The 202,050-nt window shown below is 37.2% G+C and overlaps 23 protein-coding genes, 5 long non-coding RNA genes and 5 pseudogenes across 68 annotated transcripts; 20 read left to right on the forward strand and 13 right to left on the reverse strand.

The window, feature by feature from the left end:
• Nucleotides 1–1,957: 1,957 nt before the first annotated feature.
• Nucleotides 1,958–4,792, forward strand: LOC120016496. Its single transcript, XM_038869306.1, has 2 exons — nt 1,958–2,480; nt 4,329–4,792. Exons 1-2 carry the CDS (start codon nt 2,135–2,137, stop codon nt 4,649–4,651), a joined length of 669 nt encoding a protein of 222 aa, XP_038725234.1. The 5' UTR covers nt 1,958–2,134; the 3' UTR covers nt 4,652–4,792.
• A 100-nt stretch (nt 4,793–4,892) lies between these two features.
• Nucleotides 4,893–16,412, reverse strand: LOC120016493 (protein EMSY-LIKE 3-like). Of its 12 annotated transcripts, none has more exons than XM_038869300.1 (13): nt 16,040–16,412; nt 15,828–15,872; nt 15,306–15,393; nt 13,466–13,668; nt 13,253–13,362; nt 12,915–13,152; nt 12,606–12,791; nt 12,463–12,531; nt 11,372–11,555; nt 6,003–6,064; nt 5,853–5,921; nt 5,712–5,775; nt 4,893–5,245 (listed from the first exon to the last, which is right to left on the reverse strand). In XM_038869300.1, the coding sequence occupies exons 3-13, from the start codon at nt 15,331–15,333 to the stop codon at nt 5,094–5,096; spliced, it is 1,365 nt and encodes a 454-aa protein (XP_038725228.1). In that variant the 5' UTR covers nt 15,334–15,393; nt 15,828–15,872; nt 16,040–16,412; the 3' UTR covers nt 4,893–5,093. The 12 variants fall into 12 exon arrangements, with proteins under 12 accessions (XP_038725228.1, XP_038725229.1, XP_038725225.1 ...); XM_038869301.1 differs by having other exon boundaries at nt 15,306–15,421; XM_038869297.1 differs by having other exon boundaries at nt 15,828–15,932.
• Nucleotides 16,413–18,902: 2,490 nt separating this feature from the next.
• On the forward strand, nt 18,903–23,816 carry LOC120017244 (protein adenylyltransferase SelO-like). Its single transcript, XM_038870405.1, has 8 exons — nt 18,903–19,310; nt 19,642–19,751; nt 20,034–20,090; nt 20,206–20,505; nt 21,341–21,588; nt 22,285–22,591; nt 22,671–22,944; nt 23,312–23,816. Exons 1-8 carry the CDS (start codon nt 18,918–18,920, stop codon nt 23,564–23,566), a joined length of 1,944 nt encoding a protein of 647 aa, XP_038726333.1. The 5' UTR covers nt 18,903–18,917; the 3' UTR covers nt 23,567–23,816.
• A 339-nt stretch (nt 23,817–24,155) lies between these two features.
• On the forward strand, nt 24,156–29,065 carry LOC120016016. Of its 6 annotated transcripts, none has more exons than XR_005471879.1 (4): nt 24,156–25,194; nt 27,177–27,248; nt 27,578–27,743; nt 28,645–29,065. It is a non-coding gene; the product is annotated as an uncharacterized LOC120016016 (long non-coding RNA). The 6 variants fall into 6 exon arrangements; XR_005471880.1 differs by lacking the exon at nt 27,578–27,743 and having other exon boundaries at nt 24,165–25,194; nt 28,645–28,741; nt 28,828–29,065; XR_005471882.1 differs by lacking the exon at nt 27,578–27,743 and having other exon boundaries at nt 24,168–25,044.
• A 1,726-nt stretch (nt 29,066–30,791) lies between these two features.
• On the reverse strand, nt 30,792–33,623 carry LOC120016292 (G-type lectin S-receptor-like serine/threonine-protein kinase LECRK3). Its single transcript, XM_038868991.1, has 2 exons — nt 33,329–33,623; nt 30,792–33,232 (listed from the first exon to the last, which is right to left on the reverse strand). Exons 1-2 carry the CDS (start codon nt 33,535–33,537, stop codon nt 31,030–31,032), a joined length of 2,412 nt encoding a protein of 803 aa, XP_038724919.1. The 5' UTR covers nt 33,538–33,623; the 3' UTR covers nt 30,792–31,029.
• Nucleotides 33,624–38,198: 4,575 nt separating this feature from the next.
• Nucleotides 38,199–39,145, reverse strand: LOC119979924 (annotated as a pseudogene).
• Nucleotides 39,146–41,554: 2,409 nt separating this feature from the next.
• On the reverse strand, nt 41,555–45,061 carry LOC119979925 (annotated as a pseudogene).
• Nucleotides 45,062–45,746: 685 nt separating this feature from the next.
• LOC120017043 (G-type lectin S-receptor-like serine/threonine-protein kinase LECRK3) lies at nt 45,747–48,583 on the forward strand. Its single transcript, XM_038870091.1, has one exon. It carries the CDS (start codon nt 45,940–45,942, stop codon nt 48,328–48,330), a length of 2,391 nt encoding a protein of 796 aa, XP_038726019.1. The 5' UTR covers nt 45,747–45,939; the 3' UTR covers nt 48,331–48,583.
• Nucleotides 48,584–51,917: 3,334 nt separating this feature from the next.
• On the forward strand, nt 51,918–54,218 carry LOC120017262. The gene is made up of 2 exons (XM_038870427.1): nt 51,918–52,337; nt 53,538–54,218. Exon 2 carries the CDS (start codon nt 53,586–53,588, stop codon nt 54,009–54,011), a length of 426 nt encoding a protein of 141 aa, XP_038726355.1. The 5' UTR covers nt 51,918–52,337; nt 53,538–53,585; the 3' UTR covers nt 54,012–54,218.
• A 1,929-nt stretch (nt 54,219–56,147) lies between these two features.
• On the forward strand, nt 56,148–63,155 carry LOC120016787 (annotated as a pseudogene).
• Nucleotides 63,156–63,181: 26 nt separating this feature from the next.
• On the reverse strand, nt 63,182–73,479 carry LOC120016788. 7 transcript variants are annotated; one of them, XR_005472050.1, is made up of 5 exons: nt 72,839–73,472; nt 65,979–66,080; nt 65,862–65,895; nt 65,248–65,335; nt 63,182–64,292 (listed from the first exon to the last, which is right to left on the reverse strand). It is a non-coding gene; the product is annotated as an uncharacterized LOC120016788 (long non-coding RNA). The 7 variants fall into 7 exon arrangements; XR_005472048.1 differs by having other exon boundaries at nt 63,182–64,098; nt 64,220–64,292; nt 65,248–66,080; nt 72,839–73,479; XR_005472051.1 differs by lacking the exon at nt 65,862–65,895 and having other exon boundaries at nt 72,839–73,471.
• An 8,326-nt stretch (nt 73,480–81,805) lies between these two features.
• On the forward strand, nt 81,806–87,303 carry LOC120016555 (beta-glucosidase 12-like). The gene is made up of 13 exons (XM_038869386.1): nt 81,806–82,015; nt 82,207–82,276; nt 83,745–83,803; nt 83,922–83,997; nt 84,085–84,162; nt 84,281–84,368; nt 84,682–84,937; nt 85,096–85,211; nt 86,011–86,231; nt 86,351–86,382; nt 86,539–86,641; nt 86,724–86,835; nt 86,949–87,303. The coding sequence occupies exons 1-13, from the start codon at nt 81,869–81,871 to the stop codon at nt 87,115–87,117; spliced, it is 1,527 nt and encodes a 508-aa protein (XP_038725314.1). The 5' UTR covers nt 81,806–81,868; the 3' UTR covers nt 87,118–87,303.
• Nucleotides 87,304–89,550: 2,247 nt separating this feature from the next.
• LOC120016554 (beta-glucosidase 12-like) lies at nt 89,551–93,112 on the forward strand. Its single transcript, XM_038869385.1, has 13 exons — nt 89,551–89,811; nt 90,061–90,130; nt 90,457–90,515; nt 90,649–90,724; nt 90,811–90,888; nt 90,988–91,075; nt 91,196–91,451; nt 91,604–91,719; nt 91,813–92,045; nt 92,155–92,186; nt 92,344–92,446; nt 92,541–92,652; nt 92,742–93,112. Exons 1-13 carry the CDS (start codon nt 89,665–89,667, stop codon nt 92,908–92,910), a joined length of 1,539 nt encoding a protein of 512 aa, XP_038725313.1. The 5' UTR covers nt 89,551–89,664; the 3' UTR covers nt 92,911–93,112.
• A 795-nt stretch (nt 93,113–93,907) lies between these two features.
• Nucleotides 93,908–97,619, forward strand: LOC120016553 (beta-glucosidase 12-like). 2 transcript variants are annotated; one of them, XM_038869384.1, is made up of 14 exons: nt 93,911–94,113; nt 94,191–94,273; nt 94,396–94,465; nt 94,803–94,861; nt 95,039–95,114; nt 95,218–95,295; nt 95,393–95,480; nt 95,566–95,821; nt 95,964–96,079; nt 96,306–96,523; nt 96,613–96,644; nt 96,867–96,969; nt 97,086–97,197; nt 97,297–97,619. In XM_038869384.1, the coding sequence occupies exons 5-14, from the start codon at nt 95,054–95,056 to the stop codon at nt 97,529–97,531; spliced, it is 1,299 nt and encodes a 432-aa protein (XP_038725312.1). In that variant the 5' UTR covers nt 93,911–94,113; nt 94,191–94,273; nt 94,396–94,465; nt 94,803–94,861; nt 95,039–95,053; the 3' UTR covers nt 97,532–97,619. The 2 variants fall into 2 exon arrangements, with proteins under 2 accessions (XP_038725311.1, XP_038725312.1); XM_038869383.1 differs by having other exon boundaries at nt 93,908–94,273.
• A 378-nt stretch (nt 97,620–97,997) lies between these two features.
• Nucleotides 97,998–104,626, reverse strand: LOC120016932 (linoleate 13S-lipoxygenase 2-1, chloroplastic-like). The gene is made up of 9 exons (XM_038869931.1): nt 104,269–104,626; nt 103,289–103,554; nt 101,738–101,966; nt 101,091–101,408; nt 100,846–100,931; nt 99,861–99,971; nt 99,462–99,763; nt 99,037–99,303; nt 97,998–98,936 (listed from the first exon to the last, which is right to left on the reverse strand). Exons 1-9 carry the CDS (start codon nt 104,624–104,626, stop codon nt 98,177–98,179), a joined length of 2,697 nt encoding a protein of 898 aa, XP_038725859.1. The 3' UTR covers nt 97,998–98,176.
• Nucleotides 104,627–109,794: 5,168 nt separating this feature from the next.
• On the forward strand, nt 109,795–110,772 carry LOC120016202. Of its 2 annotated transcripts, none has more exons than XM_038868861.1 (3): nt 109,795–109,934; nt 110,092–110,380; nt 110,632–110,772. In XM_038868861.1, exons 2-3 carry the CDS (start codon nt 110,126–110,128, stop codon nt 110,731–110,733), a joined length of 357 nt encoding a protein of 118 aa, XP_038724789.1. In that variant the 5' UTR covers nt 109,795–109,934; nt 110,092–110,125; the 3' UTR covers nt 110,734–110,772. The 2 variants fall into 2 exon arrangements, with proteins under 2 accessions (XP_038724789.1, XP_038724788.1); XM_038868860.1 differs by having other exon boundaries at nt 110,114–110,380.
• Nucleotides 110,773–110,967: 195 nt separating this feature from the next.
• LOC120016201 (uncharacterized protein YMR315W) lies at nt 110,968–115,591 on the forward strand. Of its 4 annotated transcripts, none has more exons than XM_038868855.1 (12): nt 110,968–111,232; nt 111,340–111,480; nt 111,779–111,827; nt 112,113–112,130; nt 112,861–112,976; nt 113,045–113,158; nt 113,346–113,396; nt 114,062–114,150; nt 114,250–114,310; nt 114,387–114,464; nt 114,654–114,764; nt 115,284–115,591. In XM_038868855.1, the coding sequence occupies exons 1-12, from the start codon at nt 111,110–111,112 to the stop codon at nt 115,410–115,412; spliced, it is 1,080 nt and encodes a 359-aa protein (XP_038724783.1). In that variant the 5' UTR covers nt 110,968–111,109; the 3' UTR covers nt 115,413–115,591. The 4 variants fall into 4 exon arrangements, with proteins under 4 accessions (XP_038724783.1, XP_038724784.1, XP_038724785.1 ...); XM_038868856.1 differs by having other exon boundaries at nt 115,287–115,591; XM_038868857.1 differs by lacking the exon at nt 114,387–114,464.
• A 2,388-nt stretch (nt 115,592–117,979) lies between these two features.
• Nucleotides 117,980–121,873, forward strand: LOC120017009 (FT-interacting protein 3-like). 3 transcript variants are annotated; one of them, XM_038870044.1, is made up of 2 exons: nt 117,980–118,171; nt 118,976–121,873. In XM_038870044.1, the coding sequence occupies exon 2, from the start codon at nt 119,291–119,293 to the stop codon at nt 121,595–121,597; it is 2,307 nt and encodes a 768-aa protein (XP_038725972.1). In that variant the 5' UTR covers nt 117,980–118,171; nt 118,976–119,290; the 3' UTR covers nt 121,598–121,873. The 3 variants fall into 3 exon arrangements, with proteins under 3 accessions (XP_038725972.1, XP_038725971.1, XP_038725974.1); XM_038870043.1 differs by lacking the exon at nt 117,980–118,171 and adding an exon at nt 118,322–118,476; XM_038870046.1 differs by lacking the exon at nt 117,980–118,171 and adding an exon at nt 118,583–118,605.
• Nucleotides 121,874–124,206: 2,333 nt separating this feature from the next.
• LOC120016900 (ETHYLENE INSENSITIVE 3-like 3 protein) lies at nt 124,207–127,474 on the forward strand. Its single transcript, XM_038869871.1, has 3 exons — nt 124,207–124,494; nt 125,170–126,978; nt 127,055–127,474. Exons 1-2 carry the CDS (start codon nt 124,460–124,462, stop codon nt 126,944–126,946), a joined length of 1,812 nt encoding a protein of 603 aa, XP_038725799.1. The 5' UTR covers nt 124,207–124,459; the 3' UTR covers nt 126,947–126,978; nt 127,055–127,474.
• Nucleotides 127,475–128,434: 960 nt separating this feature from the next.
• LOC120017226 lies at nt 128,435–131,442 on the forward strand. The gene is made up of 4 exons (XR_005472109.1): nt 128,435–129,441; nt 129,595–129,688; nt 130,169–130,216; nt 130,742–131,442. It is a non-coding gene; the product is annotated as an uncharacterized LOC120017226 (long non-coding RNA).
• A 359-nt stretch (nt 131,443–131,801) lies between these two features.
• Nucleotides 131,802–137,050, forward strand: LOC120017196 (lysine-specific demethylase JMJ30). 3 transcript variants are annotated; one of them, XM_038870333.1, is made up of 6 exons: nt 131,815–132,528; nt 134,058–134,264; nt 134,839–134,973; nt 135,085–135,228; nt 136,346–136,438; nt 136,689–137,050. In XM_038870333.1, the coding sequence occupies exons 1-6, from the start codon at nt 132,040–132,042 to the stop codon at nt 136,875–136,877; spliced, it is 1,257 nt and encodes a 418-aa protein (XP_038726261.1). In that variant the 5' UTR covers nt 131,815–132,039; the 3' UTR covers nt 136,878–137,050. The 3 variants fall into 3 exon arrangements, with proteins under 3 accessions (XP_038726260.1, XP_038726261.1, XP_038726259.1); XM_038870331.1 differs by having other exon boundaries at nt 131,817–132,495; XM_038870332.1 differs by lacking the exons at nt 136,346–136,438; nt 136,689–137,050 and adding an exon at nt 135,389–135,854 and having other exon boundaries at nt 131,802–132,495.
• Nucleotides 137,051–137,696: 646 nt separating this feature from the next.
• LOC120016000 (UDP-glycosyltransferase 92A1) lies at nt 137,697–139,682 on the reverse strand. The gene has a single exon (XM_038868539.1). It carries the CDS (start codon nt 139,440–139,442, stop codon nt 137,976–137,978), a length of 1,467 nt encoding a protein of 488 aa, XP_038724467.1. The 5' UTR covers nt 139,443–139,682; the 3' UTR covers nt 137,697–137,975.
• Nucleotides 139,683–140,138: 456 nt separating this feature from the next.
• Nucleotides 140,139–142,920, reverse strand: LOC120016326. 3 transcript variants are annotated; one of them, XR_005471958.1, is made up of 7 exons: nt 142,546–142,920; nt 142,040–142,282; nt 141,581–141,904; nt 141,248–141,328; nt 140,804–140,936; nt 140,487–140,700; nt 140,139–140,396 (listed from the first exon to the last, which is right to left on the reverse strand). XR_005471958.1 is itself a non-coding variant. In XM_038869046.1 (3 exons), exons 1-3 carry the CDS (start codon nt 142,673–142,675, stop codon nt 141,843–141,845), a joined length of 435 nt encoding a protein of 144 aa, XP_038724974.1. In that variant the 5' UTR covers nt 142,676–142,916; the 3' UTR covers nt 141,335–141,842. The 3 variants fall into 3 exon arrangements, 1 of the variants encoding a protein (XP_038724974.1); XR_005471959.1 differs by having other exon boundaries at nt 142,040–142,428; XM_038869046.1 differs by lacking the exons at nt 140,139–140,396; nt 140,487–140,700; nt 140,804–140,936; nt 141,248–141,328 and having other exon boundaries at nt 141,335–141,904; nt 142,546–142,916.
• Nucleotides 142,921–143,466: 546 nt separating this feature from the next.
• Nucleotides 143,467–146,010, reverse strand: LOC120016485 (IRK-interacting protein-like). Of its 2 annotated transcripts, XM_038869283.1 has the most exons (3): nt 145,612–146,010; nt 144,876–145,215; nt 143,467–144,794 (listed from the first exon to the last, which is right to left on the reverse strand). In XM_038869283.1, exons 1-3 carry the CDS (start codon nt 145,822–145,824, stop codon nt 143,680–143,682), a joined length of 1,668 nt encoding a protein of 555 aa, XP_038725211.1. In that variant the 5' UTR covers nt 145,825–146,010; the 3' UTR covers nt 143,467–143,679. The 2 variants fall into 2 exon arrangements, with proteins under 2 accessions (XP_038725211.1, XP_038725209.1); XM_038869281.1 differs by having other exon boundaries at nt 143,467–145,215.
• A 3,637-nt stretch (nt 146,011–149,647) lies between these two features.
• On the forward strand, nt 149,648–150,385 carry LOC120016299 (annotated as a pseudogene).
• A 1,062-nt stretch (nt 150,386–151,447) lies between these two features.
• LOC119979926 lies at nt 151,448–153,034 on the forward strand (annotated as a pseudogene).
• Nucleotides 153,035–153,170: 136 nt separating this feature from the next.
• LOC120016905 lies at nt 153,171–155,801 on the forward strand. Of its 3 annotated transcripts, none has more exons than XR_005472063.1 (3): nt 153,171–153,598; nt 153,733–155,453; nt 155,579–155,801. It is a non-coding gene; the product is annotated as an uncharacterized LOC120016905 (long non-coding RNA). The 3 variants fall into 3 exon arrangements; XR_005472064.1 differs by having other exon boundaries at nt 153,172–153,598; nt 153,733–154,558; nt 154,704–155,801; XR_005472062.1 differs by having other exon boundaries at nt 153,240–153,598; nt 153,733–155,801.
• Nucleotides 155,802–156,740: 939 nt separating this feature from the next.
• Nucleotides 156,741–160,313, reverse strand: LOC120016907. Its single transcript, XR_005472065.1, has 3 exons — nt 159,886–160,313; nt 157,331–158,459; nt 156,741–156,913 (listed from the first exon to the last, which is right to left on the reverse strand). It is a non-coding gene; the product is annotated as an uncharacterized LOC120016907 (long non-coding RNA).
• Nucleotides 160,314–161,683: 1,370 nt separating this feature from the next.
• LOC120017207 (transcription factor bHLH122-like) lies at nt 161,684–164,722 on the reverse strand. Of its 4 annotated transcripts, none has more exons than XR_005472107.1 (7): nt 163,620–164,672; nt 162,938–163,266; nt 162,713–162,865; nt 162,558–162,623; nt 162,396–162,464; nt 162,195–162,309; nt 161,684–162,051 (listed from the first exon to the last, which is right to left on the reverse strand). XR_005472107.1 is itself a non-coding variant. In XM_038870350.1 (7 exons), exons 2-7 carry the CDS (start codon nt 164,191–164,193, stop codon nt 162,256–162,258), a joined length of 1,245 nt encoding a protein of 414 aa, XP_038726278.1. In that variant the 5' UTR covers nt 164,194–164,195; nt 164,567–164,722; the 3' UTR covers nt 161,819–162,255. The 4 variants fall into 4 exon arrangements, 3 of the variants coding, with proteins under 3 accessions (XP_038726278.1, XP_038726277.1, XP_038726279.1); XM_038870350.1 differs by having other exon boundaries at nt 161,819–162,309; nt 163,620–164,195; nt 164,567–164,722; XM_038870349.1 differs by having other exon boundaries at nt 161,819–162,309.
• A 12,665-nt stretch (nt 164,723–177,387) lies between these two features.
• On the forward strand, nt 177,388–181,877 carry LOC120016997 (protein FAR1-RELATED SEQUENCE 4). Of its 2 annotated transcripts, XM_038870027.1 has the most exons (4): nt 177,391–177,553; nt 178,573–180,800; nt 180,927–180,980; nt 181,398–181,877. In XM_038870027.1, the coding sequence occupies exons 2-4, from the start codon at nt 178,755–178,757 to the stop codon at nt 181,545–181,547; spliced, it is 2,250 nt and encodes a 749-aa protein (XP_038725955.1). In that variant the 5' UTR covers nt 177,391–177,553; nt 178,573–178,754; the 3' UTR covers nt 181,548–181,877. The 2 variants fall into 2 exon arrangements, with proteins under 2 accessions (XP_038725956.1, XP_038725955.1); XM_038870028.1 differs by lacking the exon at nt 180,927–180,980 and having other exon boundaries at nt 177,388–177,553.
• A 3,588-nt stretch (nt 181,878–185,465) lies between these two features.
• Nucleotides 185,466–186,877, forward strand: LOC120016542 (DNA damage-repair/toleration protein DRT100-like). The gene has a single exon (XM_038869366.1). It carries the CDS (start codon nt 185,569–185,571, stop codon nt 186,664–186,666), a length of 1,098 nt encoding a protein of 365 aa, XP_038725294.1. The 5' UTR covers nt 185,466–185,568; the 3' UTR covers nt 186,667–186,877.
• A 910-nt stretch (nt 186,878–187,787) lies between these two features.
• LOC119979994 lies at nt 187,788–193,602 on the reverse strand. Its single transcript, XM_038822631.1, has 12 exons — nt 192,828–193,602; nt 192,407–192,609; nt 192,130–192,327; nt 191,529–191,600; nt 191,126–191,221; nt 190,731–190,810; nt 190,452–190,527; nt 189,878–190,088; nt 189,435–189,631; nt 189,156–189,261; nt 188,835–188,924; nt 187,788–188,728 (listed from the first exon to the last, which is right to left on the reverse strand). Exons 1-12 carry the CDS (start codon nt 193,342–193,344, stop codon nt 187,971–187,973), a joined length of 2,604 nt encoding a protein of 867 aa, XP_038678559.1. The 5' UTR covers nt 193,345–193,602; the 3' UTR covers nt 187,788–187,970.
• Nucleotides 193,603–200,158: 6,556 nt separating this feature from the next.
• Nucleotides 200,159–201,805, reverse strand: LOC120016107 (serine/threonine-protein kinase UCNL-like). The gene has a single exon (XM_038868713.1). It carries the CDS (start codon nt 201,674–201,676, stop codon nt 200,411–200,413), a length of 1,266 nt encoding a protein of 421 aa, XP_038724641.1. The 5' UTR covers nt 201,677–201,805; the 3' UTR covers nt 200,159–200,410.
• Nucleotides 201,806–202,050: the final 245 nt, after the last annotated feature.

Below are 202,050 nucleotides of genomic sequence, written 5' to 3' on the forward strand. Positions count from 1 at the left end.
GAACCGATAATTGTTTATTTGCGCCAATAAACGTCATATGTAGAACAAATTATTATTGACAGAATTATCTATTTATCGGTGTCGATAATCATTTTGATGCCAATAAACGTCGTATGTGGAACCAATTATTATTTACAGAATTGTCTAAATACCAATAATCATTTATTGGTGTCAATAAATTTCATATGTGTAACCAATTATTATTTTCAAGATTATCTATTTATCGGTGTCAATAATCATTTCTTGGTACGGTGTCGAAAATCGTTTCTTGGTGCCAATAAACGTCATAGGTGGAACCAATTATTATTTACAGAATTATCTATTTATCGGTGTTGATAATCATTTCTTGGTACCGATAATCATTTATGGGTGCCAATAAACGTCGTATGTGGAACCAAATATTATTTACAGAATTGTCTATTTATTGGTGTTGATAATCATTTCTTGGTACCAGTAATCGTTTATTGGTGCCAATAAACGTTGTATGTGGAACCAAGTATTATTGACAGAATTATCTATTTATCGGTGTCGATAATCATTTCTTGGTATTGATAATCGTTTTTTAGTGCTAATAAACATCATATGTGGAGTCAATTATTATTTGCAAAATTTTCTATTTTTCAGTGTCAATAATAATTTCTTTGTCCCGATAATTGTTTATTGGTATCAATAAACGTCATATGTGAAACCAATTATTATTTACAAAATTGTCTATTTATCGGTGTTGATAATCATTTATTGGTATCGATAATCGTTTCTTGGTGTCAATAAACGTCATATGTGAAACCAATTATTATTGACAAAATTGTCTATTTATCGGAGTCGATAATATTTTCTTGGTACCGATAATCGTTTCTTGGTGCCAATAAACGTCAGATGTGAAACCTATTATTATTTACAGAATTGTCTATTTATTGGTGTCGATAATCATTTATTGGTACCAATAATTGTTTATTGGTGTCAAAAAAGTCATATGTGGAACCAATTATTATTGACAAAATTGTCTATTTATCGGTGTCGATAATCATTTCTTGGTACCGATAATCATTTCTTAGTGCCAATAAACATCATATGTGGAACGAATTATTATTTACAGAATTGTCTATTTATTGATGCCGATAATCATTTCTTGGTACCGGTAATCGTTTCTTGGTGCCAATAAACGTAATATTTGGAATCAATTATTATTGACAGAATTATCTATTTATCAGTGTCGATAATCATTTATTGGTATCGATAATTGTTTTTTGGCAGTAATAAATGTCGTATGTGGAACCAATTATTATTTACAGAATTGTCTATTTATCGGTGTCAATAATCATTTATTGGTACGGTAATCATTTCTTGGTGCCAATAAACGTCATATGTGTAACTACTTATTATTTTCAGGATTATCTATTTATCGGTGTCGATAATCATTTCTTGGTACGGTACCGATAATAATTTCTTAGTGCCAATAAACGTCATATGTGGAATCGTTTCTTGGTGCCAATAAACGTTATATGTGGAACCAATTAGTATTGACAGAATTGTCTATTTATCGATGTCGATAATCATTTCTTGGTACTGGTATCGTTTCTTGGTGCCAATAAACATCATATGTTAAACCAATTATTATTTACATAATTGTCTATTTATCGGTGTCGATAATCATTTATTGGTACCGATAATTGTCTTTTTGGTGTCAATTAAAATCATATGTGGAATCAATTATTATTTATAAAATTGTCTGGGAAATTATCGGTTAAAAAAAATAAGTGCAAGGCACACAATTAGTTAATTTAAAAAAACTCGTTTTATTAAAATGTATGCATTTTAATTATATATTCTAGTCCTTAAAAAAAAACTGAGTTGAAATAGTACAAATATAAATCAATAAATAAATTCAAATTGATTAAAAAGAAATGGGCATGCCATTTCTATGGGCCAAAAACAAAGTCCTGATTTGTTCGCCAATACCCCACAATTTGTGTAGAGAACAGCGATGGCTTGCACGGTTAAACTTCTATGATTCTCTCCTTGGTGGCGTTGTCTCCAACCAATCTTAACCATCTACTCGGCCTCATCACGTCACCGTAATTCATAATCTCACCCCGCAAAAAGGGTGAATCTTGATTCTCTATTTCTTCCAGAGATGTCAAACTGTACGGTTGAATCCTTCACAGTAGAGACTAGTGATGGAGTTAAGCTCCACACAAGGCTCTTCAAGCCCAAGGAAGAGATCAAGGACAACTTGGTTGTGGTTCTTGTGCATCCCTTTTCAATTTTGGGTGGTTTCCAAGGTCTCTTGAGAGGAATAGCAGCTGGATTTGCTGATAAAGGTTATAGGGCTGTAACGTTTGATATGAGAGGTGCTGGTAGATCAACAGGAAGAGCTTCTCTTACTGGATTTGCGGAAATCAAGGACGTGGATGCTGTCTGCAAATGGGTTTGCGAGAATTTGTCTACTGATAGGATCCTCCTGGTGGGTTCTTCTGCAGGTATGATTACTTGTATGTTTTGCAGAAAATTTATTCTTATACCTGATGTCTGGCTATGGAACTATAGTTGTGGGCAGTGACAGTAACTATTTAGATTTCTCGTATGACCATTTCTTCTGCAGATCTATGAAACTTGTATGAAAAAGTTATAACTTTGATGTTGCTACTGATATTCATGCTCAAATCTTGTTATTAATTGGTAATAATTGAACTGTTGAAGTGTTGGACTCAAATTTTGGTTGTTGCTAGATGCCAATTTTGGTGTCTTCTAATATGTTAACCATTTGGGTGCTAACATAGTGGTTAATACCCTTGTCGCCATGCACCGGCTTTGGTCCAACTTATCTTGTCGTCAAGTGAAAAACTTTTGTGCGCGCAAGCTTGATGGCCTGAGTTTAGGCAGTCTTCCAATATGTTTAATTGACTAATTGACTGCCGCTTTGAAATGAATTGAAGATTTTGGCTTTGATGATTTGTCATCAGTTTGGAAAGATGTTATTGATGGTTTCTTGGAGATATGATCACCTTTTTGTTATCAGTTTGTCATTTATTTATTTGTTTTCGTTGATTTAACTACTACGAGGGAGGAAGTCGGTATATATTCTTATGCCTCAAATTTAAGAACTTTATGTGAACATTGAAATTGATATTGCTCTATCATTCTCTAGTTTTGAAGGGTGAGTGGGAGGAGAAGGGGTATGCAACGTATTTATGCAAGATATCATGGGAGGTTATGCAAGATATCATGGGAGGTTAAGGGAATATTAGTTCTAGATATTTTCATTGCTTTTGTGTGTGGTGTTTGGGGGGGGGGGGGGGGGGGGTGACTATGGCCTCTATCCTTTAGTTTATGTTTGTATGTTAGTGGTTTCTTTCTTTGTTTAGGATTGGAATAACAATGAAATGAATGTTCTTTTTGAGCTTTATTTGTCTACTTGTCAGATATATCGTGTCTCCAATTGCAAATAAGACGATTAGACTTTACTCTAATTAATTTGCAAGTCTTGATAGGAATGGAATAACAATGAAATGCGCCTGGAGAAAATGATAGTTTGGCATCGACCTATCAGGCCATCACTCTAGGAAAGATGTTAGGGTGTGTATGCATATAGTGGCCTAAGAACTTTATTGTGCTTAATTTTGGCATGGACTATTACCCTAGGAAGGAGTCAATCGGTATGCATATAATTACCTAACAACTTGATGTGCCAGTATTTATTTGTTGGGCTACCTTGCTAATGCTGTAGAGGAATGGTAAATGGGCAAAAACTTAATGAGAGGCCTGCGAATTCTTGGGGGTAAAACTGGTTATGCAGTTTTCCGTTGCAAACTGGTAAGTTGATCTTGACGCCCTTGATAAGATTGTAGGAGCAATTATTCTCTAGCGTGTGATGAATTTCTGAGAAATTATTATCATTTTCAGAATTTACCTTGATCACTGACTTGGAAGATGCAAAGTGACCATTGCCTTGCAAGTTGTTTTTTGATTGTAATTGCCAGTGACTTTTTGGGGGCCGCAAAACTGTATGATTGACTTGAAATATGGTGGGTATTGATCGATGCTGGTGTTCATGAAATGGCTGGTAAACCTTATATTATATCACTAGTACAAGCTGGCAACCTGTTTAGATGAGCAACAACTCAAAACCATAGATTCGCAGACTTTTTGGATGAACTGTTTAGATTGAAAGATATAGTTGTAAAATACATGCATGCACACACAGACTCATCCTGTTTTATCTTGCTTTAATTCCAGCTTCTTCTTGCTCTGTGTTTAGTGCAGCCAGTTCTTCTGTGCAACTCAGATTTGGTGTGCTCATATCAAGATAAAATTTTCATTTGATACAGGGGCACCAATTGCTGGATCGGCGGTTGATCAGATTGAGCAAGTTGTGGGCTACGTCAGTCTCGGGTACCCTTTTGGCTTAATATCTTCAATTCTTTTTGGACGACACTACAAAGCAATCTTGAAATCCCCCAAGCCAAAACTCTTTGTTATGGGGACTCGAGATGGATTTACCAGTGTAAAGCAACTGGAGAGCAAGCTGCGTTCTGCCAGCGGGCGTGTTGAAAAGCATCTAATTGAAGGAGCCGGTCACTTCGAGATGGAAGGTCCAGATTATGACGCAAGGATGGTGAATCTCATTTCTGAATTTATAGCATCATTGTAGGACATTTTAAACTTATGTCATGGTCTGTGCTTGTGCATAATCTCCTTTTATGGTTTTACCAGAGCCAATTGATAAGCTTTGGAAGTCATATGTATGTGCTGATTATTTCATCTCTGTTCGATTTGCAGGAAGTTAGCCACCCGCTGATCTTTCCTTTGAAATTTCACAGTAAAATTAGGGCATCTGTATGTATGAATATGATCACCATCACCAAACAAGAGAGGGTAAAGAGAGATTATAATTTGGCTAAAAATAGTTTACTATGAAAATTAATTTACACAAGCAAAGGTTGCCTGGGATGGAGTTTCATCGGTATCGATAATTATGAAACAAATCATAAATCCCTAAAACCATGGAATGGAGCTAATCCTCTGAATTAGAGCATGAGCCATCGTTAAATTACTAATCATACAAGCCTAATGCTAATCATACAGGCCTACCATCATAAAATCTTCTCTTGCAGATCATCGCTTGCAACTTTATTGCCAACTGCGCCTTCAAGTAGCCTACCTTCGCCCTCCTGATTAGACGGCTGTTTTGTCCAACCTTGTTCTTGGTCCATTGAGTGTCCTGGAAATGGTTGTTCTCCATCTGCTTTTTAAGGCAAAGAAAAAGTTGACATGGTTTTTGTCACTAAACAAGATAAAGCAAAAGATCCCCGCTGCCTCGTAATGAGACATTATTTCCACCGGAGAAAGGATATATCTGAATGGCACAAACCAGAATCAAACACGGCAATGATCAATAGAGTAGGTGATCATAGATCCTCTTCTTTTATGGGTCATTGTACAATATTAATTAATCTGGCAAAAGGGCACCAAAACTCAAAATTTCAGATACAGAGAGCATTATTTTGAATGGAAAATCAGTATCTTCAGCATATTGGTCCATTCTACTAAAGATCAAGAGAAAAATTGAATAACGATCTTATTAGAGACATTGTAGACAGATACAGATAAAGTCAAACTGAAAGCCATTACCGACTTACACAAGACAACAAGACATCTTTAAATAATCTACGAACTATATAATATAACATGGTTGTGTAATTAGTTATTACCACTTTCACCATCAGATGCATCTTCAAGCCTAGCAATTGCGTCAACAAGAGCTTGTTCCTGCTCCTGCATTTACAAGGACATTATAAACGCTACAATTGACGAAAATGCAACTAAAATAGTAAAACATGCTTGGATCTTACTTTCAGCAATTTCTTTGCTTTCTCAATCTCCATTGGATCGGGATGGCTAGCATCAAAAGCTTTCTCAACCTATGCAAACTCAGCAAAATTAGAGGGGAAAAGGTGTCAATGTTATAACTCGTTCAATAATCTGGAGATACCTCAATATACCTCCTTAATCACAGCATCTGTGTGAAGTATCTCAATATCACCAGATGCCTTCTTCCCAATACCTGACGCAGAACGGAAGTTAACAAGAAGGGATTTGATCACGTCAAAACCCAAAAATAATCAAGCAGAGTCTCTAACAGAGAGCTACACACGTGAATCAGTTTCACTGAAGAAAGTTTAATAATAAAAGTATCCATCAAACGTTACAGTAGTTGATCCTTTTATAAGGCTCCTAAAATAAGAAATTAACTAGGATTATTACTCCTAAAATCAAATAATACTAATCAGAAATAGACTAGGACTTATTACTCCTAAACAATCACGGAAACTTAGAAATACTAGAATCAGGACTTTAAAAACAAACAAAACTACCGGGCCCTCTTATTCTTCTTATAGTGGTCCAGTTGCTTCATAAAAATGTCCTCAAGATGTTCTACATCAGTCCCCTCTACTTGTGCAGAACTCGTCCTCGAGTGAAATTCAGGATACAATGGCTCGTCGTCATGAAACTCATATAAATCAGCCACATTAAAAGTGCGAGAGATAACCATATCGTCAGGCAAAGCAACAACATAAGCATTATCATTGATCTTCTGCAAGATCTTATAAGGACCGTATTTCTTAGGCTTTAACTTACTGTAACGGCCAACCGGAAACCGCTCCTTCCGTAAGAAAACCATAACTGAATCTCCTTCGTTGAACACTTTGAGTCTTCTATGTTTATTTGCGGATTTCTTATACCTCTCATTAGTCTCTTCTAGCTTCTGTTTTACTTCATCTTGCACAGCTTGTGCTTGTTCAGCAAATTTCTCTGCTGCACTACTGAAACCAGCCCCTTTTGTGAATGGAACTAGATCAACAGTATGTCGAGGTGGAAATATGTATACCACACTAAAAGGAGACTTCCCAGTAGCACTATGGACAGTACTATTATAAGCAAATTCAGCTTGTGGTAAAGCATGATCCCACTGTGTAGGACGATCCTGGCAAATACAACGAATCAGGTTGCCCATCGTGCGGTTAGTAACTTCAGTTTGACCATCAGATTGCGGATGGGCAGTTGAGCTTCGATTTAAAGAAGTATTAAACATCTTCCATAACATAACCCAAAAGTGGCTCAGAAACTTCGTATCTCTATCCGAAGTAATGGAACGAGGTACACCGTGGAGTCGTACTACTTCTTTGAAAAATAGGCGCGCTATGTGAGAGGCATCAGATGTTTTTCGACAAGGTATAAAATGCGCCATTTTTGAAAATCTGTCAACAACAACAAACACAGAGTCCACTCCTCGTTGTGTTCGAGGCAAGCCTAGCACGAAATCCATTGATAGGTCTTCCCAAATATTTTCTGGAACAGGCAAGGGCATATATAGTCCAGTATTTTGTGACTGACCTTTTGATACTTGACAAGTATAACACCTTTGCACAAACTTTCCAGCATCCTTTTTCAATTGTGGCCAATAATACCTCTCTTCTAGACTTGCTACTGTTTTGTCCCTTCCCATGTGACCAGCAAGACCACCTCCATGAATATCTCGAATTAACTCTTCCCTTAAAGATGTTTTAGGAATACACAGACGATTACCTTGAAATAGATACCCGTCAGTCACATGATAGCCATTGATCGGTTGCCTATTCATACAATTAGCCCAAATTTCCCGAAAATCGTCATCATCTTGATAAAGTTCCTTTAAATACTCAAACCCAACAATCTTATGGGACAATGTAATTAACAAGCTAGCTCTTCGGCTCAAGGCATCAGCGACTTTGTTCGTCACTCCCGATTTATGCTTGATGACAAAAGTGAATCTTTGTAAAGCTGTAGCCCACCTAGCATGAACTCCGTCCAAGTGTTTTTGGCTTTGGAGATACTTCAAAGCTTGGTGATCAGTATATAACACGAACTCCCGCTGGATAAGATAACTTTCCCAATATTTTAATGCGCGGACCACCGCATAAAATTCTTGATCATAAGTACTCCACTTTTGTCGAGCTTCACTTAATTTCTCACTGAAAAACGCGATCGGCCGATGTTCTTGTGACAACACAGCTCCAATTCCAACACCACATGCATCGCATTCTACCTCGAAAACTTTCTCAAAACTAGGTAAAGCCAAAACGGGAGCTGTGCACAACTTCTCCTTGATTAATGCAAAGCTACTTTCTGCTTCATTGCCCCAGTTGAATTTGCCTTTCTTTAAACATTCTGTTATGGGAGCCATAATGGTGCTAAAATTCTTGATGAACCTCCGATAAAAAGTGGCCAATCCGTGAAAACTTCGAACCTCGGTAATGGACTTAGGTGTCGGCCATTCTTGGATAGCACGAATTTTCTCTTCATCTACATGAATTCCTTCTGAACTAACAATATACCCCAAGAATATCAGTCGGTTGGTTGAGAAATTACACTTCTTTCGATTGATGAAAAGCTTATTTTCTTGTAAGACTTGTAATACTTGACGAAGTTGTTCAATGTGTTCCTCTTCAGATTTGCTGTAGATGAGGATGTCGTCAAAATAAACGACAACAAATTTCCCAATGAACGGTCTTAAGACTTGGTTCATCAATCGCATAAAGGTGCTGGGCGCATTCGACAAACCAAACGGCATAACAAGCCATTCATATAAACCATCTTTGGTCTTAAAAGCAGTCTTCCACTCATCTCCAGGCCTGATACGAATTTGGTGGTAACCACTACGAAGATCTATTTTTGAAAATATTTTTGAACCCTCTAGCATGTCCAACATGTCATCTAAACGAGGGATAGGAAATCGGTATTTGATTGTTATCTTGTTAATGGCTCGACTATCGATACACATTCGCCAACTTCCATCTTTTTTGGGAACCAATAGCGCTGGTATAGCACACGGGCTCATGCTTTCTTTGATAAATCCCTTCTGAAGTAATTCCTCCACCTTCTCCTTTAATATATCATTCTGTTTTGGGCTCATCCTATAGTGTGCCAAATTTGGAAGGGATGCACCAGGAATTAAGTCTATGTGGTGTTGAACATCTCTCATTGGCGGCAATTGGTCTGGTAAATCCTCCGCCGTAAGTTCTTCGAACTCCTTTAATAGCAATTTTACTTTATCAGAAATTGCTGATATTACACCACCTTGTTCCATAGCTGCCAATCCTTTAAGTGTCAAAAGAAAAACTGTCCTTACTTGACTTATATCTGCTTCAAGTTCGTGCTCAGATTTAGAAAGAATTAAGAATGAACTCCCCTCTACTTTAGAACTACTATTGGCACGTTGATCTTCAAGAGGCACCATAGCAATTTTGTGTCCTTCCCAATTGAACAGATAGGTGTTATCTTTACCTCGAAAAGTAACATCGACATCGTACTGCCATGGCCGACCCAACAAGATATGACTAGCATCCATATCGACCACATCACAAAGTACTTCAGACTTGTAATGCTTTCCAATAGAAAGAGGCACTCTACAAATTTGAGTTACTTTAACAGTAGGCCCCTTGTTGATCCAGCTAATTGAATATGGCGAAGGGTGCTTTTCCGTTGGAAGTTTGAGATGTTTCACCAGCCTACTCGCCACAAAATTCTCACAACTTCCGCTATCAATGATCAAGTTGCAAATTTTTTGATTAACTGAGCACTTTGAATGAAAGATTTTGTGTCGTTGGCCTTGATTTTCTTGTTTGGAGAGGAGGACTCGTTGCACAATACAGTTGACATGCTCTCTACTTTCATCCTCTTCTGCGATTTCTGCTTCTAAATAAGGATCTTCACCTTCGTAACCAAACTCCTCTTCATTAATGTCAATTCGATCTTCTTCGGTAACAAGATTTACAGGACGACGATCTGGACATTGATTGGAGCGGTGCCCAGGCTTTCCACACCTAAAGCACTTATCCGGTGTAGGCCTGGCATAAGGATCTGGATTACGCATATTACCTGGATTGCGAGATGCAGTTCTATTTGTTGTTGCAGAGTTCTGTCCGCCATTGCCACCACTACTAGTTCCTGCGACATTTCGCATTGGCAATCCTTGTGGCCTTGCATGATTTGATGATGCTTGGGGTTGTTTTCCTCGATCATTTGTGGATTCTAATTGCTGCATCCTGTACCTATTTGTTGAGGCATGCGGCTTCCTTTTGTCCATCATCTCTGCTCGAATAGCTAAACTGATTGCATCATCCAATGAGTGGATAATTTGCATCCTCATATGGTCTTGAATGGATGGTTTTAGACCACCCCTATACCTTGCCACTTTCTGGCCCTCGGTCTCTGCCAAATTGTTGCGTTCAGATAGTTTTTGAAATTCTGTGGTATATTCAAAAACTGATCGATACTCTCCTTGAGCACAATTTTGATATAGATCAAATAGATGCTGGTCATAATCTGATGGAAGAAACCGATCCATCATAAGTTCTTTCATCCTCCTCCATGTATTGATAGGTTCTCTACCACGCCTTCTCCTATCTAATTGAAGTCGATCCCACCAAACAGCAGCAGCCCCTCTCAGTTTCCAAGCAACAATTTTCTGGGCTCGCTCTGGTGATAATCCCATCATCTCTACAAAGCGATCAACTTCTGAAATCCAATCGAGGAAATCTTCTATTTGAAGATTTCCGTTGAATGATGAAAAGTCAGTTTTCATCCGATAATCATCTAACTCTCGATTTCTCCTAGGAGGTTCCGCTTCTTCAAGCTCCTCATCCTCTGGATCTGAATCATGCATGTCAGCATGTCTTCGTTGCGGTCTCCTATCACCAACTCGTCGGCCTTGGGCAATTCCTTCGGCACGATTTTGTTGAGCTACGGGTGCTATGTTAACATTCAGATTGAGGCCTTGAAGTAACTCGCGCATCTCTTGGATATTTCTTTGAATATCAGTAAGCTGTTCTCCATGCCCATCAATCGCATCCCACACGTCACCACGATTCCCACGAGCACCGTCAATGGGATCACCTCTGTTTTGCGGGGCAGCCATCAAGCCAGGTGAATCCTCGCTTCGATACCACTTGACGCAGAACGGAAGTTAACAAGAAGGGATTTGATCACGTCAAAACCCAAAAATAATCAAGCAGAGTCTCTAACAGAGAGCTACACACGTGAATCAGTTTCACTGAAGAAAGTTTAATAATAAAAGTATCCATCAAACGTTACAGTAGTTGATCCTTTTATAAGGCTCCTAAAATAAGAAATTAACTAGGATTATTACTCCTAAAATCAAATAATACTAATCAGAAATAGACTAGGACTTATTACTCCTAAACAATCACGGAAACTTAGAAATACTAGAATCAGGACTTTAAAAACAAACAAAACTACCGGGCCCTCTTATTCTTCTTATAGTGGTCCAGTTGCTTCATAAAAATGTCCTCAAGATGTTCTACATCAATACCATTTTGTGATAAAGGGAACTCTTTCTTGGACCGACCCTTCATGGTACCCCTACCTCTTCCTGCACCAGTGACTGCAGCACCCCGTCCAGTGGACTTCTTAATCCCACGACCTGGTCCAGGGCGGCTACCTCTTCGAGAAATTGCAGGATCTTCACTCTCCCACCTAATATCTTCAGGAGATATCTATCATCAAAAGACATAAAGATCACTGCCAAGTAGGGTTGTAGCATTTCTCAACATGAGAGATTTGGGAGATAAATTATATGATTGCAACGAAGTGTCGATAGAAGTTGCATAATCCCTTAATTTTTTTCTGTGAAAATACAACCGGTTCACCTGTAAAATATGAAGCACCCAGTGCATAAAGCTCCTACAGTGGAGGCAGGGTGTGGTTAGGGGCAGGTTTATGCCGCCTAACTCCCAATTTGGAGAGGCTGCCTCTATGGTTTAAACTTGTAGCACCTAGGTCGCAAAGAAGCAGTTTTGCCATTACTTGCTGAATATTGTGCTTTTATTATGCATACGCAGCCTACCCAAGAATTTAAGAGTGTTTTCCATATGTATCCAGCACAATCCCTACAGGTTACTTCACATGGAACTAAAAGCAAAGTGCATCCCCTTGATGTCTCTTTAATAAATTTGTCCTTCTTCTTCCGTAAAAGGGGCAAAAAACTAAAAGAAAATTCATTTTTTTTATTGGACAATTGATATAAGTAACTATGATTTTATTGCATGCGGATTGCAGAGTCACAATTCAATAGGAAAGGTTACAACTTACAATTAATGATATTTTCCTGAAACTGACAATTTAAGGATAAACAAATATACTAAGCACGACTTAAACAGATTAGAAAACAAGCCTACACATCAAACTAGCATTTAAAAAATGGTCTTAAGTAACCATATGAAAAAATATCTGCACACACTACTGAAGACGCTTCACATTTTAATTGATCTTTAGGGATTCTCAAAAAACGTTGGATTGTGAGACAATCACGCCAAGGTTTGATACAGAAATTTTCATCAAGACAATAAAATAGCTAATATAGTCAGTTTAGCCTGTACGAACATGGAAACGGTTATACTATACCTCTTTGAGATTGACCCACTCCCATGTTTCACCGGCAGTATTAATGTCATAAACCAAAGCATGCAGCCCCTGTCACATTTCAGAATCAGTAAGCTAAATCCTTCTAATTACTCGGAATATTGTGTAGTGTACAGTACAAATACCTCGACAGGATTGTAGTCAGTAATGACAGCCTCATAGAAGTGGTTATCTTCAGGCCACCTCGTCCAAACTTTCTTTCCAATTAATGGATCATAATTTGCTGTCTCAGGAGGTTCACCTCTGACAAAAGCACCTGAAGAACTGCGATTAAGAACTTGAGTCCTTCCAGTGACACCGGAGAGAGGGTGCTGCACAGAATTCATTGAGAACGAAACAAACTTACTCCAGCATTTACACATAGCCAGGAACTAAGATCAAAGATATAACTATGAATTCATTATGTTTTAACAGTGAAAAAATATTTAACTTACTGATTTGGGCTTCTTATTCCTTTCTCCCGGATGAAGATCTCGTCCAAGAGCTGCTGAAGATGGCTCCACAGATGGATGCAACGCAGCAGATGGTGCTCCCATTGAAAAGGAAGACGCTAATTGTGAGTTTTTCTGTTTCTTGCGTGACGCAGAAACAGCAGGACTGGGAACTGGTTCGTGAATAGGCTGAGCAGTGCTGAGCATGCCAGGTTGGAGCCCACGTGACTTCCTCCATTCCCTAGTAACATAAATGATTATAGTACCCATTAAAATACAAAACCGGTTAGATTTTTTTAAAAAATATGCTCTAACATGTTTTATCATCAAAACGTTCTGACCTTATTTGTCTGATGATGTCATCAGCATTAACATTGGATAGAAGCACCCGATGTTCCTCATCTGATACTCTGAGCTCTTTCCTGAGTTCTGTAATTAAACTTTCTTTTTCCTAAACGGAAACAAATTAAACAGCTAAAAGAATTTAATGATACATCTAAAGTTATATAGAAGTTTAATCAAATGAATTTAAAAGAGAAAAAGTGAACCCATACCCAAGTGATGGCATCAGATTGAGCCTTGAAGGCTCGCAGGACAGAACTGTATGCATCTTGTTCTATATCGTGGATCTGTGTTTCCATATCTGTATGCTTCCTCAATAATGGAACAGATCCCGTAGCTAATCTTGTATTCCCAGTAGGATGCATCCCTCTTTGAAATCTATTCTGATGTGATGGCGGAAGATCATCATCCGTTCCTGCAGATATTGTAAAGTAAGTAAGTATTAGTCCCTGTGTCATTTTAATAAGTATGTGAGTAAGATCTTTAAGTACGTCAGCTATGGTCAATTACCAAATTTTGACTATAACAAGATTAGGCTTGTTCTTGCATCCTTAGTGACAAAGCAATCCTCAAATAAAAATGACTGCCTTCATAAGTACAGGTATATAACATATAACATGTTCATAGGTTTTGGAAAAGTTTTATTTTAGCTGCCAACCTATAGCAACACTCTCTTTTATGCGAGCTTGGGACTGACTTTGTTACCAACTTACCACGTGGATGTGGATAACATATTTAATGTTACTGTCTCTCCATCCTGGGCATCTTTGCAAGGATGTCTTCCATATACAAGGACAGTCCCCCTTCGTGCCTATCTAATATATTCATTCTTTTACCTTCTAAGGGCATGTTAGGTGCAGGTGCAACAGGGATGAGAGGTTACTCTTGAAACTTTTCACCCTCTTCAAAAGTGTTTGATTTAGGGGTGCCCTAGGGCAACAATTACCCCAAAATGGATGTAAACATTTATCTTAGGAAAGGGTAGAGTACAGGTGCGTAAAGGAAAAAACTATCATCCACTTTTATAACATCCTTAAATTTAAGCTACTCATAAATGGTTAATCCCTATATAAACAAAGTAAAAATCTACAGGTTAGCACTTAGACTCATAACAAATACAGTTTAACCATTACAGGTTAACAAATCACCCTTTTCATGAAAACTATTAACAAACTTAATGTACTCCCATAACTGCGATCCTTTAAAATCTTACCGCTGTAATCTTATTACCCCCAATTTTTTTTCACCCAAAACAAAATACACCCTATAAGGAAAATACCACACAACAGACCAACCAGGAGAACATTGTCAGTGGTTGCTTAGTCTAGCAATTGTATAAAACCTAGTTTTAGCCAGTCACTGACATACAATTAGTCGCCTTTACTTTTACATTACCCAATTGGACAACCTTACCATGACAACCGACAGTCACATTTTCACATCCAAAAAGAGAGGATCCAAAAAATGAATATCAACATGAATGTACAAGGAAAAAATAACAATATCTGATCTAACACAAAGGTATGAACACTTACCTGTGATATTTGTATGAATACATACACAAGCGAACATGTGACATAATAGTAGAGTTGTAATAGTGCAACCTAGAGGTCACATGTTCAATTCCTAGAAACAACCCTCCACATATTATGTAGAGGTAAGGTTTGCGTACATCTTGTCTGTCCTTAACCCCACCCACTGCGAAAGCCTTACGCACAAGAGTTGTTTACCTTTTAGGCGAATATGTGACACAGTGATTAAGTTGCAAAGGTGCAGCTTAGAGGCCACAGGTTCAAACACTGGAAACAGTGTCTTCACATATTATGCAGGGGAAGGTTCCGTACATCTTGACTATCCCCGACCCCAACCACCGCAAGAACCTTGTGCGCAGGAGTTGTTACACACAAAACTAAGTGCATCCTTTCAAAATTAAACCATGCATGGATTCATAAAAAATAAAGGAATATAAAAAACATACTCTACTAATGTTAAAGATAAATTGTGCGGAGCTAAGCCCCAAAACCCTAAAGAAAGGAATTGAAACCAACTCACCACTGCTATCAGAAAGCTCGTATTCCATTCCTCACTTAACCCAAAGAAATAACTTCAAACCAGTTCAGCAATCATAGAACCCAATTACCTGCTTCAGAAACATGACATACTAAAACCTGATAACAATCAAACAAAACAATTCAAGAACTTCTGCTCAAACTCAAACTTAATAATACTAGAGCACCCCCAATATCCTGTTACACTGTTAGTTTAATTCCGTTCCACGCATCCACTATTCCAGATGCATTAAATAAGCCACTGAACTCGGATTCATGAAAACATAAACCTAAATCAAAAGATCAACTCTGAATACACTAGAAAAACCATGGAAGGAATTTTTAAAAATGTACAAATGGATCAAGCTAAGAATTACTACTTCCTAGTTCCTACTTTCCCATTCAAAACAACAACCAAAAGTGATTATATCAGGAAATTAACGAAAATTAAAAACAACCAAGCCTTAAATCTCAAATTAATCTGCTAGACAACCCAGAAATTAAAAAAAAAATCTCACAAACTCACCGCTAGCATGCGAAACCTGGTCGTTCATTTCAACTTCTTGACGCCCTAAAATACTCATAAGCATTAAAATTCGACGAAATGCTCCAAAACAAGAGCAGCAAAAACCTATAATTTGCCAACAAAATTTCGAATTCCAAGCAAGGATATATCAAAACAGCTTCAAATAGAGTGAATTTGACGGCGGCGTAAAAATGTCTTCAAAGAATTTGAACCTTTAGAAGCTCTCTGAGAAAGCTCAACAATTTGAGCACGAATTCTTCAAAACTCAAGCTCAGACAGATCCAAATGCACCCAAAATCTTCAAAATTGAATCCAAACGCTCGAAAGCCTCAATTGACTCTGTTCAACGGAAACAGCCTCTGTAGTTCAATGAATTCAAGTAAGAAATGGCTTCAGGGGATTACAGTAAGCATTATTGAAGATAATTAAAGTAGGGATTTTGTAAATGAAGGACAGGATGGAGTTCGAAATTAGGGATTTCATCCATTGATTCAACAGAAAAGAAAAATGAATTAGGGATTTGAGAGAGGGAACTACGGACTTCAAATATTTTTCCTAGTTAATAATAATAATCGAGTTTGAGTTCCGCGATAATACCCATTTTGAAACGTGAACCATTATTTTCTTATTTATAGTTTTTCAAAAATATCTGTGCACAATAAATTTTTTCATCCTATTTAATTATTTTCAGATTTCCTTTTGGAAAATTAATACATTATCTTATAGGTTCATGATTATTGAAATTTTTTTTCAATTTTAATTATTGTGATTTAAGTCTGTGATTGAAAAATTAGTCTGAGGACTATTCACCTACAATTAGACATCATATTTAATTATGTATAATTGTATAAAAAACATATAGTTAATAGCTTATTACAATCATGTTATAATCTTAAATATTTGTAAGTAATGGGAAAAACACTACTTCCATCAACAAACTAAACCGAAACATATTTGATCTCATAGCTAGTTAGATTTCACTATTTTGTCAAACTAGTTAAAAAGTGATTTATCGATTTTGAAATAAAATATAAATAAAATCATATATTGTTTATGTTTATATTCAACACAATATTTCATTTAATTTCTTTTAATCGAAAATGACACGATACAAATTTATTATTTCCACATCTTATATGGAGTTAAATTCGGGTCATCATGTCCTCGTACACAAAAGTTTATCATTTAACTATAGAATAAGTTAGGTAAAAGTTTAACGCGTGATCACAAGAGTATCGCTTCTAGTGGAAATCAAATTCAGTACTTTCAAAGTTTATATGGTTTGATTTAAGATTCAACATAAGCTATCACCTAGGGGCATAGCTACCCTATGCTAATGGGGTCAGCTGACCCCCGCATATTAAATCTTAACTTTGGCCCTGCTATCACTCAAGTGGTTACCACAATTATAACCCAAGAAATGCCTTGATCTCCCTTCTTTTTCAGCATCCCTTCCATTACACCAAATTTTTATCCCCGACCTTTGCATAATTGTGCACAACTCACTATGGCTTTACCAATGTCCTTTCCTCGCCTTCATCCCCGTTTATTTTAATGTCCTTGCTCCATCATGTTTTTTGTTTTTGTCATGTATTTATTTGATCTCTCGGGCCGTCCATATTGATGTCATGTTGTTTGCTATATATTTGCTCATTGGGGTTATATATATATATGATGTTTATAAAAAAAACATGTTTTCTATAAACCAAAGGTGCTAAAGGCATAAAAGAATATGAATAAAGACCGATAAAATAAAATATAGCAATTGCCAAATTAAGCTTCGGTTAATTTTTAATTGGGGTTAATTATACTTTTCATCACCGAAAGATATGGATCGTTCATTTTTAGCACCGAAAGATTTTTTGTTACAAAGTCGTCACTCATTGTTCCAAAATGAGACAAAAAACTCATTCAGGTAGATTTCACATTGCCCAGTCAAACTTACTGCTTATGTGGCATTTAGTCAAATTTTTTTTGCTTATTTGGCGTTTTTGACATATCATGTGAAAATTCCATCTAAGTTTTCAATAAAAACAAATTAATGACATGTCACTAAAAAATATTTAAAAAAAACATGATATTCTATCTTCCTCTCTGCCATCAACTATCTCTCCCTAAAAGGCTAAAACTTCATTTTCTCTTTCTTACCTCTCCTCTCTCTAACCGTCGACATGGTCATCACTCAGACCAACCTCCAGCAATTACGCCGTTGCCTTCCTCCCTGCACCAAAATCCACGCCTCTGTCGACTACTTCGTCACCGTCGAATTCAAAGGGGGAAGATTAGTTTCACTGTCCACATCTTATCCTCCATTGCCAAAACTTCAAAGCTTGAAGACAAAAAGCCATAAAATTGGATTGCTTTATCAATGATTTCTATACAAAATCACACCCATTATAAAAAAAAGAAATAGAGCAGGAAGCTAATTATGGATCTGGAGAATAGGACCAATGAAGCTAATTTTCGACCTTGAAAATCCTTTGTTAATTCATAGATTTGTATGTGAAACTCTGCGCCGAGCTTTTCTGATATTGATTATTAGAGAGAGAAAGGAGATATAGAGAGTTGCAGAGAAGGAGAGAGTTGGTGATAAGAGAGAGAGAAATATTAGAGAGAAAGAAGAGAGAAGGGAGGTGGAGAGTTATAGAGGAGTTTTTTTTTAATTTTTTTAATAGGGGGTAAAGACACGTAAGCATACACATCAACACTTTAATGTTGCAATAGTTGACCATATGCCAAATCAGTTTTACCCTGCCCGTTACTGTAGCAATTCTGACCGAGTCCCTAAAATGTCTCATTTTGAATCAATGAATGATGATTTTGTAACAAAAAATATTTCAATGTTTAAAGTGAACAATACTTATCTTTCGGTGATGAAAAATATAATTAACCATTTTTAATTGACATATAATTATATTGATTTGTAAAATTTAGTTATTACGTTATAAAAATAATTTTGCGTAATCAATTTATAGTATCAACTCGTTCGTTTTTGTATGGGACTTGTGGAAAGGTCAAATCTGGTTTTCTTATGTTATTTTCAGCTTAAAAACAATTTAAAAATACGACCCAAACACAGATTTATGAGCAATGCAGCAGCTTACACATTTCTCCCCAAAGACCTCGTTCTCTTCCTTCTCACCTCTGCGTCCTCTCTTTGCCTCCTACACCTACCCCTTGAAATCTCACTTTTACCCCTTTTTCCGCCTCAATTTACAATCCTGTCCTCTCCGGAGACCCTCTTTCGCATACCACGTGGGCAATAAAAGCGGCGTTTCGATGGAATCGAACGTGGTTTCACCGGAGGTTGCTGCGTCGGTCGACTCCGTGACGCAGGATTTACAGAATCAGAGTCTGGGGACTGACGGTGGTGATGATAAGAATAGTAGCAGTGGGAAGTTGAAGCTGGAAGATCTTAATTGGGACCACTCTTTTGTTAGAGAGTTGCCCGGTGATCAAAGAAGCGACACAATTCCGCGGCAGGTGAGTTTATCCTCTTGCGTTGTAAGGATTTGGTTTTGGCATGACTTAACTCTGTTTGGTTGCTCGGAATCTGGGAGAAAATTAGAATCTTGAATTTTTTAATTTATGATAATGGGAGTCAATTTAAATGAAACTGTAGGCTAAAATGAGTTTTGTAAATGATGGTCTGAACCAAAAATGGATACTTAACACTTTTTGTTAGAATTGGTAGAAATCATATTTGGGGCTCTGTTGGATATTATTTATCCGAGCTATTAACACGGTTAGATGCTCATATTTTGATCTTGTTTGATGTAGGTTTATGTTTCATTTCAATGTATTTTCCTTTCAGGTGATGCATGCATGTTATACAAATGTTTCTCCGTCGGCTGAAGTAGAGAACCCTCAGCTTGTTGCGTGGTCAGATTCAGTTGCAGAGTTGCTTGATCTGGATCCTAAAGAGTGAGTACTTCCATTCTCTTATAATTAATTTGGCAGTTAGAACTGTATCATGGCATTATCAAAGACATCATTGACTATTTAGGAGACCTTTCTAGCCAACCCATCTAACTTTGGATTAAAAATTGTTGATTTGAACCTTTTATTTTTTAATGGTAAATATGCTTCTTCTTTTTTGTTTGTGTATTTTGTTTATTTATTTTCATTAATAACGATGGGAGCTTTTTCGTGTAATCTATCATATTGTTTGGAACTGAAGATTGAGTTTTTGTTTTTGAGTTTCAGATTTGAAAGGCCAGACTTCCCCCTAAAATTTTCCGGAGCATCTCCTTTGGTTGGAGCGTAAGTTTTCTTCGTGTTTAGTCATGAGTGGATATGCCCTTGTCTATTTATGGGTATGTCTGGTATTTAGATTCTCACTTTCAGCTCTGCTCTCCCCTGTATTATTTTTTTACAGGAGGTCCTATGCTCAAAACTATGGAGGACATCAATTTGGCATGTGGGCTGGCCAACTTGGAGATGGAAGGGCAATAACTCTAGGAGAGATTTTGAATTCTAAGTCTGAAAGGTGGGAACTGCAGCTTAAAGGTGCTGGGAAGACTCCGTACAGTCGTTTTGCTGATGGCCTTGCAGTTCTACGTAGCAGTATCAGGGAATTTCTTTGCAGTGAAGCGATGCACAATCTCGGGATTCCAACTACTCGTGCTCTTTGCCTTGTGACGACAGGAACTCATGTTACTCGTGACATGTTTTATGAGTACGTTTAGCATGATTCCAATTGCATGACGCGTGTTTTTAATATGGAAAAATTATCCCTTTTCCTTGTTTCCTTGGTGGTATTTTTTGAGAATGATTTCTCAGTTGGCATTGCACGATGTGGTTAGTTGGGGCGCTGAGGGGGGGGGGGGGGGATTAGAGCAGAACTTTTATTGGCATTCCTTTTGCAAATTGTTTTAACAAAGGTTTGACATTTGACGGATGTAGAGTTGAGGGAAGTGAAGCAAATGGGATAGAAGATTCCAAGCAAGTCCAGTCATAGTGTCAGGACGTTTATTAAGTAACATCTCAAAAACTCCAGTTAAACATTCAAGAATCTATTTATATCTCTATGAGGTGTTTTCAGTGCATATTCTAAGCAATTTAACTTAGCTTTCCAATCCAAAACCCTTAACACCGAAATTGCAAAGCTAAATGCAACCTTGAAACTTCTCCCCTCTTTGGAAAAAAAATTCGGGCAGGAGTTCCTAGCGTTCTTATTTACTCTTTCTAGCCAAAGAGTTTATAGGGACAATATTATAAAGCATTAGAGTGGAGAAGTTTCTGCTTTTTATTTTTTGTTTGGTACAGATTTTTTGTTCCAGAAAATTCAACTGTTGCTGAATGAATTTGTTGTAGAATAGTTTCTTGATAATTTATAAAAACTACGGTTACAAGTTCTTAGAATTAGTGGAGACCATAGCTTTAGATTCATACAGATTGTGGAGGAATTGGATTCCAACTAATTCTTTTATGGATTGTGATGTGGACCCCAGAATAAGGTGATGTTGATGATAATAGTTAAAGGTGTTTCTTTTTGGGGTCCTTCCTTGCAGTGGCAATCCAAAGGAAGAACCTGGTGCAATTGTTTGCAGAGTCGCTCAGTCATTTATTCGCTTTGGTTCATACCAATTACATGCTTCTAGAGGGAAAGAGGACCTTCAAATTGTTTGTGCTTTGGCGGACTATGCCATTAGACATCACTTTCCTCATATCGAGAACATGAGTAAAAGTGACAGCTTATCTTTTAGTACAGGCGATGAGGAACTTTCAGTTGTGGATCTAACATCAAACAAGTATGCAGGTAATATTTGGTATTCATATTTCTTAAATGTAGAATTTTTGGACCTTCAACAAAATTTGCTTGATAAGCAGAGAGTGCACTTGCACTCCATTGCACTTCTTTGATATGCCTCAAGGCCTCAACATGGGTTGACATGTGCATTTCCTAGAAGTTTAAGTGTTCATTTTGTTCTGAATAACCGTTTGTAATCGCTTAGGGTTTTGCTATTACGCATCAATCTAGGCAGCCAGCTGACCTTAACCTGTGAGTAATGTGGTTTTGTGGACTATAAATTCATTTTTGAATGGTCATAGATGTGAGCTTGCTCTTAATTGATTCCAAGTTACTTTTGGAGTGAGCTAGGATAGCATTGTATACCTATTATTGTTATAACCATTAGCTATTAGGTGCCTGCATATAGAGCTGGTTGAACTGGTCAAATGTAAACAAATCGGAATCATTTTTTGCAACAGAGGCAGAAATGTAGTGGTACACAGGGAAGTGAATGCGTGTCGAAATTCCTGGTGTTTTGCCATTTGCAGCACTTAGTGCTCATACATAATACAGTTAGAACCTGATTTTTTTTTTCATTTGATGTCCCGCGTATTTTTCTGGTTGCAACTGATTTTCTTTTGAGTGTTTTTTTTTCATCAAGTCTGAATGACAAATCTTGAAATTGGAATTATTTTGGTTATCTTATATTGGGGACCTTTTCAGCTTGGATAGTGGAGGTCGCTGAGCGTACCGCTTCGTTGGTTGCAAGGTGGCAGGGGGTTGGTTTCACTCATGGTGTGCTGAACACTGACAATATGAGCATATTGGGCCTCACCATTGATTATGGACCCTTTGGTTTTCTGGATGCTTTCGATCCAACCTACACACCAAATACCACAGATCTTCCTGGAAGAAGATACTGTTTTGCTAATCAGCCTGATATTGGCTTATGGAATATAGCGCAGTTTGCCTCCTCCTTACAAGCTGCTGAGTTGATTAACGATAAGGAGGCAAACTATGCCATGGAAAGGTAGTTGTTATTTTTCATATTAAAGAAGGCACTAAAACACAACTGTTACTGAAATGTTGTTTGTTTTTACTTGTTACAGGTATGGAAACAAATTTATGGATGAGTATCAAGCTATAATGACTAAAAAGCTTGGCCTTCCCAAGTATAATAAAGAGTTGATCAGTAAACTTCTGAATAATATGGCTGTTGATAAAGTTGATTATACAAATTTCTTTCGGTTGCTTTCCAATATCAAAGCTGATCCTGGCATTCCCGAAGATGAGTTGTTGCATCCCCTGAAGGCTGTTCTGTTGGATATTGGCAAGGAACGGAAGGAGGCATGGATCAACTGGGTGAAATCCTACATACAAGAGGTACAATGATGTGGTTTCTTGTTAACATTGTTGTGAGAATGATTAGCATTTGTGTCCTCCCCCCCCCCCCCCCCAATTCTTTTTGAATCACCAAATATCTTCCTACTATCTTGCTATTATTTATGTGAAATATACCTTTGGTCCATCGTTAATTATGTGTACCAAGTGTAATAAAAATCGTATTACACACTTTGAACTTGATATTCTCTGTGGCAGTGGTATATCAATTTGGCATGTGGATTGATAATTGCAGTCATGCATGTAGAATGCTAGGGGAAAGAGAAGCATTTTGTTCTTTCATTTTAGTGTGAATGTTACAGCCAGGTTTAGTTCTGTCACATTGTGTCACCGTCACCTGTTTCTGCAGCTTGCTGCCAGTGGTTGCTCAGATGAGCAGAGGAAGGCCTCGATGAATTCAGTGAACCCAAAATATGTTCTTCGGAATTATTTGTGCCAGAGCGCCATTGATGCATCCGAACAAGGAGATTTCAGCGAAGTCCGGAGGCTGCTTAAACTAATGGAACGACCATATGATGATCAACCAGGAATGGAAAAATATGCTCGCTTGCCACCAGCATGGGCCTATCGGCCAGGCGTTTGCATGCTTTCTTGTTCATCATGAATTGGTTGAACTTTCAGTATGGTACCGGAAGGCAGAAACCTAGTATGAATGTGACTTCTCTTTTGCATTTTCCCCATTTCCGGTGAGTATAACTTATTGTATATAAAAGCAGAACCAAGATTTCGGCTTCCCATTATGATTAAGTAGAAATTTACACAGAGCTATTTCGTTTCCCGTTATAACAGTTCATGCAGTTGGAAGTATTTGATTTATTGATTTTTAGAATAACAATTCTCAGATATTCTTTCAACTGGCAATCTGGCATATATTTTTGGATGTTTATATACCTTCTGTTCTCTTCTTGTTACGACTTCTCCTTAGCTCGGGTTCATTGCAATTTGCAATACAAGGTCCTACCTTAGCCTCTTAATTGTCACTGAGACTCTAAAGAAGGTTATCTCCATTCGGTTGGGGTTTGTACACATTTGTTTGCATGTTGTTGAAAAATTGGTTGTTTGTTGGTTCATAGGATAGCTTCCTGCATTATATTTTGGGGGATGAAGGTTTTTGGATCTCTTGATATAAGCAATTAATGGATATCTTAGTCCATGTTTCTAGTTCAATTGGCCATATGGGGTAAATTGAGTCAAGACGGTCGGCATGCTTTTTAGTAAGGCAAAGAGTATGTAATGGTCGGCCAAATCCTCAATGCCCATATACCAGTCCGTTGGATCTTCGCAGCCCATCAAATTTCTGAAGTCTCATGCATGAATCCGATCGTATGTGTTGAAGAATGCTTGGAATGGGCCGAAAAACAATCCCATATGCCAACTGCCCATGTCCACAACGCAAACATTGAAAAGCCCAAAACACAAGCCCAACTGATTTTCCGGTTGTTATCATTCCGAAGGTTTGGTTCCGCTTTTCCTACAAGAGAACCGTGAATTTTCGGGACACAAACAGGGGCGCAGTAAACATCAATCGAGGAAAAAAAAGAAGGGAAATCCAGGTTCGTAGGGAAGAGTTGTCAAAGACCCGAAAGCTCTCTCCCCGGCTTCTGCGACCTCAGACACTCTCTTCTTCTCGGGTATGTTTGGTGTACTCTCAACTCCAGTTCCGGCCGCATATACACACACAAGCTAGGTTCGATTTCTCTACCTTTCTCCATTACTTTCCATGGTCCACATCAAGCCATCTAATCTCCCATTATTTCTCTTCGGGATATCAGACTTGGTCTTTGGGATTATGTTGAGAAACTAGGGTTAACCATGGTCGAATTGGCGTCTTTTTATGTGGTGAAGGCTTGTGCTGGACAGAGTTGTGAAGCGGGAGGGAGTTTGGGTGGAAGATAGAAAGATTGGTGCTACTGGAGTTCATATAGCACTTGGGATCGATTCGCATGGATTGGCATTCAAATTGATCCTGATATGAACTATTTTAAGAACATTGTGCCTTGTGGCATTGTGAATAAGGAAGTTACATCATTGAGAAGGGAAACCGGTATTTTGCTTCCTGCCGACGAAGTAATTCATGAGCAGGTGATTACTTGTTTTGCAAGAGTATTTGGTTATATTGATATTACTTGGAAGGAGAATCCTTTGACATTGGAAGGAAAATCTCAGTGATTTTTTCCACAATAAAAGAATCTCCCCAGCCAAGCAATGCTGATATACTGTTATCCATACTTGGTGAGTTAAAACATTCATAATGATATTATAACCTATAGTCTCATCAAGTTATGCCTTTTATTTCTTTCACATTAGTCAGCACTTGAATTATGTTCTTAGTGCATGTTAGTACTTAGTAACATGGTTCTGATGTCATAGATCACATGTTTTTCTCAACTAAGAATCTTTAGCCCACGTGTATTCTTAGCTAATGATCCTTCAAAATCAACGTCGACAGCATAATCTTCTTTCAAATATACCTCCTTTGGTTCCTTGACCAGATCCTGCATTATAATTTCGTCTTTCAACCTTTCACAGGAGATGGAATCACAGGTTACAAATATTAAAAAAATAATTATCTAATAAATTAAATTGAATTGACTAGGTGGCGATGAGGTTCAGATAGTTCTGATAAGTTAAATTAGATATACTTGCTCTTAATAATTGTTTCTTAATATATAATATATAATTAGACAGAATTTCCTCAGGGGAAAATATCTTGTTGAAAATGTCTAAAAGATTGCTGTTAGAGCCTAGAGGTTGGGAAGGTGGATGTTTCTGTTAATTTGTCTTGAAGTTATTTGAAACCATGTTCTGTATCCAACCCAACTTTGAATCTTTGGCACACAAGTGGGCACAAGAGTGATATCGCATTATGTTATGCACATAGGTAAAAGGTAAACAACACCCGTGCATAAGGCATCTGCAGTGGGCCAGGTCGAGAAATGCAAAAGAGTTTTCTCATATTTTATAGGCCAGCTAATTTAAGTCGGAGCATAAGACTACTTATCTATTTCAGACGTTCACAAATGTTTTCCAATTTCCATGAAGGATAAAACCACATTCAAAGGAGAAAATTCATGCATGGTAAAACAATGGAAGAGAAACTAGATAGTTTTCCAGAAGATGATGATTGGTTTATGTACGGAAAGCAGACTTCCCCAGCTAACTTTAGCTTTGTTTGAACACTTAATAAAGGCACAATACAGTCAGTGATTTGATAAACAAGGAAGATCATAAAATATATTGTTTCATTTGGTCTCATGTGATAAGTCACATGAGACATGTTGTTTGTAATATTTAAAAGTTGCAGGGAAGTCAGAGAAATATACTACTTAATCCTGCATCACATGATCAACTGTTCCCAGTTCCTACCAACAAAGAACAAAGCAAGAAAATCATGCACCGAACTTTCTTGAAAAGATATCTACATATAATCTCCAGAATCATCTCTATTTCTTCTCCAATCAATACCATGAAAATGAGACAGACAGTTTTGGTTTCTGTAATTGTTTTGATTGTCATTCATTTTCTCAGTTTTTCGCTACTATTTGTTCATCACAAGAGAATCATTCATCCAACAGACGGGAATCAAACTAGGAGACTACTCTCTTCTGTCTCTTCACGTTCTATGAATCCTAAAAGATTAGATGGACCTATTGAAGATCTGCAGAAAGCATTGGAGACAAGTCTTAAGAAGGCACCTCCAAGTCTCTCAAATCCCATCCAGAACAAGTAACATTAGCAACATTTGTAGAGAGGTCTAAATAAGAAAGAGAACTTAAATTTCGTTCACTTTCTATATTTTTGCAGGTTCCTACACTTTTACCGTTGGATAGATAGCAGAACTGGATCTCTATACTACTTCCTTTTCATTTGCTTGCTAGCATCTGTGTATTTATATGTTAGTATTTTTTTGAAAGATTGTTGGTTTTGTACGTGGTGGACTTGGGAGGAGATGAAGTATGATGTAATTAGAGAATCTGTATCCAGATGATAAAAATAGTAGTATTAGTTTGTCAAGTTTTCCATTCTCTCTGTGAAGGATTTTTCCAAACCAGTATCTTTGTAGAGTGATGATTTTGCTTATGGATCCTTATATTGCATGCTACAGCTTATTTTTTTTTTCAATTTACTTTTTGTAGTGAATGGAAGTTGATGAATGCCATTATAAAACATAGATTCCACATAAAAGTAACTTTTTAAATGTTTTCTGCCCTTAGATAAATTTCAGAACTTCTGTTGCCCGAATGTTCGGTTGACTCTATTTCTCTTTTATCACGGTCTGCTTTGAGGTATTTTCTTCTTCCTTTGTGCTCTGCAAATGGCTATGTTCAAGGATTCCCATGTTATCAATTTTTCTGCTCGTTCTGAACTTCTGATTAGCGTTTATTTTGTTACTGATCAATTCAGAAAGCAAATGACTATAAAAGAAGTCCTCCATCAGAAACCCATATTTTGATTCTATAACTAAGTATGCAAAATGATAATTTATCTACAAAGTTTTGGTGATAATACTTTGTAAAATCCCCCCATTTTTTCACTTTTCCAGAACATATGGAAAGTATGCACTACTGCAGTTTATGCTTCTCAGGGTTGATGGCTTTCTTTTTATGAATAATAGTTCACTCTTCTAGATCTCAGACGGATAGCTGTCTGGATTTGACTGAAACTGCAGATCTATATATTTTTCTACCAAAAGAATCATCTTTCAGAATTGGATCTTGATTGACTAGTCACCTGAAGGCGCTTACCATAAAACGACTTTGTGCATTACAACTATAGATGAGGTTTTTATTTTATTTTATTTTTTTAACGTATTCATTTTCAAGAGATTTGGGAAGCAATTTGTTGAAACCTTGGCTGAAGTGAAGCTATTCTTGAAAGTTTTCTGTTCTACTCCAAAATCAAATGTTGTTTACGTCTTTCTATTTTCTATTATAGTGTATTCAACATTTCACATTTAATGCTCAGCTGGCATTTATAAGTAATTCATTGATAACTGTACTTGCACTTCACTAAGGACAAGCTATAGCTAATGGAGAGCCATGTACATTTACAAGTAATCCAGCCTCTTTGTTATATGAAGTATTCACAACCTTCAGAAGAAAAAATAAAATAAAAGGGTTGTCAAAGAGTGAAACTGATAGATATGACTGTTATATTTGTAATGAACTGAGAAAGTTCTTGACATCTTGTTTCGCGGCAGACCTAAAAATGCATAATACTGTGCTTGAATAAATTTCTTGGGGGAGCATACATAACTTGTATGATCATTATATTTTGCTTGCTTGAAGTTAATATGCTTTAAGCCTGCAAGTCTGCAACTACTGCAGACTGCTTGTTGTACTTTCTACCTAGACCAAATGGCTGCCCGATATGCTTTGTGCTTTGATTCTAGATGTTCTAATGGTTGCTTGTTTACTTCCCTTTTGTTGGCACCAATGGGCAATTTGCAAAGCTTTGGTGGAAAGGATGCCTGATGAAGATGCTGCTCTTTTAATGACTATAAACTACCAAGTTTTTTTTTTTTTTTTTTCCTTTTCTTTTTGCGAGCATATTTTATGTTAGTTTTGATATATATTCTAGTGATGTTTTATGATTAACATGCAATCAAAGTTGTGAAATCTATGGCGTTGGCATATATTATCTTTGTGGAAAGTTACTGATGATTGTAGGGCATCATTGCAGGGTTGTTCTTGTTCTCTTTGCATTATATATACTTGGGACTGCATTTGTGTTTGTGCTGTAGAGGAATGGCATTTCTCTTGAAGACCAGAACTATGAGGTGTAGAAGACAAGAATGGACTGGGGACTGCATTTGTGTTTGTGCAGTAGAGGAATGACATTTCTCTTGAAGACCAGAACTATGAGGTGTAGAAGACAAGAATGGACAAGCGATGAACCATATCAAAATATCTACCATTGACAAGTAAAACATAAATGTCTCTTGATTTCTTACGGATCCAATGCTAGAAGACTTGGTCTTCAGAACGGGCCATAATTGTACGAGTGAATGACATTTCTTATCTAAAAGTCGCCTCTTAAATTTGATATAATGGAACAGCTGGGAACTTCACCAGGTTTTTGATATGCATCTGGGTTTGTTCAATTTTGTCTCTATGTTCCTTTCATGAGCATAGATGTGTTACGCACGTTGACATTTGCCTTTCCTGTTAGGAATCAATTTAATGAAAAGAGATTGAAATTTCAAGTCTCCCATGAGTTTCCTCTGTTTCTTCTTCCCGCCTCTTAAGGGAGAGGAGAAGCGTCTCAAGGATATCAATCATATATAGTAGACACAGAACCAACACCTTTAGAGGAGAAGGATGGATTGTTAGTGTGGACGATTTTCAAGATATAATTGGAGGACATGTATGGATAATTTTCTCTAAGAACGTATCCTAAACAATATATGAGTAAAATTAAACACAAGTCAAAAGCTACATTCCAGTTCACAAATCAAGAGACAGGAAAAATATTTTCTCTAAGAACATATCCTAAACAAAATATGAGTAAAATTGAACACAAGCCTGTCAAGAATACAAATGTTCTTATTTTTATTAGAGTTTTGGTTTCAGATTTAGCTAAACGGGTTTGACTATTTGAACTGGTAATGGCACTAACCACTGTATCCTCCTTAACATGCAAAGAAGAAAAGTGGGTCTGATTTGGGTCAGCACTAACTAGAAACTCAGCAAGAATGAACTCTAGAAAATTAATAATACAAAAACACAAGAGCCTGGTGTGCAGGAAAACAGAACAGAGGAGGCAATTTATCTTTGGCAGCATTAGAAAGACCGAGTTGGAATACCATATTGCTCCTGAAATCGAATACTATAAACAAAGACCTAAACCATTTTAGTAGTCTTTTAGTCCTTACATATAAATAAAGACTAAATCTTGGGTAAGGAAAAAGGAGTGGGTATGCTTCCAGTCAAAATACCCCGTTGTCACCTTATCCGCATGGTGGTTTTCTGGTTATAGCTCAACAGTTCTATGATTTATGGCCGCTAAACAGGTAAACTAGCTTGAGAAAACCAAAACATAAAGCCAAAACATACTGACACTAACCTGTGGAATCCCATCAGGATAACCCAGCTGGGATCAACATATTATTTCTGGTCTTTCTTCCATGGAGTCCACGTTTTCTTCACCCAACTTCGCTTCATTTTTCCAATCAAAAATCAAATACTTTCAAGTCTGAAAAAAAAAAAAAAAAAACAGGCGTTCGGTGCTTGGGTTTCTGTGCCTCAAAATTTGTTGGATTGAAAATTAGGGCTCTTGGATATGTTGACGCCCAATGGGCTTTTACGGCAAGTTGGATCTCAATTTCTTTTATACGACTCTTCCTACCCTTCCCATTTTGACAACATAGAGAAGAGGGTCAACATTTTCAAAAGTTCCCTTGAATTAATTATTTCCTTATATTACAAAGAATTCCCCTGATGATTGATGAAGACGATAGTAACACTTGCGGAGAATATGAAGGGTTTTCCTATCAAGAAAATTTTCTCTGTTTTCTGGTTGATTCCAGATTTCTTAGGATTAACATTGCTCTTCTTGTTTAATATGCATAAATCTCAAGTCTGAGGTCAACACTCACTTACGCATATTCATTTAAATAAGGGTTTCTTCTCATGGTTCCTTTTTCTCACAAGTTTTCCGAGCCTGTGTTGTTATATGAATTATGCATGACAGAAGAAATAAGAAAGTACGAGGATTGTCTATAAACTGATACATATGACTGTTACGTTCCTAATGAACTGAGAAATTTCTTGTTTTGTTTTGGAGTTAATATGCCCTAATAAGCCTGCAACTACTGCAGACTGCATGATGTACTTACTACTTGGACCAAATGGCCGCCTGACACGCTTTGTGCTTTGATTCTACCTGATAGCTTATTCACATCTTATAAATTAGCGTCTACTATAAGCTTTACCAAACACGCTTATTTCATTGCTTAAGCTAACTTATTTTTCACAACTTATAAGCTAGTATTCAACTTGACAAATTAAATTCTATCAAATATGGCCGTAATCGAAAAAAAAAAAAAAACTGCATGAACAATTTCAACTAAGTAGATAAACTAGTTACGGCAGTCATCATACTGAAAGGGCTAGGACATGGTGGTTCAAGTATTTCCACAACTCCTTCAAGCATCTGTAATACCTTTTTCATAGTTGGCCTTAGAGAAGGGTCTTCTTGAATGCACCAAATGCCAACCTTGACGAGCCTCTTCAGCTTCTCCATCTCATTAATGGCCTCTGCATCATCTTCTACAAGAGCATCCACTATTCCTTCTCTGTAGCAGTCATAAGCCCAATCGGTCAAAATTGCTTTTTCTCCATCATCAAAATCATTCTCTACGCTTTTTCTGCAGCATATGATCTCCAGCAGCATAACTCCATAGCTATACACATCAACCTTCACTGTTATAGGCATGTTCCTGAACCATTCAGGTGCAACATACCCTTTTGTTCCTCTGATTGCTGTGTGAGTGTGGCTCTGATCAATCATCAACAGCTTTGCTAATCCAAAGTCGGATATCCGAGCATTGTAATGATCGTCGAGAAGTATGTTTTGAGGCTTTATATCGCAGTGGATGATCTGGGTATTACATTCTTCGTGCAGATATAAAAGTCCTCTCGCAATTCCAAATGCAATACGAATCCTTAAATTCCAATTCGGTTTTGGTTTTGATTCAAAGAGGAAGCTCGATAAGGTTCCATTACTCAAGAACTCATACACCAGCAACCTATGTTGTCCATCATCACAATATCCAATCAGTCTAACAAGATTTTTGTGATGTGTTTGCCCGATTACATTCACTTCAGCTTTGAATTCCTTCTCTCCATCCCGAAAGACTCGGTCTAGCCTCTTCACTGCAACCACACTACTAGGACTTGTTCCGATAAAGCCTTTGAACACAGTGCCAAAAGCTCCTCTTCCTACTTCTTCCTTGAACCCATTAGTAGCTTCTATAAGGTCTTTGTAAGTAAAGCAGTGCAAATTTACATGCCAAAGATTCTCACCTTGGTCTGGTTTTTTGAATTTGCTCTGATTGATGACAAGGAAACCAAGACAACATGCTCCAAGTAATGCAATGTTGGCAATGAAAGAGCCACCAAAGAGCACTGACACTATCACAATCAATATGTTCTTTGCATTCTTCTTCTCCTTCTCCTCTTCATTGGATTTCCTGATTTTGATTAAAGCCATGCCGTTATCATCACTGTTAACTCTGCCATTTGAGAGAGGTAGCTTCTTCTTCCAACAGGTGCTACCTCTGAATATAGCAACAGCACATATACAATCATTCAGACAAGATGATCTGCACATCTCAATAGTGGAAGGGTCAAGCCTCTCGTAATCAGAGATCGGCCAATCGACGTGTTGTACCTCCTCAAAAGATAGATCTCCTGCAGAACTTGAATTATATTGTTCACAACCCTGACTGAAATCTGGTTTGCAGCTCCCATAAGCATCATTTGGATCAAGTAAAGAGTGCCCTGGAGGACACTCACAAGCTGGTCTCTTGCTTTCAGTGATTTTGCATATGCTGTTAAACCCACAAGCCCCAGCACCTAATTCAGCACGTATATCCAAACAAATGTTTTCCGGTACCCGTTGCACGACAGACCAACTTGGATTACCAGAAAAGGCTTTTGGGTGATAATACTGAGTGAAAACACCATCAAAACTGAGAGTTGCTCTGTGATAGTAGTCCTTAGTAGAAGGTATGTCCCCCGTTAAGACATTAACTCTACTTCCATTAGCCCTCAAAACATACAACAATCCGGATTCGTTGAAGACTACTTGAAAACCTGCAACTGATGAGTCAGTGCTAAAAGTGTTACTCCAAAAGTAAGCATCATAATCAAAGCCAGTCTCCAAGCTTATGGTGTTAAGTACAGCATTGCCATCTTCCAGCAACTGAAACCGAAACCTTCCTCTGGAGAAGTTGGTCTCCGTTCGCCTGGAAGAAACCACTCCTCCTCTATCCATTACCTGTGTTGGCAACAATGTGTCTGTCGGATGATCAAAGCTCTCCCACAAAGTTTCAGAATTTCTACTTCCAATCACAAGGTTGCCTCTGTCAGTAAAAACACCATTGGCAACTACACTTGAACTGAAATTAGTTCTCCAAATCTCGTTCCCATCTGGGTTATCAAGTACGAGCCCACGGTCCGTGGTGAACTCTACTTTGGACCCTCTGGGTGCAGGTTTATCTCCATTTGCATACCAGACTATGGTTCTGCTGGGTATTTTGTAATACCTAATAATTAAATATCATTAATGCGTAAAGAATTATTAAATAATTACTAAATAATTCATGGTTTTAGGATAAGTCATAAGTGGCGTTTCACTATACCAGATTGCAAGCAAGAAGAGATTAATATTGGTGTCGAGCTGACGGAATCCGAGTGCGAAATCTCTGGAAGGAGAAAGCCATGGTGTTGCCTCTTCACCTGCAGTGAAGGACTGGTTAGTGCTGATAGTAGTTCCATTGTTTTGGCTGATGGCAAATGATGGAAGTAGGAGGAAGAAGAGGAGGAATTTAGGAACAGATCTAGAAGCCATTGATACTAAGAATTTGCAGAACTGAATGCAATCAATGAAGAGATATACTCTACAAGCAGAAATAAAACAAGTGGTGGTAAAGCAGTAAGACTTGGTCAAATGCGTATGAAACACGGTTCTCATCCTCTGGTTTATATGTGAGAAAAGTCTGCTGCAAATGAGAAAACTAGACCGGGACACTTCCCCAAAAAATTGAAGAAATTAATTATAGAGATAATTGACTAGGCGGGGTCTGATTTGTAAGGTTAGTACAATTTTTCGTCAATAAAAGATTTTTCAGGTTTGAAATCGATTATGTTCTAACTTTTCAATTCAGTAACTGAACATATTTCTCATTTTTTTGTTTGTAAATTTATACATTAACTCTAAACTCCGAATCCTATTTTATACATTAACCCTGATCTCCAAATATTTGAAATTGTGAATATTTGGATCTTCAAATTAGAGATTTCAGAAGTTACAATTTTATTGACGAGAACGAATATTTGAATCGTCAAATTGGAGACTTCACAACTTTGAATTTTACTAACAAGAAGGGACGAGAGAAATGAAGATTTCACATGTTTGAATTTTATTGGTGAGAAAAATTGAATACAACATTAATGGTAAGCTCTTATTGGTGAGAAAAATTGAAATGCCCCATTTTAATGTCAAGCTCCTGATTGAATGTTCAAGGTCTAGCCCCAAAAACCAAGTTGGGTCTATTATAGCAGACCCATGTACTTTTTTTACACTCATATTAAAAAAAAAATTAAAATTTATGATTTTGTTTTGATGGAATTTTTCAACAATATTTTTTATCCCAAACAAAAATTAAATTTATATCAAAAGAAATATAGACAGTTTTAAGTTTATATACACTTCAGAATTGAATTGTCAAAAACAACCAAATTTTAAAAAATAATTACCCTATACTATCACTGTCATTCCCAGAGAGGACCCCAAGTCAACGAAGGGCCTTGACTCTTGAGGCACATTATTAAGGCAAGGATTTTGACACATCCATTATTCTAAGTTTTTGCCATGTCTCATACGTTGTCAAAGCAAGCTTTCTTGCTTTCTAGACTTCTAGTTTCTCTGGAGAAAGCAACAACCAACCACTGAACCCGTCAATCACGAACTTATCACCACTCATGTTTGTTTCCACAATGGTCGTTGTAATATTCAGTATTTCAAAATCATTCTCTCTCTTCTCCTCTCTCCTGTGTGGCACGATTTAATTGGATGAGTGAATCCACAATATACACTATTCATCAACACTCCATACTCATTTTCTCTATTTTCTCTCTCTTTCTTTTCATCTTCTCTCTCTTCCTTTTCATCATCTCTTCTCACTATTCATCAACTATATACATACTCAAACTCTCAAGTATCATTTTTCCATAACTAAATTTTCAAGTGTCATTTTTTATCCATTGTGTGCATGTAGCGCTATACTTATCAAAAAAGTAACATTTCAAGTACTTGAAATACACTCTATTATACCCATTGTGAACATCTAACACTTAACTTATCAAGAAAGTATCATCCCAAGTACTTTAAAATCATTCCATTGTGGATGCTCTTAGAGCTAACCTAGGTTATAATTATCAAGAAAGCCTTTGGTGGAGTGGAACTTTCTCTTGGAATTTTAAACGACAAAAGAATAAAAACATCAAGAAAGAATTTTATCTGCAGAAACAAACGAAGTTTCAACATAAGCTTCTTGTGCCCGATCTTGTTTTGCAGCTGATATATATTAATACTAACAGGAATGGAACATAAACCTAACCAACATATATATAAAAAAACATTACACAATTGGGATGAATATGATCTTACAGTTTATCTGTGTGTATATACACGTATATATGTATATCTTTCTTTTCAGTTTAGGTTGGCCGGCAGAGGAGTAAACGGTAAACATATATTGGTAAGAAATGCATGCAAAACGTTAAAAGATGTACGTTAAGTCAAATGTCTTGTTTTTCCATCATCTTGACGCAGCACGAAACAATCAACGGAAATAAAAACGTAAATCCTCAAGAACAAACTTGAAATCCATCAAGGAAAACTGATTGTAAATCAAAAAGTTTATTAACATCAATAATAATCCAAATAACGACCGACCAGCAGCTTAAATAATCACTAGGATACCCTAATTAAGTAAAAAGACCAACAAGGACATTAACTAAAACAAAACAAACTAAAACGAAAAGTTGACCAAAATAATAAAACTTTAACCACCCGTCAGCCTGTCTTAAACAGATAATTTAAGCTTGAAAACGATCTCAAGCGGGCAAGCCCACTAATTCATATTCATATTCATTTAAATAAGGGTTTCTATCTTGGTTCCTTTTTCATTAATCTATAATTTGCGTTAGGGGTGGGTTACAATTTCTTTTGATGATATGAAAGAGAATTGTAATAATTTGCTTGGGTTGAAATGTGAATAAAAAATATAGATTAATGATTGATGAATGAAAGTGTTAAAATACAGCTCAACGATAGATAAATCAAAGGTCAATGAAAATAGATACATATAGTTCAACCACACAATTACCGGAGATTTGCATGGGACGTTCATGAATGTATAAAAAAAATGGATTGGAAATGTTGGATGGGTAACAATAGAAACTGAACAATAGGAGGTTCAGATATAGTCGGCTTCCTTCACAAATCTGCAAGTTCACATCAAATGAATATTTCATACATGTAATTCTATTTCGTTGATTGCTTATTTTCATTTAAACAGATTCTATTTAAATGGTTGATTCAGGAATAGTGTTGAGCAAAATATGATATCAAAGTGCATGTACGTTGGTCATATATAATTAAACCAAATATTATGTCGATAGTAAATTATGAAGACCCAAATTAACATACTATTAGTAATAAATAAGTTGGTCAGAAAAGCATGATAACTATAGAATCAGAATATTAACCTCTTATGATGTCATCATTGTAACAAGATATGGAATGTAATACATTCAATTTCATTACTATGTTATAAATTTATGCGTCAGTTTTTCTGTTTAGAGTTAATCTTTTGGAAAAATTGTATTATTTTCTTCTATTCACTACATTCCTGATAAATTATCTTTTGTTTTTGTTTTCCCCTACTCACATTTACACCTCATTACTCTAAATTAAGTTCATGCCATGTTGTGCTAGTTATACTGAAAGGGTCGGTAGTCATCTGTACTATATATTAAAACCTGTGAGGCAAGCCTAGCTTGCCGACACGTGTCCTCAAATGTTATCCGGGCGAGTTGGCATCCATCTTATACTCGCGTGTTTTTGATTGAATATTGTGTTGGTTGAATTTTTATCATTGAACCATTGGCAGTTTGTATGAACGGTATATGAGAAGAAGAGTGTGTGGAAGTAAAAAGAGTAGAGTCAGCAGTCATATGATTGCAACATGCTGAGTCAAAGAACCATGAGGGTGATTTACCTGACACAGTAGTGGATGCTGAAATAGAATTGTTACCAGAGTTAGAAAGAAATTGACGAAGTAGTAACTCAAGATCACTGGTCAGTTGAATGGTTGTGGGTACATGTTCATGACTCTCCTGTGCAATATGATCAGTTGTGGTAGCGGAAAGATGTGTTCTGGAAGGAGTGCCCTGAGTTGATCCACCTTTGCTGGGACAATTTTGTTCATAATGTCTTGGTCTATTTTTGCGACAATGCGACATTTGCTAGTTGGACAAGTAAGTATCAGATGACCAGATAGATGACAATATCGACACTTTGAAGAAGTGTCAGCTTTCTTTGTTTGGTGTGCCTGAGGAGTGGCAAGTACCGTGTCGAGATGTCGTGGTTGATGGATTGAGAGCTGTGTTTCTTTAGAAACAAAATCATCAAGAGCTTGATCAAGAGTGGGTAATGGCTTCTGATGAAGTAGGGCTGCACGAGTAGGCTCAAAAATGTCTTGTATGAGGTAAGCCTGGTTTGCCGACAAGTGTCCTCAAATGTTATCCGTGCGAGTTGGCATCCATCTTATACTCGCGTGTTTTTGATTGAATATTGTGTTGGTTGAATTTTTATAAAGAAACGTATCACTAACACGTGTCCGAGAGGGGTCACGTGTTCAACTACTACGACTTCTAACAGCGTCCAGATCACCAGAGAAGATCTCCGTCTCGGTGAGGAAATCTCTCGATGCCCTATCTGTTCTCTCTACATCACCGACATCTACAAACTCGAAGACTTCATCGTCTCTGATTCTAAGAACAATTTCTAGCCTTCCAAGCAGCCGCCATCTTTAATCATGGACAAGCCAAAAGGCGAAATCGTTCTGCGTTGACAGAGGACCCCAAGCGAAAGCCCTCCATGCTTCATCAATTGCATGAGAACATGCTCAGAGAAGCTCTTGAAGCGGCACCTGAAGATGGGTCTCTCAAAAAATCCCAAGACACAGACCCTGAGACATCGACAAATCAAGAAAAACCCATTTGGCTGGTCACTGTCACTCGCTAGGCTCCATGTCCAGAGGGAGTTCTTGCGAGCCACGGCTTTGGCTGCGGAGCGGACATTCAGCAATGAAGATTCGGTACCTGAACTACGTGATGCGTTCGCCAAGTTCCTCACAATGTACCCGAAGTTTCAATCTTTTGAAAAGATTGACCAATTGAAGTTTCAATCTCTGTGAGTGTAATTCAAAGGTATGTCTTGATTACTATGGCTTTGGACTCTTTTCATATCGTCAGACTCAGTATAATTGGCAGTCATCAGCATTTACTTTGTCTGAGAGTACTGCAAATGTGAGCATTTGGGCTCTTTATGGAGGTGCTGAGCTGGGTACTGTAGAACATGAAATAAAGACTAGGTTATGGAAAGGTATTTACTGTTAGTAGTGAGTGCATATAACACAACACCCACTTCAATCCATATTTTAAGCCACTTCCCAGCAATCATTTCTGCTGCCGTAGCATAAAACCCAGTCTCCCATTTGCCCTGATAGACCAAAACAACACCAGTTAATGCAAATAGTGGAATCAAGAAAGCCACACAAGTGAAAAATCACAGCAACAAACAGAGCCATAGGAATTGTTTTTTGGGGGTTTTCAACTTCTCCAGCCAAAGTACTAACATTGTCCAAAAGTTCAAAATCCAAAACAGGGTATTGAAGAACAAAGTCCAATCTTTCTTCACCCCTTTTTGGCCTAAACTCAACCATCTATGTGAACAAATCTTGGGGATTGCTATAATAGACATGATTATAAAGGTGAAAGAAAAACAATACCAAGGAAAACTGCCACATAGACTACTATAGCCAATCCAGTATAGTTGAGAAAACTAATGTAGTTCAAATCAACAATGCAATGTTCCTAGGCCAGCCTGATTCAAAGACAGGAAACAACTTCTCCAAGTAGTCAATACAGAATACAGGAAATGCTGCCGTATGGATAACACCACTCAAGAACTTCCAGGACCCCATCATGGATCCGGAACAGGACCTGAATGCCTGCTCCGCCTAAATTACAAACCCACCATTAGTCGGATATGCTGTGAAGAGCTTTGCAATGATGAGTGCTTGGGGGACACTCCATATTAAGGGAAACATGAGGAAATCCATAATTGCTAATAGTGGTCCGGCAGACCGCAGATATAGATAGAAAAATTACCGCTATCAACGGTTTTATAATTGCCACTATAGTGACACTAAGTACTGATCGTTCAACTCTATAGTAAAGATGAGGGTATTCAATCATTATGGACTATAGACTAGACAAGTGCAGCAGTATGGTCAACAATTGGGGAGAAAAAACCCATCTAAAGTTATAGGAGAAATGGTTTTCATATTTAAAAGGGAAATCCATGTCTTGCCTTTTACATCAAGCTACAACAGCAAGGTAAAAGACATTAGAGTTTTAGTACATCTGTGAATATTGGTTACAACAGTTTAAAAAAATAGATTAGAATGTTTGAATTTGCTACTTTATGGGAATTTTTGAATTTGTTACATTATGGTGATTTTGAAATGTTTGTTCAATTAGTGAGTGATTACTTCCCAATGAAAAAAGTGCAGTCTTTCTTCATAAAAGAAAATTAGATTACTTGCATCAACATTCAAAGATAAACAGTCTTGATATTACATTTTAAATAAACAATCATCTTTAGCAGACATAGACGGAATATGAGTGATAGCATTCTTTGAAAATAAACTTCCTTCTGCATGGTTATTGCATAGAATACCTTTTGCACTTGATTATATGCAAATGATAACTTTTGATGTAATACCAATACTGTAAATGTTCATAGAAATTTGACACATAAGTTTCCCAATAGTTAGTTGGTTGATTTGAGGGTAGAAGATTTTTTTTAATATTCAAATAAAGAAATTATCTTTGTGTTCAGCTCTTTCACTCCTGCCAGTATGCCTGGAGATGGTCAATCTGGGGGGGAATTTGCGAGACAGATTCAAGACAGAGATCTGGCTTTAACATACTCTCCTTGGTATTGTAATCAAGGTACCTTCTTATACAGTCCTCTTTTTACTCTATGCATGCTTGGTTAATATGGCATTCTTAAACGTTAGCATAAACATTAGGAGCTGACAAAATCTCAGATTTTTTTTGTCACGTTTCTATTAACCAAGCATGCGTAATTCTTAGAATATGGTAATATACTCTTTTATGGCTTATTTGTCTCAAGTTCTTTAATCAAAGGGAGAAAATGAATAGTGATTTTGATGATTAGTGGTAACTTAAACATTGACAGATGAGATCCTTTTTTCATATGAATGGGTTTGGTGCTGCGTTATTTGTTTTCATCCTTTGTACACATGAAAAAATACTAGAATGATGTACAGAGGGGAAAAAAGACTATAGACTGGACAAGTTAGGCGGATTGTACTTCAAGGTCAAATCTAGAACCAGAGAATGGATATGGGCACCTGAAAGCTCAACAAAATGCAGACTATTTGGGGGCCGATGATAGGATCGTTAAGTCTTCATTCTCAGCAACTTCTCCTCATGGAGTAAAGGAGTTGTATGAGGAGAAGGCAGAAAATTTAAGAGTCTTCACCTTCTTCAAGCTTAAGCACGGGATGAACGATTTCGAGTGAATTCGTGGTAGTACTAGAAAATATTCAGTGAGTTGATGATATATGAATTAGTTGTTTTGATTCTGTTTTTGTTTCCTCATTTGGACCACGCTACTGCAACATGATTCCCATTTGCATAGGTAATGATAAATTAATTTTATAGTTGTACATGGTTACAAACTTTAGAAAAGAAGTGATGGAAACAAGAAAAAGGAGACATAGCAGGTAAGTGGAAAATTTATAGAGCACAAAATACAAAGGAAGACTGGGGAGAGGGGGAGAGAAAGAAAAGAGAGGAGGAAAGCTGGGGTGAGAGATTCGATTAAAAAAGAGAAGGTAACAAGCAAAAAAGAGAGAAGTAAATTAGAAAATTTTACAGGGTAAAAAACATAGAAGAACAAGAAGGGGAGGGGAGAGAGAGTAGGGAGGGCGGGATCAAATTATAGAAAAGAGAAGGAAGTAGATGAAAAGGAGGAGAGGAAACCAAACAGATAGACATAGAGGTTAAAGCAGAAATCGAAGAGAGAGGGAAAAACAAAGGAAGTACTCGCGTGTTTCGGAAAGAGACCTGTCCTCAGGATTAGGGTTCTCACCTAAACCTTAATACTAAGCTACCGAAATTGAAAAACCAAGACTTTGGAAGTTAAAGAAAAACCGTGATTTTCACAGAACCCAAAGAGAAAGAATCTGGAAAACAAACAGAAGGGAGCAATTGTCAATTAATAACAAGATGGATACAAGTTATTGTTTTTATGAGCTACGACATGAAGGACAGACACGAAAAAGAAAAAAGAAAAAACAGACCAAGCTTTGAGCATTTGAGCTGTCATTGTTTTTATTGTTGTTATCGTTTTCTTGGGATTTTCCAAATCATTCGAGAAGGTAAAACACGATAAAGAAAGTGGACATTACAGTTGCTTTGTCATCATTTCTCTGGACATTTGCAATCATATTCCTCACTTAATTTCATCTTAAATTTGACAGGTTCAAAATGTCAGGAAATGGAATGGAGCCTATTGTCTGAGTGTGAAAAGCAACAGCCCTGTGCAAGATCATCAAGGGCCAAGTTCTAAGGATATGGGACTCCATAGCAAAAATTGTAGAATCAACTATGGAGATGATCATTACTTATGGGGAAAGGAGAGATGCTGATTATGGAAATGTCTGTAAGTTTCGAAAAAGAACCGATAAATGATTATATATATAATACATGTGAGTAACTATATATATATGGTTGCACTTGCAATCAAGTGTTTACAATTATGAAGGAGAATCAAGTAATTATAGTGATTAACTTCAATGCCTGATATTCTTCAGCGCATTGAGCTGCGCCATCGGTGCAGCGTGATGCTAGTTATACTGAAAGGGCTAGGACATGGTGGTTCAGGTACCTCCACAACTCCCTCAAGCACCTGTAATACCTTTCTCATAGTTGGCCTTAGAGGAGGGTCTTCTTGAATACACCAAATGCCAACTTTGACAAGCCTCTTCAGCTTCTCCATCTCATTAATGGCTTCTGCATCATCTTCTACAAGAGCATCCAATAGTCCTTCTCTGTAGCAGTCATAAGCCCATTCGGTCAAAATTACCTTTTCTTCTTCATTGAAATTCTTCTCTACGCTTCTTCTGCAGCATATGATCTCCAGGAGCATTAACTCCATAGCTATACACATCAACCTTCACTGTTATAGGCATGTTCCTGAACCATTCAGGCGCAAGATACCCTTTTGTTCCTCTGATTCCTGTGTGAGTGTGGCTCTGATCAATCATCAACGGCTTTGCTACTCCAAAGTCGGATATCCGAGCATCGTAATGATCGTCGAGAAGTATGTTTTGAGGTCGAGAAGTATGTTTTGAGGCTTTATATCGCAGAGGATGATCTGGGTACTACATTCTTCGTGCAGATTTAAAAGTCCTCTCGCAATCCCAAATGCAATACGAGTCCTTACGTTCCAATTCGGTTTTGGTTTTGATTGAAAGAGGAAGCTCGATAAGGTTTCATTACTCAAGAACTCGTACACCAGCAACGTATGTTGTCCATCATGACAATATCCAATCAGCCTAACAAGATTTTTGTGATGTGTTTGCCCGATTACGTTCACTTCAGCTTTGAATTCCTTCTCTCCATCCTGAAAGACTCGGTCTAGCCTCTGCACTACGACTAGGGGTGTCCATTCGGTTTTCGGTTCGGTTTTTAACCATAACCGAAATGTCCGAAGTGATTCGGTTATGATATTTTAGAATCCATAACCGAACCATTATGTTCGGATAACCATAACCGAAATAACCATATTTTTCGGCTCGGATCAGATCGGTTTTCGGTTTTTGAAGAAATGAAAACGTATGAATAAATCTCAAATAGAGTGAGAAAATAGCCATGAAAATGTCTGCCCACTTTCACTTTAGCAATAATCAATCTTAATTTATATGAATTTTAAAATGATAAGGCCACCATGAGTTTCAACTAATCAATCTTAATTTATAATTTGTGTAATGATTAGGTTAATTGGTATCTAAATTTATAATTTGTTATGAAGATATAATCAGAGTTTTACAAATACTACTTTGCCTCCCATAGTCTCATCTCATATTCCAATATATATATATATTAATATTATTTGGTTTTTTCGGTTATAACCATAACCATAACCGAAAAAACCATAACCGCAAAAATATCCAAACATTTACTAAAATCATAACCATATCCGAAACCGTAACTGAAAAACCATATCCGAAAATCGAATAACCACGGTTACGGATCGGTTTCTCGGTTGCGGATCGGTTGTGGACACCCCTAACTGCGATCACATTACTGGAACTTGTTCCGATAAAGCCTTTGAACACAGTGCCAAAACCTCCTCTTCCTAGTTCTTCCTTAAACCCATTTGTAGCTTCTACAAGGTCTTTGTAAGTAAAGCAGTGTAAATTTACACGGCAAAGACTTTCACCTCGGTCTGGTTTTTTGAATTTGCTCTGATTGATAACAAGGAAACCAATACAACTTGCTAATGCAATGTTGGCAATGAAAGAGCCACCAAAGAGCACTGACACTATCACAATCAATATGTTCTTTGCATTCTTCCTTTCCTCATCTCCATTGGATGTCCTGATTTTGATTAAAGCCTTGCAGTTATCACCACTGTCAACTCTGCCATTTGAGAGAGGTAGCTTCTTCTTCCAACAGGTGCTACCGCCGAACACAGCAACAGCACATATACAATCATTCAGACAAGATGATCTGCACATCTCAATAGTGGAAGGTTCAAGCCTCTCATAATCAGAGACCGGAAAATCAACGTGTTGGACCTCCTCAAAATATAGATTTCCTGCAGAGCTTGAATTATCTTGTTCACAACCCTGAATGAAATCTGGTTTGCAGCTCCCATAAGCATCATTTGGATCAAGTAAAGAGTGCCCTGGAGGACACTTACAAGCTGGTCTCTTGCTTTCAGTGATTCTGCATATACTGTTAAAGCCACAAGCCCCAGCACCTAATTCAGCAAATATAGACAAACAAATGTTTTCCGGTACCCATTGCACGACAGACCAACTTGGATTACCAGAAAAGGATTTTTGGTGATAATACTGAGTGAAAACACCATCAAAACTGGGAGTTGCTCTGTGATAGTAGTCCTCAGTAGAAGGTATGTCCCCTGTTAAGAAATTAACTCTACTGCCATTAGCCCTCAAAACATACAACAATCCGGATTCGTTGAAGACTACATGAAAACCTGCAACTGATGAGTCAATGTTGACAGTGTTACTCCAAAAGTAAGCATCATAATCAAAGCCAGTCTCCAAGCTTATGGTGTTAAGTACAGCATTGCCATCTTCCAGCAACTGAAACCGAAACCTTCCTCTGGAGAAGTCGGTCTCCGTTTGCCGGGAAGAAACCACTCCTCCTCTATCCATTACCTGTGTTGGCAACAATGTGTCTGTTGGATGATCAAAGCTCTCCCACAAAGTTTCAGAATTTCTACTTCCAATCACAAGGTTGCCTCTGTCAGTAAAAACACCATTGGCAGCTACACTTGAACTGAAATTAGTTCTCCAAATCTCGTTCCCATCTGGGTCATCAAGTACGAGCCCACGGTCCGTGGTGAACTCTACTTTGGACCCTCTGGGTGCAGGTTTATCTCCATTTGCATACCAGACTATGGTTCTGCTGGGTATTTTATAATACCTAATAATTAAATATCATTATTGAGTAAAGAATTATTAAATTATTAAATAATTCATGGTTTTATGATAAGTCATAAGTGGCGTTTCACTATACCAGATTGCAAGCAAGAAGAGATTATTGGTGTCGAGCTGGTGGAATCCGAGTGCGAACTCACCGGAAGGCGAAAGCCATGGTGTTGAATCTTCAGCTGCAGTGAGGGACTGGTTAGTGCTGATAGTAGTTCCATTGTTTTGGCTGATGGCAAATAATGGAAGTAGGAGGAAGAAGAGAAGGAATGTAAGAACAGATTTAGAAGCCCTGTACAGGGTTTAGGAATTTAAACCCTGTAATTTTTTTTAATATGAGTGTAACCCTAAACCCTGTACTTTTATTACACTCATATTAAAAAAAATTAAAATTTATGAATTTGTTTTGATGGAATTTTTCAACCGTATTTTTTTATCCCAAACAAAAATTAAATTTATATCAAAAAATATATAGAAAATTTTAAGTTTATATACACTTTAGGAATGTCAAAAACAACCAAATTTTAAAAAAATAATTACCCTATACTATCACTGTCATCCCCAGAGAGCACCCCAAGTTATCGATGCGAAGTTTCCAAGTCACCGATGGAGCCTTGACTCTTGAGGCACATTATTAAGGCAAGGAATTTGACACATCGATTATTCTAAGTTTTTGCCATGACTCATACGTTGTCAAAGCAAGCAAAAGCTTTTAGGTTATAATTATCAAGAAAACCTTTGGTGGAGTGGAACTTTCTCTTGGAATTTTAAACGACAAAAGAATAAAAACATCAAGAAAGAATTTTATCTGCAGAAACAAACGAAGTTTCAACATAAGCTTCTTGTACCTGATCTTGTTTTGCAGCTGATATATATTAATACTAACAGGAATGGAACAATTGGGATGAATATGACCTTACAGTTTATCTGTGTGTATATCTTTCTTTTCAGTTTAGGTTGGCCGGCAGAGGAGTAAACGGTAAACACATATTGGTAAGAAATGCATGCAACGTTAAAAGATGTAAATAAAGTCAAATGTCCTGTTTTTCCATCATCTACAATGGAAATTTTGACTTGTCAATATAAGCACAAGAACCAAGTCAACCAACCACCCACACACCAACTACAAAGGATTTTATTTTGGTGGATGCTTTCAATTCAAGGAAATCTTTTGCTTCACCATGGCCTTTGCATTACTGCAATCTTTATGCTTATTGCTTCTGTTGCTTACCATTTCAGCCAAAGCTCAAAGTAATACAAACATATCTTTGGCCACATCCCTCACTGCAGGGAACGATGACACTTATTGGGGATCACCGGCCGGTGACTTTGCTTTTGGTTTTCAACAAATTGGAAATGATGGCTACTTACTATCCATCTGGTTCAACAACATACCAGAAAAAACCATTGTCTGGTCAGCCAACAGAGACACACTAGCACAAAAAGGATCCAAAGTTGACCTTACCACAGATGGGAGGCTGGTGCTCAGTGATCCACAAGGCGGACAGATGTGGAGTGTCGATTCTGCAATAAACGAGGCTGCCTATGCGGCCATGCTAGACACTGGAAACTTTGTACTGGCAAGACAGGATTCTGTCAATTTGTGGGAGAGCTTTGATGAACCAACTGACACAATATTGCCAACACAGACTTTCAATCAAGACAGCCAACTCATTTCTCGTTACACGGAGACAAATTATTCGCAAGGAAGGTTCAAATTTATCCTCCAAAATGATGGGAATCTCGTCATGTACACCTTAAACTTCCCATTAGATACTCATAACAGCGCATATTGGTCAACTCAAACTTCTATAGGCAGTGGTTTTCAGGTGATATTCAATCAGTCTGGTTATATATACCTCATAGCAAAAAATGGAACCATTCTTAATATGGTATCATCGAATCCAGTATCAGTGCAAGAGTACTACCAGAGGGCCGTTGTTGGTTATGATGGGGTTTTCAGGCAGTATGTCTACCCAAAGAGAAATGGAATGCCGAGCGGCTGGAGGACTTGGTTCTTCATGCCATCAAATATCTGCTTGAGAATCGGGGCAGATACAGGGAGTGGAGCTTGTGGTTTCAATAGCTACTGCAGCATGGGTGACGATCAGAATCCAAGCTGCCGGTGCCCACCAGGATACGCCTTCTTGGATCCCAACGACGAGAGGAAGGGTTGTATGCAGGAATTCCTTTCACAAAAATGCGATGAATCATCACAAGAAACAAATGCTTTCTACTTTGCAGAATTGCCCAACACGGATTGGCCACTGTCTGACTATGAACATTTTGAGCCAGTGAATGAGGATTGGTGTAGAGGGGCTTGCTTGACGGATTGTTATTGTGCTGCTGCCATCTTTCGAAATCAGAATTGCTGGAAAAAGAGAATCCCACTGTCCAATGGAAGGCTTAATCAAAGCATCGGAGGCAAAGCCCTTATAAAAGTGAGAAAATATGACACCACTTCATCCATTGCTTCCAAGAATAAAGATCAAACGACACTAGTACTAGTAGGATCAGTTCTTCTTGGTGGATCGGTCATTGTGTTACTTGGAGCGGCCTTTCTATTCATTTTCCGTAAAAGAAACACAAAAAGGTTTGAGCCATACAAAGTCATGCAAGACACGAACTCAAGAAGTTTCTCGTACGAGGAGCTAGAAGACGCAACAAGTGGATTCAAGGAAGTCCTGGGCAGGGGAACTTATGGGACTGTTTATAAAGGAGTTTTAGCACTTGATAATGGAAGACCTATTGCAGTTAAGAAACTAGAGAAGATGGTGGGAGAAGGTGAGCTGGAGTTTAAAGCAGAAGTTAATACCATTGGAGCAACTAACCACAAGAATTTAGTCCATCTGATAGGATATTGCAACGAGGGACAACATCGTCTTCTGGTATATGAATTCATGAGCAATGGCTCTTTGGCAAACTTCCTGTTTGGTCCTACAAGGCCTAATTGGTACAAAAGACTCAATTTTGCTTTAGGTATCGCAAGGGGCCTCCTTTACCTGCACGAAGAATGTAGCTCTCAGATCATACACTGTGACATCAAGCCACAGAACATCCTTATAGATGACTCTCTTACAACAAAGATATCCGACTTTGGGCTAGCCAAACTTCTGAAGAAAGACCAGTCACAAACGATGACTGCAATCAGAGGAACCAAGGGTTATGTCGCACCAGAATGGTTCAGAAGTTTGCCTATAACAGCAAAAGTAGATGTTTACAGTTTCGGTGTGTTGTTGCTAGAGCTTGTCTGCTGCAGAAAGAGTTTTGAGCAGGATTTGGAGAATGAGGACCAGATGATACTTGCTGATTGGGCTTGTGATTGCTATAAGGAAAGGAAGCTGCATATGTTAGTAGAGAATGACGAGGAGGCAATGGATGACTTAGAAAGGGTAAAGAAGTTTCTGATGATTGCAATATGGTGTACTCAGGAGGATCCGTCACAAAGACCTACCATGAAGAAAGTCACACAGATGCTAGAAGGGGCGGTCGACGTTTCTCTTCCTCCAGAACCAACATCGTTTCTCCATGCTACAAAGTCCTCCACATTGCCATCCTTTTTGAGCTCTTAGAACCTGTGAAAAGTTCAATTCTATGCACAATTTGTGCGGAGACCAGCAAGCAATGATATACATATATATATGAAACAATAAATAAGTTTAACTGATAAGTTCCATTATGTAATTCCTGCTGTTGATTATGTATACAGAGGTCATCATGTTAAAAGCTACATTCCAGTTCACAAATCAAGAGCCAGAAAAATATTTTCTCAAATTACATATTCTAAACAAAATGCCAAGAATACAAATGTTTTATTTTTATCAGAGTTTTGGTCTCAGATTAATCAAATGGGTTAGACTATTTGAACTCTCTTCATTGTGCAGGACTTGACACGAAAACTGGTAATGGAACTAACCACTGTATCCTTAACATGTAAAAAAGAAAAGTGGATCTGATTTGGGTCAGCACAAACTAGAAACTCAGGAAGAACGAACTCTAGAAAATTAATAATACAAAAGCACAAGAGCCTGATGTGCAGGAAAACAGAACAGAGGAGGCATCAATGGCACAAGACTTGGTCATCAAAGACACTTGTTTCTTTGGCAGCGTAGAAAGACCAGGTTGGAATGACAGATTGCTCCTGAAGTCAAATACTATAAACAAAGACCTAAACCATTTGACTATTCTTTTAGAGCTCATTACATAAATAAAGCCTAGATCTTGGGAGAGAGAATGAGTGGGAATGCTTGCAGATAAAATATTCCATTGCCACCTTATTCTCATGGTGGTTTTCTGGTTAGCTCAACAGTTGTATGATTTATTGCCGCTAAGCAGGTAAACTAGCTAGCTTGAGAAAACCAAATCATACTGACACTAACCTGGTATTTCTTCCATGGAGTCACTTTTTTCTTCAACCAACTTCGCTTCTTTTTCCTAATCAAAGACTCCGTAAGTCTGACAAAACAGGGGATCTGAGGGTGATTGGGTTTCTGGGCCTTGAAAGTTGTTGGGTTGAACGTCATCAGTCGGAAATTAGGGCTTTTGAATGAAATGGGCTCTTAGTACAAGGTCAATAAAACTTGAAGCCCGATGGGATTTTAGCGCAAAAAATTGCGTGCCACGTCATCGGCTCCAATGACTCTTCCTTTCCTTCCGTTTTGAATCAACATAGAGGGTCCAAATTTAGTCCGCTTGAATTAATTGATTATTTCCTAATGTTATTGTTATTGGGCGATGACGTTCAAAATCAAACCGGTTCATAGACTGCTCAAGTCTTCCGGTTATTCGGTCTTGCCGACCTATTAGTAGTCGAGATAGAGATTAGGAAGTGTTGGTAGTGTGAGCTATGGAGTCCCCGAGGTGTGTTTAGAGGGATATCCGAAGCTCAATTAAGTTACAATAATTATACCTGGGTGGAGGTTATAGTAGCCGAATCAATTAGGAAATCATTTCACTCGATCTTGGGCTAGATTTACGGAGGTGAATTCTCTCTTGATTAATCTCTTCTTGGGCAGTGAATGTCGCTTCTCGTTTGCTTTTATACTGTAATTAATAGAAGTCCCGAAACTTTTATAAACTAGTTGTATTCTCTGATGTTGTACTTCTATAAACTACTCGTGTTTTTCTGGTGTTTACTTCAGCCTGTATAGTAGATGTTGGTGGTTGAAGGAAAGCTATATATACTGTACTCGGGCTTAATTGTTGTATATATCCCAAGCCCAAGCTGGTACTTTGATGATTTTGAGTTTATAATATAATTGATTGTCTTTTGACTACTACTTAGGGCTAATATATATCATCATATATATTCTGTTTAGATCGATTACCACATGTTGCTTCGTGCATACACATATAGTTGGTTGGTGGAGAAGAACATGGTGGATGCCGAATAAAATAATGAAAAATCTAAATTAACTTGTCCAATGGTACGTACCTCTTGTAATGATTGTAATCTGCAAGTCAACCCTCCTCCACTAGTACCAATAGACGACAACAGGAGAAGAACCCTTACGCCTAGGAATCGAAGACACAAAATCCATCTCGTTCCTACTTTGGATATCCGTAGAACCATCTCTATATATATGGACGACTTCTTTTAGTTATAGTATAATCTTTCATATTGCCGTTATTGTATTATAATGAAGAGGAACTATTATGGCCTACAGCAAGCTAATACGTACTGACTACGGCTACCACTTACTGGCAGCTGGACTGTCTAATTTAATATGGTGTATAATTATATGAACAAATTAATTAAGCATCCATCATCTGTTTTCCAATCCCTTAGAGATATATTGTTTATCTTAAATAATTTACTGGCTATATATATATATATATATATATCACTATCAGGCAGGATCGAAGCTACCTGCGTTGAATCAATATAATGTTACAGAAGATGGGTCCAGTCCACAAATGGTTTACAGCAAAATAAAAAAGCTTGGATTGCAAGTCAGGATGGAAGTATATAGAAATTGTAAGATACAAGTGTACTTGGATTTTGTAAAAAAGACACTAATTTCAAAATCATATAGGGTTTGTAGTTGTCATCCATTACGTAAATTTTCCACCTAATTGTCAAACGATTTGAGTTAAAGTTTGTGGTCCTTACTGGATAAAAGAGCGATTTTTTCTTGCTTTGTGTTATCTTTAAAAAAAAAAGAAAAAATAAATGATTTTTATTCAAAGCAGATTTTACAATTAAAAGTGCTATTATCTAAATCAAATCAAAAAGCGATTCTTGACCTTAAAATAGCTGTTAGGGTTCAAATATCAAATCAAACTGAAACTGCAAAAGACACTCCTTTAGATTTCTAACGACTGCGAACTATAATGCATGCCATGCATTATACTTAGGTTTGTAGATAAGTGCAGTTACAAGACATTAAGACAACCCTCTCTGTGACTGACTCTCTATTTTTTTTTAAAATGTTTCAGTTTCATCCATACGGATTCGAGATCATAATTTAGGATTTAAAAAAAAAAAAACTCGAGACGTCACGTCATTATGATAGGGGTTAATTTTTTGTAACTAAACACACCTCATTAATCTTTCAAAAATATACTAGAGTAGTGTGTACTTAGTTAAAAATGGGGTGCATATTCTTTGCAAAGACAATAAGTAGAGACGGATTTATGTTACTCTTTCTAGCTTAACATATTAGAATCTATTTGAATTGAACGAAGATAGAGCACATTCTTCATTTCATTTCCTTATGTGGAAATCAAACTATCTATCTTTGTTTATTTTAAAAATTTCAGACCATTGAAACTCAATCACACAAATAAATGAATAAATTTTTTATAATCCACGTTTATTGTAGCATTTTTTATGCACACAATTGGCTCTTCTTTTTGTAATATTTATAGAGGAGGAATACTTTACAAAAATAAAAGTGGCATCACTAAAGAAAAAGAGAAACAAAGAAAATATGGTTAAAAATTACCCCAAGCTTGTACTCTACTTCAAAACAAATATGCTCGTGTAAGCTACCCTACACTGGATTGAAAAATACATTGAGTGGTCAAACTTAAGTGTAGTTGAAAGTCAAAAGCCAACACGGGCTTCCACCGCGTGCATGAGATGAGGTCTCCCTGCCCCTCTCTACTTGATAAATTCCGTTCAGTTGCCAAAATAGCCTTCAACATCCACTTTATTACACCCCATGCACCCACAGATTACACAACGGTATACAGAGTCGCGCAGACTAGAGAGGAGCCAATCAACAAATATCTCTTCACGCTTCTCAGCTTCCTCTTTCTCTCTCCCTCTTTAACTCTGTGTTTCATTTGGCCATGTTTTCTGGGGGCCACACCTCTTGTGCCTTGTCTATCAATCCTTGAACCTTTTCGAATCTCTATTTCTTGATCTGGGCATCAAAGGTTTCTTCTTCATATCCAAGTTTTGGCCTTGAAACTCTTCGTTTTTATATGCTTTTACTAATGTTTACTGCACAAATCCACTGATAATGGAAAACCCATCTGGTTGGTCGTCCCTTTTGAGTTTATTGTTTGGTTTGGATGATTTAAAGCAATGGGTTTTTTGTTGATGATTCAAAGTTACTTTGTTTTATACAAGGTGAGTTTTATTTCCTCCCCCTCTGTCTCTTTTGTTCTCTGAATTTTTCGATAACTCAGATGTGTTTATCAAGTGTATGTTTTGTATTTCAATATTTGGAGGTTTGGGGTTAGCTAGCTTATTGTGTTTATGTTGACGAAATGTCGAGTTTTAATGATTTCATCGTCTCCACAAGTCTGTTGCTCATACTTATTTTGGATCTTATTTACTGGGGGGGTTTGAGGAGGTTGTGTGTTATTGGTGAAAGTTTATGAAATTTAGGTTTTCTTGAGCTATTGCCTATTGAGGTTCCACAAAATCATAATTTCTTGTCTCCATTTATCGACCTTCCTTAATCCAAGTCTGTCTAGGGATTTCAACTGTTGTGAGGAAAATCAATTGAATTTCATTTGTTTTGGGCTAAAAGTCGCATAAGGTTTGGTTACACATTTCATTCCCTCAGGGTATTAGGTTAGTGTAGTTTATTGATTCCCTGGTAAAAAGCTTTCTTATAACTACTAAACGGATAGAAAACTGCGATTTGAATTGTTTTCCTTAACATCCGTACTCAGTTTAAAGATGCATGGATGATGCTTTCACTGCTTAGTAATTAAGCCTGATTTTTCTTATCCATGATTCTTTGACTGTTGTTTTAGTGTACTGTGTTTATAAACATCAAAAGTGGACTCAGCATGGGAAAATTCTCATTCCTATACGTGGATTGCCGAAGTGATACTGCTATTTCCACAATATGTAACCATGTCATTATTAGTGATCCTAATTTTTTCGTTCCTGCATCAGCGCATTTATAAGTTCTAACTTCCATAGGTTTCGACGTGTGATCTTTTGTGATTGATCTAGACTTTCCCGAGTCTAAATGTTTATGGAAATGGAGTGCCTTTGCCAAGTTTTTGTTGAATTATTTGACACCTAAAAAATTATTTGCATGGCTTGTAGATTTACCGAACGATGTTTTATTTAGGAGAAATATTCAATTTTTATTAATTCCACTCCATTGTACAGTTTTAAAGGCAAGCCTATTCTAGTGTTACAGTCGCTTCACCTTAAAGGGGCCATGGGTTCAAACCACATAAACAGCCTCTCCACATTGCGGGTTTAAACATTACGGGATCAAGATAGTGTGTTGACTATAGTTTCTTTTAATTTATTGCGTACTTTCCGATTTAGCTAATTCATTGCATTTGTTCCTATGTTTGGCAGACTTACTCTCTAACTGTATGAGCATTCCTTTTGTGGGATTATAGAGTTATGGGTAGAGGTAGGGGAAAGGGGAAAAAAATGACTGCTAGCAATCATGATGATACTGGAAGTGGTGAAGAAGAGAAAATCCCTGTGCAGAAGCGAAGAGGAAGACCTCAGAAACCATTGAAAGATGAGATTGATGACGAAGATGCTGAAAAGATAGAGGAGGAAGATGCTGAAAGTGGAAAAACAGTTCTATCAAGCGGCAAAGAAGTGAAAAGCCCCACTGGTGCCACTGGTGCAGAGAATGGGAAAAAGCGGAAGCGAAACTCACAAGCAAAAGAGAAGACAGACACAGTGAAGGAGGAAAATGGTAGTGGAGCCAGATCTGGCAATGATGATTCAGTCAAGTCTAATGGATTCCGGCATAATGGGAGCAGGAGAAAAAGCACACCTCGAAGGGCTGCTGAAGCAGGTGTAGCATGCAAGTGAAATCATGTTTCAGAAATTCGATGGATCTCTTTTTTTCGCATTACCGGATAATTTGCCTTTGCAGGATAGGAAGTGCGACATGTTTGTTTTTGTTTGTTTATTTTTTTGTTATCATTTCAATTTACTACCTTAATTAATTTTACTTGAGAATTTTGGAATGGATTCTGCTGGTTTTAAGTTTTTCAATGCTATCTTATTTTTAACATGCCTAAGGTTATTTAATAATCTTTCCTATTATTGCAAAACATGCTTATGCAGTTGTTACATGTTCATCAGCTTTTGCGAAATGGATTAATATCATGTTTTTATGAAGCTAGTTCTTAGGTTTCCAGGTACTTATAATGCCTTTGCACCATGCTTGGTTTTTTTTTTTTGAGGCTGAATTTATTCAATCTGACAGCATTTGATTGAACTCTTTGGTCGTCTTATGCTGTGTTCCTTGATATTTAGGCTTACATTCAAAACTTTCCCACCGGCCTTTCCATCTAACTGCTTAATATCATTCACCCTAGTATTGTGCTAGATCACCTTATAAACCTTATTAGATCTAGCATTTTAGCTTCTTTTATTCACCAAGTAGTGTTGGCATACTTGCTGGTTGAGCGTTTTTGACTGTCTTCTTGCTATGTGCATAAAGATAGCAACTGTGCCTCTTTCCTTGCAATTCTCTTACGTCTTCTTGATTTTGCTGACATGATAAATGTTGTCACTGACTTGCACATATTTCGTTTATCAATGTTTTTGAGAAAACGGAGTTCCAGAGCGAATTATTGAATTCTATTGATGTTTATACGACATTGAAATTGCCTTTAGCTTTTTTTGTTAGCTGAACAGGGTTTGAAATCTACGGATAAACACTTTTTTGAGCTAGGATGGTTGGCAAGCAGCCAAGGTGTTCGCTTTTATATTCAATAATGGTTCTTCTTTGAACTTCGATTGCAAATCCAGATTCTAGTGGTGAAAATCTCGATACAGTTACGCCATGTTTCCATCCCTTACCTTGTACACTTGTAGCTTCCTTTGCGGGATGACAAGTGGTATGTAGGATCTCTTGCCTGTTTCATTCTCCCATCTACCATTCTGTGATGTTATTGTTTCTTTCAATGTGCTATTAGATGGATTGATTGATCTATTATGTCTTGATTTACTGAAGACTTCATCAGAAGTCATCTTAGGGACAGTGGTTGTGATTTGCGAGTTATACGACTCCTGTGAAATCCTTTTCGAATCGAGGAAGGACATGATGTGATTGAATGTTTGTTTTTTGTTTGACCAAGCAGTTAAGGTGGTGATTTTGAAGCTCAGTACTTGTTGCTAACTATGTTGAGTTAATTGATAAGTCTCTATATATGTACTCAATGACCAACATAGAAAGCAGGGGAATGATGGCCATTGCTTGTGAATAACATTGCAAGCAAAGATGTATTAAACTGCAGTTTGGTTGGGACTTCGGTGAGTGTTGAGAAAGGGATCTTGACACTTTCTATATGAGTTCTTATACTTTCTTTAGACATGCTTTTCGTGTATAGTTGGCATTTTAGGGGAAGAAAATATGTCAATGACTAACTTGCTTTTGTGATATAGGACTAGTTTATCAAGTTTGCTTGCTTGCAATTTTCGTGTCTGTATTTAATGAAATTTGACTAGTTGGAGCGAAACAACGAACTGTAAAAAACTAAGAGCCTTCCTTCTCAGCTCAGCGAACTAGGAGCGTTCGTTTTGCTCAACGAACTAGTTACGTATTTAACAAAAATAATGTATATTTAACCGTCATCTTTTTTAATTTATGTTTAATCTATCATAATCAATAACAATACGCACTTAGGCACTTGGGCACAATTTGCTTATTAATATGCAATTTCAAATTTCAAATTTCAAATTTCAAATTTATATAGAAAAATCAACTGCGCAACCGATCACGATTCCCGTGTGTGACAAGCGACAGCCGGTAACGAGTTTAAAAAAATCCTACTTAATCAGTAAAATCATCACATAATACGCACTTAGGACGCAATTTGCTTATTAATATGTCTTTAAAAGGGCAAAAAAAAAAAAAAAAAAAGGAAGGTTTTTTATTTTTATTTTTATTGCTTTTTGAAAAACAGCAAAGGACCGTTGTGGAAGGCTCCAGTAAAATCATTTTTTCCTGAACCGTTGTAGTCGTCCTAATCTTATGGGGGAAAGGTCCCCGACCCTATGAGTAAATCTTCTCTCTCGCAAACCATACACCAATCGAAAAAGTGTGAAAGAAGGGAGATTCACCTACGCGTTTCTCTTCTTTTTCTAGGTTTTGCGATTTCTGTTCCTCTCTCGTTTTCATCGCCCCTCTGGGTTTGTCTCAATTTGTAATTTGGGGTCTCAATGGGTGTCCAGATGGGAGCTGTCACCCTCCTGGAGCTTTGTTTGCGAGCATCAATCGCATAGGCTCAGGGTTTGGTATTTCACCAAATTCTCCAGATTCTCGTTTGCAAGAGAGAGGGTTGAAGCGCGAGCTTTGCAAGTTTTGGGGATAAAATTGTGACCGTCAGATTTGTTTTCAAAGATCTGATGATCCCGATATGAACATGACTTTTCTGTGTGGGATTCTTGAGTTCGGACTCGGTTATCTTAGGCCATGGCTAGGGTGCCTGGTCACGAAAGAACACCCAGCAGCATCGTCGGTGCTGTGCCACCGTCGCTAGTCCGTAACACGACCATTGATTCGATCTTGCAGGCAGCCGGTGGAATTCAGTCCGAGGATCCGAATGCCGCCATATTCTGTATGTATTCACGTAACTTTGCCAAAATTTGACTTTACATGTTCTTTGCTTTGTGCAAATTTGACATCTCATTTTTTTTTGTAATTTAATGCGGAAGTCTTGGACGTGCAAGTGTATTTTTATGCATTTTTTTTATGAGTTCCCGTGAATGCTTTAGCTGGAAAATCTGATGTCCATAATTTGAATTGTGAACTAGTTCACAAAAATATGGTTCATTGGTTTTGGATTTACTCAATGACATATTTTAATACAAATAATAGCCTCTCTGTTGCACAATACTTTTCAATTGGGTCTTATCAACCATAACTATGAATTTGAAAGGAATATGGATGCAATTGGCAATCGATTGTTGCCCTGTGCATGCATATGTTTAAGCATGACCACATTACGTTTAAGGAAGTTTTGAACATATGTAACAAAAGAGGCTTTTGTTTGTCTAGACATGTGTCTTTCAGTAGAACTTATGTACGTGTTCTATTTGCTTTGTGCAAATTAGACATTTCTTTTTTGCCTTATTTAAATGTGGAAGTCTTGGACGGTGTATTCGGTACAACTTTTGGTCGAGTGTAATTTTTTGCGTTGTTTTTTGTCGATTCCGATGAACAACTTAATGTTGTGCTTAAGCTGGAAAATCTGGTGTTCGTGACTTGAATGGGGAACCCATTTACAAAAATATGGTTCATGTGGGCTATGATTTTGGATTTGGTCAATGGCATATGTTTATATAAACACTAGCCTCTTTAATGCTTAATGATTTTCAATTTGGGTTTTTTCACCCATATATATGAATTTGAGAGGCGTATCTTTTGAAGCTAACAATGGGTGGTTGCGCTTTGCATGCAAAAGTTTAAGCATGATCACTTATGTACGTGTTCAATTTGCTTTATGCAAATTAGACATTTCTTTTTTTGCCTTATTTAATCTCAACTTCTTTTCGTCGCAACCTCATTACTGGTCTCTTCTCAAAACATCATCTACTGGTCACATCTCATGTCAAACCGCATTTCATGTTGCATCTTGTGTATGTGTCAAATATTCGTATTGGTCATGATAACATCAGTTTTCTTTCAGTTTCTCACTGGCGCCAAACCGAGAATTCCGTTCAAGAGTAGTTAATGTCTTTAGTTAGTTGATATTTAAATTTATCAACTCTAAGATATGTCTCTTAAATGATCGTCTTTCTTTGCCAAATTATTTCGTGAATGATTTGCTTCAATGTCATAACCTATTCCTTAACCAATGGTAGTACTACAAAGCTTTCGTTTCCAGACTTGAGTTTGTAACAAAGGTAATTGAAATTTAGCTAAAGTTTGTATGTTGCTAAAAAGAATTCGATGTTTAGCATATTCAGGATCTTTTGTTACTTTTGAGTTCATAATCATAGTTAGTAATCTTGTAAGTGCCAATTTATGGAAATGTTGTCATTCAACATTTCTTCTTCATGGTGGATCTTACCTCTTCATTGATATGAAACTTAGCAGAACAGACGAAATCTTCAAAATATGCGATGTAATGGGCAGCACAACCATTGGAACATGCTCTGTCTGATCTGATGTCTTTCTAGAGCTGTTAAGTTCCAATTTCAACTGGTCTGTTCCCCAACCCTATCTTTTCTCTTTGCAAGTTCACTTTAGCAACTTAATACATTGTCCTTCCAATGCATTGTATGCCCATCTGTTTGCGTGGATACCATCAGCGAGTGAGGATGTAAGCAACCTTATTAGAGTCAGGATTACATTGCAAACTTTATAGTTGGCTAACCTGAGGCCTTCTGTCGTGTATGTTACTCTCCACAACTTTGGAAAATGTTTTGTTTGTTCCTGAGATCTCAGCAGAAGCTCTCAGCTGCAAGAACCATTTTTCATCTATTTTTTCCAGGTACCTTTTACGCACAATGTTTAGCCATTGATGAATAATATCTGTGTAACTTGTTTCTTTAGTTTCCATTCTAATGATGCATTATTGGCTATGATTCTTTGTTGTAGCGTAGTTGCTTTTATGTTCTGCCATGACTTTGTTCCAGAACAGCTGTGACTATAAACCCTCCTCTGGTTTGTTGTTTTAGTTGCAGAGTCTCTTTTCATCCTTTTTCTCAGATTCGCCATTGGATGGAATGTGTAGAAACCTAATTTCTGTCACAGGTGGAACAAGGGTAGGCCTGGAGCAAGCAACATGACAGGAGATATCATGCCGCTCAAATTCAAAACTCACAGGTAATTTTCCTTCTCTGAAGAAGTTATATGCCTCTTTCAGCGCAGGTGGTTGTCTTAGGTTCTGAAATTTCTGCACTATTATTATTTACATGATTGTGTTCGAAACATGATTTCATCATGGTTGCAACTTGCAAATTCCTGCATTGTGTGTGAATCTATTTTTGAGTAATGTGCGTGTAGAAGAACTTCATTTGGGAACGCTACATCTTTGGATTATATGCAGAAGTGGTATATATACTCATCTATTGTCGATTGTAAATTTAAATTGCTTGTCAAACAACTACTACTCAATATCATGAAGTGGTAACTGGTAAATGCCACATGATGGACGTGGTGTCTTTTCTTTTCATGTTTATGCTTTCTGATTTGGACACCTCACCATACTCTCTGATTATTGCCTAAATCATTTGGAATTCCACATGATACGTATATATGTACAACTCCTTATTGGGATCATAGACCTTTGGATTTTAAGCAGAAATGAGCAAAATATCTGCGCAATGGGGCCCATATTAATTGTGCTTAGGCCTAACATCAATGTTTATGACAATGGGGCCTATGGTCTTAATGGGTCTCCTGTCCATTTATGTGAGGCCTGAGGGCCATATAAATTGTGGTTAGACCTAACCTCAATTTTATTGACAATGTTTATGACAATGGGGCCTATGGTCTTAATGGGTCTCCTGTCCATTTATGTGAGGCCTGAGGGCCATATAAATTGTGGTTAGACCTAACTTCAATTTTATTGACAATGGGCCCATGAAGGAAGGTCCAAATATATTTTATGGCCTTGGGTTGAGACGTGGAGGTTGTTTAGTTTAGGTATGTTTTTGTTACTTCCTCTGTTCCTCAACCTTTCCCGCACTTCCTCTCAGTAACCCTAACATCTGGTTTTTCAGAATTACCATGGCGTCGAGAGCAATTTTTTCGATCTACGTTTTTTGTTTCCCATTTTTCTACTTGAGCCGTCTTCTTCCATTCCAAAGCATCGATATTCGGACAAACTCCAAATAGGTTTAGAATTTCAGAAAAGAATGGGAAGTGAGAGAATGAACGCCATTGATTCAGTGTTCAATACGCTCATAGAGTTCGCTAAAGACAGCGTTCGCCTTGCGAAGAGGTGCCCGAAGCCCGATCTCGAAGGTATAATAAGAGTAACTTTTCGATTTTGATTTCTTCCAATTGAACGGTTTGTCGTTGCTTCTAGTGTGATGATCTGTTGTGGATTTTGAGCCTTACAGTGCGTTTTTTGTATTCCGATGGTGTAGAACTCATGTAGCGGGGGTCCCGTACAGTGATAGGGTTCGTGGTATGGGATTCGTCGGGTTCTTCATGAAGCTGATCTTCATCCCGATCAACAACATCATTGTTGGATCTCGCTAGGTAAGCCTTACCTTCTTGGACTATTTAATTGCTTGATTGACTCTGGTGTGCTTTTCTTTTAGATTGTTTCGAGATTGACTATTTAAGGTTCTCTGGTAGATAAATATAATCGTGATAACATTATATTCGGATTTGCTCTTCCAATCTCAACTTCTTTTCGCTGCAACCTCATTTACTGGTCTCTGCTCAAAACCTCATGTACTGATCTTGTTGAGATGTCGGATGCCAAACTGCATTTTGTGTTGCATATTGTGTATGTGCCAAAGATGACAATTGGTCACGATAACATCAATTTTCTTTCAATTTCTTACCTACAACCAAACAGAGATTTTGTTTTAGAGTAGTTAATGTCTTTAGTTAGTTAATAGTTAAATTTATCAACTGTAAGATATGTCTGTTAGATGATCATCTTTCTTTGCAAAATGATTTCATTAATGATTTGCTTCAACGTCATAACCTATTCCTTAAGCAAGGGTAGTACTACAAAGCTTTCGTTTCCATACCTGAGTTTGTAACAAAGGTAATTGAAATTTAGCTCAAGTTTGTATGTTGCTAAAAAGGAATTTGATGTTTAGCATATTCAGGATCTTTTGTTTCTTTTGAAATTATAATCATAGTTAGTAATCTGGTAACTGCCAATTTATGGAAATGTTGTTGGTCAGCATTTCTTATTTGTGGTGGAACTTACTCTTCATTAATATGAACTTAGTGGAACAGATGAAATCTTCAGTATATGCAATGTAATAGGCAGCACAACCATTGGAGACATGGTCTGATGTGATGCACTAATCTTGTGAGGGACTGAGGGCTGTTCGGTTCCCCCCAACCCTATCTTTTCTCTGTGTAAGTTCACTTTAGACAACTGAATACATTGTCCTCCTGATACATTGTATGCCCTTCTGTTTGCGTGGATACCATCAGCAAGTGAGGGTGTAACTAAGCAACCTTATTAGAGTCAGTATTACATTGCAAACTATATAGTTGGCTAACCTGAGGGCTGAGGCCTTCTGATCTGTGTTTCCCTCTCCAACTTTTGGAAAATGTTTAGTTTGTTCCTGAGACCTCAGTAGAGAAGCCTTCAGTTGCAGAAACCCTTCGTCATTTTTTTTTCCAGGTACCTTTTGTGAGCTATGTTTAGGCGTGGATGAATAACTTGTTTCTTTAGTTTCCATTCTGATGATGCATTACCCCATTCATTGATTGCAATTGGCTATGATTCTTTTCTGCGACTATAAAACCCTCCTTTGGTTCGTTGTTTTTGTTGCAGAGTCTCTTTTCATCCTTTTTCTCGGATTCACCATCGTATGGGATGTCTAGAAACCTAATTTCTTTGTCACAAGTGGAACTAGGGTAGGCCTGGAGCAAGCAATATGACAGGAGATTTCATGGTGCTTTATCAAATTCAAAACTCACCGGTAATTTTCGTTCTCTGAAGTTATGCCTCGTTTCAGCACAGGTGGTTCTGTCTTAGGTTCTGAAATTTCTGCAACTATTATTTACATGTTTGCAAGTATTGATGTGTTCGAAACATGATTTCATCATGGTTGCAAATTCCTGCATTGTGCGTGAATAATGCTTTACTATTTTTTAGTAGTGTGTGTAGAAGAACTTCATTTTGGAACTCTAGACCTTTGGGATATATGCAGAAATGCTATATATACACCTATTGCCGATTGTAAATTTGAATTGCTTGTCAAACAACAACTACTCAATTTCATAAAGTGGAACTGGTAAGTGCCACATGATGGACGCGGTGTCTTTCTTTTCACGTTTATGTTTTCAATTTGGACGGAGGATGAAACCTTGCCATACTCTCTGATTATTGCTTAAATCATCTGGAATTTCATATGACATGTATATACATGTAGAACTCCTTTTGCAGATCATAGACCTTTGGATTATAAGCAGAAATAGGTTGCACATCATTACCATCTCATGGCACTTTTCGCTTCATAAAATTGTGCAGATATTGCTTGATAAGCATCTCATTGTATACTGTTTTGCAGGTGTGCAACGCAAGTTGGAAATGGTCAATGAGGTAGGGTGTTCAATAAACTTTTCCTTTTTGTCCCCTCGTTGACCTATCATTTATATATGATGAATAATCTGAGCAAGGATGTATGGAATTTATTCAACTAGTGGAGAAAATGACCCACATTCTTTAGGAAGTTTTGGTTGGCTCTAGGGTTTAGGCCTTAATACTTGGTGGGAAATGGGAATGTTTGGCGATGCCTATAGATTGCTAAGAAAATGTACTTCACGTTGGCCTAAAATTGTTTTTGATTACATAAACATACCAGGTGTGGACGCACCTGTGAGATAGAGGGGCACAATAGATCAAAGGCATTGTTTTCCCCAGTAAATTCAATGGGAATCATGTTGGGATGAGTTATTGTTTTTTCAAATTGGATTTTATAGCTGTCATTGACATCATACGATATTCTTTGTTCATGGTTTTAGTGATTGCAGGTACTCCTCATCTAATCATTAAGTTCAGCTTTGATGCTTACAGTAAGAAAAGATGGTGTAATTGGAAGTACAATGGCAAGAGCTTACATGGAAAAGCTCTTTGATCTTTGGACCAGATCTCATCTTCCGGTCATGTTGTGGGTGCTGTACCTGAGAATTGCCTTGGACTGTGCTGAATGGAATGGCTGGAAGGTTAGAAGCTATTATTACTATTTGATTTTTCTAGCTCTTCCTTTGTGATGCGAATGGGGGAGCATTCATTAAAACTGGAAATTTAGACATTACAAATGATAAAGAAACGAAAACAAACGGTTATAACAGGATAATTGAAAACGAATAAAACCAGGTCCGCGACTGGTGGAAGTTATGCCGTTGCCCTTGGCGGAACCATGTAGTTAGAGAAGTATGGCCCAACAGCATCAGGTCCACATTCTACAGGTCCCGAAAGCTGACCAGAGGCCCAAGTTCTTTCCAAATTCTACGAGTTGAACATGAAGGCCAATATGAAGTTGGGCATGAACATCCTGCAATGTTGTTAAAATGGGCATAGCAGAGGAACATGGCCCCAACCGAGGCCCACATTTTGATTGGACTTTAGGCCCAATGTTCTATGGATCCGTCTTAGTAGATTCGTCAAAGCGGGCCCAGTACGTGAGAATCTGCAAGTGGGCCTGCTAGGGACAATATGACCCAAGATGTAGTTAATTAGGCCCGAGGCCCGCCCATTAATGTTTGTAGAGGTTCACTATTTTAAACGATTGCCATCTAAAATGGGCTTTGGCTTTGGCCATTGGTCTTCCTTTCCTATAAATGCGTCTTCCTGGGTTGCTTAGGTGGCCCAATTGATTCTAAGGCCCATTAGCCTTGACCTTGCCCGCTAAGTTGTTTCATAGGCATATATAATTGGGTTTCGCCCATCAAAATCGGGCCTATGGTTTTACTGCAGGCCCCATCACTTCTTGAACTGACCGCCGGTTTCAACGGATTGCTATCTAAAATGGGCTTTGGCCCACCAATATAGATTGTGTTTATTCCAAACGTCAATGCTTAGGACATTGGGGCCCAAGACCTACCCATAAGTAGGGCAAACTCTTTCAATTAGTTTTAGGGCACAAAGCTAGGCTAATTCCCCCTAAGTCAGTTAGTCGTAACGCCAATTAAGAAAAGATAATGGGTCATACAGAGTATAATTGCACCATTCTAGAAGGCCCTCCTGATTGAACATCTAATTTTGTGTAATTTTCACGATCCGTCCATTCCATTCTAATAAAATGTGAAATCCGTAAGTACAAGCATGAGCGAGTGCTTGTTCTGCATTGATATTTGTTATTATTGGTTTCTTATTTTCCTGAGATTATTTTGATAAAACGCGCAATAAACTGACCTGCTGTAATACATCCAATCACAGCACGCGAGCAGCTATTTTTGGAATGTCTTATAATATCCTGAGAATCACACTAAAGAAAAAGTAAAATGAACTGTCTTAAATCAAATAGTTCATGTATGGAAATTTAAATCAGAAAACAATGACATATAAAATGTAATTAATTACTCAACTGAGTAAATTTAATGATGCAAGCTGACCTATGCCAATAGTTGCTACAACCTACCAACTCAAGTCACGAAGGAAAAACATTGAGAAATTAAACAGATGTCCAATTAGGGGCGACAATTTAATATAACTTCGATGTTTTAATTACTGAATTTATTTGTCTTCTCCTAAAAGTATCTCTCTTTATCATATATCCTTACATATTGATTCCCTAGCAATTTCTTTTTATTATCTTTCTAAAAGAACATGGAATTTTCTCACTCAAAATCCCTGAAATTGAATGTCAAAACAAATTGCCCACGCATGAAAATAAGACCAAAAAAAGAGAGACGAAAGGGTATATGGCATTTAAATACATAAATAAGAACATTTGAGGATGCAAAGAACCATATGCTGAAAAGCAGCTTTAGAAGACGCATGGGTACTATGTTAGATCACTGGTGAGTAAATAAACTTATGCATATGTCGTGTGCACCATTGATCCAACACAGGCATGAAAACCTTGAAGACACCAGTGGGTTGGCTTCTGGCAAATTGGATGGGCCAGGTGGAGTGAGATTAAGAGTGTGATAGTCTTTCACTAGGACTAAAGTTTACTTCTCGGCTTACAAACAGCCATATGATAGCAATTTCTTTTCACTTTCTCAAGGAGGATGCATTGTCAGCGATATGATACTATTTGTAGTTATATTTGTTAGTATTCCTGAGCTAGATACATCTACATAGTCTCTGGTTAGAAGTCCTAAGGAACATGAGTGCATTAATGAAATAAATCAATAACTTCTAACATCATGTGATATCACATATTCATTCTAATTTGAGAGTTTCAGAACAGAGTATCAAGTAGAGAAAGCACTTACTAAGAAATTTATCTTCACCTAGCTCAAGATGACCCTAAGTTGATGAAGTTCTGCTTCCCAGGACCATCAATTTTCTTCTCAAAAGTGCCTTCAAAAGAAAACATTGATGGATATTTGCACATTGGAAAAAATTGAATGAAGAACAAACAATATATAATATTACAAGCAAAAGGATTGAAGCTTATTTATACTTAACTAGTCAACCAGGAACAGGTCAAAATTACGGGAAAAAATGCATGGTCTGAATCTTTAAAACCAAATTTAATCATAAAGGAACATGAAGAATGGTATAATATGCCACCAATTTGTCCACCGGAAACCATGGACAATACATATGCACAAAGGAAAAGATCTAAAATTATGTATAGGTTTGACATTATTTCAAGAACCTTCAAATGCAGCAGTTTAGATTTAGCTGTCTTTGAGGTGAAGTCAGCTTTTAACATGGGTCATCATGTGATCGAGTTTAACAAAAGGTCCCAAAAATATGCTTAACAAAGTTGATCTCATCAAAGCAGACACATTTTAAAGTGGAGGTATTTTGAAAACATTCCACATATTCGAGAGTCATTATAGTAGCAAAGATCTGAAAGAGAAAATTAATACAACCATACCACAAGATGAGGCGATCTGTGCATCTGACAAACTCTGCATATGAAAAGTGTAACAAATAACACAAAAGGATCAGAAGCATCTGGATAGATATTGTATACGGATGGTGCTAGATATACCTTCATTGCTTCATGAGTTTCACTGATCCACCCAGACTGCCAATACATCTCATATTCTTTCTCTGCTTCATCCACGACTGGCTATGATACTTTTATCTGTATCTGTAATTGACAAAGAATGAGCCACTTAGTTTATGAACAAGTTAAGTAAGCCATCACAGTTTGTTAGATTAAGTGAACAAAGTAAAACTTTTGTGATCTGCAATAAATGATTAATTAGCTATCATCCAAATCATTATTCACCATTGAGCATTACTCCCTTTTTTTTTTTTTTGTGAGAAGGTAAAAGGCATTAAGGTGGTGCTGCCTAATCCCCACTGTACAAAAGAAAACAACATTTCAAAGATACACAGGAAAGAGGCCGAAAACAAATCAAAGCAACCATTTTATCATATTACTTCCCCAACCTGAGCTTTTGCTTGCAAAAGTAAATATCGCCAATGTATAATCTTAACTCTATTGCGACTACCTAAATAAGAAATTAATATGAAGAATGAAACACATGCATTCTCCATAGTTACTTTCACCATATGCTCAACTCAACACGTACACAAGTTTGGAATCATGGGATGCATCATGCACATTCGTGCACCGAAACCAAAGAAAAACTCCCATCTTACATGATGCATAATTCATAAGCATTAGTAAAGGCATGATTCTCCTAGATCTTTACATATACTGTACGCAGAGGAATTTTGGAAATTGTCCCAAATAGGACCATGCTACCAAAAGGAGGCAGGGGATATGCTAATAATTAAATATTAGCCCAAAGAAATAATTGAATGCATAAAGTTCCAGCTGTCTTAGTGATAGCTAAGAGAGAGTTTATCAGCTGGATGTAGAACTCAACAGACCAAAAGGTAAAACAAGTACATGATGGATCTGATTAAGAAATTTGCAACCAAAGAACAATTAGTGAATGCTCAAGTTATTCACTCTGTAAACAGTATAAATCTGTCTCAATTACTCCTAAAAATGTAACTTGAAGATTTAATTGACAACAAGAGATTCCGAATGTAAAGTATTAATCTGCCTCAATTATCATTAGGCAAGAAAATTTATAGAAATAAAAAGTTATCTAGCGATTGATGAGATACTGAGTTACATAAAATAGCATATGGTTGATAAAGATTGAATAACACATAATCTTTGAGGGCTAGAATCGTCTGTTTGGCTGGCAAGAAACCGTAAGGAAAATAACGAGGCATATTGTTATGATTTCACAAGGATATCTGTATTAAGCAAGAAATACAAACTAAAGCCGAGAATTCAGAGGGAGAAAAACAGAGAGAATCACACCATCTTAAACATTGCATAACCCACCCTTTCACCACTAGTCACTATTTATTCTCATACTAGACTCATCACAGTCTTACACGTAGTCCTTAAGTTTGTTAGGCCTATTTCTTTTTCGAATCATCTTTCTCCTTGTACACCCTGTATCATCATTCTCAATTGATTCCCTTGTAACCAACTCCTCGTCATCATCCCCTACAGCTGTTGTAGGAACTTTCTCCCTATTATCATGTGGTGTACACCCTGTATCATCCTTCTCAATTGATTCCTTTGTAACCAACTCCACGTCATCATCCCTTGCAGCTGTTGTAAAAACTTTCTTCCTATTATCATGTGGATTCATAACAATACTCCCCTTGTCAAAGAGAACCTTGTCCTCAAGGTTCAAATTAGGAAATAGCTTTGAAACCTGTGTCATATCCTCCCAAGTAGCATCCTCTTGAGGTAAATTCTCCCATTGAACCAAGACTTGCCTTATCAACTGGCCCTGACGTAATATTTCTCGTTGGCTAAGTAAGGCTGTTGGTTGTACTACTGGCCCTGAAGGTAAAGTAATCAACGGTAATGGAACAAACTGTTGCTCTGGTCTGCCCACACAACGTTTAAGAACAGAAACATGAAACACAGGATGTATTTTGGCGGTCTCCGGCAATTCCAAACGATAAGCCACCATGCCCACCTTCTGTGTGATAGGAAAAGGGCCAAAATAGCGAGGACCTAGTTTTTGATCACGGCGTAATCGCAAAGAAATTTGGCGATAAGGTTGAAGTCGAATAAAAACCCAATCACCGACTTCAAAATGGACCTCACGCCGGTGTTGGTCAGCCTGATTCTTCATGTGCAATTGAGCTCGTTGCAAATTGGATTTCAGTAGGCGTAAGAGCTCATCACGTGTCAACAACTCTTGGTCAACAGCATCACAAGTGGTGGAACCTGGAAAATATTTATGAATCAAAGGTGGAAGACGACCGTAAAGGGCTTGAAAAGGGGACATGCCCAATGCTGTATGATAGGCTGTGTTGTAAGAATATTCCGCCCAAGGCAGAAACTTGAGCCATTGCGCTGGATTATCTTGCACAAAACAGCGAAGATACATTTCCAGACACCGATTGAGAACTTCCGTTTGCCCATCCGTTTGCGGATGATATGCACTGCTCATTGTCAATTTGGTGCCCTGGAGTTGGAAAATCTCTTGCCAAAAATGACTTAAAAACAACGGATCACGGTCAGTTACGATGGAACGTGGGAGGCCATGTAGCTTAATGATTTCCTTGACGAATACCGCAGCCACCATTGTGCTAGTATAATGACTGGGCAGAGGGCAGAAGTGTGCATATTTGGTCAATCGATCTATCACCACCAGCAATGCCGTTTTGCCCCCTGAAGCCGGTAAACCCACCACGAAATCCATGGCAATATCTTCCCAAACCTGCTGTGGAATGGGTAAGGGCTGTAACAACCCTGCCGGGGACAATTGAGATGTTTTCATCCGTTGACAAGTGAGACATTCAGTCACAAACTTGTGAACCTCTTTCTTCATGAATGGCCAAAAAAAATTAGACGCAAGCCTCTTATATGTTCTCAAAATCCCTGCATGTCCACCAACCGGAGTCGTGTGGAATTCCTCAATTAATTTTTGTCGTAGGGAAGAAGATGTTGATAGCACGATGCGATTCTTGAAATAAATCAAACTTTGCCGAATAGTATAATGCGGAACCGACCCTGGGTCAGTGAGGATTTTGCGGTTGAGTTCTATCAAATCATTAGCCTCGGCTGTTTCCTTGAGTAATAGAGGCAAAAGATCTATATGTGGAGTTGATAATGCATGGAAAGTAGCTGTTTCCCACTGTTGGCGAGACAGTGAATCAGCAACAATGTTGTCCTTGCCCGGTCGATATTGAATATCAAAACTATACCCCAGAAGCTTGGTCATCCACTGTTGTTGCTCCGGCGTTTGAATAGTTTGATCCATTAATTCCTTCAAACTCCGTTGATCGGTTTTAATAACAAAACGACCTCCTAAGAGGTATTGTCTCCATTTCGCCACCGCGGTAGTGATTGCAAACATTTCGCGGTGATACACAGAAGCAGCTTGCATCCGTGGAGACAGTTTGGCACTATAATAAGCTATGGGATGGCCTGCTTGAGTTAGAACAACACCAATACCTGTGCCGGATGCATCAGTCTCCACTACAAACGGCAAGGAAAAATTAGGCAACTTCAAAATTGGGGCCAATATCAAGGCTGCCTTTAATTGCTGGAAAGCCACTTGTGCCTTGTCTGTCCATGCAAAAGCATCCTTGTGGAGAAGGTCAGTTAATGGGGCAGCAATCGAAGCATATCCTTTAACAAAACGACGGTAATACCCTGTAAGACCGAGGAACCCACGCAAGGCCCGGATTGTTGTGGGTGGAGGCCACCTTTCTATTGCCATGATCTTCGCAGGATCCATTTGAACTCCCTGCCCAGACACAACATGGCCAAGATACTCCACCGTCGTCTGACCAAAGGTACATTTGCTGCGTTTAGCAACAAAATTGTTAGCTTGCAAGACCTGCAAAGTGGCATCTAAATGCTGTAAATGACCAGCCCATGTTTTGCTATACACCAAAATATCATCGAAAAAAACCAATATAAATTGTCGTAAAAATGGGCGGAAAATGGAGTTCATTGTTGCTTGAAACGTAGAGGGAGCATTCGTGAGGCCAAAAGGCATCACAAGGTACTCATAATGCCCCTCATGAGTACGAAAAGCAGTCTTGATAATGTCTTCTGGACGAACACGGATTTGATGATAGCCTGCCAACAAATCCAACTTTGAAAAAATCATAGCACCACTGAGTTCATCCAGCAACTCGTCCACTGTTGGAATAGGAAAACGATCACGTACTGTGATGGCATTCAAGGCGCGATAATCAGTACAAAAGCGCCACGAACCATCCTTTTTCTTGACGAGTAAAACAGGAGATGAATATGGGCTAGTACTTGTACGAATGATGCCCTCCTTTAACATTTCTTGCACCATCCGTTCAATCTCAGATTTTTGAAAATAAGGGTATCGGTAAGGCTTAACATTGACAGGGTTGGAATTGGGCAAGAGATGTATGCTATGATCTGTCGGTCGAGTTGGCGGAAGACCATGTGGTTTCTGAAAAACAGACTCATATTGAGCCAACAACCCGGTTATTCGAGGATCAATCACCTCCTCCTCTCCCTGTGTCGAATGAAATTCCATGGTCAGCTGCAAACATGTTCCCACAGCCCCAGAATGCACCAATCGACGTAATTGATGGTAATCCATGGCCGTAGGTGAGGTATAAGGCATGGCTTGAAGACGAACTGAATCCCCATTATGTTGTACTGTAATCACCCGTTCAACATAGTCATAAAGGATAGGATTGACACTGTATAACCATGAAACGCCCAAAACTAATTCAGCTCCTTGAATGGCCACCACATACAAATCTGCGGAAAATAGATGATTTTGGATATTAATGGGAACTTGACGAATACACCCTTCGCAACGCAGCTTCTCACCATTACCGACCTCGACCGTAATATGAGGAACCGATTCAATTGGCAATCCCAAACCTTTGGCAACTCGACTCTGTACAAAATTATGTGTGCTACCCCCATCAACCAAGGTATGTAGTTGAGATCCCGCTACCGTGGCCTGAAACCATAAGGTTTGTAGGGTAGGGAACCCAGTGAGGGCATGACAAGACACTACAGTTTCTTGTGTCGGTTCCACACCAATAGATGGAGACTGAAACTCTGCAAGTTGAATTTCCTCTGCAAGCTGAGCATCGGAAACCTCTATAGACTCGTCCCCTGAATCAGCCAAGTCCAAGTAAAAGAGCTGTCGACGAGCCGGACAACGATGCCCAGGAACATACTTGGCATCACAATGGTAACAAAGGTTGAGGTCACGCTTCCGCTGCATATCGGCGGCGGTGAGACGTTGAATGGGAACATTTGTGGAAGGTTTGGAGGGAGGTGCTAGTAGGGCAGGTTTACTCGTCGCCTCTGGTGGTCTACTGGGGTTAGGTAACAAAGGCCCACGGATTTGGACGGAGGGTCGAAAATCCAAACGAGGAATACCCCCAGAAACAGAAGCCTTCTTAACAGCCAGTAATTTGGCATTATGAAGCCTAGCAAGCCCAATAGCTTCATGAACAGTAGTGGGCTTGCAAATCCGGACGTCATGCTGAATATCGGAATGCAACGCAGAAAGAAACAGACTCAGGCGAAAAGATTCCGGCAATTGAGGGACACGATTGGAGAGGAGCTCAAACTGAGATTGAAATTCCTCGAAAGAACCTGTTTGGGTGAGTTTGGCTAAGACAGAGCCATGGTCTTCGAAGTCCGTCGGACCAAATCTGACCTCAAGAGCCCGAGCAAAGACAGACCAAGTGGTGAAACGTTGATCAGGATTTGCCCATTGAAACCATTGCCAAGCCGGACCATCCAGGTGATAGGAAGCAATTTCCACCTTCTGAGTGTCACTAGTTTGGAATAAATGGAAAAATTGCTCTGCCTTCGAAGTCCATTCCAGAGGATTAGTTCCATCAAAACGAGGGAAATCCAATCGAACAGAACCGGGAGGAAAAGATCCCATTGGAACAGTGGTATACGGTGCCAGAGGCGGCGTAGTGACCGTAGACGTCGACGCCACATCCGGTGCAGCAACAGCGAGAGCCTGAGATCCACTCGCAACTGGTAGAGAAGAGTGAGCCAAACGAAGGACCTGTTCCAGACGACCATCCATTGCCGTGACGCGATTGGTTAAGTCGTTGACAGACTGGTGTTGAGTCGTCGAAACCTTAGTCAGCTCCACCAACGCCGATTGAAGAGACCCTAACGATGATTCATGAATAGAAGAGGCCTCCTGAAGACGGCGAATAGCCTCATCCATGGATTTCAAACGAGTCCCTTCAGCCATGGTGAAGAGTCAATGAAAGCACCAATTGTTATGATTTCACAAGGATATCTGTATTAAGCAAGAAATACAAACTAAAGCCGAGAATTCAGAGGGAGAAAAACAGAGAGAATCACACCATCTTAAACATTGCATAACCCACCCTTTCACCACTAGTCACTATTTATTCTCATACTAGACTCATCACAGTCTTACACGTAGTCCTTAAGTTTGTTAGGCCTATTTCTTTTTCGAATCATCTTTCTCCTTGTACACCCTGTATCATCATTCTCAATTGATTCCCTTGTAACCAACTCCTCGTCATCATCCCCTACAGCTGTTGTAGGAACTTTCTCCCTATTATCATGTGGTGTACACCCTGTATCATCCTTCTCAATTGATTCCTTTGTAACCAACTCCACGTCATCATCCCTTGCAGCTGTTGTAAAAACTTTCTTCCTATTATCATGTGGATTCATAACACATATAGCGCAGCCTTAAATAGTCAATTTTCTCAGTCATTTCCTCTGTTTTCATTGCAACCAAACAGAGAGACATAAAAAAACAACATGCAAAGTCACACAAGTTCTCGGTAGAATATACTCAACATTGCAACTGCTAGATATCTAATTATAGAGAGAAGTACCTTCAAACGTTTGAACACGAGGGAGGGAGGCCTCGTCCTTGAGGACCCCAAAGTGTGACTGATCGATGAGATTTCTCCTCAAATAGTCGCGCCTTAGAGACAGGGGTTAGGGTTTTGCGAGAAATCGATCTCGTGGACAGATGGCAAGTGCGTTTCTCCTTGCAGCTGTTGTCGTTCTGAAACAATAAGCGAGACTTGTCAAGCACGGCCGATGTCAATAACTCCTTCGGAGAACTGGAGGACGCCATCGGCAGGGTCGACCGCGAGAACGTCTCTTCGTTTTTCTCACTTTTTGCGTTTTCTTCGTGTAGAAGATAGAAATCGACGGACGAGGTTAGGGTTTTACGAGATGTCGATCTGATCGACGAGATTTCTCCTCAGATCTTCGCGCGACAGAGTTTAGGGTTTTGCGAGACGTCGACCTCGTGGACGGATCTCATTTGCGTTTGTCGTTTGTAAATATTGTGGAGTTTTGTCAAGCACGACCGATGTCAATGAATCCTTCGGAGAAGTGGAGAACTCGACGCCAACCACCAATTTACGGACTCTGGTACTTTTAGCAGTGGCCATGGTTTTTGAATGTTCTTTTAACTATTTGTTTAAGCCCGAGGGAAAAATCGATCGCATATCTGTATTTGTTCAAAAATTATATATTTTATGTTGAATTAATATATATTTTATGAAAAACCTGAATGTTTTAAAATCCTTTTAGTCCTTAGCTATAAAATATCTAACATGGTGTTTAAAAATATATATATATAATAGTAGAATATATGATATTATTGTCACAGTGTTTAGGTTTTTTATGGTTCAATAGGAATAGAGTCATATGGGAAGAGGTGTGCTTTCTGGCTAAGAAAATAGTCCAAATGGCCGAATCCTTTAGGTATGAGTTTCTTTGGTACTTCGATCCCCTCACCCCAGAACTCTTTCTGGGAGTTTATCTAATGCAGTGTGGAGTCCTCCTCCTAGAGGTACTTTCAAGCTTAATAGTAATGTAGCAGTGTCTACTCATTCATATGGAAATGGGGCGAAAAAAAAATTAATGTCAAAATTCATTAATGAAAATGTATAAAAATAATTTAATGATTCTAAACCACTGCTTGATGGAAAGTTTTTAAATTTTTAAAAGAGAAACAATAGTTGAATACATGATTCAATTGATCAAGATGATATGAAGGCGTGATCGAATACAATAGATGAGATGCGATAGGTTAGATGCAAGCACGTCGGGAAACAAAATGGTGATGTGATAGAGCACAAACAAAATGTGAACAAAGTTGTCTTACCTATTAATGGGCCTTGGGGTTGCCATGGTCCATGGGGTGGCATTTTAGCCGTTGTAAACAAAGTCATGGGCTCGTCAGTCAAAACGGCTCACTGCCATGAGAAAATATTAAATGAGAAGCGCACACCACGTCATCATGCTGACGTGGTGTGTACGTCCCATTGAATATTTTACATGTGGTGATTTTTATCCCAATCAGTAAAATATCTCTAAAATAAATCAATTCATAATTCATAATATCGAAAGTAAAATATAAAATAGTTCTGTAAAATAAATATATTTGCCATGGATGAAATCGGAACACAGGTGGGTCATCGGACTACATCGGAGAGGCCCATCAGTCGTCAATATCCTCTGCAAACAACCATTGTGGGGGGTTTCATGTTGTGGGTATTTGAATAAACAGGGGAGCATGGCAGAACAATCAAAGAGCTATTTGACTTTGGTAATGTCACAACTGGGAGATGGAGACCAAATAGGTGGAATTATGTAGTTGACACTGATGGTGGTGGTAAGGCTGGATTCTGTCCTTCAACTTCTCATAAAGAATGGATTCACCAACACCCAAATATCAAAACTCATCAGGACAAACTCACTTCCAAAATTGAAAACGCATCATCTTAAATCTCTTTGATGCATTGTAGTTTCGTTACAATTAAATCTCAGATCTGAAAATCAAGCTTTCTATGTAGGAGAGAGAAGGTTTGTTAGATGAAGAAATAAGTGAAGAGACGACTTGGTGTTTATCCTCTGATCCGACTAGGATCATGTATAGGGAGTCAAGAGGCTTCCGTTTCTGACAGTAGATCTGGTGAAGGAGATCGAAGAATGGGGCGGAAACCGTCGATTGGAACTAAGGGAATGAATTGTATCAGAGATCTGGTGAAGGAGATCTGCCTTTTTATCTGTTTGTTTTTCTCAATAAAAATAAAATTGGGATATAAAAATACAATAAAATAAAATACAGATAAAGGAAACTAAAAATTGTGAGGCTAGATGTACACATGTCAAGTATTAAATGGGACATGCACACCATATCAGTATGATGACGTGGTGTGCGCTTCCCACTGAATATTAGTGTGTTAGAGCATCCGCAATGGTCATTGTAATATCTAGTACTCCAAAATCATTCTCTCTCTTCTCCTCTCTCCTACGTGGCACAATTTAATTGGATGAGTGAATCCACAATATACATTATTCATCAACACTCCATACTCATTTTCTCTATTTTCTCTTTCTTCTTTTTTATCATCTCTCTCTTCCTTTTCATCATCTCTCTTCGATATTCATCAACTATATATATACTCTAACTCTCAAGTATCATTTTTCCACAACTAAATTTTTAAGTGTCATTTTTTACCCATTATGTTGTGCATATAACACTATACTTATAAAAAAAGTAACATTTCAAATACTTAAATACACTTCATTCTATTCATTGTGATGGCATAGCACTATCATTTTCTAAAAATGGTTTTTAACAATGTTAAATATAGCACCATTATGGATGTTTTTATGACGGTTTTTTTAAGCGGAACCATTATCACCCCTTTTCAACTTAGGTAATTGCTAAATACGCACATTTTTTTTATTAAATACACATAATAAAGTCAATATTGGAGGCCTTGATTAGACTTACCCAAGGTGCTTTGCTTCACTACTATCAAGACTGGACCCCACCCAATACGTATTGATGACTAATTGCTGGGATGTTTACGTGATTGACGTTGAATATATATATATATATATAATATTGTTTTCTTTCATTGTTACAAGATCTTCCCGAATCTTACTAATTACGAGAGCTGGGCTTTGTAATCTCCTCACTAGTAAATAAACTAAATTAATCATGTATTACTAATCATGATTAATCATGTATTATTTGCCCCTGTATTGACGGTGATTCTCAAATATCGTAGAACAGAATGCGATATGATGAGATAAAATGCGATAGAAACAAAGACAAAGGGAACATGCAGTGGCGTACTTGAGTTGACGGGGGACTTGGGCAAACTCTGAAAAAGGGGCCCCTTAATTTTTTTTCTCGTTATTATCATATAGTTATTAAAAGTTTAATTCTAAAAAAAATTACTTAAATATGACTTTTCTAACATTTTGAGATGCAAAATCATGAATTACTTTAATATGATCAACTTTTTTCGTCAAACCACTTTCAATATACAACAAAGCTAACTTATTAACCTTTCTTGCGATATGGTGGACCGAATATATGATTTTATCAACTTTAACTTTGAAAAACTTCTCTCTACGAAGGCTACCGTTACTGGAATAGTCAACAATATTCTATATGCAATCCATGCATTTGGAAAACCACCATCCATTGTTTGGAAATGATTTAATATTTCGATAGGCTTTTTTATTTCTTTAGGTAAAATATTACACAAAACTTTTGATTCTAAAGCTAAATCTCTTCTACCAATATCATAAAAAGGGACACACTTTAATAAGTCTTTTCATTTTTGAAGAGGTTTTTGATTTTTTTTTCTTAATTTCTTTATGGGCTAATCTAACTTCTAAGAGTCTAAAATCTTAAGTGGTCTTTCTTACTTTCTAATTGGGTTGGGCCCTCACTTTTATTAGTTTGTTTTAACTCTCAACTCTTTTTGGGCTTTATAAGTAATATTTGTGGGCTTTAAAATATGTTGGGATTGGTTTTAAAATAAACTATCCTATAACTAAAAAATTTTAAAATTTGGGCCCTAAAAAATTGGGGGCCCTGGGCGGCGGCCCAGCTCGCCCAGGCCCAGGGCTGCCCCTGGGAACATGTTACCTACTCTTAACGGTCAAAGCGGTTCCCTTTCATTCCGAATTCTTCAATTCGGAATGAATCAAATCTCTTTAGGTAGGATTCGAACCTACAACTAGTAACTTCCATAAATGATGAAGAAAATATTATGACGAAAATGATGAGGCTTAGACCTTCCAAGCCAAGTCGGAGAAAGCAAAGCAATGTTTCGAAAGAAAGGCCCTCTTAGAGGCTTTGGCAGGTGAATTCATAATACTTGATAAAAACGGTACGAATGTCGTGGTTCAAAGGCACAAGAAGTAAGAAGATGTATTAATCTCTCATAGGGCCCAACATATATATATATATATATATATATATTTGTGGAAGAGATAAGAATGATTGGCTAATCAACTCTCTCTCATTTATTTTTACTTTTTTGAATCAGTGTCCCATCATGTATTATACTTGTACTGCTTTCTTTTCGTCCTTTTTTAAACTTGAAACTATAAAATATTTATAAAATATCATGAAAATTTTCAGCAAATTAAAGAAGCATTTGCAAGAGGTAAAATAATCAACCAAATATGGTAGGCCGTTCATTACAAAATAAAAAAGAAAAGAGATAGAAAAACCATTCCTATAAAAGAAGTCTTAGAGACAATAAAATAATCTAAAATTTCATTACAATTTACAAGAAATACAACCCTAGGCAAATCACTTGCTGGTCATAACTGCCCAACCTCTAGGCAAATCACTTGCTGGTCCTAATTTGTTCTCATTTTTCTCCCTGGTAAGTTGATGTTATTCCACTATTACCCCTCATTTGAAGGACTAGTGTTATTAAAATCATTCTCATTAAATAATTGAACTAATAAATAATTAAATGCAAATAAATTGATAATGAAGTAATTTATAAGTTAGTATTATCTTTAATTAATTTAAAAGTCATTATATTATTTTTAATAGTTAAATTGTTTGTTTAGATACAGGGTATACAACAATATGCATAATACCCCTGCACGTAATTTATCAGAAAATGCTACACAACACAAATGTTAATAGCAAAAATACAACCAGACACCTACTCAGCATTCAGTCAGCATTTCTGCTATTAAAATTGTCCAGCATTTATGCTATCACTATTTCTGCTAACATATCTACTACTTTACAAATGCTCTACCAAACTAGCATATATCCCGTACACACTACACAATGCCATCATTGTTTGCTAAAGCGTGGAAATAAGCGTCCACTTTTGACAAATCTCTTTGTTTTTTGTTTTTTTTTAAATGCTTTTTTAGGAGATAAATCAATTAAAAATCGATTAATTGTGTTATAATCGTTGTAAGAGTTACCATGCAACATTAATTTCAATATGATTAAAAAGGCTTTAAATTTTTATAATTGTTAATGTCTTTTTTCAGTATAATAGTTTTTTATACATATATATGTTTTAATGCACTTACTAGTTTCACTTATAGGCCGACTCTCTTTGCCAAATATTCAACTAAAATATAGACAAATAACATTTCAATATTCTTACAATTATGTAACTTATAATGCAATGGTTTCAGAAGGAAATATAGAACGTCTACATTGAATGTATGCTGCAAGTTGTTTCGTATACGGTGTAACCCATGCAGCTGCGCAATCATACCTGTATGTAAACCATTGAATCATATTGGAAGGCATCGGATAACCCTCTGTTGAGGCAATTTGGACAAAGTGATTATTATTAATGACAATAACTCTCAGAAAAGTTGCCTCATCCATTTTGTTGACCGCAAACAATTCAGTATCCAAGTATAATTGTCATTCTTTTCTGATTGCAGGAAAACAAATCCTACGCAAAATATCATCTTCGTTGAAGTCACATCCACAATCTCAAATAGATGCTTCCTGAACCTGTGGATTTTATATGTAACATCCATCAGTAACACATGCGGGAATGCTGCTATTCTAAAAGAATAGTAATTCCTTATTTTTTATATCAATATTTTTTTAAAAAATGACAATTATCAATAATTTTGACTCAAATGTTGTATTTTATATTGAATAAAAATCAAAATTTGTAAAGAAAAATGTATGAAAAATCCGAATGATTAGATGTAAAGTACATAATACTATGTTATAGTATTTTTTAAAAATTATTTTGTACCTAAAAAATGAAGAAAACGAGGATTTGGTTTTCTTTTAGGAAAGGTCAATCCCTTTTGAGGAGTCATACCCAACAATTGGAGGTCATAAGGCAAGTCTCAAAGGAGTTATTGGGGGATGTTGTAGTTTTTTTAAAGTAGCCTCCGTTGTAATTCCATTATAGCTTAGATTAAATTTTTTAAAATTGCAAAAAAATTATATTTGTATTTTGATCTTTTATACGAATCCAACGATATATCATTTGTCCGAAACAAAAATCAAATTCAACATAAAAAGATACAATAATTCTGAACCGTTGAATATAAACTTAAAACTTTCTATGTCTTTTTTTTGATGAATTTGATTTTTGTTTCAAACAAAAAAATATATGGTTAGATTTGTTAAACAAAATACTATACATCTATAACTTTTTTTATTATTTTTAAAAGTAATATAAATGTTCAAAATTGTTATAGCGGGGACTGTTATAATTTGATGTACAACAACCCTCAATAACTCGCCTCAAAGTGCACGCAATGGCAAACACGTAGTAATGGATTATGTTTTGGTAAAGATTTTTGTGTCATTATGTTATTTTCACCTAATCTGGTAAATTTAGTGTGAATCTTATCTAAAGCTACCTAATGATGATGTCGTTTAACCAAAGTTTATAGCCAAAAAAAAAAAAGTGTCTCGTTTGTCGCTCATGGTAGGGTTGTTTTATGGTACGATTGTCATTTCAAGCAAAACTAAATTCAAAATTATTGGATAATATGATTGTCATTTCAAAGTACTTTTTTTTCCTAACACGAACTATTTAATTAATAGAGATTTAAATAGTAAAAATAGGGGTACCAATAGAAACATCATTTTTTATTACTATAATAACTAAAATAATTAATCTCACCTCGTGAACCACGAGACTTAAGAACAACTTCAATGGGAGTCATTTGAGGTGTTCCAAATGTTTTTTTTTTATGGATGGAGTATTAGTTGTTCATAATGGGCAACATTTCACACTTGAAAACATATAGAAATTGTATCCATACTTATTTGGAGTGTCTCTAATTTAATAAATAATAATTTTTATGGGATCCATGCAACCAATTAATTGATGCAACATCATCTCTTGCCTCTCTTTTACTTTTGTTTTTCTCTCTCTTGTGGGATCCACTGAACACTTACAGTGTTAGCACAAAAGTACCCACTATGAGTATATTGGAGTGTTACACTTGATAAATTAATAGATGCACAAGAATTAAGGTGCTGGAGTGTGAGAACAAGAGTGTCCATTGGAGATGCTCTAACAACTCAAGTTTAAAAAAAAAAAAAGTAATCCAAACCTTTTTAGCCTTTTTTTCCATTTGGAGCAGATGATAAAATATCGTATAATTTAAATTATCCGTCAATGTAATTATCAAGTGTTTTGTGATTTTTAAAAACTCAATATTAAATAACTTTATACAAAATGAGACTCTTATACGATGCAAACAGTATAATATTAAAACACTTACAACACGTTTTAATTTTTTACAAAATATTTAGAATAAAAGGTAATACGTCAAATGACAAAAAATATCATCTTTAAAAACAAACTCTAGCCACTTGTCACTTTATCTATTGTCCAGACTCTAAAAACAAAGTCTACCCATAAAAAGCTAATGATTTTTTTATCTTAAATTTCCATAAAAAAACTTATAAGAGTAAAATGATTTAAAAAATAGTAATTGTTTTAGTTGGGGGTACTTCAGACATATTATATACTATGGTTTTGTGTAATAACAAATCAAATAATGTATTGTATAAGAATCAAACTATACAAGCCTGATACGATTTTTTTTTCCAAACACTAAATATGATTAAATTATACATATATACAGGATAACAAAATTATACTACGGAGCCTTAGGTGGCATTTCTTCTTCTTCTTTTACATGATTTTAAAAAATATATATATATCCCAAGCAGAGTCCACAAAATGATTTTTTTTTTTTTAAAAAAAACATAAAAAACATAGTCCACTCCGAAGCTCCGAGCTCTACGGTGGCCCTTGGGAGGACAAGGTTTCGCGGACTGTTTTCAAATGAGATCGAGGACTGCCATCTGATCAATAATTGAATAAACACATGCATAGCTGTAAGGGATATAATATTTTTTTCATGCTAAGCCTAAAACAGGGCAGACTAGTCAACAGCCAGACATGGCCGTTTTGATTAAATCAGTTAACTACTAATCAACTTGACCATAGAAAATGAAGCTTATCTTGGGGTCGATGACAAGGCGTCATTACCCATCAATCTTATTTTTATAGATGAATTATTTGATTTTAAAAGTCGTATTTGGAATTTTGGATCACTAGCAAGTCAATTGGACTTGATAAGCATGTTTTGTAATTATATAATTTTCTTGGCCTTGTTTTCCAGGGTGGGACCCAATGTAGACTTTCTATCAGGGGGAACCATGAGAGTTTACGAGGATTGCAAGTTAATCTAAAAAGAGGACACCTTGTTTTTAAATTGACATGTGGGTTTTAAATTTCGTTCATGCATCTGATCTACTAACTTAATTGTATTCATTTACTCAATAATTTAAGTAAGATAATTTGAAGCCCATAGACATTGATTGGAGCAAACATAAAGATGGAGTACATCTTAGAATTTAAAAGAGAAACCTAACTATACCAGTAAAACATTGGATTGCAATTAATCTATTAGAATATACCCAACTAAACTAAACAAACGAAAAAATAACTTGAGCAACTAGACGACTTATTACTTATGCTTGTGATCTATTTTAAGACCCAACTCTTCTATATAAGGAGCAAAGCATAAGGCCATAGCAAATTAAATAAGCTATAATGGGAGTCCAAAACTCATTGGTTTTATTCTTACTTCTTCTTGGGTCGTTGTACTCTAGCTTTTTATTTGCATCTGGTGCTTCTTCACTGGATCGTACAAGTTTTCCGCCTGGATTTATTTTTGGTACTGCATCTGCGTCTTACCAGGTGAGCAATCTCTCTGTCTCTCTCTCTCTCTATACACACACACACACACACACACACATATATATATTGGTCTCTTTATATATCACTGAATATCAAATAGATTTGATAGGTTTCGCTTAATTTGTGAATGTGTGGTTTGTCTATCTTTATTGATATATGATGGGTATCAATATTTTTGTATTGTTTTCCAGTATGAAGGAGCAGCAAGGGAAGGTGGTAGAGGACCAAGTATTTGGGATTATTACACCCACAAATACCCAGGTCTCCCCTCTCTCTCTCTTTATCTCTCTCTAGATATATATATATATATATATATATATATATATATACGTACACACACAAAGGTTCATGCATGATGATGATCAGTACTGTAATTTCCGATTGATTCGTATAACTGCCATGAAATTTCTTCCAACTCCAGTACTCCATGCCACTCGTAAACATTTCAAACATATATATTTGAGATCTCAAGTCTCCTTTCTACACAAGTCATGAGAAGACTTGAGATCATTTTTGTCAAATTTATTTGGTAATGTTTTACTTGTGGTTCAATAGTCAAGATTACCAAATTAAATTTCTTAGTAAATTTTTTCAACGATTCTAAATTAATTACTTTACATCTATGAATCAATAAACAGTGTAAACAGATCGAAGTACTTGTCATGACACTTTTTTCTGATTATTGATTTCCTCCAACATAATGTCGGTCCAAAAAAAAAATAGTCTATACATATTATATTATTATAATACGCCGGTGGATCACAACCATGTTTGGAAAAGGGACGACCTCCCATCAACAAAAAAAAAGAAAAGAAAAGGAACGACCTATTCAACTTTTTTGTCCCCGGAAAGAATGAAAGAACGATACATAAGGGTAAAAGACAAGATTCCATATCTTGAAAATTTTCATTAAAAAGGACATTAACATCGTATATGTAGTCATTTTGTTTGTCGTGTCTCATCTGATGTTTGGTATTTGTATTTCTTAAATCAGGAATTAATGGATAGGCTTAACAATGGAAAACAAAGACTGTTAGTTTAATTGTTGAATCAGTGAGGCTCCTCAAATGTCATAATCTGGATCAACAAATATTCTGTTATAACTGTTGTAGCCGGTTGTGTAGCTGTTGGTTTGGTTCATATGTGTCATAAATATCATCTCACTCACACCAATAACATTGTATGTTTTGGGTTTATCAATTTCCGTAGATACATCGGACCCACGACTTTGTTTTTCTTTGAACCGTATCATGTAATGGTACTTAGATACAAGGAAAAGATTTTGTTAGTAAAGTTGAGAGAGCCTGTCTTTATAAATTAAATGGGATACTCGCATCTTTTCGATATTGGATTCCTAATAACTTGTGGTGGCTTCTTGCTAATTGCTTCTCTCGGCCTTTGCATACTTTGGTTTTTTTCTCTTCGAGATTCATCTCCTTTATTTTTCTTGCTTGTATTGGTGGCTTGACAAAAAGTCCAAGGTGAAGGTGATTCCTTCTGCACATTTACATGTGTGTTGGAATCTTTTAACAGACAACAGATCCAATTAATTAGCTTGGACTGCCTTTTCCGTCCTATTGTATGCATCTATCAAGTATCAACATTTGTATGCTATATATAAATAAATATATATGCATTGCAAATATTTTATATATAAATAATATTTTCAATATTTAGTTTTATTTAAATTAACTTACATTTTATTGAAATTTAAGTGGTGAAATTGCAGAGAAAATAGCGGATCGCAGCAATGGAGATGTGGCTAACGATGAATATCATCGTTACAAGGTATAATTAATGTTTTCTGAACTTAATTTTTCATTATACATACATAAAGCTTTCGTTAGTTTCCCCCTGTTTTATTAATTAATTTGCCATAATTTGATGATTTGTAAATTGTATGTAGGAAGATGTTGGGATTATGAAAGAGATGGGCTTAGATGCTTACAGATTCTCAATCTCGTGGTCCAGAATATTGCCAAGTAATAAACCTAATTTTAAATTATTTTTTTGTATTTTTTGTAGCGTCAATATTTTAGTAAGAAATCTAAATATTATTTACTGCTTAGATGGAAAGCTAAGTGGGGGAGTGAACAAGGAAGGAATCAACTACTACAATAACCTCATTAATGAGCTCCTTTCCCATGGTAATTATATATCTCGATCTAACCAGCTAGTACATATATGCATAATAATTTCAAATGATCTTAATTACTAATTATTTAACTAATTATTTTGGTTAACTAATCAATTGAACTTAATTAGGTATACAACCCTTTGTGACACTATTCCATTGGGATCTTCCCCAGACATTAGAACAAGAGTATGGTGGATTCCTAAGTCCTCGCGTTGTGTAAGAAACTCCTTAATATTTCACAACCCCTATATATATATATATATATATATATATATAAGAATTCTCACATAAGGGTTTAATGTAAGGGTATAAAATAAGGTTCTATGTTTACACCATTGATTTAAAACATGTGGGACCCAAAGCAGTGGATCCCACTTGTCATCTCATTCATCCACACCATTAAAATGTAACCCTTATTTTACACCCTTACATTAGACCCTTATGTGAGAATTCATATATATATATATATATTACATGCTTCATTTCTATACAAATTAACTAATTACTATATGAAATGCATCATTTACAGATCACATTTTAGAGATTATGTAGAGACATGTTTTATACATTTCGGTGATCGAGTTAAATATTGGATCACACTAAACGAGCCATGGACCTATGCCAATGGTGGCTACGCGTCTGCCTCTTTAGCTCCATATAGATGTTCAGCTTGGCAACAACTCAATTGTACTGGCGGAGACTCTGCCACTGAGCCATATTTAGTTGCACACAACCTACTTCTCTCTCATGCAACCGCGATCAACTTGTACAGGCAAAAATACCAGGTTATATATATACACACACACCTACTTTTAATTAAAAATGATCTCTTTAACATTACTACGAGAGTAAGACTGTATATATTCATATATCTTCTTCTTCTTTTTGTCTCATTAATTACACATAAAATAATGGTGGATTTTTTTAATTATTGTTTGTGCAGGCCACTCAAAAGGGTAAGATAGGGATCACACTAGTATCACATTGGATGGTGGCTTACTCTTCTGCTAGGCATCAACAAAATGCTGCCCTTCGAGCACTCGATTTCATGTTTGGATGGTACATACATGCATATCCCTAATTCTCATCATTTATTGCTTCATATATATTGTAGTGAAATGAACCCATGCAAACAAGAATATGACTTTTCCAACTGAACCAGTCCAGCAAAAATATCAAACCAAATCGCAGACATAATGAAGAATAATGACAATACAATATTTATCTAGATTTGAACTTAATTCGATATCCTACGCTCAACAATGATGATGATTAGATCACTATGATTTTCCAACAAGATTACAATATGAATTTACAAAAGATTGAACTAACTTTGGAGTTCTCTCTTTCTCTCGTTTTTTCTCTTGAAAATCATAAAACCCTAATCTTCTTTTATGTTCTGTGAAATCACTTAAAATCGTGTCAGATGGAATTTTCCTCGACCGTACAATATTTTCGTTGGAGCGCAAAATTCATTGGACTCCACAGTGCACCATTTCCCTCGAGCGATCACTACCTTTGCTGTAGTGACAAATCCTCTACCTGATGCTCAATCTGTTTCGATTAAGTGCAAAACCAGCTCCTCGAGCGACACAGCCACATATATATTCACTCACAATCACAAATTTTTTTTCAAATATATACGAAGAGACACATTCACACAAATTTTCTTAAAAAACAAATCCTCTGCCCAAAATTCAACAGCTACAAGATTGAGCCATTCTCCACATATAAATTCACTCACAATCACAATTTTTTCCAAAGACGAAGAGACACATTCACACAAATTTTCTTGAAAAGTAATCATTTATTATGGTTTACTTCAATTCTTATAATTATTGGGTTTTCAATTTTGCAGGTTTATGGATCCCATAAGTAATGGTGACTATCCCCACTCGATGAGATCTCTAGTCGGAAATCGATTGCCGAAATTCACAAGAGAGGAATCGAAGATGCTAAAAGGGTCATTTGATTTTCTTGGGTTGAACTACTACACTGCAAATTATGCAGCCTATGTGCATACTGCCAATAATGCTGTGAATGTTAGTTATTTGACCGATGCTCGTGCTAATCTTTCAAGTAAGCACCAACATACAATATTCAGTATCTACACTCAGCTCCTTACACAAGTTACTGATTTTTTTTTTGACCAACGTTTGTACTAACAATACCATGTATAAAATTTGTTGTGAATGTAGCTGCGCGTAATGGGATGCCCATCGGTCCAAAGGTTTGTGCACCAATGAACCCATCACTATATTTGTTGAAAATTTTGGATAAATATATATATGTATGTATAGCATATATATCATTACAATTTTGACTAATTTGACATACTAATAATAATTATTATTAATATGATCTTATATATTGTCATTCTTTGCAGGCTGCTTCTGATTGGCTTTATGTTTATCCAAGAGGAATTCGAGATATTTTGCTCTACACAAAGAAAAAGTACAGCGATCCACTAATCTACATCACTGAAAATGGTAACTATATATTCTTCGGTTTTTGAAAATGAAGAAGAATGTCTATATATATACATATTAATTGACTCCAAACCTCCATTAGGGATTGATGAGTTGAATGATGCCACATTATCGCTGGAGGAAGCTCTTAACGACACGATGAGGATTGATTACTACTCGCGCCATCTTTCTTTCCTTCGAAGAGCCGTGGTTGAGTAAGTTGTTAATTAATAATCAATCTAATCTAATCTATTATAAATAATACTATTGCATATATATATATATATATATATCTTTATGTCGTAATTTGTGGTATGGTACATTTTAGGGATGGTGTGAAGGTGAAAGGATATTTTGCATGGTCATTGTTGGACAACTTCGAGTGGAGTTCAGGTTACACCGTACGATTTGGTATCAACTATGTTGATTACAAAAACGGCTTGAAGAGATATCCCAAAACTTCAGCACATTGGTTCAAGAACTTTCTCAAAAAATAGATATTATATTCTCGTCATTATATATAAATATATGTGCAAACTTTAATTTATAAGTAATGTAACATTATTAAGAAAGATTGCTCTATGTTATAAAGTTAAATAAAGTAGACATGTTGTCTATGTATATGTACTATTAAGTAACATATATAAATGCAACAATTCGTAAGAACTGAAAGATTTTTCAAATTCCAAATCGGTCATTGAATATTCAAACGTTTCAACTTAGTCACTTTGGTAAATTTATTATCTTTCAGACAACCAATTTTTTGATCTGGCATAAATATATTTATTATTTTAAATGGTGTGGCCTGACAAGCGTATGATTGAATATTTCTTCTTTTTTTTTTTTGAAAAGACACATCATTTTATCTTCTTCTCCATTCCAAAAAACCTTCAAAAAAATAAAACGCCCAAATATATTAGAATCTACAAATCAAAACGCCAAAAATAAAAATAAAAACCCACACAAAATAAATTAAATAATCAATAAGTTGAGGAAGAAGATAACAGACACTTGTCAAGCACGACCAAGGGTAGGTGTGTTTCCCTTTGCAGCTGTTTTCTTTTTTGAACAATAAGATAACTTGTTGAGCACGACCGATGTCAATGAATCCTTCGGAGAACTAAAGGATGCCATCGGCAGGGTTAACAACGAGAGCGTATCTTCTTCAGTTTTCTTACCTTTTGCATTTTCTTCGTGTAGAAGATAGAAATAGTCAGGCGAGGTTAGGTTTTTGAGAGACGTCGATCTGATCGATGAGATTTCTCCTTAAATCATCGCACGCCAAAGATTAGGGTTTTGCGAGACGTTAATCTCATGGACAGATAGCATGCGCATTTCTTGTTGCAACTATTATCGTTTGTAAACATTGTATAGTTTGTGCTAGATGCCAATGACCTACTTTTAGCCTTTCAGTGACCATGATTTTTGAATGTTCATTTTTGTTTAAGCCCAAAAGGGAGATAGATTTTTGAATGTTATAGAGATTACAAAATTTTTTTTAACTATTTGTTTAAGCCCAAAGAAGGGGAAAAAAAAGGAAAGAGTGTATGTTTGTTTAAAATCTATCTCCCTTTTGGAGAGGTTATCATTTTGAGTCAAATAAAGGAGGCTATCATTTTGATTCAAATAAAGGAGGCTACCATTTTGCATCTAATGTTGGATTTTATATTGAATAAAAAATTCATTAAATAAAATATATCAAAAATCTCAAAAGTTCTGAACCCTTAGATGCAAAATATGTAACATGTTATTTTTTTAAGATACAATAGTTAAATACGTGATCCAATAGGCCGAGATGATATGAAGTCGAGGTCCGAATTTCACTAAAAAAAATGTATGAAAACCTGAATGATTATAAACCATTATATGCAAAGTAAGTGTGTAACATATTATCTTTTTTAAAATACAATAGCTTAATACATGATCCAATAGACCGAGTGATATAAAGTCGAGGTCAAGATGAAATACAATAGTTGGTCGTTTATGCCGAAAGCGTAGCCTGATATGCGTGATATGATACAATACAAACAATAAGTAGTCGTATCTGTCAATGGATCATGGGCTAGCCATGGAATGACATTCCAACCATTGTCGACAAAGTCATGGGCCGTCAGCCAAAAATGGTCACTGGCATAGAAGAACATATTTGTTGAAATGGGTCAGGATGGTTTTTCACCACTACAATATTCAAAATAATTAGTATCACCCCGAGCATCACATGGGCTAACAATTCTTTTTTTTTTTTTTTAAAAAAAGTACTTTTAATCTTTTTTCTTTTTTTTTTTTGCCTTCATGATTTTAAAAAATATATGTATGTCCCAAACATACTCCAGTAGTCCCCTCGTAGCCCCTTGGAAAGACGTAAGGTTTGGCTTTCGCAGATTGTTTTCAAATGAAAATGTGGACAGCCATATGATCAAATAGTTGAACACACATACATTAATACATAGATAGATATAAGAGTTGTATAATATATATATTTTAGTTTTCATGCTAAAACAGCGTAGACTAACTAGTCAACAGAAAAACACGGCCGTCCCCGTTTTGATTAAATTAGTTTACTATAATCAACTTGACCGTATGGATGACAAGGTGTCATTACCCATAAATCTTACTTTTATAGATGAATTATTTGATTTCATTTGAAAAGTCATCTTAGGATGGCTAGCTAGCTAATCAACTGCTCATGATTATGACAGGTTTTATTTTAAATAGGACATTAAATGTCTTATTTAACTAAGTAACGATGTGCTACTACATCTCGTATTCCTCTGATTCTCTTTGAACTTGTTAAGCACGTTTTGCACGCTTATTATATAATTATCTTAGCCGCACTTTTCCGAGGACCCAATCTATATAGGGAATTGAAAGACTCACTAATTCTATCTAGTTCAGTAGGACAGAGTACACGTATACTTGTCTCTGGTTTTTTTTTTTAATTGCTAAGTACCGGGTTTTGAATTAGGTTCATGTGATCTATTTAAGGCCCAACTCTTCTATATAAGGATTAAAGCATAAGGTCATAGCAAATTCAATAAGCTATAATGGGAGTCCAAAACTCGTTGATTTTAGTCTCACTTCTTCTCGGGTCGTTGTACTCTAGCTTTTTATTTGTATCTGTTCCTTCTTCACTGGATCGTTTAAGTTTTCCGGAAGGATTTGTTTTTGGTACTGCATCATCTTCTTACCAGGTGAGCAAACTCTCTCTCTCTCTCTCTCTCTCTCTCTCTCTCTCTCTCTCTCTCTCTCTCTCTCTATATATATATATATATATATATATATATATATATATATATATATATGGATTTTGGTCTCTAGCTGTTTATATATATCATTGATTACGAAACGGATTTGATAGGTTTAGCTTAATTTGTGAATGTGTGGTTTGTCTATCTTTATTGATATATGATCGGTATAAATACTTATGTATTATTTTTCAGTATGAAGGAGCAGCAAGGGAAGGTGGTAGAGGACCAAGTATTTGGGATCACTATACCCACAAATACCCAGGTCTCCCCTCTCTCTATCTTTCTTTCTATTTATATACACACACATGAAGGTTCATGATGATGATCAGTACTGCAATTTTCATTATAACTGTCATGAAATCTCTTCCCACTCCACTCGCAAACATATCAGTATTATTGTTATAATCAGGAAGAGACTAGAGAGTTCTAAAAAAAAATTAAAAATTAAATTTTAGTTGTATGTATAACCAAGACTTTTTTTTGTCTCGGACAGAAAGAATGCATGATACCTATTATTGGAAATATTAATATTTAGTTTTATTTAAATTATTTTTTATTTTATTGAAAATTTAAGTGGTGAAATTGCAGAGAAAATAAAGGATGGCAGCAATGGCGATGTGGCTAACGATGCATATCATCGTTACAAGGTATAATTAATGTTTACTGAACTTAATTTATCATTATACATACATACATATATATATATAAAGCTTTCATTAGTTTCTACCCTCTTTTATTAATTAATTTGCCATAATTTGATGATTTGTAAATTGTATACAGGAAGATGTTGGGATTATGAAAGAGATGGGCTTAGATGCTTACAGATTCTCAATCTCATGGTCAAGAATATTACCAAGTAATGAATCTAACTTTTACTTTTAATTTTGTATATTTTGTAGCTTCGATATTTAATAAGAAATCTAAATATTATTTGTTGTTTAGATGGAAAGCTAAGTGGGGGAGTGAACATGGAAGGAATCAACTACTACAATAACCTCATCAATGAGCTTCTGTCTCAGGGTAATTGTATATATATATATATATATATACACATGCATAATGGTTTCAAATAATTTTACAATTAATTGATTATTTAACTAATTAATTGGGCTTAATTAGGTATACAACCCTTTGTGACATTATTTCATTGGGATGTTCCCCAAACATTAGAAGAAGAGTATGGTGGATTCCTAAGTCCTCGCATTATGTAAGTTACTCCGCAGTATTTCTCAAGCCCTACATACATATATATATACACATGTACATGTATATGCATGCTTAATTTGTGATACAAATTAATTAATCAGTATATGAAATACATTTACAGATCACATTTTAGAGATTACGCAGAGACATGCTTTATACATTTCGGTGATCGAGTGAAACAATGGATCACACTAAACGAGCCATGGACCTTTGCCCATGGTGGCTACGCGTCTAACTTTCTGGCTCCATATCGATGTTCAACATGGCAACAACTCAATTGCACCGGCGGAGACTCTGCCACTGAGCCATATTTGGTTGGACACAACCTACTTCTCTCTCATGCAACCGCCGTCAATGTATACAGGCAAAAATACCAGGTTACACATATGCATCCACACTTTTAATTAAAAATGGTCTCTTTAAAATTAATATGAAAACAAGACTATTCCTTTTCTTTTCTTTTTTCTTTTTTGGTCTCATTACACAGAAATAATAGTGCGTTTTATTTAAAAATTATTTTGTTGTGCAGGCCACTCAAAAGGGTAAGATAGGGATCACAATAGTAACCCATTGGATGGTGGGTTACTCTTCTGAAAGACATCACCAAAATGCTGCCCTTCGAGCACTCGATTTCATGTTTGGATGGTATAAATATATACCTAATCCTCATCATTTCTTGCTTTAAATCATTTAGGGTTGACTTCAATTGTTGTAATTATTGGGTTTTCAATTTTGCAGGTTTATGGATCCAATTAGCAAAGGTGACTATCCCCACTCGATGAGATCTCTTGTGGGAAATCGATTGCCAAACTTCACAAGAGAGGAATCAAAGATGCTGAAAGGGTCATTTGATTTTCTTGGGTTGAACTATTACACTGCAAATTATGCAGCACATGTGCATACTTCTAATGCTACTCCTAATGATGCTGTCGATGCTAGTATTTTGACCGATGCTCGTGCTGATCTTTCAAGTAAGCACGCACGGACCTCCTATATATATATATACTCAGTTCCTTATTTGTTTCACCAAATTTTGCACTAACAATTCCATAATTTTTTTTTTTTTTTTGGTGAATCTAGCTGTGAGTAATGGGATCCCCATCGGTCCAAAGGTATGTGCACCAATAAACCCAATCACTATATGTATTGACAAAGTTCGATATTTATATTTATATATATAATAACAAATATACTTACAATTTTTACTAATTTGACATAATTATTGTTATTATTAATTTTATGATATTAAATATTGTCATTCCTTTACAGGCTGCTTCTGATTGGCTTTCTGTTTATCCAAGAGGGATTCGAGATCTTTTGCTCTACACAAAGAAAAACTACAATGATCCACTCATCTACATCACTGAAAATGGTAACTATATATTCTTTAATTAGTTTTCGAAAATGAAGAAGATAGAATGTGAGTCTTACATATATTAATTGACTCCAAACCAAACCTCCATTAGGGATTGATGAGTTAAATGATGCCACATTATCGCTGGAGGAAGCTCTTAACGACACTATGAGGATTGATTACTTCTCGAGCCATCTTTCTTTCCTTCGAAGAGCAGTGGTTGAGTAAGTTGTTAATTAATAATCAATCTAATACAATTAATTATAAAGAATACTATTGCATATATACTTATGTCGTAATTTGTACATTTTAGGGATGGTGTCAATGTGAAAGGGTATTTTGCATGGTCATTGTTGGACAACTTCGAATGGAGTTCAGGTTATGCTGTACGATTTGGTATCAACTACGTTGATTTCCAAAATGGCATGAAGAGATATCCCAAAGCTTCAGCACATTGGTTCAAGAACTTCCTCAAAAAATAGTGATTATATTCTCATCATTAACTTTTTATTTATAGGCAATGTGACATTGTTAAGAAGTAATTGCTCAGTGTTATAGAGTTAAATCAGGGAGAGCTGTTGTCTATCTATATGTATATTCTTCAATCAACGTCAAGTTCATTTGTATTGGTTCTTAGCTAGTTGAATTCTATCCAACTAACACCTTCAAGCCGGAAGGGTCACACTCCTTGTGGGATGCATTTCTTTTTTTCTTTTTTTAGTTTGGGTTAGATTTAAGATTTCGATTTGTATCCGAGTTCTTTTTTTATTTTGATGGTCCTGCTACTATTACTGTAATTTTATTTTTACCAATAAAACTTATTGCTTTACCCAACAAGTAACATAAATTGCCTTGATAGACCATTCATGCTAAGCCATCATGGGCGAACCCAAGCCCAAAATTTATTTCCAACATCAAGCATTATAACATAATGTACACCAACATATTATCGTTTTGATGATTAGAGGGGCTAATATTTGTGTTATATGTAATGGTTTTGTAGATGTAATTTTCAAGTTTAAATTGTTAATTTAACATTTCGATTAATCAAGTGAAAAATGGATAGTCATGATAGAAAGTCCAATAAAATATAAGTAATGGTTTTGTTTTGCATGCTTTATATATATATATATATATGCAGGATTCTATCTCTTTAATATAATAATATCGTATTTAAAAATAAAAAATAAAATGATTGATTACATTGTGACACTAAAGTGATACCTGTGCGGTGCGTGGTTGAGATATGAATTGGAATCACAAATTTGATGTAAGTTTTTATGTGTTTTCCAATGGAATTTACTTTGGCTTTCAGTTCAGGAGAGTCTGCATTGATGGAGCTCAAACTCTACGTGCAATTTTTAAATTGCTTCCCGTTTGATTCTGTTTTGTGGCTACTGGCTACCACCTACCAGTTCTTCAGTATGAGCAGGTTTTGGAAGTATCTTTTGTTTTATTTTATTTTATTTATTTATGTTAATACAGTTTGCCGACATTAGGTGAAAACAGTTCTTCAATATGGAAATGAATTTGTAATACGATTTTTCTCTTTATCTACCTGCTCTCCCATTGGAAGGCCAGATATGATAAGGAAAACCTGCCTTATCCATGCCACCTACTGACTCCTCTCTGTATATATATAAAGACCTGGATGTCATAATATCAACGGAAAATTGCTTATTAAGGTGAGTTAAAATGGCAATGCAAAACTTGTTTTATTTACTTCTTCTGGGCTCTATTGCTATTGTAGTATCTGGTTCAGAGAGCAATGACAGTACCGCATCATGCAATCGTAGTAGTTTTCCAGCAGGATTCATTTTTGGGACTGCATCAGCAGCTTACCAGGTGAAAACTCTACATAATTTCTTTATTATCCCATACAGAATGTAGAGGTTTAGCTTTGAGTGGGGATTTCTCTTTCTTCATCAATATATATATATATATTTATCGTTATATTTATTTTTTAGTATGAAGGTGCAGCAAGGGTGGGTGGTAGAGGACCAAGTATTTGGGATTATTTCACTCACAAATACCCAGGTCTGTCTTTCTTCCTCCTATCAAATTTGTTTGCCATGCCAGTGAAATGTTTTGAGTTCTTGTTTATTCCTCGTAGAGGAGAACTTATTCAAGTGGTCATAAAGACTTAAATCATTTTTTTTTTAATTGCAAAGAAGAATTTATTAAGAAATGGCACCAAGGGGCGCCAGTTTTTCAGAGTCCAAGAGAGATCTTTTTTAGGTTTTGAAACTGCAAAGGATATGTAGATCGATACAAGAGATCCAGTGGTTATTGGGAGAGTAGTACTAGCTTATTATTTCTCTGGTTTCCTTTTGATCAAATGGCTTCAGTGCTAATTTCAGCAGTGACATTGCAGAGAAAATAGTGGACGGTAGCAGTGGAGATTTGGCTAACGATCAATATCATCGTTACAAGGTATAGTGCAAAAAAAATGTTGGGGAATTTGACTTTTATTATTTTGAGTGTCCTTGTGGAAATAAACCTTGAGGGCCACATAAGTTCGTCGCTTTGAATAATAACAGTTTATACATACATATAGAGAAGATACGTTCAACTTTTCCTTTTTGCTAAAAAGCTATCATTATGCTATAGGAAGACGTTGGCATTATGAAAGAGATGGGTTTAGATGCTTACAGATTCTCGATCTCATGGTCTAGAATATTTCCAAGTAAGTATATAATTGTTTAATCGGCACATGAATCTAATTTTTACTTTTTATTTTTTTTAATTTCAGTAATTTTTCCAAAAAAAATTACTAATCATGTGCTTAGATGGAAAGCGAAGTGGGGGAGTGAACAAGGAAGGAATTCAGTACTATAATAGCCTCATCAATGAGCTCCTAGCCCATGGTAAGTATCAAGCTAGCTAGTACATTATTTCAAAATAATTGGGCACTTTAAAATTCCAAACTTATTAAGCTAAACATGTTGATAAACGTTCCCACAGGTTTACAACCCTTTGTGACACTCTTCCATGGGGATCTTCCGCAAGCCTTAGAAGAAGAGTATGGTGGATTCCTAAGTCCTCGCATTGTGTAAGCAACTCATCATCTTATAACCTACCACATGCTTCATTTCTATACGAATTACTGACATTCGCCTATATGTATATATATACAGAGAACATTTTCGAGACTACGTGGAAACTTGTTTCAAACATTTTGGTGATAGAGTGAAACACTGGATCACACAAAGTGAGCCATGGTCTTATAGCGGTGGTGGTTACGCGACTGGCATGTATCCTCCATTAAGATGTTCGGCTTGGCAACAAATGAATTGCACTGGTGGGGATACCGCTACTGAGCCATATTTGGTTGCACACAACATGCTTCTGGCTCATGCTGCAGCTGTCAGCTTATACAGGCAAAGATACCAGGTTGTTACATATACCCTACCTTTTTAATGATAAATTAATGAAAACATATAGTTTTTTCAGATAAAATGAAATGGCAATGGAGCCTTATGTAGTTCTGGATTGACATGTATTTGACTGAAATAGTTAATTCCTTATTGTGCAGGCACCCCAAAAAGGTGTGATAGGGATCACTTTAGTGTCAAAATGGATGGTGCCTAACTCCAATGCTACGCATGACAAACGTGCTGCCCTTCGAGCACTTGATTTCATGTTTGGATGGTACATAACGCATCCCTTGCTACTCATTTCATCATTTCTTGCTTTAACTTCACTCAGAATCGCGATTTTTTTTCCATCGGGGAAGAGTCAATGGATTTCTTTAACTTTTGTCTCTGTTGAGTGGCTGGCACTACAGAAAAGTTCATAAGATGGTTGCTTGAAAAGAAGAAAATTCAAGATTTCCCTCAATTCTATAGCTTGTTGGCTTTTTTTTTTACTTTTGCAGGTTTATGGACCCAATAGCAAATGGTGACTATCCCCATACAATGCGGTCTATTGTTGGAGATCGATTGCCACAATTCACACCAGAACAATCAAAGATGCTAAAAGGGTCATATGATTTTGTTGGATTGAACTACTACACAGCAAATTATGCAGCCTATATGAATAACTCTAGTGCTGTGAATGCAAGTTACTTGACAGATTCTCAGGCTAATCTTTCTAGTAAGCAAACATATAACTTCGGCATTTTCTTCATCCTTTTTTTAATGATGTTTTTGCTAACAAGAGTACGGACTTTTGCTGAAATTTAGCTGTTCGCAATGGGATCCCCATCGGTTCACAGGTGTGCATCAATATCTCCAAATTACTTTTTTTATTCCTGTCATTGAATATTCATCTATATCAAAAACTTGTGCCAAAATATTTGAGGCCTACACTTATATAGATTTATATGTAATATATAGATATATGTATATAGCTTGCAGGATTAATCACGTATAGTGTCTACATATCTTGAGTTGGTATTAGTATTGATGTAAAAGACCTCTACCGCTACTCTTTTCAGGCGGCTTCTGATTGGCTTTTTGTTTATCCAAGAGGAATTCGAGATCTTTTGCTTTACATTAAGAAAAAGTACAATAACCCGCTCATCTACATCACTGAAAATGGTAACTGCTCTTTGCTTTTTCTTCACCATGTTACCAACCATCTACATAAGCATGAAAAGAAATGGTGGTTAGCTAGTTTAGATACCATCTGACATGAAACCTCCACTGGTTTGTAGGCGTTGATGAGTTCAACAATGCCACATTATCAATCGAGGAAGCTCTTAACGACGAGATGAGGATACATTACCACTCTCGACATCTTTCTTTCCTTCGAAAAGCAGTAGTCGAGTAAGTTGTTATCATCTAATCAGTCCTGCTAATGTGAGATTACATATGAACCTTCTGCTTAATTTGTTTCTTAATTGATCATTTTCTTGCTAATTTCAGGGATGGTGCCAATGTGAAAGGATATTTTGCATGGTCATTGTTGGACACCTATGAGTGGAACTCGGGCTACACTGTACGATTTGGAATCAACTACGTTGACTATAACGATGGCTTTAAGAGATATCCAAAAAAATCAGCCCACTGGTTCAAGAACTTCCTCAAGAATAGAGATCGAGATAATAATGTATTATTGTTAATTAGCAATAAAGTGGAAGATCAATTGAGCTCCATCTAGGTTACTTTTGGAGATGCGGAATCCATCTATGTGTTGTTTGATATTCTTGTTAAAATATATATAAATGATGTGAAAAGTTTCGACTCAACGAGTTAACTCATCGAGTTTGATTGACAAAATAACTAGTTTTAATATAGTATTGGAGCATGAAGTATTGGACAAAAACTTAGCTTATGCAATTTAACTCATTTTATTTATTATTGAACCACTTATGGGCCTTCATTTATTATTGAACCACCTATAGGCCTTTGTGTTTGCTGTTGTTCTAGTATTGGGCAAAAACCTTAGACCCTCATTTATTATTTGCCCCAAGTATGATCCTGTGTGTTCGTGGTTGCTCTAGTCTTGGGCTTCATTTGTTGGGGTTATTGGGTTGAACGTCAAAGAGTGGAAGGGGGTGGTAGTACCTGTCTACCTAAATTTCTTCTGGGGAACTAGTATGAGAGAAGTGAACAAGGCCGGCTCAATTTGGGCAGAAACAACACCATTTCATTTGAATATTTGGATACAGCACAGGGGTACATAATAAAAGGAACAAGTAGACTGAAAGGATATATCTGCTCATAAACTTGGAGCTGCAACTCAAGGTACAAAAGCACATACTATTCATTATTCGCCTACACTTACGGAAAACTTTACTCCAACTCAGATGGAGATACTGTATGGCACTCCCTTCCCTGTGACCCCGGGCCCTGAAAATGGCTTCAACAGCTCATATGGCGTGATACCTGCTCCATTTCTGTTAACAAATTTCTTATTAGCGTTTCGCTCATCGATGATTCCTTCAATCTCCTTTAACCTCCCGTTGAGCTTTTCAAAAGCTGCCTTTATAAAGGGATCTTCACCCCATGGTGCCTCCATATACTCTCCAAGATACTCCTCATCTGGAGAGTGATTGGACAGAACATCCAAAACAGTCATCACTTTTGTTGCTTGTAACTGTGTAGGGAAGGTCCTCAGAAGCTGCACTTCAGGTTTATCTAAGAAAGCTTTCCACTCTTCGTCGGTTGGATCTTCAGTTGGCATTTTGGTTCTAGCAATGGTAGGCCTATTTGGAAAATATCCTGCATAGTTATACTGACCAAAATTCACTGCCGCGTGGTGACCAGAGGTAACCCATACAATGGTGGTGACGATTTCAATAAGGTCTTGTGGTGTTTTGAGTTCAGGCCACCATGGTTCATCCTTTTTATCTGCATGGCCCTCGGTGCGAATTTCAGTCCACCATGCCTGGATCTCTGCATCAGACTGAATTAGACTTGGGTCTGGATAGTAGTGATTGACATACTCACTGACCCATTGTTTGATGGCATCCCATAAGAGTAGACCATCATTGGCAAAAGGATAGTCTTCTATTATTAGCCTCACCCCATGTGGAGCCGTTGGATCCTCAACAGCCACCCCCCTATCAAATTGAACAAATTGAAATTTTAGCGAAAGATTTTATTACCTTTATGAGCCTTGCCCATCTGAAACCCTAATTACAAGTCAAATCTACAGTTTACCTTCTAATTAGGTCTTTGGGTAAGGCCTCATAGTCAAAGCGCCATACCTGATCATAGGCAACAGAGCTAATCTCCATAGAGTACTTGCCGGGTGAGAATGAAGACTCAATGATCCCATCTGCATTGATTAACAATTGTCGCGCAAGAGCATTGATCTCCATCGTGTACCGAAAATGTGGGTGTAATAATCTATAGATTGGGTGCATCACACTGAGTTGCCGATTCGTTGCAATTATGTAGGGTTCTGTACTACAATGTGTTCTTAGCCTGCAAATGAGAACAGAAAAATTCTTTCACCACAAGTAAAATCCAACTACTGTAGCTTTTCAAAATACATCTCAAATTTAAAAACCACGAGCAATGAAATATAATATGAATTCAATTATGTAACAAATATCAAAATGAATGAATGCAGGGTACATTACCAATGGCTAACAAGTTGGTGATAACCAGAGTCATGAGCCAGAAAATGAGCTTTGGCAAGCCTCCAAAGCCAGCAACCTGTAGAATGCCAACAAGGGGTGTACACTTCCTTCCATTGAGGCTTGTCATCCATCGGCGGACGTACCAGCTCAATGGCTAGTGGCTTCAATGAACCATCCGGTGTCAGGAAGAACAATGCTCGCGAACCATATAGAGTTGTGCCTTCGAGCGCTCTTATTTTGCTCACATATGGTAATAACATGTCATGGTAATCTATGATGAATAGCTTCTTTTGTTGTATGGCCTGCATAGAGAAGAGATTAATTGAAAGCCATGTCTTGGGAAAAAGGGAAAAAATAACTATAAGCATGACCGTAATTCTTATATAGGCAATGAGCTACCTCATCAACTGTCATGAACCCTTTGATTTCTCGCTCGATTATTTCGGTGGTGATGGCTGATTCTGGTGGACCATAGACACTAGGGTCGAGTTTACTCTTCAGCGGCCACTCCTGCATGATATTATGTGATATCATATAAAGATAATCAGAAGCATGTTTCTTTCTACCCCCTAGTTTTCTTATCTTTGCATCTATTAAGCCATAAAATGAGAGGACTACATAACATTATGGACAGCTTGCTGATGCTTCAGTAGTGGAAGAAGATAGATATTTATGACATTACTATGTTAAATTGTATCATCATCATCATCCGAGGTTTTATCCCAAAAGTTTGCGGTCGACTACAAAGCTTATGAGAAAATCAACGGGAATCCATTATGTGTATTTGTTTCCACCATTCATTTCTATGTAGGATCATACTTTCTTCAACTCCTATTAGATCCATATCATTCCTTACTACTTCAAATCATGTCTATACAGATTCTCTCGATTCTCATCGCCGCAACACCGCTATCTCTACGTTGTACATGTGATTTCATTCTCTCTAGATTTTCACTAACTCGTTTAGTCTCCTGTAGACACATTTTGTTAACCCTACATCTAATTATGGTGTCAACTAGTTCAGTTTATCTACCCGTAAGTGACCCTATGTTCCAAATGTCTATCTTAAATTCTTAATCCTATAATCATGGACTAGCTTCTCTACTTCCACTCATTCATAAAGGGAGGACCTTTGCTTTTGTCTCACCGCATCTATGTGCCAATGCAGTGAGTCACTTGCAAGGACACCCTAGCATGCCCTTGCTCATTTATCACTACACCAGGGTATGATGCCTTGTGTCCCTATTGAGGTATACGTTGATGCCTTGTGTCCCTATCGACCTACCGCAACCTCCTCATTTATCCGGACTTGGGACCGGCCACAAGCAGGAGAAGGTATGTTAAATTGTATATCCAAAGACAAAAGGAGACATGTATATCATACCGTGATCAACTGTATGCAGTATGGGTTGAGACCAGCAAGAGTTTGTCGAGAAAATTCCTCATCTCTAAACCAAAAAAATCTGTCTCCTGAAAAAGCAAAGCAATAAAAAAAACTTCAAATTGAAATCACAAATTTCTCTACATGTGCATAAGTGTGCATAAGTACCATGACCAACTGTGTGTTCTTCTTGGCTAGGTAGCTGTTACAAGAAAACTCACAAACATTATAATATGTAGGTTTCTTACTATTCATTGATTCTGGGGTCTCAAAGTTCAAAAACACGTCACTTTTTTCAGAAATTGTCTTGAGAAGCCTGGGCAGAGCTTGCAAAAACCCTGGTTTTTGCAGAGGAGGCAAGCTGACTCCTTCACTGAACAGCTGATCTATGTCGGAGAACAATAGGAATCCAAGGTTACTGTCAATCAGAACAGATTCTAGCGATGGCAGCAATGCATGCAATGCTGAGTAAAGTGTCTTCGCCGAAAATGTTAATTGCTTTACTTCAGCAAATTCTTCATCACGAGGCACGTAGAATTGCAGGCTTCTCGTCTCAAACGATGCATCTACATACACAATATTATTGAAATGGCACAAAATTCAGTTATTTTACCATGTACAAACAGAGAGGGCTGGTTTCAAAATTACAGGAAGAAAAAGAAAATTCTACTTAATTCCATTTCTACAGATCAAAACAGTTCAACAATCTGGATATTACAATCCATTTCAATACAATTTAATTCATATGCCTGGTATGTGCATTACTTGTTACCATATATGGGAGGATCTGATTCTTATCAAATGCATACGATTGATGCACCTGTAGTTGATTCTTACCAGAAACATTAGAAGTTCATACATATTAATAGACCAATTGATATAATCTGGTATTTACCTTTCTCACATCGAGGGCGACCTGTTCTACAACGCCTCGGGTAAGGATGGTCTTTGCCACCCAACACTGGCCTGACCTTGTCCTCATCATCACCAAGGTCGTTGTACACATCGTAATCATAAATCCTTTCACCAGTCTTGCGCTCTCCTTGGCCATTACCTCGCAATATCACAAGCTCTTCCTCTCTCAGTCTCTTCAACGCACTTGGCGTCTGCGACGGCAAGTACGACTGCACCAAAAAATTCAAAATCAAAGCATAAGATCTCGATTACCTTTCAGTAACTGTTGCTCTTCTTTCACTCAAATCCTCCTCAATTTATTCGTAATTAAGAAACTTATTTTGGGGGTTTGATACGGTTTAATGGTGCAAGAAAGGTGTCGCTCAGTGGTGCAGATGTGAAGGGCTACAAGAGATATTTCGACGAGATTTTTGCTCCATGAGTGGAGCAACCGCCACCCGTGACGGATCTGCGTATGCGTATGTGTGGGAAAAATCGTTTGTCCCAAACGCCAAACGGGAACCGTTGGGCCTCCACTTTGGCAGAGAAAAATGGGCCGGGCCTGGCCCAATAGACGCGTAAGATATTATAGCCCAATCACGTAGTCAACTCCATTCAATTGCAAACATTTATAACAAACTTACTCAATGGAAACTGGAAAGCACTAAAGCGGTAATCCAATACAAGTGTCAACGTATCAACCATGTAGAACATTTACGTCCGCATCTCTAGCTACTTTTTTGAATAGAGAAGAGGGGAATGGGGAGATTCCAACACGATATTTCTATGAAATATCGCACACATGAATGTTATTTTATCTATTTTATATGTTCAAATTCAATTTCTTTTATCACAATTTATAGATTCTATATTAGATAACAACTACATCAGAGATTTATTCCAATTTCTATGGTATTAAAAAATGTAGTGTCCTCTTTTTTATTTTTCATTATTTATGTTATTTTATTTTAAATAAAAAGGTATTTAAGAATTACAATATAATTTATATATTATTTATAAAAAATAAAATTAATTATTCGTCCCGTGTGTTGCAGTGTTCATGTGTGTTGTGGTGGTCATTTCTGTCGCGACATGTAAAATAAGTTCAATATACTAATTTATCATTATTTTATGTTAAAGTATTATGTACAATCTTAAAATAATTTTTAACTTATAAATAACTTAATTCTCCCTACCATTCCCTTCAAATGATCTCATTTTGGGAAGAAACATTTTGGTAAAAATTTGATAAAATATTTCTCCAATTCTCTTCAAATTCCTCTTTTTATTTTCTTTCTAAATTATCCAAATAAACGAGTTTGAAGAAAATTTCGTTTTCATTATCTTTCCTTTCCTCAAAATTCTTAATCGAAAGACATTCTTAATATTGGAATAAAATAAGTTTAGTGAGGAGTCAGCATCATATGGTAGGGACAGAGTAGAAATAAAGCCACGAATGGACAAACGGTCGTACGTTACCATCAAACACTTGCCTATCTATATATGTTATTGAATCTATTATATCCATACGTTTTTGAGTGGGGAAACTGACCTTGTTAGTGAAGAACACCCTCTTTTGTTTGTTATCGAACTTGGAGTGGACCCATGAACCACAAGTGAAAGTAACAGGACCATTAGGGAATCCATCAAGGACTATGTCCTTCAAATACATCTCCGTGTGGTGCTCATTTTCCACATAAACAGCTCCAATCTCTCCGAACTTTCCCGGAACTTCAAACTCACTCTCGTACTTCACTTCCCCATTATCTTGACTGCTCTTGTGACCATATGCTTTGATTATCTTCTCTTGTCCCGTCTCTACAAAAATATCATACTAGGTTTAGCAGATATTAACAATAAAACTATCTACCACCAGTTAATTTGTTTTATTGGAAGCACATTTAATTGTGAAGTTATTACGGGGTGTTATCTTCCAAGAAAACACGTTATTGATAGTTAGGAATTGAATTTATCTATATGTGTTAACAATTTTACATTCTATAAATCAAGAAGAATACATAAAAACTCTTTTTCATTATGATAATTGAGGTGGATTTAAATTATTAGGGCCCTATCATGATAATTAGTTTGGGGATTTTTAACTAATTAATTAGTCATATGACATCTTTAGTTTGTAAAAAATAAAACAGAGGAGAGATTTGGAGAGCTTTTCTAGCTATTAGCATATATATTAAGCCTAAAACACAGGCGTGGTAATCAATTGTTAAAGATAAAAATTATTAAACTTTAAGGATGAGACCTTTTAAGTTATCATTAAGACTTTATAAGAGAAAACTAATTGTTAAACGGTATTATTATTTTTAAAAGAAAACCAAATGAACGATTATGTGACTCAGTGGTAGAGTTTTCGAAACGCAACCTAGAGATTACATGATCAATTACTGAAAACATTATCTCCACAAATTATATACATGAGTTGAGGTCTAATTACATTCTGTCTGTTTGTATCTGACCTCACTCATTGGGGGAACTCTTTCAAAAAGTCTGAAACATACGAAAATATGTACTTACTTGGGTCGAGTTCGGCACTAACAAGCTCCAAGAGGATTGATTTACCAAACAAATCTTTAATATCATCAATCCCTCGTTCTATCCCTACATTGGTGAGGAATCCACCAACAGTTGGAATCACAGTCACAACACCCTTGACCTTAACAGACTGTTCAGCGTCAACACCTGCTATGGCTTTGATGTTACGAGCTGGATTAAACCTAACCTTCACATTAATGGGTGCTTTGTTGTTGAGTCTAAAACTCGACTGCTGGCCAAGGAAGGAGGCCTGGTTCTTGCCATGAATGAATGGTTTGGGCAGTGGAATCAGGCTTATTGGAAAGTGTGATTGGTGATTATGAACTTGTGGCTTCAACATACTGAAGATTTTTCTTTCTTTCTTTTTGAGTTACAGTACTTGTTTGGTTTTTATTGACTAGCCTTGTGTTGCTTAAATAGATGAGGAAGAGATTGGTGCCCATACTGATTACTGATCAATAATTCAATATCAATTTTTGCACGTGTTTTTTGCAGGTTGGAAATATTTAATTTCAGGCTCTAAACGTTCTCTGACCCAAGCTTTGTATGATTAGAATTAAGAAGCAACTACTGTTAGTCAAAGCTATGTGAAAAATAACTCATCAGAGTTCAATTATTTACTATTCAACAACTTTGACTTAATTTTCACAATTATGAGAGTTTAATTATTTAACTGTTGCTGCTCCGACAGTTAATGTCCCTAAAAGCCTAATAGGGCGTACAAATAATTAATTGCTGCATGTGTTTGATTGTACATCAAATGGAAAAAAAAAAGTAAGAAAAGAAGAAGATGGGTGATCAAATTCCGGCTCCAATTCTCTTTTAAAGATCATGGTACATCTTAATTTTTTTTGAAAATGGCATATTAGAGTTTGGGAGTTAGTGTTTAGGGTTTACAGTTTAAAATTTAGAGACTTGTCAAAGAAAATTTAGGATTTAGGGCTTAGTTTTTAGTGTTTAGATTTAAAATTTAGTATTTAAATTTTTTTCTCAAAATCTATTAATATTCTAACATTATGAACATCAAAATACTTAATCACACATTTTAATTCATGATTTAATATAATTTTGGGAGAGAATTAGAGTCTGGAATTGAAACTCCCAACACTAAATACATGCTTCAAAAATTGCTTTGCTCTATAAAAAACAGTGCTTTGAAATCTGTGAAAATTTTAAGTGGATTTTCCGATTTAATTTTTTTTTTAAATTCCATACATTGCGTTTTCCACGTTCTTCCCCCCCCCCCCCCCCCCCCCCCCCCCCCCCCCGATTCCAAATTATTGGAGAGAGAACATCTTAGATTTGTGAAAGATTTTGTCCCGCTTCTTGTTTTGTTTGTTTTTTTTTTCCTCCCTTTTTTTTTTAAAATAGGTTGTTTTTTTCCCTACTCTTCATTATTGACTAGACATACATTATCTATCTATTATATATTTGTCAAATCGATCGTACCTAAATCATATAATATGTAATAAATCACGTAGCTAGAATAAATATTATTTTTTGTCACTAACGGATATGTTTTTATAATTCTATTGTTTCGATCAATCAAAGTACTGACATGACACCAAAAGAAAAAAAAAAAAACTGTTTTTTAACTAATATTGGCATACGTGGCATATTTTTTAGAAAATACATAATTTAATAATGTGTTTGGATTGAGGGATTTTAAGAAAAGGAAGAAAATCTTTTCCCTAATTTTCTCAAAATCCCTCCCTTTAATGAAAGCTTTATCCCAATCCTCTTCAAAATACTCTCCTTAATTTTTTTTATAAAGTATTCAAACAAGATAATTTAAAGGAAACTTCATTTTTCTTCCCTTCCCTTCCCCTCCTCTCCCCTCAAATCCCTTAATCCAAACACACTAGAAGTGTTGACATATGTGAAGATCAACTATTGACTTTGAGGACTTACAATATTATACCAAAATAGTCTTGACATATTGAAAGTGTATTAAAACGGTCTACCTGACTTAAAATTATGTAGATTGAAATCATTTCACAATTCAAATATTCAAATACTCTTCCATCCGAGGTTTATAAACATCACAAAACCCTAAACTCCAAAATTATATGAAAGAGCATTCATCCTTTGGAACACATCACATATTGAACATATTAGTAATGAATCATTCATTTGTTTACCTATATGGCTATATATCTATGTGGGGGCTAGGCCATAGCAGTAGTGGATATGAACATCAGGTAGAAGGAAATTTGGAGGTTCACAGACAAAAATCAAATTGAACATGAAAAAAAAATAATTTTGGTTTGTTGAATATAAACACGAAACAAAATATGTCTCTTTTGCGATGAATTTAATTTTTGTTTGGTATATAAATACTATAAGACTCATAAACCTAATAAAAACATATTCATACTTCTTAAAACAAATAATTATGCCATTTTATTAAAGCGGAATCCGCTGTAAAAACAATTGCAGGCTTAGAGCATACCCCGGCTACTCTATATTGAAGCGCATTATTGTTTATTAACTTCTTGTCTTAATTGCTTGTCCATACAAGGACTTCGATCAGATGAAGTGGTTTGTCCAAAATTAACAAGGACTTGGACACGTGGATCAGGACCATTCAAGACAACGTTAAAAAAAAAAGAATCAAAATGAGGACCACGTTTTACTGTTTAGAAATATATTTAAGCTTTTGCATGTCATCGAAGATAGACATGCATGCATGATTGAGACAATTTCATCAAAGAAAAAGAAACCGACAATTTCCTCGACACCGATATAAACAAATTAAATGAATCGTGATATATATCTCTCTTTCAAATATCACATATGCTGTGTTTCTCTGGATAATGTCATCAATGGCAACCATAGAAATCACAATCATCAATTTGTGAGGTCACATCAACAAAAATCAATTGAATTTGACTTTTCTCAATCAAGCTGTGATTGTCTGAAATGGTAAAAATTTGTCCGTGTAACTAGTTTGAAACAAATTTAATTTTTTGATTCTCATATTGAAACATTTACAAATTGCGTGACTGAGTTGGAATTTGACCTAAATTTCAGTGATCAAAAATTGTATTACCCCATAAAACTCTTATTTGATTGATTATCCAATTTTTCATTATCATGTCCAAAACGTCATTACATCACCATTCACCAATATCAACACATTACACCCATAAGAACACAATGTGCACGTATTGTGAGGAATATCACATTGAAAAGATGTGAGGATCCTATTTGATTTATAAAGACAAACTCATTCCTTATCCCCAATAAGTTCTTTGTTCTTGAGCTTAAGTACCATTAAGTGAGAATGCTCAGGAAAAAAAAAAAAAAAAAGTCGTGCATGTATCTACAGGAACGATAAATTTAAAACGGACAATATTATTATTGTGGGTGGGTTAAGAATTTGTAACATGGTAAAATAATTCAACTTCAGTTCCATGGTAATTAAAAACATGCATAGCTGTCTCTGTACTGAAATACTTATTTTAGCTATCTTTCCAATTTTCCCATCCATGGCACTCTTGCCCCAAAAAAAAATATCACCATCTAAATTGGAAAGTAAACGAAAAAAACAGATTTTTTAAATTCTAATTTTGACAATCATGATCCTTCTTTGTGTAACGATGAACACTATATATATCTCATTTTTAATTAAATATACCACACTCTAATATATTTTTAAAGAATTAATGGATACTTAGTTAAAAAAAAAGAGGTCCATATATAGTGGTGTAAATTTTCGAGTACCACGTATTATTGACATAAAAATCACGTACCTACAGAAGGTTGGCCTTTGGCCCACAATGCATGGCGTTTTTCGATAATAAGTCAATGATGAGTAGCTGGCATTATCATATTGTCTACGAAATTTAAAGCTGTAGTGATCTGATTTTAAAAGAGAGGAGATGGACCACCAAGTTACCGTTCATATGGAATTATTACTAAAATTCAAAAAAGTGATGAGAGCAGAGGAGCCCAAAACTATAATTTGGAGTCGATTAATTCTAAAATAATGTTACTTTTGTAAATATGATGTTTTTTTTTTTGCCGGGGTCTAAGACAGCGATCTCAGAATTTTTTTAAATCTATTTACAATAGTATGACTACTATTTGAAAATGATATTATCGATGAATAACTCTTAAATAAATATAAATAATTTGAGCTATCAAATTAAATGTAATTGAATGTCAGTTACATTGGAATGCTTGTGAATCTATGCTATTATATTTATCATTTCCATCTACTATTCAGAAAATCTATTGGCCATGACCTTTTTTGATTAGCAACTTTGTCGGCCACACCATTAATCAAACATTTAACCCGACCACTTAATAAGTGATATTACAAACAAGTTGGGGGAGACGGTATCCTCACCCCATTATTTAGTAATCACACCCCTTAATAATTGATTTGTATTTTTTTATATTATCTTATATTTGATTTGATATTTGATTCTTGATTCTTTTGATTTACGCACCATTTGACATTAAATTCATATTCTTCTTATTGTTTTTCTCTTCTCCAACATTTAAGTTACTTATTACATCACATCAATACAGATTGACGGGCACATTAATGATATTGTAAGTTGTTAACTGTACGGAGTGACCCATTCGTTTGCATAATCATACTTGTATCTAAACCACTGAATCATAATAGGAGGGATCGGGTAACCATATGTCAATGTCAACTGAACGAAGTGATTACCATTCACAAATCCCATTACTATAGTAATACGTTCACAAATCCCATAACTAAGATGGTGTAACACCGCATTGTACTTAGAAGCAATCAATTGACCCATATCTAGCATTGACATCCAATTCTCAAGCGGTGTTGGTCTATCTGTTTCAAAAGATGTTAGTGAGTTGTTGATAGAAAATGTACACTCATAACCACCAAATGGGTCAACATACTTGCTTCAAAATATTCTCAACTCACCAATCAAGTTTTGTCGAACATTGACCCATGTATTATTGTCGTACCCTAATAACCCAACTGCAACCCTAAATCCATAATTTTCATATGTTTTTACATCTGTCACGAGTGAACAACTTGTAACATACATTAAGGGGGTGTGAAAACCAATTATGAGAATGTGAATCCAATGTCAAATCATACGCAAATCAAAATAATCAAATATCAAATCAAACATAAAATAATGGAAATATATATATTTAAGTTTTTTAAAAAACTCATAGATGTATTATTCGTCTTAACGAATTTAACCACACTTTTTTAGTGATGTAATTTAAAACCTAATAAAAATTATAAAATCATAATTTTATCTTTTTAAGCCCAGTCAAAGCCTCAAATGCAGGAAATCCAATTCATTATAAAACGCCCAATCCAAAATAAATATTTTCAAGCCCGATCCGGAAACGAGTACTACTGGAGTACTGGGAGTAATTTTGGCCTTTATTTTGAAATGGATCAGTCTCTGGGCCTGGGCTTTACCCATCTTCACCTCTATCCTCTAAGGGCCTATGGCTCTAACATTTGGCCGGAAATTGAAGGGACCTTTAGTTTATCTTCAGAGTTGACCGACGGCGATTCAATCAGAAGCCCTCCATTGAATCGGACAGATAAACATGAACGTACAAGCCTCAGAAGTCAGAGCGACCATGATCCCCAATGTCGGTGAATGCAGCTTATCATGCCGCCGCTGGTACTAGACCTTGCTCGCTATCTGTAGTTTCTTTCTTTTCCGCGTCTTTGATGAAGCCTGAAACCCTAGAACTCTGATTTTGCTTTGCTACTTCAATTGAAAACATAAAAGGAGTAATTGGTTACCAGTTATCTATAATTCTCTTCGAAAACCCTAGATTTTTCGTCTGTCGATTGTAGCTGGAATCTGCCATGGATACTGGAGGCAGGCAGGCAGCAGCGAAAGCCCTGCAGAGACGAAGAAAGGAAAATCCAAGACTCCCAAAAAGCCCAAGGAAGGCCTTCTTAAGCAAACTCAGTCTCTCTCTCTCTCTCTCTCTCTCTATGCGTCAATATGTGTACTTACATATACGTAGACGTATTTTTTACTTGGTGAACTGTTTTAGTTGTGCAGAATCTCCAGCTGAGTTCTTCTCAGAGAACAAGAACATTGCCGGGTTTGATTATGTAAGTCTCCCGATATTTATATTTATATGAAACCTGCATGTTTGGGGTGTTGAACATATAATGAAACAGTCTATTCAATTGTAATTTGTATAGAATCATGGAACTTGAGGCATGCGACTCAATGAACGTTTGGTGGTTGACTAGGATTTGATTATAAAATCATTTCGGAAAAAGTCCTTGTAACTTTGTTTTGGGCATGATTCATACACGAGTTTCATCATTTTTTTGCTGTGCGCAATTGTGGATTTCAGCCTTGGAAGAGCCTTTACACTACGGTGAGGGAACTGGTTGAAAACTCCCTTGATTCAGCAGAGTCCATATCTGAGCTTCCTGTGGTAGAAATCATAATGTGAGTATTGCGTCAATTCAATTGCAACAGGATAGCTAACGCAAAGATAGGTAATCTCAGATAAAGGGTCGAGGTTGCAGGTGGAGGTGGACGGATAGCGTAGGAGAGTGGGAGCCATGCATGCATGGTTTTGTTGTGACTTGTGAGAGAAGTCACATGAATTTGACCATTCTTGCTTGGTCTCCAGAAACGGCGTCGCTTCGAATCAATTAAAAACTAGTTTTTTTAAAAAATTAAAATTGAATTTTCATTTACTCAACGGCAGTTTCTCAATTCCCACATAGATCCATCCAACTTACACCACCAAATCTTCACATCAAATCATCAATATACACTTCACAGAGCAGATTGGTGCGGGTTCAGTATTTAACGAACTAGCAATGGCGGAACGACCACAAATCGCGATTCTTGGCGCTGGCATCTTCGTGAAAACACAATATATTCCCAGACTCACTGAGATCTCCGATCTCTTCGTTCTCAAAGCTATTTGGAGCCGCACTGAGGTTCCTTCATTTCATTACTTCATGCCTACGTTTGGTTGCCGAGAAATTGCAAGAAAACAATGAAGAAACTCAATTTACTGAATTGAATTCTATCTGCATGTTTGCAGGAATCTGCAAGGAATGCGGTTGAGGTAGCGCGGAAGCATTTCCCTGGAGTGGATTGTAAATGGGGAGACAGGGGCCTTGAAGAGATCATCCAAGATCCTGCTATTCTCGGCGTTGCTGTAGTTCTTGCTGCACAAACTCAGGTTCCTTTCTTGATTTTTGATAATGAATTCCTAATTGAATTACGAACAACGATGTGCAAGAAGCATGCAATGTATCAAACAACAATCCAAACTAAACTTTCAATGTTGAGACTCCGGGTGCTGTTTGGATGTAATTTCGGCATACATTGTGGGCTTTCATTTAATTAATGGTATTTCATCATCCTGAATGAAGAAACCAGCATAGAATGTATGCATCAATTTTTGTCTCAGTCTCTATTCATTGGAGTGTTATAATTCTCTGTTCTATGTTTTCAGTTACATAAATGTATATCTGCAGGTCGATTTCTCGCTGAAGCTGCTGAAGGCTGGAAAGCATGTCATTCAAGGTAACATGAATTAATTGACCCTAAACTAATATGGCTATCCTTCTTTATTTCTTTACAATAAGGCATTTCTAGCTTCTGATTTTGAATTGATTAGTTTTTATTGTATGACATTCCCATAGATACTTGCTGAACCTTTGCATTTTCAAAGCTGAGATAACAAGACTTTCTAAATATCATGATACTAAATTTTGTTGTTATTTCAAGATCTTTCCTATCTTCACTGTACTGAGTTTCCCTTTTTCTGGATATGTCTCCTGTTGCTTGGCTAACATGATGGATCTGAAGAGAAACCAGCTGCAGTTTGTAAGTAAAGCAATCTCAATCTCAATTTAATTGTGAATTGTTTTGATAGTTCTTTGTATGTTCCTGATGACATTTAGAATGAACTGATCTATTAGGTGCTGGCAAATTTTCTTGATTTTATGGAACGTCCTATTTGCTGTTCCTCTACATAATTTTAAGTTTGATCTGTACACTTCAAAGTTGGCATTGTGGCATCCTGCACTGTGATGTGATTTTATTTGACTGGATGAATGGACAACAAAATTTATAATAGAGTTTACAGATAGGAGATTGCCATGAGTTGCTGTGAAGATGCATGATGAGGACAGAGGACTATACATTGAGTTAATTATAGATAACTATTGTTCAAGTACAAAACTTCGATAAAATTGGACATTATTGCCTAATCGTAGCAACAACTGTTCTTGATTGTCTAGCGTCCTCTTGGCGGGAACGCCATATGTCTCTTGCTGGATTTGATTTCCTATCATTCCTTAACAGTGAAAATCTATCATCTCATTTGTTTTGTTCGAGAATGACACTGTAAAGTGGTTGCACCTATATTTCGCAGGACACTTTGTGTCAGAACTTTCTTCATATTCTTCAGAAATATTTCTTTTTTATCAGCATGGAATTTCTATCCATTTTAAGATAATCATAATTCACTCTTGTGACATTTGATTTATAATATGTTTTGGTGATTTTAAGAATTTAAGCTCTTAGAAATTGAGCAATGAATAAAAAAATGCAGCTACAATTGAGGCAGAGACCGCGTTATCTCGCTACAAGTCTTTTTGTGCCAATTCCCCTGGTCATCCGATTTGGGCTGTTGCAGAGAATTATAGATTTGAACCTGCTTTTGCAGAGGTGCCTGTTCTTGAAAATCTGCTTTGGTTTTCATTACTTCACATGCATTAAACTCATCGTTGTTTCAGTGTAAGAAGCTGATGCCTAGCATTGGTGATATGATGAATGTCCAAGTTATTGTCGAAGGATCTATGAATAGTGCAAATCCTTACTTCTCAAGCTCTTGGCGGCGTGATTTCACCGTATGTCTCTCTATCAAGAAGCTTCTCTTACCAAATCAGAAGCTTCTTTTATTATCTTGGTTCTTGCATCCCATTTCCCAGATTTCCGGGATCATTTTCTTGACTGTCTATAACCCAGCCCTGCTGTCACATACATCATGCTTAATCTGCTGCTGTGACTCACTAGTACATCTTTGTTTTTTGGCAGGGGGGTTTCATTCTGGATATGGGGGTTCATTTCATTGCAGGGTTGAGAATGGTAATGATGCTTTAATCATCTTGGCCCTATGCTATTTTATCCCTCTCTTTTCTTACGAAATTTTGATTCATATGTAGTTGTTGACTTTGATATTGCGGGAGTTGTATGATGTAATCATAGTACTTTTATTTCAATGCATAGGTTTCCAAGTTTCTGTCAAGGCCATTTGTCTTGCTTATTAACTTTGTGCTTTGGAATGCCAAATTGTCTTTCTTATCCATATAGACAAGGGGACTAGGTCTGTAAAATTCGTCATCTCACTTTTTTTTTTTATGTCCATGAGAAGTTACTTCATTGAGTTACTCTGAATTTTATGGAGAGGGTGGGTCATTGGTCCAATTAGATTACTAGTGATAACACTAACGGTCATTGCCATGGTTAAGTAAAAAGACTGCAGATATGGTTTCCCCACTGTGTTTGCTCTCTTTTCTTGTCTTTTCTTTTTTAAATTTTATTTTAAGTGAGAAGAAGACAGAGCAGTTCAAAACCACAGAGCTTTCAAAATTCTAGAAAATAGAAATGAATATATTCTTAGGCTATTTGGCAGTTTAAAATTTAAATGATGGTATTAGTATATATCAATTATTCTTTCATTCATTTTATCCGCATTTTGAATTCTAAAGCAGATCTTTCTTCTTCTTCTTTTTCCTGTTTCATGTGCACAGCTTGTTGGATGTGAAGTGGTCTCAGTATCTGCTTTGACCTCGCATGTTGATGTTACTTTACCTCCACCTGATAACATATCTGCTAACTTGTAAGTTTCTGAGGCATGAAGTTAAAATTCCAGAAGTCCTTTTTCTGATGTAATTGTGGCCCCGTGGCCCCAAGGTGACTGCTGAACTTTCATGTGCAGTCAATTAGATAATGGATGTTCTGGAGTTTTCACAATGGTTGTATCCTCAAGATCACCCAAGGCAAGTGGTCAAGTGCTTAACTTCAATTAGACTAAACATGTATATGGTTCTTTCCTAATGGATTTAGTTCCTTTAGATATACTGGCGAGTTGTTGGCTTAAAGGGGACATTGCAAATTGAGCGTGGAAACCAAGATGGGCAACATGGTTACCTGGTATTCTAAATGTGACATTTAGTTAGTAATGAGAATTTGTATGGCTTCGATATATAGGGTTTTGGGATCTCTTGATGTCTAATTTCTTTGAGGCTCAACATAGTTTATTCACTGAAAGACTAATTTTGTTTCCTTAATTGACTTGAGGAAAAAAGGCTACATGTTTGACAATTAAAGATTCCATTGTAGGTATCATTTTATGGTGCTGATGGTAACTGCAAAAGCTTCTTTTATGGATTCAGTGGGGTGACGGAAGAACTGAAAACTTTTGTACATGATATTTCAGGGGTTGCCCTTAAGGTACTATACACTGCTAGGAAACATGCCTGTATTCATTTGTCATATTCATGATTTTCTTTGGTTGTCTAAACTGGGAACATGTCACTTTTTTCCTAATTACATGGTTGGTATGCACTTCCATGTTTTATGGACTATGTCAGTTCACTCCGGCCATCTTGGCAGCCACAGGAGCAGTTTTTATTGCTGAGATACACCGCTTTCCTTTTGCTATGATCCCAATATCATTTAAGTAGTGCATTTACTCCATTATATATCCAAAGTTTAGTAGCATGTTCTCACCCTAGACTAGGCCGGTTCGATTTGACCAATCTTCTCTCTCTTCACCTTCTTTTCCCAAGATTGTATGATATGGTGGATGAACTGACTAATGACGGGTGAACTAGCTGGTGAACGGAGCTGTATTCAGCTTTGGCACAAAGTTCCTAGTAATCGAAAATGAAATATGGTAAATGAAGGGAAAGTTACATGTTCCAGCTACAACATGCTTGGGCTTTATATTTTTTACCTGTTTTGTTGCAGAAGGGGAGTGGCTATGAAACAGAGCCTCGCAGCTCTTTTGTGGAAGCTGCCAGAGATGTTGCTGTCTTGGAGGCGATGCTTATATCTGGAACGAAGAATGGTGCCCTAGTACAGGTGAAACAATTTTAGGTGGATGACCAAATCTATCATACTACTAGATTTTAGCATCTAGGTATTGTTCTTCGTATTTTATGATATCCAATTATTTTATTTTCAGTAATTAACTTTGAATTTTACCGTTGACAGAGTAAGAAACTGTTATCTTACCAAAATAACTAAACTATGCCCAATAAAATCCATGTTTATCCTCTCAAGGCTTGTAGAGGGTATAGTGGAGGTTGATTTTGTAATGCTGACATCCGTATTGGGGGCCTAATATATTCAAGGTCTCATAGTTATTTGGATGAGGATCGTTGCTGCATTGTGGTACCTTTTCTTTTTCCTCTCTGTAGGACATAAACTAACACTCCCTCTTTTGGGGACTGCTTGTGCTTATCGTGAAGAGAATTCTAAAAGAACCAATAGTGAAGGTGATGTATAGCGGCTTGATGAGAAGCACAAACTTAATCTTTTTGCTCTTTTCTTCCTGAGGTTTAGTTTTACTTGTTTTCGTGTTGGAAATTAAGGATAAACCGTAGCCCAGTTGTAGAATTGCTTCAGTGCAACCTTGGGGTCATGTGCTGAAACTATGGGAACTACTTCCTTGATAAAGATTTTAGGATCAATAGTAAAATGAGTATTGCTATCAAATATAAATATTGCACGTTCACACTCTCTTTTTTGTCAGCTTCATAATTTCTATTATCTGCCTGAAGAGTCACTGATCATTTACTCCTTGTGAAAGTCGTCATTCTGATTGGTGTTGTGCCCGTCTAGTTAGCAAATTGATTGCATCTGTTGCTCAAGTCCATTTGGTCGTGGCATCAGAGGTTCTGGTGAGACTTCGCACATAATAAGATGGTTTTTTTTTTACAGCGAGAGGATTGAGGTTGTTGGTTGGGATATTTATTGCAGCCAATTGACTAGAGGAGGGACAGAGAGAAATTGTGCTTTTGTTTTCTCCTTTATTATGGTTTGGACAAGAGTGGGCATCAAAAGTGGGTATGACTACAGTTCTCCTTATGTACAGGAGAATTTGTCGAATAGGGACTATATTGGTGCATTGGTTATCACTGGCACCTGCACAACATGTTACTTGAAGCCTGAGACAGTGAGAGACATTACCCCCATGGGTGCCGAGACCATGTATTTCTGCTTGTGAGTGACCAACTCCTCCTAACATCATTGTTTTTCTCAACTGCTACTGGACACAACAATTGCACATTCCTATCATGCAGCGAAGGCCGTGATGATATTTGAGCAAAAGAAGTTAACTGTTCCTTTCAAATTGCCATAATGATCCTATCATCCTAATTCTAGGATATTGCGTTTTTGGGTCTATGGACCAACATAGAACTTTTGCAGGTTTTTGGTGAGAGCTAACAAGGTAGCCAAATGACTAATTACAAGCAAACCATAGATCAAACTTCAAACCCAACATTGGCAAATATGGTTCGGTCCCTTAAAGCAATGACAGTTGGTAGCTGCAGAGCAAGTTCACTTGAATTCAAGTTTAGGTTTACTGTATAAGGCTAAGAGTCCCAGTCGGATTCGTCCAGCTAGTAAAAATTTTATTGGTTTGGAAGTAATTCTTTCGTAGTGTCTGAGTCTGACTGCACAGTATCATTGTTCTTTGTCCTATCCAATACAAAAAATTGGCATGTTGACCAAACAGTGAAGCTGAGCTGGAAGACAGTGATTTGAACCGTACTCCGTATATTTAGCGAGTTAATGACCACTTCTTGGACGATATTTATGTAATGTAACTATCACGAGATGTGAGTTCTGCTATAATTGTGAGTTTGTGACATATGGCCCGGTTCGTCTATTTGGATCCAGCCCACTCGTTATTGTTTGGCCCAATCTTGTGTGGGCTTAGGCTTGCAAGAATTAACTTTTGACTTAAACTCTAGGGCATTTTAATCTTTATTGCCATCAAGGTTTAGGCTAGAGAAATTAATTCTGATGCAATCAAAATTCACATTTCTTGATCAAAAGAGCAAGAGGTTCCCACCATTTGCTATTCAAGATCAACAATAAACATACATGTGATCACTATTAAGAGTCTAAAATAATATTGAAATTGGTGGTACCGTTTTTTTTAGTCGAGAATGACGTCATACAAATTTACCATTTAAATATCTAATATAAATCTAAACTCATACAATCACATAAATTTCTTACGTAACAACAAAATAAGTTGGACCACAATTAAGCACATGGCCACAAGATACATTCGTAAATTTTCATTGTAAATTATAATATTAATACCAATGAAGTTTTAAAAAAAAGAAAGAAAAAGAAGCACGGTTTTCTTATAGGTCAATAGACCTCGTGGAGTCCAATGTGTAGATGCATGGTAACCAGCTAATAAATCTATTTATTAGAAATCAGAAAACGAGAAAAACAAACAAACAGTCCCTGCATGTGCCACAACCGACCAAACTCCTCACACGTGTGCCTCGTTTCTTCCGTAGTCCCCAGTTTTATTTATTTTTTTAAAAAATCAATTGATAAAGAAGAATTGCAAGCAAGCAAGCAATTGTAAAGGTAAAGCTGTAGTGAGTAGGTACTACTGTCTTTGGCTTCTTTATAGAGAGGGTTCAGTCTTCATAGATCTCAAACCCACATGCTCCTCTGTGTACACTTCATTCTCCAAGCTTGCTTTCCTTGACTCCTGTCTCCTAAATTGTACATTATTAATCCAAAGTGCAAGAAGATAAGTTTTCCATTGTTGCACATTGAAGAAAGAAAAAAAATCAAAGCCATCATCTTCAAGGGTTTTTGAGGTATTCTTTCATATTCATATCCTGTTGATTCTTGTTCCCCAATGTATGCATTTTTTTTAATAACAATTTATTATAATACATTGATACAGTTGAATATCCTCTGCATTTTTTATTTTTTTTTTTACTTTTTTTAGACCACTTTAATGCTTGACAGAAGAAGCTTTTGTCAGTTTGTATAGTTCACTATTGCTTAAAACTTGCACAGTTAATCACAACCCTCCATTTCCGTCTCATTGTTTTAACCTACCCTCTGCCCACAAATCAAACTGCTTCAATCTCATTCTTCTCACCAGATCTTCACCAAGGTACTCTATTATTGGCTCAAGCTGCTCCCTTTCTTCACCTTCTTAAAAGCAATCAATGTGGGTTTTGTTCAGTCTTTTAAGTGATGAGTTTAGTGTCTTAAGAGCTTTCTTGTAGCTCTGGGTGTTTGGGTAATACTTGAGATTTTCCATTTTACTTGGTTACTTGTAGCTCTTGCTTTCATGAGAATTCTTCCTATTAGATCTGTTAGTTTTTTTGGTTAACCTACACATTCATTGATGTAAACATGTTACAGTGCATTTTTCACTCTTTTTGTGAACAAGAAATGCTGATTCTTAAAGATCCTATGGTTACTGAAATCTCCACTCAGCATGGTTGATGCAACCACATGGGTTGGTTGGACCAACTAGTCATCTCTTATCCATACCATTCTTTTACTTCCATTAAAGTTTTAATGGCAATTTATCTTTATCTCCTCCATTGTTTTGTGAATATCACATAAAAGATGTATTAGTTACTCATGATTTTCTTGTTTTGCAGGAAGTTGTGCTTTCTATCCAAAAGTGTTTCACAAAGTGGGGAGTGTTATTTGGTATTTTTTGTGCTTCATGATTCAGTAACTTCTTTTATTAGTCTTTTCCTGCTTTTGGGGTTCGCTATATTCATTGTGAATTCCAGATCGTGCTTCAACTTTAGGCCTTCTCTACCTCATAAGATTTAGGAAACTGCTTCATCTCAATCTTGAGATTGATCCATCTCTATAAATCAGTCCCTCCTTTTCGGATTTTGAAGGCCTTAATTACTTCTTGATAAAACTGAGTATTATTTCGTCAGTGTAGATTTAGAAGAAGAAAAATGCAGAAGCCACCACAAGCTGTGGACTTTGCTCTAAAAGAGACCTCGCCCAACATTGGTGCGGGAGCTTTAACGGGCGATAAGCTCTCATGCACCTATGACCTTGTTGAGCAAATGCAATACCTTTATGTCCGAGTGGTGAAAGCCAAGGATTTACCTCCAAAAGATGTCACTGGTAGTTGTGATCCCTATGTTGAGGTTAAGCTTGGGAACTATAAAGGAGTGACTAGGGTTTTTCAGAAGAAGACGAACCCTGAATGGAATCAGGTCTTTGCTTTCTCAAAAGAGAGAATTCAAGCTTCAATTTTGGAGGTGTTTGTGAAAGATAAGGATGTTGTTTTAGATGATTTGATTGGCAGGGTTGTTTTCGACCTCAATGAAATCCCAAAAAGGGTTCCACCAGATAGCCCTTTGGCACCGCAGTGGTATAGGCTAGAAGATCGTAAGGGAGAGAGGGCTAAGGGAGAGCTTATGCTGGCGGTTTGGATGGGAACTCAAGCTGATGAGGCGTTTCCTGAGGCATGGCATTCAGATGCTGCAACAGTTGGCCCTGAAGGTTTTGTGAACATCCGATCAAAGGTATATCTTTCCCCCAAGCTTTGGTATGTGAGAGTTAATGTGATTGAAGCTCAGGATTTGCTACCTAGTGACAAAAGTAGATTCCCTGAAGTTCATGTGAAGGCTATCCTTGGCAATCAGGCTTTGAGAACTAGAATATCACAAAGTAAGACAATTAATCCAATGTGGAATGAGGATTTAATGTTTGTAGTTGCTGAGCCTTTTGAGGAGCCCTTGATTCTGACTGTGGAAGATAGAGTGGGGCCTAACAAAGAAGAAGTCTTGGGGAAATGTATGATTCCTTTACAACATGTACAAAGGAGGCTAGACCATAAACCTGTTAACACTAGGTGGTTCAATCTTGAAAAGCATGTGATAGAAGGTGAGCAGAAGAAGGAGATTAAGTTTTCAAGCAGGATTCATTTGAGGATCTGTTTGGATGGTGGGTATCATGTTTTAGATGAGTCTACACACTACAGTAGCGATCTCAGGCCAACGGCAAAGCAGTTGTGGAAGTCGAGCATTGGAATACTGGAAGTGGGAGTTCTGAGTGCTGTGGGGCTGATGCCAATGAAGTCAAAAGATGGCAGGGGAACTACAGATGCTTATTGTGTAGCTAAATTTGGACAGAAATGGGTTAGGACGAGGACTATTGTGGACAGCTTTACTCCAAGATGGAATGAGCAATACACGTGGGAGGTTTTTGATCCCTGCACTGTTGTTACGATAGGGGTTTTCGACAATGGCCATGTGGGTGGCGGGGGAAAGGATTTAAGAATCGGGAAGGTGAGGATTCGACTCTCAACGCTTGAAACCGATAGGGTTTATACACATTCATATCCGCTTCTTGTTCTGCATCCTTCAGGGGTTAAGAAGATGGGAGAAGTTCAACTGGCAGTGAGGTTTTCTTGCTCTTCTTTGATCAATATGTTGCATATGTATTCTCATCCATTGCTCCCTAAAATGCACTACATTCATCCATTGTCCGTAACTCAACTGGATAGCTTGAGGCATCAGGCTATGCAGATTGTGTCAATGAGGCTGACCCGTGCTGAGCCGCCTCTAAGAAAAGAAGTTGTGGAGTATATGCTAGACGTGGATTCACATATGTGGAGCATGAGGAGGAGCAAGGCCAACTTCTTCAGAATTATGGGTGTTCTAAGCGGACTAATTGCTGTTGGGAGATGGTTTGATCGGATATGCAACTGGAAGAATCCTCTTACAACGATCCTAATTCATGTTCTTTTTATAATCCTGGTTCTATATCCTGAGCTAATATTACCCACAATCTTTCTCTATCTTTTCTTGATTGGAATTTGGAACTACCGATGGAGGCCAAGACACCCTCCTCACATGGACACGCGACTTTCTCATGCAGATGCTGTTCATCCTGATGAACTAGATGAAGAGTTCGACACATTCCCTACTTCACGGCCATCAGATATTGTCAGAATGCGATATGATCGTCTCAGAAGTATAGCGGGGAGGGTGCAGACCGTGATTGGTGATCTGGCAAGTCAAGGGGAAAGGTTTCAGTCTCTGCTAAGTTGGAGAGACCCGCGAGCGACCACTCTTTTTGTGACGTTCTGTTTGATTGCTGCTATTGTTCTCTATGTTACTCCATTCCAAGTTGTTGCACTTCTATTTGGCATTTACGTGTTGAGGCATCCCAGATTCCGGCACAAGCTTCCTTCGGTTCCCCTCAACTTCTTCCGGAGGTTGCCAGCAAGATCAGACAGCATGTTATGAGCTCAAGTTGGTCCTGTTCCTTTTCCCTTAAGTTCTAATTGTTTAAGTTGTAGTAAGGTTGAAATAGCACTAGAGCTTGTTCTACCACTAACCCGGTGTCCCAGTTCCTGGCAGATTCATGGTTGACATTAATATGCAATTTCTCTGGTAGTGATTTCCTTGAATTGGACCCTGTTTATGTTGTTTATTTGAATTGTTGTTCATTGATTATATGAGACTGGTAGGTATTGATTAGTGGGTTTCAACTTGAATACAATCCCCCATGTTTCCTCTGCATATTTTAATCTGCGAAAATACTAATGATCTTAGTTTTTTTTTTGTCCAGTTATCTCAAATTATGAGATAGAAGCACATGATAAATCGTACTTCCCACATGTCTCACGTGATTCATATAAAACCTTGTGTGTTCATATCAATATATGGGATAACAGAGCTTGTGTGTCTATCTCAGTATTTGGTATAGCATGAAAACTGTAACTTTTTTTTATACGCCAAAAAACACTGTAACTGCTGGTTAATCCTTTCCCGTTCAACTCTAGTTGGAATGATGTCCCTTGGTTACCAAGATAGACGAATACGCAATGAAGGAGGCCCGTTGGGCTGATCATCAAAAAGCTCAATAGACAATCGGATCTGGGTTATTCACTTATTTGTCATGGGTTAAGAACTATTGAACTTTGAAATTGAGCCCAGATAAATCTTATGAGCCCAACACAACTTGGTAAATTAAAAATACAAACCCAGCTTAACAAATTATGAGTTTATGAGGAGAAGTCCTCTTGGCAGCCAAGACAAGTTGTTTATCAAGCATCAAAACTCCTTTCTGACTTCTTGGATTGCAACAAAAGACCCCCCTCCTATTGAGATCACCAGCCATCCTCCTCGTAGTCTTTGGACTCCCCCTCCCTCAAATGGTATAAAATTAATGTAGATGTCTCTTGGAAGACTAGGGAGAGTCGGGCAGGGATTGACTTCGTTATACGGGACTCTTATGGTATTGTTTACCTTTTTGGTTATCAAAATGTCCACGCTGCTGGTGATCCGGTGATGATTGAGGCCCTTGCCCTCCTTGTTGGTGTTCAAATGGCGAGAGACCATCGTCTGGTTCTTTTCCAGTTGGAAAGTGACGCTTCTGAAATTGTTGCTGCTCTTCACAGGGAGAATGTGTCTCTAACTCCTCATGGCTTCGTGCTGGAAGACACTCGGGCTATCCTGAATGTGTTGTGGTGTTTATTTCCAAATAAATCAACACTTACCAGCTTAATAAGATTTGATTTAGATGAGATTTCCTTTCCCTTTATTTTTCTGCAAGGCTAGAGTTTTATTAAAGAAAAAAATACAGTAATTTCATGAATTAAGACTGAATTGGGTTAGCAGTTTGTCCACTGGGCTTCTACGGCCCATGCAATCTCACGAATTAGACAATTACCTGATCAATGGGTTACCATAAACAAATTATATTATATTACAAGTTTACAGCCGTAGGAATTGAATCCTTGGGCTTGACCCTTGGAAGTTGTATAGAGACAACGTAATATCTGACGGCTTTTTTAAAGAAAATATATAAAAAAAAGAAGAATTAATTAATTCTCAAAAAATAACAACGCAGGCTTTGACTTAGACAGTTAACTGTAAAGTTAGTCAAAAATCACTTTCTCATATTTTTAAGGAAGAAATAGAAAAAAAAAAAAAAAAAAAAAAACACTCACGTGTGACGGAAAGAGTAAAAAAAATGTTGTTGAAAACTCTAGCCAAGTGTTCATATCTTGGATTTTTAAAATTAATTTGCACATAAAGAAATATCAAATATTTGTGAAATAAATCGGATATGAAATTTTTTAATGATTTCTTTTATGGATTATCATGAATTTTCTCATCTTAATAAATTTAAAATAGTGAAATTTGTATCAACATCAATGTTAGTAAATAGTGTTAAAATGCATAAAGTTTATGAATCATATCCACTTAATTCATTTTTTTTAACTTATAGTAATTAGATTTCCTCATTCCTATTAGAAAAGAAAAAAACATTAATCAAAAACAAAAGGAAAGAAACCCATCAAAAGTGGGAAGATCTGTTATTAGATTAATAAATCAAGATTGAAAAATATGATAATAATAATAATATCAAGGAGTTTATATCGAGTTCTCGGGGGCTGCTGTAGTAATAACTACAGCAGCCCCAGTTATAGCCCTTTTTGGGCTTCAAAATATTTTTATTTTTATTTAAAAAAATTATATACGTGTAGTTTTCAGAGAAACGATTCCAACGACATATTTTTTGTTCGAAACAAAAATCAAATTTAACTTGAAAAATGCATAACAATTATGAACTGTTGAATATAAACTCAAAACATTCAATGTTTCGATTACGATGAATTTGATTTTTGTTTCGAAAAAAATATGTCGTTGAAATCGTTAGACTGAATACTACATATATATATATAATTTTTTAAAAATAAATAAAAAATATTTAACGCCCAAAAGGGCTACAGCGAATAACTATAGCAGCCCCGGGAACCCGTTTATATCGAGAGCGCCGCCGCAGGTGATTACTCCTCGTGAATGACAAACTCTTTATGAGTTTTTGTCCAGTTTGGACTCCTTGGCTGCCTCACATCTCTCTCTCCAAATTCTCTGTATTTGGTCCAATCTCTCTCTCTCTCTCTAAAATCGAATACATTTTTATTTTTGTTCTTTATGGATTGAATCTTACCATCGTGTCCCGTGCCAAAAAGCTTTCCTGGGTTCAATAACTTTTAGGGTTTCTTTTCAATCTCTCTCGTGTTATAGGCAAGGTGACAATAAAGCAAGAACCTTTAGGGGTTATAGATTTCAAATCCAGAGTGATAGGATTCGATCATGGGTGAACTTGAAGATATTGGAGCTGATATCTGGTGAGACTTCAATTGTGTTTTCTCTTTTTCCATTTTTGTTCTTATGGTGTTTACTTCATCGTATTTGTAACAAATTTCCTGTTTTATTCAGTATTTCATTCGTGATTTGCTCAATTCCCTTTGATTCGATTGTGCGTGGTTTTGGGCAAGTGAAGTTTAGGTTTCTGGAATTCAAATTGCATTTGCTTCTTGTTGTGACCTATGAATTTTTTCATTGACTTGAAATCGGTAGCAGTTATATGGATTTGAGATCTCTCATTTGTTCTAATGTAGGGATTTTTTTATTGATCTTTATAGGAAGTCGCTGTTTCCATAGAAATAGCTTTAGCTTGAAAGAGAACAGGGTTTTCGTTGCTAATTGGTGACATAAAGGGATCTTATTGGATATATTTAAATTGTTTATTGTTTAATTCCCGAGAAAATGTTAGGTAATGGAAGATTTGAAATTTTAGGATTTTATTGGTTTGGGACCAAGAGACAAACCTCCACATAACTGGACTGAACACAACTCTTTGGTCCAGTTTAGGTTACGATTTTGTTTAGTCAAGGTAACTTGTAAGGTTTAGATTTTGGTGGATTTCATTTTTTGCTGATTCCCTTGCTTTTGAATAGAGAATTATAGTAACTTGATTGAATTTAGCATCGTCTGATGGTTGCTGTCATGTTGAGTGACAGCTCGGATATCGAAGTTGATGACATAAGGTGTCACAATATTGCGGAAAAAGATGTCAGTGATGAAGAAATTGAGGCGGAAGACTTGGAGACACGAATGTGGAAGGATCGTATCAAACTAAAAAGAATTAAAGAAAGGCAGAAGCTTGCAGCCCTGCAAGCTGCAGAGAAGCAGAAATCCAAGCCAGCCTCTGATCAGGCTCAGAGGAAGAAAATGTCGAGAGCCCAAGATGGCATTCTGAAGTACATGTTGAAGCTAATGGAAGTGTGCAAAGCACGTGGATTCGTGTATGGCATCATTCCTGAGAAGGGTAAACCTGTGAGTGGTGCATCAGATAACATAAGAGCTTGGTGGAAAGAAAAGGTGAAGTTTGATAAGAATGGGCCAGCAGCAATTGCAAAGTATGAGGCCGAGTGTCTTGCCATGGCTGAGTCAGTTAACAATCGAAATGGGAACCCCCAAAGTTTTCTTCAGGAACTGCAAGATGCAACTCTGGGCTCTCTCTTGTCTTCTTTGATGCAACACTGTGATCCCCCCCAGAGGAAGTACCCTTTAGAGAAGGGGATTCCACCACCTTGGTGGCCAACTGGGAATGAAGATTGGTGGGTCAAATTAGGGCTTCCTCAGGGTCAGAGTCCTCCTTATAAGAAACCACATGACCTTAAGAAGATGTGGAAAGTTGGGGTGTTAACAGCTGTGATAAAGCACATGTCACCCGATATTGCTAAGATTAGAAGGCATGTGCGGCAGTCAAAATGCTTGCAGGATAAAATGACTGCAAAGGAGAGTGCAATTTGGTTGGGAGTTTTAAGTCGTGAGGAGTCCGTAATTCGGCAGCCTAGCAGTGATAATGGGTCATCAGGTGTCACTGAAATGCCTTCAGTTGGACATGGTGGTAAGAAGCGACAGGCCACTAGCAGTGACAGTGACTATGATGTTGATGGTATTGACGATGGAGTAGGTTCTGTTTCATCAAAAGATGACAGGAGAAATCAACAAGTTGATACGGAACCATTAACCGCTCTAAGGGATGAACCTTCTCATACCGGCCAGCAGCCAGATCAAGGCAAAAGGCAACCAAAGAGAATAAAATCTCGAGCAAAATCAAGCAATGAGAATCAACAGGCTGGGCCTTCTTCAAGTGAGCATCCGCAAGCTGAGCAGAGAAACACTCTACCTGATATAAACCACGCTGATTCACAGGCAGTTGAATATAATATGCGTGACACTCAGACAGAAAATGATACAATTACAGCTTTGAGATCTAAGGAGATAGGTATTGCGAGCCAGTCCCAACTACCAGCATCGCAGTACCACCATTCTTCTTCCATTCATCCGACCAATATAGTTTCCTCGCAGAGCATGTATGTGGATGGAAGGCCCTCACTTTATCCATTGATGCAAAGTGCAGAGTTGCAACAAGGAGCTTCCTACAACGTCTACCATCCATCGGCTGAATTTGGGCCCAGTCATGATGGGCAATACTCTATGATGACAATGAATGTTCCACAGATTAGGCCAGAGGAGAATGGGGTTGATTTACCAGCGCTGCATGGGAATGGAAATGAATTTACTGAAGCAGAGTTAAATCCTTTCTCAAAAGAAACATTTCACAATGAGCAAGGTAGACCTGTTGATACTAATTTTGGATCTCCGCTGAATAGTCTGTCATTAGATTTTGGAGGACTCGGCAGCCCATTTACTATGGGACTTGATGGCACAAGTTCACTTGAGGAACTATTTTATGATGACGACATAATGCAGTACTTTGCATCATAGCATGGGAAAATAAACACTTTGGAGTACAGAATGTAAGTTGGTTGAATTCAATGCTCATGTAGTAGTAGCACTATTGCCAATTTAATTTTGGCCTTTTTTTTTGTTCAGGGATTGCAAAAGCACTGCAGCCACTTCAACCTTGTGTAGGTGTAGTAGAAGTTTGATCGACAAGACTGTGAGTCACGAAATTGTTCTATTTTTTCTTCCAATAACTCATCATGCCGAAGAGAGAAAGCAGAAGCATGATTTTTCTTTCTTCTTCACTTGTTTCTCTTAGCTGCTCCTGGGGGTTGTGCCCCATGGTAAGTGGACCTACAGAAGGGGGGTTATGTAAACATGATTAGTGATAGCATATATTTAATTATTAATTATTACCTTGGGACCAAACTAGTTTTCAATAACTTCAGAGTCTTGCTTTCCTTTCTGCTAATGCAAGTTTGTAACTTTGTATATAAATTTTATTTTTTCACTTGAGGCATTATTCTTCTGATGGTTTGCTGAATTTGCAAGCTGTCTGCGTTGGTCTAATTTTGTGAGTAATTGCGCTGTGATCATCCATGCTGTGAGTATCTAAGTTGAAAACAGATTGAAGCCTTCTATATGTTTACTCATAATCTAGTCACGAATAAATTTGTGGTTTGATTGTTTGTTCTGGGTTGTTTTGTTTTGTTTTCATGTTCTTCGGATGGTCTATCTAAAAGAAGAAATGGCACGCTCTCGCTTCGTGAGCCTTGATCATGAGCAATGGCTCTGTATACAAAGCCCCCATTGCCCATTCACACGCCGAAATTTGTTCACTCTCTCTCTATATGAAATTTGTTCTGCCCGACTAGAATACACTCATAGTGGGCACAAGTGAGCTGACATTTCATATTCCTTCTTTTTTATCGTCTCTCTTCCCCTATTAGTTGTGTGGGTCTCTCAATCTTCACTATCACGTTGTAAATTTTTCAAAGATGTTTTGGAGTGCTAAAATGTGTTTATTGTGAGCATCTAACACTAGTGTTAGATTTATCAAAAAAGTAGGTTGGTCAGTCCAGCTTTGACCAAGAGACTAGGCTTGGCCGCGCCAAGTTAGGCTTTTCTTCTTGTTCTCATCTTCCATTGTCAAAGATTTCTGCTTGCACAGCAGAACCTTCTGTGCTTCCATCGCTCTACGAGTTTTGATAGGAACATAATCCTTCCCCATCTGTAACAACCCAAAAAAAAGGTCTAGGAACTCAACTCTCAATTTTCAAAGTCCAAGAGCATTAAAAATAACTGCCAGAAAATACAAGAAATCCAGGAGCAAAAGAATAAACAATACAATTGCAGTACAGTAGATTAAGACAGGCAAGAAATTAAACATCATGAATCTCTGTACCAAGAAATAATGCATTCTGGGTTTGATGAACAAAACAACACTAGTGAGGCAATATATCACGGTTTTAGCTCAAAAATGCGAAGGAGACCTGTTTCTTGCTTGAGCTAAACTCCAGGGGATTATAAAGGGCCGAGCCCAAAACAGTAGAGAATACGTCATGTTCGAACCCGAAGGCCCAAAGATACCCATCTTGGCCCGAAGCTAAGCGCAATTCGCACCGCCTCCAGCTCAGATCATGGCCCATCTTTTCCTCGGTTTCAACTTTTCATTCTAGATGGCGAAGCTTCCCGAAAAATACGCGCCACAAATTTCACCCATAAAATAGTATGAAATTGTTTCCAAAATTTGAATTACACAACGATAATGGCAGAGGGTTTTTGCATGAGAAAATGATGATCTCCATCGGCGCTGCAGGCTCGCCCGATGAAGAAGGACAACAACGAAGTTGATGAATGATGATTGATTGTTCGCGCAAATTACATAGGGCTACTTCCATGACTTTTCTATTCTGCATCGTATTGCCATTTTGCGTCGTCCTTGTTATCGTTGATTGTTTGATTATCTCGACTATACTAGAGAAATCGATAAAGCATCTGGTTCAAATATCAGTTTCTTGCCAAGAGAACATAATTACGCTTGAAGAATAGTCTATTTGCCGATCTTTCCTGTCGTTGTTTTGGATTATCTTCCTTTTCTTTTTTTTTTTGATAAATAACGTAGAAATAGTTTCTACTATGCTATGCATGATTAAATCCTTCAAGACATGCCTCTAAAATTTTGTTTAATTACTGGAACTTTGTCACGAAATCAGATCTTAATTTTTGTGCCACGTACTAAGCGACTACTGATTAGCGAAGGTTGATTGTATTGAAATTCGCTCTCCCGACTCCTACAGCAACGACTAGTATTCTCTTTATGGCTGAACTTGTTTTGGTTTAGGTATAGATGTCGCTGAAGTGAAGATGCTTCATGCTGTCTAATGTGGAAGTTTTTTTCTGCTTATATTAATTCCATCGATTTATGATGTAGGTGAAAGGTGATCTTCCAGGATGTATTCCTGAATTTCCTTCAATTTTATATCTGGATGATGCCAGCAGTTCTGGATTTTCCAGAGTCTATTGAACCTGCGAAGGTAAGGCCCCATATGTTAACTTCGACTATAGTCATTGACTCTTGTTTGGCTAATTCCCGTTTACATCTGCAAGGCTCTAAGTTTGCTAAATTTGTCATCACATATTGCAATGATTTCAATTCCGTTTTTGCTTTTCCCCTCTACGTCATTCAGTGATATGACGAACATTTGCGAATGACCTCAATCTTGATGGACGAAGAATGCTTTAAGCTGAGTTGTCCTTCTCTGATTTTTGTTAGATATGATGGTACGTATAAACTGTTGTAAAATAGAGATGTTAACTTCTTTGCTTCTTTTGTTGTTAGTAGATTTTTTATTCTCCACTATTTCTTATTTTCTAGTAATTAAAAGAATATTTATTATTTAAGATGCTACAAAGAGTTGTAAGTGGTGAGTGGTGACCCCAAGTCAAGTATACAAGATATGCAGAAGGAAAGAGTAATAATTCTTTAAAAATGCTCATTGAAATGATAATATTTGTATATTGTTGTTTGCTATAGCTCTTTGCATTTCAGCATAATTTTCTCAATTTCATAGATTTTATGTTTCAATGCTTTATATATATGTTTGTTCTGTAAAATATGCAAGAGTTACCATTGTTGCAGAGATACTAAGGGACAAAAGACTCTGACTCTGCAATTCTTGTCTAACTTTGGATTTCCTTTCCGCTGAATGACTTTTGTGTGCACTTTTGCTTGTAATACTGAAAATCAAAAAATTCTATCAGGTTTCCAACTTTGCTAGGGACAAATTTAGAGTTCCTTCACAATTTAAGGTATGGTTATTACATTTCCCCATTATATTTTATAGGTGTGACAAGAAAGTCAGACAATTTTAGTAGTTTATCTTAAAGTTCCTGACCATATCAATGAGTATACAAGGATAGAAAAGAGTAGAAATGACTTATCATTAGAAAGTTGGTTCTTCACATCTATGAGCAATTGAGCATGACACTTAAAACTTGCATATTTCTAAATTTACTTTAAGTGTATAATGCGGAAAAATTATAACCCTGTAGATGTGGAAGAAATTGTATTCAGTCGTGTTCCTTTGTTGACAATGAAACCTTCAGGCATGCTAAAGTATTTCTAAGTAGATGCTCCATCAGATATATTAAACATATTCTTGTCGGTTACTTCTCTGATCCTTATGTAATCAACAGATATGTCAAAAGGATCAAAATGTGGAACACTTAGTCTATATAGTTTATGGATTACCATTAGCTATAAACAGCTCAGGACATCAAAGCTTTTTCCTAGAGAGTAACAATAATAAGAGTGATTTTGGGTTTTGTTTGCAGGTTAGAGTTTGCATCCTTCCTCGTCTGAAGGCAGTTCTTTGGATAAGGGGGCGAGTACATTATGTTGATTTGTGCTGCTTTTGCAGTGATTTTCAGATGCTCACGGTGGTACTGTAAGACTCTTCTATATTTTTGTTCCTATTTTAAAGAGTCTTATTTAGCATCATTTGGCCGTTAACATGGTTGTGAGTTATCATAGTAAGATTTCTAAATGAATTGAAGTCCTAGAAGAATCTCTTCTGGATGAGATAATGTTAAAATCTTGATCCAATTAGTGAACCTGGTGGGACAAAAACCCAAAACTAAAAATGAATTTGTATTTTGTAGTCTTCAAGTTGCTATTGAATTACCAAACCTTCTAGTTTGCCCTACTGGTATACTATTCCCCTAGAAATGAGCTACGCAACTTTGCAGCTGTAATAACCCTTTTAAACGGTGCAACATATTAGTTGGATAAGAAATTATTTACAGAGTCATAATTTCTTCTTCTTTTTTTTTGAATTAAGTTCCTTTAGAAAATGTAGTGTAAATATGATCCTGGTAAGTATGCTGTGAATTAGAGTGAGCTTTTTACTTGACAGACTCTTGTTTTGATTCGAGTCAATATAGGGGGGACAATATTGCATTTTTCAAAAACTAGGACTTGTATAATTTACATGTTCCCTTTCTATTGCCCCCTTTTTTCTGTTGATGGCCATTGTGAGTTATTCTACTGTTATTTTTTTTTTAAATCATATCTGTCTCTGGTTAATACAATCATAACTAACCCCGCCTAGTTTGTAATTCCTATAATAGTTATCATTGAGATTTGAAACTCCTTTGTTGTTATTTTCTGGCTAAGAACCTAATTAACCATTGAATCATGATATTCTAATTGCATAAAAACGAACAATTTTTTTTTTCATGCATAAAAAAAAACAACCAATATGAAAACTATTTTTTTTTTTATGGTACAAAATATGAAAACTAATTCAATGGTCGGTGACGTTTAATGTATGAAGTATGAACTATACATATTCACATTGCTCTGCTCAACGGAGTGAAGGAGATATTTTAAATATCTGGAAAGATTTGATATGATTGGTCATGATTGGAAAAAAGTGCATCGACGTCCGCATCAAACACCGCTGATCCCCGTGCGAGATGCGGAGATGGGTTTGGCGTCAAAACTGAAAAGCCCATAGTAGCGCCTTTAAAGTATCAACAAAATATCCGTCTTTTGCGGTTTGCTCTTTAATTTCCCAAAAATATCCAACATACCCAAAATATCCCGTCTCTTTCCCCAGTCAGCGACGCCAATGTCTAACACCGCCGCGACTGATTCCCTACCCACGCCGACTCTAGATGCCGAGGCTTCGGGCCTTCTCCAGACGATCTCCTCTCACGGAGGATATGCATATGTCAGCATGGCCACCGCGGCTGCTGCTGGCGACCTCCGTGCTGCTGAGGCTGCGAGGGAGATGGCCTGGGAGCAGCTTCATTCGGGGCCCTGGCATTCTGTACTCCCTGTATGGCGCGACGCCTATTCGATGGCGTGTCTCCATGTGGCAAAGTTTTACTATCCGAATGGGGAGTTCAAGGAGGCTCTTAGGGTTCTTGACATGGGGCTTATCATGGGAGGCATGCTTTTCCGAAGTGATTTGGACACTTCGGTGAAAACAGTGTCAGAAAGGGCGAGAAAATGTGATGGAAACGGCGAGGGTGCCCAGAAATCCAGAAGGAAATTGGTAAGAGAGGAGTTTGATAAGGCGGAGGTAAGGTTCGTATTCTCTCTCTTTTTTAGATTCGTAACTTTGTCTATATATATGATGCATCAAATGTGACTAATCCAATGACACTAATTTCTCTTTCATTTTCTTTCTTCTGACTAATTGCGCCATGTGTTCCGGAGAAATGGCTCCTCTCAGTTTCTTTCAGTCTTCAATCACCTGGAAGCACTAAAATGAGACACTCGAAAGTGAATGAAAGATATATTAGCACTTTTGCTTGCTTCCTCTGTTTACTTTAAACGAAAAATAGAAGGGGAAGTAACTAAATGCTAGATGATTTGCTATTATTGCTTATACCGTCTTTTTTTTGACAGATCATGAAAGTTTTCCCAGTTTCCAAACTCTCTTCTAACTTCCACTCCCATTGCCATCAAATTTTGGATAGGAAATCAATTGGGGTCTTTAAGGAAACGTTTTTCTTATGTTTTCTATCTTTTCTTTTCTCTGTCCTTCCAGCAATAGAGAGGTTTAATCAAATTGCCATTTTGCATCGTCCTCCTTTCTTCTATGGTTCCTCCATTGTATGAAATTGCTAAAATCATATATCAATCCTTTTCTTGTTATTTCTGTTATTTCGACCATATTAAAATTATAAGTGATAAATGCATCTGAGCTATTTAATTAAGGTTTGGTTTACATGAACTTATGCCCATTTGATCAAGTTAGAGTTATCATGCCATTATTTTCTTTTGAACTTATAAATTTCTCATCATAACTTCAGATGTAACAAAGAGTATCTCAGCCCATCTTATGTGGCTACTATTTATCCTTTTAGTCAGCACAAAATAGTTGAATGTGCAATTTATTGTTGCTTTTTAGATCTCTGTTCATACTTTACCGGATATATAAGATATATGGTTCTTACAGTCCATGCGTTACATGCCAGAGATGAATTTTCTTACCCGCGTTGCCTTTCTTGTTAAATATTTAAAGTTTCTTGCTGCTTATTGAAAAAAAAGTCTTGTTTTATGTTAAAACAATTTCCATGAGATGTTATGCATAACAGTTTGTCCTTTTTGTATGTCAATATGGAATCCCTTGAGGTATTGTCTTCCCATTCTAGGTTTGCTAGCAATGTATAATTGGATGCCTCTAGTATGTTGTTCATAGTTATTTATCTTGATTGAAGTCATGTTGATCTCATCAGAATGGTATAAGGCATGATGTGTTGCCATGACGGTAGGCAGATTAATCTTGTACCAGCAATGTTGGCTATTGTGTTGTGCAAATGGTAGAATTTTCGAGCTGATTAAGTACAACTTCACGTGGATTTGTCTTGTGGGTGGCCACTTCAAATAAAATGCTAAATGGTTGGAAAGTTTCCTCTTCTACCATTCTGTTTTGTTCTATTATTGATGATGGCTCACTGGAAAGTGAAACTTCTTATCTTTTTGTTTCTTGCTGCTATTTTTTTGTATTCTATTGTTCTGTTGTGTTCTTTCTGTTATTCATGTTTTGGTGCAGTAGTGACTATCTTGATTATGTTTTCAGTAAAAGAAAATTTGTAAATTTATTCTTTTCTAATTTTGTTGCTTTGATACTTGCAGGCACTTCATGTCTTACCCATTAAGTCCCTTTCTTGTAAGATTGTGGTGAAAAGGTCTGCTCTATCTTTAGAGGGATTTATGCGTGAACATTTCCTATCAGGATGTCCAGTTATAATCAGTGATTGTATGGCTCATTGGCCAGCTACAACAAAGTGGAGCATGGATTATCTAAAAAGGGTTGCTGGTGATCGCACGGTTCCAGTTGAGGTGATTCCTTTTCTTGGATATAATTTGATTAGCTCATGAGATCTCACCAAGGCTGCCTTGTGCTACCACTTTTCCTAAGAGCTTTATAATCGATCCCCTTGTGTTTTTTTTTTTATCAATCATTTTGAGTAATAAATCAATTGCATTGTACTAGTCACTCCATTATGCCATGAATATGTATTTGGTATTGGATCTTAGCAAATAAGTATACATATCGATTTCAATAGGGTACAGTAAATTACCATTGCACTTATATCATCTATCTATATGTTTGAGGTACAATCTATCTATAAGTTTGAGGTATGATTATCATCATCATCTGAGTCTTTATACCAAATGTTTGAGGTCCCTAACATTATGTAACTTCTTATAACATTCTCTCTTAGTCCTAATTGCTTTTTTAACATTTTCATTACACCACCATGATTGAGGTATGTTGATCTTAAAAAATTTCCCAAATTGACATTGCAAAACACAAAAATGTTTGTTACAGGCAACTTAGATCTTATTACTAAGGTTCCTTTAAAAAAATTGGTAAAAGTGGTAAAGTGCTATATGCCTATATCTGTGACAGGTTGGAAAAAACTACTTGTGCCCAGAATGGAAGCAAGAACTTATAACATTTTCCCAGTTTCTTGAAAGGATTCAATCCAGTGAATCCTCTTCCACCTTACGAACATATCTCGCCCAGCATCCATTGTTTGATCAGGTTTCTCAAGTCTCTTTTGTGCATATTCAATATATTTTGGATTTGATGCATAACTTCTTACTCTGTTATTGAAGCCTTTCATTTATTGATATTATAATGTCTAAATGGAAGATAAGTGAGCTACGGAAAGACATTTGCATTCCTGATTACTGTTTTGCTGGTGGTGGGGAGCTGAGGTCTCTTAATGCTTGGTTTGGTCCATCTGGGACAGTGACGCCACTACACCATGATCCACACCATAATATTTTTTCTCAGGTATTTTAATGTTCTCATATGGTGGTCAAATCGTGCGGCCACGTGCTCTCACTTTTGCTTGTGGAACCACCCTTTGAATTGATGCTTGCGGTATTTATTATTGTTCGTGGTATGTATATGGCCAACCACTCCTAGTGATTTTTCGTTTGCAATATTCAAGGAGAGAAATGAAGTGTTGAATCTAGGAATATTCAATTATCACTCTGGATCACTGATTTGAAACACAATGACAAAAAAGAAGCATTCAGAATTTCTGCAATATCAGGTTTATGCATGTAATGTAGATTATTGGGGAAGGAAGACTGCTATGAAACTTTTGCTGCTAATGGCTGACTTAGTTGGTTTAATTACTCATCTGGTAAGCCTTTGGCCATTTTCCGTATGACTCTCGTCTTCCTTGTGGTAGAGATGTGTGTCTGTACCATTGTCTATTAGCAGTTTGTTGGTTAAATTTCATTTTGAGCAGGGACGGAAAGCATTCAAATATAATCTGTCGTTGCCTGCTGACATCTCTATCCTTTCAGTTTCTTCCCAGTCTCTTTGCAAGCTATTTTTTTTTTAAATGTTCGAATTTGTTGACGTCTTTGTGGGCAAATCTTTGAATACAAGAGGCATTAATTCCTGTATATCGTAGATCTTTCCCTTCTAACCGTGAGGGTATTCTGCCTGTCTCATTGATAAGGAGAAAATAATTTCAAAGCAAGTCTCTTGATCCAACAAGGAACCAAAAAAAGAAGTGGTAAACTATCACTGCCCGAGAACCAGGATCACAAGGACTTCCCCCTACTTTAAGCCAAGAAACTACTTTTCACTTTCATAAAGTGAATTTGGATGTGCAAGCATCATCTAACGCTAAAGGCTAAAGAGACACCCTTCAAATCATCTTCCTTTTTATTGTTATGCATGTGCTGCGCTTGCATAGTGAATTAGCAATTGATGACAAGACTTACATTGCTCGAACTTCTTTATTATTTTCGATTGGATTCTTCATCTGTCATGATACTGATGCAAAGTGTGAGTACCAGACATTGCATTTTTTTTCTCTTTCAGCTGTAAATTTATCTAAATGCGTAGACAATATTTTTTACAATTCTGTGTTATTCCTCTATATTCTCAGGTCGTCGGCAAGAAGTACATACGGCTGTACCCCGCTTCTGTAACAAATGAACTTTACCCGTACACTGAAACCATGCTGCAGAATTCCAGCCAGGTAACTGCGTTTTTGAATTGCTTAGACTCAATAAGCTGTTGATTGGAAATTTGAGGTCTTTATGTTTGGGTATAACGTAAAAGGGAATTTTGGGGGACTTAATCCTACTGGTGTTTGTTTTTATAACCTACACCAACTAATATATGATTTACTATTCTTTGTTGATTTTAATTTCTCAAAATCTTTGGCAATCCTACTAGTCTTTTTCTTTTTTTCTGTTAGATTTGGCTTATAATTATTTGATGTGAAGGTTGACCTTGACAACATAGACGAGGAGCAATTTCCAGAGGTGCTCGATTTGGAATTCATGGACTGCGTATTAGAGGAAGGCGAAATGCTTTACATCCCACCGAAATGGTGGCACTACGTGCGATCTCTTACAACGAGTTTATCGGTCAGCTTTTGGTGGAGCAATTGCGAAAACTCGGATGGGTCTTGACATATAGTTTCATGTTCTTGAGGCTTTTCTTTTTTGAATAGGGTCGAGGAGACGAGCAATGGACTATTTTCAGTAGCAGATATTCTTGTGTAGATGATGAGCATTGTAGATAGTTAGCCACTGAATGTCATATTTAGAATTTTATAGTAATTACACTGCAGGACTGTTGATATTTTGTTTTTTTTTTTTTTTGATGGAAGATATTTTGTTTATCTAATCTTGTTATATATTCATTGCCAATTGCCATGGCCGTTTAGAATTATGGTGTCCCCACTGCAGGGAGAGTGGGGGAGTAGATAAAGGCTTAAATTTATTTATTTATTTTTATATTTTACAGAGAGCGTGATCAACGTCGGGTCCCTGGGGTCTGCTGTAAAAATATTACAGTAGCCCACACTGTAAAATGAATCAAGGGTCGGATGTTGTCTATAATAATCCAATGGCCACCATCACTCTCATGGCAGTCCCCCACCACTGCACGAAGAGATTGAGGGAGACGAATATGATGTAGAAGATCGTCATTTCTCCTCGATTTCCTTGTCGATTTCGCTTGGTTTCCTTGGCACGAGTCATCTCGATGAGGGAGAAGAGGGATCTTCGACTCTTCCTCTGGCCGTCGATGAATGGGAGAGATCCGTGATGAGAGAGAGAAATTGGTTTGTGGGAATTGGGAAGAGAGAGAAAAAGAAATATATTATTTTTGGATTTTTAAAATATGAGCCGTTGGATTATTATACACAACATCCGACCCTTGATTCATTTTACAAAAGACTCCGTGAACCCGATCAAAGTCCACTTATTTCTTTCTTTCTTTTTGCCTTTTGTGCGACTGACGAGAAGAAAAAGTTTAGTTGTCAGAGGACGGTCACGGGACACGTACCCCACCACCAAATGTACTCTAGTAAATAATTAGGACCACTGCTTTTCTAGGCAAAAAGAAAATGCACAATCAAGTCAACTTTAGCAAACAAAAAGTTGACCTTCAATTCACTGTTTATAGTCAAATCCCCCATCTCTACGATTCTACCTTTAGAAACTTTGTTCATTTGCAGAGAAAAATCAAAAGACTATGACCGATCTCAACAACTTCCATGGACATCAACATTCAACGCCATCTTTTGTCATCATTGCAGTTCTGAAGAAATCATCCATGGCCTTGGCAGAGGACCCCTTGAAACCTTCCTCATCTCTCATGGCAGACTTGATTACTTCCTTCAACTCACAAGCTTTCCTTCTCATCTCCACCCCTTTATCCGTCTCATTCATTACCAAATCAATCTTTTCTCCCATGTCTTCATGCCTAACCTCACAGGAATTCCCTCTCGCCACCTCCAGACACACCCCAAGCTCTTCCACCAAGAACTTTACATTGAAAAACTGCTCAGCTGCCATAGCCCAACCAATCATTGGTACACCATAAGTTAAAGCTTCAAGCACCGAATTCCATCCACAATGAGTCAAAAATGCAGATACTGACTTGTGTGACAAAATCTCCACTTGGGATGCCCATTTATGCACTAATAGCCCTCTTTCTTTTGTCTTCTCTTCAAACCCTTCTGGTAGCCATTCTTGAGCTCTGAATTCTGCATTTATGTTAAAACCAATCGGAGGCCTAACAACCCATATGAAATTCTTGCCTGAAATCAACAAAGCCATGGCCAATTCCATCATCTGTGATGCTGATATTGTGTTGTTGGATCCAAATGATATGTAAAGAACCGAATTTGGACTCTTGGAGTCCAACCATTTCGCACATAACTCTGTTTCCATTCCTTTCTCTTTACCTGCTTTTGCTCTGTTCTCTGTTGACAAAAGTATTGGTCCAATTGACCAAACTGGGCGACCAAGCTTGCGAACGAAATACATCAAACCAATCTGGTCAATCTCCTTCACTGAATTAAACAAAATCCCATCCGAATCAACCCATGCTGGCAAATTCTTTGCTTGATAAACCGACCAAGGATCAGTTCCATTGGCCTTTAATATACTAGAAGGCAATTGTGTCACATGAATCCTTGAAGCTTCAGGAAAATCATATAACAAAAACTCATCCGAATCGGTCCTCCTATGAGGAAGACTCGACCAAACAGAGTAATAACACGCCAATCCATACCCACCAGCACCACTAAATATCACATTAAACACCCCCAATTCACGAGCCACACTCGCTGTCCATCCGAAGAAGATGTCGGTAATAACACAGACTCGATTGCGGTGGCCATTTGTGGAGTCAACGAGATCGGAAACGATGGATCTGAAAGTGGGTTTGAGAGAAAATGAGGCTTCGAGGAGGCGAGTGATGAGAGGGTATGGAAGGACATCGGTGTTCTCGGAGTTGGGTGGGAGGCCATGATCGGAGCTGTTGAAGGGGATTTCGAGGAAACGAATGGAAGATTTTGGAGGAACAGAGGATTTGAGTTTTTTGATGTTGAGAGGTGTGTTGATAAAGGTAATGGTGTGATTGTATTTTTGTTCAATGTGAAGAGCTAATGCTACGAATGGAATAATATGGCCTTGTGCCATGAAAGGGAACATGACTACGTTGAGTTCTTTTGGTTCCGCCATAGTTGAATGAATGAGAAAGAATGGTGAGAGAGAGAACCTGTCTGAAGAGTTTAGAATCCAAGTTTGAACGAAAGTGATTTCAGAGATTGTAAATTTATTTTTATTGTCTTTTTGGCACGAAGTGGGGGTAGGTTTGAGACTTTGAGGTTCTTGTTCATTTGCAAGCGACGTGACGTCAGCGTGTGTTCTTTGGGGAAAGCCATTTATGATTGATAAGGCAAATTTTAAGTAAGTAAAAGATTTTGTTTCTAACCGAATATTATGTAATTTAATTTAATTTAATTCAATTTGCTAATATTTATGACACGTTTTGTTTTGTTCCAATTTTATAGAAATCACTAGGTAGAGACCCGCACGTTGCCGCGGGTCTTATAATTTGCAGCCATACGACGACGATATATATAAAAAAACCTCCTTCGTCGAAATGAGTTCATGACTTTCGTAAATAAATTACGTCCTTAATAAAAATTATGAAATGTAAAAACAATTCAAGCATGTGCAATGGTTTTATGGTGTATTGTTTAGTTATTAACTGTGTTTATCCTATAAAAAGGAGCATGGTAAATATTTACCAAAAAAAGGGAGTATCTGTAATAAAGTTTTATAAAAAGGCTACACTTACAGATGATTTCACATTAGAGATGCAATGAAGAAGGAAAATAAATGACGGGACCCTATAAACCGCGGAGAAAGGATACATAACAGAGCTCCTATTTCTCCTATTTGAAGTTCATAGTACAGATGCACTAATATTTGAAGAAAATATGAACACGGATATGAAAGAAATATACTCATATTACAAATACAATGAAAAGAAGAGCATTCTAAGGTCTCATCATGCCAGAAGCACCACAAAATGATTCGTTTCTCGTAGATTTGTAGTCGACGTTGATCATAATTTTTCCATCTCTCAAGCATCATTTCCGTACTAACAATCATCGCTGGTATCATATTCTGCAAAATCATTATCACAAAGTTAGAAAGGATGATATATAGCCTTGTGGATTTGTTCCATAATGACAGTAGTATTAAGTAAAAGCTTACTTTCAAGCTCTCTGCATGGAAAGCGTGGTTTTTCCTCATCTTAGACCATTTTCGTCCAATGGATGAATCAAGGCCATCTCCTGCTAACTTATTTATATAATCTGGAGTAATTTTTGAATAAGTTCTGTCTTTATTGTTCAGTATCTCTTTCATCAGCTTTGGCTCCAAATCACCGAGCATGTTTGAGGACTAAACCACATAAGAAAATTCCATCCTTACACATCAAATATACAAATTGTTAAAATCTGCATTGACTGCATAAATCCTTCTTGAAAAGTAATTGTAGAACAGAAATTTGAAAGGGAAAAAATCATTACCATATCTTCTGAACCATGACTGCAAGTGAGGCTCCACATAGGAGAATATATCTTGTGATATATGATCCATAGGTCTTGCAAGTGATTATTTTTTCATGCGTAGTATTGCTTTTGTGTTTTGACCTTTGATTCCCTGCAAAAGAGGAACGGGACAGGGAAATATAAAAGCATTACTTTAGTTGCATAAGACATATACGACCATCTAAGCATCTCTGTAGGATGTCAATTTAGCTTGGGTTTGCAGCATTTTGCACTTGTAGAACAGAAGTTTATTCCTTTTGCCAGCGACATTCTCCTATTTGATTAGATAGGCTAAAAACAAACTACATAAATGAATAATGGAAATTATGCTTCCCATAATGGAGTGTCATTGAACCAAACAAAAAGTTTCCAATTGAACAAATATATGTTTTGGAAAAAGAGACAAATAAAATTGCAAGTTACCTGAATGTTTTCTTCATTTTTCTGTAACATAGATTTTGAATATGCTCCAAATGACTATCCAACTCATCATCATCAAGATTTCTTGGAAAAGATAAAATCACAAAGAAGAAAAAACCAGCATCAATCAAAAATAAAACACCATATCTAACGACAATGATGTTGAAGCACCTTAAACCCAATATCAAAATTGTTTCTTACTTCAAAGGATTAATTTGTGCAGGTATATTTTTGTTTCAGACTTATGGTGTAGATCTATAACTAATATCTCCTAATGAAATTACACATTCAAACTCAGTATGATGCAAAAAGCAATAACTGTGATTGGCCATTCACCTCACAAAAGCAATAGCTGTGCAAACCCATATCTAGCCACCAAGTGGCCACCCCAACCTAGCTTCACATTTATTTGTCCAAAATTTGACGTCTACTTCAGCCACATGAAATGAGATACAGAGAGAAAAAATAGAAGATGAAAGAAATAGAGTCATGCCGAAGTTAGAAGGTCCCAAACAACAATTATTCCAGACTCATCAAATGAGAAACGAAAGGTAAAACCAGCAGGTGACAACCAATAAAGCAGTAACCCCTATCGAGCTTAGAAGATAGCAGATATTCTTGAGAAGACCCAAGGCAGTTGAGCAAAACTAAGCGAAAGACCTGTCAAAGAGTGAAGAATAAGAGCAAAAGAAACATCGAAGACAAATCTTCAGGGACAGATCCCAATCACCAGGGTTTACACAACAGCAACAAAAGCCAACCAAAGAGGGGGAAAAGTAAAGAACGAAAATATACAGAGGTGAGTGATGGACATAAATTGTTGCGTGGATACATGCACCAGCTTCAACGGTCGAGATGAGAAGACGCTGGAGCAAATCGACGTATACAAAAGGGCGACAACGAAGACGATTTGCTCCTGATTCTTGAAGATAGAAATCGAATTAAGAACTGGACTTAGAAGCAAATATTTGTTTGAGTCCTCTTTCAATCTTCCCTCATTGCGTAGTTCCTTCCCCCAAAAGGTGCAGCTTTGACCAACTACAATGAAACATAACACGAAGAGATTGAAACCAAAAACCCAATGGAATTAAGGAACAAATCAAAATACCCATGAAACAAAAAACCAGATATTGAAGGTTAAGGATCCAATTTTTTATCCACCGCCCAAATCCAGTGTGCATCCCCTGTAATTTGAAACCCAAGCAGCGGCATAATAAACATCAGGTAAAATCATAACAGACCCCCAGATAAAATAACACAACCACACAAACCAATCAAACTGAAATAGTGGGAGGAAATACCTCTCCACGAACGTTGCAAGCTGCTAGCAGGGAATGCAACAACAAAAGATGGATTTCGAGTTGTAGACTGGGGGTTGATGAAAGCTGCTAGCATTGAATACATCCGCCAAAATTGACGTGGCAGATACATGCATCTAACGGAAGGGAGATTAGAAAGGCAATCGCATTCGGACGACGAAGATGAAAGCCGAAAAAGGCGATCGAAATTAATGCATTGAAGGAAAACGAACAACTTGCCCAATCTCAGCTACGGGAGCTCATTCGGACGGAGAAGATGGAGGCTCAAAATGAAGATCCAACGGCAGGAGAGCGACATAGCCAATCCACAGACGCGCGAATAGGAAAAAGACCATGGAACTCGCCGGGAAAAGGCCCCAAAAGCACCAACTTTAGAGTAATAGTATTAGATTAGATTAGATTAGATTAGATATTAGATATTAGATTTAGTAAATAAAAAGGACCAGTTTTGTGTAATTATGCAATAAAAATTGCTTCAGAACCTCATTTATGATCATTATTACCTCCAATTGATGGGGAAGTGATGGATGTCAGGGGACCCATATATGTTTATAATCAATAGCATAGTTGTAGCTGGTTACTCTCTGGATTTATGACATAAAGAATATCATCTGAGATCGGAAGTTGGTTTCTAAATTGTCGTAGTTATTTTCAAGTGATTTGCACCGTGCATCGGTCCAACTAACTTGTCAAAGATTTTTACACTTTCCTAATCTGACCCCAAGTTTGAGTTTAATGGAATGTCTAAAGGACACCTTTTCTCAATTAAAAAAAATATTCATAAATTACACGTAACGACTATCTCACATGTGATGTCACATGGATTGGGGATAAAAGGGTATGTAGTATTGTTTTTTTGTAATACCAAAAACTATATAATTGGTTTTGCCTAGGCTTTGTGAATGAATTCAACGGTCCAATTCATTGAACAGAAAGAGGCCCATTGCCCTGCAAATCCAATAAGATGTAAACTTGTAAACTAAAGTCTCGTGGCCCAAAACCCGTCATGATTTGGCCATTCCGGAGACTTAGACTTACAGAGACACTGCTCCTGCAAGGTAGAAACCAGAGACTTGTAGAACAATAATATTTCAACACTTATAACTGCTAGATCATTTAAGCTACTGACTTGTACCTGCAAAGAACCTTACACCTCAAAACCCTATCTTGAACATAAAACCCTGGCATGACCATAATCTTAATTCGGCTCGGACTGTAAGACCTCTGCTTATCCATGAACATGTCTTCCATGTATTGTGGATCAAAGCTTCTGCTCTCTTCCACTCTTAATATCCCCAGCGGGGGATCGAACGAAAAGGCAAGTAAATGAAGCAACCAGATACATTTTGCAGACACAAAGAATGCTTGAAGAAGCTGTTCAGGCCAAGGTCTAGTCCAATTCATAGTTGTGACAATGAGATTCATTCTTTGATCACAAAACTTACTGAACTCTTCACTGTAATACTTGGATCCCTTCATCAACACTTCATTCCAGCTCAAGTCTCTCAATGCAACGAATGATGAAAATTGTTCTTGGCGATCCTTTTGGGGGTCTAAGTGCTTTGGCGAGCCGTTCTTTTCGAATACACAATTCTCGAACTCTTGGTAGAGTGCTTGGTTTATTATAGCTTCAAAATGGTATAGTACTGCCTTTGAGTACTTTGAGTTCAATGACAGTTTATACGGTTGAAGAAGCGAATTCAAATTGTCAATGAGACTACCATCAGTTTCGTTGATTTGGCTTAGAAGGATTTTGCAGAACTGTTTTACTGATAGCCTTGCTTCTGATAGTATCTGCAAGAAACCCTCCACCATTACGTCCTCACTCAACGGCATCGAATTCTCTCCATTCCCATCAATGGATTTACCTCTTCTCGGAAAAATCGCGAGCTTTTGAGACTCCCTTGCCTGCATTGCTTGTTTCGATGTTTTCTTCAGCTCTTCACAGTAGTTTTCCAGGTACTCCAACTTCTGTTTTAGCTCACTCAATGAAGATTTCATCTCGGATACCTCCAATAATGCTGCTTCTTTATTCTCATTTGCTTCAATTAGCTCTCTTTTCAGTGCTTCAATTGAAAACATCCCCAAGTCCTTAAAAAGGACTTGTGAAACTCCCTCAGATTCTGTCCGGTTTGGGGAACTCTCATTCTTATACTTCTTCCTTAACTTTGGGAATAACCGCGAAATCACCCCCCGATTTTTCGGTTGTGGTTGAACTGATGAGTGAGAATCTGTCAATGGTACAACAATGTTAGAATTCTTGCTGTTCCTGCGGACAAACTCGGATTCAGTAGATATAATTGCGGGCTTACACCCATTACAAGACGACACGGATTTGAAGTCCCCCAAGCTATTTCTCCTATTTGACTTGTAGAATTCTGTTCCAGGAGATGTGTACCGAACATTAATGTTGTTTAAAGACGAAGAAGTGATCGATTTGTGATCCCCGGCGGGACAAATATGGGATTCTGAGGTGGACAAGCTAGCAGTCAATCCTATTCTTGAAGCTGAGTTATCCTTCATGTAATTTTGCACAGCAGTTTCATTGTCATTTCCTCCTTCTGAACCTCCATGCTCGTCCCAACTCTCGGATATTGTTCGGCTTTTCATTGGAATATGTTGATAGGCTTGTAATGTTTCGTCCTCATAAGTCTGTCAAGAACTCAAAATTTAGTAAATTCAGGCTCAGTTGATTGAACCAAAGTTTATGGTTGTGACTATGACTAATTGTTCATTCATAGACCTCAATCACCAATGAAATTTTTGTCAATTTTTTCATCAATGAAGGAGATGAAGAGCTACAAGGTACATAAGCCACAGATTCATAATTTAGTCCAAAAGTAGCATAAATGCAAGAGAAATTCAAGTTTGAACGAAGAAAATATAATAATTTACCGATCTTCAAGAGAAAATAATTATTTTTACCAAACTAGTAAAGAAATACAATCAATAGAACAAGAAGCCAACTATAAACAAAATTCACAAACCAAGAATGAAATATCCAAAGAATTAATTGAAGAACTGAAAGAGGTTTTTTGACGAACTTACAGGGGTGAAAACAGGGTAATCGTGAGCAGAGAACTGCGAGAGAGAACGCGAGGCAGGGGAGGAAGATGCGAATTTGAGAGTGGCAGGACTGTTTTGAACCAGCGCTGCGTGAAGAGCTCTCAACTCAACAGATTTTGCAATGGCAGAATGTATATCTTGCCTGCTAACTTCATGGTTACTGATGCTGTAAATGGAACTTGTTTCAGGGTCCATGAACAGATGATGTAAAAGATTCAAACATAAACACCCACAAAATTAAAAACAGAGTAAATGAAGAGAGGGAATCTAATGGTTGAATTTGATTTGAAGATATGAAGATGATGATATTCAGAGAGAGAGATTTAATGGAGATGTCTGAAATCCAGTGGGTTTTTTGTCTTGGTTCTCCTTGAGAATGAGAGAAATAATAGAATGGGTGCATGTGAACTAGAGCGAGTAGTAGTTTTTACTCTATATAGCATGACCAAGACAATTTTTTTTACTTTACTAGAATGCCCTTATTTCCTTGAACAACCATTTTATTTGAGTGGTAGTGTACTCTCCCCATAATAGGATCCACTACTCCACCACAATATTAGTGGGATTGTCCACTTTGTGCTGATTCAATTTTGTATTGCTTGATTAATCATAACAATCAAACACAGAAGTGTGTTGCTGGATAAGGAAATGCTCAATATGCTCATTAGGAGGAATATTTTTGTGCCAAAGTCTTATATTTTGACTTAACTTATCCTATCGTCATGTGAGAAACTTCTGTGCATGTAGGCTTAATGGCACGAGTTTAGATCCATATCGAAAAATCAGAATAACAAATTTGCATAGTGTCATTCTCCTTAAAAAAAATACTTAGAGGCACCTCAATTAGACCCATTTTTTGTGCATAACAAATGCTATATTGAGAAGTCTCTACTATATTTGGAGATGACCATATTGATTATTATTGTCTCCTCACCTCCTTATTAAGGCATATTCTAATCATATCCAATCCAAAGATCTAAGACATTTGCAAGTTTTCTTTAAAATTCATTAAAACTACAATATCTCCGTCTTATATGTATATACTTCCATGACAAAAATTAACGTTAAGCATGTTTCAATCTTCTTAATTTTGGTTATACAGATGAGCATTTTTTTTTAAAAATTATTGAGGGTAATTTTGTCCATATGGAAGTTTTGCGGAAAGGGATCCAAGGTGGGTTGACAGATAGCTATGCAGTGTATTTCTATTTGGTGCAACGGTGGGGACCCAACTGGAGTTGCAATCTCCATAACTGAAAATACAAAATTGCCCTTCATAGATCACATGAAAATCCCAAAGGAATAATTGGGGGCTAAAAGTAGTATTCCAACAAGAACAAGGGTATTTTTGGAACTATAAACAAGGTTTCTTTTGTTTAGTTGGGAATGGAATTCCATGTAGGAGTGTGGAAGTGTTCAAAGATGGGGCCTTGATATTTCCCATAACAACTTTGCATAGAAAAATTATTAATATTTTATTGGAACTTAAGTTTTCTTATTAGCCAACCACTCCATCAAAAGGTTAGTAAGATTTTTTCAACCTCCACATGCAAAAAGTGTTATTCATTGTATAATCAACAACATCATACTTACTAACCTCAAGAATCTATAATAATAGGGCCTAATGGGTTGTTGATGGAAATGTTTGGAATTGAAAGAAAACAAGACACCCAATATTAAGAGAGACTCATATTGGAATAATAACACTTATATATGTCTCATTTATTAATTAGTTTTGGTATTTAAGCCACAATTGCTTGTCCAATGATAAGTTAATAAACAACATAATCTCCAATTATTTTTTGCATTTAAGCAATGCATCTCCCACATTGTTAACGATGTTATTGTCTGGTTTTAGGTTTTTAAAGATGTTTAGTCCCTTTCACTGCTTCTTACATCACTAGATGGAAAAGGGAGAACAAATTTAAAGAGAGATGGGTTCGGTGTCTCTTTCTTTGTACTTAGTGAATGATTCCCGCTGAGTCCCGCAACCAAAGCAAGGAAGACACCAAGCGTGCCTTTCTTTTTCCGGGTGGAAATAAGCATATCACTATTTTCTATGCAAACTACTATTACTTTGTCTTTTGTAGTATATCATCATAATTGTTGGAGCTTTTATTTTAAAAGTTTGCAGCTTTTATTTTAAAAGTTTGCATTTGGCTAAATTAATTTATGAGAAAATCAATGAGGAATTGTTATGTCTATTCATTTTTCGTCATTTATTTCTATATAGAATCATATTTTCATAAACTCTTATTAAATCCATATCATTTCTTACTATTTAAAGTATTGTCTTTTTTAAGTTTTCTTATTTGTTTCAAAATCTCTCCTATACAAATTCTTATCGATTCTCCTCGCCGAGACAATCGTTTGTTGTTATATACTGCCATTTAAAATATTATTCTCAAAGTGATGAACAGAAGAAGGAGAGGGAATTCTTGCTGGTCTCCTCGTACGATGTCCGGAGTTTTGTCCTGTTTTGGTTGTTTCATCCTAGTAAAGGAGGATTCCAACACGGTATAATAATTATATGCTCGTATTCTTATAATAATATACTATATTTTAAAATAAATATAGGTTTTCTTGTCAAGAAGTTCAATGTTGTAGTGAAAATGAAAACCTCCAAGTGATTTGTTTGTTTTGAGGATTGAGACGGTTGACCACTTCGTCTATAATGACAAAAACAACAAATTAAAGCACAGTGAAAACTATCTTATTTTCAGAATGATTCGCTGAAAAATTGTTCCATGCAATCGGTCAAGTGTTATTGCCGGCAGTGTAATGAATAAGAAAAACTAGTACTTCCAAGAACCTTGTGATTCTTAGGTAAGAGTCAAATATGTATGGTGGAACGTACCATAGAGCCTACAACAAGAGAGAGGTTCTTTCTAACTTAATTACAATTTCTTTGATAATGACAAGAAGTGGCATTACTTGCTCCGCTTGTATTTTCTTAACTAAAGATGTTATATGGATTTGTTTATGCAATTGTAGTGATTGAGCTCACTTTTGCAAAATAATATGATAGCATGGTGGTTACCTCTCCAGACTCATGCATTACAAGTGCATGAGATCGAGAGTTCAAAACTAGTTGGAATATTTTTCTGGTTTCGTGGGCCTTGCATCTTACTTTTGGGGATTTCGGTCCACTTACTCTCATGGTTTGGTTTGTTGTAAAGCACATATATTGTGGTGCGGGTTGTGACAATTAGGCCTGGATTTAAACTAACTCAAGAATCACAAAGTGGCCATTGCCCGTTGGGCTGGGGCCTTACAGGATATGAAAAAAAAATATTACATCAACTACAAATTGGGCATCTTGAAGTGATAATGAGATCCATCTAGAAATGTTGATGGGCTGGTTTCTCTATTTATGGCCCACCCAATTCAACAGTTTTCTTGTAAGGTAGATTTAGTCACACCTCGATTTTTTCTAAAGACACCCCAATCTAAGTTGATCATCCCTTACAAAAATCAATTGACAAGGTATTTTTAGAAAAAACTGAAGTGCGACTAAAGTTACCCTTTCTTTGTATGGGGCCATGTGAGCCTTAGCCCATGTCCAACCTAGCCAGCTAGGCAGCTGGCAATGCTCGGAACTCGGATCATATGGTTGCACAAAATGACAATTTACCCCCAACATGAAAGGATTGAGCCTGTGGCCCATGTCCAGCCAAGCCAGCTCGCAATGCTCGGAACTCGGGTCATATACTTGCACAAAATGACAATTTACCCCCAACATGAAAGGGCTCTTCGCAGACACGGATCGGAATCCGATTTGAAATCTAGCCGTCGATTGCTAACCAATCAACGGCCCAATGCAGGTTAGAGAGTTTCAAAAGCACAATTCAGCCTCTACAAAAACCAATCACATTAGCGCATTCTGGTTCACGCGGATCGCCATCACCAAAAAAACGTCAGCTATTCTAAACCGTCGACAAATTAAAATCAACGGTTCAAACTCTCCCTATGAAAACTTTCAAAGGCGGTGGAAATTTCAGAATTTCCCGCTGCTAGAGTATTCGTTGCTTTTCTCTATAAAAACAATCGGGCTTGGCCCGAATTTGAATCACTCGAATAACAAACCCTAATTTCTATAATCTTCTCGCGAACCAAGCAATCTTTGTTATCGATCTTTTCTATCAATCATCTTTGAAATGGCTCGTACCAAGCAAACCGCAAGGAAGTCCACCGGAGGGAAGGCTCCAAGGAAGCAGTTGGCCACAAAGGCAGCAAGGAAGTCGGCGCCGGCCACGGGAGGAGTGAAGAAGCCACACAGGTTCAGGCCAGGAACTGTGGCTCTGAGGGAGATCAGAAAGTATCAGAAGAGTACTGAGTTGCTGATTAGGAAGTTGCCCTTCCAGAGGCTTGTGCGAGAAATCGCTCAGGACTTCAAGCCGATCTTCGATTCCAGAGCAGTGCCGTTGCAGCCCTCCAGGAGGCGGCGGAAGCTTATCTGGTTGGATTGTTTGAAGATACTAACCTCTGCGCGATCCATGCAAAGAGGGTTACAATCATGCCTAAGGACATCCAGCTTGCTCGCAGGATTAGGGGAGAGAGAGCTTAGGGTTCGTTTCTCTGTTAGTTCTGAAAGTGACACTAATATGTAATGAATCTGTTGATTGGATGTCTGTGTCTTTAAGCCTCTTATGTCCATCTCCGCTATTTCAATTATAGATCTGGCCTCAGTAATGGTGATGACTGATAATGATGTAAATCTTTTTAGGTTGATGAATGATAATTATTGTTGCTTTTATATGGTGGTTTAATGTTTCACTCTGATTTGGCTCTCGTACATTCTAAACTGGCTTTGTTTAGAGCTGGTTTTGATTCAATGTGGTTTGTCAATGTTGTGAGAATTGATTAAACCTGCCATATTTTGTACTGTGTTCTACGTGAGATGATGGCATGACAACTGCAAGTAAGAGTAAGGCAGTCTCAATACAATAATACTTGACAGATAGGGTCTTTCTGTTGTGTGTGATCATTCCAGCTTTGTTTATTGGAACAATTTGATGTAGATATAGCATTCTTTATGTAGGAAAGCTGTTGTTGGGCTGCAGTGATTTTAAGGTTTTGCTCAATTCAATACCTATAGCCATGGAAGCAAATGTAAGTTGTAACGGTTGATCATATTCGGACTTTTTGTGTGATAAAATAGCAAGATCCTCACTCCACATAATCACAATTTTCATTGTTTGATAGAGTGAAAGAGAAGCAGAGCACAAATGAATAGGACAAGAACATAAGAGAGGGAGAGAGTGTGAAGAACCTCGAGGACTCCACAAAGAATCTGGCCATGGATTTGAAAATGGTTGTTCCACGGTGGCCCAGAGCTTACCACATCATCATTTTCAATCTCGCTCCTGGGTTTCATTTTTCCTTTTCATCTTATTAGGTGTTGATTATGTTGAGTTTTGATTATCTTGGCTTTAAAAATGTTTCCTTCCCCTGATATTTTTCTTTCAAGGGAAGGTAGGGTGAAGAATGAAGCATTTCGGAGAAGGAATCAAGAAGTTCTCAGTGACATTGGCAATCTAGAGGAACGATGTTGCTGAGAACTTTTCAATCAGATCTTCTTCAGTTTTGCCCAAGGCTATTGCCCAATGACAAGGTTAACCTCTCTCTCACACTCTTCATTGCTTTCAGCCTTTTTACTTAGTTTTTGCTTTTCAGGAGTTTCTGCATGCAGCTGTTGGCACAAGCTGTAGTTGCGAAGAGAGAGGAGGCAGTCTACAATTGCACTTCACATATTTTGGCGAATTTAAACCATTTGAAATATGCTGATACATTTAATATAATTCTGATATTCTGCAGAATGCCAATGTTGGAGTTCAGGAAGAAAGAAGAGATATCTGATAAGCTGAAGCTTGATACTGCAACGGTCACCAGTCTAAGTAATTGCGAGGAGGGCAAGGCAGTAGAAGCACAAAATAAGGTGGCACCAGGTGAGCCAAAATCCGAGGATGTAATTGTGATACGCCCTGCTGAAGAAGACGAGTTTGTAGCTGTTAGTGAAAGAAGAGCAAGGGAGGTCAAGACTCACTTCAATTCTAACTGCTCGAAGCAAGGTTAGACAAAAGCTTTTTCAGCCTGTGTGTTGATGCGGATGATTATTATGTGAAACGTTGATCTCTTACCTCTGTCATTCCTATTAATTGAACTGCTTTGATTGCTTGTGGAGTGAGTAAGCCAAAACCTTAGAATGTTGACATTGATGCTGCTTACGTCAATGATGAACTGGTTGGGGTCAAATATGTCGATGACATTTACAAGTTTTACAAGCTCACAGAAGTAACTTTCTTTCCTACTTTCCTTTCTCTGACCATTTCTGTTCTCTAATACCCATTCAATACAGGATAAAAGTCAAGTGCACGATTACATGGTCTGACAGCCGCAAATCAATGCAAAAATGAGATTGATTCTTGTAGACTGGTTGATAGATGTTCATAGCAGATTTGGACTAATGTCCGAGACTCTTTATTCACTATAAATATACTTGACCAATACCTTTCACTGAAGATTGTGACCAGGAAGGAACTTCAGCTTGTTGGCATTAGCTCCATGCTCATTGCATGCAAGTATGAAGAGATTTGGGCTCCATTGGTAAATGATCTTTCACACTTTTCTGTACGTTACTGCTAGTTTTGATTTATTCAGATCATAGGACACTAAAATGGTTTGGTTGTTGCAGGTCAATGATTTTGTGTCCATGTCAGGTTATGCTTATTTGGAAGAAGAAGTACTTGCAATGGAGAAAGCAATTTTGGGGAAGTTGGAGTGGTACTAAACAGTTCCCACGCATTATATTCCTCGTTCGTTATGTAAAAGCCTCTGTTTCGCTTGATCTTGGGGTACTACTTCTACTGTGATTTTAGAATTTACTGTATCCAAGAGATTTTTTTTTTTATGCCCCAAGTATATCTCAGATTGCTTGTTATGATTTTTGCTGATTCAGATGGAGAACATGGTGTTTTTCCATGCTGGACTTGCTCTGATGCACAATCCCACAGTAGTGTCATGTTACCCATCCATTATTGCTGCTTCGGCTGTCTACGCTACTAGAGTGAAGCCCCGAAGCATCACACTGGCTACTCCGAAGAATACATAATGTATTGTTATCTAATCTGCCCATAATTTAAGTCTCGCATATTATATGTTTGTTGTCATATCAGACTCAGTATCATGATACTTGTTCTTCGCCATGCAACAGAAACTGTGGGAAGGTCAGGGTTGGCCTTCACTTAGCAGCTGCTGAGAGTGTGCTTAAGGTGGTTTATAAGAAATCGTTAAATCCGAATCGAGGTGCTATCAATCTTTTTCTTTTTGGAGGTGCTATGAATCTTGCATATTATTTGTTATGTTGCTGTATGCAGGTGATTTGTCTCTGCCCGGCTGCCCCTGAATTTCAATTTGAAATTGTACAGAGTGAGAGTTACTGAGGATCTTCAATGATTGACGGTACATTGTGGAAACGAATAATCACCACTATCAAAGTTGTTATTTTGTACAACAGTCGACCCAAGGCTACTTCTCAAGATTAGCATTACCCCGAGGCTAGCGAGTAGCGAAGTCGGTTCAAGCTTGAGTGTGTGCATGTGCCTGTCACGTGAAGTCCCTAGCGTCTTGTATAAGCAACTTTTCATTCGATATTACAACGAGATCTCCTCAAGTCTCGACCCTTCCCGCACTTTCTCAGCAACCCTAACCCTAACAGCTGAGTCATGAGAATTACATTCGCATCCAAGCAAATTTTTCCGATTTAGTTTTTTGTTAACGATTTTTCGATGTCATTGTTGACTGAGCTTATTCTTTTGCTCCATAGCATCGACATACGCTGACAATGTCCAATACGTTCGAAATTTTAGAAAAGAAATAGAAGTGAGAGAATGGACGCCATAGATTCAGTGTTCAATCCGCTTAGAGAGTTCGCCGACGACAAAGAGGTGCCATAACCCCTATCGCAAAGGTATAAGATGAACTTCTCGATTTTGATTTCTTTGGATCGAACAGTTATTAGTCCATTGCTTCTAGTATTACTAATGTTCCGATCTGATGCGGATTTTGAGCCTTACGGTGCGTTTCTGTATTCCGATGGTGTAGATCTCATGAAGATGGTGTTCCTTACATCGATAAGGTTCGTGGTATGGGATTTGTCGGTTTTATCGGGAAGCTGATCTTCATCCCGATCAACATCATCATCGTGGGATCTCTCTAGGTAAGGCGGACTATTTAATCGCTTGATGGACTCTGGTGTGCTTTTATGCTTTTCATTCGGACACTGTAATTGCGTTTTGCCAAATCCTATATAATTTGCAATTCAGTAAATTCATACGGATAGATCAATATAAAGGAAATATTTCGAGTATAAATTTGTATATCAATCTTAACCACGATACTTTGCTCTTCTGATCTCAACATCTTGCTGTCGAAGCCTCATCTCTGGTTTTCCACGACCACTTCAATTTTTTCTCTCTTATCCTTTTCACTTTTCATATTGTCTATGATCCAAATACTTCAATTTTCTTTCAATTTCTCACCAGCCACCAAACAATTTTTTTTAGAATAATTAATGTTTTAGTTAATTAATATTTAAATTTATCACTGTAATGAATCTTTGATCATATTTCTTTGCGCAATGATTGCATTAAGAATTTACTTCATAGCGAAGATAATTGAATTTTAGTTATAGTTTATATGTTCCTGAAGAGATTTGATGTTTAGCATACTCCGATCTTTTGTTGCTTTTGAGATCTTAATTATGGCTAGTACTAGACCAATCTGGTAACTACCAATTTTATGGATTGTTCAGCATTTCTTATTGTTGTTTGGTCTTGCACTCTTGCCTTTTCATTAATATGAATGCAGTGAAGTAGATGAAATCTTCAACACATGATATAATAGGCAGTGACATGATGGACTAAATCTTGTGAGTGCTATTAACTTTCCATTTCCACGTCTGTTCTCCCACCCTTTTATCTTTTCTCTTTGCCACTTCACTTTAGACAACTGGATATGTTGTTTTGCCTATGCGTTCCGACATCTGTATCCATCTGTTTGCATGTTACCATCAGCAAGTGAGGAAGCAGTAAACCTTGTTGGGTAAGTATTAATGTCGTAAACTATATAGTTGCCTGACCTTTGTGTTTCCCTCTCAACTTTTGGAGGCATTTATTTGCTTTGTTCCTGAGAGGTTGAGACTCACAAGCTCCTCTCAGCTGTAGAGGCCCTTCTGTATCCTTTTTTCAGACCCTGTTGTGAGGTATGCTTTTAGTGTGAATAAATAACATATATATAACCTTTTTCTTTAGTTTCTATTCTGGTAAGGCATTACTGTAGCCATTCATTGATTGCAGTTCGCCAACTGATGTAGTTTTTAGAACTACAGATGTAAATTTTGTGTAGGATTGAACAACCAAAACCTAATGTTAGTGATTTGCTTTGAATCTCTCTGGTATGGTCGGATAGGCTCACCTTCCCCTCTCAACCTACAATGAAATCCTAGTAATATTGGAAAACCTAGAAGCACATAGGCTTCATGGACAAAAAAACCTAATTTAAAGGAAATTCTACTCTAGTAACTGATAAGGATTGACCCTGCATAACCTTTGTTGAACACTATAGTCACATTTGTGTCCTACATTCACTTTGTTCCAGAACAGCAGCAATTATAACAGCCCCTCTGGTTTGTTGTCTTTGTTCCAACATCTCTTTTATCCGTGTTCTCAGATTTGTAATTGCATGAAAGGTGTAGAAATATAATTTCCACGTCACAGGTGGTACAAGGGTGGGCCTGGAGCAGCAAGATGCGAGGAGATATCATGGTGCTTTATCAAAATCAACACTAACTGTGGCATTTTTCCTTCTCCCAAGTTACATGCCTCTTTGAGCACAGGTGGTTCTCTGTCTTAGCTTCTGAAAATTTGCACTGTTAATTACATGGCTGCAGGTATTGGTGTGTTTGAAACATGATTTTATCCGTGGTTGAAAATTCTGGCACTGTGTTTTGAAAGATGCTTTTCGTAAAATCTTTCGAGTAAAAATGTGTCTAGAACTTCATTTTTTAATCATAGAACTTTTGATCATATGCGGAAGTGGTAGATGTACACCATTGCCCGTTGTTAATATAAATTACTTGTTAAATTCAATTTTCATGAAGTTGTATCTGGTTACTGCCGGTGATGGCTGCAATGTCTCTCTAAATGTGCCTTGCGCACTTACGTTGGAACCGGGCCTGAGTCACTTTAAACGTGGCCCATTAAAGTAGGCCATCTGAAGTTTTAACATGGATTTGGATTGTTTGAAAATGGAGCCAAGGTTAAAGCCCATTTGGGAACTCTGTTTACGGCCCAATGTCGAACTGGGCTTGAATACCCAATGGTTACTGGGCTTAAGGACCATCGGGGAACTGCGCTGAAGATCCATTGGCGAACTGGGCTGAAGATCCAATAGCGAACTGGGCTTAAGGCCCAGTTTAAGGCCCATTTGGAAAGTGGGCTTGAGGCCCATTTGGGAACTGGGCTGAAGCCCCATCAGAGTAACTGAGCTGAAGCCCATTGGGGAACTGGGCTTAAGGCCCATTTGAAAAGTGGGATAAAGGCCCATTAGAGAAACTGGACTCAAGGCCCATCAGAGAAACTGGGCTTAAGGCCCATTGGCGAACTGGGCTTATGGCCCATTGGCGAACTGGGCTGAAGGCCCATTTGGGAACTGGGCTGAAGGATCTTTTGAGAAACTGGGCTTGAGGCTCATTTATGAAACTGGGCTTGAGGCTCATTAACGATACTGGGCGGGGTAGGCCCATTGGCCAACTGGACTCAAGACCCAGCCCATAATTTTGTATAAGGCCCACGATATTGTAATAGGGGCCCATTAAAATTAGTTTTTAAAAATAATATGAAGTGTAGAAGCCCATAAATTTTCGTCATGCCCATCAAAGTTTTATTGGGCCAGAGGTCATTATAAATATATATGCTGTTGGGTTCCATTCATTTGTTCGGCCTAGATATATGGGCCAATTCTCCAATTAAAAATGGACCCAAATTACAAACAGACAATATCGTCCTCATGGATCAGTAAATGGTACAAAAGACATTGTACAATAACGTAGCATGAGCATGTGAGTATCGGGCACTTATTTTATTATCAGTCCATTCAATTATAATAATTTGAAATCTTAGTATGTGTATCCATCGATTTTTGTGATTATTGGTTCTGATTTTCTTGTGATTACTTTTACAAGGAAGCGAAGAGTGGATTGCTCAATTTACTCAACGATTTAATCCTACAAGAAAATATAAAACAAAACGTCAGCAAAATATCCCAAGCATCATAACAAAGCAAAGCAAAGGACCAAACATAAGTACCTAGATAAACAAAAGTTCAAGCAGATAAACGAAGTGTATACTTGCTCAACTAAGTAAACATAATTACCTATATTAACATTTAAAGATGTATAATCTTTAAGCGGACAGTTTATTGTAGAGAACCTAGTCTCTCTTCACTATGCGTTGTCAGCTATCAAATACTACTTTATAGTAATATATGTTAGTTTCCCAATCTAAATACATCTACATAGTTTCTGAGAAGAAGTCCCAAGGAACATGAGAGGTAATAAAATAAATCATATACCATGCGACATCATATACTTGGCATAATTTGAGAGCTGCATAAGACAGCATCAAGAAGAGAAAGAACTTACTAAGTAATTTCTCTTTGCTAGCATAGCTTGGTCACGATGAACCTAAGTTGATGAAGTTCCAAAACGCTGCTGGAGACCATTAATTTCACTGACAAAACCCTTCGAAACCCCCCCAGTGACGGATATTTTGTGCAGTGAAAAATTGAATGAAGAGTAAACAATACAACACACAAAAGGATTAAATAACAAGTTCGCATATGTACTATTTGTTAATAATCAGAGTTGTCAACTAGGTAAGCATTACGCCTGGAAAATATCCATTTAGAAATAGACACTACATGCCTGGTCGACAATGGTGGATTTGATTAGGAAATTAGCAAACAAAGAACACTCAATGCACATATAGTTATTCATTCGGTAAACAATGTAGTTCAATAGATGTCACCTTATACCTCTTGAAAATGTAACAAGATTGAATTAAGAACATGATATTCATAATGTGAACTATGGATTAGTCTAAATAATCACAGTCCCAATGTTTCTTGATTTCATTTAGTAGGAAAGGAAGTTAAATAAAGAACAAAGCCATTCCAGTGATAGATAAGGGTAATACCATAATAGGCTACATCATTCAATGAACTATCCACAATGAAAAATAGCTATGAAATATCATACGGTTAAAAAAAATTGAATGTCGCGTAATATATATGGGCTGAGACACCAAATACTCTTAGAATAATCTGTTTGGCTGCCAAGAAACCCTGAAGAAAGTAACCAATGAACATGGTGCAGGGTTAAAAATGTTTGGAATTCAAATATTTCTCATTCTACTTGAGACGCCTAATACACTTTCAAATTCTCAAATGTTACAGTCAAATTTCAATTATATCGGTCCTTTCCTCTGTTTAGATGGCAATTGGCAACCAAACAGAGAGACGTTGTTTTGTAACAAAATATCATTATCCAAGTCACATGAGAGCTGGAAGAATCTACCCAGTCGCATTTGAATTATAGAGAGAAAAGTACCTTCAAGCGTTGTGGAGACGAGAATGGGAAATTTCTCTTTGCAAGTATAGCTTGGTGCCTTGGTCAAGAGGAACCTAAGTTGATGAAGTTTCAAAATGCTGCTTGAGACCATTAACTTCATTCACAAAAACCTTCGAAAGCTCAGTGATCGATATTTTGCACACTGAAAAATAGAATAAACATTATTACAAACAAAAGGATTGGAGCTCATATGAGCATGATACTTAAGTCTTAACTAGGTGTGACAGATGAGGTCAAATAAAGGAAACAAAAACCAGAATAAATCATAAAAGAACAAAAGGAATGGGACAATATGCAGCCAATCTGTGCACAGTAAACCATGGACAATACACTTGCACAGAAGAAGGGAAATTCAGCAGAACTCAACATACCGAAAGGTCAAACAAGTTCATTAATCAAAGGAGAAGTAAACTGAATACAAAATGTGGCAGTCTAGGGACTCTATGAGTAGAGTTGAAGGGATTTACCAGTCATTAGTCAAAGCTCTCTCGTCTTCCCAACACTTAACAAACTATCATGTTCTAGCAGAGATCACGCCAGCATCTTTGCTTGACGGCAATCACTATTAGTTTTTGAAGGCACTAAAATTCTTGAGCTAGTGAAACTAAGCTGCAGGAGGTATCTAAAAGAAGCATAGTAGGATGAAAAAGCTTAAAGCACTCTTCGTTATTGTGGCAGAGAGTAAAAAACTAGGCAGACCGAATAAAACTTGCTTCTTCATTGTATGATAGATTCTCATGATCAACTTTCAAACCTAAACATCTGGTGATTATTCTCAGTAGCTTTTCAAGGCTCAAAGAGGTACATCAAGACTAAGTTCAAGAAGTTAAGCACCACGAATAAAAATTTAGCTGTAAAAATATGACAATGCGTACAATTTTTAACTCATTCTCCCATGAACAGAAATTGCATCTCCGACGGACATTGGTAATTCAGAATATCAAACAAATAACAATAATAGCCTAATATTAGTCTGCAGATTCATGAAATTTTAAAAATATCAATTAATCAATTATAATTTAGCCCTTAGAAATATGATTTCTATTCAATTAAGCTTTAATAAGTATTGTAATAACAAGAACTATGTAGTTAAAAAATGGAAAAAAAAAATACAAGATGAACTGATCCAACAAAACATATTGACTGCGTTCTAGTGATTGATAAGGTAATACTTACATCATTGAAGCGAACTATCCAGATAGAAAAATGGTAACGTATGAAGCATCATACAGTGAATAAAAATTGAATGACAAGTAATATAATGTATAAGGGCTGAAACACTAATTACTCTTAAAATAGTCTGTTTGGCTTGCAAGAAAACTTGAGGAAAGTAACCAAGGCACATGGCGCAGGGTTAGAAGTTTGGGATTCAACTGTTTCTCATTCAACACGAGTCTCCTATTAGGCTTTTAATTCTCAAACGTCACAGGAAAACGTCAATTTTTTCTCGGTCCCTAGTTTGTCTTCACAGCAATTAAACAGAGACATCGTTCTGTAACAAAACACGTCATGCAAAGACAATCAGTAGAATCTACTCAGTCGCGAATGAATTATAGGGAGAAAAGTACCTTCAAGCTTTTGTGGAGGCAAGAATGGGAGGCGTGATCGATTTATAAGATTTCTCTCCAGATCGGCTGAGGCGAGAAGACAATACGTCCTAGATCGTGTCGAGGCGAGAATGGGAGACGCGTGATCTATATAGTATATATGATTGTTCTCTCCAGAGGCGAGAAGACAACAGGCACAGAGGATAGGGTTTTGTGAACGGAGTTCAGAATGGTTCTCGTTGCTGCTGCTGTCGTAGTCACTAAAGCATTAGAGTCTCGTCAAGCACGATCGACGTCTCCTTCGGAGCGGCAAGAGACGCCATCGGCAGACTCACTCTGCGAGAGCCTCTCTTCTTCATTTCTCAGTCTGCGATTTCTTAGAGCAGAAGTTAGGAAACGAGAGGGGCGATACAACTTGCGCTTTTCGCGTTCTCAGTTTGGTCACTAAAAAGTTCTAAAATGTTCCACTACAGTAACGGGACAGATTTATCGGCACTTTGGCAGTCGAAATGTCAAATTGCTGACGTGTTGGAAAGAAAATTAATGTAATTGTGTTTTTATTTTTTTAACCTTATGCGGAAGGATTGCCAGCCTGGGAAAAAAATATTTTGTAAGAAAATTTTAATTAAAAATATTATTTTAAAATTTTTTTTGTCTTATGCGTAATTGTCAAACCAAATTACGCATCATCTAATACTTATTTTCATCCAATCCAATGGCCATAAACTCATATGGTTTGATGCATCATCAAACACTTATTTTCATCCAATCCAATGGTCATAAACGCATATGTAGTCTCTCTGTTGCCCATCTGGCAATCTACTTTACAATTAGTCAATTACTCCTACATGAGAACGCCACCGCCGTCACCAATCACCACGGTGCAGCTGCTGGCCGACCGTTAGCCACCTCAGTCGCTGCCGGACATCTCTGACCATCGCTAGCCCTCCCTCACCCTTTATTTCTTCGTAAATATTTTATTGGTGGTCTAGTGCTCTCATATTCGCATGTTATACTGATGTTTTCACAGCCAGTTTTATGGAAAAGCCCATAATCTCTCAAATCAGCTAACTACACGGCATTCTCCCTCCGATAGCCGGCCCTTCAGTTTTGAACATTGGACTTGATCCAGCTCTATAGGGGTTCGGGCTGGCTCAACGGAGTTTCATGTATCGAAGTTGCAGAAACAATATATGGGCATTGCCAAGCTTCTCCTTCCCCTATGTAAAATGAGCAAGAGCCATGGCTGTTAATTACTATACTAATTAACTTTATATCAGGGTTTGAAAACAAATCAGCATCAGCATTAATAAATTTATATCAAGGTTTCATTTATTAAAATAGCGGTACAGGAACCCAGTCCATTTACTGGAGAAAGTGATTATTGCTTTATGTCAATTGCAACTTTACAAGGCCGTGGTCAAAGAACGTCTGAGCAGGGATGTCCTTTTGTTTTTTCCTTTTTATTGTAATTGTAGTGGCCAAAAATCACCTAGGCCGACTGATAGCTCAGCCCGTCTACGAAGGTATCATCCACTAGCAGGTCCTACTACGCCATTGAATAGGAGAGAAGACACACGTCATTACTTAAGAATAACACCTTGTTATTGAGTTGTTGTGATGATCATTTGAAAACAATGGTAATATATATTTTCTTATTTGAAAAGAATCTCGAATGAGAGTATAAATGGTGTTAGGTCTTAACATGAATGATGGAGGACATCAGTGGGGTGGGTCTTAATCTTATCTCCCAAAAGATTCAAAAAGGGAGAAGCAAACTAGAGACACACGTACAAGATGATAGCTTTTACACACCCACAAAAGAAAATAAAATAGGAATGGCATATAAAGCACCACAAAATCAGGTTCAAATAGGGAAATAACACATGCATTATTTCCAATGTGACACTCACCTAAAGCACAAGACGACAGCAACAAAAAAAAATTTTAAAAATTGCCGCAAACCCTTCTCAAAGTTAGCAAACTTTTGACCTTATTATCGCACAGATGTCTTATGTTGCTTACCTATTTCAAACCTGTCAATTATAACAATAAGGAGAGGCCCCATTAGTACTCGCTGAATGGACAGCAAAGGTCAAAAATAAAAAAATATGTAAGGAAGATCTGCACCATCCAGTCCCCCTCTCGCAAGTCCCAACCAAGTTTGTTTTAGGCCAAGCACCACGTCTACAACGGGAACATATGTACAACTACTGAAATCAGTCACTATTAGACAGCTAACTTACTAATAATTATGGCATCAATGGACACACAGACGATCTGACACAATCAATGTAGAAGAGAGAAACTCAGCTATGCTATATATCTACCTTTGCAACTCCTTATTTGATGACTCTATACATAATCTAAGCAAAAACCATGGATCTTGTGTCATTGCTGCTGCTTGTGCGAACAAGTACACTTAGCGCGATTGTCCGTAAGCACCTGGAAAATTTAAGGAATTGATGAAAAGGAAATATATTTGAAGGTAAAAGTTGGAGGAAATTTGGTTCGTGGTTCTCTTGACATACATTGACTTGTCTTTGAAGGTCTTTAATGTAGTCAACAGCGAGATCCAGCATGTCTGCCGTGTTCGTTTGCTGCAAATTAGGAAAGAAAAGGAAGAAAGTATTTGAGTAAGCTTACATTGATTGATGCATATGGATCGGAAGGATTTTCTGTAGATTGCATACCTTATCCATGTTAGGCACAAGATCTTGTAGATTCCTCATTCGCTCGCTGATTTTTGTTCTTCTCACCTGAATGAAAGTCACAAAGTTCTACATCAGAACATATAAATTTTTCATTACAAGGAGTTGTCCAACACAGAGGAAAATATAAAAATTACCCTTTCAGCAATGCTTCTTGGGTGAGTAGCACAACCACGTTTGGCTCGAATCTTGCAAGGCACAGAATCTTGGAGCTGCAATAACTTTTCGATGGAAGATTTTGGCAAACTCAAGTGATGAGATAACAGAGGAGGAGGCAGATTATCAGCATTCTGATCAACCACAACAGATAAAATCAGACTATATTTACATTGCACAACCATATTGAATCAAGGAGAACACACCTGAGCCTCAGATGCAATTGGTCCGGAAAGTGTCCGATCTTCATCTCTAAGACCTTTCACACCGCCAATGTTTTCAGACCTAACGGCGGAGTCATCCCAAGAACCAACTGGGTAACCAGTGACATAATTGGTATTATTACGACTTTCAGCAAAACCACCAGTACTGTCAGGGCTATTTGGTCTCATGCTTTTGTTCCTCAATTCACTCATCAGCCCAGAAGAAGTTGGTGGCTTGCTTGCAGAAGAAAAAGATGCTTCTCTATTACTGTTATTATTACCTCCTCCATAATCTCCCATGCCTCTCATTACAGCATAGCCTGACATTTGGCCTGAACTTATTTAGTAAACAACACTCAAATGACTCCTTTCTGCAAAATAGACCAGTAACACAGACAAAAGCCAGAACAACCTTACTTTCTTTAATTGTTTATGTGCAAGTTGTTCTATCCAGCCAAAATAGAACCCCCTCACTTATTGAGTGAAGCCTAGAATCATACCAAGAGGGCTTAATTAACATATAATAAATCCTTCGTTTCTTCAATTTTTTATATCCAAGTTGTTCAATGGAACCAAATAGAAGTGAAGTGTCAATTCTATATGTACTCAGTTGCTACGAAAGAAATGGCATTTGTACCTTAAAATCTCAGAAGAGAAAACTTTAAAAAGTGCTTACTCGACTTACCATTTTCGATGTTTATATCGGCGAATAGTCCTGCAGGAGAGCTGCTGTGTCGAATAAGGTTCGAATTACCCGCTCTGGCCACCTCCATCGGTGGAAACCGATCTATTCCCCTCGGATCCATGCCCCGATAACGCGGATTCGGATCCGGTAAGGGTGGTCTTGATTGACTCTGATAGAAACCCTGTGAGGTAGGGGAATAATTGCTCTGTTGGTGCTGGTGTGGTTCAATCATCGCTACTGCTTTGTTACTCATCGACTCCATAAACTGTGTTTGCTGCTCCAATTCCTTCACAGCTTCATTTGGAGATTCTCGCTTGATTGAATGAACACTTTTATTTTGATTTTGATCTGATGTGTCGTTGTCTGTGTTATTGTCGGTGCTGGACAAGAACCTCGCGAAGATTCGCTCTGTTTCGGGACTTGAAGGTCTATTGAGAATCTCGTCTATGAAACCAGAAAAATATGTGCTTGGAGCAGATTGATAACGCGTCAAGCCTGAACTCATCTGTTTCTGATGGATTTGGGGCTGATAATCGGGTAGTTGGGGATGCTGGTACCGAAGATCTGACTCCATTGCTTTAACCTCGAGAAACCCAAAAGCTATAGAAATCAAAAAAGAATTTTCCGAGAAAGTACGTGGTCGGCCAGAGAATCAAAGCAGCTTCTAATAAATCAAACAGAAGAACACCAAAAACCCACTAGGAGCTTGTAACACAAAAGTAGCATGTACACAAAGCAGGTTCAGAAACAGAGCAAGATAGAGAGCCAAATCTTTTATTGATTTGATTCAATATCAAATCTAATAACAACCCACTTTTTGATACTTGAATCTAACACCAATCAACCCAAGAAGATAACATTAACAGCAAAAGCAAATCACTCAAAGAATAATAAATCAGATTTGTTCAAAGAGCAGGAACAGAGCAAGAATACAAAAATAAACCCACCAATCTTTCAACTTTCTTCTCTCTCTAAGCTTTGCTTCTCTATCTAATATGATGCAGTTGGGGAAGGTGGTGCCGTAGTGGAAATGGTGGTCTTGTTGATGCCAGTGAGTGAAGACATGAGTAAAAAAGAGACAAAATAAAGATAATTATTTTTAATTAGTTTTATCTGTAAAAATAAGCCTTTTTCTTTTCTTGACCTGTGAGTCACTTGAGTTGGACGAATGAGAAGTAACACAGTCCACACCATCTGATTCTTCTTCAGTGGTGGAATCTCAATAATACCTTCAATAACACACTTAATTACAAGTATTACCTGCGCACGTGTCACCAGTGCTGCTACATGAAAGGGAGAGCAAAAATAAACTTTTGGGAACATGGACGAGATCCGTGCACGTGTACAAAATGTCTATGCTGTCCCTGCAGCTTTTGTGGACCATTATGAATCGATTAGATTGATAGCATTAAATTATCCGAGTGAAAGAGAAGCTGTAGTAGCTCCGGTATTTGTTGGTGCCGGTGGATTTTAATTTGTTTTATTTGTTGTTAGGTTTTGAGTTTCCTCTATTTATTGGGTGGAGAAAATTGATACTCTGTATTTGTTTTTCCTTAATGCAATTAATTATTTTGACCCTTAAAATAATTCAATTATATTAAATTTTATATATTTTATAATCATTATTTTGGCATGTAAAATTATAAATTTTTTTTATGTGAGTTCATTCTTATATAAATGTCCAGGGGCATAAAAGATATTTTCTTGTTATACAACATATTCATACTTTATTATAAATATTTATGTTTTAATTAATATGATGACCCCTATATGACAATATTTTCACTATTGAATATTGAAATGAAAGTAGCCCATTAATTATAGATGATCCCAATTTAGACTTTTAGTTTCTTTTAATATTCAAACATAAAATTGCTAAGGTATCAACCTATATGAGACGTTTTCACATCTTAATGCAATTATTATATATGTAGTTAGCTTAATATCAGTAGAAATTTGTGAGATTTTGGTTTAAGTTAACTATTTTATCATGGATGGAATGTATTCATGGACAATATCTAACAAAAAATATTATATCAAATAGGAAAATTCATCTCCCAAAACACGTGATTTTATTTTTGAGTTTATCCAATCTATGCTCTGTCACCTATCAAATTTTACATACCACTTGGTTAGGTATTAGAGTGGTTGATGCCCTTACCTCATTGCTATATTCTACTGAACCAATTCCAGTTATGTTGGAGTCAGTTCCCCACTCCATTTGGGCTTTTTTTATCAATGGTTATAATTCCTTTTGATATTTAATGGATCTTCTTTTTTTTTTTAAAAAAAAACATGGAACTAATTTTAAAATTGATATTAACTTATTTTTATTTATTTATGCTTAAACGTACGTGGCTAAAGAAGTCGAGGAAAAACAATAATTGACGTTCTGTAATGTTTGACTTTTAAGCTATCCTTACTTATTACTTTTAATTAATTTGTTTCAACTCCGAATTTGTTGAAACAAGGAAGGTTATCTTCACTTCCAAGGAGCAGGCAACATTGTTCTGGTTACACGATCTGTCTAGAAAGTTTTGTGACATTAATTATGGGTTAAGAAACTTAGTGGAAAGTCGAGAAAAGATTACTTCCTCTAAATCATGTTTACTGCAGAACTTAGTTACTTTAATTACATATGATGCGATGCATAATAGTGGGGGGACCATGTATGGAGGTGTCAACTTGAAAATCTTACAGTTAATTTTCAGTTCAGAATTGTTAACTAATACTGTCTCTCTTTCAGTGGACCATTTATTTCAATCGATTGTGCATAGTATGTGGTGCAAAGACAGATAGAATCACACTACTTTTTAAAATTAACCCATATATATATATATAATGTAACCACTAAGGTCTACTTCATCATAATTAATAATTAATCATCCCTCGTGACTCATGAAAGAAAGTGCCCCCGACTTGCCTCCAAACATGCTGTGCAGACATTGATTAATCAAATAAGTCTTTCTGCTAACAAACTGTCATAAATAAGGGGGAAAAAAAAGTGGAGGCTATAGAGATGTTGGAAATTTTAAATGAATTATTAAATTATTTGTAAAAATTAATGAGTTTGCTTATGTTAACTTTTTTTTTTGTTTAACCAGGTCCAATCACGGATAGACAAGTGTACAAATCTTGGCAATGATTTTCTTCTTTTAATACTCACATTTCGAACTTTTTTTTTATTCTATTTTATACGTTACATATGTTAAAATATGATGGATGATTTAGATTCACGTTTTAGTTTGGACCTTTGGCTTTGGCACCTATTAGCATCTGGAACTATGTTCAACTTTTGTATATTTTATTTATTTAGTTTTGCTCAAAAGCAATCCATTTACAACAGGACAAAAATGATTTAGTGGGGTGTAAGTACTTTAGTAGATAACTTTGGATATTAAAAATGGGATTTACTTTGTCTCATTTTCATTAATATACATCCTGTAAACAGAGAAGATGGGAGTAAGATGGGAGGAGATCTTTTCTTTTCATTCATTAATTCAATTTAATGATTTACATACCTATATATAGATCAATACAAGTGAAAGTCAAATAAACTATTTTTGGTATGTGTACATTTTCTATGGTAGGTAGGAAATACGTGATTACAGGAAGCTAAATGCATTATAGTCAAATAAACTACATTTTCTATGGTAGGTAGGAACTACGTGTTTACAGAAGGCTAATTGCATTATAAAATATTTTTTCTGCATTATCTCCTCCAATCAAGTCAATGCCCATAATTTCTTTTCAACTCATGCCAACACTCCCCCTCAAGTTGGTGCATAGATGTCTCTAATGCCCAATTTGTCAAGTGAGTTGAAGAAGATTTTACTTGAAACTACCTTAGTAAGAACGTCCGCAAGTTGGTCTTCTGATTTCACAAACGGAAACTTAATGACTTTGTCTTCAAGATTCTGTTTGATGAAATGTCTATCTATTTCTACATGCTTTGTACGATCATGCTGGACAGGATTGTGTGCAATTGCGATAGCTGCCTTATTGTCACAAAATAGATTCATCTCAGATCGAGGAGCCATGCCAATTTCAGTTAACAGTCTTTTAAGCCAAAGAAGCTCGCACAACCCTTTTGCCATCCCCCTAAACTCAGCTTCAGCACTTGATAATGCTACTACATTTTGCTTCTTGCTCCTCCAAGTCACCAAATTACCTCCCACGAATGTGAAGTAGCCCGATGTGGACTTTCTATTGTCAATATCTCCTGCCCAATCTGCATCTGTGTATCCTTCAATATTACAATGATTGTTCGTTGAGAACATCAATCCTCTTCCTGGTGAGGATTTTAAGTAACGTACAATCCTTAATACAGCCTCCATATGAACTTTATGTGGACAGTGCATAAATTGACTCACAGAGCTAACGGCATAAGCGATATCAGGACGGGTATGGGATAAGTAAATCAACTTACCAACTAATCTCTGATATTGCTCTTTATTTGCTGGTACTGAGTCTGTATGTTCCCTTAAGTTGAGATTCTGTGCAATTGGAGTGTCTTCTGGCTTACAATCCAACAAGCCAACTTCTGATAGTAAGTCTAGCACATATTTCCTTTGAGATAGAAATATACCCTGTTTTGATCTTAGTACTTCAATGCCCAGAAAATACTTAAGTCCTCCTAAATTTTTCATTTCAAACTCTTTCGCCAACTGTTCTTGAAGTCTTGCAATTTCCTCCACATCGTCACCGGTAATAATCATATCGTCAACATAGATTATAAGCACTGTTACCTTACCACATCTATGTTTAAGAAACAAAGTGTGGTCGGCATTGCTCTGTTGAAATCCATATTTCTTCATGGCTAAGCTAAAACGACCAAACCACATTCGGGGGGATTGTTTTAGCCCATAGAGAGATCGCTGTAATTTACACACTACTCCATTCTCAGTGGATGTAGTATATCCCGGTGGAATATCCATGTAAACCTCCTCTTCAAGATCACCGTGCAGGAACGCATTTTTTACGTCGAATTGACGTAGTGGCCAGTCTAAATTGGCTGCAAGAGACAATATAACTCTGACGGTGTTCAACTTAGCCACTGGTGAAAAAGTCTCCTGATAATCCACGCCATAAGTCTGTGTATACCCTTTTGCTACCAACCGCGCCTTATACCTCTCAATGGTACCGTCCGCCTTGTATTTGATGGTGAAAACCCATCTACACCCCACAGTACGTTTTCCTATTGGTAAAGGAACAAGAATCCAAGTATTATTTTTCTGCAAGGCCATCATCTCCTCTTGAATCGCATGAACCCATTTTGAATTTGTCAAGGCTTCTTGGACATTACTTGGAATGTAACCCGAGTATAAATTGTGTGTAAATGCCTTGAGAGGTTCTGATAGCCTTGTTGTTGATACATAGTTTGCAATAGGGTACCTGGACCTTCTTGATTCAAAAGTAGGAGAGTATCGATCTGGTGGCTTGCCTCTATTATGTCTAAGAGGTAAGCTGTAGTTGACAGAATTATCCACGTCATTAGAATTATCAGTGAGATGTTGGATAGTGGTACTTACCTCGGGAATATTCTCAGGAGCTGGGTCCGTAGATACTGAAGAGAGGGGGGTATTGACTTCTTGTACAAATTCTCCAGATTTATCATCAGATTCTTCATTTTTGTTCATACTCAGATTGCTATCAGATCCACCCTCACTCTTATATTCTTGAGGATATGTCGGTATATTTGACTCTTCACTAGGCCAATTCCACCAACTCTGATTTTTCTCTTCATCTCGGATCTCCCCTTGAAGAGGAGAATCAGATTTTTGAGAGGAGAAAAAATTATCAGATTCCACAAAAGTGACATCCATAGTTATGTATGTCCGGTTCGTGCTAGGATGATAGCAGTGATATCCCTTTTTTTGTGCAGCATAACCCAAAAAAATGCAACGGACGGCACAAGGATCAAGCTTGGTCCGTTGATTCTTATGAATATGAACAAATGCAACACACCCGAAGATACGAGGAGGAAGCAGTAAGACCGATGGTACGTGGGTATGGTGCGAGAGAGCTTGTAGTGGAGTTTCAAATTGTAACACCTTTGAAGGCATACGATTCAACAGATAAACTGCCGTACTAACTGCTGCTTCCCAATATCGTTGTGGTACATATGCACCCAATAAAAGAGCACGTGCGGTTTCTAAGATATGTCTGTTCTTTCGTTCAGCAATGCCATTTTGTTGAGGCGTTTGAGCACACGAGGTTTCATGGAGAATGCCATGAAGCTGAAAGTAGGCTTGGAATTTTTGATTCACAAATTCACCTCCATTGTCTGAACGTAGAATTTGTATTTTTGCTGAAAATTGAGTCTGAATCATGGCATGAAATAATTGAAATATATGAAGAACATCTGATTTATTTCTTAACAGATATAGCCACGTCATGCGAGTACAGTCATCAACGAATGTAACAAACCAACGATTGCCAGATATTGTAGTGATCGGTGAGGGTCCCCAAACATCAGAATGAACTAGAGCAAAGGGAATATTACTTCTATTCAAACTGATGGAAAACGGAACACGATGACTCTTTGCTAAAATGCAGGTCGAACATTTCAACTTGGAGTCATGAACATCAGAAAATAATGCCGGAAATAAATGTTTCATGTAACTAAAAGAAGGATGTCCCAACCGTCGGTGCCAAAGCCAAATTTGTCTTTCTTTGCTATTGAGAGACTGATGCATAGTATGAGCAGCTCCACAACTGAAATCATCCATATAATACAACCCCCCTTTCTTAGTACCACGCCCAATGATCTCCTTGGTGAGAATATCCTGAAAAAGACAAAAATTGGGGTAGATTAGAGCAACACAGTTTAGTTCCTCGGTGGCTTGACCAACAGATAACAATTTACTAGAAAGTGAAGGAACCAATAATGTATTAGATAAAGAAAGAGAAGGTGATAGCTTCACGGTTCCTGCCCCAGTAACTGGATATGTAACCCCATTTGCATTGGCGATACTAGTTCTTCGGGGTTGAGTGAATGCAGTAAAATCATTTTGACTAAAAGTCATATGATCGGTTGCTCCGGAGTCAATAATCCAGCCATGAAAGTCACTCTGATTAGAACCCAATAGTGCAAAGCCACAGTTACCTGAAGTAGAGGAGTCAGGTGGTGTATCTGCTTGAGATATGAGAGATAATTGAGGATCAGCTGTCATCATGGCCACTCGACCGGGGTGGTTGTGTGTAGCAGCTTCACGTTGCTTTTTCGCTTTAAACTCAGTCCACCACTCTGGATAACCGTTGAGTTTGAAGCAAGTTTCACGCGTATGTTTCAGATTTCCGCAATGTACGCAACCACCACCCTCAGGCTTCACTTTGGATGTTCCACCATTCTTGCCCATGCTTGAAATAGAGGAACCAGATGTATTAAATTTCAAGTTCAAAGGTTGTAATTGTCCAGCCTTAACACCTCGAGAAGCCATGACCGCCCCAGTGGAATGTTCTGTCCCAGTGATCATTACTGATTGCCTGATATCTTCTCTTCGAACATGTGCATAGGCTTGTTCGACCGAAGGGAACGGTTTGAGCTGTAGCGCGTCACTCCGGATTTTATCCAATCGATCATCCAACCCATCAAGAAAAATATAAACCCGATCTTCTTGTAATAAGGAGTTATAGCTTTTAATATCATCAACACATTTCATTGGGTTTGGACGTCGGAAGTCTATCTCACGCCATAAGCCTTGCAGGTCGTTGTAATATTTTTCAATAGGGCCTCCGTTTTGTCGTAGCCGGTGGACCTTTTTCTTCAAATCATAAACCTGAGAAATATCATTTCCATCAAAGTAAGTTGTAGCAATCGAATCCCATACCATTTTCGCAGTTGGGAAGCGAATGAAGTTGCTGATTAAGGGTGGAGAGGTAGTATGTTAAGAGAACCTTGCTTCGAAACCTACTGTTAGTGACTCTACATATAACAAGTGGATGATGGAGGATGCTACTGTAAAAGGCTGGCTTATTGGCTCTATGGAGGCCGATATAATGAATCTTTTTATTCGTTTACCCACTGCGAATGATGTTTGGGATGCTGTGTCTCAAACATATTTTGAGGGTGCTGATAAATCTATTTTGTATGATCTGTCTCGAAAAGCTATGACAACTAAGCAGGCAGGGCGACCTGTGGCTGCATACTATTCCGATCTTAAGGTTATTTGGCAGGAGCTTGATCATCGTCGTCCAATTACCTTTACTCAGCCAGATGTGATTAAGACTCGAATGGCTGAATATTGATTGAAGACTTTCCTTAATTGAAGATTCGGCAATCAATATTGATTTGTCTAAGTTCATAATTGATGCCTCAATTGTTGACTAATTGATGCCTCAATTGTTGACTAGACAATGAGACAACTTTTTGCTTTTTACTTCTCCAAGTAACCAGATTTCCTCCAACAAAAGTTAAATACCCAGTGGTTGATCTTCTTCGGTCTCCTTTACCTGCCCAATCTGAGTCGGTATAGCCCCATACGTCTGCATGCCCATTCTTAGAAAAAAGTAAGCCTTTTCCCGGTGCAGATTTTAAATATCTCAGAATTCTAATAACTGCATCCATATGTTGTTTACCAGGATTGTGCATAAATCTACTCACAACACTGACCGCATATGCAATATCTGGCCTCGTATGAGACAAATAGATTAAACGCCCAACTAACCTTTGATATCGTAATTTGTCTATTGAAGTTTGATTCGAAGACTCTTCCAATCCATGATTTTGTTCCATAGGAGATCCAATTGGCTGACATCCAAGCATACCAGTTTCTGTTAATAAGTCAAGCACATACTTTCGTTGGGATAAAAATATTCCTTGCTCAGAACGAACAACTTCAATGCCCAAAAAATATTTTAATCCTCCCAAATCCTTCATATCAAATTCAGTTGACAAATAGTCTCTCAGTTTACGCATTTCTTCAGAATCATTGCCTGTCACTACCATGTCGTCAACATAAATAATGAGAGCCGTTAATTTATGACCAACTCTTTTCAAAAATAAAGTGTGATCTGCATTACTTTGCTTATAGCCGAATCTTCTCATAGCAAGTCGGAATCGACCAAACCAAGCTCGAGGAGATTGTTTCAACCCGTATAAGGCTTTCTTCAGTTTACACACGACACTTTGATCACCTGGAGCTTCATATCCTGGGGGCAGAGACATATAAACTTCTTCTTGTAGCTCACCATGTAAAAAAGCATTTTTAACATCATATTGTTGTAGAGGCCAATCAAAATTTGCAGCTAGGGATATTAGGACTCGAACCGTATTAATTTTTGCAACAGGAGCAAACGTTTCCTGATAATCAACCCCATACGTCTGGGTGAATCCTTTAGCCACAAGTCTAGCTTTATACCTATCAACCGAACCATCAGGCTTGCACTTGACGGTGTACACCCACCTACAACCAACAGCTTTTTTTCCTTTCGGCAACTCCACCAATTCCCAAGTTTGATTTTTCTCAAGTGCTGTCATCTCCTCAGTCATTGCAGTTGCCCATTTTGGATCCAACAACGCCTCTTGCACTTTAGTAGGAATATCTATGACAGTCATATTACTGACAAAGCTTCGGCATTCCTTTGACAGTCGGTGAGTGGATGCATACTGAGCAATAGGATATTTCACTTTTCGCACAACCTCTGGTGAAAATCTATCTGGTGGAACACCACGAGTACTTCTTGGTGGGAGTACGTATCTGTCAGTTTCAATCGAGACACAAGTATTATCACAAATATTGTTAGTATTAACATCAGACTCAATGCTTACCTCAGGAGGATCTGTACGAGGAGTATCGGGAGTGGGTACTAGCGAAGATGAGAGAGAGGGAGCTTCAGCAACAGTATCGGCAACACACAGTGGATCAGGAAACAACTCCATCCAATTTGGAGCTTCAACAACAGTATCACCACTCGGGCCCGGAAGCGTGGAATTGGGTGAAGAAAAAAACATTTCATGTTCAGAAAAGGTGACATCCATAGTAACATAGAACTTACTTGTAGGAGGATGAAAACAACGATAACCCTTTTGTGAAGGATGATAACCGACAAATACACACTTGAGGGCACAAGGATCAAGTTTCGTGCGGAGATGTTTCTGTAAATGTACAAACACAACACAACCAAACACCCGGGGAGGAAGTGTGAGGTGCGATGGCAGTGTTACATAGGATGCCAATTTATCAAGTGGTGTCTGAAATTGTAGAACACGAGTGGGTACCCTATTCAAAAGATATACAGCTGTGGTAACAGCTTCTTCCCAAAAACGTGGTGCCATGTGGGCTCCAATAAGGGCAGCACGTGTAATCTCCAAAATTTGTCTGTTTCGGCGCTCAGCAACACCATTCTGTTGTGGTGTATAAGGACAAGTGGTTTCATGCAAAATTCCATGAGTCTGAAAATAAGCTTGTAACTCCTGATTTACAAATTCACCACCATTATCAGATCGAAGAACTTGTAAATTAGTAGAGAATTGTGTTTTGATCATGGTATGAAACGTGCGGAAGCAAGCAACCACATCACTCTTATGACGCATAAGGTAAAGCCAAGTCATACGAGTGCAATCATCAATAAATAATACAAACCATCTAAAGCCAGTAGAAGTAGTAACAGGGGCAGGTCCCCAAACATTCGAATGAACCAACGCAAAAGGCACAACTCTTTTATTAGTACTATCAGAATAAGTAGCACGATGACTCTTGGCCAAAACACATGTATCACACTGAAAATTGGAAGGTTCACATGTAGAAAATAAAGTAGGAAATAAATATTTCAAGTACCCAAAGGAGACATGACCCAAACGATGATGCCATAACCGAATCTGATCTTCTGATGCCCTAGAAGACCCTTTTGCTGATAGAGATCGTCCCATACTAACATCTTCCACATAATATAATCCCTCTCTCTTAGTACCACGCCCAATTATCTCCCCGCTGCAGAGATCCTGAAGGAAACAAAAAGTAGGATATATTAATACTAAACAATTTAGTTGTGTAGTAACTTGTGGCACAGATAAAAGATTATTGGAAAGAGCAGGAATCAATAAAGTGTGCTCCAAGGATAATGAAGGAGTTAAGTTAACCCTTCCAGCGCCCGTAACCGGATATGAAACACCATTGGCATTGGTGACAGTAGAGCAATTTGGTAAACAAGCATCATGTAATAAGGACGCATCAAAGGTCATATGATTAGTCGCACCAGAGTCAAGAATCCAACCGGGATCTTTTTCAGAATTTGTTGCAAGAAGGGCTAGACCAACACTACCTGACTTTTGGAGAAGAGTAGGATCTACCACAGAGTGAGTGATATCAACTGGAGTAGTGGAAGCCATGGTATCCATTGAAGAAGGAGTCGGTGCCATTGGGACTGTAGGTGAGGTGCATAGCGCAACTTTACCACCTTTTCGAGCTTGTAATCGCTCTTTGTGAGCCTGCCACCACTCGGGATATCCATGCTTTTTGAAGCAAGTATCTACAATATGTTTGGTGCTGCCGCAATGAGTACATTTACCACCAGTAGGTACTGACAGTGACAAAGAACTTGTTGGAGTTCCATATTTTCGAACTGCCATAGCCATCTGAGGAACTTCTGAAGACATCATTGTATTCCGGCGAAGTTCTTCACGTCTCACAGTTGAGAAAGCATTATCAGGTCCAGGTAGAGGATTAGTACGAAGAATATCTCCCCGAACAGAATCATATATATCATCAAGCCCAGCCAAAAAAGAATAGACTCGATCTTCATCAATTTCAGCCATTCGAGTCTTAATCACATCTGGCTGAGTAAAGGTAATTGGACGACGATGATCAAGCTCCTGCCAAATAACCTTAAGATCGGAATAGTATGCAGCCACAGGTCGCCCTGCCTGCTTAGTTGTCATAGCTTTTCGAGACAGATCATACAAAATAGATTTATCAGCACCCTCAAAATATGTTTGAGACACAGCATCCCAAACATCATTCGCAGTGGGTAAACGAATAAAAAGATTCATTATATCGGCCTCCATAGAGCCAATAAGCCAGCCTTTTACAGTAGCATCCTCCATCATCCACTTGTTATATGTAGAGTCACTAACAGTAGGTTTCGAAGCAAGGTTCTCTTAACATACTACCTCTGATACCATGTAAACAGAGAAGATGGGAGGAAGATGGGAGGAGATCTTTTCTTTTCATTCATTAATTCAATTTAATGATTTACATACCTATATATAGATCAATACAAGTGAAAGTCAAATAAACTATTTTTGGTATGTGTACATTTTCTATGGTAGGTAGGAAATACGTGATTACAGGAAGCTAAATGCATTATAGTCAAATAAACTACATTAGGAACTACGTGTTTACAGAAGGCTAATTGCATTATAAAATATTTTTTCTGCATTATCTCCTCCAATCAAGTCAATGCCCATAATTTCTTTTCAACTCATGCCAACACATCCCACACCCTAACGCCCCGTGGAGAGCCCCACTCTTGCACTACGTATATTGATTTTTAGAGATATTGTTTTCAGGGATTTTTAAATTAAATTCAATTTTTTTAAGGCTTAAAACAATTTGTCAAATTATAACTCGACCACGAGACTCTGCATGCGCCAGCTATTAATATTGACTTTACATTTAATAATTAATGTTTTTGTACATGACTTCTTCAACTTCATAGGGTACAAACACACCAGCAAAAATAAATTAGCTCAGCTACCTGAGCAAATTATAGAAAATTCTGTCCAAACATTACGAATAAATACTATCAATTTTTAGTCAAAGGTTCACACGATTTTATTATTTTTGAACTGTCGTTATTGGTTCTTAGATCTAAAAAATACATTTGTTATGTGAGAGGGACTTGACATTTGTTTATATGTCAATCCAATGTGTGATAAAATATTAACAATATCCTTACATTTCACTCTAATTGAACCTGTACAACTGATTTCATGTACAATACCAAACTTAGGGTAGTTCAATCTTCGCCAAACAATACGGATAGCCTGACAAAATGCCAAAACCAGTATATTATGTAATTTTGATTTCCATAATTAACTAAAATCCGAAATGATGAGAAGTCGTGAAACTATCCATATATGAATTGTTACCAACTTCAGGCGACTAGGCAATGATGTATGTGTCCAATGACTAGAAAGTCGTACAATAAGTCCAAAAAGACAATAAGAAACCCACGAAGGAAAATGTTTTTGATTGAATGCTCACAAAGTGAAACTAGCATTGAAAGCTTTTTTCCATAAGACACCAACATGTGTAAAGTGTTCGAGGAAGATAACTTCTTGCATCATTGCACTGAGCTTCATGGTAAAGAAAGAAAGATCCCCACAATATATATACACACACATATATATGTAGATAGCTATAGATGTGTAGAGGTTTAGATGGATAAGCCACAGAGAGAAATATTCTCCCACAAAATGTGTTCGCCAACTGTTCGAATAATTTCCTCTTTGGGTAGCCAAATTTTTTAACTTCCAATGTGAGGAAAAAAAGGAGATTGCTTTTTAGTTTTTTCTACTCAACTTTTTTGCTCTTATAAGAACTGAATACCAAAATTTTGATTGAAGACCTCAAGACTCAATAGGGTAGTAAACCCAAAAAAAAGAAAAAGAAAGCCTTGATGGGCCATACATAAAAAAGCCTTATGGGCTTGTAGACTAATGGTGAGTGGTGACGGTGTCAAGACTCAAGAGCCTAAAATCAATAACGAGGAAGCCCGAAACGCTGTTTCTACCATTTCAGTTTTGACTTTTGAAGCATTGCTACTCTGCTAGTGCTGTGGCCTGTGAGACTGTGAGCCCATCACCACGAACCTTGACCTCCTTTATCCGACGTCGTTCCGTGCGATCGGAATTCAGATAGATATTTTGGCTGTCGTTTTTCTTGCTTCATTACAAATGAACTCGAGGCAATCGCGAACAAGAATCTGAGGTATCGATTTTCATTCTCTCCCAATCTTCGGTACACGTTTTCGGTTTTTCCTTCTCTGCTCTAAGTTTGGGGATCTCAATATAACTTTGCGCGCATTGTAAGGCTTGCTATTCTGGAGTAATTCTTTAGGGTTAATTATTTCGATCGAATTGCTCTAATTGTTTTGTGTTTTGGGGTATTGTGGTTGCTGTATTGATTGCTGCAGAATGTTTCAGGCCAGCTTGGTCCTGAGCTGTTCTTTTGATCTTCTTATGAATTGTTAGGTTTCTAAGCTCCGCTGTAGTAACATGATTACGCAACGTTTGTGAATAATTTTGTTTTCGGTTTGAATTTGGGCCTATCTTTGTATGTAGCATTGCATATGTAGGTAGCTTGAAAAATCTGTTTGTTAGATGATTTTATGGCAAATTAGAAAAATCAAGAATGAAAAGTGTAGGACCAATACTTAATTTTGAATGGGAAAGTTAGATGTAGATAGAATTGAACAATTCTTGGACTAGCTTGAATAGAACCCGAAATTATCTTGATGGAGTGGAAAAACAAAAGACTAGTGGTAATAACCAATCGGCATGAAGGAATTTAATTATGGAGGACTTTCTTTTGATATTTTTCACAAAATACGTAGTGTGGAATCTAACATGGAATCTAAAATTTGAAACATCTTTTTTGAAATTCTGGGCCAAGTATTTGAGAGTCATCTGAAATGAAATTATTAAATTTCTCCCCCATTCCTAACCCAACTTTTCTTCTGGATTTTGATTGTTTTTCGAATTATTTTCTTGATTTCCGGTTGCTGAAGTGTCTCCCTGCATATAATATCTCCACAACATTTATCCCTTAATCATTCTTTGCTTATGCAAAAATGAGACATCCTTGTAGGGATTTTTGGTTCCTTTTAACTGCGTTGTCATTGCTTTTTTCCTTTATGGTGAATGTAATTTCAGTGCTGGTTATTGCATATGATTATAATCTGTATGCTTATTCATGTTGATTTTAATCAATGGTGCTTCCTCATTTAGGTGCCTTGGCAGTGAATACTGATGAGATAATTACTTATACCATTTTCACGGGGATAAACCTTGAAGAATATATTTGAACATTATGGAAAGCTGCCTAATTTTGCTTGCCTGATTTCGCCTAAGAGAATTCTGTACAACTACATGGTGCACACAAAGTAGAGGTGAAGAGTCTGGCGACGACAATGGATTCTAATTCCGTCGTGGGTAACACTATTATGGAGCCTCGTGATGATATGGAATTTGATTCACATGAAGATGCTTATTCGTATTATAAAGAATATGCCAAGTCTGTGGGGTTTGGTACTGCCAAATTGAGCAGCCGTCGGTCCAGGGCATCAAAGGAATTTATTGATGCAAAGTTCTCGTGCATAAGATATGGAAGTAAGCAACAGTCTGATGATGCAATTAATCCACGCCCTTCGCCAAAGATTGGCTGTAAAGCTAGCATGCATGTGAAGCGGAAGCCCAATGGGAAATGGAATATATATAGTTTCATCAAGGAGCATAATCATGAGCTCTTACCTGCACAGGTGCACTTCTTTCGAAGCCACAGGAACCCCGATCCACGGAAGAATGATGTTCGAATGCGAAGACGGAAGAATTTAGGTGCAGTTTCTAAATTATTCGGTGCATATCAAAATGTAGAATGTTTGGAGGGCTATATGAGGAATCAGCATGATAGGGGTCGCAAATTGCTTTTGGATACTGGAGATGCTCAAGTATTGCTTGAACTTTTTATGCATATGCAGGAAGAGAATCCAAAATTTTTCTATGCAGTTGACTTTAATGAAGAGCACCAATTGAGAAACTTGTTCTGGGTTGATGCAAAAGGCATGGAGGATTACAACAACTTCGGTGATGTAGTTTGTTTTGACACTACATATTTCACAAACAAGTATAAAATCCCGTTAGTTCTCTTTATTGGAGTGAATCATCATATTCAACCGACATTGATTGGTTGTGCTTTAATTGCTGATGAAACTGTTTATACGTTCGTTTGGTTGATACAAACATGGTTTATTGCAATGGGGGAACGAGCTCCGCGGGTTATACTCACTGATCAAAACAATGCCATTAAAAGAGCTGTTGCAGCAGTCTTTCCGGAGACTCGACATTGTTTCTGCTTGTGGCACATATTGGAAATGATCCCTAGGCAACTCGAGTACTTGAGTCTATGGCATGATAGCTTCATGGTAAAATTTAACAAATGTATATTTAAGTCATGGACAGAGGAACAATTTGAAAAGAGGTGGTGGAAATTGCTTGACAAATTTCATCTTAGAGAGGTAGAATGGATTCACTCATTGTATGAAGACCGTAGATGTTGGGTTCCTACTTTCATGAGAGATGTATCTTTTGCTGGATTGTCTACAACATCACGCTCTGAAAGTTTGACGTCCGGGTTTGACAAATATGTGCATGGGGGAACGTCGTTGAGAGAGTTCATAGAACAATACCAGGTAATTCTTGAAGATAGATATGAAGAGGAAGCCAAAGCAGATTTCGATGCTTGGCATGAAACACCCGAGCTGAAATCCCCATCACCTTTTGAGAAACAAATGTCACTTGTATATACACATGAAATTTTCAGGAAATTTCAAGTTGAAGTTTTGGGAGCATCTGCTTGTCATCTTAAGAAAGAAATTGAGGACGAGATATCCACAACTTATAGTGTGAAGGACTTTGAAAACAATCAGGATTATATGGTGGAATGGAATGAATCAAAGTCTGACATTTATTGTTCATGCCGTCTTTTTGAATATAAAGGTTATCTTTGCAGGCATGCTATTGTTGTTCTCCAAATGTCTGGAGTTTTCAGCATCCCATCTAAATATGTATTGCAACGATGGACTAATGCTGCTATGAGCAGACATGCCATTGGTGAAAGATTGGATGAGGTGCAATCTAAGGTCCATCGTTATAATGATTTATGTCGACGAGCCATAATATTGGGTGAAGAGGGCTCACTGTCTCAAGACAGTTACCATATGGCAGTTTGTGCAATAAAGGAAGCTTTGAGGCATTGTGCAAGTGTGAATAACTCTCTTGAGAGTGAGTCCAGACCAACCACATCAGAGCTTCATGCCATTTCTATTGTCGAGGAAGAAAACCAATTTAGCAACACATTAATACCTGATCCTAAATGGTCCAGTAAAAATAAAGCTACAAAGCGAGCTGAGGGTCAGCAGAAGGAAGGCAATGAAAATGATGCGACTAGAAGAGAAGAGGTCAGACACGTTGCTTCTCTCTCTCTCTCTCTCTTCTTTGGGGAACTGGTTGGGCTACAATCTTCATTTATCATGTGGCATTGTCGTTGTTTTCATTTGGTTCTGTTTGCCTCATGTACTTAACAGGAATCTCTGCTAGGAACTGTAGGTACTGTGGCTCAAGATGGCTTTCACCAAATGGTTTGTGATATTCTCATCTTAATACAATTTTAGTTGGAGACAACTTTCCTTTTATCCTAGATTTATGAATATAAATTCGTTTGAATCTTCCATGTAGATTCCAATCTAAAACTAGGCTCTCCCCTATATTTTCTTTCCATGTCTTTTTACCACTCCTTTGTTTTTGGCCCACCTCTTCTCTTTCTCTTTCTAGTATATCTTCTCTTATCCTGGTTTGATGTGAACCTAAATTGATAGACGAGTCTTTGTGAATGAAGCTCATATCAACTGCATCACTGGCACCTATATTTTTCATCCCCACTTCAATCCATAATGTAGTATTAATGTTTAAATGTACTGCCTTCTACTTTTGTTTGTAATTTTGTGAAAATTGACATGCATTTCTTGTAATCTTAATATCCTCATTTCTTTTGGCAGGAAACCTCTGAAATGAGGCCTGTACAGTCGCCTAATGTGATGCCAGCCCAATTTCACAATATGATGCCGATGATATTTCATAATGTCACTTCAGCTCAGTTTCAGAATGTGCCTCCAACAAATTTGCATGGGAATCGACCACCTCGTTAGCTTGACTTTCAACTACTTTTGTAAAAAATTTGTAGACCTGAAACTGCTACATGACCATGGGAGAAGTACCTAACAAGTCGCAGGTTCTACCATACTAGGTACAAGAATGTCCATTGCGCAGTTGTCAGAATTTGGGATCTTCACCCAAAGAATCAACAGGTAAACGCCTATCATCGTTTTACTTGTATTCGAGGTTCTAGAAGTTTACAGCGATGATCTTTTGTTCTCTTTCTCATATTGGGTTGCTAATCTTGTTTTAGCCTTTAAAACAGAAAGAGGTTGGTTTAATTTGCATATGAATTAGGAAAGAACAGCATACCATTTTGTGTTCATGTGTACCTATGAGCCGATGACTCTGAGAGAGCTGCAATTTAGTATTTCCTTAAGAATCAGACTCTCCAGTCCATGAGAACCTTTGCAGCCTATGTTGCACCACCCCTCTTACTCTATATGCCGAGTTTTTGGCCCATTGTTGGATGAATAAAACCCACTTCCAAACGAGTTCAACAGGGTCGAAAAGCTGGAAAGAAATATATTTTTTTAAAAAAAATTATATTTAAAATTTTGAAGTTAGGTTCTAGTTTTTACATGCCTAAATGAACTATAAAATTTGTGATAATGCGTTGATTGGATGCCCTAGTTTTTTCATATAATGTTGTCTAAGCTCGGATGGAAAGCAGCAGATTGTGTAATTTTTCCACCACAGACCAAGTAGTTGAAGATGTGAATTTGTTAGATTGAAATGCACTATAAAAAATCAGAAACTGCATTATTTGGTCGGCAAGCAATAATATTTTAGAGCCGAGGCCGTTTCTAAAACACACCCTCATGAAAATCCTCCATAATTTTCTCAATTTGGTAGGCAAATCTGTGTCTGTACCTCCCTCTCTGACATGAATTTCTGCAGCTGGTCTCTCATCAAGGTCTTGCTTCCTCTCTCTCTCTCTCTCTCTCACAAGCAAATCAAATTCGCACCACATTGACACGTATGCGGTTGCTTTAGATGATCAACGATACAATTGTCTCTGCATGTTATGCTCCATGTCTTGCGCATTGCATGTGATCCGTTCCCAAATCTCTGGGTTCTGACTCAACATTGAACATGGAACTATGGTCAACTCTGGAACCCCTGTTATACATTGACTCCACCAGATACAACCTATAAAAGTATTTCACACGATTTGTATGATTTGCAAGTAGTTTTTTTTTTTTTTTTTTTGTAATCTAGAACAACTCACTTAGTCTAGACTCAGGTCGGGCTAGGCAAAAAAGCACACATAGTAACTAGTTTCATTATGGTAATATGAAATTTCGGTAGTTCATAATACAAGACATGTGGTCCTCTAAAGTTTGTGGAATCTAAGACCTCCATCCATTATCTTCTTTGGATATCGATGGCACCAGTGAAGATGGCACTCTACGGGGAGTGACCATTAATGTGTTAAGGACAGCTCGGCAGAAGCATATGAGTGGACCGTGAGAGGGTGAGGGGACGGTACTGGTAGGTGTGGTGGGCTCTCAAGGTGGTCTTATAATTGCCACTACAATAAATGGAACTTTAAAATGTAGCTTCATGTTCCAGGTTGGCTACATAAACATATATGTTAATCACAAATTGTCAACTCTGATTGACCTTAATCGCTATGAGAATTAGGTTGTTTTTTTTTAAAAAAATTAAAGTCAAATCACTAATCATAACTTGAAGCCTAGAATTCTTGAGCTTGGAAAGTACTTAGTGATAACCTAGCTGGTGAATTTTCTATGGAGCAAAATTGTATGGACTTAGAGAGGTTCTAAATTCGATTCTCACTATGAGTAATACTCTTGTTACTTTGGCTCAACTTCGGGTGAAAATTTATTTGCGTGCAAATTTGATTGCTTGAGTTTAGGTTCATATCGGATCTTCAAAGGGTAAACTTGTATAATATATCTTAATTATCAAAAGAAAAAAATTCTTGAGCTTGGTATTACCACATTCCGTTCGAAAAATCACTGATTATGAGAAATACTATGCGGGCATCTACACTGATCATACACCAGAATGATAGGCATGACTGCAGTTCAATAAATAAATAAAAACCTTTTTATGTCAGCTAATTGTCGGATCTTGTGCTAAATGCCTAAATCTAAATATAACTTACATAATAAAATCAGTTTTTAATTTTAGCTGTTTTTGTTGGACTGCGATAATTTTTTAAACTAGTAGCCAATATTTTTGTAATATATACGCCAGACAGCTGTCAGATTTCAATCAAAATCGAATAATTTCTCTAGTCCCAAGAAATCCAGAGAAGAATAAGGTTGTAACTTGTAACCACTGGTCTTATCGGGTTGTTCGAAACTTCCTTTACTTAATGAACAACATTAAGAATTAGATTAATAACATTAAGTGCAAATGAAGGTATTATCAATTAAGGAAACACAAACGTAGAAACCAAATGCAGAGCATCTGCACCTTCTAATTTGTTTGATATTCTGATAAGGTGGAGAAAAATACCGAAGGCCTACATTGATTGACCCAATATCTACAGTGGGTTGGATGATCCAAAAGGATGAGGACATCTGCAATCACTGTAGTAGTCATCACAAATGTCGAGTTCATCAAATTCAAAAAATATGTGGACTCCACACTGGTCGTTACACTGCAGAGAGAGAGACTGCGGTAAAACTAATGTCACTTTTATTGCATTTAAGTATAGTAGACTTGTTCCTAAAAGGACCAAATCACTGACCCCCAAATGGGGAGACAAAGATTCAGGTCCTAGTGTACAATCCCAAAGTAATAGTTTATATACCGACTTCTTATGGCCCTATATTGAATAAAAGACATCTTCCAAGTTTCCTTAATTTAGCCATCTGCACAAAAATGTAAGTTCAATTTTCTGCATGAACTCCTTTTACATTTGCATGGTTTTTTTGTACCGTTTTCATTACATGGATTTAGTAAGCATGACCCAACTTTGTCCGAAAGACTTGTGGGCTCGAACATGACGCGTGGTCATGAACACATGGGCTTGCTTGACTACCTCTACATATATGTGGTTCTGTTTTAACCTCAATTATTGATATATATATCATCTCCTCTCTATCCTACATTCTTGGCCATATCTTTATAATTTTATAAAAACACTATAATTATATACTAGATTTCAATAAAAAAATTAAATTATTGCTTGCAAATTTATTTGTAATTTTAGGTTTTGTTTAAGTTTTAAACCGACTGTTGGACGATTTCAAATATTATGATGGATGCCTTACTTCAAAAAATGAGATTCAAAAGAAATTAGAAAGTCTTGAGTTCGCATATTGAATACTCGTTGAAAAATTGGGTCATATGATATTAGATCCTAGAGGATAATACATTAAGTTGTTGAAATTGGCTCTCACATCCCCACTCTTGAAGCTCTTCTTAATAAAAGATAAAACTCGGACTTGAATTCAGAGAGAACCATACCGTTGATTGTATGGGGCTGTTTGGGAGTGCCGTGAGGTGCGGTGTGGTGTTGTGAGTTATAAAACTGTGGTGTTGTGAGGTGAGTTGGAACGTAAAAAACTGTTTGGCGTATCACTTTTAAAACTGTGATGCGGTGCCGTGAGGTATGTTTGGGGTATCTAAATTACTGTTATATTAGATGACTAATAATATTAATATAATATCGCTTAAGGTTTACATTGCCAAACTCATACATTGAATTGGGACATCCATATAAGAATTTTAATGAACGAGAACGACATTTTACTATACCAATCTTCTATATAAATATTTAAAACCTCTCAAGACATCGCACATGAATGGGATAAGATAGTGAATTTGAACCTTTGATCTGACAGTTGACATCGCTGACGTAGCAAGAATCCAAATGAAAATTCATAGAAGCCGATATCAGGGTCAAAATCGTCCAAATTCCAAAATCCTGATCCCATCTATAAATGACCACGTAGTCTAATCCTCATCCCCATGCCCATGCTGAACTAAGCAGAATAGAACAACTCCTCGACGAACATACAGAGCACACCTAACATGACTACTCTCTTCTACATTTCTCTTATAATACTCTCTGTTGCTTCCGCCGTTAACTCCTGCCCGCCGTCAGATCGGGCAGCTCTTTTGGCCTTCAAGAACGCCCTCCACGAGCCTTACCTCGGCATCTTCAATTCATGGAAGGGCACCGACTGTTGCCACAACTGGTACGGCGTCACTTGCGACCCGGAATCAAAACGGGTAGCAGATATTAGCCTCCGGGGAGAGTCGGAGGACCCGATATTCCAACGCGCTAAACGCACCGGTTACATGACCGGGTACATCTCCCCCTCAATTTGCAGGCTCACTCGTCTCTCTAGCCTCATCATCGCCGACTGGAAGGGAATCTCCGGTGAGCTCCCGAGATGCTTTTCGAAGTTGCCATTCCTCCGTGTTCTCGACGTCGTCGGGAACAGCATCTCTGGCTATATCCCAGCCGATATTGGCCGTCTCCACCGGCTCACCGTACTCAACCTTGCCGACAACCTCATCGCCGGTGGAATCCCGTTGTCGTTGACGAACTTATCAAGCTTGATGCACCTCGATGTGCGTAACAACCGGCTTACCGGATTGTTGCCCCAGAATTTCGGCCGGCTCGGGATGCTGAGCCGGGCTTTGTTGAGCCGTAACCAAATCAGTGGACGGATACCGCCTTCCATAACAACCATTTATCGTCTCGCCGATTTAGATCTCTCAATGAACCAAATATCGGGCCAAATCCCTGCTTCTTTAGGTAAAATGGCTGTTCTGGCGACCCTGAATCTTGATTTTAACAAATTAACCGGGCCAATCCCGGCTACTTTGTTAAATTCGGGTATTAGTAACCTGAATTTGAGCTCAAACTCACTAGAGGGAATATTACCGGACGTTTTCGGTCCGAGATCTTATTTTACGGTTCTGGACTTATCGCATAACAATTTGAAGGGTCCGATCCCCGAATCGTTCTCGAAGGCGTCGTTTATAGGGCACTTAGATTTGAGTCACAACCATTTGTGTGGAGCGATTCCGTTGGGGTCGCCGTTCAATCACCTTGAAGCGTCTTCGTTTGCTTTCAATGATTGTCTTTGTGGGAAGCCGCTTCTCCCATGTCGGCATTAATATGTTTCGGCGGAAATATAGAGAGTTATTTCTTCTTCTTTGGCGACCGATATATTTAGTGAATATATATGTTCGTATTATTATTGTTTTTTTTATAAGAAATATGTTTGTGTTATTAAGTTGATCAGAATGTTGTGTTTAGTTACTCGGTAACGGAAGATCGAAATTTAATGTATTATGCACTACAATGAAGGAAGGTCCAATTGTCTTATTATTATTATTCTCCTTATTCACTCTGTAGTCTTCTGTACACATACTTTCGTAGATTGTTTTGGATTTGAATGCTAGACTTGATAAATATGTGGGGCCAGTGCACGTGAAGATTCAGTGAAGAGATTAATGAGTCTTTCTATACCTCTGCATTTAAAGAAGTACTAACTACAAGAAAAGGGTGAAAATATTAACTTGTTTAATTAATGAACGACCAACTCAGTGAAATGCATTGCAATACTGCATGAGTTGAGTCATGAGTATTTTCGTAGGAGCTGGGATTATAGAAAAAGTTGACACCCAGTGCTTTAAGTTTCTGAGGATTAATATTTAATATTACATGTCTAATGAATGCCTTAATGGGCTACATATTGGGTTGCTGTTGTTCCTGGACCAAACATGGTCCACATCCGATACCTTACTTTTTTGGGCTTGGCCCATATTACCTTAAACAAGATGAGCTCAGAGAGGGTAAACTGTAGTCACACCCCTACATTTACTAAAGACACCTGTCAACTGATTTTTATAAGGGATGATCATCTTAATTTGCGGTGTTTTTAGTAAACTTAAGGGTGTGACTAAAGTTACCCCTCAAAGAGAGCTTCAGCTCCTGCCCAGAAATCAAGATACCCATATTTATTTGGGTTTTAGGGCCGAATGAATAAACAGGCCTAGCCCAACTACGAAGGCAGAAAGTACGATCCTGAGATATCAGCAGGTCTCCAAGACTCGAACCATTTAAGGTTTAGTCATCAAGACAACTTTTCTGTGGCAGTTTCCAGGCTGAACAGAAAGAAAGAAAAATAACTTCCGAATAGAGAGGGAGACACAGAGAGAGAGAGTACAAACTACAAAGAACCATAAATTACTTAATTTGTATGCTGATTTTAATCCAATGAAATCACTTGAAGGAGACAGAAACATTGAAGCCTCTTCCTTCCAGGAATTGAGCCATATTTTCCTGCTCTCAAATTTATTGAGAAATACTAATTATTATCTTACATAGTTACCATGGACGAAAAATGCAAGGAAATTATTTATTTTCTATCAACATACACCTCTCCTCTGTGCCTCCAATCTAACTCTAACCCTAACTATGGCTGAATGTTGAAATACACAGTATAAGATTCATCCCTCAAAGACAGTAATGGCTCCAGGAGAAAGTTTCTCTCTCCACCTTTTGCCACAAAGCTGATACTGTGATACTCACTCAAGCCTTTACTCATTTTAAAGCTGGCTGCTTCGTGACTAAATTCGGCCTTCGATGACGTTGATTGGCAGTGAAGCTTCAAGCTTGCGCCCGAGTTATAACTCTCAGCACTATATACAAAGCATCCTTTATTGCTTTCTGATTCCAAGGATACAGCTCCCTCGTTTCCATCCAAGCCTTCAACCAACCGGTAAACAGAAGAGCCCTTGCTACTATCCGAGTCTGCAATTGCAACCACAAGGTTCTCATCTTTCCCTTGCGAGAATACGAGGAATCCCGGAAAATCTATAGGTTCTAGCATGACAGATTTTCCAATGGCAACTTCGTTTGTTGAAACTGGCGAGGCAGTTGAGTCCTTTACAATGACTCTGAAAGTGGCATGTATGGAAGAATCTGTGCCAGCTTTAGGAGATGTTTCCATCGTAATGGTTTGGTTTGAGTTTGTTAAGACAAAAGTTGATTTTCCAGAGTCTTGGGAGAAAGAAAACAAATTGTTGTTGTAATCGGCAGGGACGGGAGTTAACAAGTCAGAAAGAGAGGTAGCTGAACCAGTTTTGATATCCCAGTCACCGTGGCTATGACCCGCAAGGAGATAAGGGCCATAGAGTATTGCTTTAAGTGAAGCATACTGATCACGGTCATCTGAATATCATTTGAAAAAAGTTCAAACTTCTGTGGGAAGGTACACAGCCACAGCTATCCGTGTGATATAAAAAAAGTGAAATTACTAGATAAGAACAAGAGGTACCTTTAATAGCTTCTGTTCTCAAATTAATGGGAAGCTGAAGAGTTAGTTTGTCGTCCGTGCTCCATTTTCTAGTGACTGTCAGGAAGTTACCTGCGTCGGGAATGAAGAACCAGAAAACTCTTCAAGGCTTGCTCCAGAGTTCAACAACCAAATTTTAACAAACTAGCAATTCCAACTGGTTACTTAGCAATCTGAATATGTAGGGACACAAATCACGCTGACAAGAGGCTCGAGATGAGAATTGAAGGGAAAAACAAAATTACAGCAAAAGTAGAATCAATTCGACAGGAAGAAAAAAAAAAAAGCATATGTAGAACACACCTGGTGCTGGAAGTTCCAAAATGTCAGCATTTACTGTTGCCTTCGCACCATCTGAGTGTGACCAAATTGGTATTCTGAGATTCAATGTTGATGATTGGAGAGCCCCCTGCATATACAGATAATTTATGAATTATGATGGTTAGACTCTCCTCTAATCAAAATTTGTAAATATTCGACCCTTCATGAGAACGAACACTAAAAATTCTCTCAATTACCATAACCAAAGCATGAATATTAAGTCTTATAAGGCTGCTAGAACAAGTAACTTAGGAAAAATACCTCGTTTGCGGAAACTGTAAATGTTACCCGAAGGTAAGGATCCCAGGAAACAACAGGATCAACTTTCTGATTAAGCACAATCTTTCCAGAGGTCCAATCAACTGAGCTCGAAATATACTGGATGATGTAAAGGCCTGGAGTTTCTCCTTCCTCTTCAAAATATATGGAATCCCCCAACTTTGAGAATGATTCAATTCCTGCAAAACACAAATAATAGAGCCATTAGATGGCTAGCTCAACTAAAGATGAGTAAAATCCATTGCTAAAGACTGAAAAATCAGAGGATTTATTTTAGTCAAAATTGGAAAAGAAGGTTAAATACTTGCTCAAAAGAACATTATACAAGAGAAACTATCAGATTTCAGGAATTAACAAAATGTTGACATTCGAAGGATTCATATTTAGAGAGTCAAAAAACATTGAAGTGGGCATCTAGTGCATACCTGTACCATAGCAGCACCAAAAAGAATCAAACGGGGTTCCCCATCGATGGTAGCTTTTGTCCTTGGAACCTCCAGGAGCCATTGGAAGCATGTAAATCATAACTCCAGGCTCTGTCCCTCTTTGTATTCCTAGAACTCCGTTGGTCAGAGCACGCTCATAATAATCTGCATATTCCATTTGTTTGGACCATCTAAAAAGGTGGCGAGACACCTAATATGTCAAATAAAAATGATGATAATCAGAGCAGCTCTATGCTAATCTAATATGAACTACAATCTGAGTGGAAATGGCTACATCATGCAGCAAAAAGTAAACCTCTAAGAAAGCTGAATTATTAACTACTAGTAGCACACCAGTTCTCTGTTGAAATTAGGAGAGAATATTACGTAGAATATTACGTTTCCTGTAAATATTCCCTTTGATAACATCTATTTAAATCCCTATCTTAATTGTGAAGTACTGAATAGAAAACGAAAAGAGCAGTGAAAGATTATGCAGCCAAGATGCATTTTGAGAGGACTGTGGTGCAAACCTGCATCATTACCCAAAAAACTCGAAAAACAATTGCCATACCTTCAGCATGTTATAAGTCGTGCATGATTCTTCATTCTCTGACTGTAGAAAGCTTGCCAATCGCTTTGGTTCCCGCCTTCTCATAGGTTTGCAGCAATGGAATTAGAAAATGCATGAACAGAAAAAATGATATTGAAATTCGATAATCAGGCAAAAGTAGTACATGTAAAGCTTCAAACTACTTGTTCCAAATCAACATCGCAACCGCAGGGGAATTTTAGGCAGAAGGAAAAGCTTACTCACGAGGAAAATGAAAAAGGTAAATGTCAATATCAGTACCAGAACTCGCTGATTGACGTCCCTCCCGTAGCGAAGCTGTGAGAGGAGTTCACGATGTCCATGAAGAATTTCCCCACTTCCTAGCATCACAAAATTTAAAGGGGAGATACTAACTTAATTATTAAAGAATCAAGCAGAGATCCTTATAAACCATATTTCATGCAACCAACCCATACAAAGAGTAAGTTACACTTAATGAATCTGATGCCATGGATTCTGTTTTCATGTTTTACAAAACAATTAATCCAGTGCATCAAAAACAAAACTATCTTGACTTTTAAGTTTAAGTGACCACTTAAAATGTGTTTCAAGCTCATCGACTACTGCGATATACTTGTGGGCTCAGAAAAAAGTGCATGCAATAGATTTTCCAGGGTTCATTAAGAAAAATTTACCATATAAAGTGGATCGCCAGTGACTTCATAACGCCTTTGCGTTCCTATCACAATTGGGATATGTGTATTGGAGTGGAAATGAGCTATGTCATCAGCCTGCAAGCAAAACAAATAGCAGTATCTGAATGCATCCATACGAGTTTCTATCATCCATATCCATGCAGTAAGATTCCATGCCCATCAAGGGAGAAAAATCAGAGCAGAAGAAGAGAGAGAGACCAAAAGGAGAAACGAGGGAATGATACTAAATTGATTGTATAAAGTACTTGGTTTTTCGGTATAAAAGGAAAAGATGAAATGGTATTAAACAATAAAAATTATTTTTATTCTCTCTAAAGATATCAAATCAGTAGAACTTAGCAGCAACATGAAGCCAATAAATAACAGTGCTAATTCCAATTACCTGTACTGCAAGCACTCCAAGAAAGCACGGTTTATCGAAAAGGTGCGCCAACAGTAAATGTTTCGGATCCCCCTGTGGAAACAGAACAAAAAACCTCATTCTAAGGAACTGAAGCACATAATTAAGTCAGAATTTGGAAACCATATAGAAAATATGGAAGTAGAAAGCCATATCTATTCCAGCAGTAGAAACTAGTTGACTGAAAGCATTAACACACAATAAAACCAGATGATATATGACATTAGGATAATTGGAGACTTCATGTGCCAAAACATGCTACACTACGGGAACTCAATTCAGGCTTTGGGGGCACAAGACCTGCTTAATGATTATGCTGGGTGGCATATACTGCGTCATGTTAAAAAAATCCAAATAATCTTTTACTCCACATTTGATTATCTGCTAATGGAAACTGATCAATGTATGAACATTGAACAGCATTCATTTCAAGATGTAGTAATGCCCTCCATAAATGCTTTCCATCAAGAATTACAGGATGTGATGAATTTTAAAACATAATTTTGCAGAGTACAATGCCAAAGAAGCGTTCTTAAATGGCTGTATGCTGATTACTAATTTTTTTTTTTACAACTCTACCTACCGTTATGCTGAATAACCTGTAAAGGACATCATTCATGCCGCCAGTTTCTTCATTGAGCGACGTATAGTGTTGTTCCACACTGTTCTTTGCTATAACATTCTGAACGCGATTGTAGAAGTACTCAGCCATCCAAGTTGCCATTTTTAAAGCTTGAGGATGATCAGCAAATGTATGCTGATCCAATAGACCAGCAAATATCTGTCAAAGGAGACAAGTTAAAGGCTAATTCTGTGTTCTAAATAATCAAATTGCATCTCCAGAGAAAATTAAACTCTACCTTGTGAATGGTGTAATATGGAGCCCAGACAGGTTTTATAGCTTCAAAACGGTCAAATTGCTCGGATGGAAAAGCAGAAAGGTATCCAGTGCCCATCTTATTCTGGCATTCAGAAAGAGCGGAGACTACTGCAAACATTTTCTCTTTAAGAGTATCATTATGAGTGCTAGCCCACATTTGTGCTGATGCACTCAAGTAATGCCCTTCAAGATTAAAACAGTAAATTATTTACCACTGAATTGATACGAGGAATTTGGTCAGTTATTTGGAAGAAAAATATCAGAAAGCCTAAACACCAAAACAACTTTTCCATGGCAGAAAACAGAAAACATATTATCTATGAAAAATAACACAATACAAACATGTGAGTACGTTAATAGTAGACAGTAGCATTCATAATCAACAAGAATCAAAAGCTGACCTACAAAATGACCGCGAAGCTCACAATTCTTTTTCTCCCATCCCTCATAAGGTGTGTTTCGTGTTGGCAGTCCTGCTGTCTTCCTAAAGCTCCAAACCAACCTATCCACATCCAACATCAACAAATACTCCAAATTTGTTTGCTGTGCCTGCCAATGTATCGAACTTGGATCCAATCTAACACTATGCAATGAAACTTCGTTTAGGAAATTCCCTGCTGGCTTGAAGCCCTGATTCTTGATATTCTTATACATCATTGCCCACTCAAATTCATCTTCTTCTCTCAACATCTTTCTTGGTAGCAAATTAAACCAAACCGAGTCATCGGTTGGTGTTAGATGGTAGTGCTCAAACATCTGTTCTTTCAGTGACTCATTGTGAGATTCCAGGAGTTCATATCTAAAGGTATGTGATGATAGCTCAGTGGGAATGTTTGTACACTCCTTCCCTAAAGCATGACCACAAAAACCCAGAAACAGAATGGTAAATAACAACTTAGAAGACTCGAAAAGCTTCATTTTTTGCAATAGGCCAGAACGAGAATACCCAATTTTGAGTAAAATCAGATCAGAGATTAATCATAATAGCACTATTTATAGACTGTCCAACTGTGAAAATTCAATCACAGAGGTATAGAACAGACTTTTGGGGTTTCAAGATAACAAACACTTGGATGATCAAAATCCACCTCTTCTTGAGAAAAGAAACCCGCAAGAGAGTGAGTAGGACAAACACCAGAGTTAAAGCTGGAACTGAAGGACAAATACTGAAATCAAAAAAAAAAATATATATATATATATGAGAGAAATGCTTAGAGAGTGGTAAAACCCGTGAGAGCTATTTATAGTCAGCGGTAGCAAACTAGCTAACAATGCAAGTAAGAGTCCAACAAATCAAGCTCTAATACATCTCGTGAAGGGTAACAATTTGATTCTTTCTGAGTAAGAAACAAAAAAAACCATAAAATTCAATGTAATAAAAACAAGATTCGCATTCAAACCCAGATAAATTAATAAGGAAATACAGCGACAATGAACGGTGACAGAGAAGAATCACAAGGACATCCGGTGTCGTTTTTCAAGGGAGTGGGTACGTGAATCTCTGAATTTAGGAAACTCTGGGAAGGGCAAGTCCTCCTTTACAGCTAATCCACCCAGGATTTGTTTCTAACGTGGTTGTTTATAGAATCTCAAATCGAAAATATAGTCAAATATCAATTTTTTTTTTCTATAGGCCCCTTCTGTGTTGCTCGTTGACACAAAGAGTGGGGAGCAACCGTACCTCTTCAAAACTGACACTTTTAACGTTTCCTTTCCTTTTAATAAATAATAATATTTAATTTTTTTTCTAGTCTTTTAAAAATCTTTATCCACAATTGCTTGTAGAAAATATTTGTGACCATTTATTTTTCTTAATCTTATTCAGTGTTTTTAGTCTTTTGTCGCTTAGCATTTAATGAAAAGATAAAGAATTTGAGTAATCCAAATTCGAGGACCAGTCAGTAATGGACGAAGGAATGGTGTTCACTTAGCTTCCAAAATAGTCTTTGTATTTTGCTTTCAAAGAAGATAATGAAGGACAAGTACTTCTTCGAAACTCAAAATCAGAGAAATATTTTCAAGATAATAATCCTGAAAAAAAAAGAGGAGGAATAATAGGAAGACACTCTTTATGTGACAGAAATGGAAAGAGTTTTATTTTATGGAACACTAAATTGTTAAAAAGTATTGTGGGAAGAGATTAGGTTAGTCATAATTGTTATTTAAGTACTACTCCCTCCGTCTCATTTTAATTGTCCTCTATTCTTTTTTGGGATGTCCCAAAATGCATGCCCATTTTAATAAATTAAAACTAATTTCATCCATTTTTCCCATATTACCTTTTTTACCCTTAAATTGAAAATCTAATGGAGTGAATTCCCAAAGAGTCATTGACATTTTAATTGTCCTCTATAAATGAGGGTATAAATGTCAAATTGAAGGGGAGTAATGAAATTTCTTAAATTGTGTGTAAAATTGAAGGGGACAATTAAAATTAGACGGAGGGAGTATAAAAGTCTACGTATAAAAAACTGTGCTAAAAATCTTAATCAATCAGTAAGTATTGATAGTATAGATAGCCTAGTTGGTGTATGGATTCAATAGTTATTGAGTTCGATTTTCACTAAGAATAATATTCTTATAGTCATAAGTTGGGTTTCGACTTAATTTACTCTATTGTTAGACCGAATGTTGAAATTAGTAAAAGTAGTATGAGCCGTGGGGAGAAAACAAAAATACGCCGTGGGAAAAATAGACCAAAAATTGCTACAAAGTGAATTTGTCTTGTTGCTGGGGATGGGATAAGAAATCAAATATTTCCCAATAATGTATTGGTACTTGGATCCAGTTTATTTGGAAAAGCCAACTTCATATTATTACAATAAGAATGTGGCTATAAATTATTCATATCATTATTATTAAAGATATTTTTTCAGATAGAGAAAACAGAAAAAAGAACAAAAAGTAATATATATATAATATTAAAGCTACCCAACCCACTTGACTCCTTTTCACTCAAGAAGTTGAAACTTCCAATTTGTTCTACAACTGATAGATACTCTCTTGTTGTTTTAGGGAAAGGGGAGAGAGTATTATTAATTTTTTAAAATGGAAAGGAAAAAAAAGAAATTATTTTGAAAATGACATGAATTGTATTGAGGAGTATTCGCAGTAGTTTGTGGAGTTGGAAGCAAATGAGTGACAAGCATTTGGGCTACAACTATTTATATAGTTTTAGTAAGAAAAGCAGTGCTACAACTAAAAGCATTCATGGAAACAATAATTTTGATAGTATATGTGTAATGGTTATGGGCTGCAAGTAAATGTGAATTTATGCCATTGATTTTAATATATAGTTTAGGATATATACTTAATACATGGGATAATTAATATAATATACCTACCTACAAAATATGCAAACAAATTGTTTTCTTATACAAGGAGAGGTGTTCTATTGGCAAGGCTTCAACCTCTATACCACATATAATTAGTATGTGTGTATATATACATATATATGTGTGTTGTGAAGAGAAAGACAAGAGGGGGCCGGATATACATAAAATGGTTGGTTGGAGTTGTTTTATAGCTCTTAAAATAAAGCAGTGAGTGTACGTGAATATGCAAGTGGACAATAGGTGAAGTGTGAGCAAGCACAGTTGGCATCACCATCACTCATTGTCGACACCTTCATCACCCAAAACCAGAATACAAGTAATGAAGCAAAGAGAAACTCTCTTTGAAGATAAGTAGCTGGCTAAGGAACTCTTTCCCTTTCAATGGTTATGGACCCCTTCAATAATTTGTCTCTATTTTCTTGGATATGTACACCTATAGTACCCACAATAACAGTGACATCAAGAATATCAAAACTGTTAGGAAAATGATTCAAACTTTAAACAAAATGCCTAGGCACCAACATCAATGGATATTTGTTGGAGATGCATGTATTGGTGCTTATGCCAAACAACTATACCAGAAAGAGGGTAAGGGAGAAAGATACTTTTGTGCATGTGCACTGTCCTAACAGCCCAAGTTTAGACTCATATCAAATGTTCAAATGACACATTTCTATAATGCCATTATTAGTTTAAAAAAAAAAGGTAAGGGAGATATAGATCTGAAGATCTGTAATCAAGTAAAGTCGAACGACTCCTTCGACAATCCTACAAAATTCATATTGAGTAGACATCCCAAGCCGTGGACCTGTTGGACTCAATTGAGGCTCGCGTGGGGCATATTGAGATGGATTTAGCATGAAGACAGATTTTTGGCTCATACAGGGGAATGATATTGGGTATATAGGTCTTTTATGTGTGTGTATCGAATAAAACTACTTAAATAAGAAAAATAGTCATTATTAACTTGCCATGATTCAGAATATAATTGCTAGCTCTCTACGTGGCTATGTTTACATGCATCAATTGGGTTATAAGTAGTAGCTTTAGGGGGGAAAAAATTGATATATATGATCTCTTTTAGTTTTTTTCTTTTAATTAATTTATTTGAAAGACGAAACAAGCCCTTATGGCCTTATATGATGCGCTTCCAAGTTCCAAGTTCAACTTTCGAGGTCCAAGGACGAACTTGTTAAACCAGACAAGGCCCGCAAGTTCAAGCATTTGGGCTTATGATTATCTGCTTGGATAAACTTTGAAGCCCAAATTATGATACACTCGACTGTTGCTAAGGCCCAATAAAGATTCAAAATGAGGCCCTGCAGATGGTGAGTCCATACTCTAAGCCTGGTGCCTCTTAAAAAGTAAAAACTACGGCTTTAGATGGTAAGAATAAAAAAATTGTATCGTTAGTTTTAGGATTAGGCAGTAGGCTAGGGCCTAGGAATAGGACGATAGCTGGAGAGTTGGGCTTTTTCAACCTGTGGGAGGCCCATTACTGCAAAAATTTGGGCCTAAGCCAGGCAAGAGAAAAGTAGTAGTCTAGCTGGTAAAGAACGGCTCACTCGATTGATTTGCTGAATAAAGTTGGTTAGCACGACTATCATAGTGCATTTTATTCTCAAGTAAGTACTTGCACATAATTCGGGTCCACATATCTTATAAGGCCCTTAGACTTTGAAGGACAAAATCACGTGGGTCTTAAGTCTAAAACGTGGATAATACCTCATGTAAATTGGATCCAAAATCTCTCTCACTTCCTTCTGTATGGCTGAAGTTAGGAATCAATATGTATTAACTATAAAGTTTTGCCTTTTCTAAGAAAAGAAGCTTTATTTAACCTTTGAAAAAGTCAGCTCAGCTTCTTTTTACCTCGCTAAAGGGAGATGTTATGGGTTCACCATTTGAAGTCACTAGTTTCGTCAAAGTTTTTGGTCTAGATTCAACCACCGTAATTATCACGATCGAATATATTCATTAATTGAAGTCTAAATGCGACTAAAGTAATCGTCTCCCTTGACTGCAAACACAAGTACAAAGCCATAAACAAAGTCCATTTATAAATTTCTCCTATGCTTCATATTGGAAAAGAATCAAAAGATAAAGGTGAAACTAGCTAGGGTTCGAATGCAAATTGGACACAATATTATTGTACGTCGTTCTCCAAACTACTTTAACACTCTATTATTTCGTTTTAGCATAGGAGAAGGAGATGATCACGACATCCATGCAACATGCACCCCATTCAGTAAAAGGTGAAGAGCTTAATTTGTATTCATCGAACAAGTCCCCAACATGAACTCCAATTAAAGTACATTTATATAATGCCAAGCAATTCTTGCACTCAACATTTGGTGTCGTGACCTATCCATCATTGGTATCTATAGATATATATAGTCACTGTATTAGTCCCACTTCCTCACATGGCCTTGGCAGCAAAAACCCTTAATTTTCTCTTTGCAGTCACTTTCTCTAGAAGATTAAAGTGTCACAGTTTGCTTTAACTCATATATATGGCCATATGGGCATATACGTGCTGTAGATATAGGTCTAGAGACAATGCATGGTGGGTTACTTTGTTGTAGGTTAATTGAGAAAGGAATGTTAGGGAACCAATGAGTCACTCTTCGGCATATCTAAAGGCAGACCAAATTGTTAATGAGAAGGACCAATGCTGATTCAAATTGCAAAATGCCAATATCTTACAAGTAGAAGACAAATTGGGCTATTTTGGCTTCTAGTATTATGTGGGCCTATGGAGTCACTTAAATTTCCCAACATTTAGCCTTTAATTTGCCGACAAGTAGATTATTTTTGGTCCATTTTATTGCCTCTTAGGGAACCAATTCAATTCTCTTCACGTAATCTCGTCGACTCCTCGTGTGTACGAAAATTCTATCACGGATATATTACTAATTAAACATTATTAATTGTCACCCATGTAGTACAAAATTAGTTGATAGTTTAATTTAAGGAGGTTTTGCATGGAATGAAGGAACAAAAAAAAAAAAATTCATGAAGGTTTGTTTAATTACTGAATCACTTTCAAATTAAATGTTTTGGGTTCGTTTAGATAATAAAGATGTCATTCGATGTTATATTTTCAGAAGGATTATATGCAATTTTATACACTGGGATATAGAGTCAAAATTGAAGTAAGTCCTTATAAATCCATTAGAGGCCGAACGCACAATTTATATACTCCGCAACAAAGACTAGAATTATTAGGTAGAGCTTTTCAACTTCTAAATTCTTTTTTATAGAGATAGCTAGAGTTTAAATTGAAAGAAATTTAGAATAGTAGTTTTGGAAAATAACATAATCACATACTACATCATCGATTTCATAATCACATACAATATCACTGACAAAATCACGTGCAGTACTAATCAGCACGGTTGTGGTCCGAAGAAGTTGATGATTTGCGGTGCTGAAGATCATCATAACCACGGTTATCCCGCTCACTTGTCTGCTTGGTTTTTTCAATAAACTAATCACATTAAAAAGAGTGTCATTTTATGCTTTTCTTTTGGCGGTAACTCAGTGAAATGATGTCAAATTAAACTCAACGTATTTAAGCAGACCTTTACCAAGCAAAAGCGAGCACATAAATTCTAATTAGTCCGTTCAACCACAGACTTCGGAGTGAGTCGAGTGACCCGGTAACTAGTCAAAATCTGTGGGACTCGGAATTACGCGTGCTTAAGGGATTAGTCAAAGTCTTGTTAGAAAGAAAGAGAAAGAAAAAAAGTTATCTTGCTTTTTTAAGCTTATAAGAAGAACTGATATCATCAGTGTACATCAAATTTATTAAGAGACAAAATCTAGCTATAAATTCAAGTCATTCTTTTGAGAAATACATATATACAAACAATTTCATAAGCAAAGTTGGGCCACAACCCACAATATTAGTGGCATCCATGTTTATGATGCCAACCTATGTGGCATCACAATCTTCTCACAGTATATTTCCCATCCAATCCAATCACCCTGGTCGGGCGCTTCATGGAGTGTTACAAGTCTTATCGATCAAAATGCCATCGTATGCAAATGTGACCAAAAGTAATATCCGTATTTATGAATCCCTACTACCCATAAGTTGGATGAGAAATTAACATAAACCCACCGCACTGTTAAGACAATTGCTCAAGTTTTCGCCTGGCAAGTGATCATACTTTGTCGCATAAAACCATCTAATTTATAACGTCTCCTTGCACACAATGCAAGGAACCAAAGGAGTTGTATTTTTTTTTTGGAATGATAAAGCTAGAGAAGAAGAATTAAAGAAAGGGAAACAGGAGTGGTGTATTTTGTCCAAAAGCAAATCCCTCCATTTCTTGCAATTTACCTGTTCAGCGTACTTGCATGTAAGCAAGGAGGTAGGCATAGCAAAATCAGAAGAGTAAACATAGATGTATATTTATGTATAACAGTATAAACTAGTGTATATGAATATGATACGGATCTAAACCATTTATAGTTGATAGATACGTAGTGAGTAACAACTAACTACTAATTGGCTGTCCACTAGACTCCCTCCCCCACGTTCTACCAATTATTATACTCTGTACACGGATACATATTTTAGAAAACTAAAAAAAAAGAAAAGAGTAATTATCTTTCCATCTGTCCGATCTCCACTGGTGTTGTCAGAATTCCGTTAACGAGACATTTCTCCGCCACTCTGAGGATGGTGAAGGCAACGGCGACGGCGGCATTGACGGTGGCGCCCTCAATTTCTCGAAGTAATCGCGTATATCTACTCCCCCCGCGGCTGTTATTTCTCCCTCCTCTCTTGACGGAATACACGGTGGACGTGACACTTCCGTTAGTAGGTCCCACCTTACCCCATTAAAAAAGTCGTGCTCCTTGATCTCACACGCGCCTCTCTGATACCCCAATCTCCTCGTGGGATCCTTCCCTAACAACTGTCCGATCAAGTCCGTTAAAGCGGTGGGCTTCCCGAGGAATTCTGGCGGTTTCATCAAGACGTTCCGAAACGTTTCTTTTCTGTTCTTACCCTTAAACGGCGTCGTACCGTACAGCATCTCGTACGTCAGAATTCCTAGAGCCCACCAATCCACAGCGAACTCGTGCCCATCACCACGTACCACCTCTGGTGAAACATACTCTTCCGTACCCACAAACGAGTTGGATCGTTCACCATTCGAGAAACTCAGTTTCCGACGATTCATCGGGCTAACTCGGGCCGATTTCGTCTTCTTCAGCCCCTTCTTCATACTGTTCCCATCCTTCGGCATCAACAGAATCCACCTCGTAAAATTTCGGCGATGCTTATTCTTCTTGTTTACAGGATCGAGCACTCCTTGTTGGTCCTCACCGGAAAACAACAACGATTTAACAGTCGGCCTCGTCAAACTCCGCGAAAGATCGAAGTCCGTGAGAGTCACGTGACCAGATTGTTGAATGAGTATGTTCTCCGGTTTCAAATCACGATATACGAGGCCCAGGTTATGCAAATGCTCGAGAGCACACACGACCTCCGCTATGTAAAACCTTATAACCGCTGGGGAGAAAACGCGATCGCTTTGACGATGGCGGAGAACATTAAGGTCGCCACCGGAACAGAAAGGCACAGCCCAAGCGAGAAAGTCGGAGGTCTCGAGGGACCCAAGGAGGTAAGGAAGAAAAGGATGGGTATTTGGGCAGCATAACCGGGTCAGAACCTCGATCTCCCACCGGGCGCGGCGGTCCGCATCTTGCTTGTTGTGTATTGAGGATTTTTCTACGACTTTGAGAGCGAACGGGTTGCAGGCATCAGGATCGGATACCTGGTCGTGGACGAGGAAGACAGTGCCCATGGCGCCCTTGCCTAGGACTTTGAGGCTTTTAAGGTTGTTAAAATTGAGTTGGTTTCGCGGTGCCGGTTGCCGTAGTTCAGGTGGAGCCTCCATTTTGAGGGAAGGGAGAGAAAATTGAGATGGTTTGGGGATGTGTGTTGGTTTTATAGCTTGGTTTCTGTGTAAATTATCTTACGCTTTAGCTTTTGGCCTTTTTGTGGGCGGGGCTTGTTTTTTAGTGAATTTTTTTTTCCTCACATATTTTGCTTTTTTATCTTTGCTTTGTAACTGTAAAAACTAAAAAGTGATGACCATTGGATGCTTATGGATTTTGAGATTTTCTATTGTTGAATTTAAATTCTTTGGATAGATTGTGTCCTATTTTGTTACGGCCACATACATTTTTATTATGGGCCTTGTGGCCTATTTCGATTACTCTAGTCTTTTTAAATGATTTGATATATCATGTCACCTTTACATATAGAAAA

This window comes from Tripterygium wilfordii, chromosome 15 (assembly GCF_013401445.1).
Source record: "Tripterygium wilfordii isolate XIE 37 chromosome 15, ASM1340144v1, whole genome shotgun sequence".
NCBI classification, from domain to species: domain Eukaryota; kingdom Viridiplantae; phylum Streptophyta; class Magnoliopsida; order Celastrales; family Celastraceae; genus Tripterygium; species Tripterygium wilfordii.

Excerpts from the sequence above, each read along its gene's own strand:
- LOC120016201 (XM_038868855.1), top strand. The coding sequence starts at position 111,110 with ATGGCGGAACGACCACAAATCGCGATTCTTGGCGCTGGCATCTTCGTG. Across the intron at positions 111,481-111,778 it reads TTCTTGCTGCACAAACTCAG|GTCGATTTCTCGCTGAAGCT; the intron begins GTTCCTTTCTTG and ends GTATATCTGCAG. Across the intron at positions 114,151-114,249 it reads GATAACATATCTGCTAACTT|TCAATTAGATAATGGATGTT; the intron begins GTAAGTTTCTGA and ends TTTCATGTGCAG.
- LOC120017244 (XM_038870405.1), top strand. The coding sequence starts at position 18,918 with ATGCAGCAGCTTACACATTTCTCCCCAAAGACCTCGTTCTCTTCCTTC. Across the intron at positions 19,311-19,641 it reads GCGACACAATTCCGCGGCAG|GTGATGCATGCATGTTATAC; the intron begins GTGAGTTTATCC and ends TTTTCCTTTCAG. Across the intron at positions 22,945-23,311 it reads TGAAATCCTACATACAAGAG|CTTGCTGCCAGTGGTTGCTC; the intron begins GTACAATGATGT and ends CTGTTTCTGCAG.
- LOC120016000 (XM_038868539.1), bottom strand. The coding sequence starts at position 139,442 with ATGGCGGAACCAAAAGAACTCAACGTAGTCATGTTCCCTTTCATGGCA.
- LOC120016555 (XM_038869386.1), top strand. The coding sequence starts at position 81,869 with ATGGGAGTCCAAAACTCATTGGTTTTATTCTTACTTCTTCTTGGGTCG. Across the intron at positions 82,277-83,744 it reads TTACACCCACAAATACCCAG|AGAAAATAGCGGATCGCAGC; the intron begins GTCTCCCCTCTC and ends GTGAAATTGCAG. Across the intron at positions 84,369-84,681 it reads TTCCTAAGTCCTCGCGTTGT|ATCACATTTTAGAGATTATG; the intron begins GTAAGAAACTCC and ends CATCATTTACAG.
- LOC120016997 (XM_038870027.1), top strand. The coding sequence starts at position 178,755 with ATGGATTCTAATTCCGTCGTGGGTAACACTATTATGGAGCCTCGTGAT. Across the intron at positions 180,801-180,926 it reads ATGCGACTAGAAGAGAAGAG|GAATCTCTGCTAGGAACTGT; the intron begins GTCAGACACGTT and ends TGTACTTAACAG. Across the intron at positions 180,981-181,397 it reads AAGATGGCTTTCACCAAATG|GAAACCTCTGAAATGAGGCC; the intron begins GTTTGTGATATT and ends TTCTTTTGGCAG.
- LOC120016542 (XM_038869366.1), top strand. The coding sequence starts at position 185,569 with ATGACTACTCTCTTCTACATTTCTCTTATAATACTCTCTGTTGCTTCC.
- LOC120016554 (XM_038869385.1), top strand. The coding sequence starts at position 89,665 with ATGGGAGTCCAAAACTCGTTGATTTTAGTCTCACTTCTTCTCGGGTCG. Across the intron at positions 91,720-91,812 it reads CTCGATTTCATGTTTGGATG|GTTTATGGATCCAATTAGCA; the intron begins GTATAAATATAT and ends TCAATTTTGCAG. Across the intron at positions 92,653-92,741 it reads CTTCGAAGAGCAGTGGTTGA|GGATGGTGTCAATGTGAAAG; the intron begins GTAAGTTGTTAA and ends TGTACATTTTAG.
- LOC120016107 (XM_038868713.1), bottom strand. The coding sequence starts at position 201,676 with ATGGAGGCTCCACCTGAACTACGGCAACCGGCACCGCGAAACCAACTC.
- LOC120016485 (XM_038869281.1), bottom strand. The coding sequence starts at position 145,824 with ATGGACCCTGAAACAAGTTCCATTTACAGCATCAGTAACCATGAAGTT. Across the intron at positions 145,216-145,611 it reads ATTACCCTGTTTTCACCCCT|ACTTATGAGGACGAAACATT; the intron begins GTAAGTTCGTCA and ends AGTTCTTGACAG.
- LOC120016326 (XM_038869046.1), bottom strand. The coding sequence starts at position 142,675 with ATGTATCTGCCACGTCAATTTTGGCGGATGTATTCAATGCTAGCAGCT. Across the intron at positions 142,283-142,545 it reads CTTGCAACGTTCGTGGAGAG|TTGGTCAAAGCTGCACCTTT; the intron begins GTATTTCCTCCC and ends GTTTCATTGTAG. Across the intron at positions 141,905-142,039 it reads TATGTCCATCACTCACCTCT|GTCTTTCGCTTAGTTTTGCT; the intron begins GTATATTTTCGT and ends ACTCTTTGACAG.
- LOC120016932 (XM_038869931.1), bottom strand. The coding sequence starts at position 104,626 with ATGTTGAAGCCACAAGTTCATAATCACCAATCACACTTTCCAATAAGC. Across the intron at positions 101,967-103,288 it reads GGGTGTTCTTCACTAACAAG|TCGTACTTGCCGTCGCAGAC; the intron begins GTCAGTTTCCCC and ends TTTTTGGTGCAG. Across the intron at positions 99,764-99,860 it reads GGTTCATGACAGTTGATGAG|GCCATACAACAAAAGAAGCT; the intron begins GTAGCTCATTGC and ends TTCTCTATGCAG.
- LOC120016292 (XM_038868991.1), bottom strand. The coding sequence starts at position 33,537 with ATGGCTTCTAGATCTGTTCCTAAATTCCTCCTCTTCTTCCTCCTACTT. Across the intron at positions 33,233-33,328 it reads CTCTTCTTGCTTGCAATCTG|GTATTACAAAATACCCAGCA; the intron begins GTATAGTGAAAC and ends TTTAATTATTAG.
- LOC120016202 (XM_038868860.1), top strand. The coding sequence starts at position 109,911 with ATGCAGCTTATCATGCCGCCGCTG. Across the intron at positions 109,935-110,113 it reads AGCTTATCATGCCGCCGCTG|CTGGAATCTGCCATGGATAC; the intron begins GTACTAGACCTT and ends TGTCGATTGTAG. Across the intron at positions 110,381-110,631 it reads ACATTGCCGGGTTTGATTAT|CCTTGGAAGAGCCTTTACAC; the intron begins GTAAGTCTCCCG and ends TGTGGATTTCAG.
- LOC120016496 (XM_038869306.1), top strand. The coding sequence starts at position 2,135 with ATGTCAAACTGTACGGTTGAATCCTTCACAGTAGAGACTAGTGATGGA. Across the intron at positions 2,481-4,328 it reads CCTGGTGGGTTCTTCTGCAG|GGGCACCAATTGCTGGATCG; the intron begins GTATGATTACTT and ends CATTTGATACAG.
- LOC119979994 (XM_038822631.1), bottom strand. The coding sequence starts at position 193,344 with ATGAAGCTTTTCGAGTCTTCTAAGTTGTTATTTACCATTCTGTTTCTG. Across the intron at positions 191,222-191,528 it reads TTGGAGTGCTTGCAGTACAG|GCTGATGACATAGCTCATTT; the intron begins GTAATTGGAATT and ends TTTTGCTTGCAG. Across the intron at positions 190,811-191,125 it reads CTGGCGATCCACTTTATATG|GAAGTGGGGAAATTCTTCAT; the intron begins GTAAATTTTTCT and ends TTGTGATGCTAG.
- LOC120016493 (XM_038869302.1), bottom strand. The coding sequence starts at position 15,333 with ATGGAATACGAGCTTTCTGATAGCAGTG. Across the intron at positions 12,532-12,605 it reads CTGACTACAATCCTGTCGAG|GGGCTGCATGCTTTGGTTTA; the intron begins GTATTTGTACTG and ends GAAATGTGACAG. Across the intron at positions 5,246-5,711 it reads TGCATCTGATGGTGAAAGTG|CAGATGGAGAACAACCATTT; the intron begins GTAATAACTAAT and ends TGCCTTAAAAAG.
- LOC120017043 (XM_038870091.1), top strand. The coding sequence starts at position 45,940 with ATGGCCTTTGCATTACTGCAATCTTTATGCTTATTGCTTCTGTTGCTT.
- LOC120017009 (XM_038870044.1), top strand. The coding sequence starts at position 119,291 with ATGCAGAAGCCACCACAAGCTGTGGACTTTGCTCTAAAAGAGACCTCG.
- LOC120016553 (XM_038869383.1), top strand. The coding sequence starts at position 94,124 with ATGGCAATGCAAAACTTGTTTTATTTACTTCTTCTGGGCTCTATTGCT. Across the intron at positions 94,466-94,802 it reads TTTCACTCACAAATACCCAG|AGAAAATAGTGGACGGTAGC; the intron begins GTCTGTCTTTCT and ends GTGACATTGCAG. Across the intron at positions 97,198-97,296 it reads CTTCGAAAAGCAGTAGTCGA|GGATGGTGCCAATGTGAAAG; the intron begins GTAAGTTGTTAT and ends TGCTAATTTCAG.
- LOC120017262 (XM_038870427.1), top strand. The coding sequence starts at position 53,586 with ATGGGTAGAGGTAGGGGAAAGGGGAAAAAAATGACTGCTAGCAATCAT.
- LOC120016900 (XM_038869871.1), top strand. The coding sequence starts at position 124,460 with ATGGGTGAACTTGAAGATATTGGAGCTGATATCTG. Across the intron at positions 124,495-125,169 it reads GATATTGGAGCTGATATCTG|CTCGGATATCGAAGTTGATG; the intron begins GTGAGACTTCAA and ends GTTGAGTGACAG.
- LOC120017207 (XM_038870350.1), bottom strand. The coding sequence starts at position 164,193 with ATGGAGTCAGATCTTCGGTACCAGCATCCCCAACTACCCGATTATCAG. Across the intron at positions 163,267-163,619 it reads CGATATAAACATCGAAAATG|GCCAAATGTCAGGCTATGCT; the intron begins GTAAGTCGAGTA and ends AAATAAGTTCAG. Across the intron at positions 162,310-162,395 it reads ACCTTCAAAGACAAGTCAAT|GTGCTTACGGACAATCGCGC; the intron begins GTATGTCAAGAG and ends TAAATTTTCCAG.
- LOC120017196 (XM_038870333.1), top strand. The coding sequence starts at position 132,040 with ATGTCTAACACCGCCGCGACTGATTCCCTACCCACGCCGACTCTAGAT. Across the intron at positions 132,529-134,057 it reads TCTCTCTCTTTTTTAGATTC|GCACTTCATGTCTTACCCAT; the intron begins GTAACTTTGTCT and ends TGATACTTGCAG. Across the intron at positions 136,439-136,688 it reads TGCTGCAGAATTCCAGCCAG|GTTGACCTTGACAACATAGA; the intron begins GTAACTGCGTTT and ends TTTGATGTGAAG.